Source organism: Pseudophryne corroboree, chromosome 3 (assembly GCF_028390025.1).
Source record: "Pseudophryne corroboree isolate aPseCor3 chromosome 3, aPseCor3.hap2, whole genome shotgun sequence".
NCBI lineage: Eukaryota > Metazoa > Chordata > Amphibia > Anura > Myobatrachidae > Pseudophryne > Pseudophryne corroboree.
The window spans coordinates 89,090,798-89,293,206 of NC_086446.1; the positions used below are offsets into that span (position 1 = coordinate 89,090,798).

General features: G+C 47.3%; 1 protein-coding gene and 1 non-coding gene across 4 annotated transcripts; both read right to left on the bottom strand.

Moving 5' to 3' along the window:
- Nucleotides 1-35,377: 35,377 nt before the first annotated feature.
- LOC135057053 (zinc finger protein 260-like) lies at nucleotides 35,378-157,077 on the bottom strand. Of its 3 annotated transcripts, none has more exons than XM_063962934.1 (7): nucleotides 156,980-157,077; nucleotides 155,689-155,832; nucleotides 100,320-100,511; nucleotides 99,262-99,382; nucleotides 88,852-88,949; nucleotides 88,552-88,657; nucleotides 35,378-36,818 (listed from the first exon to the last, which is right to left on the bottom strand). In XM_063962934.1, exons 2-7 carry the CDS (start codon nucleotides 155,791-155,793, stop codon nucleotides 35,482-35,484), a joined length of 1,959 nt encoding a protein of 652 aa, XP_063819004.1. In that variant the 5' UTR covers nucleotides 155,794-155,832; nucleotides 156,980-157,077; the 3' UTR covers nucleotides 35,378-35,481. The 3 variants fall into 3 exon arrangements, with proteins under 3 accessions (XP_063819004.1, XP_063819003.1, XP_063819002.1); XM_063962933.1 differs by lacking the exon at nucleotides 156,980-157,077 and adding an exon at nucleotides 156,476-156,674; XM_063962932.1 differs by lacking the exon at nucleotides 156,980-157,077 and adding an exon at nucleotides 156,455-156,673.
- LOC134899786 (U2 spliceosomal RNA) lies at nucleotides 67,803-67,991 on the bottom strand. The gene has a single exon (XR_010173388.1). It is a non-coding gene; the product is annotated as a U2 spliceosomal RNA (small nuclear RNA).
- Nucleotides 157,078-202,409: the final 45,332 nt, after the last annotated feature.

The following is a 202,409-nucleotide window of genomic DNA, read 5'->3' on the forward strand; positions in this document are numbered from 1 at the left end:
TAGGCTTAGAGCATTTGCCCTTAGCTCCAGTATATTTATGTGAAGTGAAGTCTCCAGACTTGACCACACTCCCTGGAAATTTCTTCCCTGTGTGACTGCTCCCCAGCCCCTCAGGCTGGTATCCGTGGTCACCAGGACCCAGTCCTGAATGCCGAATCTGCGGTCCTCTAATAGATGAGCACTCTGCAGCCACCACAGAAGAGACACCCCTGTCCTTGGAGACAGGGTTATCCGCTGATGCATCTGAAGATGTGATCCGGACCATTTGTCCAGCAGATCCCACTGAAAAGTTCTTGCGTGAAATCTGCCGAATGGAATCTCTTCGTAGGAAGCCACCATTTTTCCCAGGACCCTTGTGCAATGATGCACTGACACTTTTCCTGGTTTTAGGAGGTTCCTGACTAGCTCGGATAAGTCCTTGGCTTTCTCCTCCAGGAGAAACACCTTTTTCTGGACTGTGTCCAGAATCATCCCTAGGAACAGCAGACGTGTCGTCGGGATCAGCTGCGATTTTGGAATATTTAGAATCCACCCGTGCTGTTGTAGCAGTACCCGAGATAGTGCTACTCCAACCTCCAACTGTTCCTTGGACTTTGTTCTTATCAGGAGATCGTCCAAGTAAGGGATAATTAAGACGCCTTTTCTTCGAAGAAGAATCATCATTTTGGCCATTACCTTGGTAAAGACCCGGGGTGCCGTGGACAATCCAAACGGCAGCGTCTAAAACTGATAGTGACAGTTCTGTACCCCGAACCTGAGGTACCCTTGGTGAGAAGGGCAATATGGGACATGAAGGTAAGCATCCTTGATGTCCAGGGACACCCTATAGTGCCCCTCTTCCAGGTTCGCTATCACTGCTCTGAGTGACTCCATCTTGAATTTGAACCTTTGTATGTAAGTGTTCAAAGATTTTAGATTTAGAATAGGTCTCACCGAGCCGTCTGGCTTCGGTACCACAAATAGTGAGGAATAATACCCCTTCCCTTGTTGAAGGAGGGGTACTTTGATTATCACCTGCTGGGAATACAGCTTGTGAATTGCTTCCAATACTGCCTCCCTGTCGGAGGGAGACGTTGGTAACGCAGACTTCAGGAACCTGCGAGGGGGAGATGTCTCGAATTCCAATCTGTACCCCTGGGAAATTATCTGTAAGATCCAGGGGTCCACTTGCGAGTGAGCCCACTGCGCGCTGAAACTCTTGAGACGATCCCCCCACCGCACCTGAGACTGCTCGTAAGGCCCCAGCTGAGGACTTGGCAGAAGCGGTGGAGGGCTTCTGTTCCTGGGAAGTGGCTGCCTGCTGCAGTCTTTTTCCCTTTCCTCTACCCCGGGGTAGATATGACTGGCCTTTTACCCGCTTGTCCTTATGGGGACGAAGGGACTGAGGCTGAAAAGACGGTGTCTTTTTCTGCTGAGAGGTGACTTGGGGTAAAAAGGTGGATTTCCAGCTGTTGCCGTGGTCACCAGGTCCGATAGACCGACCCCAAATAACTCCTCCCCTTTATACGGCAATACTTCCATGTGCCGTTTGGAATCCGCATCACCTGACCACTGTCGTGTCCATAAACATTTTCTAACAGAAATGGACATCGCACTTACTCTTGATGCCAGGGTGCAAATATCCCTCTGTGCATCTCGCATATATAGAAATGCATCCTTTAAATGCTCTATAGTCAATAAAATACTGTCCCTGTCAAGGGTATCAATATTTTCAGTCAGGGAATCCGACCAAGCCACCCCAGCACTGCACATCCAGGCTGAGGCGATTGCTGGTCGCAGTATAATACCAGTATGTGTGTATATACTTTTTAGGATATTTTTCAGCTTTCTATCAGCTGGCTCCTTGAGGCGGCCGTATCTGGAGACGGTAATGCCTGGTTTGATAAGCGTGTGAGCTCTTATCCACCCTGGGGGGTGTTTCCCAACGCGCCCTAACTTATGGCGGGAAAGGGTATAATGCCAATAATTTCTTAGATATTAGCAATTGTTTTATCGGGGAAAACCCACGTATCATCACACACTTCATTTAATTCTTCTGATTCAGGAAAAACTACGGTTAGTTTTTTCACACCCCACATAATACCCTTTTTTGTGGTACTTGTAGTATCAGAAATATGCAAAGCCTCCTTCATTGCCGTAATCATGTAACGTGTGGCCCTACTGGAAAATACGTTTGTTTCTTTACCGTCGACACTGGAGTCAGTGTCTGTGTCGACCGACTGAGGTAATGGGCGCTTTAGAGCCCCTGACGGTGTTTGAGACGCCTGGACAGGCCCTACTGATTTGCCGGCTGTCTCATGTCGTCAACAGTTTTTTGTAAAGTGCTGACACAATCACGTAATTCCTTAAATAAGACCATGCAATCAGGTGTCGACTCCCTAGGGGGTGACATCCCTAATACAGGCAATTGCTCCGCCTCCACACCATTTTCCTCCTCATACATGTCGACACACGTGTACCGACACACAGCACACACACAGGGAATGCTCTGATAGAGGACAGGACCCCACTAGCCCTTTGGGGAGACAGAGGGAGAGTTTGCCAGCACACACCAGAGCGCTATATATGTATAGGGACAACCTTATAATAAGTGTTTCTCCCTTATAGCTGCTATTATGTTTTAATATGCCAAATTAGTGCCCCCCTCTCTTTTTTACCCTGTTTCTGTAGTGTAGTGACTGCAGGGGAGAGACAGGGAGCTTCCCTCCAGCGGAGCTGTGAGGGAAAATGGCGCTTGTGTGCTGAGGAGATAGGCCCCGCCCCCTTCTCGGCGGCCTCTCTCCCGCTTTTTCTGAGGTAAAATGACAGGAGTTAAATACATCCATATAGCCCAGGAGCTATATGTGATGTATTTTTAGTCATATATAGTGTTTTCATTGCTGCTCAGGGCGCCCCCCCCAGCGCCCTGCACCCTCAGTGACCGGAGTGTGAAGTGTGCTGAGAGCAATGGCGCACAGCTGCAGTGCTGTGCGCTACCTTTCTTGAAGACAGACGTCTTCTGCCGCCGATTTCAGGACCTCTTCATTCTTCTGGCTCTGTAAGGGGGCCGGCGGCGCGGCTCCGGGACCCATCCATGGCTGGGCCTGTGATCGTCCCTCTGGAGCTAATGTCCAGTAGCCAAGAAGCCCAATCCACTCTGCACGCAGGTGAGTTCGCTTCTTCTCCCCTTAGTCCCTCGATGCAGTGAGCCTGTTGCCAGCAGGACTCACTGAAAATAAGAAACCTAAGTATAACTTTTACTTCTAAGCAGCTCAGGAGAGCCACCTAGATTGCACCCTTCTCGGCCGGGCACAAAAACCTAACTGAGGCTTGGAGGAGGGTCATAGGGGGAGGAGCCAGTGCACACCACCTGATCCTAAAGCTTTTACTTTTGTGCCCTGTCTCCTGCGGAGCCGCTAATCCCCATGGTCCTTACGGAGTCCCCAGCATCCACTTAGGACGTCAGAGAAATGGCCATTGCATTAATTCTAGATGCCAGCCGGCAAATATCCCTCTGTGCATCCCTCATATTTAAGACGACATCTTTAATATGCTCTATGGTTAGCAAAATAGTATCCCTGTCGAGGGTATCAATATTATCTGACAGGGTATCGGACAAAGCTGCTGCAGCACTACACATCCATGCTGAAGCAATTGCAGGTCTCAGTATAGTACCTGAGTGTGTATATACAGACTTCAGGATAGCCTCCTGCTTCCTATCTGCAGTCTCCTTTAAGGCGGCCGTATCCTGAGACGGCAGTGCCACCTTTTTTGACAAACGTGTGAGCGCCTTATCCACCCTAGGGGATGTCTCCCAACGTAACCTATCCTCTGGCGGGAAAGGGTACGCCATCAGCAACTTTTTAGAAATCACTAATTTCTTATCGGGGGAACCCCACGCTTCTTCACACACTTCATTCAACTCATCTGATGGGGGAAAAACCACTGGTTGCTCTTTCTCCCCAAACATAATACCCTTTTTAGTGGTAACCGGGTTAATGTCAGAAATGTGTAACACATCTTTCATTGCCGTAATCATACAACGGAAGGCCCTTGTGGATTGTACATTAGTCTCATCATCGTCTACACTGGAGTCAGACTCCGTGTCGACATCTGTGTCTGCCATCTGAGGTAGCGGGCGTTTTTGAGCCCCTGATGGCCTTTGAGACGCCTGGGCAGGCACGGGCTGAGAAGCCGGCTGTCCCACAGCTGTTACGTCATCTAGCCTTTTATGTAAGGAGTTGACACTGTCGGTTAATACCTTCCACATATCCACCCACTCTGGTGTCGGCTCCGCAGGGGGTGACATCACACTTATCGGCACCTGCTCCGCCTCCACATAAGCTTCCTCATCAAACACGTCGACACAGCCGTACCGACACACCTCACACACACAGGGATGCTCTGACTGAGGACAGGACCCCACCAAGTCCTTTCGGGAGACAGAGAGAGAGTATGCCAGCACACACCACAGCGCTATATATCACAGGAATTACACTTTTATACTGAGTGATTTTTCCCAATAGCTGCTATTATCCACAATTTGCGCCTAAATTTATGTGCCCCCCCTCTCTTTTTTACCCTAGAAGTCTGGAACTGCAGGGGAGAGCCTGGGGAGCGTCCTTCCAGCGGAGCTGTGAAGAGAAAATGGCGCTGGTGTGCTGAGGAAGATAGCCCGCCCCTTCATCGGCGGGCTTCTCCCGCGTTTTTACATGTATAATGGCGGGGGTTAATGCACATATACAGTTCATTAGACTGTATTATGTGCGTTTTGCCAATAAGGTAATCTAATTGCTGCCCAGGGCGCACCCCCCCCCCCCCCCCAGCGCCCTGCACCCATCAGTGACCGGAGTGTGTGGTGTGCTAAGGGAGCAATGGCGCACAGCTGCAGTGCTGTGCGCTACCTTAATGAAGACAAAATTCTTCAGCCGCCGCTTTTTCACTTCTCTTCATTCTTCTCGCTCTGCGAGGGGGACGGCGGCGCGGCTCCAGGACCGGACGACCGAGGCTGGGCCTGTGTTCAATCCCTCTGGAGCTAATGGTGTCCAGTAGCCTTAGAAGACCAAGCTAGCTGCAAGCAGGTAGGTTTGCTTCTCTCCCCTCAGTCCCACAAAGCAGTGAGTCTGTTGCCAGCAGATCTCACTGAAAATAAAAAACCTAACAAATACAGGTTGAGTATCCTTTATCCAAAATGCGAAAGCCAACATTTTTGGGTCCCCTACTGAGATAATGACATATAAATTATGTATTATGTGTATTTATAGATATAGTATATAGATATATAATATAATATACATATATATGTGTCATTATCTCAGTAGGGGAACCAAAAATGTGTGATTTTGAATTTTGGATAAGGGATACTCAACCTGTACTTTCTTTTCTAGGAAGCTCAGGAGAGCCCCTAGTGTGCATCCAGCTCTGGCCGGGCACAGATACTAACTGAGGTCTGGAGGAGGGGCATAGAGGGAGGAGCCAGTGCACACCAGATATAGTACCTAATCTTTCTTTTAAGAGTGCCCAGTCTCCTGCGGAGCCCGTCTATACCCCATGGTCCTTACGGAGTACCCAGCATCCACTAGGACGTCAGAGAAAAGGAGATTTATGGTAAGAACTTACCGTTGTTAAATCTCTTTCTGCGAGGTACACTGGATTCCACAGGGAATAACATTTGGGTGTAGAGTAGGATCTTGATCCGAGGCACCAACAGGCTAAAGCTTTGACTGTCCCAGGACGCCTTGCACCGCCTCCTTTATAACCCCGCCTCCGTGCACAGGAGCTCAGTTTTGTTAACCAGTCCAATGCAGGTAGAAAAGAGACAATAAGTTAGTAGCCACAGCGAACCACATTCTCACGACAGGAGAAGGTACCAGCGGCTAATGCCATACAAGCCAAAGAAGCTAAGTGCGTCAGGGTGGGCGCCCTGTGGAATCCAGTGTACCTCGCAGAAAAAGATTTAACAAGGGTAAGTTCTTACCATAAAATCTCCTTTTCTGCAGCGGGGTATACTGGTATTCCACAGGGATAACATCGGGGATGTCCTAAAGCAGTTCCTCAAGGGAGGGGATGCACTGTAGCGGGCACAAGAACCCAGCGTCCAAAGGAAGCATCCTGGGAGGCGGAAGTATAGAAGGCATAGAACCTTATGAACGTGTTCGCTGAGGAGCACATAGCCGCCTTGCACAATTGTTCAAGGGTCGCAGCATGGCAGTCTGCCCAAAAAGGTCCAAGAGACCGAGTAGAATGGGCTTTAATGGTATCAGTAGCTGAAAGGCCAGCCTGTACATACGCTTGTGCATTCACCATTCTAATCCATCTGGCCAAAGTCTGCTTATTAAGAGGCCAGAATGTGTGAACAACTGCGCTGTACGTGTCTAAGCTGCTCTGTTTAAAACCCGGACACTATTAAAATTCATATAACGAGCGCTATGAAATTATGAAAAAATTATGAAAAAGTGGCACCTGTAAAGAAAAAGACTGTTAGTAAGCGGAAACAATATCTTGCCAAGCTCAAGTAACCATCATATAAACTGGAAAACAAGCATACCATCAAGCCAATTACAAAGAATCAGAAGAAATTGCAGTCAATATGAAATATATGAAAAACAGAGTGAGAATATGATACAGAATTTCATTCAGAAAGGATATAAAGTAGAAGACTTGAACAAACAAAAGAACAAGATTGATCTTATGGACAGAAGAGACCTCATCAAGTATAAAGAAAAAGGACCAGAGGAAAATACAGAAAAAATTTAATTTATCACCCAATATAACAGTAACCATCAAACCATAGTAACTATGCTAAAAAAACATTGGTACATTTTGAAATTGGACGATGATTTGAAAAACTGCCTAACAGATAAACCGAAGATTATATACAGAAAGGCAAAGAACATTAAACAAGACCTTGTGAAAAGCTATCAAAAAAGTTCTCCAAAAAATAATCAAAGGATTATCATTACTGTCTTAATAGTAAAACCTGCAAAAATGTAAACAAAACCACAACTAAACTAGAAGAAACCTTTAAATCAAACAAAACTGGAAAAACTTATGTAATCAAAGACCATTTAAGTTGTGAGACGGGGCAAGTAATCTACCTCTTGGAATGCCCATGTGGGCTACAATATATTGGCCAGACCAAGAGAAAATTTTAAATAAGGCTGGCAGAACACATCTATAATATAAGAAGAGGTCTGAGCACTCACAGTGTGTCAAAACATTTCCTAGATTCTCATAATAAGGACCCACATGGACTAAAATTCCTAGCAATAAAACAAGTTCAAAATAACTGGAGGAGGAAATATTGTCACAGACATATTAAAAAACGAAACAAGATGGATCTTTGAAATTAAAACTTTATTACCCCATGGACTCAATATTGACATCGAATTAAACGCATTTTTATAGTACACAGAATACACTTTTATTATTGACAAGTATTTTAAGTGGCACCTAACTTTTAAACAAAATTTTGTTCTGTTTATAATAATATCTCCATTGTTTAAATAGGAGCACATGCTTGCCGCCTGTTTGATGTTAACTTCCTGTGTGCACTTCCGTTTTCAAAAATGAACAATAAAGTTTTTTTAGTATAAAAGAAGGACCAGGAAACACAATTGCCATCCATGACTAAGTGCGCGGTGACGCACAAAACGTGTTGGAGGCACAGAGCTACAGTATACCATCTGACCGGCTCGAACTCCCTGACGCCGAGCCGCAGTGTGACGTAATCGAGCCGCGACCTAACAACTAGCCGCGATCCTTTACCGCTGGACGCAGCGGTACGGGAGAGAAGGATTCAACATACCACCTCTTGGAATACTGCTTGGTACCGGTTAGTAGTCAGGGACAGTTAGAACCTTCACATTCTGTGAATCGGAACGGACTGAGCTCAAATTCTCCAAAAGGAGCTGTAAACACGGTTTTTACTAACAGTCTTTTTCTTTATAGGTGCCACTTTTTCATATTTTTTTCATAATTTCATAGCACTCGTTATATGAATTTTATTAACAGGCCAGCCACGTTTGTGAAAACCAAAAAGAAAAAAGAAAAAAAGAGAGATCTCCTAACTGAATCTGTTCTTTTCACATAAATACGGAGAACAAGGAGACTTCTCTTTAGATGACAAACCTGGAGAGGTAAATGCCAGAACCATAATTTCTTGGTTAAGGTGGAAATAAGACACCACCCTAGGCAGATAACCAGTGCAGGTCCTAAGAACTGCCCGGTCACAGTGAAAAATCAGGTAAGGTTACCTACAGGACAAGGGACCGAAATCGGAAACCCGTCTAGCTGAGGCAATAGCCAGCAAAAACAAGACCTTAAGGGTAAGCCATTTAGGGTCCACCGACTCAAGAGGTTCAAATGGAGACTCTTGTAAGGCGTCCAGAACAACCGACAAATCCCAAGGAGCCACAGGAGGGACGTAGGGATGTTGAATTCATAGAACACCCTGAGTGAAGGTATGAACATCAGGCAAAGTCACAATTTTTCTCTGAAACCAAATTGACAAGGCAGAAATATGAACCTTGAGAGAGGCCAGACGCAGGCCTAAGTCCAGGCCCTTTTGTAGGAAAGCCAAAAGAAAGATTGACAGTACTGAATTTGAATGCTTCAAAATTTTAAGCTGCACACCATGTGAAATAAGAATTTCAGACCCTAAAGTAAATCCGAGCCGAAGCCGGTTTACAGGCCTTCAACATAGTTTGAATGACCGCCTCAGAAAAACCTTTTGCCCCTAGGACGGAAGCTTCAAGAGCCATGCCGTCAAAGCCAGTCGGGCCAGGTCCTGATAGACACAAGGGCCCTGAACTAGGAGGTCTGGGCGCTGAGGAAGCAGAAGACGACGCTGTATCGCGAGACCCTGCAGGTCTGAAAACCAATTCCGCCTGGGCCACACTGGAGCGATTAGAAGTAGTATTCCTCCTTCTTGCTTGAATTTCCTGATTACCCTAGGCAGGCGTGACACCGGAGGGAACACGTATGGTAGCCGAAAGTTCCATGGAATTGCCAGTGCGTCCACAAATGCTGCTTGAGGATCCCTTGTTCTTGCTCCGAAGACCGGAACCCTGTGATTGTGTCGAGACGCCATCAGGTCTACATCTGGTAGGCTCCACTTGCCCACTAGGAGTTGAAATACTTCTGGATGAAGGCTGCACTCTAAGGCGTGTACATCCTGACGACTGAGGAAGTCCGCTTCCCAGTTGAGGACTCCCAGATTGAACACTGCCGACATGGTTGGCAGATGGCGTTCTGCCCACTAAAGTATTCTTGTCACTTCCCTTATTGCCATGCGGCTTCGAGTGCCGCCTTGATGATTTATGTACGCCACTGTGGTGGTGTGTCTGACTGTACTTGAACAGGCCTGTTCTGTATCAGAGGCAGGGCTAGTGATAATGCATTGAACACTGGCCGCAATTTCAGAATGTTTATTGGGAGGAGAGACTCCTCTCTGGTCCACCGACCCTGCAAAGAGTGTTGCTCCAACAACGTGCCCCAACCTCGCAGATTGGCAGCCGTCGTCAGAAGGATCCAGTAGGGACGACCCCTGCTCAATCGCTGGTCCTGGAGCCACCAGGTCAGTGGCAGGCGAACCTCCGGAGTTAGGGAAATCATGTGAGTCCTGATCCGGTAAGGTAGGCCGTCCCACTTGGAGAGAATCAACATCTGAAGAGGGCGGGAGTGAAATTGAGCGTACTCTACCATGTTGAAAGCCGATACCACGAGGCCCAGTACTTGTATCGCCGAGTGTATCGACACACGTGGGCAAGATAGGAAATGTTTTATTTTGTACTGAAGTTTAAGGATCTTGTCCGGATACAAAAACAACCGCTGTTTGTGTGTGTCCAACAACGCTCCCAGGTACACCATGTTCTGAGCAGGGACCAGGGAGGATTTCTTCCAGTTGATGAGCCACCCGTGGGCTTGTAGGAATTGGACCGTCAGTTCCAGATGACGAAGGAGCAACTCTGGTGAGATTGCTAGGATCAACAGATCAGCCAGATACGGTAGGATCCTGATGCCCTGACGGCGGTGGAGAGCCGTCAAAACCGCCATGACCTTGGTGAGAATTCGTGGACCCGTGGTCAAACCAAAAGGTAAGGCCTGGAATTTAAAATGGAGGTTGCCAATAGCAAATATCAGGTATTGCTGATGCGAAATGGCAATAGGAATATGTAGGTAAGCATCTTGTATGTCCAGGGATACCATATAGTCCTTGGGCTCAAAAGCCAGAACAATAGAGCGAAGAGTTTCCATACGGAGTTTGTAAACCCTCACAAATTTGTTCAAAGACTTGAGGTTGAGAATGGGCGAGAGGACATATTTGGATTCAGGACTAGGAACAGCGTGGAATAGTACCCCCTGCCCCTCTGAGCCAGAGGCACCGGCACTATCACTCCTGTGTCCAGGAGAGATTGCGCCACCAGATGGTTTGTTTTTGCTTTTACCTGATCCGAAGGGATGTTTGTTGAGCAAAATTGACAAGGGGGACGTTTCTTGAACGAGATGGCGTAACTGTGAGTGACGACTTCCCTTACCCAGGCGTCTAAAGTCGTCTGTAACACCTGAGCAAACCTTAGAAGTCAGCCTCCTACCCCAGGGGGAGGCCCGCCCCGTCATGTGGCAGGCTTGTCTGTTTTGGAAGCAGGCTGACGGGCAGCCCAGACACGTTTAGGTTTGGGCTTAGTGGTTTTGGAAGAGCGGGTCTTCGCTTTACCTGGAGGACAAAAGGAACGAAAAGAGGCATTCTTAGCCTTTGGAGCCGAAGGAGTAGTACTAAGCAGACAAAAAGTCTTAGTTGATGCCAAGTCAGCAACAATCTTGTTGATGTCTTCCCCAAAAAGTATGTTTCCCTTAAAAGGTTTCACCTCCAAGGTCTTTTTAGAGTCCAGGTTACGAGGGCGTCTACCGCTACTGCCTGAGGGTCTCTGGACCTGGCGCAATACCTCTGTAGCTTTATGTTCAGGCGGGACGCCATCATGTCTATCTGTGGCAGTTCCCACCGACTCACAATCTGTGCGAAGACTTCTGGATGAAGTCCCCACTCTCCCGGGTGTAGGTCGTGTTTGCTGAGGAAGTCTGCTTCCCAGTTGTCCACTCCCGGAATGAACACTGCTGACAGTGCGCTTACATGATTCTCCGCCCAGCGAAGAATCCTGGTAGCTTCCGCCATTGCCGCTCTGCTCCTTGTGCCGCCTTGGCAGTTTACATGAGCCACTGCAGTGATGTTGTCTGACTGGATCAGAACTGGTTGGTCGCGAAGTAAGGCCTCCACTTGACGTAGGGCGTTGTATATAGTTCCAGGATGTTGATGTGTAGACAAGTCTCTTGACTTGACCAAAGACCCTGGAAATGTCTTCCCTGTGTGACTGCTCCCAAACCTCGGAGGCTTGCGTCCGTGGTCACCAGGATCCAATCCTGAATGCCGAATCTGCGGCCCTCAAGAAGGTGAGCACTCTGCAGCCACCACAGAAGCGACACCCTGGCCCTGGGGGACAGGGTGATCAACCGATGCATCTGTAGATGTGATCCGGACCACTTGTCCAACAGATCCCACTGGAATGTCCTCGCATGGAACCTGCCAAAGGGAATGACCTCGTATGAGGCCACCATCTTTCCCAGGACTCGAGTGCAATGATGCACGGACACCTGTCTTGATTTCAAAAGGTTCCTGACCAGAGTCATAAGTTCCTGGGCTTTTTCTATCGGAAGATAAACCCTTTTCTGGGTCGTGTCCAAAATCATGCCCAAGAAAGGCAGACGAGTCGTAGGAACCAACTGCGACTTTGGGATACTGAGAATCCAGCCGTGTTGTTGTAACACTTTCAGTGAAAGAGATACGCTGTTCAGCAACTGCTCTCTTGACCTTGCTTTTATGAGGAGATCGTCCAAGTACGGGATAATTGTGACACCCTGCTTGCGCAGGAGCACCATCATTTCCGCCATTACCTTGGTGAAAATCCTCGAAGCCGTTGAGAGACCAAATGGCAACGTCTGAAATTGGTAATGACAGTCCTGTACCGCAAATCTTAGGTATGCCTGATGAGGTGAATAAATTGGGACATGAAGATACGCATCCTTTATGTCCAGTGACACCATAAAATCCCCCTTTCCAGGCTGGCGATGACTGCTCTTAGCGATTCCATCTTGAACTTGAACCTCTTCAAGTATAGGTTCAGAGATTTTAAATTCAATATGGGTCTGACCGAACCGTCCGGTTTCGGAACCACAAATAACCCCTTCCCTGTTGAAGGAGGGGACCCTCGACCACCACCTGCTGAAGATACAATTTTTGTATTGCATTTAACACTATCTCCCTCTCTAGGGGGGAAGACGGTAGGGCCGATTTGAAAAACCGGCGAGGAGGCACCTCTTCGAATTCCAGCTTGTAACCCTGAGACACAATTTATACTGCCCAGGGATCCACCTGGGAGTGAACCCACATGTGGCTGAAATTCCGAAGACGCGCCCCCACTGGCCCCGACTCCGCCAGTGGAGCCCCAGCGTCATGCGGTGGATTTTGCAGAGGCCGGGGAGGACTTCTGTTCCTGGGAACTAGCTCTATCGTGCAGCTTCTTTCCTCTGCCCCTCCCTCTGGCAAGAAAGGACGCACCTCGGACTTTCTTGTTTCTTTGCGAACGAAAGGACTGCATTTAATAATGCGGTGCTCTCTTAGGCTGTGAGGGAACATAAGGCAAAAAATTTGACTTTCCAGCCATAGCTGTGGAGACCAGGCCGAGAGACCTTCACCGAATAATTCCTCACCCCTGTAAGGTAAAACCTCCATATGCCATTTTGAGTCGGCATCACCTGTCCATTGCCGAGTACACAGGACCCTTCTGGCAGAAATCGACATAGCGTTTATTCTAGAACCCAGCAGACTAATGTCTCTTTGAGCATCTCTCATATAAAGGACAGCGTCTTTAATATGCCCCAGGGTAAATAAAACAGTATCCCTATCTAGAGTATCAAACTCCTCTGATAAGGTATCAGTCCATGCCGCTACTGAACTACAGACCCAGGCCGATGCGATTGCCGGTCTGAGCAAGGTACCTGAATGTGTATAAATGGACTTCAGGGTACCCTCCTGTTTGCGATCAGCAGCATCCTTGAGGGTAGCCGTATCCTGGGACGGCAGGGCTACCTTTTTGGATAAGCGTGTTAAAGCTTTGTCCACCCTAGGGGAGGATTCCCATCGTAACCTGTCCATTGGCGGGAAAGGATACGCCATAAGAATCCGTTTGGAAATCTGCAGTTTTTTATCTGGAGATTCCCAAGCTTTTTCACATAACTCATTCAGTTCGCTTGAGGGGGGAAAAGTTACCTCAGGTTTCTTTCCCTTATACATATAAACTCTTGTGTCAGGGACAGGGGTTTCCTCTGTGATGTGCAAAACCTCCTTAATTGCTATAATCATATATCGGAGTGATTTAGCCAACTTTGGCTGTAACTTTGCATCATCGTAATCGACACTGTAGTCAGAATCCATGTCGGTATCTGTGTCAACAATTTGGGATAGTGGGCGCTTATGAGACCCCGACGGTCCCTGCGACATAGGATCAGGCACGGGTTGAGACCCTGACTGTCCCAATGCATCAGCCTTGTCTAATCTTATATGCAAGGAATTTACATAATCATTTAAAACCTTCCACATATCCATCCAATCAGGTGTCGGCGCCGTCGGCGGAGACACCACATTAATTTGCTCCCGCTCCTCTCCCACATAGCCTTCTACATCAGACATGTCGACACCAGCGTACCGACACACCCCACACACACAGGGAATGTCCTATCTAAAGACAGTTCCTCCACGGGGCCCTTTGGAAAGACAGAGAGAGAGTATGCCAGCACACACCCCAGCGCTATATAACCCAGGAATAACACAGTAACTTAATGTTAACCCAGTAGCTGCTGTTTATATACTTTTTTGCGCCTAATTATGTGCCCCCCCTCTCTTTTCAACCCTCTTCTACCGTGTATCAGCAGGGGAGAGCCTGGGGAGCTTCCTCTCAGCGTGCTGTGGAGAAAAAATGGCGCTGTTGAGTGCTGAGGGAGAAGCCCCACCCCCTCGGCGGCGGGCTTCTGTCCCGCTTAAATTTTATTTCTTTGACGGGGGCTCCTACATATATACAGTGCCCAGCTGTATATATGTGTTCATTTGCCAGAATGAGGTCCCAAATGCTGCCCAGGGCACCCCCCCCTGCGCCCTGCACCCTAACAGTGACCGGAGTATGTGTTTCCGGCTCTGCGAGGGGACAGCGGCGCTAATCTGGGACGGACGGCGAGGGTGAGATCCTGCGTACCGATCCCTTTGGAGCTAGTGGTGTCCAGTAGCCTAAGAAGCAGGACCTAGCTTCAGAGAGTATGGCTGCTTCTCTCCCCTCAGTCCCACGATGCAGGGAGTCTGTTGCCAGCAGAGCTCCCTGAAAATAAAAAACCTAACAAAAAACTTTTTATCAGCAAACTCAGGAGAGCTCATTGAAAAGCACCCAGCTCCTCTGGGCACAGAATCAAACTGAGGTCTGGAGGAGGGGCAGAGAGGGAGGAGCCAGTGCACACCAGGAACTAAATTCTTTCTTAAAGTGCCCATGTCTCCTGCGGAGCCCGTCTCTCCCCATGGTCCTTACGGAGTCCCCAGCATCCTCTAGGACAGGCTTTCCCAACCACGGGCCTCAAGGCACACCAACAGTGCAGGTTTTAGTGATATCCAGGCTGCAGCACAGATGGTTAAATCAAAATAACTGAGCTACTAATTAAGTCACCTGTGCTGAATCTTGGATATCACTAAAACCTGCACTGTTGGTGTGCCTTGAGGACCATGGTTGGGAATGCCTGCTCTAGGACGTTAGAGAAATAGAATGTAGTTCCGCTTTAACTTCCTGAACCCAGGCTTCGATAGCCTTTGTTGCACAAGCAGCTGCTATAGTGGGTCTATGCACAGCCCCTGCAAGAGCGTAAATAGACTTCAAGCAACCCTCCACACTCTTATCAGTCGGTTCCTTTAATGAGGTGACAATAGTGATGGGCAGAGCCGAGGACACCACCAGACGTGTGACCTGAGAGTCCACCGGTGGTGGCGTTTCACAATTTTTACTTAGCTCTGCAGCGAGGGGATAATGAGCTAGCATCTTTTTAGACAGTGAAAATTTAATTCCTGGAGATTCCCAGGATTCCTGACGTATGTCAACCAGGTGGTCAGAATGGGGTAGAAGTAATTTAGTCACCTTCTGACGTTTAAAGTTATCTGGTTTCTTAGAGGTAGTTGGAGGCTCTTCGTCAGCTTCAATTTGAAGAATCAGCCTGATGGCCTCCAAGAGGTCAGGAACATCTAGTTGTGTCAGAGATTCCCCATCAGAAGCATCTGCATCAGTGTCTGAGGGGTCAGTGTAAGTGCCATCTTCATCGGATGAAGTATCCGGGACATGTGTGGATTGTGAGGAGGTAATGGCTCGTTTAGATGACCCTTTAGACTTAGGCGGGCGAGGGTTAGTATTTTGTTTAACCAGAGACTGATTTAATTGCTGTAACTGAGAAGACAGATTATCTGCCCATGGCGGATTACCTGCAGGGACAATATGTGGCTGTAACGGCACAGGAGGTCCCACAGGGGGCGTAAGTCTAGTTACCAGTGTAGTCAGTAAATTAGAGAAGGTTGCCCACAACGGGAATTGATCTGCCCCTGGTGCTGCCGACTGACCTTGGGGTGCAGAGACCGCAGTACCTGAACCCTCAGCTGCTATATTTTCCTCTGGACCATCCATGGCGTCAGCACTACCTGGGGCAGGATCAGCCCTGGAGTCCTCACCCTGTTTAGCAGACATTATTTGTAAGTGTACCCTTAGGGTGAAAAAGTACAATTTAAGCAGACAGAATACCTGGCAAAAAAAAACCCTTTACAGCAGGCATTCCCAACCGCGGTCCTCAAGGCACACCAACAGTGCAGGTTTTAGTGATATCCAGGCTTCAGCACAGATGGTTAAATGAAAATAACTGAGCTACTAATTAAGTCACCTGTGTTCAAGCCTGGATATCACTAAAACCAGGACTGTTAGTGTGCCTTGAGGACCGTGGTTGGGAAACACTGCTTTACAGTGTGACTGCAAGCAGAACACAAACAGGGAATTTAAGAGGTATGAGGTGACTGTAACTCACAGAGCAAATTACCAAACAAGTATATCCTGTGAAACACTATACCTGACGCACATAGCCCCTCTCAGGGTATAGAATCAGTGGCGGTTCTTGCCACGGGCAAGCAGGACTTTTGCCCGGGGCGCCGCCTTCCGGAGGGCGCTGGCGCCATCCGGAGGGCGCCGCACCGTGGCAAGATCCGCCACTGCTGCCCGCTGTGTCCCCCGTCCGCCTCCGCTGCCCGCTGCCGTCCCCGGCGCCTCCTGTGAAAGGAACTAGACGCTATGCGTCTAGTTTCCCTTCGTGGAGAGTAACTGCTGAGCGGTGCGCGATGACGTCATCGCGCACCGCACAGCAAAGGTCCTCTCCACGAAGGGAACTAGACGCATAGCGTCTAGTTTCTCTTCGTGGAGAGGACCTTTTGCGGTGCGCGATGACGTCATCGCGCACCGCTCAGCATTCAAGCGGCGCTTTCAATGTACAGGGGGCGTGACTCACCACGCCCCCTGTATTAGGCCACGCCCCTTTCCTGCCCGGGGCGCTCTGCGCCCTTGAACCGGCCCTGTATAGAATATAGGGATAGCAATACCTGTGGGGTACACGGAATAGATATCACACGGCAGCTAATGGCACACACTCACAGTTACATGTACAATGCAGAAATTATTACAAGCAAAAATAAAACTGCAAAGTAATGCTATATAGAAATATAGATATAGCAATGCACAGTAAAACTAGATGTATATCACAGGGTACTTGTACTAAATATCCCTGAATGTGTGCACCGTTTCTTAACTAACACTGTCTAAGACATGTAGAATACTTAAGTGTACGGTAAATGCACAGCGCTGAATGCAGGCGGCTTTACAGAGGAGACGTTGCCCAGCAGTCCCAGAATCAGCTGAGCATGTGAGAAATGGCGCCCAAACGCTGACAGGGAGTGAGGGAGGCAGAGAGGAGCAGCTTCAGGGCGGGAACATTTGCAGTAAATGGCGCCTGGTGCTACAGGTCAGAGCCTTATCCCCTTGCTGGACTTCACCACTGAGTACTGTGGTCCATGTAAAATGTTTTTTTTTTTTTATAGAAACCAACCTGTGCCCTACCCTGGTGGTCTAGTGGGGACCCTGTACTGACACAGTGTCCACACCAGCGCGCGCGGTCCGTTTCCTAAAGACCGCAGCGGATCGCGATTTGCAGCTGGTCCCGCCTGGGGAACCTCTTACCTCCTTCCTTGGTGCGGCCATGCGATCCTGGAGAGCAGCGGCGAGTGTATGTGCCTTAATGTAGACAGGTGCCCTCTGCTGTAAGTACCTGGTAACCAGGGCGTGGGAGTATACAGCGCCACTGAGGGAGGTGATGGAGCTGCAGCATGAGATGTCAGGATGACATCTAGCACTAAGTGCCTATGCTGCAACCCTTGAAGTCTTCTATTTTTCTTATAAAAGGTCTTTTAAGGGCTGCTGTAGCAGCCCTTCCTGTTAGTGACCTGCCTGCAGGGCACCAACTTACAAACTAAGCTCCTCTGCACGGAGACGGGGTTATAGAGGAGGCGGTGCAAGGCATCCTGGGACATTCAAAGCTTTAGCCTGTTGGTGCCTCGGATCAAGACTCTACACCCCGATGTTATTCCCTGTGGAATACCAGTGTACCCCGCTGCAGAAATACTTATGTAGTATATCCTGTGAAACACTAACTATATATAGAGGACCCTGACGCACCTAGCCCCCTCAGGGTACAGAATATAGGGGTAGCAATATGTGTGAGATACACAGAATAAGAACCACAAAGCAGCTATTGGCACACACAGTCACATGTACAATGCAGAGATTATTACACACAACTATAAAACTGCACTGGACTAGCAATACTAATGAAAGCTATGTATGTATATAGATATAACAATGCACAGTAATACTGGATGTATATCACAGGATACTTGTACTAAATATCCCTGTAGTTATTAGTGATGAGCGGGTTCGGTTTCTCGGAAACCGAACTCACCCGAACTTCACCCATTTTATACGGGTCCGAGGCAGGTTCGAACCTTCCCGCCTTGCTCGGCTAACCCGAGCGTGCCCGAACGTCATCATCCCGAAGTCGGATTCTCGCGAGATTCGGATTCTATATAAGCAGCCGCGCGTCGCCGCCATTTTCACTCGTGCATTGGAGATGATAGGGAGAGGACGTGGCTGGCGTCCTCTCCGTTTATTTTGATGCATTGCAAATATTTTGTGCTTGCTTATTACTTAATTGTGGGGACTGGGGAGCAGCTGTATATAGGATGAGTACAGTGCACAGTTTTGCTGACAGTAACCACCAGTAATACGTTGTCTGCCTGAAAAACACTCCATCTCTGTGCTCAGTGTGCTGCATAATATATCTGTGCTCACACTGCTTAATTGTGGGGACTGGGGAGCAGCTGTAATATATAGCAGGAGTACAGTGCAGAGTTTTGCTGACAGTGACCACCAGTATACGTTGTCTGCCTGAAAAACACTCCATATCTGTGCTCAGTGTGCTGCTTTATTGTGGGGACTGGGGACCACCAGTATAATTAATATTATATAGGAGGAGTACAGTGCAGAGTGACCACCAGTATACTATATATAGCAGTACGATACGGAAGGCCACTGCTGTGCCTACCTCTGTGTCGTCATTAAGTATACTATCCATCTACATTCTATACCTGTGGTGCATTTTAGTTTTGCAGTTTGCCGACACAGTGACCACCAGTATACTATATATAGCAGTACGATACGGAAGGCCACTGCTGTGCCTACCTCTGTGTCGTCATTAAGTATACTATCCATCTACATTCTATACCTGTGGTGCATTTTAGTTTTGCAGTTTGCCGACACAGTGACCCCCAGTATACTATATATAGCAGTACGATACGGAAGGCCACTGCTGTGCCTACCTCTGTGTCGTCATTAAGTATACTATCCATCTACATTCTATACCTGTGGTGCATTTTAGTTTTGCAGTTTGCCGACACAGTGACCCCCAGTATACTATATATAGCAGTACGATACGGAAGGCCACTGCTGTGCCTACTCTCTGTGTCGTCATTAAGTATACTATCCATCTACATTCTATACCTGTGGTGCATTTTAGTTTTGCAGTTTGCCGACACAGTGACCCCCAGTATACTATATATAGCAGTACGATACGGAAGGCCACTGCTGTGCCTACCTCTGTGTCGTCATTAAGTATACTATCCATCTACATTCTATACCTGTGGTGCATTTTAGTTTTGCAGTTTGCCGACACAGTGACCCCCAGTATACTATATATAGCAGTACGATACGGAAGGCCACTGCTGTGCCTACCTCTGTGTCGTCATTAAGTATACTATCCATCTACATTCTATACCTGTGGTGCATTTTAGTTTTGCAGTTTGCCGACACAGTGACCACCAGTATACTATATATAGCAGTACGATACGGAAGGCCACTGCTGTGCCTACCTCTGTGTCGTCATTAAGTATACTATCCATCTACATTCTATACCTGTGGTGCGCCTCTTTTTTTCTTTGCATCATGTGCTGTTTGGGGACTATTTTTTTGAAGTGCCATCCTGCCTGACACTGCAGTGCCACTCCTAGATGGGCCAGGTGTTTGTGTCGGCCACTTGTGTCGCTTAGCTTAGCCATCCAGCGACCTTGGTGCGCCTCTTTTTTTCTTTGCATCATGTGCTGTTTGGGGACAACTTTTTTGAAGTGCCATCCTGTCTTGACACTGCAGTGCCACTCCTAGATGGACCAGGTGTTTGTGTCGGCCACTTGTGTCGCTTAGCTTAGTCACACAGCGACCTTGGTGCGCCTCTTTTTTTCTTTGCATCATGTGCTGTTTGGGTACTATTTTTTTGAAGTGCCATCCTGCCTGACACTGCAGTGCCACTCCTAGATGGGCCAGGTGTTTGTGTCGGCCACTTGTGTCGCTTAGCTTAGTCACACAGCGACCTTGGTGCGCCTCTTTTTTTCTTTGCATCATGTGCTGTTTGGGAACTATTTTTTTGAACTGCCATCTTGTCTGACACTGCAGTGCACTCCTAGATGGGCCAGGTGTTTGTGTCGGCCACTTGTGTCGCTTAGCTTAGCCATCCAGCGACCTCGGTGCAAATTGTAGGACTAAAAATAATATTGCGAGGTGTGAGGTGTTCAGAATAGACTGGAAATGAGTGGAAATTATGGTAATTGAGGTTAATAATACTATGGGATCAAAATGACCCCCAAATTCTATGATTTAAGCTGTTTTTTAGGGTTTTTTGAAAAAAACACCCGAATCCAAAACACACCCGAACCCGACAAAAAAATTTCGGTGAGGTTTTGCCAAAACGCGTCCGAATCCAAAACACGGCCGCGGAACCGAACCCAAAACCAAAACCCGAAAAATGTCCAGTTATGCACTTGTTCTTAACTAACGCTGTCTAAACGATATGTTAAGTGTCTTGTAAATGCACAGCGCTGGCGAGGCAGGCGGCTTTAGAGGAGACAAGCCCAGCAGTCCCAGATCAGTGCAGCTATATGAAATGGCGCCCAAACGCTGACAAGGAGTGAGGGAGAGAGAGAGTTGCAGCTCCAGGGCAGGAACATATGCAGTAAATGGCGGCTGGGGGAGGGGCTACAGGTCAGAGCCTTATCCCCAATGCTGGACTTCACCACCGGTTACTGCGGGGCCTATACTAAACTGATTTTAGTAAATCCGACCTGTGCCCCTTACAGTGTACAGAGGGAAAAAGTAGCAGGTGCGCTGTCTCACACTAGCTCAACCTGTAATAACCAGAGGCACTTAGCATATTCCTGGCCTGGGCTATGAGCTTACCCACCGCATCAAGGTAGCCTCTCATTGGGTAAGTCCCTAACACTAACTATAGGGGTTCAGGTCCGGGGGGCAGGACACCCCAGAGCCACCCAGCCAGACATCCCCAGGGCATCGCAAGAGTGATACAAATAAAAAGTTAAAGAGGTAGGAGCAGCTGCTGCTGCATGTGTGAGTAATGTGAGGCGTAAAAGAAAATAATGTGAAAGTGTTACATATATATAAGACAAGCTATAAGTGCCATAGTGTAATGAAAATAAGAATTTACTTACCGATAATTCTATTTCTCGTAGTCCGTAGTGGATGCTGGGGACTCCGTAAGGACCATGGGGAATAGCGGCTCCGCAGGAGACTGGGCACAAAAAGAAAGCTTTAGGACTACCTGGTGTGCACTGGCTCCTCCCCCTATGACCCTCCTCCAAGCCTCAGTTAGGATACTGTGCCCGGAAGAGCTGACACAATAAGGAAGGATTTTGAATCCCGGGTAAGACTCATACCAGCCACACCAATCACACCGTACAACTTGTGATATAAAACCCAGTTAACAGCATGATAACAGAGGAGCCTCTGGATAGATGGCTCACAACAATAACCCGATTAGTTAACAATAACTATGTACAAGTATTGCAGACAATCCGCACTTGGGATGGGCGCCCAGCATCCACTACGGACTACGAGAAATAGAATTATCGGTAAGTAAATTCTTATTTTTTCTGACGTCCTAGTGGATGCTGGGGACTCCGTAAGGACCATGGGGATTATACCAAAGCTCCCAAACGGGCGGGAGAGTGCGGATGACTCTGCAGCACCGAATGAGAAAACTCAAGGTCCTCCTCAGCCAGAGTGTCAAATTTGTAAAATTTTACAAAGGTATTTGACCCTGACCAAGTAGCAGCTCGGCAAAGTTGTAAAGCCGAGACCCCTCGGGCAGCCGCCCAGGATGAGCCCACCTTCCTTGTGGAGTGGGCTTTTACAGATCTTGGCTGTGGCAGGCCTGCCACAGAATGCGCAAGCTGAATTGTATTACAAATCCAGCGAGCAATAGTCTGCTTAGAAGCAGGAGCACCCAGCTTGTTGGGTGCGTACAGGATAAACAGCGAGTCAGATTTTCTGACTCCAGCTGTCCTGGAAACATATATTTTCAGGGCCCTGACAACGTCCAGCAACTTGGAGTCCTCCAAGTCCCTAGTAGCCGCAGGCACCACAATAGGTTGGTTCAAGTGAAAAGCTGAGACCACCTTTTGGAGAAATTGAGGACGAGTCCTCAATTCTGCCCTATCAATATGGAAAATCAGATAAGGGCTTTTACAAAACAAAGCCGCCAATTCTGAAACCCGCCTGACTGACGCCAGGGCCAACAGCATGACCACTTTCCACGTGAGATATTTGAAATCCACAGTCTTAAGTGGTTCGAACCAATGTGATTTCAGGAATGCCAAAACCACATTGAGATCCCAAGGTGCCACTGGGGGCACAAAAAGGAGGCTGAATATGCAGTACTCCTTTGACAAAAATCTGAACTTCAGGCAGTGAAGCCAGTTCTTTCTGGAAGAAAATCGACAGAGCCGAAATCTGGACCTTTATGGACCCCGATTTGAGGCCCAACGTCACCCCTGCTTGCAGGAATCGACCCAGTTGGGGCCTTCATGGCCTCACACCAAGCAACATATTTCCGCCAAATGCGGTGATAATGTCTTGCGGTGACATCCTTCCTGGCTTTGATCAGGGTAGGGATGACTTCCTCCGGAATACCCTTTTCCTTCAGGATCCGGTGTTCAACTGCCATGTCGTCAAATGCAGCCGCGGTAAGTTTTGGAACAGACAGGGTCCCTGCTGCAGCAGGTCTTGTCTGAGCAGCAGAGGCCAAGGGTCCTCTGCAAGCATCTCTTGAAGTTCCGGGTACCAAGCTCTTCTTGGCCAATCCGGAACCACGAGTATGGTTTTCACTCCTCGCCTTCTTATTATTCTCAGTACCTTGGGTATGAGAGGTAGAGGAGGAAACTCATAAACCAACTGGTACACCCATGGTGTCACTAGAGCGTCCACCGCTATCGCCTGAGGGTCTCTTGACCGGGCGCAATATCTTTTCAACTTCTTGTTGAGGCGGGACGCCCTCATGTCTACCTGTGGTTTTTCCCACCGGTTGACCAGCATTTGGAAGACTTCTGGATGAAGTTCCCATTCTCCCGGGAGGAGGTCGTGCCTGCTGAGGAAGTCTGCTTCCCAGTTGTCCACTCCCGGAATGAACACTGCTGTCAGTGCTAACACATGATTCTCTGCCCATCTGAGAATCCTTGTGGCTTCTGCCATCGCCATCCTGCTTCTCGTGCCGCCCTGTCTGTTTACATGGGCGACCGCCGTGATGTTGTCTGACTGGATCAGTACTGGCTGGTTTTGAAGCAGGGGTCTTGCCTGGCTTAGGGCATTGTAAATGGCCCTTAGCTCCAGGATATTTATGTGAAGAGAAATCTCCTGATTTGACCACAGTCCTTGGAAATTTCTTCCCTTTGTGACTGCCCCCCAGCCCCGAAGGCTGGCATCCGTGGTCACCAGGACCAAGTCCTGTATTCCGAATCTGCGGCCCTCTAGTAGAGGAGCCCTCTGCAGCCACCACAGCAGCGACACCCTGGTTCTGGACGATAGGGTTATCCGCTGTTGCATTTGTAGATGGGACCCGGACCATTTGTCCCACAGGTCCCACTGGAACGTCCTTGCGTGGAACCTTCCGAATGGAATTATGCTTCGTACGAAGCTACCATTTTTCCCAGGACTCGTGTGCATTGATGTACCGACACCTGTCCTAGTTTTAGGATGTCTCTGACTAGAGATGACAACTCCTCGGCTTTTTCCACTGGAAGAAAACACTCTTTCTGTTCTGTGTCCAGAATCATTCCCAGGAACAGAAGACGTGTCGTCGGGACCAGCTGTGACTTTGGAATATTGAGAATCCAGTCGTGCTGTTGTAGCACTTCCCACTACCAACTGTTCTTTGGACCTTGCCTTTATCAGGAGATCGTCCAAGTACAGGATAATAAAAACTTCCTTCTTGCGAAGGAGTATCATCATTTCGGCCATTACCTTGGTAAAGACCTTCAGTGCCGTGGACAACTCCAATCTGCAGCGTCTGGAACTGATAGTGACAGTCCTGTGCCACATATTTGAGATACTCCTGGTGAGGAGGGTAAATGGGGACATGCAGGTACGCATCCTTGATGTCCAGGGAGACCCTGTAATCCCCCTCGTCCAGGCTCGTAATAACCGCCCTGAGCGATTCCATCTTGAACTTGAATCTTCTGATATAAAAGTTAAAGTATTTTAATTTTAAGATGGGTCTCACCGAACCGTTCTGATTCGGTACCACAACCACTGTGGAATAGTAACCCCTTCCTTGCTGAAGGAGGGCACCTTGACAATCACTTGTTGTGATTATAGTGTTGAATAGCCAGCAACACCGCCTCCCTGGCAGAGGGAGGTTCCGGTAAGGCAGATTTTAGGAAACGGCGGGGGGAAGAACGTCTCGAACTCCAGCCTGTACCCCTGAGATTCTACTTGAAGGACCCAGGGATCCATGTGAGAGAGCCCACTGGGCGCCAACATTTCTGAGACGGGCCCCCACCGTACCCGGGTCCGCCTGAGCAGCCCCAGCGCCATGCTGTGGACCTACCGGACGCAGGGAGGACTTCTGCTCTTGGGAACTAGCTGTGTGCTGCAGCTTTTTCCTCTACCTTTGCCTCTCGGCAGAAAGGATGAGCCTCTAGCCCTCTTGCTTTTCTGGGGCCGAAAGGACTGTACTTGATGTTACGGTGCTTTCTTTTGTTGTGGGGTAGCCTGTGGCAAAAAAGTCGATTTCCCAGCAGTAGCTGTGGAAACGAGGTCTGAAAGACCATCCCCAAACAGTTTTACCCCCTTATAGGGCAAACTTCCATGTGCAGATTCGAGTCCGCATCGCCTGACCATTGCCCCGTCTGGCGGCAATGGACCTAGCGCTTATTTTTGATGCCAGCCGGCAAATATCTCTCTGTGCATCACGCATGTATAAGACCACGTCTTTTATATGCTCCATTGTCAACAAAATATTGTCCCTATCCATAGTTATTTTCCGACAGGGAATCTGACCACGCAGCGGGAGCACTGCACATCCATGCCGAAGCAACGGCTGGTCGCAATATAATGCCCTAGTGTGTGACTATATCTTATAGGGTAACCTCCTGCTTTCTATCAGCAGGTTCCTTCAGGGCGGCCGTATCCGGAGACGGTAGTGCCACCTTTTCTGATAAGCGTGTAAACGCTGTATCTACCCTATGGGGTGTTTCACCACGTGACCTATCCTCTGGCGGGAAAGGGTACGCTGCCAATAACCGTTTAGAAATTATCAATTTCTTACCGGGGGAAGACCACGCTTCCTCACACACCTCATTTAATTTCTCAGATGCAGGAAAAACTACTAATAGTTTTCTCTCACCAAACACAATACCCTTTTATGTGGTACCTGGGGTATAATCATAAATGTGTAATACATTTTTCATTGCCTCAATCATGTAACGGTTGGACCTATTTGGAGGGTACACTAGTCTCATCGTCGTCGACACTGGAGTCAGTATCCATGTCGACATCTGTGTCTTCTGAGGTAGCGGGCGTTTTTAGAGCCCCCAATGACATTTGAGACGCTGGAACAGGCACAAGCTGAGTAGCCGGCTGTTCTGTGTTCATGTAAGGAGTTGACACTTTCACGTAATCCTTCCATAAATTCAACCACACTGGTGTCGACCCCGCAGGGGGTGACAACATATTTACAGGCATTCGCTCCGCCTCCACCTCATTATCCTCCACATACATGTCGACACAGCCGTACCGCCACACAGCACACATACAGGGAATGCTCTGATAGAGGACAGTACCCCACAAAGCCCTTTGGGGAGACAGAGGGAGAGTATGCCAGCACACACCAGGGCGCTATATATCACAGGGATAGCACCTATTAAAAAGTGTTTTCCCTTATAGCTGCATATATATATATTGTATACTGCGCCTAAATTGTGCCCCCCCTCTCTTTTTAACCCTTTCTGTAGTGTATTAACTGCAGGGGAGAGCCAGGGAGCTTCCCTATCAACGGAGCTGTGAGGGAAAAATGGCGCCAGTGTGCTGAGGGAGATAGCTCCGCCCCTTTTTCGCGGACTTTTCTCCTGCATTTTTATGGATTCTGGCAGGGGTTAATGTACATCCATATAGCCCTGGGGGTTATATGTGATGTATTTTTGCCAGCCAAGGTATTAATATTGCTGCTCAGGGCGCCCCCCCCCAGCGCCCTGCACCCATCAGTGACCGCAGTGTGAGGTGTGCATGAGGAGCAATGGCGCACAGCTGCAGTGCTGTGCGCTACCTTGATGAAGACTGATGTATTCTGCCGCCGATTTTCCGGACCTCTTCTTGCTTCTGGCTCTGTAAGGGGGCCGGCAGCGCGGCTCTGGGACCGGACTCCGAGGCTGGGCCTGTGTTCGGTCCCTCTGGAGCTAATGGTGTCCAGTAGCCTAAGAAGCCCAAGCTGGCTGCAAGCAGGCAGGTTCGCTTCTTCTCCCCTTAGTCATAGAAACATAGAATTTGTCGGCAGATAAGAACCACTTGGCCCATCTAGTCTGCCCCTTTTTTTTTTTTATATTATTTTTTTTTTATCACTAACCTTATTTGATCCTTATTTCTTTGTAAGGATATCCTTATGTCTATCCCATGCATGTTTAAATTGCTCTACTGTCTTAGCCTCTACCACCTCTGATGGGAGGCTATTCCACTTGTCCACTACCCTTTCTGTGAAATAATTTTTCCGCAAATTTCCCCTGAACCTCCCCCCCTCCAGTCTCAGTGCATGTCCTCGTGTCCTATTGCTTCTCTTCATTTGGAGAATGTTTCCCTCCTGGACTTTGTTAAAACCCTTCATATATTTGAAAGTTTCTATTATGTCCCCCCTTTCTCTTCTCTGCTCCAAACTATACATATTGAGATTTCTTAGTCTTTCTGGGTATGTTTTGTGATGTAGGCCATGCACCATTTTAGTTGCCCTCCTTTGTACAGTTTCTAATGTATTAATATCCTTTTGAAGATATGGCCTCCAGAACTGAATACAGTATTCTAGATGAGGCCGTACCAATGACCTATACAGTGGCATTATTACTTCTTTCTTTCTGCTGCTGATTCCTCTCCCAATGCAGCCAAGCATCTGACTAGCCTTCCTCATTGCCTTGTTACATTGCTTACCTGCTTTTAAGTCATCTGAAATAGTGACTCCTAGATCCCTTTCCTCCTCAGTAGTTTTCAGTATAGTGCCATTAATACTGTATTTAGCGTTAGGATTTTTGAGACCCAAGTGCATGATTTTGCATTTTTGGGCATTAAACTGTAATTGCCAGACTCTTGACCATTCCTCTAGTCTACTTAGATCCTCAATCATTTGTTTTACCCCACCTGGTGTGTCTACCCTGTTGCATACCTTTGTGTCATCTGCAAAAAGGCATACTTTCCCTTTAATCCCATTTGCAATGTCACCAATAAAGATATTAAAAAGCACTGGTCCAAGTACAGATCCCTGGGGTACTCCACTGGTAACATTTCCCTCCTGTGAATGCACTCCATTTACCACAACTCTCTGTTTTCTATCCTTCAACCAAGATCTTAGTCCCTCGATGCAGTGAGCCTGTTGCCAGCAGGTCTCACTGAAAATAAAAAACCTAAAACTAACTTTTCTAAGAAGCTCAGGAGAGCCCCCTAGATTGCACCCAGCTCGGCCGGGCACAAAAATCTAACTGAGGCTTGGAGGAGGGTCATAGGGGGAGGAGCCAGTGCACACCAGGTAGTCCTAAAGCTTTCTTTTTGTGCCCAGTCTCCTGCGGAGCCGCTATTCCCTATGGTCCTTACGGAGTCCCCAGCATCCACTAGGACGTCAAAGAAATAGTGTTAAATTGCGATGCCCCAGGGACGTCCAGCCACGGCAGGCACAGGGAGCCCCGCACCCCAGAGATCCCCCCCAATATTGACTGCCATAGTAAACCAAAATGTAGGAGTCTTACCTCAGTGTGCTCATTCTACATATGCAGGCAAAGTGCTAAACTATTTAAAATCAGTGAGGGTAGGTGGGGCAGGGTGCTAACTTAGGATGAAGGCGTCTCCTACCTTCAAAAATATGTATAAATACATCAGTTACATAGGGAATGGGGCCCTAATTTGAACACCTTAATTAGGTAATGAGGTGCTACTCTGCTTGAGACTTAATACAGTGTACAGAGGGAAAAACCTGTGCCCCTTACCCTGGTGGATATGGTGGGGTCCCTGCCCGGTAACAGTGTCCATGCCAGCAACGCGGTCCATCTCCGGGAACCGTGTCAGATCACGATTTCGGTGGGTCTTGCCTGGGGGACCCTCTTACCTCCTCCCTGGACCTGCGGCCACGCAATCCTGTGGAGCGGCGGAGGGTGTGTGCCTGACGAAACCGGAGCCCTCCGCTGTAAGTACCCGGCCACCAGGGCGCGGGAGTATACAGCGCCGCTGGGGGAGGTGAGGGAGCCTGTGCTGCGGCCCTTGTAGTCTTCTTTCTTCAGAAAAGCTCTTTTCAAGGCTGCTTAGAGCAGCCTTTCGTTAGCTGCCTGCACTGCAGGCACCAACTTACAAACTGAGCTCCTGTACACGGAGGCGGGGTTATAGAGGAGGCGGTGCAAAGCATCCTGGGAACAGTCAAAGCTTTAGCCTGCTGGTGCCTCGGATCAAGATTCTACTCTATACCCCAAGGTTATTCCCTGTGGACTACCAGTGTAGCCCGCTGCAGAAATACCCCCTATCCCAGGGACGTGCATTTAAGTAAATGGCTGAGGAGGCAGTGGCTAGTACCAGAGGCAGATTTACACACAATATATGAGACCAATGTGGTCATTATACACAGGTGCAGCAGTATATATTACTGGAAATTTGGTGAGTTTTCATCAGAGATGTGCGGACAAGATACACAGGTGAGGCACTGCCTCACCTGCCATAGACTTACGCCAGAGGTTTGACTATAACAATGAGTAGAATAATACAAAGATATTTCTAATATATTCTTTGTACTTTTTAATATACTTTATATAGTCAACACTCTGGCATATATGTTAGTATAACAGGAAAGGAGCCTCACCGCACATCCCTGCCCTATCGTTATGGCTACAATGTGCTGTGAGCATCACCTGTGCAAGGACGGATTGCGTGCTGTAGTTATACGTGTACATGCATCACAGGCGTGTCAGGTGTCCATGTGTAATGGTATTGCAGTGCAGTGCAGTTACTATGGTTATGTATGTGAGTATACACCGTGTGCTGGGCTCAGTTATGCTGTGATCGGATATATGGGCTATGGATGTATTTCTTATGTGTCCCCATCACTGGGCAGTTTCCTTGTCTGCTACTCCCTGCATTTCCAGCACACACCCAGCACTAACCTGCTGATGTGTACGTGACATCACACACTCATTATCATAGCCCCTCCCTCTTCAGTACCTCTCGCCTAGCCCCCGCTTGCTGCAATACCCAGTAACAGGGAGACCTGCTAATGAGTATGAGCGCTGGAGAGGAACTGTGTAGTGTGAGGGATTAGGGGGGGATAAGAGAGAATACTGGGAGATAGGGAGACTCTGACAGAACACTGGGGTGTGGGGCTCTCTCCTACCGGTCCCAATAACATGAGGAAGACCTAAACTAGGGCACCAGCGACTCTCTGGCACCTGTTATTACAATATAAATACAATACAGAATATTATGTGTTATAGTGTTGCTGACATTAGTATAAAGATACATCTGTAGCTTCTCTGGTATGATAGTGAGCCGATACTGAATAGTCTGGGCTACCAGTGAGCATAGGCCCCACACCCACTTGTGTCACAGGACGTATGTATCCATATCTTACAGGCTGCCATGAGACAGAGTCTGCAGCCAAGAGCTATGGGGGGGATTTATCTAATCTTGGAGAGATAACGTGGAGGTGTCAATAGCACCAGTTATTTTATGTCATTTTACAGGCTGTGCTAGATGGGTGGTCTTCAGGTTGCCGACTGTCGGGATCCCGGCGCCGGAATCCCGACATCCGGCATACCGACAGGTATTCTCCCTCGTGGGGGTCCACGACCCCCCTGGAGGGAGAATAAATAGCGTGGCGTGCGCAGCGAGCCCGCAAGGGGCTCATTTGCGCCTGCCACACTGTCGGTATGCCGGCGATCGGGCTCCCGGCGCCAGTATGCTGGTCGCCGGGAGCCCGGCCACCGGCATACCATACTACACCCGTGCTAGATAAATGAGTTATTGGTGCTATAAGCAACTTATCCACTTTAGCTCTCTCCAATATTAGATACATCTCCCCCTACATCTTTGTTATCAAAGTAAACCATGAAACACGTATGCAGTGGTAACAATGGATCAGTAAGAGAGACCTACAGACTGGTGACTGTAACATACAGAGGTACTGTATAATAGTGCCTTCCTGTGGCAATTAGTCCCTTTAAAAATATATCTGAAGAGACGAATGGATTTGTTTGAAGGTGTTATAGGCCCTACACACTGGCCGATTTGTTTGAAAGATATGAACGATCTTGTTCATAAATTAACGAGAACTCGTTCATATCTTTCAGTCTGGAGGCTCCAGCGATGAACGATGAGCGGCCCCGCGCTCGTTCATCGCTGGTCCCCCGTCGGCTGTGCATGCAGGCCAATATGGACGATCTCGTCCATATTTGCTTGCACTTCAATGGAGCCGCGTGACGGGGGGAGTGAAGAAATTACACTCCCCCCGTCACTGCCCCCCTGCCACCGGGTCGCTCGTCGTCCGTATCCGCCGTCGGGCAGCTCGGCGGCGGATCGGCCAGTGTGTAGGACCCTTAACATAACAATTTTGTTTTGGTTTTATGGATAAGGTGAGAAGACCCAGGGATCATAGTAACAAGGTTAGTGTAAATGTTGGTAGGCTCTTCACTGATATGGATAAAGTGCTGTGTCCTATTCTTAAATTCTAATAAGTTATCTTTAACTTTAAATATATCAATTTCCTCTAAATGTAACATAATACCGTCATCCACTCGCTTTCTCCCTGACTTCTAAAGCCTGTTACCTGGCTGGAAATCCTTTATAGACATTAATACCATCATAGTAACCATTGCTGTGCCTGCATAACATAATATATTCCTTTTTGTTTTTTTCCCTTCTGCCTATGCCACAATCTCAATTGTACAAAAAACAACAACCCCCTATACTGTATATTGGTCTAGTGCAGCGGTGTCCAATCCGAGGCTCTTTCATCCTCCGCATGCCGCTCGATCCGCTCCCGTCCACCGCAACTAAGGCTTAGAAGTTGCTGTGTGTTAATCTAAGGTCTCTCCGGCGTGTGAGGAGAGGGGAGGAGAGCGCAGTGCGCGCCTCTCCTGCCCCTCTGACTCCTGCGGCAGTGTCTATCATCAATTCGGTGCCGGCCCATGAGCCAATCAGAGCTTGCGGTCCGGCCGCTAAGCTCCTGATTGCCTGCCGCGCCGCGAGCTCTGAATGGCTCACCGGCCAGCACTGAATTGATGATAGACACCGCCGCCGGAGTCAGAGGAACAGGAGAGGCGCTGTGCTCTCCTCCCCTCACAGCAGCAGCACAGTGAGCAGCACTTGGGGGGGGGAGCCACTGTGGGGACATGTGGATCTGCACTGGGGGCATAGCTGGCACTGTGGGGGCATGTGTATCTGCACTGGGGGCATATCTGGCACTGTAAGGACATGTGTATCTGGCACTGGGGGCATAGCCCGCACTGTAAGGACAAGCATAATTGGCACTGTGGAGTCATGTGTATCTGGCACTGGGGGCATATCTGGCACTGTGGTGGCATGTGTATCTGGCACTGGGAGCATAGCCGGCACTGTGGGGACATGTGTATCCGGCACTGGGGGCATAGCTGACACTGTGGGGGCATGTGTATCTGGCACTGGGTGCATATATTTATCTAGCACTGTGTGGACATATATGTATCTGGCACTGTGGAGGTACCCATTATTTGAAATTTTTATATGTATGTGGCACTGTACTGGGGCATTATATCTATGTGGCACTGTACAACAGGACTAAAAACGGGGTTATGACACAAGGTCATACTCCTACAATTGTCATACTGAAAGGCGCGCGCACAAAAATGGGGTGTGGCTTTGTGAAAACTATGCCACGCCCACATTTTTATGTGCGCGCATGATAGTGGCTCTTGCCCTTTACTACGGATCTTTTCTGGCTCTTTGCCTCTGACTGGTTGACCACCCCTGGTCTAATGTGTACACAGATCCACTACTCAGGTTCCTTTGTGCAGTGTTATGTGAGCCCTAAGATGCACATGGTGTAACAATAATAATTATGGCTCTGATCACTGCTACTAGCTTAGGACAACCTCTGTTAAATGTTTCTTTTAATTTACAATCACACTGCTCATCAAAGCTTTGTTTAGGTCTTAAAACACGAGTAAGGGGACACCAGGAATACAATTATTATGTGCAACATGATTATTTAATGGGTGCATTTGTAAACATGTACTCCACAAGAGGTGTATGGTGCCAGGCTGGGTGTAACACGGAATGTGGCCGACTCAGCACGTGCACATCCTTACTCTTGTAGACAAGAACAAATGCACCTGGGGTACACAAGAGGTACGGATTCATAGTGATGGCACAAAAATCAATATATAATCCATACACATTACAGTACAGGATCACACAGTGTGATTAATAAATATATAAGTGGCGGGGAGCTTGTTAAACAAAAAGCACAATTACAAGGAGTGTGCAATAAGTTTTCACAACTTTAAGTTTAAAACGTTTAGAACAAACTGATGTTCTTGTGAAATGTCAGGGCAGAGAACCATATATAAGCAGCACTACACACAGAAGTCAGCATGTTCACGCAGGGCCGTCTTAACAGCAGTGTAGGCCCCCGGGCACAGCGATGCACTGGGCCCCCTAACCATCCACCAGTGGTAGGGGTTGGGGTTGCTATCAGCGGCAGCTTTGACGTCCTGCGGGCGGTAGGGGGTGTTCTATTTTCCGCTCAGCATGTAGGACCTGGAGCAGTAATTTCTGTTAAATACTTAGATGGAGCCATGCACAGATGGGACTAAACTGTGTAATGGGGCATTTGGCTGAATGAAGAAGCCCTGGTACATGACTTCCAGGGTGGTAGGGGGTGTTTAATACATAGGGGAGAGTGTATAGTGTAAAATTCATAATTTTCCGGTGGGAGGGCAGCTTGCTTGATTACAGATATCTCAAGTTGCTGAAAATAGAATTTTTAGCTTTGAATGGGATACAAAAAAACTAGAGACTGCCACCTTTCAGGAGATACTGGGGACTTGGGGATCAGAGTTCAGGAACCAGAGCAATTCACCAATGAAAATATAAAACTGCATATTAGGCGTGTGGAGCTGGAGCAGGGGCCAGCTGCTTGAAGGCTGATATCTCTGGTTCTGGGAATAGTAGAGACAATCTGCTAGTGTCCACCAAAAAGGGAAGAGTATATCCTCAATAAAAATCTAAGTCAGACAGAACCTGAGATATCTGGCTGGGAAGAGCAATTAACAGGCTTGGATGGGGACCACTGTATCTCTGGTTCCCCAGGGCCGATTTTCAAAAATCTGGTACCACTGGAAAGAGGTGCCCCTCAGCTATCAGCCCAGGGCCCTTATACTCCTGGGGCCCTTGGGCAAGAGCTCACTGAGCCCATACGAAAAGACAGCCCTGTGTTCACTTCCTTTACTAACTCCGTATGGAGATCAACAGAGGCCACAGGAGAGCCAAGATCTACGACTACAAGAAAGGTCTGTGTCAACAGGAGAGTTTTGACCAATTGTAGGCTGCTTTTTGGGAGGAAGCATCGTCCTGAACCACTGTTTGTGTGGTTTGCAGAATTTTGGCTCAGGTGACGGTTCCTGGAAGACAAGGAGTGTTGCTGCTGACCTGTGTGTCTGCCTATCTCCTTATATAACTAGGCCACGGTCACCCTGACTGTGACCTAGTTATAGAAGGAGATAAGCATCTCATCGGGATCCATCCACTTGATACTCCATTAATAGCTTGGTGTGAGCAAGGTCTCTACCGATGGGTGTCTCATCAGCTGACTCGAGCAGAGGGAGACTCGGGTAACTTGGTGTCGCATCATGCTAGCCAGGTTTGATGGTGATTGCTCAAACTCAGTCTGGGAACTAATCAGTGGTGAAGAATCCTGTTCTACAGCTTTGATCCAGAGACCAAACAACAGTCAGCCTAGTGGACCACAGTTGGAGGTATTCCTCCAGAACAGAAGTTCCAACGTGAACGCCGAGTGGCTAAGCAGGTTGTGGCTGTTTTTGTGGCCAAGACTGTGCATGTAGCTACCATACCATTCGTACAGCAGTGCAGCATCACTGGAGACTGGTACGCCAACAAATGCCTTCCACAAATGCTGGAAGCTATTTCCAGGCGCCATCCAAGAACTTGCGCACGTGATGCCCTTCTCCATCACGACAAAGCACCTGTCCACAAGTCCAGGAAAGTGGTGGATTTTCTGGCCCAAAAAATGCATCCAGGAGCTTGGTCATCCATCGTACAGTTCAGACCAGGCCCTCTGCGACTTCATGTTCCCACAAATCAAGCGCAATTTGCGTGGGATTCATTTTGAGTCTTGTTCTGGCAGTGGAGGCCTTCATGCAGCATGAAGAAGACATACCAAGCTTTGGCCTGGTCCAGTTGCTTCACCAAGTGGTTTGAGCGTATGCAACTTTGCATAGACTCCTCTCGTGAATATTTTGAAAAAATGTAATGTTCGCTTTGATTATAGATATAATACTTTTTATGAATCTGGAAACTTACTGCACACCCCTCCTACAACAATGACATTTTTTAAATTTACACATTAATAAAGATGCCAGTTGCTTTACCATTAAAAAATGGTCACATCTGCCGGACCCTCCACCCCTATAGCGTGAGGAAATGTACAGTCGCTCAGCATGGCTGCACCTATATGTAATGCATGCACGGTAACAAAAGGAGAAAGATGTATTTGAGCTCAATTCTACATTATACTGTACATTACTTAGGAATCTATATACCAAACATGTGGTCTGCTATTACTGTAATACTAATAGCTAACAGAATAATGACACTGCAATATGTTCCACACCTGAGCGATCTGTTCCATTCATACTTATTCACATTACATGTATGTCTGTGGATGGTAATAACATTATCACATGTAATTATACTGTGTGACGGTGGGCTAGATTTATTAAACATTTACTTTTGCAAGCGGCTGGTTCTCTGCAGTTTTTGCCACAAAATTTCGAAATGCAACAAATATAACTTCAAAACCATATGGTTTCTACATTAAATATAAGTAAATCTAGCACTCAGTAACTCAGTGATGTCAATATTCCATGGAATATAAGCTCAGTAAATGTATTCATGCCTACTTTTATTAATTATTTACATAAATAAAATCCACTGCTTTTACAATCATTAATCATTAATATTGGTGCAACCCTGTTTCAGGCATATCAGTTCATTGGCATTGTATTTCTCCCGTGTGAATTTTCTGATGCGTAAGAAAATGTGATCTGTATCGAAAACATTTCCCACATTCAGAGCAGGTATACGGTTTCACACCTGTGTGACATCTCTCATGTGAAACAAGTTGGGATTTCTGTTTAAAACTTTTCCCACACTCAGAGCATGTATATGGTTTCTCACCTGTGTGATTTCTCTCATGTGCAACAAGATATGTTTTAAGTGCAAAACATTTCCCACACTCAGAACATGTAAATGGCTTCTCACCTGTGTGAAGTCTCTGATGCCTAACTAGAAGGGATTTATATGGAAAACATATCCCACACTCCGAGCATGGAAATGGTTTCTCACCTGTGTGACTTCTCTCATGTTCAACAAGATGGGATTTCTGTATAAAACATTTCCCACACTCACCGCATGTAAATGGTTTCTCACCTGTGTGACTTCTCTCATGTACAACAAGATGGGAATTCTGTATAAAACACTTCCCACACTCAGAGCAAGAATATGTATTCTTACCTGTATGACTTCTCAGATGTTTACAAAGATGGGATTGTGATTTAAAACATTTCCCACACTCAGAGCATGGAAATGGCCTCTCACCTGTGTGACTTCTGTGATGTTTACCAAGATGGGATTTTGATTTAAAACATTTCCCACACTCAGAGCATGGAAATGGCTTCTCACCTGTGTGACCTCTCTCATGTTCAACAAGATGGGATTTCTGTATAAAACATTTCCCACACTCACCGCATGTAAATGGTTTCTCACCTGTGTGACTTCTCTCATGTACAACAAGATGGGAATTCTGCATAAAACACTTCCCACACTCAGAGCAAGAATATGTATTCTTACCTGTGTGACTTCTCAGATGTGTACAAAGATGGGATTTCGATTTAAAACATTTCCCACACTCAGAGCATGGAAATGGCTTCTCACTTGTGTGACTTCTCTGATGTTCACCAAGATGGGATTTTGATTTAAAACATTTCCCACACTCCGAGCATGGAAATGGCTTCTCACCTGTGTGCAGTCTCTGATGTCTAACAGAAACGGACTCATGTATAGAGCTCTTATCAAATTCAGTACTGGATGATACTGTGTCACCTTTATCATCTGTACTGTGTGTAGCAAGATCTGAATTATCAGGAGACTGTTCCTCATGACTAGAGGGACCAGATGACATATCTGCATGGTGTAAATCTGGGTATATATTTAGGATAATGGGGTTTTCTCCTGGAGTATCTTGTCTGATGTTCTTATCTTCTATTTTAAAATCTGGAGACACAATGCCTTCTCCCTCTGAGGTATTCCTGCTTGTGCGTCCATCTACTGGAAACAAATGTATGAAAATAGACAATTGTTTACATTGAGGAGCAAATGTTCATGGATCTCTCAGCACTTTCTTAAACTTAACATGACTAAGACTGAACTGATCATCTTCCCAACATCTGGAGTCTAGCCACCTCCCTCAATTTTACTATTCATCGACAACCTTACCATCAATCCACCAGTCTGCTTCACTCCACTCCTTCAATCCCCACATTCAGTCCCTTTCCGATTAATGCCAGCTTCCAGGATCAGACCCATTCTCACCCTGGATGCATCCACTGTCATCTCTAGACTGGACTATTGTAACCTACTCCTCTGTGGCCTCCCCAACTCCCATCTCTCTCCTTGGCTCATCTTCTTTAAACTAGCTGCTTCTGCCACCTCTCTCCTAAAGGTCCCACAATGGCTCCCCAATCCAATTTAAACTCCTCACATTCACCTATAAAGCCCTCAGTCATCTTCCTCCTACATCTCCAACTGCATTTACCTCCAAATTCCCACCCACCTTGCTTTGCCTTTGACTGGTGCCTCTCCTCCAAATTAAATAAAGAAGTGGGGTTTCACTTCCCTAACCAATACTATCGTCTCCTCTCCAAAACCAACAACAGCACCGGAACCTTGGAGTTCAGCCGCCACAGCTTTAGTGGGTATTCTGACTGCATATGCTGCAATGTTTCTATAGCATGTATACCATGTGCTACAATGTTTTGTACCATCTTTGCACTACTGTCTTGTTATAGCTGCAGTGTTTTTTGTAAGTCACTGAGGAACCCATATAAAATAAAGCTTAATAATAATACCATTAGTGAGTCCACAAGGTTTAATTTGAATTTGCAAACTACAACTACTTTATTACAATTCTAAGGGTGAAATTCAATTGTTTGAGAAGTCGGTTGGGTGTCTGTTTTTTCCTGTCTATTAGATAACAGACTCCCAACTGACTTTTCAAACAATCGAATCTCCCTCTAAATGTCCATACAGCAAATATGACTCTTGCTACACAGAAAAAACGTGACTAACAATGACACGCCAACATAAAACATTCAATAATAAAAGGCAAATAATGCTGTTTGCTGGCAGGTCTCTCCTATTCACAAGTTATAAATGTGTTTTCTTGTTTAATTCACATCTGTAATATGATCCTGTGATAAATATTATACATGTGTTAACTATATATATATAACAGTCCACTGTAGGCGGCACACTGGTCACAAAAGATACAAAACAGCAGGTTGCAGCAACAACGTTTCGAACCTGAGGACGAAGAATAAACTTCGAAACGTTGTTGCTGCAACCTGCTGTTTTGTATCTTTTGTGACCAGTGTGCCGCCTAGAGTGGACTGTTGTATTGACCCGTGGCTCTGCGGGTCTAGGAGGGCACCGGGACTGAGTTATTTGTACCTGGGAGTGCTGCCAAAAGTCGTTTGTATATATATATATATATATATATATATATATATATATATATAATGTGTCTTATCAGAAATTCATAGAGTGTGATAAATGGAAACATTTGTAAACATTATCCTAAACTTTGTATCCAAAATATAGCTGCACAATAGTATACTACTTGTATGTCAGCCTTGTAAAGTCTGGATAGTTAATTGTAACATTATTATTATTACCAGTTATTTATATAGCGCGCACATATTCTTTACAGAGAATATTTTTTTAGCCAATCTAATCAGTCCCTGCCCCAGTGCAGCATACAGTCTATACATGTAAACGCACACACATTCATGCTAGGGTTAATTTTGTTGGGATCCAATTAACCAATTAACCTACCAGTATATTTTTGGATTGTGGGAGGAAACCGGAGCACCTGGAGGAAAACCCACGCAAGTACGGGGAGAATACACAAACTCCACACAGTTAGAGCCGTAGTGGGAATAGAACCCATGACCTCAGTGCTGTGAGGCAGTAATACCAACCATTACACCATTTGTACTATCACTTGGCAAATAATGGAGAACAGTCAAATTTCAAGCACAAAATATGGTAAGTATTATTGACTGTTAATGGCAATTGATGAAGGTATGTATACAAGTCCCTTCTACTGTATTTTATTCTCAAAAGATGACAATCACAGGAGATAAAGTCAGAAAGAAGGGGGCACATATATCATATACTGGGTTTCTGCATTTGAAAATCTTCTACATGAGCATCGAATTTACAGTGAGAGAACCATGGGGCAGATGTATTAACCTGGAGAAGGCATAAGGAAGTGATAAACCAGAGACAAATGCAAGGTGATAAAGGCACCAGCCAATCAGTTCCAATATGTAAATTAACAGTTAGGATCTGATTGGCTGGTGCGTGTATCACCTTGCACATATCACTGGTTTATCACTTCCTTATGCCTTCTCCAGGTTAATACATCTGCCCCCATATTCAGTATGCGTGCGAGTCCCAAAAACCTGTATCTGCTTTTAACTCTTAATGTGCCCGTAAACAGGAACAAGTTAATGAGAGTACAGGGGGAGAGATCCCTATTGCATCTGTTCTGATGCTTAGTAATAATAAGCCCAACGAAAAATGAAAACCAATTATTACATTAGTGTGTATGGATGCTGTTCTGTAGACATGTTCTTTTTTTGCATGGATATCGATGTCAGTGAAGGTATATCACTCCATAATTGAATCACTTAAATTGTTTGGAGCGATCAACTCGGAATGACCCCCATTATTACAATTAACTATCCAGACTTTACAAGGCTGACATACAAGTAGCATTTGTGCAGCTACATTTTGGATACAAAGTTTAGGATAATGACTACAAATTTTTCCATTTATCCCACTGTATGAGACATATATAAATATATATATATATATATATATAAAAAGTGGTTATGGTGGACCTGGCACTCCTATACGCCAATGGTGTATCTGCTGCGGTGCCCTCCGGGTGACACTAGGTCACTAATATATAGCGTGGGTTTGCGGCGGCACTCAAACAGACTCATCAATGTAGAAAACTGGTCATTTATTTATGTCATATATATATTGTGACAAGAACACTGGCATAGTGTTGGAGGGCAGGTATGTTTGGCCCAGGTTCTTGTCTTACATGTTTTAGAAAATGAAAACTTCTAGGAAAATGCTTTTGTTTTGTTAGAACCTTTTCAGTTTGCTGGAAAAGCTGGATAAGGGCCCTGAGAGAGAGATAAGGCGAGTTCCGGACATTGGGCCCAGTTTGTATCTTTGGCCTCACAGAGGGCTAATCAGGGTTTCAGCTGTGTAAGAGTGTTATAGGGCTTCTAGCCTGATTAGTATGGGCAGACTGCCTGGGAAGACTGCAGGATCTCTGTGAGAGAAACACGCTTCCTGATACAAGTGAGCTATACAGTGTTTACTGGAGAACTCTGTGTTTTTTGTTTAGTAATAGATAGGAACATCTTGTGTTTAGTTAGTGCCGGACAGGCAAGGTATTTTCTTTTGGTGTTTGTTTTATTTTCTGTATAATAAAACTGGCTGGGGCCAGTTGTACCAGAAACTGGACTTGTGTGGTTCCTCAGCTGCTGCGTGCTGCCATATACCCCAGGAAACGGCACCTTGCACCCTTACAACTTTTATATATATATATATATATATATATATATATAAATAGTTAGTTAACATAATGGGCCTAATTCAGACCTGTTCGCTCTCTAGGATTTTTTGCAGTCCTGAGATCACATAGTCACCGCCCATAGTCGAGTGTATTTTAACTTTGCAAGTGTGCAAACGCCTGTGTAGCAGAGCGGTACAAACAGATTTTGTGCAGTCTCTGAGTAGCCCAGGACTTACTCAGCCGCTGCGAACACTTCAGCCTGTCCGGGACCGGAACTGATGTCAGGAACCCTCCCTGCAAACGCTTGGACACGCCTGCATTTTTTCCAGACACCCCCTGAAAACGGTCAGTTGTCACCCACAAATGCCCTCTTCCTGTCAATCTCCTTGCGAACGCCCGTGTGAATGGATCCTTCACACAAACCCATCGCTGAGCGGTGATCTGCTTTGTACCTGTGCGACGCGCCTGCCCATTGCGGTGCATATGCAGTTTAGAACTGATCGCCCGCTGTTACGAAAACGCAGCCTAGCGATCAGGTCTGAATTAGGCTCAATATGTATAATATTTATTACAGGATCATATTACGGACGTGAATTAAACAAGAAAACACATTTATACTTGTGAATAGGAGAGACCTGCCAGCAAACAGCATTATTTGCCTTTTATTATTGAATGTTTTATGTTGGCGTGTCATTGTTAGTCTTTTTGAAGTTCTAATTAAAAGTTAAGTTTTCATTTTATTCAAAGAGTGCCCCAGGAAAACAGAGTTGTCCTTTTCCTTTTGTAATCTATATGAATGTGCTTCACAACTCTGGGGAGCACCACCGGTTCTTGTTATAGTTCAAGTTTAAAAAAATGTCACTCTATAATTATGACATATCTATATCTTCTCCTTATACCGGTTTGTTTATATTTCAATACCCTTTGAGGTTACCCCAGTGCGCTTTTTCTACCCCCCAAAACAAGTCTTCTTCTTTCTTAAGTGAGTAATATTTCTTAAGCTTACACATTGCCCAGCTAGTATCATGGGGCAAGACACCACATAAGCCAGTTACACTGTGCAACCAGTCACTTCTCTCACACGCACATACTGGAGATGTGGAAGCACAGTAGCTGTGGGCAAACCTAGCAATGTGTGCTAGTCACTGGTTAGCATTACTCAGAGTTCTCCAGGTGGACACAAAGGTTGAAAATGACAACAGTGGAACATCCACTATTTGTCCCTATGGTCACACACAGGTGACATAAGGGCAGATGTATTAACCTGGAGAAGGCATAAGGAAGTGATAAACCAGTGATATGTACAAAGTGATAAACCCACCAGCCAATCGGCTCCATTATGTAAATTAACAGTTATGATCTGATTGGCTGGTGCCTTTATCACCTTGCATATATCACTGGTTTATCACTTCCTTATGCCTTCTCCAGGTTAATACATCTGCCCCAATGTTCCACTGTCCGAGTCAGATGGCTAATTTAGGATGAATCATTCCTTTTGTACAAGCATTGGTGGAAGGATTGTGTAATGAGTGTGGGTATAGGTTTGTGTGTGTCAATACATGAAGTTTGTTGTTATGGGGGCATGTGTGGTTTTAAGTCTTTATGGCAGGGGGGGGGCACTGGTCAGATCTCTGGGCTGGTAACACACAGTGACATGATGTGAGGAGGAGAGCAGGAGTATAATAGGGACTGATGGCTCCTGATGTATGAGATACACCAGATAGTGTGGGGAGGAGACTGGTCAGATCTCTGGGCTGATAGCACACAGTGACATGATGTGAGGGGGAGAGCAGGAGTATAATAGTGGCTGATGGCTCCTGATGTATGAGACACACCAGAGACTGTGGGGAGGAGACTGGTTAGATCTCTGTGCTGGTAACACACAGTGACATGATGTGAGGGGGAGAGCAGGAGTATAATAGGGGTGATGGCTCCTGATGTATGATATACACCAGAGAGTGTGGGGAAGAGACTGGTTAGATCTCTGGGCTGGTAACACACAGTGACATGATGTGAGGGGGAGAGCAGGAGCATAATAGAGGCTAATGGCCCCTGATATATGAGATACACCAGAGAGTGTGGGGAGGAGACTGGTTAGATCTCTGGGCTGGTAACACACAGTGACATGATGTGAGGGGGAGAGCAGGGGCATAATAGAGGCTGATGGCCCCTGATATATGAGATACACCAGAGAGTGTGGGGATGAGACTGGTTAGATCTCTGGGCTGGTAACACACAGTGACATGATGTGAGGGGGAGAGCAGGAGTGTAATAGGGGCTGATGGCTCCTGATGTATGAGATACACCAGAGAGTGTGGGGAGGAGACTGGACAGCTCTCTGGACTGGTGACATACAGTGACACACACTGGTGACACACAGTGACATGTGAGGGGGAAAGCAGGAGTCTAATAGGGGCTGATGACTCCTGAATTCCCCACTGGGCAGATTTATTTTCCTCAGTTTGTAATAAGAGGAGGTTGTAGAGTAAGAGACTGTAGTGATAAAATAATAGGATATTGGTACTTACCGATAAATCCTTCTCTCTCATTCTATAGGAAGCATAAACAATGGGGTATAGATGGGTGGATAATTGGAACCTGGCACTTTAACTTTTTTAGTAAGTGTAGCTGGCTCCTCCCCCTCTATATCTATATCTCTCCAAGCCCAGTTTAGATAAACCGAGCCGAGAGGAGAGAGTGACCAGAGACAACAGAGAAGCAAGGAGGAACCAACTAAGCTAAAAGTCCAAAGACTGAATGGGAAAAGCTGCAACAACTAAGATACAGCAGACAACCAACTACAATGGCTACGGAATACGGCCGTAAAGAACAGCGCTGGGAGGGCGTCCAGTGTTCCCTATGTAATCGGAGAAAATAAGACAAACCTACCGGTAAATCTTTTTCTCCTAGTCCGTAGAGGATGGTGGGGACTCTGTAAGGACCATGGGGAATAGACGGGCTCCGCAGGAGACATGGACACTAAAAAGAACTTTAGATATGGGTGTGCACTGGCTCCTCCCTGTATGCCCCTCCTCCAGACCTCAGTTAGAGAAACTGTGCCCAGAGGAGACTGACAGTACGAGGAAAGGATTTTTGTTAATCTAAGAGCAAGATTCATACCAGCCCACACCATCCACACCGTATAACATGGATATACGAACCAGTCAACAGTATGAAACAAAACAGCATCAGCCCGAGACTGATCAAAACCGTAACATAACCCTTATGTAAGCAATAACTATATACAAGCCTTGCAGAATTTAGTCCGCACTGAGACGGGCGCCCAGCATCCTCTACAGACTAGGAGAAAAAGATTTACCGTTAGGTTTAAAATCTTATTTTCTCTTATGTACTAGAGGATGCTGGGGACTCCGTAAGGATCATGGGTATTATACCAAAGCTCCAGACCGGGCGGGAGAGTGCGACTGACTCTGCAGCACCGAATGAGCAAACATGAGGTCCTCATCAGCCAGGGTATCAAATTTGTAGAACTTTGCAAAGGTGTTTGAATCCTACCAAGTCGCTGCTCGACAAAGCTGTAATGCCGAGACACATCGGGCAGCCGCCCAAGAAGAGCCCACCTTCCTAGTGGAATGGGCCTTTACAGAATTTGGTAACGGCAATCCAGCCGTAGAATGAGCCTGCTGAATCGTGTTACAGATCCAGCGAGCAATAGTCTGCTTAGAAGCAGGAGCGCCAACCGTGTTGGCTGCATACAGGACAAACAGTGCCTCTGTTTTCCTCACCCGAGCCGTTCTGGCCACATACATTTTCAATGCCCTGACCACATCAAGGGACTCTGAATCCTCCAAGTCCCGCGTAGTCACAGGCACCACAATAGGTTGGGTCATATGAAAAGATGAAACCACCTTGGGCAAAAATTGAGGACGAGTCCGCAACTCTGCTCTATCCACATGGAAAATCAGATAGGGGCTTTTGTGAGATAAAGCCGCCAATTCCGACACTCGCCTTGCCGATGCCAAGGCCAACAACATGACCACTTTCCAAGTGAGATACTTTAATTCCACCATTTTAAGAGGCTCAAACCAGTGAGACTTAAGGAACCGCAACACCACGTTAAGGTCCCAGGGTGCCACTGGAGGTACAAAAGGAGGCTGGATATGCAGCACTCCCTTCACAAAAGTCTGTAGTTCCGGAAGAGAAGCCAATTCCTTCTGAAAGAAAATGGATAGGGACGAAATCTGAACCTTAATGGAGCCTAATTTTAGGCCTAAATTCACTCCAGTCTTTAGGAAGTGAAGGAAACGGCACAGACGGAATTCTTCTGGAGGAGCATTCCTGGACTCACACCAAGAGACATACTTCCTCCAAATACGGTGATAATGTTTTGCTGTCACGTCCTTCCTAGCCTTTATCAGAGTAGGAATGACCTCATCCGGAATGCCCTTTTCTGCTAGGATCCAGCGTTCAACCGCCATGCCGTCAAACGCAGCTGCGGTAAAGTCTTGGAACAGACAGGGCCCCTGTTGTAACAGATCCTCTCTGAGAGGAAGAGGCCACGGATCTTCTGTGAGCATTTCCTGCAGATCCGGATACCAGGCCAATCTGGAACAATGAGAATTGTCTGTACTCCTCTTCGTCTTATGATTCTCAATATCTTGGAGATGAGAGGAAGAGGAGGAAACACATAGACCGACTGGAACACCCACGGTGTCATCAGGGCGTCCACTGCTGCCGCCTGAGGGTCCCTTGACCTGGCGCAATACCTCGGTAGCTTTTTGTTGAGGCGTGACGCCATCATGTCTATCTGAGGCAGTCCCCACTGACTTGCAATCTTTGCGAAGACTTCCTGATGAAGTCCCCACTCTCCTGGATGTAGAGTGTGTCTGCTGAGGAAGTCTGCTTCCCAGTTGTCCACTCCCGGAATGAAGACTGCTGTAAGAGCGCTTACATGATTTTCCGCCCAGCGAAGAAACCTGGTGGCTTCTGCCATTGCCACTCTGCTCTTTGTTCCGCCTTGGCGGTTTACATGAGCCACTGCGGTGATGATGTCTGACTGAATCAGAACCGGTAGGTCGCGAAGCAAAGTCTCCACTTGATGAAGGCCGTTGTATGTGGCCCTTAATTCCAGTACTTTGATGTGAAGACAAGCCTCCTGGCTTGACCAGAGACCTTGGAAGTTTCTTCCCTGTGTGACTACTCCCCAACCTCGGAGGCTCGTGTCTGTGGTTATCAGAACCCAGTCCTGAATGGCGAACTTGTGACCCTCTAGAATGTGAGCACTTTGCAGCCACCACAGGAGAGATACCCTGGCCCTGGGGGACAGGCTGATCATCTGATGAATCTGTAGATGTGACCCGGCCCACTTGTCCAGAAGGTCCCACTGAAAAGTCCTTGCATGGAACCTGCTGAACGGAATGGCCTCGTAAGACGCCACCATCTTTCCCAGAACTCGAGTGCAGTGATGCACCGACACCCTTTTTGGCTTCAAGAGGTCCCTGACCAAACTCCTGAGTTCTTGGGCCTTTTCCATCGGGATATAAACCCTTTTCTGGTGTGTATCCAGAATCATGCCTAAGAAAGGCAAACGGGTCGTCTGAGCCAATTGTGACTTCGGGATATTGAGAATCCAGCCGTGCTGCTGCAACACCCTCAGGGAAAGCGATACGCTGTTCAGCAACTGCTCTCTTAATCTCGCTTTTATTAGGAGATCGTCCAAGTACGGGATAATTGTGACACCCTGCTTGCGCAGGAGCACCATCATTTCCGCCATTACCTTGGTGAAAATCCTCGGGGCCGTGGAAAGCCCAAAAGGCAATGTCTGAAATTGGTAATGACAATCCTGTACAGCAAATCTCAGGAACGCCTGATGAGGTGAATGAAGGTATGCATCCTTTATGTCCAGGGACACCATATAATCCCCCCCTTCCAGGCTGGCTATGACCGCCCTGAGCGATTCCATCTTCAACTTGAACCTTTTAAAATATAGGTTTAAGGATTTTAAATTTAAAATGGGTCTGACCGAACCGTCCGGTTTCGGGACCACAAACAGGGTTGAGTAATACCCCATCCCCTGCTGAAGCAGGGGAACCTTGACCACCACTTGTTGAAGACACAATTTTTGAATTGCATTTAAAACTATCTCCCTCTCTCGGGAAAAAGCCGGTAGGGCAGATTTGAAAAACCGGAGAGGAGGCACCTCTTCGAATTCCAGCTTGTAACCCTGGGAAACAATTTCTATTGTCTGAAAAGTCGTAGACGTGCCCCCACAGTTGGTTCTATATTGGAGTGGCTGAAGGGACCTTGTGACGTACCTAGTGGAGGAGCTACGTCACCAGGGGGAGGAGCTACGGGCGAACAGGGTACCCGAAAAGTACGCTCGCCACGCTTCGGGCACGGTGTCTCGCTCCGCTCGGCTTCGCTCACGGTGTCTCGCTCCGCTCACCACCTAATTACTAAAGGTAATAGTTGGTGGCGTGGATAGTAGAGGAACTATCCCGCTGGCCTAGCTCCTCCCCCTTGCGTTGTAACTCCTCCCCCTTACGGAAAAGGTCCCTTAGCCCACTTGATTCTAGCATCTACCGTGCCCCCACTGGGGCGGACTCCATCAGTGGAGCCCCAGCGTCATGCAGTGGATTTTGTAGAGGCCGGGGAGAACTTCTGCACCTGGGAACTAGCTGTAGTTGGCAGCTTTTTCCCCCTGCCCTTACCTCTGGCAAGAAAGGAAGATCCCCGTACTCTCTTGGGTTTATGCGATTGAAAGGACTGCATCTGATAATGTGACGTTTTCTTAGGTTGTGAGGAAACATAAGGCAGAAAAGTTGGAAACCAGGTCCATGAGACCTTCCCCAAACAATTCCTCACCCTTGTAAGGCAAAACCTCCATATGCCTCTTCGAGTCGGCATCACCCGTCCATTGTCGGGTCCATAGGGCTCATCTAGCAGAAGCATTGGCTCTGGACCCCAGTAGGCCAACGTATTTCTGAGCATCTCTCATATATAGGACAGCATCCTTAAAATGACCTAGGGTCAATAAAATGGCTTCCTTATCCAGCGTATCTATATCAGCAGATAAGGTATCTGTCCATGCTGCTACAGCGCTACAAACCCAAGCCGACGCTATCGCCGGTCAGAGTAATGTACCAGTATGTGTGTAAATTTACTTCAAGGTAGTCTCCTGCCTGCGATCAGCAGGATCCTTGAGGGTTGCGGTATCTTGAGATGGCAGCGCTACCTTTTTCGATAAAAGTGTCAACGCTTTGTCCACCCTTGGGGAGGATTCCCACCGTATCCTGTCCTTAGCCGGGAAAGGATACGCCATAAGAATCCTTTTGGGAATCTGCAGTTTTTTGTCTGGAGATTCCCAAGCCTTTTCAAATAACTCGTTCAGCTCATGAGAAGGGGGAAAGGTTACCTCAGGTTTCTTTTCCTTATACATGCGCACCCTCGTGTCAGGGACAGAGGGGTCGTCTGTGATATGCAACACCTCCTTTATTGCAATAATCATATAATGAATACTTTTAGCCAATTTTGGCTGTAACTTCGCATCATCATAGTCGACACTGGAGTCAGAATCCGTGTCGGTATCCTTGTCTACAACCTGGGATAGTGGGCGCTTTTGAGACCCAGAAGGCCCCTGCGACATAGTAAAAGTACATTCCCTGGACTCGGCTTTGTCCAACCTCTTGTGTAATAAATTCACATTTGCATTTAAAACATTCCACATATCCACCCAGTCAGGTGTCGGCGTTTCCGACGGAGACACCACACTCATTTGCTCCACCTCCTCCCTAGAAGAGCCTTCCGCTTCAGACATGCCGACACATGCGTATCGACAACCCACACACACAGGGAATCTCTAATCTGGAGACAGTTCCCCCACAAGGCCGTTAGAAGAGACAGAGAGAGAGTATGTCGGCACACACCCAGCGCTAATAACTTTGGAAACCAAAATTCCCAGATAGCGCCTTTTATATTATATATATATATATATATATATATATATCTCTTGATTACGCCAAATTATGTGCGCCCCCCCCCTTCTTTAAACCCCTCTGTCACCGTGTTCAGCAGGGGAGAGTCCGGGGAGCCAGCTTCTCAGCGTGTGCTGTGGAGAAAAATGGCGCTGGTGAGTGCTGAGGATCAAGCTCCGCCCCCTCAGCGGCAGGCTTCGGTCTCGCTCGAATCCATTCAAAAACTGGCGGGGGATACCCATATACAGCCCACAGAGTCAATATTTCTAGTTTTACCAGTCCCACAGGTGTAAATTGCTGCCCAGGGTGCCCCCCCTGCGCCCTGCACCCTTACAGTGCCTGCCGTGTGTGTTTTGTGTGGAAGCAGTGGTGCGCAGCGTTACCTCAGTGAAGATCTGAAGTCTTCTATCTTCTTATACTCACCCGGCTTCTATCTTCCGGCTCTGTGAGGACGACGGCGGCGCGGCTCCGGGACGAACAGCTAGGAGAGACTTGCGTTCCAACTCCCTCTGGAGCTAAGTGAGTCCAGTAGCCTAAGAAGCAGAGCCTAGCATTTAAGTAGGTCTGCTTCTCTCTCCTCAGTCCCTTGATGCAGGGAGCCTGTTGCCAGCAGGCTCCCTGAAATTAAAAAACCTAACAAAAATTCTTTCTTGCAGGAAACTCAGGAGAGCTCCATGTAATGCACCCAGTCTCCTCTGGGCACAGTATCAAACTGAGGTCTGGAGGAGGGGCATAGAGGGAGGAGCCAGTGCACACCCATATCTAAAGTTCATTTTAGTGCCTATGTCTCCTGCGGAGCCCGTCTATTCCCCATGGTCCTTACGGAGTCCCCAGCATCCTCTAGGACATAAGAGAAAAAGGATTTAATCGGTAGGTACCAGAATTATAATTTTCTCCTTCATCCACTAGGGGACACTGGAGCATAGACAATTGGGACTTCCCAAAATTGACCTCCCGAATGGGAAGGCACTGAGAAACCGCAGAGCCCCATGATCAAACTAAACAGTGGTCACACGGATGGAGAGAGTGGTCATCAAGGAAATCATAAGATAGACCCTGACCAACAGATAGGGAAGTATCCATCATCTCTGAGAACAGGGCGAGTCTAACCTGCTTTAATCCAGAAAGTAGCAGAAAAACCCTTGCCAACTGTAGGCCCACGAACAGACCAATTACCATAACCATGGACCAAAAAGCCTCAGAGAAAAACGGAGAAGCCAAAGCACTGTACCTGGCAGCACACCAGGGCCCCATGGAATGCCTAGAGTAAGCAGAGTCAGAGCAAGGGGAAACAGACTAGAGATGATATTGACAGAGAAGAGCATTCCGAAAGGGTACCACTGAGCAGCAGGCCAGCTTCGGCTGGGCGAATGATAAAGCACAACCCAGGAATCTGATGTGCCTATGAAAACAGTACGAGAGACACGCAAAGAGGGCTAACCACATCCAGAGATGGTGAAAAAGTTTACATTAGTCAGCCAACAAACAGAAAATAAGAATTTACTCACCGGTAATTCTATTTCTCGTAGTCCGTAGTGGATGCTGGGGACTCCGTAAGGACCATGGGGAATAGCGGCTCCGCAGGAGACTGGGCACAAAAGTAAAGCTTTAGGACTACCTGGTGTGCACTGGCTCCTCCCCCTATGACCCTCCTCCAAGCCTCAGTTAGGATACTGTGCCCGGACGAGCGTACACAATAAGGAAGGATTTATGAATCCCGGGTAAGACTCATACCAGCTACACCAATCACACCATACAACTTGTGATCTGAACCCAGTTAACAATATGATAACAGAGGAGCCTCTCGAAAAGATGGCTCACTACAACAATAACCCGATTAGTTAACAATAACTATGTACAAGTATTGCAGATAATCCGCACTTGGGATGGGCGCCCAGCATCCACTACGGACTACGAGAAATAGAATTACCGGTGAGTAAATTCTTATTTTCTCTGACGTCCTAGTGGATGCTGGGGACTCCGTAAGGACCATGGGGATTATACCAAAGCTCCCAAACGGGCGGGAGAGTGCGGACGACTCTGCAGCACCGAATGAGAGAACTCCAGGTCCTCCTCAGCCAGGGTATCAAATTTGTAGAATTTTGCAAACGTGTTTGCCCCTGACCAAGTAGCTGCTCGGCAAAGTTGTAAAGCCGAGACCCCTCGGGCAGCCGCCCAAGATGAGCCCACCTTCCTTGTGGAATGGGCATTGACAGATTTTGGCTGTGGCAGGCCTGCCACAGAATGCGGAAGCTGAATTGTACTACAAATCCAACGAGCAATAGTCTGCTTTGACGCAGGAGCACCCAGCTTGTTGGGTGCATACAGGATAAACAGCGAGTCAGATTTTCGGACTCCAGCCGTCCTGGAAACATATATTTTCAGGGCCCTGACAACGTCCAGCAACTTGGAGTCCTCCAAGTCCCTAGTAGCCGCAGGCACCACAATAGGTTGGTTCAGGTGAAACGCTGACACCACCTTAGGGAGAAACTGAGGACGAGTCCTCAATTCCGCCCTGTCCGAATGGAAAATCAGATAGGGGCTTTTGCAGGATAAAGCCGCCAATTCTGACACGCGCCTGGCCGAGGCCAGGGCCAACAGCATGACCACTTTCCATGTGAGATATTTTAAATCCACAGACTTAAGTGGTTCAAACCAATGCGATTTGAGGAAACCCAAAACTACATTGAGATCCCAAGGTGCCACTGGAGGCACAAAAGGAGGCTGTATATGCAGCACCCCTTTGACAAACGTCTGAACTTCAGGAACTGAAGCCAGTTCTTTCTGGAAGAAAATTGACAGGGCCGAGATCTGAACCTTAATGGATCCCAATTTGAGGCCCATAGACACTCCTGTTTGCAGGAAATGCAGGAAACGACCCAGTTGAAATTCCTCCGTTGGGGCCTTCTTGGCCTCACACCACGCAACATATTTTCGCCAAATTCGGTGATAATGCTTTGCGGTAACATCCTTCCTGGCTTTTGTCAGGGTAGGGATGACTTCATCCGGAATGCCTTTTTCCTTCAGGATCCGGCGTTCAACCGCCATGCCGTCAAACGCAGCCGCGGTAAGTCTTGGAACAGACAGGGTCCCTGCTGGAGCAGGTCCTTTCTTAAAGGCAGAGGCCATGGGTCCTCTGTAAGCATCTCTTGAAGTTCCGGGTACCAAGTCCTTCTTGGCCAATCCGGAGCCACGAGTATAGTTCTTACTCCTCTCCGTCTTATAATTCTCAGTACCTTGGGTATGAGAGGCAGAGGAGGGAACACATACACTGACTGGTACACCCACGGTGTTACCAGAGCATCCACAGCTATTGCCTGAGGGTCCCTTGATCTGGCGCAATACCTGTCCAGTTTTTTGTTGAGGCGGGACGCCATCATGTCCACCTTTGGTTTTTCCCAACGGTTTACAATCATGTGGAAGACTTCTGGATGAAGTCCCCACTCTCCCGGGTGGAGGTCGTGCCTGCTGAGGAAGTCTGCTTCCCAGTTGTCCACTCCCGGAATGAACACTGCTGACAGTGCTATCACATGATTTTCCGCCCAGCGAAGAATCCTTGCAGCTTCTGACATTGCCCTCCTGCTTCTTGTGCCGCCCTGACTGTTTACGTGGGCGACTGCCGTGATGTTGTCCGACTGGATCAACACCGGCTGACCCTGAAGCAGAGGTCTTGCTTGGCTTAGAGCATTGTAAATGGCCCTTAGCTCCAGTATATTTATGTGAAGTGATGTCTCCAGGCTTGACCACAAGCCCTGGAAATTTCTTCCCTGTGTGACAGCTCCCCAGCCTCTCAGGCTGGCATCCGTGGTCACCAGGACCCATTCCTGAATGCCGAATCTGCGGCCCTCTAGAAGATGAGCACTCTGCAACCACCACAGGAGAGACACCCTTGTCCTTGGGGACAGGGTTATCCGCTGATGCATGTGAAGATGCGATCCGGACCATTTGTCCAGCAGATCCCACTGGAATGTTCTTGCGTGGAATCTGCCGAATGGAATCGCTTCGTAGGAAGCCACCATTTTCCCCAGGACCCTTGTGCATTGATGCACTGAGACCCGGTCTGGTTTCAGGAGGTTTCTGACTAGCTCGGATAACTCCCTGGCTTTCTCCTCCGGGAGAAACACCTTTTTCTGGACTGTGTCCAGAATCATCCCTAGGAACAGCAGACGTGTCGTCGGAATCAGCTGCGATTTTGGGATATTTAGAATCCACCCGTGCTGCCGTAGCACTACTTGAGATAGTGCTACTCCGACTACTAACTGTTCCCTGGATCTTGCCCTCATCAGGAGATCGTCCAAGTAAGGGATAATTAAGACGCCTTTTCTTCGAAGAAGTATCATCATTTCGGCCATTACCTTGGTAAAGACCCGGGGTGCCGTGGACAATCCAAACGGCAGCGTCTGAAACTGATAGTGACAATTCTGTACCACAAACCTGAGGTACCCTTGATGAGAAGGGTAAATTGGGACATGGAGGTAAGCATCCTTGATGTCCAAGGACACCATATAGTCCCCTTCTTCCAGGTTCGCGATCACCGCTCTCAGTGACTCCATCTTGAATTTGAACCTTTGTATGTAAGTGTTCAAGGATTTCAGATTTAAAATGGGTCTCACCGAGCCGTCCGGCTTCGGTACCACAAACAGCGTTGAATAATACCCCTTGCCCTGTTGTAGGAGGGGTACCTTGATTATCACCTGCTGGGAATATAGCTTGTGAATGGCCTCCAATACCGCCTCCCTGTCGGAGGGAGACGTCGGTAAAGCAGACTTTAGGAAACGGCGAGGGGGAGATGTCTCGAATTCCAATTTGTACCCCTGAGATACCACCTGAAGGACCCAGGGGTCTACTTGCAAGTGAGCCCACTGCGCGCTGAAATTTTTGAGACGTGCCCCCACCGTGCCTAAGTCTGCTTGTAAAGCCCCAGCGTCATGCTGAGGACTTGGCAGAAGCGGGAGAGGGCTTCTGTTCCTGGGAACTGGCTGTCTGCTGCAGCTTTTTTCCCCTTCCTCTGCCACGGGGCAGAAATGAGGAGCCTTTCGCCCGCTTGCCCTTATGGGGACGAAAGGACTGCGCCTGGTAATACGGCGTCTTCTTATGTTGAGAGGCGACCTGGGGTAAAAATGTGGATTTCCCAGCCGTTGCCGTGGCCACCAGGTCTGATAGACCTACCCCAAATAACTCCTCCCCTTTATAAGGCAATACTTCCATATGCCGTTTGGAATCCGCATCACCTGACCACTGTCGCGTCCATAACCCTCTTCTGGCAGAAATGGACAGCGCACTTACTCTTTTTTTTTTAATAAAGTATTTTTATTCAGTAAAATGAAGAGTAAGGTACAGACATTGCAGACCAATAGCATATCACATACAGCAGTCATATCAGAACTTGATTTATGGTACAATTTAACATCAGTGGATTAACTGCTATGTCTATGAGGGAGTGAGCATGCATTTCGATTTTTTCGGTCTTTTATGATCCGCAAGATCCGCAACCATTATGTACATCTCCATTAAATTTTTATTAATTTTTTCCCTTAAGCTAACCAAGAAAAGAACAAATAAACAGAACAAACATAACTAAAACAAAAAATAGTAAGCACCTAGATAGAAGCGCAGGAAGGAGCGATCAACTGATTCAGGAGCACAATAGTCAAGTATATGCTTAGGCGAGCACGCAGGGCTCCACTGCCAACCATCTTAAACGAATATCCTTAAGCAGTAAGTCATTTATGTGGTATCACTTCAGTTCACACTGTGATTAAGGGACCAGTTGGGAATGGGGGGAGTTCAGCCATGGAGACCAGACTCTTTCAAATTTGGCTGAAGCGTTTTGCTTCATATATATATATATATCTTTCTTTGAATATTGTATCGTTAACCAGGGACTTGAGCGCAGATATTAAAGGGCCACCAGGGGCCATCCAGAGCCTCGCAATGCAAACCTTAGCCAAGGCACATACATTGCGAGCATAAAGACCCACCGAAACAGGCATAGAAGTAGAGCCCTCCATCCCCAAAATACAAAATTGCGGGGTAAGCAGTCCGCCAGTCACTCCCGTATTCTCCAGGATTGACCTAACCCCCGACCAGAACATCCACAACCTCGGGTAGTCCCACACTAGGTGCCAGAATGTACCGGCATCCACCCCACACTTAGGGCAGAGGCCAGTCCCACCAGTCCCAAAAGTAGCCAGCCTAGTTGGAGTTATATAAATTCTATGTAGAATGAAAAATTGAATTTGCGGATACCTGAGAGACTTGGTAACTGTAGCAGGATATTCCAGAGCAAGGGTCCAGTCCTCCCTCAGCTTTTGGACCTATATCCTCCTCCCATTTTCCACGGAGACGTGTCAGAGGGTCCGCATGGAGTTTAGCCAGGAGATATCCATACGCAAGGGAGACCATCTTAGCCCGACCCAATGTAGCCACAAAGGTCTTGATGGGAAATGGGAGGATTCGTGGGGGGGACTCAGCAAATTGGGACTGGAGGGCATGACGAAGTTGAAGGTATCTGAAAAAGTAGGAGCTGGGTAAATCAAACTCATCTTTCAGCTGCTGAAAGGATTTGAGTACGTTATCTAGGTAGAGTTGGGATATAGAAACCACCGATCTAGGGGTCCACACCTCCCGTCCCTCAAGTGCATGTAATTCAGGGAGCCAGTCAGAGTACCAAAGGGGGGTATCTGGGTCCAGGTCGTCGTACCCCAAGAGAACTCTCAGGGCCCGCCATATCTTTAAGGCCTGGAAAATAATAGGGGGGAGAAACCGAGCCATGTTCCCACTTAGTAGCACCTGCATAGGAGATAGGTGAGGGAAGTAGCAGCGAATAAACTCACAATGTAAAGAATCAGCGCTAGAATCCTGCGCCCATACACTGATATGAGTCAGCTGAGCAGCGTAGTAATATATCTGAAAATTAGGCAGAGCCAGGCCGCCGTCTGAACGCTGCCTGGTAAGGGTATTTAACTGTATTCTAGGTCTTTTATTGGCCCAGATCAGTGAGGATAAAACGCTATTCAATTTCCTAAAGAATATTGGGAAGATATATACCGGGGACTGGAGAATAATATATAAAAGTTTGGGCAGTATGATCATTTTAATGAGATTGACCCTACCAGAGACCGTCAGTGGAAGCCTACACCAAGTTTTGGATTTGCTAATGATCCACTGCATGGTTGGGTCCAGATTCAGAGGGATATAATCAGAAGGGTCATTAGTTATTTGGATTCCAAGGTATTTAAATTGTGTTGTCCAGCATAATGGCAGGGAGATTTTGGGAACAGTAGGAGGGGAGCCTATGACTGGCATAATGTATGATTTAGACCAGTTAATTCTAAGACCCGAATGAGCTCCAAAGCTCTCTATCTCATGCAGCAGAATGGGCATTGACTTGGTGTAGTCCTGCAAAAACAACAACATGTCGTCTGCGTAGAGAGCTATTCTATCCTCCCGTGAGCCCGTACAGATTCCTGTAATATCTGGGTGCGATCTTACCAAGCATGCCAAGGGCTCGATGGCCAAGGCGAACAGCGTGGGGGATAGGGGGCAGCCCTGTCTAGTGCCACGGGATAATGGAAAGGATGGGGATACATAGCCATTCACCAAGATCCTGGCACTCGGATGTTGGTACAGTAATTTAGTCCATCTGATAAAGTTGGGCCCGAAGCCCATACGTGCCATCACCTCCCATAAATAAGCCCATTCAATGCTGTCAAAGGCCTTGGCCGCGTCCAGCGAGACCACAGCCGAGTCAGAAGGGGAGTCATGTGGGAGTTGCAAAATGGTATATAGTCTACGCAGGTTAATAGATGTGGACTTCCCTGGCATGAAGCCAGTCTGGTCCGAGTGAACGAGGGAGGTGATTACTGTGTTAAGCCGTACTGCCAATATCTTTGCCAGGACCTTAGCGTCGTTGGGAATCAGGGAGATCGGCCTATAGGAGTCTGGAGACCTAGGGTCCTTACCGGGCTTTGGAATCACTATTATAATTGCCTCTGACATAGAGAGGGGAAGCTCGTTATTGGCAAATATATCTAAGTATAGGGCATGGAGTCTGGGCCCAAAAAACTCAATATGATTCTTGTAGACCTCAGAGGGAATCCCGTCAGACCCCGGAGCCTTGCCACTAGGGGACATGCCAATGGCCGCAGTCACCTCCTCGAGCGTCAAGGGCGCCTCCAGCTGCTCACAGGCCCCAGAGGAAAGTGCGGGCAGCGCAATACCCCCCAGGTAATATGAGAGATCTAGAGTAGAGCACGTCAATTGTGAGCTATATATCTCAGAGTAATAGGATCTGAATAATTGCGCAATGTCTGGCGTGGTGTCAACAAGGGAGCCATCCCCACCAGACATCTGGGTGATCGTAGACCCAGGACGATCATAATGTATCAGACGGGCCAGGAGTCCCCCCGTCCTATCAGCCTGCATATAAATATGAGTAGCTTTAAAAAGGAGGGAGCGTGAGTTTTTATCGGACAGGTGGGTCATCCAAGCCGACTGAGCCACTAGCCAGCGTACCTTCGTCGCTGGGGCACCATCCAGCAAATATTGGGACTCTAGTTCCCTGGCGTCGCTTTCAAGGGCCTGTTCTCTCTCCCTTGAGGACATTTTATGAGCCGCTATGCGTCTAATATAGGAACCTCTCAAAAACGCTTTAAATGAATCCCAAACTATCGTACCCGGGGCTGATCCTACATTATCGTTAAAGTACCCCCCCCCACTGAGTCTCCAGGTCACTGCAGTCACCCAGTTGGGTCAGCCAAGAGGGGTGCAGCTTCCAATAAGAGTGCCCCCTCTGACCCCCCACAGCAATGGTCATCAACAGAGGGGAGTGATCAGAGATCCCTCGAGCCTCATAGTGTATGTCGATGATCCCAGGGACAAGGGCAGGGGACACTAGCATCAGGTCAATCCTGGAGAAGGAGCCATGAGTACTGGAAAAACAGGGCCGCAGGGTGACGGAGTCTCCACGGATCCACCCACTGCAAACTATCCAAGAAATTAGCAAACTTGGTAGGGCCACCACCCGCCAGCGCAACATTCGGGGAGTGCCATCGGTCCAAGGATAAATCTAGGATATTATTAAAATCGCCCAGGCATATCACAGGGGTGGTAGGAGATGGAGCAATATAAGAGGCAGCCTGCTGCAGCACAGCATATGAAAAAGGAGGGGGGACATACACCGCTAAAATATAATAGGGCTGGGAACTCCGTTTACATTCCATAAATACAAATCTGCCATTCGGGTCAGTTTTGATCGATAACAATTCAAATTGCACTGATTTTTTAATCAGAACCGAGACACCCCTAGAAAAGGAAGAATGAGAGGCATGGTAAGCCCATCCCACCCAGGCCCGTCGTAAAGACAATAACCTATTTCCCTCCAAGTGGGTCTCACTGAGGCATGCAATATCCGGGTCATATTTTTTGATCATATTTAGAACCAAAGAGCGTTTGATTTTGTTATTCAGACCTCGGACATTCCATGCCAAAAATTTCAGGTTAATCATGACCCCATACAGACTCTATGTGTCCCCCGGATAAACATTTCCCTAAAATATAACGGAGAATCAACATTATTAATACCAGCATCACATGACGTACGTAAGCCCTGCGTTATAAGCCACAGTGTCTGAATCATTAAACATCCTTGCTTCAGAAAAAACTTAGGTAAGAAAAATAACAAACTAAAGAAAGAAAACCAAAAACAGCACCAAAGGGAGCCGCAACCGGCAGCTTCCCAATTATCCCTCCCCTCCCCGTACACCCCCCCGAACTCCGGCATACTTTTATCCCAAACCAGCAACCCAAACTTCCAAGTGCTGAGAAGGCCTAGATTCCCAACGAAACCTCTAACCCTTCTCTAATCAACACCCCTTGGACGTAAAAGTCTTGAGCCACCAATGCAAAGGAGGGGGGCTCCCCGATCTATAATCGTTCCCTCCGGTAAATCAGGCCCCAGCTTCTGCATCTCAGGAGATCAGTCCGGAGCTAGCTGCCGAGCACCCGGTGCAAATCTGTCCAGCCATTGTGCCGCTTCTCTGGGGGAATTAAAAAACTTGGTCTCCCCATCCGCCACAACTCGGAGCCTTGAAGGAAACAGCATGGAATGTGAGATGTTAAGGTCTCGCAGACGCCGTTTTATGGGCATAAACTGGGCTCGGTCCTTCTGGACGTCTGCGGCAAAATCCGGGAAGGCCGACACCTTGACTCCATTACGGACCAGCGGGCCCTTCGTACGACCTAGGCGGAGAACTGAGTCCCGGTCCTTATAATGTAGGAATTTGGCGATGAAGGTGCGAGGAGGAGCACCAGGAGGTAGCGGCCGAGATGGTATCCTATGTGCACGCTCCACCGTGAATTGGGCCGTAAAGGACTCAGCGCCATACATCTCCTTAAGCCAAGATTCGAGGAAGTCCTCCGGCTGCGAGCCCTCTTCTCTTTCAGGCAGGCCTACAAATCTTACATTATTCCTGCGCAGCCGTCCCTCCATATCTAAGAGCTTGGTCTGAAGGGAGGAAACCTGCTTGGTCACCGTGGATACGGATTGCTTCAGGGGGCCACACATATCTTCCAGGTTGGAGACCCGTGTCTCCGCCTCACCCACTCTCTCACGGATACGCTGAACATCTTGTCGGAGTAAGGAGAGGTCGCACTGCACCTTTTCCATCTTATCGGAGAGACGCTGTTCACTGCCAGCTATAGCCTCCAGCACCTGCTGAATAGACGGCGCCTCTGCCACCTCTGGGGAACCGGCCGCTGACACAGAGGGGGAGTCCGAGTGGGTTGGAGAGGCTCCCTGAGAAGGAGCCGATGACACCTTGGGAGTGGGCTGCCTGGCATATCTTTCTAGTTTGGCCGCGGCCGCACTCTGGCCGCCCTTAACCATGTTGTACAGGAGCAGTCAGGGCAGGGTTTTCAGAATAGAAGTGTAGTTAGAAGGCAGCAGCAGCAAGGACGTATACAATCAGTGGCGGGAAGCAACCGTGCCCGGTCTTTATGTCAAATATCAATGGGTAGAAAATACAGACTGGTGTAGAAGCAACAATACGGACAGGAATACTGAAGAGGGAATATCCTGCAGCAGTTCCAGGAGGCAGGGGTAGGATATTGGTGTGTAGTACACTGTAGGATATTAGTGCAGTACAGCAGCGTAGCCAGATCCAATCTATATGCAGCCTCTATGTGGTAGAATGGGAGAGCTGCGCAGCAGGAACATCTGACTGTGCTTCCAACAGTATGTTGAGTTAATATAGGTAACATAGATATTGAGAGGCTGATAATGGGTGAGAGCAACTTACAGTAAGGTCTCAGAGATCAAAAAAAAAACAGTTTGCAAGTCACAGGAGAATCCTATCAGGCAGCCCTTCAGAAGTGCAGGCATGGGCTGCAGGCTTTATAATCCGCTCCTAAAATGGCCGCAGTGTCTCTTCCCCTTCCCCAGGAGTACCTGCTTATCGACCTATCTTCAAGGTCCCAGGTCACAGCCCGAAGGCAGAGGAGAGGTTATCTCCCCCCCACAGTCCTCCCGTGGCGTCTGGCATCAGCAGCAGCCCGCCGCTCGAGCTCTGGGTGTCCCGCGGCCGAGGCCGCCAAAATCGAGGCCGGGGATCCGGAGGAGTTGTAGGTCGCAGGGCCGGACGGCGGTGATTGCCGCTTCTACGGGACCCGGAGACCACGGAGAGGGACGCCCGTCGATGCCCAGCAGCACAGGGTGGGTGTTTTGGCCGGGTAAAAGCACCAGAGGGAGTCAGGATTGATGTCAGGAGTTTGGTAGCCGGGGAGCTCCCGCCTGCTGCCTACTCCTCAGCCGTCGTGGCCACGCCCAGCGCACTTACTCTTGATGCCAGTCGGCAAATATCCCGCTGTGCATCACGCATATATAGAAAATAAGAATTTACTTACCGATAATTCTATTTCTCATAGTCCGTAGTGGATGCTGGGGACTCCGTCAGGACCATGGGGAATAGCGGGCTCCGCAGGAGACAGGGCACATCTAAATAAAGCTTTTAGGATCACATGGTGCGTACTGGCTCCTCCCCCTATGACCCTCCTCCAAGCCTCAGTTAGGTACTGTGCCCGGACGAGCGTACACAATAAGGAAGGATCTTGAATCCCGGGTAAGACTCATACCAGCCACACCAATCACACCGTACAACTTGTGATCTGAACCCAGTTAACAGTATGATAACAAAACGAAGTAGCCTCTGAAAAGATGGCTCACAACAATAGTAATAACCCGATTTTTGTAACAATAACTATGTACAAGCATTGCAGACAATCCGCACTTGGGATGGGCGCCCAGCATCCACTACGGACTATGAGAAATAGAATTATCGGTAAGTAAATTCTTATTTTCTCTAACGTCCTAGTGGATGCTGGGGACTCCGTCAGGACCATGGGGATTATACCAAAGCTCCCAAACGGGCGGGAGAGTGCGGATGACTCTGCAGCACCGAATGAGAGAACTCCAGGTCCTCCTTAGCCAGAGTATCAAATTTGTAAAATTTTACAAACGTGTTCTCCCCTGACCACGTAGCTGCTCGGCAAAGTTGTAATGCCGAGACCCCTCGGGCAGCCGCCCAAGATGAGCCCACCTTCCTTGTGGAGTGGGCCTTTACAGATTTAGGCTGTGGCAGGCCTGCCACAGAATGTGCAAGTTGGATTGTGCTACAGATCCAACGTGCAATCGTCTGTTTAGACGCAGGAGCACCCATCTTGTTGGGTGCATACAATATAAACAACGAGTCAGATTTTCTGACTCCAGCTGTCCTTGAAATATATATTTTTAATGCTCTGACAACGTCCAGTAACTTGGAGTCCTCCAAGTCGCTAGTAGCCGCAGGCACCACAATAGGCTGGTTCAAGTGAAAAGCCGAAACCACCTTAGGGAGAAAATGAGGACATGTCCGCAGTTCTGCCCTGTCCGAATGGAAAATCAGATATGGGCTTTTGTACGATAAAGCCGCCAACTCTGAAACTCTCCTGGCTGAAGCCAGGGCCAATAGCATGGTTACCTTCCATGTAAGGTATTTCAAATCTACCGATTTGAGAGGCTCAAACCAATGAGATTTGAGAAAATCCAAAACTACGTTTAGATCCCACGGTGCCACTGGAGGCACAATTGGGGGTTGTATATGTAGTACACCCTTGACAAAAGTTTGTACTTCAGGCACTGACGCCAATTCCTTCTGGAAGAAGATTGATAAGGCCGAAATTTGAACTTTAATAGACCCCAATTTGAGGCCCATAGACAATCCTGCTTGCAGGAAATGTAAGAATCGACCCAATTGAAATTCTTCCGTTGGGGCCTTCTTGGCCTCACACCACGCAACATATTTTCGCCAAATGCGGTGATAATGTTGTGCGGTCACTTCCTTTCTAGCCTTAATCAAGGTAGGAATAACTTCCTCTGGAATGCCCTTTTCTTTTAGAATCCGGCGTTCAACCGCCATGCCGTCAAACGCAGACGCGGTAAGTCTTGGAACATACAAGGTCCCTGCTGAAGCAGATCCCTTCTTAGAGGTAGAGGCCACGGATCCTCCGTGAGCATCTCTTGAAGTTCCGGATACCAAGTTCTTCTTGGCCAGTCCGGAGCCACTAGTATTGTTCTTACTCCCCTTTTCCGTATATAATTCTCAGTACCTTTGGTATGAGAGGCAGAGGAGGGAACACATACACTGACTGGTACACCCACGGTGTTACCAGAGCGTCCACAGCTATTGCCTGAGGGTCTCTTGACCTGGCGCAATATCTGTCCAATTTTTTGTTGAGGCGAGACGCCATCATATCCACCTTTGGTTTTTCCCAACGGTTCACAATCATGTGGAAAACTTCCGGATTAAGTCCCCACTCTCCCGGGTGAAGGTCGTGTCTGCTGAGGAAGTCTGCTTCCCAGTTGTCCACTCCCGGGATGAACACTGCTGACAGTGCTATGACATGATTTTCCGCCCAGCGCAGAATCCTTGCAGCTTCTGTCATTGCTCTTCTGCTTCTCGTGCCGCCTTGTCTGTTTACGTGGGCGACTGCCGTGATGTTGTCCGACTGGATCAACACCGGCTGACCCTGAAGCAGCGGTTTTGCCAAACTTAGAGCATTGTATATCGCTCTTAGTTCCAGTATATTTATGTGCAGAGACGTCTCCAGGTCTGACCATACACCCTGGAAGTTTCTTCCCTGCGTGACTGCTCCCCAGCCCCTTAGGCTGGCATCCGTAGTCACCAGGACCCAGTCCTGTATGCCGAACCTGCGGCCCTCTAACAGATGGGCACTCTGCAACCACCACAGGAGAGACAACCTTGTTCTTGGTGACAGTGTTATCCGCTGATGCATGTGCAGATGCGATCCGGACCATTTGTCCAGCAGATCCCACTGAAATGTTCGTGCATGGAATCTGCCGAATGGAATTGCCTCGTAAGACGCCACCATCTTTCCCAGGACTCTTGTGCATTGATGTACTGACACAGTTCCTGGTTTTAGGAGGTTCCTGACAAGTTCGGATAACTCCCTTGCTTTCTCCTCCGGGAGAAACACCTTTTTCTGAACCGTGTCCAGAATCATTCCCAGGAACAGCAGACGTGTTGTCGGGGTCAATTGAGATTTTGGAAGATTCAGAATCCACCCGTGTTGCTGAAGCACTACCTGGGTTAGTGCTACACCGACTTCCAGCTGTTCTCTGGACTTTGCCCTTATCAGGAGATCGTCCAAGTAAGGGATAATTAATACGCCTTTTCTTCGTAGAAGAACCATCATTTCGGTCATTACCTTGGTAAAGACCCGAGGGGCCGTGGACAAACCAAACGGCAGCGTTTGAAACTGATAATGACAGTCTTGTATCACGAACCTGAGATACCCTTGGTGTGAGGGGTAAATTGGGACATGCAGATAAGCATCTTTTATGTCCAGGGACACCATGAAGTCCCCTTCTTCCAGATTCGCTATCACTGCTCTGAGTGACTCCATCTTGAACTTGAATTTCTGTATGTACAGGTTCAAGGATTTCAGATTTAGAATAGGTCTTACCGAACCGTCCGGCTTCGGTACCACAAATAGTGTGGAATAATACCCCTTTCCCTGTTGTAGGAGGGGTACCTTGACTATCACCTGCTGAGAATACAGCTTGTGAATGGCTTCCAATACCGTCGTCCTTTCTGAGGGAGACGTTGGTAAAGCAGACTTTAGGAACCGGCGAGGGGGAGACCTTTCGAACTCCAACATGTAACCCTGAGATACTATCTGCAGGATCCACGGGTCCACCTGTGAGCGAGCCCACTGATTGCTGAAAATCTTTAGTCGACCCCCCACCGCTCCTGAGTCCGCTTGTAAAGCCCCAGCGTCATGCTGATGGCTTTGTAGAACCCGGGGCGGGCTTCTGGTCCTGGGCAGGGGCTGCTTGCTGCCCTCTCTTACCCTTTCCTCTGCCTCGCGGCAGATAAGACTGTCCTTTTGCTCGCTTGTTTTTATAGGAGCGAAAGGACTGCGGCTGAAAAGACGGTGTCTTTTTCTGTTGGGAGGGGGTCTGAGGTAAAAAAGTGGATTTGCCGGCAGTTGCCGTGGCCACCAGATCCGAAAGACCGACCCCAAATAATTCCTCTCCTTTATATGGCAATACTTCCATATGCCTTTTGGAATCCGCATCACCTGACCACTGTCGCGTCCATAAACTTCTTCTGGCAGATATGGACATCGCACTTACTCTTGATGCTAGGGTACAAATATCCCTCTGAGCATCTCGCATATAAAGAAACGCATCCTTTAATTGCTCTAGAGTCAATAAAATACTGTCCCTATCCAGGGTATCAATATTTTCAGTCAGGGAATCCAACCACACTACCCCAGCACTGCACATCCAGGCTGAGGCTATTGCCGGTCGCAGTATAACACCAGTATGAGTGTATATACTTTTCAGGGTAGTTTCCAGCCTCCTATCCGCTGGATCCTTGAGGGCGGCCGTATCAGGAGACGGCAACGCCACTTGCTTTGATAAACGTGTGAGCGCCTTATCCACCCTAGGGGGTGTTTCCCAGCGCGCCCTAACCTCTGGTGGGAAAGGGTATAATGCCAATAACTTCTTGGATATTAGCAGTTTTCTATCTGGGTTAACCCACGCTTCATCACACACGTCATTCAATTCCTCTGATTCTGGAAAAGCTACAGGTAGTTTTTTCACCCCCCACATAATACCCCTTTTTGAGGTACCAGCAGTATCAGAGATCTGCAAAGCCTCCTTCATTGCCGTGATCATATAACGTGTGGCCCTATTGGAAAATACGTTTGTTTCTTCACCGTCGACACTAGATTCATCTGTGTCGGTACCCGTGTCGACTGACTGAGGTAAGGGACGTTTTACAGCCCCTGACGGTGTCTGAGACGCCTGAGCCGGTACTAACTGGTTTTCCGGCCGTCTCATTTCGTCAACTGACTTTTGTAATGTGCTAACATTATCACGTAATTCCATAACTAAAGCCATCCATTCCGGTGTCGACTCCCTAGGGGGTGACATCACCATTACCGGCAATTGCTCTGCCTCCACACCAACATCGTCCTCATACATGTCGACACACACGTACCGACACACAGCAGCCACACAGGGAATGCTCTAATCGAAGACAGGACCCTCTTAGCCCTTTAGGGAGACAGAGGGAGAGTTTGCCAGCACACACCAAAAACGCTATAAATGTATATAAACAACCCTAAAAGGTGTTGTTTTTGTTATAAGCGCTTTTAATATATAAATATCGCCAAATTATGCCCCCCTTCTCTTTGTTACCCTGTTTCTGTAGTGCAGTGCAGGGGAGAGTCCTGGGAGCCTTCCTCACAGCGGAGCTGAGCAGGAAAATGGCGCTGAGTGCTGAGGAGAATAAGCTCCGCCCCCTTTTCGGCTGGCTTTTCTCCCGGGTTTTGAGAAAACTGGCCTGGGTTAAATACATACATATAGCCTTAATGGCTATATGTGATGTATTCTTTGCCACTAAAGGTATTTAATATTGCTGCCCAGGGCGCCCCCAGCAGCGCCCTGCACCCTCCGTGACTGATCAGTGAGAAGTGTGTAGCAACAATGGCGCACAGCTGCAGTGCTGTGCGCTACCTTCATGAAGACTGAGGAGTCTTCTGCCGCCTGCTTCCGGACCTCCGATCTTCAGCATCTGTAAGGGGGGTCGGCGGCGCGGCTCCGGGACGAACCCCAGGATGACCTGTGTTCCGACTCCCTCTGGAGCTATGTGTCCAGTAGCCTAAGACTCCAATCCATCCTGCACGCAGGTGAGTTGGAAATCTCTCCCCTAAGTCCCTCGATGCAGTGATCCTGTTGCCAGCAGGACTCACTGAGATTTAAAACCTAAAAAACTTTTTCTAAGCAGCTCTTTAGGAGAGCCACCTAGATTGCACCCTTCTCGGACGGGCACAAAAACCTAACTGAGGCTTGGAGGAGGGTCATAGGGGGAGGAGCCAGTACGCACCATGTGATCCTAAAAGCTTTATTTAGATGTGCCCTGTCTCCTGCGGAGCCCGCTATTCCCCATGGTCCTGACGGAGTCCCCAGCATCCACTAGGACGTTAGAGAAATGCATCTTTTAAATGCTCTATAGTCAGTAATATACTGTCCCTATCTAGGGTATCAATATTTTCAGTCAGGGAATCCGACCAAGCCAACCCAGCACTGCACATCCAGGCTGAGGCGATTGCTGGTCGCAGTATAACACCAGTATGTGTGTAAATACATTTTAGGATACCCTCCTGCTTTCTATCAGCAGGATCCTTAAGGGCGGCCGTCTCAGGAGTGGGTAGAGCCACCTGTTTTGATAAGCGTGTGAGTGCTTTATCCACCCTAGGGGGTGTTTCCCAACGCGCCCTATCCTCTGGCGGGAAAGGATATAATGCCAATAATTTTTTAGAAATTATCAGTTTTTTATCGGGGGAAACCCACGCTTCATCACACACCTCATTTAATTCCTCAGATTCAGGAAAAACTACAGGTAGTTTTTTCTCACCGAACATAATACCCCTTTTGGTGGTACTGGTATCATCAGAAATGTGTAAAACATCTTTCATTGCCGCAATCATGTAACGTGTGGCCCTACTGGAAGTCACGTTTGTCTCTTCACCGTCGACACTGGAGTCAGTATCTGTGTCGGCGTCTGTATCTGCCATCTGAGGTAACGGGCGTTTTAGAGCCCCTGATGGCTTTTGAGACGCCTGGACAGGCACAAGCTGAGTAGCCGGCTGTCTCATGTCATCAACTGTCTTTTTTAAAGAGCTGACACTGTCACGTAATTCCTTCCATAAGCTCATCCACTCAGGTGTCGACTCCCTAGGGGGTGACATCTCTATTACAGGCAATTGCTCCGCTTCCACATCATTTTCCTCCTCATACATGTCGACACAACGTACCGACACACAGCACACACACAGGGAATGCTCTGATAGAGGACAGGACCCCACTAGCCCTTTGGGGAGACAGAGGGAGAGTATGCCAGCACACACCAGAGCGCTATATATATACAGGGATAACCTTATATAAGTGTTTTTCCCCTTATAGCTGCTGAATTGTTAATACTGCGCCCAATTAGTGCCCCCCTCTCTTTTTTACCCTTTTCTGTAGTGCAGGACTGCAGGGGAGAGTCAGGGAGACTTCCTTCCAGCGGAGCTGTGAGGGAAAATGGCGCCAGTGTGCTGAGGAGATAGGCTCCGCCCCCTTCTCGGCGGCCTTTTCTCCCGCTTTTCTGTGGAATCTGGCAGGGGTTAAAATTCATCCATATAGCCCTGGGGGCTATATGTGATGTATTTTCGCCAGCCAAGGTGTTTTTATTGCTGCTCAGGGCGCCCCCCCCTAGCGCCCTGCACCCTCAGTGACCGAAGTGTGAAGTGTGCTGAGGAGCAATGGCGCACAGCTGCAGTGCTGTGCGCTACCTTGGTGAAGACAGGATGTCTTCTGCCGCCGATTTTCCGGACCTCTTCTTGCTTCTGGCTCTGTAAGGGGGCCGGCGGCGCGGCTCTGGGACCGGACTCCGAGGCTGGGCCTGTGTTCGGTCCCTCTGGAGCTAATGGTGTCCAGTAGCCTAAGAAGCCCAATCCACTCTGCAAGCAGGCGAGTTCGCTTCTTCTCCCCTTAGTCCCTCAATGCAGTGAGCCTGTTGCCAGCAGGTCTCACTGAAAATAAAAAACCTAAAACTAAACTTTCACTAAGAAGCTCAGGAGAGCCCCTAGTGTGCACCCTTCTCGGCCGGGCACAAAAATCTAACTGAGGCTTGGAGGAGGGTCATAGGGGGAGGAGCCAGTGCACACCAGGTAGTCCTAAAGCTTTACTTTTGTGCCCAGTCTCCTGCGGAGCCGCTATTCCCCATGGTCCTTACGGAGTCCCCAGCATCCACTAGGACGTCAGAGAAAACACAAGGGATTGAGGCCATAAGCGTGCGAGTCTCAGCCAGCCATCTACCTCTCTCAAAAGACCTGTCAGGAACATCGTGGAGATCAACAAAGACTAGGGAACCCAACACAACCTAAGCATTGTGTACTGGTCATGGAAGTACTGCAATGCCAGATCAAGGCGTGGTGTGGACAGAGCAAGCTTCTCTTCCATCTCCCTAGTCTAAAATTCCCTTTAGTACATGGGTCCCAGAGAGGGTGCGTATCATATAAACTGAAAAAAAACACATACTACACCTGATCTTAGCCAAAAGACCAAGAAGCATTGTGCAGGTACCAAGTGTATGAGCAAACCTAGTCGAAGACCAGCATATTACTCCCGCCTGGACTGACCAAAAGCAGGACGAAGAGAGAGCCACTGGGAGAACACTGTGCTGGACTCAACAGGCATTCTGGAACGAAAAATTACAGCTGTCATGGTAACAACTACAGGTTGACTTCAAGAAGATATACCGAAAGATCTAGTATGAAGCTCAGGAATCAAACCAGAGCTTGAAAAATTAATGCTATGATTTACAGGATATGTCGGAAAATGCATGACAACCGGACACCTAAGAAAGTCGGCTGCGTAGTAGAGTCTGCTGTGTAAGGACAGCATTCCGCTGTCTGTGTGCGCTCCCACACAGTCAAAAGAACATGAAGTGCTCAGTCTGACCCATTACCTCTGCAACCACAGAAGTAATGGGTCATTCCATATCAAATCAACTCAACTCAAAAAAACAAACATTTTACTGACCTTCTCCGATTTTTATGAAATTTGGTGTACCAATAGGATGGGGGGAAAAACTAATCGACACCAAATTTCAACATCATAGCCTGAATATTTTTGGAGGTGGAGCCATTTAAAAATGACCAAAATATGCAATTTTACTGCCGCGGGGGTCTTTTTGTTTGGCCTGTAACTTGAGTTCTAATTAAGACAGAGAGATGAAATTAGTGTAATTTTGAAGCTTAAGAATAGATCTTTTCATTTCAATTTAGTAAGGTAGTGCTAAAAAAAGTTTAATAACCTTTGACCATGACCTCAATTTTTATTTCACTTTGGGACTCCCATGGAATAATGCGATCATAATTTACTGACAAGCAGGCAGCTAAATTATACAAAATTCTCACTTGCAGACAGTGTATTATAAAGTTTTGAAAAACAGCAATATAACCTTAATATATACAACAGACCAGGTTTTGTTCATGCTTTCCATGAGTTTAGTTTTGAAGTTGCAGACAGTTTCTTTTTCTATAATGGTCCTGTTGTAGTCATTGGGTCTACTGTTAGTATATCACAACGATGAACTAGATTTTGTGTAAATTAGTTTCTCGTCAGACCTAACAAGCACAGCAAATTTAATTGAAATCGGTGATGGTCATGAAAATGGCTGTGTTGATTTGATGTGGAATGACCCCTATGGAAAACTCCCTGAGCGGGCAACTGTGGCACACAAGAGTGGATCAAGCAGAAAACACCCACTGGAACACTAGCAAACAAAAAATAAATAAATTACATTCTAGAAAGTAATCCAAGCTAGAACATAGGGCTAGATGGAAAATGCCACCCAGGGGATCACAACCTCCTGATATGAGAAATAAGGCGGTAACAAGGAGATGAGGGGACTGCAACCCTCACCCATACACCAGCAAACCCTGTGTTGGACACCTGTCCTACCAGTGAGGCAAGAGTAGAAGAAAGACTCCTGGAAGACCAACCTCCAACAATGACCAAGACTAACAAAGACCAAAACCAACCTCAGACAATGACAAATGGTAAAATGACATGCCAAGAGTAGCATGTAGAGTCGTACAAACCACAACCAGCAGATCAAAAGCCCTGTTGCATAGCAGCGAGACAACAGAGGGAACTCAGCATCTACCATGGGGTACAGCCTGTCCCTTGGTGTGTCATTTCTCACTCTTGTGCAGAGTCTTAGTAAGCCAATTTTTCTACCTCATACCGGAGAATAGAGAAAAATAAGGGAACATATGCCGCTGTTACCGTAATCGGCTTCTATGATGATCCTAGAAATAATAGTACTAAAGTACAAATAAACCATAGCAATATGTAGACGACGACGGCCACTGTCAGAGTCACCAGTAGAGTTCTGTCCACTTCCCTTAAGAAAAATAAGAGACATTGTAGAAGAGTGACCGCATATGGTAAAGCTTACTTGAAATGACCAAGAGGAACTGACTTGTTTTGATTATACCAGACTGAAGCACCTTTAGGCGTAGAGTCTAAAGCAGGGGTGGGCAATTATTTCAGCTGAGGGGCCACTTGACACTTTCCTGTTAGTATTCGAGGGGCGCAAAATAGCAGCACAACACCCCACCCCCCCTTCCCAGCACCAAAAATATAGGGACGTGGCTTCGTATTGAAGGGGCGTGGACAAAAAAATAGGATTTTGGTTACCTACCGGTAAATCCTTTTCTCGAAGTCTGTCGAGGATGCTGGGGTCCACATTAGTACCATGGGGTATAGACGGGTCCACCAGGAGCCATTGGCACTTTAAGAGTTTCAGAGTGTGGGCTGGCTCCTCCCTCTATGCCCCTCCTACCAGACAGTCTAGAAACTGTGCCCCGAGGAGACGGACATCTTCGAGAGAAGGATTTAACACAGATAGTGGCGAGATTCATACCAGCTCACACATACAAGGCACATAAAGCTAACTAGCTTGAAAACTCATCAACTGCAGAAACATTACATACCAAGTAACAATGCAGTACATAACTAAACAAAGTTGTACCGAACAAGAGAACGGTTGCAGAAAAACGAAGCGCTGGGCGGGCGCCCAGCATTCTCTATGGACCACGAGAAAAGGATTAACCGGTAGGTAACCAAAATCCTATATTCTCTTACATCCTAGAGGATGCCGGGGTCCACATTAGTACCATGGGGATGTACCAAAGATCCCAGAACGGGAGGGAGAGCGCGGAGGCTCCTGCAGAACTGATTGAGTGAACTTCAGATCATCAGAGGCCAAAGTATCGAACTTGTAGGACTTGGCAAACGTGTTCAACCCAGACAAAGTTGCCGCTCGGCAAAGTTGTAACGCCGAGACACGCCGGGCAGCCGCCCAGGAAGACACCACCTAATGAGTAGAGTGGCCCTTAACAGATGTAGGACATGGCAATCCTGCCGTAGAGTAAGCATGCTGGATAGTGAACCTAATCCAGCGAGATATAGTCTGCTTTGAAGCAGGACACCCAATTTTCTTGGGATCATACAGGACAAACAAAAAGTCCGATTTCCTGTGACGAGCAGTCCTCTTCACATAGATTTTCAAAGCCCTCACAACATCCAAGGACTTTGACGAAGTTGAGGAGTCAGTAGCCAATGGCACCACAATAGGTTGGTTGATATGAAATGCTGACACAACCTTTGGAAGAAACTGCTGACGCGTCCTGAGCTCAGCTCTATCTTCATGGAAGATTAAAGAAGGGGCTTTTACAGGACAAAGCCCCCAATTCTGACACACGTCTAGCAGAAGCTAAGGCCAACAAAGTGACAGCCTTCCACGTGAGAAATTTGACCTCAGCCTCCTGTAAAGGCTCAAACCAATCCGACTGCAGGAAATGCAACACCACATTAAGATCCCATGGTGCCGTCGGCACCACAAATGGAGGCTGGATGTGCAGAACCCCTTTCAAGAAAGTCTGAACCTCAGGGAGGGCAGCCAATTGTTTCTGGAAGAAAATGGATAAACTCGAAATCTAGACCTTTATGGATCCCAAACGCAGGCCCATATCCACACCTGCTTGCAGGAAGAGGAGAAACCGTCCAAGCTGAAACTCCACCGTAGGAAACCTCTTGGATTCACACCAAGACACATTTTTTCCAAATGCGATGGTAATGTTTAGACGTTACTCCTTTCCTAGCCTGTATCAGGGTAGGCATAACCTTGCTCGGAATACCCTTCCGGGCTAAGATCTGGTGTTCAACCTCCAAACGTATCCGCGGTAAGTCTTGATAAGTGAATGGCCCCTGTTGCAGAAGGTCCTCTCAAAGAGGAAGAGGCCTTGGATCTTCCAGCAGTAAGTCCAGAAGATCCGCATACCAATCTCTCCTTGACCAGTCCGGAGCAATGAGAATTGCCTGAACCCTTGTCCTCATGAGTTTGAAAACTCTTGGAATGAGTGGAAGTGGGAGAAACACATACACTGACATGAACACCCATGGTGTTAGCAGGGCATCCACCGCCACTGCTTGTGGGTCCCTCGACTTGGAACAGTACCTCCGAAGTTTCTTGTTGAGACGTGAGGCCATCATGTCTATTTGAGGTACGCCCCAACGACTGGTTACCTCTGTGAACACATCCGGATGGAGGCCCCACTCTCCCGGATGGAGATCGTGCCTGCTGAGGAAGTCCGCTTCCCAATTGTCCACTCCTGGAAGGAAGATTGCCGACAGCGCCACTGCGTGCTTTTCTGCCCAGAGGAGGATTCTTGTAACCTCTGACACAGCCGCTCTGCTCTTTGTCCCCTCCTGTCGGTTTATGTAGGCCACCGTTGTTATATTGTCCGTCTGTACTTGAATGGCCCGATCTCAAGGAAGATGTGCCGCTTGGAGAAGACCATTGTACATGGCTCTTAGTTCCAGAATGTTTATTGGAAGAATGGATTCCAGACTTGACTACCTTCTTCAGAAGGTTTCCCCTTGAGTAACTGCGCCCCAACCCCAGAGACTTGCATCCGTGGTTATAAGGATCCAGTTCTGAACCCCAAACCTGCGGCCCTCCAAAAGGTGAGGCAATTGCAGCCACCATAGGAGTGAAATTCTTGCTTTTGGCGACAGACGTATTCTCTGGTGCATGTGGAGATGAGAACCTGACCACTTGTCCAGGAGATCAAGTTGGAAGGACCAAGCATGAAACCTTCCGTACTGTAGAGCCTCGTAAGAGGCAACCATCTTCCCCAGAAGGCGAATGCACTGATGAACTGATACCCGGGTGGGCTTCAGGACGTCCCGGACCATTGTTTGAATCACCAATGCTTTCTCCTCTAGTTGAAACACCCTCTGTACTTTTGCGTCGAGGATCATTCCCAGAAAAGACAATCTCCTTGTCGGCTCCAAATGTGACTTTGGAAGGTTCAGGATCCAATCATGTTCCCTGAGTAGACGAGTTGTGAGAGCAATGGACTGCAAAAACCTCTCCCTGGACGATGCCTTTATCAGCAGATCATCCAGATATGGAATTATGTTCACTCCCTGTCTGCGGAGAAGAACCATCATCTCTGCCATCACCTTGGTACCATGGAGAGACCGAATGGCAGTGCCTGGAACGGATAGTGACTGTCTAACCGTGCAAATCTGAGATAAGCCTGATGCGGTGGCCAAATCGGAATGTGGAGGTACGCATCCTTGATATCCAGGGATACCAGAAACTCGCCCTCTTCCAGACCTGAGATCACCGCTATCAGAGACTCCATTTTGAATTTGAACTCCCTCAAGTAAGGATTTAATGACTTCAAGTTCAAAATCGGTCTGACCGAACCATCCGGTTTCAGTACCACGAAAAGGTTTGAATAGTAACCTTTGTGTTGCATATGAGGCCGAACTGGAACAATGACCGCTGACCTTTCCAATTTTTGGATGGCTTCCAAAAGGACAGCCCTTTGTGTCAGTAAAGCTGGCAAGCCTGATTGGAGTTTCAAGAACTCCCGCCTCACCGATTCTTCCAGTCTGTATCCCTGGGACACAATAACCTGTATCCAGGAATCCAGGCCGGACGACACCCAGACATGGCTGAAACGGCTGAGTCTCGCCCCCACCAGCCCGTTCTCCAGGCTATGCGGCCCACCGTCATGTTGAGGATTTTGAGGAACCAGAAGCAGGCTTCTGGTCCTGAGAAACCTGCAGTTGCAGGCTTCTTGGATTTTGCCCGACCACCTCTAAAGAAGGTGGTAGGAGGCTTGGACTTTTTCGTCTTAGCGGTCCGAAAGGACTTCGATGTAGATGAAGAAAAGGTTTTTTTGTAGAAGTAGCTGCTGAGGGAAGAAAGGGTAGAAAGGGTGACATACCCACGGTTATAATAATAATAATAATAATTTTATTTATATAGCGCTCTTTCTCCAATAGGACTCAAGGCGCTTAACAGATACATAGCATAATATAGTACAGAAAATAATGCAGTACATTTTCATAAAATACAGAAGCATGAAGATACTAAAAGAGACACTATGGAAATGCTTGAGTAAACAGGAATGTCTTGAGTCTACTTTTGAAGGATTCTATAGTTGTGGCCTCTCGCACTGTGCGGAGAAGTGAGTTCCATAGAGTCGGTGCCGCATGACTAAAAGCTCGTCCCCCAGATGAATTACGGTAGATTCTAGGTACTGCTAAAAGTCCTTCATCTACAGATCGCAGTAATCGAGTGGGGCAGTATGGGGTCAGAAGCTGTTTCAGGTACCTTGGGCCTTGGTCATGTAATGCTTTGAAACTCAGTAAGCCAATCTTGAAGAGGATTCGCCATCTTACAGGCAGCCAGTGAAGGGAGTAGAGGATGGGTGTTATGTGGCTAGAACGGGGCTGGTTGGTTAACAGCCTGGCAGCTGTGTTTTGCACCAGCTGTAAGCGTTGCAATTCTTTTGCTGGTAGACCAAGGTAGAGGGCATTACAGTAGTCTAATCGAGATGATACAAATGCATGTATGACTTTTGGCATATCATCTGAGGGAATTAAGTGCTTGATTCTGGCTATGTTCCTCAGGTGAAAGAATGAGGATTTGATTGTGGCTGATATCTGATGTTTAAGTGTCAAGCCATCATCCAGGACAGCGCCAAGATTCCGCACATGATCACTGGTCTGTAATTCTGAATCCCCGAGTGTAAGTCCAGTTGGTTGGCTATGCTGCAGTCTTGTCCTTTGATGTTGCGGTCGTATTATAAGGACCTCTGTTTTATCCGGGTTCAGTCGCAGCCAACTGGCGCTCATCCACTCCTGTAGTTCAGCTAGACAGCCATTTAGGGTTGCTACTGGGTTATCAGTGCCCGGAGCAAAGGACAAGTACAGTTGTGTATCATCTGCATAGCAGTGGTAGACCAGGCCATGGCGCCTGATTATTTTGCCCAATGGGAGCATGTATACTGCAAAAAGCATGGGGGATAGTATAGAACCTTGTGGGACACCACATGGCAATGGCACTGGTGGTGATGAGTATAATCCAGATGATACTCTCTGTGACCTGCCTGTGAGAAATGATTTGAACCAGTTTAGGACTGTGCCATCCAGACCACAGAAGTGTATCAGTCGCTCAATCAGAAGCCCGTGGTCCACGGTATCAAATGCTGCCAAGAGATCCAGAAGGATTAATATTGAACAGTCACCTCTGTCTTTTGCCATCAGAAGATCATTTAACACACACACCAGGGCTGTTTCAGTGCTATGTCTTCTCCTGAATCCTGATTGAAATGGATCATAAATATCATGGGTTGTCAGGCGGGTTTCCAGTTGATTTGCAACCACTTTCTCAATAACCTTTCCTAGGAAAGGAAGGTTTGATACCGGTCTGTAGTTGGTCATGCCGCGGCCGCGGTAATCCACGCATCCAACGCTTCCCCAAATACAACCTGACCTGTGTAGGGTAGGTTCTCCACACATCTCCTGGATTCCGCGTCGGCAGACCATTGGCGTAGCCAGAGTCCCCCACGAGCTGAGACAACCATGGAAGATATCCTTTATTCAGTGTACCCTGGTCCTTCATGGACTCCACCATGAAACCCGCAGAATCCTGTATGTTACGTAAAAACAGTTCAATGTCACTTCTATCCATTCTATCCAAGTCCTCTAGTAACATGTCCGACCACTTTACTATAGCTTTAGAAATCCATGCACAGGCAATAGGGGGCCTTAACGCCACTCCTGAAGCAGTGTATATGGAGTTGAGCGTAGTGTCAATTTTACGATAAGCCGGTTCTTTTAACGCGGAAGATCCAAGGACAGGTAAAACCCCCCCCTTTTTTACAGTCTGGAGACATATGCGTCAACTATGGGTGGGTTTCCCCATTTTTATCTATCCTCCTCAGGGAAGGGAAAAGCAACCAGAACCCTTTTTGGGATCTGGAATTTCTCTTCCGGGTTTTCTCAGGATTTTTCAAATAGAGCGTTTAATCCTTTAGACGCAGGGAAGCCTCCTCAACCTGTTCAGGTGGTGTGTCAGTAATGTTTAACACATCCCTAATGGCCTCAATCATGAGTTGCACCCCCTTTGCAAGGGATGCCACCCCCCTCAACACATCCCCATCACCGTCTGCCGTGTCAGAGTCGGTATCCGTGTCATCTTGCATAATCTGTGCAAGTGCACGTTTCTTTGGGTATACGCTAGGGGATTTAGAAGGAATAGGAACAGAACCTGTTTCAGTCTGAGCCACCCTAGTAGAAATCTGAGAGATCATTCCCTTAATTGAAGTCATCCATTCTGGTTCAGATATATAAGCCTGAGACAAGACATTACATTCCTGGGTACATGGAATGGATTCCTCTGGAGTAGAAACTTCCTCTGCAGCATAAGACACAGAGTCCCTGGACATGGCTATGTGAGAGAACATACACCCCCACACACACAGGAAAATGTCAGACACAGTTTTGCCCCCAAGTACAGTACCTTCAGAGATAATAGGATTTTACTTACCGGTAAATCTATTTCTCGTAGTCCATAGAGGATGCTGGGGACTCCATAAGAACCATGGGGAATAGACGGGCTCCGCAGGAGATAGGGCACTTTAAGAAAGCTTTGGATTCTGGGTGTGCACTGGCTCCTCCCTCTATGTCCCTCCTCCAGACCTCAGTTAGAGAAACTGTGCCCAGAGTATATGAACAGTACGAGGAAAGGATTTATGTAATCTAAGGGCGAGATTCATACCATCCACACCAATCACACCGTATAACTTGTGATAAACTACCCAGTTAACAGTATGAACAAATAACATAGCCTCGGTTCAAGACCGACCAACTATAACATAACCCTTATGTAAGCAATAACTATATACAAGTCTTGCAGAAGAAGTCCGCACTTGGGACGGGCGCCCAGCATCCTCTACGGAATACGAGAAATAGATTTACCGGTAAGTAAAATCCTATTTTCTCTAACGTCCTAGAGGATGCTGGGGACTCCGTAAGGACCATGGGGATTATACCAAAGCTCCCAAACGGGCGGGAGAGTGCGGATGACTCTGCAGCACCGATTGAGCAAACAGGAGGTCCTCCTCAGCCAGGGTATTAAACTTATAGAACTTTGCAAAGGTGTTTGACCCCGACCAAGTAGCAGCTCGGCACAGTTGTAGTGCCGAGACCCCTCGGGCAGCCGCCCAAGAAGAGCCCATCTTCCTAGTGGAATGGGCCTTAACCGATTTAGGCAATGGCAATCCTGCCATAGAATGTGCCTGCTGAATCGTGTTACAGATCCAGCGAGCAATTGTCTGCTTTGAAGCAGGAGCGCCAGCCTTGTTGGCCGCAAACAGAACAAACAGAGCTTCAGTCTTCCTGAACCTAGCTGTTCTGGTCACGTAAATCTTCAAAGTCCTGACTACATCCAGGGACTCAGAGTCCTCCAAGTCCCGTGAAGCCACAGGCACGACAATAGGTTGGTTCATATGAAAAGATGAGACCACCTTAGGCAGAAATTGAGGACGAGTCCTCAACTCTGCCCTATCCACGTGAAAAATCAGGTATGGGCTTTTATATGATAAAGCCGCTAATTCCGAAATACGCCTTGCAGAAGCTAAGGCCAACAACATGAGCACTTTCCAAGTGAGGTATTTCAACTCCACTGTTTTGAGTGGTTCAAACCAAGGTGACTTGAGGAAACTTAATACCACGTTAAGATCACAAGGCGCCACCGGAGGTACAAAGGGAGGCTGAATATGCAGCACTCCCTTCACAAAAGTCTGTACTTCAGGAAGAGAAGCCAATTCTCTTTGAAAGAAAATGGATAAGGCCGAAATTTGGACCTTTATGGACCCTAATTTTAGGCCCAAATTCACTCCTGTTTGAAGGAAGTGAAGCAGACGGTCCAAATGGAACTCCTCCGTTGGAGCAGCTCTGGCCTCACACCAAGAAACATATTTCCGCCATATACTGTGATAATGTTTCGATGTCACATCCTTCCTAGCTTTGATCAGGGTAGGAATGACCTCCTCCGGAATCCCTTTTTCAGCTAGGATCCGGCGTTCAACCGCCATGCCGTCAAACGCAGCCGCGGTAAGTCTTGGAACAGACAGGGCCCCTGCTGCAGCAGGTCCTGCCTTAGAGGAAGAGGCCACGGATCTTCTGTGAGCAACTCTTGCAGATCCGGATACCAAGTCCTCCTTGCCAATCTGGAACAATGAGAATTGTTCTGACCCATCTTAGTCTTATTAATCTCAACACCTTGGGTATGAGAGGCAGAGGAGGAAACACATAGGCCGATCTGAACACCCATGGTGTCACCAGAGCGTCTACCGCTAATGCCTGAGGGTCTCTTGACCTGGCGCAATACCTCTTTAGCTTTTTGTTGAGACGGGACGCCATCATGTCTATTTGAGGCAGTCCCCACTGATCCACGATCTGTGTGAAGACTTCTTGTTGAAGTCCCCACTCTCCCGGATGCAGGTCGTGCCTGCTGAGGAAGTCCGCCTCCCAGTTGTCCACCCCCGGGATGAACACTGCTTATAGTGCGCTTACATGGCCTTCCGCCCAGCGCAGAATCCTGGTCGCCTCTGCCATGGCCACTCTGCTCCTTGTTCCGCCTTGGCGGTTTTCATGAGCCACTGCCATGATATTGTCCGACTGAATCAGAACCGGTTTGTTCTGAAGCCATTTCTCCGCCTGGCGTAGGGCGTTGTAAATGGCCCTTAACTCCAGGACATTGATGTGAAGACAAGTCTCTAGGCTTGACCAGAGACCTTGGAAATTTCTTCCCAGTGCGACAGGCCCCCAACCTCGGAGACTCGCGCCCGTGGTCACCAGGATCCAGTCCTGAATGCCGAACCTGCGACCCTCAAGGAGGTGAGCACTGTGCAGCCACCACAGGAAAGATACCCTGGCCCTGAGAGACAGGGTGATCCGTTTCTGCATATGTAGATGGGACCCGGACCATTTGTCCAATAGGTCCCATTGGAAAGTCCTCGCATGGAACCTGCCGAAGGGGATGGCCTTGTATGACCAGAACCTTTGTGCAATGATGCACCGAAACCTTTTTTGGCTTTAAAAGGTTCCTGACCAGGGCTATGAGCTCCTGAGCCTTCTCCACCGGAAGAAAAACTCTTTTATGGTCTGTGTCTAGAATCAGGCCCAAAAAGGTCAGAAGCGTTGCAGGTACTAGCTGGGATTTCGGTAAATTGAGAATCCAGCCGTGCATCTGCAACGTCTTCACGGACAGAGACACGCTGTCCAGCAACTTCTCCCGAGATCTCGCCTTTATAAGGAGATCGTCTAAGTACGGGATAATTGTGACTCCCTGCTTGCGCAGGATCACCATCATTTCCGCCATTACCTTGGTGAAAATTCTCGGGGCCGTGGAAAGACCAAATGGCAATGTCTGAAATTGGTAGTGACAATCGTGTACTGCAAATCTCAGAAACGCCTGGTGAGGGGGGAAAATCGGAACATGAAGGTACGCATCCTTTATGCCCAGGGACACCATCCAATCCCCTCCCTCCAGGCTGGCGATGACCATTCTGAGCGATTCCATTTTGAACTTGAACCTCTTCAAGTACAGGTTCAGGGATTTTAGATTTAGAATGGGTCTGATCGAACCGTCCGGTTTCGGTACCACAAACAGGGATGAATAATAACCCTCTCCTTGCTGGAGATGAGGAACCTTGATTATCACCTGTTGAATGTACAATTTGTGAATTGCCACTAACACTAGCTCCCTCTCTGACGGGGAAGCCGGCAGAGCCGATTTGAAAAACCGGCGACGGGGCAGGTCTTCGAATTCCAGTCTGTATCCCTGGGAAACAATCTCTATTGCCCAGGGATCCACCTGTGATTGAACCCAGACGTGGCTGAAAAGACGAAGACGTGCCCCCACTTGATCTGACCCTTCCCCGGAAAGCCCCAGTGTCATGCTGTGGACTTTGCGGAAGTAGGGGAGGACTTCTGCTCCTGGGAACTAGCAGAGTGCAGCTTTTTTCCCTTGCCTTTACCTCTGCCAACGAAGGACGATCCTCGTACCTTCTTGTTTTTATTGGAACGAAAGGACTGCAATTGATAATGTGGTACCTTCTTAGAATGCTGCGGGGGAACATAAGGTAAAAAATTCGATTTACCGTCCGTAGCAGTAGAGACTAGGTCTGAGAGGCCTTCTCCAAACAACTCCTCCCCCTTGTAAAGCAATGACTCCATATGCCGCTTTCAGTCGGCGTCTCCTGTCCACTGTCGGGTCCACAAGAGCCGCCTAGCAGAAATAGACATAGCGGCTATTCTAGAGCTTAGTAAACAAATGTCTCTCTGAGCATCCCTCATATACAAGGCAGCATCTCTGATATGCTCCATGGTCATTAGAATGGTATCCCTATCTAAGGAGTCCATCTCCGTAGATAAAAAGTCTGCCCATGCCACAACAGCACTACAAACCCAGGCCGACGCCATGGCCGGCCTAACTATAGTTCCTGAATGTGTGTAAATGTGCTTCATGGTAATTTCCTGCTTGCGATCAGCAGGATCCTTGAGGGAAGCAGTATCCGGAGAAGGCAGTGCCACCTTCTTGGATAAGCTTGTCAGCGCCTTGTCTACTTTAGGCGCAGATTCCCATCGTATCCGATCCTTCTGTGGAAAAGGATACGCCATGAGAATTCTTCTGGGAACATGGAGTCTCCTATCCGGAGATTCCCAAGCCTTTTCGCATAATTCGCTTAGCTCAAATGAGGACGGAAACGTGACCTCAGGCTTTTTCCCTTTATACATGTGTACCCTCGTGTCAGGGACAGGGGGTTCCTCCGTGATATGCAAAACCTCTTTTATGGCAATAATCATGTACCTAATACCTTTTGCCACCTTCGGCTGCAATTTTGCATCCTCATAGTCGACACTAGAGTCAGTATCTGTGTCGGTATCTGTGTCAGCGACCTGGGATATGGGGCGCTTTTGAGACCCTGAAGGTCCTGGCACCACAGGGACAGGTACTGACTGGCTACCTGACTGATCCCTAGCTTCAGCCTTGTCTAATCTTTTATGCAGGAGATTTACATTTGCATTCAAGACATTCAGCATATCCACCCAGTCCGGTGTCGGCGTTGCCGACCTGACATTCAAGCACTACCCCTCCACATTAAGTGAGCATTCCTCATCAAACATGTCGACACACACGTACAGACACACTGCATACACTCAGGGAAACTTTTTCTGAAGACCGTATCCCCTGAAAGGCCCTTTGGAGAGACAGAGAGAGAGTATGCCAGCACACACCCCAGCGCAACAACCTGGAGACCAACACAGAATGCTTTTCCCCAGCAGCGCTGTATTATACTTTATCCGCCAATTATGTGCCCCCCCCCCCCCCTCTTTTTAAACTCCCTTTACCGTGTGTAAGCAGGGGAGAGTCCGGGGAGCTTCCTCTCAGCGTTCTGTGGAGAGAGAAATGGCGCTGGTGAGTGGTGAGGGAGAAGCCCTGCCCCCTCGGCGGCGGGCTTCTGTCTCGCTCAAAATCGTGTAAAATGGCGGGGGCTCAATTATATACATGTACAGTGCCCAGCTGTACATGTATATACCTATTTGCCATCTAAGAGGTGTTATTATTGCTGCCCAGGGCGCGCCCCCCCCCCCCCCCCCCCGCTGCGCCCTGCACCCATACAGTGACTGGAGTGTGTGAGGTGATGTGGAGCAATGACGCACAGCTGCAGTGCTGTGCGTTACCTCTGTGAAGCTGAAGGCTTCTGCCGCCTGAGACGTCTTCTTGCTTCTGTTCTTCTGGCTGTGAGGAGAACGGCGTCGCGGCTCTGGGAGTGAACACCCAGGACGAACCTGTGTTCACCCCCTCTGAAGCTAATGGTGTTCAGTAGCCGAGGAAGCAGATCCTATCAGTTAAGTAGGTCTGCCCCTCTCTCCTCAGTCCCTCGATGCAGGGAGCCTGTTGCCAGCAGTGCTCCCTGTGAAAAAGTAAAAATCTAAACAAAAATGCTTTCTGTAGCAAAGAACTCAAGAGAGCTCCCTGCAGTGCGCCCTTCATCCTCTGGGCACAGTGTGAAACGGAGGTCTGGAGGAGGGACATAGAGGGAGGAGCCAGTGCACACCCAGAATCCAAAGCTTTCTTAAAGTGCCCTATCTCCTGCGGAGCCCGTCTATTCCCCATGGTCCTTATGGAGTCCCCAGCATCCTCTAGGACGTTAGAGAAACACGAAGCTTGGAGCCAGCACACACACAAAGCTTCAATAGGTAGATATAAACCAAATACCTGGCGCTGACTGTGTACTCTTAAAAGACTACACAGTAATTTACAGCCTCCCCCCCCTTCTACAACTCCCTGTTTACCACACAGGATAGCTGGAGTCGTGTGGAGGGACAGCACTCCCCGTCAGCGTCGCTGTAGGTGTATCTGCAGGGAGAAAATGGCGCTGGAAGCCGCTGGGTCTGCTCTGAGGAGAAGCTCCGCCCTTTGAACATTGCACGTCTTCCCGCACTTTCAAATCTTTATACTGGCCTGAGGTATGGGCTAGCAGCATTACCGAGGTCCCTGACAGCCTTGAGTGACCAGTGTAGGGTATTTGCGCTGGCTCAGGGCGCCCCTCATAGCGCCGCACTGTGTACCGCTGAGCACTCCGGAGTGCAGTTAGTATTGCGCTCCTACCCTGTTGCCGCCATTCACACCGGCTCCCCGCTTGTCGGGTCGCCGGTGACACACTCGCCACCAGAATCTTCTGGCTCTGTTAGGGGGTGGCGGCATGCTGTGGGAGCGAGCGGTTACCTCGAGTGGCTAACGATCATCACCCTCAGGAGCTCAGAGAACTGTCAGCAGAGATAGTGGCCATTAACCTCTCAGGGTTCAACACTACTCCCCCACTAAGTCCCATGAAGCAGGGAGGCTGTTGCCAGCAGTCTCCCTGTACCTAACTCTATAAAAAAAATTATAAAACTAAAAACTCCTAGGATCTCCCTCAGCTGTGACCGGCTCCACCGGGCACATTTTCTAAACTGAGTCTGGTAGGAGGGGCATAGAGGGAGGAGCCAGCCCACACTATTAAACTCTTAAAGTGCCAGTGACTCTTAGTGGACGCGCCTATACCCATGGAACCCCAGCATCCTCTAGGACGTAATAGAAACTGCCAACAGTGTTAGTGCATTGTAACAAAAGTGTCAGCGGAGAGATGTATGGTTATAGAATAGACCACCTTCTAAGCTTCCCAGAATAACAATAGCCCACACAGTTAGCTAGAATATCATCTGCGCACATGAGAGGAGAAAAGGAACTCTCAGTCTAAACATAACTGGATTAGAGAGCAAACCCAGGGATACTGCTCTGTAACCAGAAAAACCACTAGTGTATATTGGCCCTCATTCCGAGTTGATCGTATGTAGCAAATTTTTTCTGCTCGTGCGATCAACTTGACGCCGCCTATGGGGGAGTGTATTTTAGCATAGAAGGGCTGCGATCGCTTGTGCAGCCCTGCTATGCTAAAAATGTTTCCTGCAAAACAAAACAAGACCAGGGCAAGAGTTACTTTCCCTGTGAGACGGAACCAGCGACGAAGGTCCCGGGATTGTAGTCAGACATCCGCCCTCCAAACGCCTGGATCTGCCTGCGTTCGCCTCACCACGCCTTGAAAACTGTCAGTTGACACCCCGGAACGCCTCCCGCCTGTCAGTCTTCATGCGATCGCCGCTGCGATCACTTTCTGCGCTGGTGGCAACCACCGTCGCAGGACACCACCATTGCGGGCACCGCAGTCCCGACCCGCGAAGAACTGCTGCGTGTGAACAGGTCGAATGACCCCCCATTGAGTCTGAATATATGTAGATATAGAAGACCAATGCGGCGTACAGCCAATGCTAAAGGCCTGATCACCACTTCCCTATGTAAGTGCATATGTGAAGCTAAGATATTCAACACGTGAATGGTTCCATACCACCGTATAATTATTAACACTGAAATGAACGTAGAAAGATAGTGACCTTGATGATTGATGTACGTCACCGTGGTGGCGTTGTCCGATTGTACTCAAACAGGTCTGTTCTGTATTAGATGCTGGGACATTGTCAACGTATTGAACACTGACCGCAGTTCCAGAATATTTATCGGGAGTAGAGACTCCTCCTTGGTCCACCGACCCTGAAGAGAGTGTAGTTCCACTCGCTCCCCAACCTCTCAGACTGGCATACGTGGTCAGCAGGACCCAGTTGGATATCCAGAAGGAACGGCCCTTGCTCAATCGTTGGTCCTGAAGCCACCAGTTCAGTGACAGGCGGACCTCCGGAGACAAGGAGATCATGTGAGATCTGATTCGGTGAGGCAGGCCGCCCCACTTGGACTGAATGAACTTCTGTAGAGGGCGAGAATGGAATGGAGCGTACTCCACCATGTCGAAAGCCGACACCATGAGACCTAGCACTTGCATTGCCGAATGTATAGATACTTGGGGAAGAGATGGGAAGCATCGAATCCTGTCCTGAAGCTTCAGGACATTCTCCTGAGACAAGAACAACCGTTGGTTTTGAGTGTCCAATAATGCTCCCAGCTGTACAATGCTCCAAGCAGGAACCAGGGATGATTTCTTCCAGTTGATTAGCCACCCGTGGGCCTTCATGAATGGACCGTCAGATCTAGATGACACAGGAGAAGTTCTGGGGAATTTGCCACAATCAACAAATCGCCTAAAGTATGGTAGGATCCTGACCCCTTGACGGCGGAGTGTAGCAGTCATGACCGCCATTACTTTGGTGAAAACTCGGGGAGCCGTTGTCAAACCAAAGGATAACGCCCAAAATTGGTCATGAAGGTTGCCTACAGCAAACCTCAGGTACTGCTGATGAGACACTGCAATAGGAATATGCAGGTAGGCATCCTGTATGTCCAGGGAGACCATATAGTCCCCAGGCTCCAAGAACAGAACAACAAAGCGCAGAGTTTCCATACGAAACTTGGAGACCCGCACATACTTGTTCAAGGACTTCAAATTGAGAATGGGCTGCGAGGACCCGTTCGGTTTCGGGACTAGAACAGCGGTGAATAGTACCCCTTGGCTCTCTGAGCTAGAGGCACCTGTACTACCACTCCTGTGGTCAGGAGGGAATGTACCGCTGAATGCAGAGTGTTTGCCTTTGCCGGGTCCAGAGGAACATCTGTCAGGCAAAATCGCGGGGGACGATTCTTGAAGGGTACGGCGTAACCTCGAGTGACGACTTCCCTTACCCAGGCATTGGAAGTGCTCTTCAACCATTCCTGGGAAAAACCTAGAAGTCGGCCCCCCACACTGGGATCCCCCAGAGGGAGGCACGCTCCGTCATGCGGCAGGCTTGTCAGTTTTGGAAGCAGGCTGGGCTTGGCAAGCCTTGCCAAGACCGGTCTGGGCTTGGCAAGTCTGGAAGCACGAGTTTGCTTTGGGAACGCCTGACTTTTTGCTTTACCTGGAAGACGAAAGGGCAGAGGCAAAGTATTTTTAGCCTTCTGCGTGGATGAAGCCGTACTTGGTAGGCAAGCTGTTTTAGCAGTAGGCAGATCAGCCACAATCTTATTGAGGTCTTCTCCAAAGAGAATGTCTTCCTTGAAAGGAAGCACCTCCAGGGTTTTCTTGGAATCCATATCCACCGACCAGGATCTCAACCAAAGGATACATCTGGCCAAGACGGACGTAGTAGCAGCCTTGGCCGCCAGCTCCCCGGCATCGGAGGCCACCTCCTTAAGGTACAGAGAAGCTGTGGCAATATACGAGAGACATTGTCAAGCATGCTCAGATGCGTTGGAAGACAGCTCTGCCTCTAGCTCCTGAGCCCACGCTTCAACAGCTTCAGCAGCCCATGTTGCTGCAATGGTTGGCCTATTGCACAGCCCCTGTTAGGGTGTAAATCGCTTTCAAACAACCCTCCACACGTCTATCCGTTGCTTCCTTCAGAGAGGTGACGGTAGTTACTGGCAGAGGAGAGGAAACTACCATGCGTGCCACATGAGAATCTACAAGCGGAGGAGTTCCCAATTTTTACATAGCTCCGCAGAGAGAGGATAGCGAGCCAACAGTCTCTTACGTGAATTTCGTCCCCGGATTTTCCCAGAATTCCTGACATATGTCAGCCAGGTGTTGAGAATGAGGTGAAACTTTTTTAACCACTTTCTTACGTTTAAATCTGTCCGGCTTTTTAGAGACAGCCTCAGGCTCAGGTTCATCAGAGACCTGAAGAATGAGCCTGATAGCCTCAGTCAAATCAGGGACATCCACCATTGAGTTCCCTTCACCATCAGAAGCATCTGAGCCAGTGTCTGTGGGGTCGGTATATGCACCATCCTCCTCAGAGGATGTGTCTGGGATAGCAGTGGATTGTGAGTAGGTAATGGCCCATTTAGAAGACGTCTTAGTCTTAGGTGGGCGAGAGTGAGATTTAGTCAGTGACCGGTTCAGTTGCTGTAATTGAGTGGAGATTTGATCTGCCCATGGCGGATTAATTGCAGGGACCATAAACTGCTGCATTGGCGCCAGTTTAGTTACAGTCGAGTTTAACAGCGTGGAAAAGGTAGACCAAGATGGGTCATTTGTTGCCCCTGGTGCTGCAGACCCACTAAGGGGTAAGGAACCCCCTGAACCTGAACTCTCTGCTGCCAAATTTTCCTCCAATGTGGGAGAAACCCCAGCTCCGTTCCCTCGTGTAGATGACATAACAAGAAGCACAATATTGGGCAACCTGGTACAATTCCTAGCAGCGATATACCTAGCAAGAACTCCCAGTGTAGTGTGACTTTCCCGTCAGCACAAACCGGGAATCCAAGAGATATATGGGGACTATAAATCACAAAGAAAAATACACAGCAAGTATATCTTGTGAAATACCTATATTATTCCTAAAACCTGACACACTTAGCCCCTCAGGTTTCAGAATATAGGAGTAGCACGCTGAGAGAAATACCCGATATGGCAGCCACGCAGCAGCTACATGCACACACACACATATAGTCACAAGCGTACCATGCAGAAATTATGCACCATAAAACTGCACTCGACTAGCAATACAAAGTAATAGTAAGTATAGCTATATATGTAAACAATAGATATAACAAAGCACAGTAGATACTGGATGTATATCACAGGGTGTTTGTACCACACAGCCCTGAATGTATACACTCTTTCTTAACTAACACTGTCCCAGTTACAGGTAGAATATTTAAGTGTCCTGTAAAATGCACAGCGCTGGCAATCAAGCAGCTTTACAGAGGAGGATTTGCCCCAGCAGTTCCAAGAACAGCGCAGCTCCGTGTGATGGCGGCTGACAGGGAGTGAGGGAGAGATATATGCAGCTCCAGGGCAGGGAAAATTTACCCAAATGGCGCCCTGGGGTTGGGAGAGGGGCTACAGGTAAGGCCTTATCCCCCTTCTGGCTTCCCCACCAGGCGCTGCGGGCTTTGATTAAAACTGGGTTTTTAAGAGAGAAAAAGCCCCACCCGTGCCCTGTGTCACAGTGGCTAGTGGAGCGGCTGCCCTTTACAGTGTCCACACCAGCGCGCGCGGCCCGCCTCCCACGGCCGCGTTGGATCACGGTTACCAGTGAGCCAAAGAGACCCATTACCTCCCCTTGTACCTGCGGCCACGCGATCGTGGAGGTCAGCGGCGGGTGTGTGTGATTAACAGAAGGACACCGGAGCCTCTGCTGTAGTTACCTGGCAACCAGGGCGCGAGAGTATACAGCGCCGCTGGGGGAGTGATGGAGCTGCAGCAAAGGATGTCTCATGTGACATGCATAAAAGCTGCAGTCCTTGAAGTCTTCAAAAGTTATTTTCTTCTGATTAAGCTATAATATGGGCTGCAATGGCAGCCCCCCTGTTGATTGCCTGCTTACTGCATGGCACCAACTTACAAACTGAGCTCCTGTGCACGGAGGCAGGGTTATAGATGAAGCGGCGCTGTGCATCTTGGGAACAGTCAAAGCTTTGAGCCTGTTGGTGCCTCGGATCAAGATTCTACTCTACACCCCGATGTTAATCCTTGTGGAGCCCAGTGTACCCAGCAGCAGAAATACACTTAACAGCGAGCTCCTTATCAATTTAGAGAAGGTATCTAAGCCAGCAAGCGCCAGAATAGAATCTGCAGCTGGCCGCTAATGCCGGCAGTAAACGCTGCCCCGGAACTTCACTAGTGCTGCGTTCGCAGGTACAAGGATAGGGCATCTGGAATAGCCAGCGCAATGACCTAACTACGCTGGGAGGCGCCCAGAGCTAAGGAACTCACAGTGGTGGGATACTCACCGCTGTCTATGCCATCCAGTGTGTGGGGGACCGTGGGACCAGACAGCAGCTTCTCAATAAGCTGTGTTGGATACCCAGGGTCCGCTGATCCTGTGGCCGGACACCTGGACACAAGCTTTTCAATGAGCAGTGAAGGGCTCCCCCCGGAGGCTCTCTCTGTTGCAGACAGACTGTAGAAGCATACACAGCCTGGCCGTTGAAGTCTTCAGTGAAGATCACGCAAAATAAATAAAAATAAAATGCAAAAAGGATTGGAGACAGCCCTTGTAGCACCCGGCTCCCTTGAGGCTATAATCTAAACTGGGCTTGGAGGGACACAGAGGGGGAGGAGCCAGCTACACTTTCTGAGAAAACTGAAGTACCAGTCTCTAATTATCGACCCGGCTATACCCCATTGTCTGTGTTCCAGTGTCCCCTAGTGGATAAAGGGGAAAAGAAGACTTTGTGACTTTTTTCTATAATAAGTATCTGTTACTCACCTGTGCTGGTATCTGTAGGGCTTTCCTCCTTACACTGATCACCCATCACACACGTGTCTCCATCCACATGTATACCTCGTATTTTAATATCAGTCAGATCTTCACCCTATGTAAACCACAAAACAATAAAATATTCCTTCTAAATTAAAACACAAAACAACAAAATAACACTTTAATGTCTGATTTCATTCATTGAGAATAAATCAGTAGAAGATCAGAGTATTAGACATACACAGCTTCCCTACAGATCAAATAGTGATAATCACTTTGGTATTTGATGAGACCCTAAATCCCACCTACCTGATCCTCCTGTGGGGTCCTGTGATTCTCCTGTGTACAATCCTTGGAATAAAGAGGACGGGGACATCTCTCTGGGGTATCTCGGTTACTGGTTCCATCTGTAGGAGACACACAGTGAGGTAAAGTTACTAAGATGGGAGTTCTATTTAAGATGGGATGTTGATCATATCAACCAACCAGATTCCAGGTATTATCTTCTAAAATGTGCTAGATAAATAAGAAGTAGAATCTGATTGGTTGCTATGGGCAACATCCCATCTTAAATAGAACTCCCATCTTAGTAAATTTACCCCAGTGTCTATGTGATTATCATAGGACATGTGCTCATTTACCAAAGCAACCCATAGTTTTAAAGAGAAAGCAGCAATGGCTGCCTATACAGTATGTTTTGTATGTTACAACCTTAAAGTTACTGTAATAAACGGGAACACCAGCAGGCTCATTAAATTCTCTAAAGATATGAACAAGGGTCTCCACATATCCAGCAGTGTGACACATTTTGGGCACCATCACAGGAATATGGACAGAACGAGCACCCAGCCTCTACCACATTACTACTGATGGAGGAGCTGAGAAATAGAAGGATATCTCAGACCATTGTGTGCCTGAAGAAGCCTCAACAAGAACTTTGTCCCACTTGAGAACACTATTCAGCAAGGCATTCACTATGGAAGTCTGTAAACGTACCATAGGCTGATCCCATACACAGAACCTCATACTGAGTGTTCAGAAGACAGGACAGAAAAAGCTTCATTCCATCATACATACAAAATGTATACATGTTAGAGCCTTTCCCCAAAGTCCCCGGGGACAGAGGATAACTGGGACATAGAGATGGGGTGTACAGGCAAAAGGCCAAACTTCTTCCCCTCTATACCCCATTGTCTGCCTTGTACCTTCTGTATTTTACTAACAAGTCCTAGAAGACAGCTTCAGGAGCACAGAACAAGAGGGAGAAGAGAAAAACTAGATAAACACCAACAGAGAGTGTAATGGGAGGCTGTCCAGTGTTCCCCAGTGGCCTCAGAGATAAAGATTGTACATAAGTATAAAGTTCCCAATTTCAAGAGTGTGACCGGACAGCTTTAATGACAGCTCCACCACATTGCTCATAATAGGCAGACATCAATACCATTGCTGATAATAGCCACCTATGGTGATACAAGTTGCCTGGAAACATCTGTGGCTGCAGACTCAGCAGTTTATTGGCCACACCCATACTGCACCGGCCAAGTGGTTGTCTTGTTCCTATCTCCTACTCCAGACTTGGCAGTCTGGTAGATGGCAGGGGAGCCCTGGAGCAACCTCTGCCATGTACCTGACGGCTGTTGTCTTGAGACCTGGGCTGTACCTCCAGGAGCCGGCAGTGAGGTCACCCCCACCCCTTCACCAGTTGGTGCGGAAATGCCTGTGACAGACTTTGCACAGTGCCCCTCAGTGTGTAAACTCCTCCCTACGGTCACCTAATCTGGCAGCCTCTGAGGAGCTTTGGGTCCCCATAGTGCACTCACAACCCCCTGTCTGGATTTCTCCCCTGGAAGGCCTGGAAGAAAATACTGTCAGGCAATTTGCAACACACATAAGCCGCCCCCTGCCATGTGCAGCAACCATGCTGCATATTATACCACCTGTGGTCCCGTGTCTGCTTGGCCTACCAGTCTCCTAAACCACAGTCTCCTGGTACTGTATTGTGCTCTCTATTCTGTCTGGGATCAGCTAGATTATCTGCATTTGATAAATCTGCACGGGGGGGGGGGGTTGGAATAGTGCCGCCTGCTTAGCCTCTTTACTGAGGAGGAGTAAAAACTCCCACCTCTGGCAATCCCCGCCACAGCCCACAGCTCATCATTCTAGTGCTGATGCTTTGTGTCTCACCTCCCAGCCGGCTCCAGTGGGCATGTGCGAGATCTCTCGTGCAGCCAGTAGCAGCAGCAGCTAGTGACAGTGGTGTGACTGGGGCAATAACACCTGCAGCGGTCATAATCAATAGCTGCAGGTGTCAGAACGGCCAGTGCCACTGACTGTTCATACATTGCTGGGCACATTGGCGCGCTAGCTTACAGTTAGCACACACCGGCACAGTAATACATGGGAGAGAAGTAGTATTGGGGCACATAACATGCGCCGACATCCACCATACCGACTCTTCATACAGCTACACCCGATTCTTCATTGCTTCCATCAGCCCATGAGCCTCTACTGTCCTCGTGTAGTTAGTCCTGGTATGGCAGTTGTATAGGTAAAGGAACAGGGTTCTTTATAGGAGTACAATGGCTATAAGCTGGCACACAGGCATCGGATAGCAAACAGGGACAATCCAAAGGCACCAGGTGGGGATTCAGTCCAGAAACTGACACCTCAAGCAGATGGCTTAGGACCTCATTCAGTAAGGGTGGCTTTTTAGCAGAATTTACAAGATTTCACTCGCATGCTTGGGGCCACCCATAGCAGGGCATGGCCGCTCAGCATGCTGTCCGCCGACCACCTGCTGCAATCACGCTGAAATTGCGGCGCAACCGCAATTTCAGCGTGATCGCAGAAATTATGGAAGCCTCCTGCCAGCGCAGCCTGGCTGCGACAGCAGGAGGCCGCTGACTTTCTTTAATGATTGTAGCAGCTGCGTGTGACGCAGCCACCCCGATAACGCCAACACACCCCGTTCACGCCGACACGCCTCCGTTTCGATCGCCCCCCCTCCATGAACGCCTCTGTCTGTCAATCAGGCAGAGAGGTTCGTAATTACTGCGGACGTATGCGCAGGATGGGACCTTTGTATGCGTGGCAAACTTAATTATTGCAGTAGGATCGCAAATTGCGATCCAACCTGAATACCCCTTTAGTTCTGATCCCTAGATGCACAATCCAGCTGATCTCCCAATCAGAGCATAACCCCATAGATCAGGTCATTGGCTCCCACGCTCTCTCTCTCACTGCTTTCTCTACCACCCCCAGCAGCCCCCGTGGGAACTGAAAACACCCACTGTCAGTGGGGGCACCCTGTTTGGCTTACTAATACCCGGGGCCACTCCTCTCTACCTCCCCCCCAGGTTACTCACCCACTGTGAAATAAGGTAAAAGTGAAAAGTATCACACTACCCAATGAAGACTAAATCTAAGTTTTATTAATATGCGTTCCATAACAGTGCTGTGGTAAGAAAACAGGTAGAATAAAGTTAAACAACTAGAAACAGATGGTAACCCCACTTGTTCATCCACATGGGGCGTATGACATGCAATAGGCGGAATCAATCATGTGATACATCACCAGGCCAAAGCTTAGATATTTATTTATTTTTTTTAAATATATATTTATTGAGAAGGGAACATGTAATAAAATATAGGTCATATGTCACAATGTTTGCGAGGATGCATCAATCACTGCGGTGTACAGATATTATCAATCAAAAAGCTGAACCAAAACTTTAGTCAGTATAGGCAAGGTTATGAGGACAATCAACCATATACATATCAAACGGGGGAATGCAATAACAGTTGACAGGTTTAAAAGGGGAGTGAGTCTTGAATGAGAGATTCCGTATTATACCACGTTGTTAACCTAACTACTCTACGCACATATTCCCTAGTAGCAGTTGGCAGCGTATATAAGTAGGGTAACCAAATGGCAAAAAATTTGGGGCGCGGGACTCCGCATCCAGGGAACAATCAACCCAGTCCATTTGATAGAGATACGTTAAACGTGGTAGCATGAGGGAGAGGGGTATCGGCTCCGAATGTATCCTTTGGGATAGGATAATTTTCTTTGCTGCAGCGGCCACACGGGCCAACAGTAATTTCATTCCTTTGGAATGTGGGGGATCCTGGGTCTGCACGGAGTTCCAGAAAGCCCAAGCCATTGTGATATTAAAGGAGATGCGAAGTTCCATATTAATATAGGTTTGGACTTCCATCCAAAATGACTGTACTACCGGGCATGTCCAGAGACAATGAATAATATCGGCATCGGGGGAGTTACATTTAAAACATAAAGAGTTGTCAGATACTCCAGTGAGGAACCTAAGTCTAGGGGTGTAGTAGGCTCTATGTAATATCTTAAAGTGCATCTCTGCATAGGAAGATGAGACTAGTTGTTTATTTAGTAAACCACACCACCGAATCACCGTCAGAAGATCAGTGTCTGGGAAGTCGTCTATCCATTTGGCCATCCCTGTTGTGAGCTTAGATAGATCCAACCTCCGCCTAGTGTGAGAATATATTAAAGAAGTATTATACGGTGCTCCCGGGGACTGTCGTACCAGACCATCCAGGGGAAAGGTGCGATCAGGAGGGTGTAGTCGTGATATTATGCTAGTGGCGAAACTACGGATTTGGAAAAAGGCAAACAGGGGAAAATGAAGAGTGGGGAATTTGTCTTTTAGTTGTGCTATAGTCAATATTGCGGAGCATTCTGTATTCAAAAATTGATATAGAAGGGAGAGGCCCTGGAGATGCCAACCGTGAACAATCCTATTATCTTCTCCACCCTGAAAGCGCGGATTACGCCACACAGGCTGAAATAATGAATCCGTTAGGGATAGACCTAGGCGTTTCCCGAGTTTACGCCAAGCTATACATGGCGTATATATTAATGGATTATGAAGTCTGTCATGTTGATGGGGAATAGCAGCAAAATGCAACAAGTGTACTAGTGTGTGTTGAGGTGAGAGAGCCTGTTCCAAAGCACCGTTAACGAAATTATCACGATCCCCTATCCAATCCAGAGCATATCTGTAGTTGGCGGCTAGGGAATAGTCTTCAGGACAGGGGAGATTAATACCACCGAGTGAGAGGGGTTGTTTTAGTTTAATAAGTGAGATGCGGGGACGTTTGTTTGCCCAAATAAATTTAGTAAGGGCTTTGTTGATAGAATGGACATCTTGTTTGGACAATATAAATGGGAGCATCTGGATTGGGTAGAGTAGCCGGGGGAAGGAGATCATCTTATATAGATGACACCGACCCAGATAAGAAATAGGGAGATGTTGCCATTTCAAAAAATCATTCGTCATTTGGGTAATGTGGTAAGAAAAGTTCACCGTATATAGGTCAGTGAGGAGTGGCGGGATGCGAAGACCCAGATATTTTAAGTAACTGTGGGCCCATTTGAAGGGAAATGAATCGCCCCAATCCCGTGCCGCCTCCCCTCCCAACGCCAGCGCCTCTGTCTTATCAAAATTGATAAGAAATCCAGAAATTAAATTAAAGTCATGCAGTGTGGTCAGTAACGATGGAAATGCCTGTTTGGGGTCAGTAAAATATAATAACAGGTCGTCAGCAAAAGCCGATACCTTAACTTCGTTGTTACCTACCTTAATACCTTGCCAATTGGGATTTTGTATAAAATGACGTATCAATGGGTCTAAGGCTAGATTGAATAGCAGAGGGGAAAGAGGGCATCCCTGGCGGGTCCCTCTACCTAACGTAAAGGCAGACAAGTTTAAGCCATTTACAGTCAGGTGTGCCTGAGGTAGTGTGTACAACATTTTGAACAGATGAATGAATTCCTCACCGAATTGCTGGGCATGAAAAATACGATGCAAATGTGACCAAGAGACACAATCAAACGCCTTATCGGCGTCACAACTAACTATAAGGGCGTCGGGGCAGGCAGTTTGTTGTGCACTATACATTGCTGCAATCAGTGTGCGGATATTATGAACTGAGGTTCTACCTTTGACAAACCCTGTTTGGGCAGGATGTAGGACCCTATTCAGGATTGGTTGAAGTCTCATTGCAATTAGTTTTGTGAAAAGCTTCAGGTCCTGATTCAATAATGATATTGGTCTGTAGGATTGAGTATATCGGGGATCTTTTCCCGGTTTCGTAAATAACACAATTCTGGCATCTCCAAATCCCATAGGGGGAGGTTTTCCCTCCAACAGTGCATTGAAAAGGGATAATAAATGAGGTGCCAGATGAGGGGCCAGAATTCGATAATACTCCGCCCCAAATCCATCCGGGCCAGGAGACTTACCATTGGGTAATGTGTTAATCAAGGAAAGTAGTTCCGGTTCTGTGACCGGTTCAGTTAAGGATTGTCTTTCCTCTTCCGTTAAAACAGGTAGTTTTGCCCTCTCAAGGAATTGTGTTCCAAGAGTCGGATGATCCGGGGGGGCTTCATAGAGAGTGTTATAGTATTGTAAGAAGGCCTCAGATATTGAGGGGGTATCAAAGATGGTTGTAGATGAATCTGTGATTAGTTGGGGGATACGAGAAGGAGCGGAGTATGACCGTACCAAGTTAGCCAATAGCTTCCCGGATTTATATCCCCCTCGAAAAAATCTATTCCGTTGTAGATCATACGAGAATCTCGCCCGCTCCGTACATAGTGAGTCATACATTTGCTTAGCAGCAAGATAGGCCTGCCTGTTGCCGGGTGAGTCCTGCAACAAAAGTGTGCCATAAGTTTTGGTCAGGTTACAAGCGAGGTCCCGTATTTGGGTCGCAAGCTGCTAGCGTCTCCTAGAGACGTATTCCATAATATGTCCTCGGATCACTGGCTTCGAAGCCGACCAAAACAAATTGATATCCTCCATATGTGTACTATTATCTGCTACATAGTTCTGGAATGTTTGTTCCAGATGGGTGCAAAAATCAGAGGATTTCGTGAGATACGCTGGAAATCTCCAATTGTATGATTGGGAGATAGGGGACTGTAGGTTAAGGGTAAACCATACTGGGGCATGGTCAGATAATGCTATGGGTTCTATTTTAGGATCAGCCACGCGCTGTAGTAGGGTGTCAGCTATTAACCAATAGTCAAGGCGAGCGGAGGAGTGGTGTGGATGGGAGTAAAATGTGTACTCCCGGGAGTCAGGGTGTTGGCATCTCCAGGGGTCGCAGAGTCGCAACGAATCGGTCAATAGGGATAGGGATTGGGGAGGTGTAGAAATATGCGATCTAGCAGAGGTGGATCTATCCAAACCCGGAGACTGGACAGTATTGAAGTCTCCGCCTAAAATAATCTCCCCCTCCGCCCATTCTTGGAGCTTGTTGTAAATGTTAGAGAAAAAGAGTGAGTTGGGACCATTAGGCGCGTATATAGTGGCTAAGGTGTAAAAAACGCCAAAAATAGTGATTTTAATGAATAAATAGCGACCTTCAGGGTCACTAAGACTATCATTTATTTGGTACGTGAGATGTTTACTAAAAAGAATCAGTACACCTCTCCGTTTGGCTGTGTAAGAGGCCGATTTAAATTCCCCTATCCAAGAATCTCTCACAACGTTAGGATCCGTATTTTTCCAATGAGTTTCTTGCAAGAGGGCTATGTCAGGTTTTAGACGTTTAAGATAGGAGAGGATCTTTCTTCTTTTGACTGGGGTATTGAGGCCCTCAACATTCCAGGTTACTAATTTGATATGGGACTGTACTCTAGTGGAGGTGGCGACATTCAATGACATTTAGCCTATACCTGCTCTAGGCCAAGATTCCCATTTAGCTAATAAGGAGAAACCCAGCCAGCCCGTCCCAGCGAGCGGGCTAGTGAGCCTGGTGTCTGTACCTAAGCAGCTTAAGGATAGAAGGAGCAGCAGTGACAATGACATATGGAAAATTTGAACAACTTCTAAATCAAAATCCCTACTCAAAAATATTTTAAATATTATACGAACCAAAGCGTACAGGTCAATGGGATGGTCCACCAAGACGCCGAATAGATTCCAACTGAACACATGCGTGTGGCGGGGAACCGTGCCAAAAGACCATATAATAATCAAACATAACAATAACAAATAAGTAAAGAGAAAAGGGGGGGTGGGGTTAAATCGGAGAGGGGGAGGAAGAGAAAGAGTCAGAGAGGGAGGAGAGCAGTTCGAGAAGAGTTGAGAACAGTAAGATATGTGGCCGTAGAAAGAAGGAATGATTCGGTAAATACAATACAGTATAGATGACAATATACCCACATATACTATAGACAAAAAATATATCAACCAGTGGTAGGACCCACTCTTAATAATTACGAAGAACCGGAATGTGTACTATTCAAGAAGATGAGGAGAAACAAGGCCATAAGGTATCAGTCATCATCGTCCATCCCGGCCGAGGTGTGTGGGGATAGTGAGTCTACAAAGTTCTTGGCCGTCTTCGGATTCTCAAAGAAGTAGGCCTTTCCCGCATGATTGACTCTCAATTTGGCCGGATAAAGAAGCGCAAAGCGGTGGCCCAGTTCGAAAAGTCTCTTGCAGATGGGCGAGAATTCTCTCCGTTGGGCAGCCACCATATAGGAAAAATCCTGAAAAAGCAACAATTTAGCATCTTGGTATTTCAAGTCGGCACATTTTCTGTAGGCATCCAGTAGCATGACCTTGTCAGCGTAGTTAAGGACTCTCAATATGACGGGCCGGGGTCTATCATTTGTGGATTGCCGCTCCGGGCCTATACGGTGTACACGTTCCACTACAATGGATCCTGAGCTCGAAACACAGCCCAGCTCCCGGGGCATCCACTGAGAAACAAGCGTCATGAGGTCACGGGGTTTCACCGATTCCAGTAGGCCGATGAGGCGCACATTATTTCTCCTATTTCTGTTTTCCAGGTCCTCAAGCTTATCCTGAATAGATGCCGTAAATTTTTCTTGATCAGAGAGAGCCGTCTTAGCCGTGGTGAGATCATCCTCTAGGTCGGAAATTCTCTGTTCTGCCTCAGTGAGTCGCTGAGCGTGTTGGTTCAATTGAGTGAGAGCGGAGTCAAGCGAATCCTTTAGAGGAGCCAGTTTTTGGTCCAATAACTGGGATAGAATATCTGTTATCTCGTTCGTCGTGCAGGATTTTGCAGAATCCATTGCAGATGCAGACTCAGATCAGGCACGGGGACTGGCTTGCGAGCCCAATGGAGGTGAAGTAGGGCTATCGACCGAGGAGTTATCACGGCCTTGGCCTCTTCCCGGCTGATTGCCACGAGTACCCCGCACCTGCTTGGCCGTAAATTTATCCATCGGGATAGTGAGATGATACTAGCAGTGAGTGCAGCAGTAAATAGCTGAAGATATATAATAATGTGAGTCGCAATATAAAGTTCCACCAGTAGAGGGTGTTCAGCAGATGAATTGGAATATTAGATGTAATATGGCTGAGTAATATTCCTTCAAGAAATAAAATATAAAATATATATACTGGAGGCAGGGTAAGAAAAGGGATTGAGATCCTAGGTCCCCTTTAGTGAGTCCCAGCTAGGCTAGAGAGGACAGCCAGCAGAGATCACGGACCTGCCAGTGACCACAGCCGACTGCCTATGCTAGGGATCTCAGGCTCTCCTGCTCGCCTCCTTCAAGATGGCCGCCGGGTTCAGGGGGAGATGTGTCTGATCAGGAGAAGAGAGCTCCTTCGGGCCACCCAGCGCCCAGGGATCGCCAGAGGGGGACCTGACAGATCAGTGGCCGCCTTCCCGGGGAGTACAGCGCATTTGTGGGTCCGTCGCTGGCGCGGGCGAAGCCGGATCTTCCGCTCCGCCGCCCTGGAAGTCCGCGGCGTGTCGCGGCAAAAATTTAGGTCCCGGCCTGTGGAGGCGATGTAGGCCGCCGGGCTCCGGAGCTCCCCGAACGGTCCCCAGTTCTCTGAAAAGTGTCCCCAGTAGTGGGCCCGGCAGGGCAGGGATGCAGGGTGCAGATGATGGCACAAAGTGCGGGCCAGCGGCAGGGGGATGCTATAATATAGCAGACGCCGTGTTAGCAGCTCCAGGGCACGTCTTCCTCCCCTGCTGGCCACCCAGGAATCAGCTTAGATATTTTTAAGCAATTATACAATATCGGTGGAAGAATATGATCCTAATACCTGTATGGTGCAAAACAGGAGATCATTTCTCACGCACCACACTTGGTACCTAAGTTAGGTTCAATGTGAGAATCAATTAATTCTACTGTAGTAATAGGCAAGTCTCATAGAGATCTACCAGTATTGATTCACTGCATAGGGGCGTAGCCAGAACTGTGTGGGCCCCATAGCAACATATTGAACGGGCCGCTATCCAAATGCTTGAAGAGAGACCCTTCTCCCCAGCAGTTGTTTATTTTACATCTCATAATTAGTTAATGTTATGCCCTATAGTAGTGCCTTGGTTTATTTAATAAACCCCATTAATGCCCTAGTTCACCTAATGTCACATTGTAGGGCTGCCAGCACACATTATGTAACACAGTGCCCCCAATTCACGTTGGGGTAGATGTATGAAACAGTGATAAGAGTGGAGAAGAGTGGAGAAGCGTGCCATGGCAACCAATCAGCTGCTATGTACAATGTTATAGAATGCACTTGATAAATGGTTATTTCAAAGCTGGGGTATCACTGTTACTGGACCCATCTGTAGGAGACACCCAGTGACTGAGTACACTGTGTTCGCTATGATTACCAAATGATGCGTATGTATAGGCCTTCACATCTCTTCTGTCCTTTACAATAAATGAAAGTCTCCTCTTACCCAGTGATGTGAGGGTCAGGTGATTCTCCATCACGTCCTTGTACAGATCCTTGTGTCCCTCTACATACTCCCACTCCTCCATGGAGAGATAGACAGTGACATCCTGACACCTTATAGGAACCTGACACACACAATGACACAGTCATCATCCAGATACCTCCCCTGGTGTTACTGTATAATGTCCCATTCCCAGCAGTCACCTCTCCAGTCATCACCCAGACACCTCCCCTGGTGTTACTGTATAATGCCCCATTCCCAGCAGTCACCTCTCCAGTCATCACCCAGATACCTCCCCTGGTGTTACCGTATAGTGCCCCATCCCCAGCAGTCACCTCTCCAGTCATCATCCAGACACCTCCCCTGGTATTACTGTATAATTACCCATTCCCAGCAGTCACCTCTCCAGTCATCACCTAGACACCTCCCCTGGTGTTACTGTATAATGTCCCATTCCCAGCAGTCACCTCTCCAGTCATCACCCAGACACCTCCCCTGGTGTTACTGTATAATGCCCCATTCCCAGCAGTCACCTCTCCAGTCATCACCCAAACACATCCCCTGGTGTTACTGTATAATGTCCCGATCCCAGCAGTCACCTCTCCAGTCATCACCCAGACACATCCCCTGGTGTTACTGTATAATGTCCCATTCCCAGCAGTCTCCTCTCCAGTCATCACCCAGACACCTCCCCTGGTGTTACTGTATAATGCCCCATTCCCAGCAGTCACCTCTCCAGTCATCATCCAGACACATCCCCTGGTGTTACTGTATAATGCCCCATTCCCAACAGTCACCTCTCCAGTCATCACCCAGACACATCCTCTGGTGTTACTGTATAATGTCCCATTCCCAGCAGTCACCTCTCCAGTCATCACCCAGACACATCCCCTGGTGTTACTGTGTAATGCCCCATTCCCAGCAGTCACCTCTCCAGTCATCACCCAGACACCTCCCCTGGTGTTACTGTATAATGTCCCATTCCCAGCAGTCACCTCTCCAGTCATCACCCAGACACCTCCCCTGGTGTTACTGTATAATGTCCCATTCCCAGCAGTCACCTCTCCAGTCAGCAGCTGAATGATCTTGTTGGTGAGTTCCAGGATCTTCTGGTCACTGTCTCTCCCATGTATCAGTGAGTGAGGTGGAGGTTCCGTGATGGGGCGATGGGTCCTGCTCAGTTCTCCTGACACACGGGAACGGCTACTGGGTGTCTCACACTCACCGGATGTCTTCTTCACTACTGTGTAATCCTGTGTATTGAGAGACAGCAATAGACTGCTAAATTAAACTCCATCTTTATAGAATGTTTTTAAACGTTATTTAGGCATAATATACAAGGTGAGTTTTTGTTACAAATACGACCCTCTCCTATCCGTTACTGTGCCCATTATATAGTACATTGGGGGGTATATAGCTCGATCTCTGCAGTTCGTGTCATAAATAACACATTGTGGGAAATGTTTATGTATATATATATATATATATATATATATATGTATATATATATATATATATATATATATATCCAGTAAATAGGAGCACTCACCAGTCTTCATGATATTCTTATATTTATTAGCAGCAAGATATCAAACAGGGGGTATAACCGACGTTTCGGTCCCAAATGGAACCCTTGTCAAGATCATATAGCTTAGTAACTGGCTTTAAACGCAGGAGGCTCCACCTCCGGCAGGGCAAACACAAAAGAAAAAAAAGAGGACAACAAAAGCTCAGAAGAATCAGTAATTAACCTTTCTTCGCATAAATTTACGGAACCTGAGATAAGTTTGCTATCTAAAGGGCTAAGCTTTATACCAACACCAAGATTTGATAAATTTAGATGGTCAGTTGATAAATATAAGCTGGGTAAAAAGCTTAGATTGACAGAGAAGTTTCAGGGCACACGTAAAATGGATTACACCACAACACAATTTAAGAAAAAGGAGTAAATATGATCCACCCTCACTGAATCTTAGTATAAAAACCTTCACTAGATTATTAGATCAGAATATACAGGAATCACTTACCAAACAGAAACATATTAGATCTAATTTGAGACCACTTGAGAAGAAAGCACTTAGGGATCTTAAAGAAAACCCTCTGATAACCATACGCCCCGCCGATAAGGGGGGTGCGGTGGTAATATTAGACACCAAGGATTACGACAAAGAGGCAATGAGACAGTTATCAGATGATGACACTTATAGGATGTTGGGGGGTGACCCTACAATTTCCTATAAAAACCGTCTGGATATTAGCCTAGATATTGGCTTTTCTAAGGGCTGGATTGACTCTGATGTACTGAACTTTCTCAAGACTGATTATCCTATTTGTCCTATGCTCTATCTGTTGCCAAAAATACACAACACTCTCGTGAGACCTCCGGGTCGACCGATTATATCGGCCCGGAATCTCTATTTTCATCTGTGGCACAATATCTAGATGGTTTTCTTCAGATATATGTTGGGAATACATTGAGCTATATACAGGATACTAGTGATTTCTTGGGACTGATTAATACACTTCCGTCCTCTATGTGGGGGATCCTGGTAACGATGGATGTGGTGTCTTTATACACCGTAAAACCATACAATGATGGTTTGATGGCTGTACGTAGAGCTTTGTCCCGTACACAGATGGCCTCTCCGCCAATTGAATTTTTAATGGACCCTTACGTGCAACTATTTTCAATATGGTGGCCGATACTATCTCCAAACGGCAGGGACCGCGATGGGCAGTAATATCGCACCGTCGTACGCTAACATATTTATGGGTGCTTATGAAAACACACGTCTTCCCGCTGTTTGGGGATAGTATCGTCTTCTATCGTCGCTTCATTGATGATGTGTTCTTGATTTGGATAGGCAGTTAGATGGCACTCCAGGAGATGTTGGGAGTATCAAAACTGCCTTGATTCTCCGATTAGATTTACCATGGAATACAGTAGGGAGGAGATTAATTTTCTTGACGTAACCGTCTATGTCACAGAGATGGGGTATGGACACAGACTGTTCAGGAAGTCCACAGATCCTAACACTCTTCTATATTTTGTAAGCCATCACCCAGGCTCGCTTAAACAGAATATGCCGATTTCACAATTCCTGCGGGTACTCCGTAACAACTCAGAACCCGATACAGCCAGTAAACAACTGGAGGAGATGAAGTTGAGATTTTCCTCTAGGGGTTATAGTCAACAGATATATATATTGATAACTGCTTACATAAAGCCTTAAAGATCTTTTCATCAGGAAATGTTAAGAAACAATGCAGGCCACAGAATCCTTTTGTGGTCACGACAACGTTTGACACTGCAGGTCCTGTTCGACGAGCAGTTAAAAATCTCTGGCCGGTGGTTAAAAGTGATCCAGTCCTCTGCAAGCACTTACCAGCTAAGCCTTTAATGAGCTTCAAACGGGGGCGAAACTTAAAGGACATTCTTATGCAGCTGGATAGACCATTAAGATCAGAATCTGATTCTTGGCTATCGCTACAAAAGAAGGGATGTTACCGATGCGTGAATTGCACGACTTGCAGAAGCATGACCTCTGGTGAATATTTCCATCATCCACATACTGGACAGAAGATTAAGATCAGCCAGCAAGTGAGTTGTACCTCTGATTTTATTATCTACACACTCGCGTGTCCATGCTCCCTGATGTACGTGGGAAAAACGGTTCGTCCATTCCGTGAGAGGATGGCGAACCATCGTTTATCCATCAGAACAGCATTGAATGTTGGACACTCAGATAAGCCTGTTGCTAGGCACTTTTTTGAGGCAAAACACACCTTGGCTTCATTGAAATGTAGGATAATAGATCGGATAGTACCTCTAAAAAGAGGTGGGGATAGAGCAAAATTATTGCTCCAACGTGAGGCATCATGGATCTATCGACTGGACACTATACGCCCCAGGAGCCTGAATGAGGGCATCTAATATGGTGTCTTCTTGGAATTAATTTAGGCTAATGTTTAATTTTTTTATTTTTTATTTTATTTTTTCATTTACAATTTTTTTTATTTTTCTTTGCTTCCTGTGGCTTTTCCATAAGTGGACGGTCTGTGTCGATGCCCATACTTTTTGAATTTGTTACTAGTTTATTTTTGATTCATTATTCACTTTAATATTTTGGGAATAACAGAATTTAAGACCATGTTATATAGTTCATGTGCTGTTGACCTATCGTGATCCTTCCGTTTGGATATATGAGTCCACTGTCTTTGTCTATTAGTTTTGAGATTTTGATAACCTGTACTGTACCAGCAAATATTTCTAGGATATTGCTTTAACTATGTTTGTTGTCTATATGATGTCAGATCTCCATGGAGACCGGACTACTGAGGGCTGGTAACAGACACAGGATTTTAGTGACGAGACTGTGCGTTCCAGACACCGGAAGTAAGGCGCACAGTGGAACGCACCCCGCTCGTGTACCGCTGAGATCAGCAGTTAACAGTGGACTCATGATCTAATCGGTATATATGGATTTAAAGTTTTTATCTCTATGTTGTATTCGTCTATGCGTTGTCTTTGTATGTGTAATTCACTTGTCTGTTTTTGGATATGATTACTGGATATATTGGAATTGGTTAATTAGGGGGAGGGTCACTTTAGGGTTTATAAGGGGACCATTTACTAAGCTATATGATCTTGACAAAGGTTCCAGTTGGGACCAAAACGTTGGTTATACCCCCTGTTTGATATCTTGCTGCTTATAAAGATAAGAATATCATGAAGGACTTCCGGTGGGTGGCGCATCCAAGATGGCCACATCTTAATTGAGCTCTGCTCCCTTTGGCTCCATCCACCATCATCTGCCTGCTTTCCAGTTGCCTTTCCGGGGCGTCTTAACGGGATTATTTCCCCCGAGCACTGGGGGACCCGTTGGTGACCTTTTTGGACGGATATGCTGGGTGGGGGCCCCTGTTCCCCGGAGTCGGGCCCGTGATCGGGCCGCCGCGTGGTGAGTGTCCGCGCTCCCCATCCTCCCGCTTGAATACCCCTGCAGTCAATACTAACCTGCCTGCCGCTCCTCTGTTGTGGCCTCAGTGGGGACGGCTGCCTTCTCCCTTCAACTCGCTGGCTGCTAAACTACGGACCCTGCCGTGCGCTCGTGGAGCTGCTTCTGGGGTGTCTGGTCTGCTACGGAGCCGGCGGGGGTGGATGTCACGGGAGGCGTCTACACCTGCTGCTGTCTCCCTAACTGCGGGACTCCTGAGGCGGCTGGATCGGGGCCGCTGGGGTGTTCGGGGCTCCGTCACCCTGGTTGCCGCGCTGCTTTCATTCGCCCCGCACCTCACCTGTACGGCTGACCGACGCTGACCCGGCTTCCTCCTACACGGATACGCACGGATACGCAGCTCTTGCTATTTTGAGTGTGAGTGCCCGGTCCTCCTGGGATTCCCTCCTGCCTTGCACTGATCTGCTTATCCTGGCTGTCGTCTAGCGTCTGGACGTCCCTGGGGATGACCTTACTGCTCCAAGTGCTACCCGCTGCTATAGTCGGGTGATATAACTGGACTCTTCCCTTGCGGTTTGCTGCCTGGTGCCTGCCTTTTACATTTGGGATCCCGCTGATACGTCCTGGACGCCTGCCGCCTTTCTGGACCTTTGAGGCTGCCTCCGGTGGATGCGGACGCCCCGACGAAAGGCTTCTTAAGGGCGCTGTTGAATCCCCCATTCCGGCTGTGAATAACCCTTCCTGAGACACCAGGACGCTGAGGGACTATTCTTCACAGGGGGTCCGTTCGGTATTGACACTGCTCCCCTCTGCTCACTGAACATTCTTTCTGCTGTCTTTTGCCTCTTCCTTGATCTATTCCTCTATCTGATATTTTTTTATTTTATTTTTTTCCCCCCCTTATCCCCACGTTACATATACAGGCTGTAATTGCCTCCATATTATTATAGTATTGTAGGTTCACACATTTACGGTCTTCTCAATAGCTCAGCTTAGTGGACACTGCCACCTTGTGGCCGTTCAATATCGTTTTTTGTCTGCTTTTAATTTCCATTATAGGCATTACTGATTCTGTCTACCATCCACAATATCTGTCAGAAAAATATTTTGTTATATATCTGGAAGAGAGGGGAAAAGGGGAAGGGGAGGAAGGGAAAAAGACGCGGGAAAAATAATTTAATTGTTATTTTTTTTTTTTTTACTTATTTTATTATTTTATGCCAATTGTACTGCCACACCCATAAGCCGTATTCAAACTCTAATTTTAGTTAAATTACTCAATACTGCTTTTGCCAACTCACGTACAAATATTTTTTCTACATGTAATACTTTAAACCGGTACTACTTCTTTTATACCACCAGAGTTTGCGGTTAGTTGCCTTGTTGCTGAATAGCTAAGAGGTATAGGATTTCTATTTAATTATGTGATATACTACATACCCTCTTGGGGCGATATACTTTACGACTTCAGATGTTTCTCATCTGATACTCCTATTTACTGGTGAACAGTGTCCGATCCTACTGGATCTCTCCTATTACACATTCCATAATTGATGGAGAGGTTTCTGAACAAAACCGTATCAGAAACTATGGTCAGAAGAAAGTCACATAAGACAGGTGGTTCTTCCCCCTCTCAGTCGCAACCCGTAACGAATATGGACGGGAACTCCGACCACACGTCCCACCCTGACACGATCCCCCCAGTGTCCCAAACTGCTAAAGAGATTCTTTCGGTGCTGATGCCCCATATTGATAGGAAATTAGATGAATTTAAGGATTCGTTTCAGTCCACCCTGCGCGAGGTGGCTTCGAATACCTCGAGAGTATCGGAGGTGGAGCAGAGGGTCAGTGATTTAGAGGACACGGTCCACAGCGTGGAGTCCTCGGCTGACTCGTCTATTGGCATGATTCGGGAACTCCAAGACAAGCTAGATGAACTAGAAAATCGAAATAGGAGAAATAATCTTCGATTTGTTGGTATCCCGGAACATGTCAAACCCCCCCAATTGGGTGACTTCCTGGCCTGTCAATTAATTCCTGCTCTCCATATATCTGACAAGATGGAATTCCCCCAGGTTGAAAGGGTCCATAGGGTGGGGGCTGAGCGGGAAGGTCCTAACCCTCCTCCCAGACCGGTGGTGGCCCGTTACTTTGATTACAGGACGAAGGAAATAATATTACGTGCATATAAGAAACTAGGCAAATTAGTCATTGAAGGTACCCGTATATTAATTTTTCAAGATTTTTCAGTGGCGGTCACCCAAAAACGCAGAGCATTCTCACCGGTTTGTAAATTTCTGGTAGAATCGCAAAAACGCTTTGCCTTACTATACCCTGCCAGACTGAGGGTCACCGACAATGGCCGCACTCTTTTCTTTGATGACCCAGAAGAGGCCCGCAGGCATTTCCTGCCCCCTCTTTCCCCACAGAGTTCACCAGTAGCGCTGTCCCAGAGATCTCCCAATCGCTGAATGGGTGTGCAGACACAAATATTGTTTATGTGTTTTATACACTGTTTTCAACTTAACAATGGGGGAAGAGGTTCTATTTTTTATTCGCCCCACTTTAACTTACAGTTATTATGTTATTACTTAGGAGAATGGTTCTCCATATTCTGTTTACTGTTTGTTTCTTGTTGACTCTAAGAGTTGGTCGCAGTATTGTCACTGCGATCCTCCAGGAAAATTATTGGTATGAGAAAACTCAGAAAAGGTTATTGAAGCATGATTTCTCATTTCTTGATAATTGTGATATGTTTAATCTATTACATTTACAAATGTTGTTTATGTTGCATTTTGGCGCGACGACGGCAGAGAGACGGGAACACCTAGCTGAGAATGGGTTTGATGGGCTATCCTCCGCTTGCTGGGACGGGGGACCCCACAGTGCATTGCTGGGACCGTGTGGTGAATCTACCGTAGTGAAACCTGGAATTGGATGATGGCAAGTAATACACATAATTTACCGTACATGCCTCCCCATGACTCGATTAAATGCCTATCATGGAATGTAGGCGGGCTCAACACCCCCATTAAGCGCCAAAGGGTCCTATCACATCTTAAGAAATTCAGTCCAGACATCATCTTCCTACAGGAAACTCACTGGAAGGAAGGAGATGGCTCCTCCCTCCGCGCTGGCTGGCTGGGTGATTGTTTTTCGGCCTCATTTGTCAACAAAACCAGAGGGGTGGCCATTCTTTTTGCACAACACCTCCCATACACTATATTGAATGTTGTCCCAGATCCTGATGGTCGATATCTATTGATAGATGTTAAGATTGGAGATGCCACATACACTCTTATGAACATATACGCCCCCAACACTCAGGTGTCTGAATTTTTAACTAAGGTAACCTTCCAGATACAACAACGGGAGACTTTTCCATTAATACTTGGAGGGGACTTCAATACGGTGCGTGATCCGACCCTGGACAAAACCCCAATCCCGTCCAACCGTCATTCTCCTATCTGGTCTACACTGGTGAAATTCATACTAGGGCTCCAAGTGACTGATGTCTGGAGACTCTTTAATCCAACAGATAAATCTTTCACGTTCCATTCCACCGTACGGTCTCTCGTATAGACTATTTTTTAGTGGCGGACTCTTTAATATCCGAGGTGACCTCCGCGAACATAGCTGAGATTCTGGTTTCGGATCACGCACCGATTGAATTTTCATTTAGTATGCCACGCACAGGTCCCACACACCGCACCTGGAGATTTCCTGCATATTTATTCCAATCAGAAAAATTTAAGGAGTACTTGAGACGTAACTGGCTAGACTATGTAGACAACAACATCACACACTGGAATGACCCGGTTCTTTTCTGGGAAGCATCGAAGTCTGTGATGCGTGGTAGTATCATCTCATATGTATCTGGTCGCAATAAGATTCAAAAAGACCAATATCGCTCCCTCTCCCACAAGGTGCAGACTACGTTTGCTGAATATGTGGCAGACCCCTTAGAGGAAAAATTAATTGTATATAATCAGGCTAAAGCTGTATTGGAAAATTTTTTACTCTCTCAGGCTCAATCACGACTAGATTACACGAAAAATAAATATTATAGATGGGGAGCCAGGACGGGGCGTTTATTGGCCTCATTAACCAAAGGCTATAAGCGAAGAAACCATATTGTTTCCATTAAAGACACTAGGACCTCCCTCTGTCTGACACGCACATCTGACATATCAAAGGCTTTTTATGACTACTATTGCAAACTATATTCTGCAAGACCATCGACCCCAGAATCGTTAGAAGACGTTATTAGGGAGGCCAACTTACCTAGTCTGGACCCAGAACAAACGGACCTTTTGAACTCAGAAATTACTGAGGAGGAGATAAGGTCGGCAATCTCTTCCTTGCATACTGGCAAAGCACCGGGACCAGATGGATTCTCGGGAGAATACTTTAAAATCCTATCCACAGACATTGTCCCGACGCTGCTAGAATTATATCGCACTATTCACAAAACACGCCCACATTACCCCTCCTTTAATGCTGCCTATACGACTCTCATCCCGAAGCTTGACCGTGACCCCACACTATTGAGTTCCTATCGTCCTATTACTCTATTAAATGTGGACTTTAAAATTCTATCCAAAATAATGTCCTCTCGACTACAATTATTTTCCTCTTCCCTTTGTTCACCTCACCAATTAGGATTTACCCGAGGCAGACACCTAGTCAAAGGTATTCGAACAGCCATTGCTTCCATTGTTGCTTCCAACAATAATCCCACCATCCCCAACATGCTCCTGAGCCTAGACGCCCAGAAAGCTTTTGATACATCAACCAGAAATTTTGGCTCAGATTTTATTAATCTCATACAGTTCTTCTATAGTTCCCCCACAACTCTTCTCTTAGTAAACGGCACGAGTAGTGATCCTATTGTCATGTCTAGAGGCACCCGCCAGGGCTGTCCTTTATCCCCATTACTCTTTAATTTATCCCTTGACCCCTTACTCCGTATAATTGATTCCTGGCCCACACTGAAGGGTATTTCGATTGGCTCGGTGGAATTAAAACTCACTGCATTCGCGGATGACGTTCTGATATACATATCTAATCCTAAACACTCCCTCGGGCCATTGCTGGAACTGCTTGACAGGGTGGGATCTTTATCTGGTTTCTTCATCAACTTTGAAAAATCCAGTGCATTCTACCTTAAAAAGGGTTTTTATAGACCTTTGTGGGCGAAGCAATTACCTCTGAATTGGGCTAAAAAGAAACTCCCATACCTGGGAGTTCTCCTCCCCAAGAACATTATAGACCTCTATGATGTAAATATTGGGAAAACACTTTTAAAACTCACAAGGGATATTGAGGCAATGGTACACTTGCCGCTTTCCTTTTTAGGAAGGATGAATATAATAAAAATGATATATTTCCCAAAACTCCTCTACCCACTACAAGTCCTCCCCCTTATACTTTCTAGACAAGATCTCCTACAAATTACGGCGGCTTTTAGGAAATTTATCTGGAACAACAAGCGTGCAAGAATTGGTCTGTTTAAATTAGGTCAGCCTAAAACAAATGGGGGAGTTAACTTTCCAGACATCTTGACGTATAGTTATGCTTCCCATGTTCGTTATATCAAGGACTGGTTGTCTAGCACCCACACATACGCTGACTCGCTTCTCGAACAAAATTTTATTCCGCAAGTATCCTTAGTAGCTTTTTTACACCTGACTGACGCTGAAATTTCCTCTGATTTAACGATTAATCCCCTCTTAATGACTACAAGGAAAGTTTGGCTGTCTTTGAGACATAAATACAAACTACATAAACATATATCTATTCATTTGCCTTTTCTAAACAATCCGGGCTTTCAAAATGGAGAGGCCGCTCCTCCTTTTAAGGAATGGAAATCTTTAGGAATATGTAATATAGGCCAGCTCCTTGATCCTAGATCCCATAAACCATTAACATATGCGGAGGCCTTATCTAAATACCCTTGTATTGGACCCCAGAACTTTGCTTTTTTTCAAGCCCAACATTATGTAAGTAAAATTTCCAGATTAATACCCACAACTGATTGGGGAAACCAATTAGACCAAATATTAATGCGACCAGAACAATCTAAAGGGGCCATCTCATTCTACTATAAACAATTCCACACCATACTAGACCATTCTTTATATAAAACTGGTATAGCCCAATGGTTGGAACACTTTCCCAACTTAGATGTAGATGGGTTACTACGTATGTTACATTTTTCAATAGCCACGTTCCCAGCTGCTAAATACACAGAAATGTACCTAAACATCTTTCATAGATCTTATATCTCTCCCCACAGGGTTTTTTTGATAGGCCTATTAGCTGACTCTTCCTGTCCCAAATGTGGTCACCCTTCGGCTGATCTGTATCACTGTTTTTGGGCCTGCCCGCTTTTAAGAAGGTTCTGGCTAGCAGTATGGCGTTTTGCCTCTCAGCATTTAGTGAATTACACTCCCCTTACACCGGAATGGGCCATATTTGGTATCACACCCCCTGGTATCAGAGTTTCCAAACCTGTCAGGAAGTTGTTGCTGGCAATCTCTTCGGCAGCTAGGAAAGCTATCTTGCAAATGTGGGTTCATAGCTCTGCTCCAACATTGGAAATGTTTAGGGACAAACTATTTTTCATCTGTCATATGGATTGGCTGGAGGCCTCACTCCAAAAAGAATCTTGCACAGAATCTTTTTTCGCAACATGGGAAAGTTTTATTGAAACACTTCCTATTCATACCAAAGAGGCCATTAGTCAGTGTTTTCGCAACACACTTTGGTATGAAACCAGAATTTTTCTTAGAGACCCTCCCATTGAGTTTGATAGCGCTAATTAGGGGCTATGACGTGTTCCTGTCTCTCTGTAGGTATATGGAATATTTACAGATGTTGCTTGGTACTTTAGAAAATTGTGCAAACTGCTCGTATCTATGTTTCTCTTTGCGCCATGTACTACATTTTGTGACTGCTACGTTATATCTGTTTTGTTTTGTTCTTTTCTTTGATTGTCACTCACAATGTCACTGTGATTACTGTTACTTTATCTAAAGAAATGCTTCAATAAAGAAAGAAATGTTAAAAAAAAAAAAAGAATATCATGAAGACTGGTGAGTGCTCCTATTTACTGGATTTACATTGGTACTGATGGATGACGATTTATCATTCTGTGGAAGTCACTCCAGCATTTGTGGATAAGGCCAGAGTGTGGACTGCAAAAAATTGTATCTGCACACACACTATCTTTATCTCATCTATATTTGGAACATCCGTTCCATCATAAACCCCTATTAAATTGGTGGTAATTACCATCTGCATTGGGGGTGCTACCAACTACAGTATATCGTAAATACAGGAAAGAAGAAGAAAAGAACTGTATTGTCAGCGCACATAAGGGAGACTAGATCTGGTTATCACGTCTACCAATATTTTAATAAAATTTAACTTTTATTGGTATCTTTTTAAAACTGGTGTATATTACTTACACATAACCATGAGTATAAGCGAAACATAGAGGTTAAAATGTTGACATAAACAAAACATATAAAGGTGCAAAATGAAAATAAAGGTGAATTTGATATTAAAATGTGTGTCCACGTGTTTTATTCTAATGTCCAGGTAAGTATAGTCTATTATTACATGATTGAATCAATATTCGTTCGTGTGTTTAGTCCATCTCAAATTTATGGAGGAGGCATCGGTGTCAATTGTGGTAATGCCCTAAATGTAAATTAATTCTAAGCTGTTTAATTTCAAATTGGGTATAATGAATTATTCGTTGTTATATCTGATTAAATCAGAGATATGATATAATATAGAATATAAGATGATGCTATGGATCTATTCTTGATGTGTTATCTGAGGGGAGGAATATCTTCCTCAGTTATTCATATCAATATAGTATATGGCACTCTTATGATATTCAGGTATTCACACTATTATTACCCCTTAAAGGTAGGCACCTTCATTTGTAAGGTCTGGTGATACCTTCATAATTAATTGGACCCACTATCTTTTCACACTTTCAGTGCAGAGTGTGGTTCGTTAATATCCAAATGCTTGATATCAATAGTAATTAGATGTGTAACAGTCGGTTGTGGTGGTCAGGTATTCACAATATTATTTTCCCTAGAGGAACAAATATTCTCATTATAAGGGATTAGTGACACCTCTCTACCCATTAATACATGGTCAAGCTATTAGACTGTACATCTTCATCAAGTATCCGAACGTATTATTGGAAAAGTGGTCCTTTATTATATTATTATTATTATTATTATTAAGATGTCCAATATTTTGTATAAGGATATGTCTCTCCCTCAGTTGTCTATAATAAATCAAATATATGGCAATCTGTCAGATGTTCATATCATTATGTCCTTAGAAGGGAAGCACCTTCATTTATTGAGGACTGTATCAATCATAATTAAATATATGACAGTCAGTTGTACATATTAGGTATTCAGAATGTTATTATCCATAGAAGAAAAACACCTTTATTTTTTAAGAAATATCAGCACATTGCTAAATTATACATCACCATTAACTGTCTCATATATTTATTTCAAGGGAAAGAGAAAAACCCTTTGGTTAATATAAGTAGATAGCAGCGGTTCAAAAAAGGATTTAATCAGATTTCCAGGTTAGAATATGGTTGTGTTTATAACTGCCACATTACATCACATATATCACTGTGTGTTATTTGACTGACATGAAGAGTTTATTGGAAACATTTGTTGCAGTTACATCTGCTCAATTGTATCACATGTGCTTGGTGGTACTGCCGAATTTATCATATAGAGATACTGTGTATCTTTCTTGGCTTGAGGCAGTGCCTTTTATTCCTTATATGTTCTCAAAGGATTTTTCAGCTAATGCTGTGTTACTTATTAATTCTCTCTATTAATACATAGTGAGTAGAGAAGTCTCTCTATATGATTCAATGTTATTATATCAACTGTCTCCTAATAGTGATGGTAGCATTCACTGCACATGGTGATTATATTGAGCTGATTTAAGTAATTGACACAATTTATTATAGTTATATCTGTTCAATTATATCATAAACGCTAGGTAATACAGTTGCAGCTGCTTAAATATGTTATGAATACTCAGTGATACTATCACTTTAACAAATAAACACCCAGCGTGTCTTTAGTAACTTAGGGCTATGCCTCCTGCTCCCTGTATGCATTCAGTGATTCTGACAACTAATGCTGCATTGCCTGTCAGTTCACAGTGTTGTTAACTGCTGAGCAGAGATATAACTCTCCAAGATTCAATGATCATTTATCCTGCTATCTCATGCTGATATTCTATCTAACTAAGCAGATTGATCAATAGAATGACTAAACATTTAATCTAACATGGACACAGAAACACGTGGAGACACACTGCCCACACGCGTGTTCCGCCGTTACTCTAATATTTGAGCTCTCCTAGTGATCCAATCAGCGGTGATTGCTTGGTCACATGTGACCCCCGGCCAATCGCGATATTGCTCTGTTAGTCACATGACTCGGGGAGCCAATGACAGGGCTGGTTAGTTGTCATGGCAACGTCTGTTCATTGCGTTGCATTCTCGGGCATTACCGGACATTAAAACCCTGTCAGCTGTATTAATACATTCCTATTCACTTAGTTAATTTGATATACTAAGAGACAGGATGGGGATTAACCCCTGGTGTCCCCCAGCACACCAAACTATATGGGTAACATGACTTGAAAACCTACATATAATAGAAATCCAGAGGTCTTCGTTACATATATCTGCAGAAATATGGCAAAGCCACCAGGCCTCGACAAGGCTCCTCTGATGCTGGTGGTCCTAAACCTAATACTATATCTGGGCCTGGGGTGCAGAACCCCACAAATCGGCACAGGCCAGCCACCCCAGGTGCTTAGCACCCCCCTTAACACTGTTCCTAATCCTTTAGGTATTTTAATTACACCGTCACTAGTGTATCACTTTTTGTATACAGATTTTGAGTTCCCTTTAATTAACACATACTAACACTTTACCTTCTCACATGTGTGCTGCCATGGGGTGGCTGGCCTGTGCCGGTTTGTGGGGTTCTGCACCCCAGGCCCAGATATAGTATTAGGTTTAGGACCACCAGCATCAGAGGAGCCTTGTCGAGGCCTGGTGGCTTTGCCATATTTCTGCAGATATATGTAACGAAGACCTCTGGATTTCTATTATATGTAGGTTTTCAAGTCATGTTACCAATATAGTTTGGTGTGCTGGGGGACACCAGGGGTTAATCCCCATCCTGTCTCTTGCTTAGAATTACCCCTCCCTTTCAAGCACCTGAAGTATATTGTCAAATTGATATGAGCAACTTACATTCTGTTAATTTGATATACTGCCTTTTAGCTTCCACCACACCGTGTTCACGACTGTACTAATCAACCTCTGTAGAATGGCCATACGCAAACCGCGCTTGTAACGCTCGGCAGTCGTCTTTACCAATGGTATAGTTACAGATATACATGTTTGTTGTCTGTATCAGCTCTGTAACCTGTATATAATATGGATCCTCGGATGTAATTTCGTATATCATTTATAGATGAATTCTACTACTTCCTAATTATTTAACATGAGCATATAGCAGCTATACTGAAAAGCATAAAATAAATATAGTTATACTATGTGTTTGTCCTTTGACCACACAGACTAAAACTATCTATGTATGTTATCATAGATACCAGATTTGTTTTCCATTCCTATTCTAGCTTATCAAGGTAGATATTATAATCATCTATACTAATAAATATATAAACACTTATGATGACTATATTCATCTTTTATTCTTAAGCAGACATTCGGTTTAGTATCATGGTTGTTAACACTGTGTCTGTTTGTTGTCTTGATTATAAAAATATCTATATTAATGATATTAATTCGGTGATTATATGTGCCTAATTTTTTATTTTTTATGTGATAATTGTTATTGACCAGCGTAACATAATATATATTGTTGGTCCTATATTATCTCAAAGTGTGATGGTGGATTTATTGATTATGACTCCCACTTTATGTGTATTTTTAAATGGTGCCTGTGAATGAAATTAATTATTGCTGATAAGAAAGTGACATGGTGACTCAATTAGCATAATGCTAATGTAAAGTGTGCAGGAGAATGTGAAATATGAGGGGAATAAAACAGAGATTGCAAACTATAAGACCCCATTGCGTAAAAGGAGAAAGCAAAAAACTAGTGGTGAATAATAAAGGGTGCAAAATATCCTCAATAAAGGTGTACAAACAAAAGGACGTGTGGGTAACAGGGGGAAGGAGGAGGAGGGGGTGATGGACTATTACCCAACATGACATGTGCCTATATAATAAATGGGATATATATTAGTTTTATATGAGTTCTGCATTAAGAATAATGTATGAATAAGGATTAGATAAATTAAAAGTGAATACTAGATGGTAATTTCTCTAAGATAAAGCTAGTTTCGAAGTAGGAATGGTAGATAGGTGATGTCACCATTAATTTGAGTCTGTTAAGCTTAATCCAGTTCTCAAGATTAATTTATACTAGAAAAGGCGTATAGCTGTTAGATTCGTTCAATCCATTAGGGTATAGGCTATCAAGGAGGAAGATCATTTTGGTTTCAAATTGGAGTAGCTCTTGATCCAAATTGCCACCACGTATCCCCAATTGTATGTGCCTTATACCAAAGGCCTTAAGACCCGATGGGTCACTGTTGTGATGGTTCAAAAAATGTCTTGCAACGGGTTGCAGGGTTTTGAAATTGGAGGCATCTTTCTTGGCATTGCGTATGCTTCCAATATGTTCTAAAATTCTGACCTTTAATGGTCTAATGGTTTTCCCTACATATTTCCTGTGACACGGGCATTCGAGATGATAGACAGTTCCTATAGTTGTACAGGTAATTTTGGGGGAGATTACCCACTTTTTACCAAATTTATCAAAAAAGTAGTCGGTGGAAATCATGTGGGCACAGGCTCTGCAATTACCACAGGCTGAGGAGCCAGTGGATTTCACCCTTCTGTCTGGAAATTTAGTAAGATGACTATGTACCAGTCGGTCTTTGATACTTTTGGATCTTCTCCAGCTTGCTTGGGGTTTTATGGGCAGAACTGTTGCCAAATCAGTATGAGTTTGAAGTACAGGCCAATGTTTATGTAAACTTTGTAGAATCCCTTTCCATTGGGTGTTAAAAGTGCCCACAAACCTTATGGGTTCTTCTCGGGGGGCTTTGTGTTTAGGTTACAGCAGAGGGGTATATTTACTAACATTCGTAATTTTCGGAAAAAGGTCAAAGTTCAATCACGAATGACATCGAAAGTGTAAACTTGCAACTTTTTGAATTGATTACGACTAATTTACTAAGCTGCCGTATTCTGCATTTTCATTTGTTCCGATGTCGATGTCATTCGTGTTTTTTTAACCTTTTTTACGGCAGTGATTAGCAAAACACTGCCGACTTTTTAAAAATGAATCTCGGCCGGATCTGTGTGATCCGATCTGGGGTTCATTTTTTTTTTTTTTTTAAACTAAACACTGTAAAATCACAAAAAAAAATTGCATGGGGTCCCCCCTCCTAAGCATAACCAGCCTCGGGCTCTTTGAGCCGATCCTGGTTGCAGAAATATGGGGGGGGGGGGAAATGACAGGGGTTCCCCCATATTTAAGCAACCAGCATCGGGCTCTGCGCCTGGTCCTGGTTCCAAAAATACGGGGGACAAAAAGAGTAGGGGTCTCCCGTATTTTTAAAACCAGCACCGGGCACCACTAGCTGGACAGATAATGCCACAGCTGGGGGTCACTTTTATATAGTGCCCTGCGGCCGTGGCACCAAAAATCCAACTAGTCACCCCTGGCCGGGGTACCCTGGGGGAGTGGGGACCCATTCAATCAAGGGGTCGTCCCCCCCAGCCACCCAAGGGCCAGGGGTGAAGCCCGAGGCTGTCCCCCCCATCCAATTGGCTGCGGATGGGGGGCTGATAGCCTTTTGTGAAAATGAAAAGATATTGTTTTTAGTAGCAGTACTACAAGTCCCAGCAAGCCTCCCCCGCATGCTGGTACTTGGAGAACCACAAGTACCAGCATGCGGCGGAAAAACAGGCCCGCTGGTACCTGTAGTACTACTACTAAAAAAATACCCAAAAAAAGACAAGACACACACACCTTGAAAGTAAAGATTTATTACATACATGCACACAAACATACATACATACTTACCTATGTCCCCACGCAGGTCGGTCCTCTTCTCCAGTAGAATCCTTGGGGTACCTGTTGAATAAATTATACTCACCAGCTCCAGGGTCCCAGGCTCCTCGTAGCATCCATTTGTAATCCACGTACTTGAATAAAACAAAAAAACGGAGACCCGAGCCACGCACTGAAAGGGGACCCATGTTTTCACATGGGTCCCCTTTCCCCGACTGCCAGAAACCCACTCTGACTTATGTCTAAGTGGGTTTCTTCAGCCAATCAGGGAGCGCCACGTTGTGGCACCCTCCTGATCGGCTGTGTGCTCCTGTACTGACTGACAGGCAGCACGCGGCAGTGTTACAATGTAGCGCCTATGCGCTCCATTGTAACCAATGGTGGGAACTTTCTGCTCAGCGGTGAGGTCACTTTCGGTCAACCGCAGGGCAGAAAGTTCCCACCATTGGTTACAATGGAGCGCATAGGCGCTACATTGTAACACTGCCGTGTGCCGCCTGTCAGTCAGTACAGGAGCACACAGCCGATCAGGAGAGTGCTACAACGTGGCGCTCCCTGATTGGCTGAAGAAACCCACTTAGACATAAGTCAGAGTGGGTTTCTGGCAGTCGGGGAAAGGGGACCCATGTGAAAATATGGGTCCCCTTTCAGTGCGTGGCTCGGGTCTCCGTTTTTTTGTTTTATTCAAGTACGTGGATTACAAATGGATGCTACGAGGAGCCTGGGACCCTGGAGCTGGTGAGTATAATTTATTCAACAGGTACCCCATGGATTCTACTGGAGAAGAGGACCGACCTGCGTGGGGACATAGGTAAGTATGTATGTATGTATGTATGTTTGTGTGGATGTATGTAATAAAACTTTACTTTCAAGGTGTGTGTGTGTCTTGTCTTTTTTGGGGTATTTTTTTAGTAATAGTACTACAGGTACCAGCGGGCCAGTTTTTCCGCCGCATGCTGGTACTTGTGGTTCTCCAAGTACCAGCATGCGGGGGAGGCTTGCTGGGACTTGTAGTACTGCTACTAAAAACAATATCTTTACATTTTCAACAAAGGCTATCAGCCCCCCATCCGCAGCCCATTGGATGGGGGGGGACAGCCTCGGACTTCACCCCTGGCCCTTGGGTGGCTGGGGGGGGGGAACCCTTGATTGAAGGGGTCCCCACTCCCCCAAGGTACCCCGGCCAGGGGTGACTAGTTGGATATTTGATGCCACGGCCGCAGGGCACTATATAAAAGTGACCCCCGGCTGTGGCATTATCTGTCCAGCTAGTGGAGCCCGGTGCTGGTTTTAAAAATACGGGGGACCCCTACTCTTTTTGTCCCCCGTATTTTTGGAACCAGGACCAGGCGCAGAGCCCGATGCTGGTTGCTTAAATATGGGGGAACCCCAGTCATTTTTTCCCCCATATTTCTGCAACAAGGGTCGGTTCAAAGAGCCCGAGGCTGGTTATGCTTAGGAGGGGGGACCCCACGCATTTTTTTTAAAGAAAATAAGCACTTTCCCACCCCTTCCCACTGATATACATGCACGGATCTCATGGATCCGTGCATGCCTATCCAATCACGGATAAAAAAAAGCAGGTCTGTTTTTTTCTAGCACTTTTTTACGAGTTGTAATTTTTCACGGCAGTGGTTTTTTTTTTTTTGCTTTGCACTTCTTAGTAAATGACCGAGATTCATTCTTAAACAGCCGCGTTTTGACCGATGGTGTATTTATTCGTATTTTTTTTGTTGGACTTCCAAAAAAATACGAATGCCCTCATCACTGCCGTGATTTGAGTTTAGTAAATTACAGAGATGACACTTTGAAGAAAAAACGGCATCTCGGTCAAAATCGGGACCTTAGTAAATATACCCCAGAGTGTCTCGTTCATAGGTACTTACTTCTCTCATTGAACGATTCAGAAGTCTTTTACTGTACCCTCTTAGTTGGAGACGTTCATTAAGTCAATTCTGCCTGACATGGAAGGTTTCTTCGCGAGAGCAATTTCTTTTGATTCTGAGTAGTTCTCCTTTGGGTATTGCTCGGATGGTAGCTAGGAGGTGAGAGCTCTCTGAATGGAGGATACTATTTGTTGCTGTAGGCTTCCTGTATAGATCTGTTGATATGTTCCCTTCATCATTGATGGATATAGGAGATGTCCAGAAAATTGATGGAGGTCTGACTCGCTTCTAAGGTTAATTTGAGGTTAAGATCGTTATTATTCAGAATTTCAATGAACTCTTTCAAATCCCACAGTATTAGTATATCATCAATATATCTAAGATATATTAATATATTGTCTGTGTATTTTTCAAAAATTTCCTGGAACACTACAGTGTGGACTGTTCTGGGAATATATATTATATATATATATATATATATATATATATATATATATATTTAGAAAGTGAAGAAAAGGGCGCCTACTAGTGTCTAATAAAATTATATAAAAATATGAAATATAGAACTGGTGTGATTGGGAACAGGATGCTACTTATCTGGCATAAACAGACTTTTGCTTCAGTCATAGGACCAGTATAGGTACATGAAAAAAGAAGAACAAAATAACATAGCGCGTACTGTTTTTACGCAATTTTCAATCTACAGATCAAATGAACCAATTATGTGTTATAAAAAACTTTCTGGGTAAAGGCAAATCCCAAAATGTAAAATCCACAGCCAGGGATTTTTTTAAAAGTTTTTCACAATATTTAATAAACACATAAAACATAAAGGTAGAAGTAATGCGAGCGTACAAGACAAAAATGAATGACAAGCTTATCTGTCCATATTAGGAATGGGAAACATCAGATTTTCCATAAACATCCAAGATAAATAGTAAAAATTCAAACGTACAAAAAATAAATATTAAAACCGCTTATCTGCCCGTAAGGGAAGTTTAGGTGCATCAGTCCCAACGCGTTTCGTACTTAATTAGACTTCATCATGGGGATAAGGTCAGTGAGCAAAGATGCTCCATTTATACCTAAGGAGATAGTGAGAGCCCAGCACATGGCCAGGTAATTGATGACATCACTTCCTGTTGGGTGATATCGATTTTTGTTGATGGGAGACATTCTAATTTTAATTTCAGGCATGGTAGCTAAATGTGGGGTGTATATGAGGCACAACCAAGTAATAAGGCAGGGAAAATAAAGTATAAAACGAAGCTTAAAAGCTTCGTATGGCGCTGTGTAGCGCGGTGGAACGCACGCTGGAACGCACAGCTAGTTCCTGGCGTGGTCCGCCGCGCGTCACTTCCGGTCTTGCGGAAGGTACTTCCGCCGGCTGGTGGAACGCACTGTGGAATGCATCGTCATCTCCGTGACGATGCGCCCTGTGTAGCGGAGCTTGCCAGCAGTTATCAGCTGCTGCTCTTTCAATGGATAATGAAACAAGTGGGGCAGTGACGGAGGAATGAAGTGGGCAAACTTTCCTCCGTCACTGCCCCCCTTGTTTCATTATCCATTGAAAGAGCAGCAGCTGATAACTGCTGGCAAGCTCCGCTACACAGGGCGCATCGTCACGGAGATGACGATGCATTCCACAGTGCGTTCCACCGACCGGCGGAAGTACCTTCCGCAAGACCGGAAGTGACGCGCGGCGGACCACGCCAGGAACTAGCTGTGCGTTCCAGCGTGCGTTCCACCGCGCTACACCGCGCCATACGAAGCTTTTAAGCTTCGTTTTATACTTTATTTTCCCTGCCTTATTACTTGGCTGTGCCTCATATACACCCCACATTTAGCTACCATGCCTGAAATTAAAATTAGAATGTCTCCCATCAACAAAAATCGATATCACCCAACAGGAAGTGATGTCATCAATTACCTGGCCATGTGCTGGGCTCTCACTATCTCCTTATGTATAAATGGAGCATCTTTGCTCACTGACCTTATCCCCATGATGAAGTCTAATTAAGGACGAAACGCGTTGGGAGAGATGTACCTAAACTTCCCTTATGGGCAGATAAGCTGTTTTAATATTTATTTTTTGTACGTTTGAATTTTTACTATTTATCTTGGATGTTTATGGAAAATCTGATGTATCCCATTCCTAATATGGACAGATAAGCTTGTCATTCATTTTTGTCTTGTACGCTCGCATTACTTCTACCTTTTATGTTTTATGTGTTTTATTAGATATTGTGAAAAACTTTAAAAAAAAATCCCTGGCTGTGGATTTTAAATTTTGGGATTTGCCTTTACCCAGAAAGTTTTTTATAACACATAATTGATTCATTTGATCTGTAGATTGAAAATTGCGTAAAAACAGTACGCGCTATGTTATTTTGTTCTTCTTTTTTCATGTACCTATACTGGTCCTATGACTGAAGCAAAAGTCTGTTTATGCCAGATAAGTAGCATCCTGTTCCCAATCACACCAGTTCTATATTTCATATTTTTATATAATTTTATTAGACACTAGTAGGCGCCCTTTTCTTCACTTTCAAAAATTCTTTTTTTATGTGTTTTCCAAGCACATATTTATTGCTTAAGGTTGCAGCCAATCTCACTCTAGAGGAAGTGTCACGTATTGTATACACTTGATTTCATATTTATTATTGGTAGTGCACTGTGACATCTGAGCGCCCCCGTTTCTATTTTCGAATATATATATATATATATATATATATATATATATATATATATATATATATATATAAAATGTATGAATGTTGTGGGACAGCTACTATTATCTGAGACTCTGAACCTCCAACCTGAACCAGTAGCTCTTCATCTACGGCTCTCCATACACTGGAGGAGAGGGAACGGAGATGAAGGATGATATAAATAAGATGAGAGCAGTGACTTCATCCTCAGTTACTGGGGAGAATGAACAGAGGGTGGATTGAGGAGTGAAAGAGAAGGTGGGTGGGTTGTGAGGGATCTGGCAGGAGGAAATACCTTGTCATATGATGGCGATTTGGGGGGAGCTTTATCAAACCTCTGAAGAGATCAAGTGGAAGCCCCAGCATTTCCTGCCAGCTATAAGCTCTATGGCAAAGCATGCTGGGGTTTGTAGATACACAATGCCTGGAGAGTCACAGGTTGTCCAGGTTTAGTCTACCTGATCCTCATTTACAGCTGTGCAATATTAAGACTGGAGGCGACATATATGAAGTATCTTGTTGGATGGAACTGGAACTTTAAAGCTGCAATAATATTCATTGCAAAGCACATGCTTAGTGTTGTTTAGATTTCCAGGTCCAGTCCAACCAAAGTGGAAGCTTTTCAAAGCCACCGCTTCATAAATCTCACCCTGAGGCAGAAAGTAACACAGAGAATAGCTGCAGTCTGTTAGCCAGAGAGGAGAGGATCATGGGATGGAGTCATTCTACTGTCACTACGCTGTGTGTGGCTTGGACACAGTGCTGTGGATGATACCACTGTAACACGTTATAGGTTCTTTAACAATTGTAACAGAATTATTTCTATACAGGATCTCTTAAATTGCCATAAATAATATTGTAGGCTACATCCAAATGTACAGTGGCTTACAAAAGTATTCAACTCTTAAACAGTTAACACATTTGTCTGTATTGCAAATGACACTTACACCGATTGTTCCACCCAATATTCTTATTACAAACCAGTAGGCTCCAAAGTACATTTTCAAACTCATAAATCATTATTTGACTGCAGAGTATGGCTCTAAAAAAATAAATAGTGAAAAACTGCTGCTTGCAGAAGTATTAAACCCTTGTGCTGTGGAAGCTCCAAGTTTACAGGTTGCAGAAATTGTCCTAAGAACTGGGAAAAGGCTACAAACTAATAATAAACTAATATAATAATACCCAAGTGCTTGGATATCCCAGTGAGCAATGTTGAATCAATGGAAGCTGGATGATACCACCCATGCACTGCCTGGACAAGGCCATCCCTCAGCACTCAATGTCAGGGCAAGAGTAAGGTATGGTAAGACCAAATAAGCCATTATCACTGTGCAGAAGCTACAGAGGCCAGTGGCTGAGACTGGAGCGATGGTGCCCCAGCCAAACATATCATGCATACAACTGGCCTGTGTGGGAACGTGGCTAGAAAAGGAGTTATGGTAGACTTACCATTGTTAACTCTTTCTGCGAGGTACATTTGGTTCCACAGGGCAAACAACGGGGTGTAGAGTGGATCTTGATCCAGAGGCACCAGCAGGCTAAAGGTTTAGCTGTCACAGGATGCATTGGGGCCTCCTCTATAACCCTCCCTCCAGGCACTGAGAGCTCAGTTTCGTTAACCAGTCCAATGCAGGAGCAGGCAAGAGAGAAGGCAGATGTTAGTCACATAGAACCACAGTCTCACGACAGGAGAAGGTACCAGCGGCTAATGCCATACAACCCAAAGAAGCTAGGTGCGTCAGGGTGGGCGCCCTGTGGAACCCAATGTACCTCGCAGAAAAAGAGTTAACAATGGGGGTAATTCCAAGTTGATCGCAACAGGATTTTTGATAGCAATTGGACAAAACCATGTGCACTGCAGGGGAGGCAGATATAACATGTGCAGGGAGAGTTAGATTTGGGTGGGGTGTGTTCAATCTGCAATCTAATTTGCAGTGTAAAAATAAAGCAGCCAGTATTTACCCTGCACAGAAATAAAATAACCCACCCAAATCTAACTCTTTCTGCACACGTTATATCTGCCTCCCCTGCAGTGCACATGGTTTTGCCCAATTGCTAAAAAAAAATTAACAGCAGCAGGAGCTGGGAGTCTAGCCTACGCATAAGCTTGTGCAATCACCCTTTTAATCCATTTGGCCAAGGTTTGCTTATTCGCAGGCCAGCCACGTTTGTGAAGACCAAACAGGACAAAAAGGGAATCTGACCTCCTAATAGAGGCAATCCTCTCCACATATATATATATGGAGAGCCCTTAACACATCCAAAGAACGCTCTTTGGAAGACAAGTTTGAAGATATAAAGACCAGAACCACAATCTCTTGGTTAAGGTGAAAAGATGACACCACCTTAGGCAAATAACCAGGTCGAGTTCGTAGAACCGCCCGGTCACGGTGAAATACCAGAGAGGGTAGACCACAGGACAAGGCGCCTAAGTCCGACATACATCTTGCAGAGGCAATAGCCAGCAAGTAGAGGACCTTGTCCGTGAGCCATTAAGGTCCACTGATTCAAGAAGTTCAAATGGAGGCTCTTGCAGGGCATTCAGTACGTCAGACAGATCCCATGGAGCCACAGGAAGAACATAGGGAGGCTGTAACCATAGGACACCCTGAGTGAAAGTATTAAATGTCAGGTATAGATGCAAGTTTTCTCTGAAACCACACAGACAAGGCAGATATGTGAACCTTGAGGAAGGCCAGACGAAGACCTAAGTCCAGGCCTCTTTGCAGAAAAGCTAGAATTCTGGAAGTTCTGAATCTATAGGCATCATAATTCTTATCAGCACACCAAGTGAAGTAAGAATTCCAGACCCTGTAATATATCTGGGCAGAGGTCGGTTTACGGGCCTTCAACATAGTTTGAATAACCACCTCGGAAAATCCTTTGGCCCTCAGGAGTGATGCTTCAAGAGCCACGCCTGGCCAGATCTGGGCAGAGACAAGGGCCCTGTACAAGGTCTGGTCGCTGAGGAAGTAGAAGGGAATGCCCTGTCGACAGACCCTGCAGGTCTGAGAACTAATGCCGTCCAGGCCACACTGGAGCGACTTAAAGTAGCATTCCTCCTTCTTGTTTGAACTTCTGTAGACCCTGGGCAGGAGTGACACTGGAGGGAACACGTAGGGCAGCCAGAAGTTCCATGGAACCACCAGTGCGTCCACAAACGCTGCTTGAGGATCCCTGGTCCGAGATCCAAATACCGGAACCTTGTGATTGTGTCGAGACGCCATGAGGTCCACGTCCGGTAGGCCCCACTTGTCCACTAGGAGTTGAAAGACTTCTGGATGAAGACTCCACTCTCCGGTGTGCACGTCCTGGTGGCTGAGGAAGTCCGCTTCCCAGGTTAGGATGCCCGGAATGAACACTGCCGATATGGCTGGCAGATGGCATTCCGCCCAACAAAGGATTTTTGACACTTCCAGCATTGCTATGTAGCTTCAAGTGCCGCATTGATGGTTTATGCATGCCACCATGGTGGCATTGTCTGACCGTACTTGAACAGGCCTGTTCCATACCAGAGGCAGGGCAAGAGATAGTGCATTGAACATTGCCCTCAGCTCCAGAATATTTATTGGGAGGAGTGATTCCTCCTTGGTCCAACGACCTTGACAAGAGTGTTGCTCCAACACCGCTCCCCATCTCCTTAGACTGGCGTCCATATTCAGTAGGACCCAGTTGGGGATCCAGAAGGGATGGCCCCTGCTCAATTGCGGATCCTGGAGCCACCAGATCAGCAACAGACAAACCTCCGGAGTTAAAAGATCATGTGAAATCTGATCTGATGAGGCAGGCCATCCCACTCGTAAAGAATCAACCATTGTAGAGGGCGGGAATGAAATTGAGCGTACTCTACCATGTTGAAGGCCGACACCATCAGGCCAAGTACTTGCATCGCAGAGTGTATCGACAAATAAAGTGTCTTATCCTGTCCTGAAGCTACTTCCAACTAGGTCCCAGTGAAGGGTAGTACCTCCAAGATTTTTTTGGAGCCTAAGTCCACTTTCCACGACCTCAACCACAGTATTCGGCGAACCAGGACAGACGTAGTCAACACCTTGGCTGCCAATACTCCTAACTCAGAGGATGCCTCCTGAATGTAATAGGCAGTGGTGGTAATGTGAGACAGGTATTGTCTGGCATTGTCGGATATATCCTCGGGCAGCTCTTCCTCCAATGCCTGAACCCACGTTTCAATTACCTTTTGCAGCCCAAGAGGCTGCAATAGTGGGTCTATGAATAGCCCCTGTAAGGGAGTATATAGATTTCAGACAACCCTCCACACGCTTATCTGTTGGTCCCTTCAGTGAGGTGACAGTGGTGATAGGCAGAGTGGATGACATGAGTCTCCCATTTGTTACACAACCCTGCAGGGAGATGATAGCGAGCCAAGGCCCGTTTAGGCAAAGGGAATTTCTTCCCTGGATTAGAACAGGGTTCCCGCCTGATGTCCACTAGATGGTCAGAATGGGATAATAAAGTTTTAACGACCTTCTGCTGTTTAAACTTATCAGTTTTCTTTGCCACAGTAGTGGAATCCTCATCATCAGGATTTAGTGTCTGATAGGAACGTATGCTCCTCCTCCTCTTCAGATGAGACATCAGAGAGGTTTGTAGATTGTGAGGAGGAAGCAGCCTGCTTAGAGGACCCTGGGACGCAGGAGCGAACCGGGGTAGATTTCTTTCTAACCAGAGACTGATTTAATTGCTGCAGTTGGTTAAAAAATTTTCCGCCCAAGGCAGATTAGCTATAGGGACAATTTGTGGTGTTGGTGGCACCGGAGGTCCCATAGGGGTGTTAAGCGCAACACCAGAGTACCCAGTAGGTTGGTGAACGCAACCCAGGGTGGCTCCTGAGTAGGTGCAGGAACAGCAGACTGACTGGGAGGTGTATGACAATTACACAGACAAGTACACAGACCATCAAACAACACTTCCCCCTCTGGTAAATCCTTGGAGCATTCTCTGCATGATGCAGGAGCTTTCACTGATTTACTGCCCTTTCTGTTAGACATTATGACAAATGCAACAACCGGGCTTCTTAGTACGATAAAGCCAGACAAAGTACAATACCTGCAGATAAAAACCTGATATTATGTTACGGTAACACAGTAGAATACATGCATGTGATAAATACTGTGTATTACTATATTATGAGACCCAGAAGCACCTAGCCCTTAGGGTACAGAATATAGTGACAGTTATATCTGGGAAACACTTGTCAAAGTCAGAAAAATATCGTGATGCACATTGCCATATTTGCACCTCATGCAAGTGCCTGCTGCACGTGCATGAGCCCTGCCGCGCGTGCGCATACTCGCCGTTGCGTGCACCCGCGGGCGCACGGTATGCGCATTTACGGTAGAGTTTGTGTACGCCTAGCGTGCGACTCAATCGTAACATATTTTAACCATATACTGTATTTTGTAGATTATGGTCCCTTTGATAGAATCTGAAAGTTTAGTTAATATAGAATGTTCATAGACAAAGAGATCCCTCTTTGTTTGATACGAAGGGTCAGACAGGGGTTACACAGTGGTGTTTAGTATCCATCGGAAGAGTATTTAATTAGCAATATTCCGGTGTTGGTTAGAAATGGATTAATCGCTCGTGCGAATAGTTATGACTATAATAAGAATTTACTTACCGATAATTCTATTTCTCGTAGTCCGTAGTGGATGCTGGGGACTCCGTCAGGACCATGGGAATAGCGGCTCCGCAGGAGACAGGGCACAAAAGTAAAAGCTTTAGGATCAGGTGGTGTGCACTGGCTCCTCCCCCTATGACCCTCCTCCAAGCCTCAGTTAGGATACTGTGCCCGGATGAGCGTACACAATAAGGAAGGATCTTGAATCCCGGGTAAGACTCATACCAGCCACACCAATCACACCGTACAACTTGTGATCTGAACCCAGTTAACAGCATGATAGCAGCGGAGCCTCTGAAAAGATGGCTCACAACAATAATAACCCGATTTTTGTAACAATAACTATGTACAAGTATTGCAGACAATCCGCACTTGGGATGGGCGCCCAGCATCCACTACGGACTACGAGAAATAGAATTATCGGTAAGTAAATTCTTATTTTCTCTGACGTCCTAAGTGGATGCTGGGGACTCCGTCAGGACCATGGGGATTATACCAAAGTTCCCAAACGGGCGGGAGAGTGCGGATGACTCTGCAGCACCGAGTGAGAGAACTCCAGGTCCTCCTCAGCCAGGGTGTGCCCCTGACCAAGTAGCAGCTCGGCAAAGTTGTAAAGCCGAGACCCCTCGGGCAGCCGCCCAAGATGAGCCCACCTTCCTTGTAGAATGGGCATTTACATATTTTGGCTGTGGCAGGCCTGCCACAGAATGTGCAAGCTGAATTGTACTACACATCCAACTAGCAATCGTCTGCTTAGAAGCAAGAGCACCCAGTTTGTTGGGTGCATACAGGATAACAGCAAGTCAGTTTTCCTGACTCCAGCCGTCCTGGAAACCTATATTTTCAGGGCCCTGACAACATCTAGCAACTTGGAGTCCTCCAAGTCCCTAGTAGCCGCAGGTACCACAATAAGCTGGTTCAGGTGAAACGCTGACACCACCTTAGGGAGAAACTGGGGACGAGTCCGCAACTCTGCCCTGTCCGAATGGACAATCAGATATGGACATTTGTGAGACAAAGCCGCCAATTCTGACACTCGCCTGGCCGAGGCCAGGGCCAACATCATGGTCACTTTCCATGTGAGATATTTCAAATCCACAGATTTGAGCGGTTTAAACCAATGTGATTTGAGGAATCCCAGAACTACGTTGAGATCCCACAGTGCCACTGGAGGCACAAAGGGGGGTTGTATATGCAGTACTCCCTTGACAAACTTCTGGACTTCAGGAACTGAAGCCAATTCTTTCTGGAAGAAAATCGTCAGGGCCGAAATTTGAACCTTAATGGACCCCAATTTGAGGCCCATAGACACTCCTGTTTGCAGGAAATGCAGGAATCGACCGAGTTGAAATTTCTTCGTGGGGCCTTCCTGGCCTCACACCACGCAACATATTTTCGCCACATGTGGTGATAATGTTGTGCGGTCACCTCCTTCCTGGCTTTGACCAGGGTAGGCATGACCTCTTCCGGAATGCCTTTTTCCCTTAGGATCCGGCGTTCAACCGCCATGCCGTCAAACGCAGCCGCGGTAACTCTTGGAACAGACATGGTACTTGCTGAAGCAAGTCCCTTCTTAGCGGCAGAGGCCATGAGTCCTCTGTGAGCATCTCTTGAAGTTCCGGGTACCAGAACGTCCACAGCTATTGCCTGAGGGTCTCTTGACCTGGCGCAATACCTGTCCAGTTTTTTGTTCAGGCGGGACGCCATCATGTCCACCTTTGGTCTTTCCCAACGGTTCACAATCATGTGGAAGACTTCCCGATGAAGTCCCCACTCTCCCGGGTAGAGGTCGTGTCTGCTGAGGAAGTCTGCTTCCCAGTTGTCCACTCCCGGAATGAACACTGCTGACAGTGCTACCACATGATTTTCCGCCCAGCGGAGAATCCTTGCAGCTTCTGCCATTGCCCTCCTGCTTCTTGTGCCGCCCTGTCTGTTTACGTGGGCGACTGCCGTGATGTTGTCCCACTGGATCAATACCGGCTGACCTTGAAGCAGAGGTCTTGCTAAGCTTAGAGCATTGTAAATTGCCCTTAGCTCCAGTATATTTATGCGGAGAGAAGTCTCCAGACTTGATCACACTCCCTGGAAATTTTTTCCTTGTGTGACTGCTCCCCAGTCTTTCAGGCTGGCATCCGTGGTCACCAGGACCCAGTCCTGAATGCCGAATCTGCGGCCCTTTAGTAGATGAGCACTCTGCAGCCACCACAGAAGAGACACCCTTGTCCTTGGAGACAGGGTTATCCGCTGATGCATCTGAAGATGCGATCCGGACCATTTTTCCAGCAGATCCCACTGAAAAGTTCTTGCGTGAAATCTGCCGAATGGAATCGCTTCGTAAGAAGCCACCATTTTTCCCAGGACCCTTGTGCAATGATGCACTGACACTTTTCCTGGTTTTAGGAGGTTCCTGACTAGCTCGGATAACTCCCTGGCTTTCTCCTCCGGGAGAAACACCTTTTTCTGGACTGTGTCCAGAATCATCCCTAGGAACAGCAGACGTGTCGTCGGAGACAGCTGCGATTTTGGAATATTTAGAATCCACCCGTGCTGTCGTAGAACTACTTGAGATAGTGCTACTCCGACCTCCAACTGTTCTCTGGACCTTGCCCTTATCAGGAGATCGTCCAAGTAAGGGATAATTAAGACGCCTTTTCTTTGAAGAAGAATCATCATTTCGGCCATTACCTTGGTAAAGACCCGGGGTGCCGTGGACAATCCGAACGGCAGCGTCTGAAACTGATAGTGACAGTTCTGTACCACGAACCTGAGGTACCCTTGGTGAGAAGGGCAAATTGGGACATGGAGATAAGCATCCTTGATGTCCAGGGACACCATATAGTCCCCTTCTTCCTGGTTCGCTATCACTGCTCTGAGTGACTCCATCTTGATTTGAACCTTTGTATGTAAGTGTTCAAATATTTCAGATTTAGAATAGGTCTCACCGAGCCGTCTGGTTTCAGTACCACAATATAGTGTGGAATAATACCCCTTTCCTTGTTGTAGGAGGGGTACTTTGATTATCACCTGCTGGGAATACAGCTTGTGAATTGTTTCCAATACTGCCTCCCTGTCGGAGGGAGACGTTGGTAAAGCAGACTTCAGGAACCTGCGAGGGGGAGACGTCTCGAATTTCCAATCTGTACCCCTGGGATACTACTTGTAGGATCCAGGGGTCCACTTGCGAGTGAGCCCACTGCGCGCTGAAACTTTTGAGACGACCCCCCACCGCACCTGAGTCCGCTTGTACGGCCCCAGCGTCATGCTGAGGACTTGGCAAAAGCGGTGGAGGGCTTCTGTTCCTGGGAATGGGCTGCCTGCTGCAGTCTTCTTCCCTTTCCTCTATCCCTGGGCAGATATGACTGGCCTTTTGCCTGCTTGCCCTTATGGGGACGAAAGGACTGAGGCTGAAAAGACGGTGTCTTTTTCTGCTGAGATGTGACTTGGGGTAAAAAAGGTGGATTTTCCAGCTGTTGCCGTGGCCACCAGGTCCGATGGACCGACCCCAAATAACTCCTCCCCTTTATACGGCAATACTTCCATGTGCCGTTTGGAATCTGCATCACCTGACCACTGTCGTGTCCATAAACATCTTCTGGCAGATATGGACATCGCACTTACTCTTGATGCCAGAGTGCAAATATCCCTCTGTGCATCTCGCATATATAGAAATGCATCCTTTAAATGCTCTATAGTCAATAAAATACTGTCCCTGTCAAGGGTATCAATATTTTCAGTCAGGGAATCCGACCAAGCCACCCCAGCGCTGCACATCCAGGCTGAGGCGATCGCTGGTCGCAGTATAACACCAGTATGTGTGTATATACTTTTTAGGATATTTTCCCAGCCTCCTATCAGCTGGCTCCTTGAGGGCGGCCGTCTTTGGAGACGGTAACGCCACTTGTTTTGATAAGCGTGTGAGCGCCTTATCCACCCTAAGGGGTGTTTCCCAACGCGCCCTAACTTCTGGCGGGAAAGGGTATAACGCCAATAATTTTCTATCGGGGAAAACCCACGCATCATCACACACTTCATTTAATTTATCTGATTCAGGAAAAACTACAGGTAGTTTTTTCACACCCCACATAATACCCTCTTTTGTGGTACTTGTAGTATCAGAAATATGTAACACCTCCTTCATTGCCCTTAACATGTAACGTGTGGCCCTAATGGAAAATACGTTTGTTTCTTCACCGTCGACACTGGAGTCAGTGTCCGTGTCTGTGTCTGTGTCGACCGACTGAGGTAAATGGGCGTTTTAAAGCCCCTGACGGTGTTTGAGACGCCTGGACAGGTACTAATTGGTTTGCCGGCCGTCTCATGTCGTCAACCGACCTTGCAGCGTGTTGACATTATCACGTAATTCCCTAAATAAGCCATCCATTCCGGTGTCGACTCCCTAGAGAGTGACATCACCATTACAGGCAATTGCTCCGCCTCCTCACCAACATCGTCCTCATACATGTCGACACACACGTACCGACACACAGCACACACACAGGGAATGCTCTGATAGAGGACAGGACCCCACTAGCCCTTTGGGGAGACAGAGGGAGAGTTTGCCAGCACACACCAAAACGCTATAATTATACAGGGACAACCTTATAGAAGTGTTTTCCCTTATAGCATCTTAATATATAATAATATCGCCAAATAAGTGCCCCCCCTCTCGGTTTTAACCCTGTTTCTGTAGTGCAGTGCAGGAGAGAGCCTGGGAGCCTTCCTAGCAGCGGAGCTGTGTAGGAAAATGGCGCTGTGTGCTGAGGAGAATAGGCCCCGCCCCCTTTTCGGCGGGCTTCTTCTCCCGTTTTTCTGACAACCTGGCAGGGGTTAAATACATTCATATAGCCCCAGGGGCTATATGTGATGTATTTTTAGCCAGCATAGGTACTTTCATTGCTGCCCAGGGCGCCCCTCCCCAGCGCCCTGCACCCTCAGTGACCGTTGGTGTGAAGTGTGCTGAGAGCAATGGCGCACAGCTGCAGTGCTGTGCGCTACCTCATGAAGACTGAGAAGTCTTCAGCCGCCGATTTCTGGACCTCTTCTCTCTTCAGCATCTGCAAGGGGGTCGGCGGCGCGGCTCCGGTGACCCATCCAGGCTGTACCTGTGATCGTCCCTCTGGAGCTAGTGTCCAGTAGCCTAAGAAGCCAATCCATCCTGCACGCAGGTGAGTTCACTTCTTCTCCCCTAAGTCCCTCGTTGCAGTGAGCCAGCAGGACTCACTGAAAATAAAAAACCTAACAAAACTTTTACTCTAAGCAGCTCTTTAAGAGAGCCACCTAGATTGCACCCTTCTCGGCCGGGCACAAAAACCTAACTGAGGCTTGGAGGAGGGTCATAGGGGGAGGAGCCAGTGCACACCACCTGATCCTAAAGCTTTTACTTTTGTGCCCTGTCTCCTGCGGAGCCGCTATTCCCATGGTCCTGACGGAGTCCCCAGCATCCACTTAGGACGTCAGAGAAAAGAAGTTTATGGACATATACTATGTTTGCACTTTATTACCCATGCGGCGGGAAACCCAGTTCCCCTCCCACCTGAGCAGTTTGAAATAGTCACAGCCCACCTGTATGAACCAACCTATGACCTTTTGTTATAATGCAGAGACGAATTCCTGTGTCCAATGAACAATGAGATTGTAGGGACCATTGTATTGTACTGTGTGTAGTGTATATATAGACAAGCCGATCTGATCCAGCTCCCACTCTACTCTTCTCAAACGGTTCTCATCACTGATAATCGGGAGCTGGATATCCAGAAAGGCGCATGCGATTGTTCCCCTTGTGCGTAAGTTTCTCCGCAACCATATTGTCTTTATTGTTATTGTGAGCCATCTTCTCTCTCTCTTCTCTCTCTCTCATTCCTCTTAAATGTAATTGTGCTGCTATTGTATTTTATGTGTAGTTATTCGGTTAGGTATTCTATGTTAGTTTGGTAGTGTATAACTTGTACTGTGTATTTCTTTTGCAATTGAACGTTCATTCTCTTCCTTAAAGGCGTTAGAACCTTAGACCAGTATTAGAGTGTTTATTATATTGCTAAGGGGTTCTCAGAGCGTCACAGACGCTCATACAGCTTTTAAACTAACAAGGTTACACTGTGTTGCATTTACACCTTATCACTGCACAAAGGTTTACTTTATAAGTACATTGTAAATGGTATAGTTATAAAGGTTTAACTCTGAGCGTCAGCGCCGCTTGTGATCTCCTCGTGGTCTCGAGCGTCCGCTACGCTGGTAGCGTATCATTGCGTTAGTCGGCAGCCTATAGCGTGCTTGCCTTTACGCTTTAAGCCGTGAGTGAACGTGACGCTTGTGCGTCTCATCCACGGCTAAGCGTCTGTTACGCTACGTGCGTACTCTTACGGTAATTCATACGCTAATTGCGTACTGTGTTCTTTCACCTTTTAGAGTGTATTATATAAGATAAATATTAGGCTTTATCACACTGAAAGTGAAACCACACGCACACAGTCACAGGCAATGCAGAAATTATTATTACAACAAAGCAGCACTGGACTATTAGAGATATATATACCCCTGAGGAAGTCCTACAAAAGGTGAAAAAGGGACGAAACGCGTTGGTCCATCTACCGCTACCTATTCAATTACGAATTTATCAGATAAGCTTGTTATCATTTTTTAAATTGTACGAATCCATCTTTGTGTGTGTTACTGTGATTAAAATTGTTAAAAACGATATCATACTATCAGTCCCCTTTTTCCCCCTTCAATGGGAGAAAAATTATATTTGTTTTAAAGGTATTGCCTATTGCTGAGGATCCTAACATAGGAGCAGCATTTTTAAAAAGAGTGAGTTATCATTCTCTTTTTAAGCTGTATCACAAGGGTGACCTTTTTTTTTTTTAAATATATAGAGTCACAGGTTTTTATAGTGGCTTTTAAATAAAATTGCACAAACCACTTTTTTATTGCAAATTTGCACACACATCACTGGTCACTTTATGATAAGCAGAGCACGTTTGTTGATACAAACCTTTTTATATAGATAACGAGTTTTTATGGTAAGAACTTACCTTTGTTAAAACTCTTTCTGCGAGGTACACTGGGCTCCACAAGGAATGGACAATGGGGTGTAGAGTAGGATCTTGATCCGAGGCACCAACAGGCTCAAATTTTTGACTGTTCCCAGAATGCATAGCGCCGCCTCCTATATCACCCCGCCTCCCTGCACAGGATCTCAGTTTTTGGTTCACCAGTCCAATGCAGTAGCAGGAAAAGAGACGACAACGGTTAGTAGCCACAACACCGCATACTCACGACAGGAGACGTGTCAGCGGCTAATGCCATACCAACCCAAAGAAGCTAAGTGCGTCAGGGTGGGCGCCTTGTGGAGCCCAGTGTACCTCGCAGAAAGAATTTTAACAAAGGTAAGTTCTTACCATAAAACTAGTTATCTGCTGCGGGGTACACTGGGCTCCACAAGGAATGGACAGTGGGGATGTCCTAAAGCAGTTCCTTATGGGAGGGGACGCACTGTAGCGGGCAAAAGAACCCGGCGTCCAAAGGAAGCATCCTGGGAAGCGGCAGTATCGAAGGCATAGAACCTTATGAACGTGTTCACAGAGGACCACGTAGCCGCCTTGCACAATTGTTCAAGGGTCGCACCACGTTGGGCCGCCCAAGAAGGTCCCACAGACTAGCGTATGCAGAAGCGTGGAATAAGCGGACCACGGCGGGTCATTATTTGCCACCGTCCCACTGGGGGGCAAGGAGCTACCAGAACCAGAGCCCAAAGCTGCTATATTCTCCTCATAGGTATCTGCGGCTTCAGCAACACATCAGTGTGTTCAGCCCCAGAACCGTTACCCTCAGCAACAGACATGATATAACTTGCAGTATCAGGTAACACAGTACAATTTGTCAGCAGCACAACACCTCTAGCCCACAGGTTCTCAAACTCGGTCCTCAGGACCCCACACAGTGCATGTTTTGCAGGTAACCCAGCAGGTGCACAGGAGTATTAATTACTCACTGACACATTGTAAAAGTTCCACAGGTGGAGCTAATTATTTCACTTGTGATTCTGTGAGGAGACCAACAAAACATGCACCGTGTGGGGTCCTGAGGACCGAGTTTGAGAACCTATGATTTACCCCAAACCCCTGCGCAGTGTAGTCAGCACCAGCAGAGATAAAGGAGAGATATGGTGACTAAATCACAGAGAAAAATACGTAATACAGTATATCTTTGTGAAAATCCTATATTAGATAAAACCTGACGCACCAAGCCCCCTCAGGTTATAGAATATAGGGATAGCAGGTTGAGTGAAAGACACGAAATGGACACCACTCAGCTATCAAATGCACACACAAATAGTCACGGTCTGTACAATGCAGAAGTTATTACTAACAATAATACTGCACTGGACTAGCTTACACAGCTATGTAACAATAGATATAACAGTACACAGTAAGAACTGGATTTATATCACAGGGTAATTGTACTAGGAAACCCTGACTAAGTGCACTCTTTCTTACTAACACTGACTAAAAAAGGCAGGTAGAATACTTAAGTGTCTTGCAAAGTCACAGCACTGAAAACCAGGCGGCTTTACATAGGAGGATTTGCCCAAGCATTTCCAGGAACAGTGAGCTGAGGGATAATGGCGCCGCAGACACTGCCAGGGAGTGAGGGAGAGACAGATATGCAGCTCCAGGGCGGGAACATTTGCAGAAAATGGCACCCTGGGGCTGGGGGAGGAGCTTCAGGTCCAAGCTCTGTCCCCCTGCTGGCAAAACCACCGCGTACTGCGGGCTCTAATAAAACGGTTTATAGAGAAAACCTGACCTGTCCCATGCCCTGGTGATCTAGTGGGATCGCCTGTACTGCAACAGTGTCCACCGCCAGCGCACGCGGCCCGCCTCCCACTGACCGCGCCGGATCGCGATAAAGACCGGGTCCCGTAAGCGGGACCCTTACCCCCTTCCGAAGCGCGGCCACGCGATCCCGGAGAGCCCCAGTCGTGTGTGCCTGACAAGAAGAAAACCGGAGCCTCCTGCTGTAGTTACCCGGCAACCAGGGCTCGGGAGTGTACAGCGTCGCTGGGTAGAGCCGGAGCTGCAGCCGTGAATGTCCACTGACATGTAACACTGCTGCTGCCCTTGAAGTCTTCACTTTTTTCCTCAAAAAAAGCTCTTCTGTTAAGTGCCTGCTACTGCAGCACCAACTACAAAAGTGAGATCCTGTGAAGGGAGACAGGGTGATATAGGAGGCAGCGCTATGCATTCTGGGAACAGTCAAAGCTTTGAGCCTGTTGGTGCCTCGGATCAAGATCCTACTCTACACCCCATTGTCCATTCCTTGTGGAGCCCAGTGTACCCCGCACCAAAAAATAAGAATTTACTCACCGGTAATTCTATTTCTCGTAGTCCGTAGTAGATGCTGGGTACTCCGTAAGGACCATGGGGAATAGCGGGCTCCGCAGGAGACTGGGCACTCTAAAAGAAAGATTAGGTACTATCTGGTGTGCACTGGCTCCTTCCTCTATGCCCCTCCTCCAGACCTCAGTTAGGGAAACTGTGCCCGGAAGAGCTGACATTACTAGGAAAGGATTTGGAATCCAGGGTAAGACTCATACCAGCCACACCAATCACACCATACAACTTGTGATAACTATACCCAGTTAACAGTATGAAAACAATAATGAGCCTCCTTAACAGATGGCTCATAACAAAACCCTTTAGTTACGCAATAACTATATACATGTATTGCAGAGAGTCGGCACTTGGGACGGGCTCCCAGCATCCACTACGGACTACGAGAAATAGAATTACCGGTGAGTAAATTCTTATTTTCTCTGACGTCCTAGTGGATGCTGGGTACTCCGTAAGGACCATGGGGATTATACCAAAGCTCCCAAACGGGCGGGAGAGTGCGGATGACTCTGCAGCACCGAATGAGCAAACTAAAGGTCCTCCTCAGCAAGGGTATCAAACTTGTAGAGTTTTGCAAATGTGTTTGAACCCGACCAAGTAGCAGCTCGGCAAAGCTGTAAGGCCGAGACCCCTCGGGCAGCCGCCCAAGAAGAGCCCACTTTCCTCGTGGAATGGGCTTTTACAGATTTATGATGCTGCAGTCCAGCCGCAGAATGTGCAAGTTGAATCGTGCTACAGATCCATCGATCAATAGTCTGCTTTGAAGCAGGAGCACCCAGCTTGTTGGGTGCATACAGGATAATAGCGAGTCAGTTTACCTGACTCCAGCCGTCCTGGAAACATAGATTTTTAGGGCCCTGACTACGTCCAGCAACTTGGAATCCTCCAAGTCCCGAGTAGCCGCAGGCACCACAATAGGTTGGTTCAAATGAAACGCTGATACCACCTTAGGAAGAAATTGGGGACGAGTCCTCAATTTCGCCCTATCCATATGGAAAATCAGATAAGGGCTTTTACATGACAAAGCCGCCAATTCTGACACACGCCTGGCCGAAGCCAAGGCCAACAGTATGATCACTTTCCCCGTGAGATATTTTAGCTTCACGGTTTTAAGTGGCTCAAACCAATGCGACTTTAGGAAATCCAACACCAAGTTGAGATCCCAAGGTGCCACTGGAGGCACAAAAGGGGGCTGAATATGCAGCACTCCTCTAACAAACGTCTGAACTGCAGGGAGTGAAGCCAGTTCTTTCTGGAAGAAAATCGACAGAGCCGAAATCTGGACCTTAATGGAACCCAATTTTGAGGCCCATAGTCAACCCTGACTGTAGGAAGTGCAGAAATCGACCCAGCTGAAATTTCAAACGCAGCCGCGATAAGTCTTGGAACAGACAGGGCCCCTGCTGCAGCAGGTCCTGTCTGATCGGCAGAGGCCATGGGTCCTCTGAGATCATTTCTTGAAGTTCTAGGTACCAAGCTCTTCTTGGCCAAACCGGAACAATGAGTATAGTTCTTACTCCTCTCCCTCTTATTATCCTCAGTACCTTGGGTATGAGAGGAAGAGGAGGGAACACATAAAACCGACTGGTACACCCACGGTGTTACCAGAGCGTCCACAGCTATCGCCTGAGGGTCCCTTGACCTGGCGCAATATCTTTTTAGCTTTTTGTTGAGGCGGGACACCATCATGTCCACCTGTGGCCGTTCCCAACGGTTTACAATCAGCTGGAAAACTTCTGGATGAAGTCCCCACTCTCCCGGGTGGAGGTCGTGCCTACTGAGGAAGTCTGCTTCCCAGTTGTCCACTCCCGGTATGAACACTGCTGACAGTGCTATCACGTGATTCTCCGCCCATCGAAGAATCCTTGTGGCTTCTGCCATTGCCACCCTGCTTCTTGTGCCGCCCTGGCGGTTTATATGGGCAACCGCTGTGATGTTGTCTGACTGAATCAGAACCGGTTGGTTCTGAAGCAGGGGTTCTGCTTGACTCAGGGCGTTGTAAATTGCCCTTAGTTCCAGAATATTTATGTGTAGGGAAGTTTCCTGACTCGACCATTGTCCTTGGAAGTTTCTTCCCTGGGTGACTGCCCCCCAACCTCGGAGGCTTGCATCCGTGGTCACCAGGACCAGTCTTGTATACCGAATCTGCGGCCTTCGAGCAGATGAGCACTCTGCAGCCACCACAGCAGAGACACCCTGGCCCTCGGGGACAGGGTGATTAACCGATGCATCTGGAGATGCGATCCGGACCACTTGTCCAACAGATCCCACTGGAAGATCCTTGCATGGGACCTGCCGAAGGGAATTGCTTCGTAAGAAGCTACCATCTTTCCCAGGACTCGCGTGCAGTGATGCACCGACACCTGATTTGATTTCAGGAGGTCCCTGACCAGAGATGATAATTCCTGGGCCTTCTCCTCCGGGAGAAAGATCTTCTTCTGTTCTGTGTCCAGAATCATGCCCAAGAACAGCAGACGCGTCGCAGGCATCAGCTGCGACTTTGGGATAGTCAGAATCCAGCCGTGCTGATGCAGCACTTCCTGAGATAGTGCTACGCTGACTAGCAACTGCTCTTTGGATCTCGCCTTTATAAGGAGATCGTCCAAGTACGGAATAATCATGACTCCCTTCTTTCGGAGGAGCATCATCATTTCGGCCATCACCTTGGTAAATACCCGCGGTGCCGGGACAGAACAAACGGCAACGTCTGGAATTGGTAATGACAGTCCTGTACCACAAAGCTGAGGTACTCCTGGTGGGGTGGATAAAAAGGAACATGCAGGCAAGCATCCTTGATGTCCAATGACACCATAAAATCCCCCTCTTCCAGGCTTGCAATAACCGCCCTGAGCGATTCCATCTTGAACTTGAACTTTTTTATATAAATGTTCAAGGATTTTAAATTTAGAATGGGTCTCAACGAACCGTCTAGTTTCGGTACCACAAACATTGTGGAATAGTAACCCCGTCCCTGTTGAAGGAGGAGTACCTTGATTATCACCTGCTGAAGATACAGCTTGTGAATTGTCGCCAGTACTACCTCCCTTTCTCTGAGGGAAGCAGGTAAGGCTGATTTGAGGTAACGGCGAGGGGGAGTCGCCTCGAACTTCAGCTTGTATCCCTGTGATACTACTTGCAGAACCCAGGGATCCACCTGTGAGCGAGCCCACTGGTCGCTGAAGTTCCGGAGACGCGCCCCACAAGCACCTGGCTCCGCCTGTGGAGCCCCAGCGTCATGCGGTGGATTTAGAGGAAGAGGGGGAAGATTTTTGATCCTGGGAACTGGCTGTCTGGTGCAGCTTTTTCCCTCTTCCCTTGCCTCTGGGCAGAAAGGAAGCGCCTTTGACCCGCTTGCTTTTCTGAGGCCGAAAGGACTGTACCTGATAATACGGTGCTTTCTTAGGCTGTGAGGGAACCTGAGGTAAAAATGTCGACTTCCCAGATGTTGCTGTGGATACGAGGTCCGAGAGACCATCCCCAAACAATTCCTCACCCTTATAAGGCAGAACCTCCATGTGCCTTTTAGAATCAGCATCACCCGTCCACTGCCGGGTCCATAATACCCTCCTGGCAGAAATGGACATTGCATTAATTCTGGATGCCAGCCGGCAAATATCCCTCTGTGCATGCCTCATATATAAGACGACGTCTTTAATATGCTCTATGGTTAGCAAAATAGTATCCCTGTCGAGGTATCAATATTATCTGACAGGGTATCAGACCACGCTGCAGCAGCACTACACATCCATGCTGAGGCAATTGCAGGTCTCAGTATAGTACCTGAGTGTGTATATACAGACTTCAGGATCGCCTCCTGCTTTCTATCAGCATGCTCCTTCAAGGCGGCCGTATCCTGAGACGGTAGTGCCACCTTTTTTAACAAACGTGTGAGCGCCTTATCCACCCTAGGGGATATCTCCCAACGTGACCTATCCTCTGGCGGGAAAGGGTACACCATCAGTAACTTTTTAGAAATTACCAGTTTCTTATCGGGGGAAACCCACGCTTCTTCACACACTTCATTCAACTCATCTGATGGGGGAACAAAACACTGGCTGCTTTTTCTCCCCAAACATAAAACCCTTTTTAGTGGTACTTGGGTTAATGTCAGAAATGTGTAACACATTTTTCATTGCCGTAATCATGCAACGGATGCCCCTAGTGGATTGTGTATAGGTCTCATCCTCGTCGACACTGGAGTCAGACTCCGTGTCGACAACTGTGTCTGCCATCTGAGGTAGCGGGCGTTTTTGAGCCCCTGATGGCCTTTGAGACGCCTGGGCAGGCGCGGGCTGAGAAGCCGGCTGTCCCACGGCTGTTACGTCATCCAGCCTTTTATGTAAGGAGTTGACACTGTCGGTTAATACCTTCCACATATCCACCCACTCTGGTGTCGGCCCCGCAGGGGGTGACATCACATTTATCGGCACCTACTCCGCCTCCACATAAGCCTCCTCATCAAACATGTCGACACAGCCGTACCGACACACCGCACACACACAGGGAATGCTCTGACTGAGGACAGGACCCCACAAAGTCCTTTGGGGAGACAGAGAGAGAGTATGCCAGCACACACCACAGCGCTATTTAATCAGGGATTTACACTAACATAAAGTGATTTATCCCTATAGCTGCTTTTCATATACAGTTAGCGCCTAAATTTAGTACCCCCCTCTCTTTTTAACCCTTTGAGCCTGGAAACTGCAGGGGAGAGCCTGGGGAGCTGTCTTCCAGCGGAGCTGTGAAGAGAAAATGGTGCCAGTGTGCTAAGGGAGATAGCCCCGCCCCTTTTTTGGCGGACTTCTCCCGCTCTTATATTTATATTATGGCAGGGGATTTTTGCACATATATAGCTTATTAGGCTATATTATGTGCTGTTTGCCAATGTAAGGTACTCTAATTGCAGCCCAGGGCGCCCCCTCCCCAGCGCCCTGCACCCATCAGTGACCGGAGTATGTGGTGTGTATAGGGAGCAATGGCGCACAGCTGCAGTGCTGTGCGCTACCTTAATGAAGACCGAAGTCTTCAGCCGCCGATTTCCAGGATGTTCTTCTTGCTTCTGGCTCTGTAAGGGGGACGGCGGCGCGGCTCCGGGACCAGACGACCGAGGCTGGGCCTGTGTTCGATCCCTATGGAGCTAATGGTGTCCAGTAGCCTAAGAAGCCCAAGCTAGCTGCAAGCAGGTAGGTTCGCTTCTTCTCCCCTTAGTACCTCGTAGCAGTGAGTCTGTTGCCAGCAGATCTCACTGAAAATAAAAAACCTAACAAATACTTTCTTTATTAGGAGCTCAGGAGAGCCCCTAGTGTGCAACCAGCTCGGGCCGGGCACAGATTCTAACTGAGGTCTGGAGGAGCGGCATAGAGGGAGGAGCCAGTGCACACCAGATAGTACCTAATCTTTCTTTTAGAGTGCCCAGTCTCCTGCGGAGCTCGCTATTCCCCATGGTCCTCACGGAGTACCCAGCATCCACTAGGACGTCAGAGAAATATGTGTTTGGGTGTAGTATGGTATCCCGGCGCCGGCATACCGACAGCGTGGCAAGCGCGAATGAGCCCCTTGCGGGCTCACTGCGCTCGCCTCGCTGCAGGCATGGTGGGGCGTGCGCGCCATGCTATTTATTCTCCCTCCAAGGGGGTTGTGGACCCTCAAGAGAGACAAAAAAGTGTCGGTACGCCGGCTGTCGGGATTCCAGCGCCGGTATACTGTGCGTGTGCATGTATCCTACATGTCTTGTCACAGACAGCCGGCAAAATGAAGACCATCCATATATATATATCACAGAGCAGTCAGTGACCGGAGGATATATCAGATTACTCGTACAATATATTCTGTATTGTGTACACTCTCTCTCAACTAACGCTGTCTGTGACAAGACATGTAGGATACTCAGGTGTTTGTAAAGTCACAGCGCTGTATACAGGCAGCTTTACAAGGGAGACCTTGCCCTGCAATCCTGGAGACCAGCAGCAGCTATGCTCAGAAGATGGCGCCCAGCATCTCAGTCAGGGTATGAGGGAGAGTGTGAGGCAGCTCCAGGGCGGGAAAACTGTTAGAAGATGGCGCCCTGGGCCGGGGTATGGGCTCCAGGTCAAGCGTCGCCCCCCCCCCCCTTCCTATGCTGGACTTCCACCCTGGGTACTATTAAGCCATATCGAATGGGGTGTTAGTACACCCAACCTGTACTCAGAAACCCCGGTGGTCTAGTTGGGTTCCTGCCCAGTGACAGTGTCCACGCCAGCGCCGCAACCCATCTCCCTAGGTCGCGGACGTAACGCGATTTAATGGCGGGTTCCATCTGGGGGGCCCTCTTACCACCTCCTCCCCCAATCTTGTTGGGAGCAGACAGAACAAACAGAGCCTCCGTTTTCCGTATCCGAACTGTTCTTGCGACGTAAATTCTCAAAGCTCTGACCACATCCAGAGACTTTGAAGTAGCGAAGGTGTCAGTAGCCACTGGCACCACAATAGGTTGGTTTACATGAAAAGAAGAAACCACCTTTGGAAGAAATAGCTGACGAGTTCTTAACTCAGCCCTATCTTCATTAAAAATCAAATAAGGGCTCTTGTGAGACAAGGCCCCTAACTCAGACACCCGCCTTGCGGATGCCAAGGCCAACAGCATTACCACTTTCCAAGTGAGAAACTTTAACTCTATCTCCTTGAGAGGTTCAAACCAACTCGATTGAAGGAACTGCAACACCACGTTAAGCTCCCATGGTGCCACAGGAGGCACAAATGGAGGTTGTATGTGCAGAACCCCTTTCACGAACGTCTGAACTTCTGGAAGGTAGGCCAATTGTTTCTGAAAGAAGACCGACAAGGCCGAAATCTGGACCTTGATTGAACCCAATCGTAGGCCTGCATCCACACCCGCCTGAAGAAAATGGAGAAAACGTCCTAACTGAAACTCTTCCGTTGGAACATTCTTGGTTTCACACCAAGACACATATTTTCTCCAAATACGGTGGTAATGTTTACTCCTTTCCTGGCCTGAATAAGAGTGGGAATTACTTCTTTGGGAATACCCTTTCAGGCTAGGATCCGGCGCTCAACAGCCATGCTGTCAAACATAGCTGCGGTAAGTCTTGATACGCACACGGCCCCTGCTGCAGCAGGTCCTCGCGAAAAGGAAGAGGCTGAGGATCTTCTATGAGCAACTCCTGTAGATCTGGATACCAAGCCCTCCTTGGCCAGTCTGGGACAATGAGGATCGCTCGAAACCCTGTTCTTTTTATGATCTTGAGAACTTTTGGTATGAGTGGAAGTGAAAGGAAGACATACACTGACCGAAACACCCACTGGGTCACTAGTGCATCCACTGCTCTTGCTTGAGGGTCTCTCGACCTGGAACAATGTCTCTGAAGCTTCTTGTTGAGACGAGATGCCATCAGGTCTACTTGAGGAACTTCCCAAAGACCTAACACCTCTGCGAAGACTTCTTGGTGGAGGCCCCATTCTCCTGGATGGAGATCGGGTCTGCTGAGGAAGTCTGCTTCCCAGTTGTCCACTCCCGGAATGAAAATTGCAGACAGAGCTCTTGCATGTCTTTCTGCCCAGAGGAGGATCTTTGTCACCTCTGCCATCGCCGCTCTGCTTTTCGTTCCGCCCTGACGGTTTATGTACGCGACTGCTGTTACATTGTCCGCCTGGATCTGTACGGGTTGATCTTGAAGAAGATGCACCGCTTGTAGAAGGCCGTTGTAAACTCCAGAACTTTTATGTGAAGACAGGTTTCTTGACCATCTTCCTTGGAAGCTTTCCCTCTGTGTGACTGCTCCCCAGCCTCGGAGACTTGCATCCGTGGTTACTAGGACCCAGTCCTGAATCCTGAACCTGCATCCCTCTAGTAGGTGAGGACTGTGTAGCCACCACAGGAGCGAAATTCTGGCTTTGGATGACAGGATTATCCTCTGGTGCATGTGTAGGTGGGATCCGGACCACTTGTCCAATAGTTCCCACTGGAATACTCTGGCATGGAATCGGCCAAACTGTATGGCCTCGTAGGCCGCTACCATCTTTCCCAACAACCGAATGCATTGATGAATCGACACTCTTGTTGGTCACAGAATTTGTTTGACCATTCTCTGGATTTCCAGAGCCTTTTCTACTGGAAGAAATACCCTCTGTACTTCTGTGTCCAGTATCATCCCCAGAAAGGACAATCTTGCCGTCGGTTCCAACTGTGACTTTGGAAAATTTATGATCCAACCGTGTTGTTGAAGTACTGTCAGGGAGAGTGCAATGTTCTGCACCAACCTTCCCATGGACCTCGCTTTTAATCAGGAGATCGTCCAGGTAAGGAATTATATTGACTCCTTTTTGTTGAAGGAGGACCATCATTTCCGCCATCACCTTGGTGAACACCCTCGGTGCCGTGGAGAGTTCAAACGGCAACGTCTGAAATTGGTAATGACAATCCTGTATCGCGAATCTCAGATAAGCCTGATGCGGAGGATAAAGGGGAACATGTAAGTAGGCATCCTTTATGTCCACTGACACCATGAAATCCCCTTCCTCCAGACTGGAGATCACTGCCCTCAGAGATTCCATCTTGAACTTGAACCTTTTTAGGTAGACATTCAGAGACCTCAGGTTTAGAATTGGTCTGACCGAGCCGTCCGGCTTCGGAACTACAAAGAGGCTTGAATAAAACCCTTTTCCATGTTGTGACAAGGGAACCAGGACAATGACTTGATCCTGACATAATTTGTGTATTGCGGCTGCTACTACTTCCCTGTCTGGGAGAGAAGCTGGTAAGGCGTTTTGAAAAATCGGCATGGGGGATCGTCTTGAAACTCCAGTTTGTACCCGTGGGACCCTATTTGTAAGACCCACGGGTACAGGCCAGATTGAACACAGAACTGACTGAAAAGTTTCAGACGTGCCCCCACCTGAGCGAACTCCCGCAAGGGAGCCCCAGCGTCATGCTGCAGATTTGGCAGAAGCAGGGGTTGATTTCTGCTCCTGTGATCCTGGAGACACTGTAGACTTTTTCATCTTCCCCTTCCTCTACCTGCAAAGAAAGAGGAACCTTTACCCTTTTTGTATCTATTGGGCCGAAAGGACTGCATCTGAGAGTGATGTGTGTTTTTCGCCGACGCAGGAGCATAAGGCAAGAATGTCGACTTACCTGTGGTAGTCGCAGAAGCTAAAGCATCCAGCCCATCTCCAAACATGGCCTCACCTTTATACGGAAGAGCCTCCATATTCCTTTTGGAATCTGCGTCAGCATTCCATTGGCGAATCAACAACGCCCTCCGAGCCGAGACTGCCATGTTAGCGGCTTTTGATCCCAAGAGCCCAATATCTTTAATGGCTTCTAGCATGTACGCAGCAGCGTCTTTGATATGATATAACGTTAGGAGAATCTCGTCTCTATCTATTGTGTCAATTTCTGATGACAAGTTTTCTGACCACTTTTCAATAGCACTACTCACCCACGCACAAGCAATGGTAGGCCTGAGTAGAGTCCCATTGGCCACATAAATAGATTTTAACGTAGTCTATAACTTGCGGTCTGCCGGCTCCTTTAGTGAAGCCGTTCCTGGTGCCGGAAGAATCACCTTTTTTGTTAATCGTGACAGGGCACTGTCTAAAACTGGGAGTGACTTCCACCTTTTCCTGTCCTCTCCCGGGAAAGGATAAGCAACCTGAATTCTTTTGGGAACCTGAAAATTTATTTTCAGGATTTGCCCAAACTCCCTCAAGGAGAGTGTTCAGCTCATGAGAAGGTGGAAAAGTAACATTAATTTTCTTTTCCTTATAAAAATAAGCCTTCTCCCGAGGTAAAGGAGGGGCCTCTGTAACTTCTAAGACCTCCTTTATAGCAACAATCATGTACTGAATGTTTTTAGCTAATTTTGGATCTATTCCTCTGGAATCATTAGTGTCAACACAGGAATCAGAGTCTGTGTCGGTATCAGTTTGTACTATTTGTGCAAATGACCTCTTATGTGACCCAGAGGGGTCCCTTGTGGAAGAAAGGGCAGAACTATTAAAAATCACATCTTCCACGGATTTTATCAAGTTTTCTGCATGAGACTCAGACTTATCCAATCTCTTACTGATATGATTCACACTATCACGTAATTCTTTCACCCATTCAGGCTCGTGGTGTGCCGGCAGCGCCACCACATTACAACCAAGTGTCCCTAAAATGGCTCCCTCAGGGGAAGAGCTCCCTGCCTCAGACATGTCACACACGTGTACAAACACACCACAGACACACCGGGACTTATATGGGACAGACCCACAGTAAAATCTGTCAGAAGGACACAGAGAAGATTTGCCAGGTCACAACTCTCGGTGCTAGTGATAAAATCCCTGTACAATATAAAATGTCCAGAGAGACCTGTAGCGCTTTTTATAATGCCAAATTAACAATACATCGCCAATTTACACTGTGCCCCCCTTATTTGCACCCTGATACTTGGTTCAGAAGTGGAGGAGGACCAGCGTTTTCTTCCCCTGCAGCTTGCTTGGAGAAAATGGCGCTGAGCAGTGTGCTGGCTGACTGAGGAAGAAGCCCCGCCCCCTGTAATGTCGCGTTTCCCCTCAGACTTATTCAGTGAAATATTTATACTGGCGGGGGTGTAGGCTTATGTCACGGCCCAATATGCTACTTTTTGCCAATTAGAGTAGGTTTTCATGCTGCCCAGGGCGCGCCTCCCCCCCACCCTCCTGGTGCCCTGTACCCTGCTGTGCGCTGTGTATGGATAGCATGGACGCGCAGCGTTCCCGCTCGCTGCGCAGTACCTTGAGCCGTCACGATGACTGGAGGTCCCTCTTGCAGATCTTCGGTTATAATACTCACGCGTCTTCTGACTTCTGGCTCTGTTAGGGGGGTGACGGCATGCTGTGGGAGTGAACGCATAGCCGCAGCTAGTGTTCAGCACCCTTCAGGAGCTAATAGTGTCCTGTCAGCAAGAAGAAGAGCCATGAAACTCTTTAGGAAGTTGGTTCCTACCTCTTCCCCCTAAGTCCCACAAAGCAGGGAGACTGTTGCCAGCAGTCTCCCTGAAAATAAAAAACCTAACATAAAGTCTTTCAGTGAAACTCAGTAGAGCTCCACTGGAGTGCGACCAGTCTGCCTGGGCACATTTTCTAAACTGAGGTCTGGAGGAGGGGCATAGAGGGAGGAGCCAGTTCACACTCTATAAAAGTCTTAAATGCCCATGGCTCCTGCGGAACCGTCTATATCCCCATGGTACTAAAGTGGACCCCAGCATCCTCTAGGACGTATGAGAAAATAAGAATTTACTTACCGATAATTCTATTTCTCGTAGTCCGTAGTGGATGCTGGGACTTCCGTAAGGACCATGGGGAATAGCGGCTCCGCAGGAGACTGGGCACAAAGTAAAAGCTTTAGGACTAGCTGGTGTGCACTGGCTCCTCCCCCTATGACCCTCCTCCAAGCCTCAGTTAGGATACTGTGCCCGGACGAGCGTACATAATAAGGAAGGATTTTGAATCCCGGGTAAGACTCATACCAGCCACACCGTACAACCTGTGATCTGAACCCAGTTAACAGTATGATAAAACTTCGGAGCCTCTAAAAAGATGGCTTACCACAATAAACAACCCGATTTTTTTGTAACAATAACTATATACAAGTATTGCAGACAATCCGCACTTGGGATGGGCGCCCAGCATCCACTACGGACTACGAGAAATAGAATTATCGGTAAGTAAATTTTTATTTTCTCTGACGTCCTAGTGGATGCTGGGACTTCCGTAAGGACCATGGGGATTATACCAAAGCTCCCAAACGGGCGGGAGAGTGCGGATGACTCTGCAGCACCGAATGAGAGAACTCCAGGTCCTCCTCAGCCAGGGTATCGAATTTGTAAAATTTTGCAAACGTGTTTGCCCCTGACCAAGTAGCTGCTCGGCAAAGTTGTAAAGCCGAGACCCCTCGGGCAGCCGCCCAAGATGAGCCCACTTTCCTTGTGGAATGGGCTTTAACAGATTTTGGCTGTGGCAGTCCTGCCACAGAATGCGCAAGCTGAATTGTACTACAAATCCAACGAGCAATCGTCTGCTTAGAAGCAGGAGCACCCAGCTTGTTGGGAGCATACAGGATAAACAGCGAGTCAGATTTTCTGACTCCAGCCGTCCTGGAAACATATATTTTCAGGGCCCTGACTACGTCCAGTAACTTGGAGTCCTCCAAGTCCCTAGTAGCCGCAGGTACCACAATAGGTTGGTTCATGTGAAACGCTGAAACCACCTTAGGGAGAAATTGAGGACGAGTCCTCAATTCTGCCCTATCTGAATGAAAAATTAGGTAAGGGCTTTTATATGATAAAGCCGCCAATTCTGAGACACGCCTGGCTGAAGCCAGGGCTAACAGCATTACCACTTTCCATGTGAGATATTTCAAGTCCACAGTGGTGAGTGGTTCAAACCAATGTGATTTTAGGAAACCTAAAACTACATTGAGATCCCAAGGTGCCACTGGTGGCACAAAAGTACCCCCTTGACAAACGTCTGAACTTCAGGCACTGAAGCCAGTTCTTTCTGGAAGAAGATCGACAGGGCCGAAATTTGAACCTTAATGGATCCTAATTTTAGGCCCATAGACAGTCCTGCTTGCAGGAAATGTAAGAAACGACCCAGTTGAAATTCCTCTGTGGGGGCCTTCTTGGCCTCACACCACGCAACATATTTTCGCCAAATGCGGTGATAATGTTTCGCGGTTACATCCTTCCTGGCTTTGATCAGGGTAGGGATGACTTCATCTGGAATGCCTTTTTCCATCAGGATCCGGCGTTCAACCGCCATGCCGTCAAACGCAGCCGCGGTAAGTCTTGGAACAGACAAGGTCCCTGCTGGAGCAGGTCCTTTCTTAGAGGTAGAGGCCACGGATCCTCCGTGAGCATCTCTTGCAGTTCCGGGTACCAAGTTCTCCTTGGCCAATCCGGAGCCACGAGTATAGTTCTTACTCCTCTCTTTCTTATGATTCTCAGTACTTTCGGTACGAGAGGCAGAGGAGGGAACACGTACACCGACTGGTACACCCACGCTGTTACCAGAGCGTCCACCGCTATTGCCTGAGGGTCCCTTGACCTTGCGCAATATCTGTCCAGTTTTTTGTTGAGACGGGACGCCATCATGTCCACCTTTGGTTTTTCCCAACGGTTTACAATCAGTTGGAAGACTTCTGGGTGAAGTCCCCACTCCCCCGGGTAGAGGTCATGTCTGCTGAGGAAGTCTGCTTCCCAGTTGTCCACTCCCGGAATGAACACTGCTGACAGTGCTACCACATGATTTTCCGCCCAGCGGAGAATCCTTGCAGCTTCTGCCATTGCCCTCCTGCTTCTTGTGCCGCCCTGTCTGTTGACGTGGGCGACTGCCGTGATGTTGTCCGATTGGATCAATACCGACTGACCCTGAAGCAGAGGCCTTGCTTGACTTAGGGCATTGTAAATGGCCCTTAGTTCCAGGATATTTATGTGAAGAGTCGTTTCCATGCTTGACCACAAGCCCTGGAAATTTCTTCCCTGTGTGACTGCTCCCCAGCCTCTCAGGCTGGCATCCGTGGTCACCAGCATCCAATCCTGAATGCCGAATCTGCGGCCCTCTAGAAGATGAGCACTCTGTAACCACCACAGGAGAGATACCCTTGTCCTTGGAGATAGGGTAATCCGCTGATGCATCTGAAGATGCGAGCCGGACCATTTGTCCAGCAGATCCCACTGAAACGTTCTTGCATGGAATCTTCCGAATGGAATCGCTTCGTAAGAAGCCACCATTTTTCCCAGGACTCTCGTGCATTGATGCACTGACACTTGGCCTGGTTTTAGGAGGTTCCTGACTAGCTCGGATAACTCCCTGGCCTTCTTCTCCGGGAGAAACACCTTTTTCTGGACTGTGTCCAGAATCATCCCCAGGAACAGTAGACGTGTTGTTGGAATCAGCTGTGATTTTGGGATATTTAGAATCCACCCGTGCTGACGTAACACTACCTGAGACAGTGCTACTCCGAACTCTAACTGTTCCCTGGACCTTGCCCTTATCAGGAGATCGTCCAAGTAAGGGATAATTAAGACGCCTTTTCTTCGAAGAAGAATCATCATTTCGGCCATTACCTTGGTAAAGACCCGGGGTGCCGTGGACAATCCAAACGGCAGCGTCTGAAACTGATAATGACAGTTTTGTACCACAAACCTGAGGTACCCTTGGTGAGAAGGGAAGATTGGGACATGGAGATAAGCATCTTTGATGTCCAGAGATACCATATAGTCCCCTTCTTCCAGATTCGCTATCACTGCTCTGAGTGATTCCATCTTGAACTTGAACCTTTTTATGTAAGTGTTCAAGGATTTTAGATTTAAAATTGATCTCACCGAGCCGTCCGGCTTCGGTACCACAAACAGCGTGGAATAATACCCCTTTCCCTGTTGTAGGAGGGGTACCTTGATTATCACCTGCTGGAAATACAGCTTGTGAATAGCTTCCAATACTGCCTCCCTGTCGGAGGGAGACGTTGGTAGAGCAGACTTCAGGAATCTTCGAGGGGGAGACGTCTCGAATTCCAATTTGTACCCCTGTGATACTACCTGCAGGATCCAGGGGTCCACTTGCGAGTGAGCCCACTGTGAGTCCGCTTGTAAAGCCCCAGCGTCATGCTGAAGACTTGGCAGAAGCGGGGGAGGGCTTCTGCTCCTGGGAAGAGGCTGCCTGGTGCAGTCTTTTTCCCCTTCCTCTGCCCCGGGGCAGAAATGAGTGGCCTTTTGCCCGCTTGTTCTTATGGGAACGAAAGGACGGAGTTTGAAAAGACGGTGTCTTTTTCTGCTGAGAGGTGACCTGGGGTAAAAAGGTGGACTTTCCAGCCGTTGCCGTGGCCACCAGGTCTGATAGACCGACCCCAAATAACTCCTCCCCTTTATACGGCAATACTTCCATATGTCGTTTGGAATCTGCATCACCTGACCACTGTCGCGTCCACAACGCCCTTCTGGCAGAAATGGACATCGCACTCACTCTTGATGCCAGGGTGCAAATATCCCTCTGTGCATCACGCATATATAGTAATGCATCCTTTAAATGCTCTATAGTTAATAATATACTGTCCCTATCCAGGGTATCAATATTTTCAGTCAGGGAATCCGACCAAGCCACTCCAGCGCTGCACATAAAGGCTGAGGCGATTGCTGGTCGTAGTATAACACCAGTATGTGTGTATATACCTTTTAGGATATTTTCCAGCCTTCTATCAGCTGGTTCCTTCAGGGCGGCCGTATCAGGAGACGGTAACGCCACTTGTTTTGATAAGCATGTGAGCGCCTTATCTACCCTTCATTTAATTCATCTGATTCAGGAAAAACTACTGGTAGTTTTTTCACACCCCACATAATACCCTTTTTCGTGGTACTTGTAGTGTCAGAAATGTTCAATGCCTCTTTCATCGCCGTGATCATGTAACGTGTGGCCCTACTGGACATTACGTTCGTCTCCTCACCGTCGACACTGGATTCAGTATCCGTGTCTGGGTCTGTGTCGACCATCTGAGGTAACGGGCGTTTTAGCGCCCCTGACGGTGTCTGAGACGCCTGAACAGGCACTAACTGATTTGCCGGCTGTCTCATGTCGTCAACAGTTTTTTGCAAAGTGCTGACATTGTCACGTAATTCTTTAAATACAACCATCCAGTCAGGTGTCGACTCCCTAGGGGGTGACATCACTAACACAGGCAATTGCTCTGCTTCCACATCATTTTCCTCCTCATACATGTCGACACAATCGTACCGACACCCAGCACACACACAGGGAATGCTCTGACAGAGGACAGGACCCCACTAGCCCTTTGGGGAGACAGAGGGAGAGTTTGCCAGCACACACCAGAGTGCTATATATATTCAGGGATAACCTTATATAAGTGTTACTCCCTTTATAGCTGCTGTATCATATATTAGCTGCCAATAGTGCCCCCCCTCTCTTGTTTTACCCTGTTTCTGTAGTGTAGTCTGCAGGGGAGAGTCAGGGAGCCGTCCTTCCAGCGGAGCTGTGAAAGAAAATGGTGCTTGTGTGCTGAGGAGATAGGCTCCGCCCCCTTCTCGGCGGCCTTTTCTCCCGCTTTTTTCTGGAAAACTGGCAGGGGTTAAATGCATCCATATAGCCCAGGAGCTATATGTGATGCATTTCTTTAGCCACATAAGGTTTTTATCATGTTTTATTGCGTCTCAGGGCGCTCCCCCCCAGCGCCCTGCACCCTCAGTGACCGGAGTGTGAAGTGTGCTGAGAGCAATGGCGCACAGCTGCAGTGCTGTGCGCTACCTTATCTGGAGACAGGAACGTCTTCTGCCGCCGCTTTCTCCGGATCTCTTCGCTCTTCTGGCTCTGTAAGGGGGTCGGCGGCGCGGCTCCGGGACCCATCCAGGCTGAACCTGTGATCGTCCCTCTGGAGCTAATGTCCAGTAGCCAAGAAGCCCAATCCACTCTGCACGCAGGTGAGTTCGCTTCTTCTCCCCTTAGTCCCACGATGCAGTGAGCCTGTTGCCAGCAGGACTCACTGAAAATAAAAAACCTAAGTATACTTTTACTTCTAAGCAGCTCAGGAGAGCCACCTAGATTGCACCCTTCTCGGCCGGGCACAAAATCTTAACTGAGGCTTGGAGGAGGGTCATAGGGGGTGGAGCCAGTGCACACCAGCTAGTCCTAAAGCTTTTACTTTGTGCCCAGTCTCCTGCGGAGCCGCTATTCCCCATGGTCCTTACGGAAGTCCCAGCATCCACTAGGACGTCAGAGAAAATATTTTTAATTAAACTGTTCAGAAGGGATTTTATTAGTATTCACAGTTCCCCCAGAATATTTCTCACTGAACGGTACTATGAATACCCCTCTTTAAATTTTTCTCCAATCCGCAGAGATCACTTCCAATTTAACCAGTTAGATTACACACGCACACCTCACCTCTTGTATGCTGTGGAGCTGGGCTCGGACCTATGGATATGACTCACCAAAGGACCGGGATATGACTCGTCCAGGGCCGGGAGTGGACGGACCAGTGTTCCTTAAATCTATTGAGGACGGATGCGGTAACTTGGCTTTTAATGAAAACAACATGGCCATGTTCTAATATAATTGGACGGGTGCACGCTACTCTAAAGAAGTATTTTCAATCTATTGCTGAAGACTCTATTATAGAAATAGATTGATTAAATATCCTGAGCAGAATTGAGCCTAATCAGCTGCTATTCTTGAACAGACTGTCAATTGTTAACTAACAAGGACTCTACGATACTGCGCTTCTAAGTCCACTAATGTGGATGCGCTCCTCTGAAATAACTGTGGATATAATATATCTATTTCACATAGTGATTTGAAAAGTATCTTTTTTAGATGTGCTTGTTTGTTTTGCTTGAGAATTAAGTTGTAACAATTGTGTCTGTTTATTTTTCCAGTTCTGCAGAAGCTAATTAAATATAGCTAACTGGTTAAATTGGAAGTGATCTCTGCGGATTGGAGACATATTTAAAGAGGGGTATTCATAGTTCCGTTCAGTGAAAAATATTCTGGAGGAACTGTGAATATTAATAAAATCCCTTCTAAACAGTTGAATTAAAAATATTTTTATACCAATTCTTAAAACTGTGTATGAAATCACATTTGAGGAAATGTGTGAATTCTAATATTTTTTTTACCTTAGGGCGACAAAAAAAAGGAAAAATAAAGATTTTTTAATTACACAGCTTGCCAGCGCTTTCTATTTTATGTGTTTACATATTTTGTAGAGGAGGCCCCAATGCATCCTGGGACAGCTAAAGCCTGTTAGTGCCTCTGGTTTAAGATCCACTCTACCCCCCGATGTTTTCCCTTTGGAAACCAATGTAACCTGCTGCAGAAAGAAGCCATTACTGAAGACAAACCACATTAAAGCACAGCTAGAGTTTATCAGAGTCTTTGACCCACCTAAACTGTGGTACAAGGTTTTGTGGCCAGATGAGACAAGATGGAGCCTCTTTGGCCTAAACACAATACACTATGTGAGGCGCAAATCTTACACCGCCCATTCCACAGCACACACCATACCAACAGTGAGGTATGGGGGTGGCAGCATCATGGTGCAGGGACGCTTTTCCTCAGTGGGAACTGGGCATCTTCTTACAGCTGAAGAAAGGACGGATGGTGCTAAATACAGGGAACTACTGCAAGACTCAGTCTGCTAAAGGCCTACAGCTTGGAAAAAAGTCCAACGCTCAGCAGGACAATAATCCCAAGCACAGGGATAAACCAGCACTGGCTGCACAACACAAAGGTGACTGATCTAGAACGGCCAAGTCACTGTCCAGATCACAGTCGTACTGAGACTCTGCGGCACTATGTGATAATTGCAGCCCACATGCGTCATCCAACCAATCTCAGCAACCTGGGGCAACTCTGCCAGGAAGACTGGGAGTCACTCCCAAACTGTGTGTAGACCTGGTAGAGACGTACCCAACAGACCTACAACTGTTACTGCAGCAACGGGTGGTTATAGCTTGCAGGGCATGAACAAATATTTTTGCAGTTATATCATTTAAACAGACAGATCTGTTAACTATACAGTAAGGTGACTACTTTTGCCAGTCACCTCTTCTGGCGTTCACTTGTTAATAATATAGGTAAAAGTTATGTCACTGTGACAATCCCGGGATCCCCTTACCTCTTCTGTCAGCAGGTAGATGATCTCCAGGGTGAGAGTTACTATCCTCTCAGTCATGTGACTCCTATCCTTGTCCATCCTCAGCGAATCAGTGACGCATCTCATCCTTATGTGAATGACTTGTGTTCCTCACAGCTCATTTGTCTAGAAATGAATATAGTTATTATAATAAATATGACAGAGCACATGTAATATATGCAGATATGTATCCATGAGTTATCATTACATCCTCCTATTATGTCTACTCAGTGACAGGTACACAATAATATACCTGGGCACACATTATACAGCCTCATGTCCAGCACATATTACAACCCATACCCACAGTCACTGCCCAGCATTCATATACCACCCATACCCACAGTCACTGCCCAGCATTACACCCTCATACATACACACCTGGGCACACCTTATACAGTCTCATGTCCAGCACATATACCACCCATACCCACAGTCACTGCCCAGCATTCATATACCACCCATACCCACAGTCACTGCCCAACATTACACCCTCATACATACACACCTGGGCACACCTTATACAGCCTCATGCCCAGCCCATATACATACCCCCATACCCACAGTCACTGCCCAACATTACACCTCATACATACACACCTGGGCACACATTATACAGCCTCATGCCCAGCACACATATACCCCTCCCCCCTCATACCCACAGTCACTGCATACACATCTGGGCACACATTATACTGTCACTGGATCATACATACAATAACAGTGTGTGTGCAGCACTATCACAGACCTGTATTCCTCCCTTCCTCACCAAAGAACCCCAGTAACATCCTCCGGGTCCTCTCTTCTACTCTACAAGGAAACACTCTGGTACCGGCTTGACCACAATCCACGGACTACAAGAAAATGGCCGCCGCTTTTTCCCTTTGTGCCATAAACAAGGACATAATAGCTGCTGCATTGGTAAATAAGAAAATGGCGGCCACGAAAGATACGTTCCCCTAGTGACCAGAAAGTTGGATGTGCAGCATGACGATAAGCAATTAAATTCCATACGTGTCCTTAGCATAGGAGGGCGGCGGCCATTTTCCTGTATACCAACCCAATACTAGTAGTATATGCTTCTGGGCGTGTAGTTACTAAGGAAACGGCGGCCATTTCCTTGTGGTTTTTAGCTCATGACAAAAAAGCACGGTAGATGCTAGAATCAAGTGGGCTAAGGGACCTTTTCAGTAAGGGGGAGGAGTTACGACGCAAGGGGGAGGAGCTAGGCCAGCGGGATAGTTCCTCTACTATCCACGCCACCAACTATTACCTTTAGTAATTAGGTGGTGAGCGAAGCGAGCCACCGTGCCCGAAGCGTGGCGAGCGTACTTTTCGGGTACCCTGTTCGCCCGTAGCTCCTCCCCCTGGCGACGTAGCTCCTCCTCTCAATACGTCACAAGGTCCCTTCAGCCCCTCCGATATAAATAGAACCAACCATGACAGCACTCCCAGACTCCCCTCGCTGTACATAATTGTATATCCAGAATTAGAGGAGCTGTGTTAGCGGGGATGTACTAAAAGGATGATCACAGAAAGGGATGATCGGGATGATTGCCTGTAGTTCCTATTCGGGATGTACTAAAAGGATGATAAAAGAAAGGGGTGATCGGGATGATTGCCTGTAGTTCCTATTCACACTTCTAGATGTCACTATAATTTTTTTACCTCAACTGAGAATTTACAAACTACAGCAAGCACATAAAGCTTTTAAATGATATATTCATAGTTAAAAAAAAAAGTTACAGCATTTATATTGTTTCTGCATCGGTTTATATCAACAAAGCCATATAATTAAATAAGGAAACCAGCATCCTAATATCAATATTGAGTCCTGGCACCCTCTACCATTTTCATACCTGGGACAGTTTTCTATGCGTTTCCGGTGGGAAGATGGCTATATCTTTTTTATTTACGTGGGATGATCACGTTTTTAGCGCAGATATACATACCTGGGACTGTTTTCTATGCGTTTCCAGTGGGAAGATGGCTATATATATTTTATTTACGTGGGATGATCAAGTTATAAGTGCAGATATACATACCTGGGACAGTTTTCTATGCGTTTCCGGTGGGAAGATGGCTATATCTTTTTTATTTACGTGGGATGATCAAGTTTTTAGCGCAGATACACTTACCTGGTACTGTTTTCTATGCGTTTCGAGTAGAATGATGGCTATATCTTTTTTATTTACGTGGGATGATCACGTTTTAAGTGCAGATATACTTACCTGGGACTGCTTGCTATGCGTTTCCGGTGGGAAGATGGCTATATCTTTTTTATTTACGTGGGATGATCACGTTTTTAGTGCAGATATACTTACCTGGGACAGTTTTCTATGCGTTTCCAGTGGGATAATGGCTATATATTTTTGATTTACATGGGATGATCACGTTTTAAGTTATCTGCGCTTATAACGTAATCATCCCACGTAAGTATATCTGCGCTTATAACGTGATCATCCCACGTAAATAAAAAAGATATAGCCATCTTCCCACTGGAAACGCATAGAAAACAGTCCCAGGTATGTATATCTGCACTAAAAACGTGATCATCCCACGTAAATCAAAAAGATATAACCATCATCCCACTGGAAACGCATAGAAAACTGTCCCAGGTATACGGAAATGTGATTATAACGTGGTCATCCAATGTAAATTTTAATCGATTTTTATACAGTTTATAAAACAGAAATTAGGTGTACTTTAACACCTTATGCAATGGTATGTGTATGTGTACATATATTATACTATATAATAAATGTGGGATAATATACTTTTTACTGCAAATGATAAATATATTATAAGTCACTTTTTGGGCCTGACTTACATATAATTTGATGTTATATGATGTTTTTTTTGTTTGTTAATCTTTAAATTAAGTAAAAAATTCTGACATCTAGTGTCTTGGAGGTGAACTGCATGTAATCATCCCGATCATCCCTTTCTGTGATCATCCTTTTAGTACATCCCGTGTTAGCGGTACTAAGACTGTTCTTTATTATTGGTGTTGTTACTACTACTACTAATATTATTATTATTATTATTTATTATTATTGTATGAGGGAGTAATGCTGGGAAGGGACTCTGAGTACGGGACTAGTATACCCCCATACTGTCTATACAGATGTGTCATTGTGCCTCCCTACTTGTTAGATTGTAAATAGGGTTCCTGAAACAGTTGCCTCACCGGGTCTCCCTGCACTGTGTATAGATGCACCCCCCACCACCGCACTCATAACCCACCCCCAGCAGGACACACAGTCCTCCAAATGTGGGATTGTCCCGACAAAAGCGGTACAGTTGGGAAGTATCCCACATACATTTATCCTTTTTGACTGTGTGGCACAAGGCGTTTGGAGTGACACTTTTGCAGAGTGCTTTTTGAGGAATATTTTGCGCCATAATTCATTGCTAGTAACGAACAGTGTGCTAAGTAGCTAATAGCAACCTCTCAGCATATTAGTAGTTCCTTGCGGGACTTTTTGTGCGCACTGATGGGGGTGTGGCTGTGTGCTGCTAGGCCACGCCCCATGTGTAAGATGTGTTGGGGGTGTGACTGCTTGTCAGATTTTAGTTTCTGGACACACTGCAGGCGATCCCAGCACTCTGGCAGCTCCTGGGCAGCACCCTGCCTCTCCCGACACTAAATGGACACAAGCATATCATACATACACCGGTGACAGAGCGCCCCCTCATCACCTCGCCTGTGGGAGGCACAGCACGACAGTGCTCAAAATGTGGGACTGTCTAGTGCTTAGAATCAGTTAATTGCCAAGTATATCAGTACAAAATACACAATACACAAGGAATTGGTTTCCGATAGCTACAGCTCCCATACAGCATATGATATATAGTAAAAAAACATAGAGGAAGAAGAACGTGTGACGTATGACGTTAATACACAAGTAGGGATCTGGATATGAGAGTAATGCTAAGCGAGAGTCGAGTTGAACAGTTTGATTGCTTGGGGAAAGAAGCTGTTCCTGTGTCTAGCAGTCCACGCTAGTTGCGAGCAGTACCATCTCCCAGACAGTAGCAGTCGAAACATATCATGAGCAGGATGAGAATGGTCATCAATAATCCTCCCCGCCCTTTTCATAACCCTTGCACGATAGATATCCTCGACTGCTGGAAGATTTGTCCCTATGATTTTTTCAGCAGACCTTACAACCCGCTGTAACCTATTTTTGTTGTGGATTGAGGCAGAGTCAAGCCACACTATTATCAAGGAGCAGAAGACGGATTGAATGATTGCAGAGAAGAAGAGGATTAGAAGTTCTTGCTGCAATTTGAATTTCCTAAGCTGACATAGGAAGTACAGTCTCTGCTGGGCTTTCCCCAGGCTTCCCTTGCTGTTAGACTTCCACTTAAGATCATTGGAGATTGAGGAACCCAGGAATCAGAAGTGTCCACCACAGTTATTTAATTGTCTCTAGTTGTGAGTGGGGGGAGTGGAGCGGAGTGTTTCCTGAAGTCAACAATCATTTCAACCGTTTTTAGTGTGTTTAACTTGAGATTGTTTGCCTTACACCAGGTGGCCAGCCGCATAACCTCCCTCCTATAAGCTTCCAAAACAGATGACAGAAAGGAAGGCTGCTTAGTGTTGGGAGCATAAACATTTAAAAAGGAAAAAGGTTGGCCATTAATATCACAGTTAACCAGCAACCCCCTACCTTCAATTAATCTGTGGGAGGAAACATTAAGGATAGGCAAGTGGCGGACCAATAGGACGGCTACACCCAACGTCTTTCCGGAAGGGTTGTTGGCCATGAAAACATGGGGGTAATAGTGACACTTAAGCGACGGGACGTTGACAAGTTTAAAGTGTGTTTCTTGGATAAGGGCAACATTCACTTTCTCGTCTCTAAGCCATTTGAGGAGTTTAGATCTCTTTTCAGGGATATTCAGGCCTTTTACATTAAGGGTAATTACACGTACATCATCCGGACCCATTATAAATTAAACTTTAACAAGTTCGCAATAGACATCTCTACCATAGGAGTATAGAGGGGAGAAAAAAGGACACTAAGAAAGGACGATAGCTTGGAAAGGAAATCAGAAAAAGTATAGAAAGAAAATGCAATGTGGAAAGTCACATCGCAAAATGAATCAATAGCAAACCTCGTTGACAGCAATATGAGAGAAAAACTGCTGCAAAGGGGATTGTAGTGGAAACCTGCCTCCTCCCAACCCGGAGAGACAGGGGATGCAGCATAGTGGGGGTCCTACGGGGGGCTAAGGACGGCAACCACCCACGGTATAAAATGTATTCAATACAAAAAAATTCACCTAGGAATAACAATGAGTACATTATGAAATATATAAAAAGATACCTAAATACCGTGAAGAAACGTTGACATAAGCACACTGGGTTCATCCTAAATATGTTTCAAACACAACGTAACAATTATAATAACATATTACCTATCTTAACAAACCTTAACAAAACAGATCACATATTTTAGAAGCATGTAGTAGCACAAAAAGGAAGAGCCATATATGCATCTGTAGAAACAGGAACTAATACACCAATTCAAGCAAAGGGTTCCAATCATGGAGGATCCGAAGATTGTGAGCTTGTAGGAGGAGTCTCCCGCACACGCGGGGATCTCACTTGTTGCCACATGTCATCAGGAGGGGTCACGGTTGGTATAATAGGCTGATGATGATAAAAGTCCCAGTCAGGCAGCAGTATTGGCGGTATGTCTAGAGTCGTGAGAAAGGCCGGTACATCAGACGGCTTGGAGAGCACCACTACTTTACCATTATGAGAAACCTGAAGAAAGAAAGGGAAGCCCCTATATTTCAGTTCGAGTTTCCGAAGAGAGTCAGTAAGGGGTTTCAGGGCTCTGCGTTGTTGCAGGGTTGACCATGCCAGGTCAAGGAATAACTGAATGTTGTCACCCTGAAAATCAATACTATCCAACTGGCGGGCCTTTCCCATTATCTCCTGCTTTTGAGCATAATAGTGGAGCCTACAGATCATATCTCTTGGCCTGTCCAACAGCAAGCCTCGAGGTCGGAGAGCACGGTGAGCTCTATCGAACATAATGTCCCCATTTGGATCCAAGTCAATAAGCTCTCCAAATATCGTGGTTAGTGCATTAGTCAAATCAGCCTGCTGGACACTTTCCAGGTGCCCCTGACCCTGATGTTATTCCGCCTCCCACGGTTATCCATATCCTCAATACCTCAATACGGGATTTAAGAAAGGCAATATCACTCCTCTGATGAGAAATCACCTCTTGAAAATTAGATAGAGTAGCAAAGCTAGATGTCTCGTGTCGTTTCAATATGTCGACACGGGTCGCAATTTGAGACATGTCTTGTTGAAGTGCAGTCACCTCTCGTTTGATGGTAGACAGTAAGTGAGTCTCTAATGCAGAGAAATCTTGCTTTGTGGGAAGTGACTTGACATGGGAGAGAATCTCGCTAATTTCTGCTGTCAAAGAGGAGGACAATGGAGGTTGCGGGGTCTGAGGAGCCGACATGTCTTTCACCGGAGTACGTAAAACCGGGGAGTCAGGAATAGCTAGAGTGGTGACCTGAACTGTTATAGGTGTGGTGTACAGAGGGAAAAGGTAGCAGGTGCACAATCTCACACTAGCTCAACCTGTAGTAACCAGAGGCACTTCGCATATTCCTGGCCAGGGCTATGAACTTACCCACCGCATCAAGGTAGCCTCTCATTGGGTAAGTCCCTAACACTAACTATAGGGGTTCAGGTCCGGGGGGCAGGACACCCCAGAGCCACCCAGCCAGACAACCCCAGGGCATCGCAGGAGTGATAAAAATATAGGGTTAAAGTGGTAGTAGCAGCTGTTGCTGCATGTGTGAATAATGTGAGGAGTAAAAGAAAATTATGTGAACGTGTTACATATATATAAAACGAACTATAAGGGCCATGGAGTGATGAAATAGTGTTAAATTGCGATGCCCCGGGGACACCCAGCCACGGCAGGCACACGGAGCCCCGCACCCCAGATAATTCGCCCCATTATGGACTGCCATATTAAACAAAATGTAGGAGTCTTACCTCAGTGTGCTCATTCCAAATGTAAAGGCTGGAGTGTTGGACTATTTAAAATCTGTTATAGGTGTGGTCAAGAACTGACGTAGATCTGACGAATGACGGGCCGCAGATTTTGGGGTCTCTTCTGGCTTAGTCTTGGCCCTCTTTTTCTTCGTGCCTCTCACCATGAGATAGGTTTACAAAGAAAGTAGCACAGCGGCGATGCTTTTGCATCTCAGGAGTTACTCCCGGCCAGCGCAGCTCCTGCGGCTGGCCGGGAGAACCTCTTCACTGCCCCGGGTCGCAGCAGCTGCATGTGACGTCACGCAGCCGCCGCAGCCTGCCCCCCAACGGTCCCTAAACGGCGGCTTAATGCTGCCGTCCTTCCCCCTCCCGCCCAGCGACCGTCTCAGAGGCGATCACTAGGCAACGACGGCTGCGGCAAACTGCAGCGAGCGATCGGGTCGGAATGACCCCCCTATATCTATACAATCGTTACATTCTTTATTGGGGATCAGTATGATTTACCAGCGGACAGGATGCATCCTACTCACCAGAATCCCGGTAGCGGGGTGAGCGCAAAGAGTCCCATTGCGGGGCTCACTGCGCTTGCCACAGGATCTATTCCCATTCTATGGGTGTGGTGGACACCCACAAGTGGGAATAGTCCTGTTGCGCCGGGAATTCTGGCTGGCGGGATTGTCGGATTTCGGGATTACGGCATCGGTATCCTGACCGCCGGGATCCCAACAGCCGGCAAATTAAACACATCCCCTTTATTGTATTGTTTTCCTAATGTAGTTCTCTTCTCACCACATCCTTACCCATCCTGCTCTCCTATGTACTCTCATCTCCCACCATGTTATCTGTGTGATATGTTTATAGTTATCAGTGTGTATCGGGTGTGATATCAGTGTGACCTGTGTATAGTGATCAGTGTGTGTCTGGTGTGTGATATCGGTGTGACCTGTGCATAGTGATCAGTGTGTATCGGGTGTGTGATATCAGTGTGACCTGTGTATAGTGATCAGTGTGTATCGGGTGTGTGATATCAGTGTGACCTGTGTATAGTGATCAGTGTGTATCGGGTGTGTGATATCAGTGTGATCTGTGTATAGTGATCAGTGTGTGTCTGGTGTGTGATATCAGTGTGACCTGTGTATAGTGATCAGTGTGTATCAGGTGTGATATCAGTGTGACCTGTGTATAGTGATCAGTGTGTATCGGGTGTGTGATATCGGTGTGACCTGTGTATAGTGATCAGTGTGTATCGGGTGTGTGATATCGGTGTGACCTGTGTATAGTGATCAGTGTGTGTCTGGTGTGTGATATCGGTGTGACCTGTGTATAGTGATCAGTGTGTATCGGGTGTGTGATATCAGTGTGACCTGTGTATAGTGATCAGTGTGTATCGGGTGTGATATCAGTGTGACCTGTGTATAGTGATCAGTGTGTATCTGGTGTGTGATATCGGTGTGACCTGTGTATAGTGATCAGTGTGTATCGGGTGTGTGATATCAGTGTGACCTGTGTATAGTGATCAGTGTGTGTCTGGTGTGTGATATCGGTGGGACCTGTGTATAGTGATCAGTGTGTATCGGGTGTGTGATATCAGTGTGACCTGTGTATAGTGATCAGTGTGTGTCTGGTGTGTGATATCGGTGTGACCTGTGTATAGTGATCAGTGTGTGTCTGGTGTGTGATATCGGTGTGACCTGTGTATAGTGATCAGTGTGTATCGGGTGTGTGATATCAGTGTGACCTGTGTATAGTGATCAGTGTGTATCGGGTGTGATATCAGTGTGACCTGTGTATAGTGATCAGTGTGTATCTGTTGTGTGATATCGGTGTGACCTGTGTATAGTGATCAGTGTGTATCGGGTGTGTGATATCAGTGTGACCTGTTTATAGTGATCAGTGTGTGTCTGGTGTGTGATATCGGTGGGACCTGTGTATAGTGATCAGTGTGTATCGGGTGTGTGATATCAGTGTGACCTGTGTATAGTGATCAGTGTGTGTCTGGTGTGTGATATCGGTGTGACCTGTGTATAGTGATCAGTGTGTATCGGGTGTGATATCAGTGTGACCTGTGTATAGTGATCAGTGTGTATCTGGTGTGTGATATCGGTGTGACCTGTGTATAGTGATCAGTGTGTATCGGGTGTGTGATATCAGTGTGACCTGTGTATAGTGATCAGTGTGTATCAGGTGTGTGATATCAGTGTGACCTGTGTATAGTGATCAGTGTGTATCGGGTGTGTGATATCAGTGTGACCTGTGTGTAGTGATCAGTGTGTGTCTGGTGTGTGATATCAGTGTGACCTGTGTATAGTGATCAGTGTGTATCGGGTGTGTGATATCAGTGTGACCTGTGTATAGTGATCAGTGTGTATCGGGTGTGTGATATCAGTGTGACCTGTGTATAGTGATCAGTGTGTATCGGGTGTGTGATATCAGTGTGACCTGTGTATAGTGATCAGTGTGTATCAGGTGTGTGATATCAGTGTGACCTGTGTATAGTGATCAGTGTGTATCGGGTGTGTGATATCAGTGTGACCTGTGTGTAGTGATCAGTGTGTGTCTGGTGTGTGATATCAGTGTGACCTGTGTATAGTGATCAGTGTGTGTCTGGTGTGTGATATCGGTGTGACCTGTGTATAGTGATCAGTGTGTATCGGGTGTGTGATATCAGTGTGACCTGTGTATAGTCACGGCCGGTTCTTGGCCTTGTGGTGCCCCGGGCAAAGTCATGGGGCGTGGCTTCAAATGGGGGCGTGGTCAGTTACGCCCCCATTTATGCCCCCTGTAGCGACGCTGAAAGAAAAAATTAAATTAAAAAAAGTATACTTACCATCCCCGTTCCTGATCCAGACCGCTGCAGACCTCCTCCGCCGTCGGCGCCGCTCTTCTCCTCTCCTCGATCCATAGAACAGCATAGACACTAGAGATCAATTATGACCCCTAGTGTCTGTGCCACTATGCTGTGCGGTGCTCGATGACGTCATCGCGCACCGCACAGCAAAGGTCCTCTCCATGAAGGGAAACTAGACTGTAGCGTCTAGTTTCCCTTCATGGAGAGGACCTTTGCTGTGCGGTGCGCGATTACGTCATCGCGCACCGCACAACTAAGGTCCTCTCAATGAAGGGAAACTAGACGCTACGCGTCTGGTTCCCTTCAAAGCGGCTGGGCACAGCGGGCACTGCAGGGGGCACAGTGGCGGATCTTGCCCTGGTGCGGCGCCCTCCGGATGGCGCCGGCGCCCTCCGGATGGTCGGCGCCCCGGGCAAAAGAACTGCTTGCCCGTGGCAAGATCCACCACTGTGTATAGTGATCAGTGTATATCGGGTGTGATATCAGTGTGAAATGTGTATAGTGATCAGTGTGTATCAGGTGTGAGATATCGGTGTGAACTCTGTATAGCATACCTCCCAACTTTGTAGGTGGCAGGGGTGGGACGCTCGGAAAATGGACGTGGATTAGCGTTAGAGGGGCATGGCCTCCGCAGAGTGGGCATGGTCTAGCATCACGGACCCATTTTTTAGGCATTTTGAGGGCGTGCCCCTGTGCTCCCCCTCCCATCATTGAATAGATGCCGTGTGCGTGCGCACAGCATGTATTTAGTAATCACCGGGCAGAGCAGCGGGTGATCAAAGCCTCCACAACCCCCCCCCCCCCCCCGCCAGCAGGACACTACGACCCATGGGAGGGACAGCGGGACAGTGTCCGAATAGCGGGACTGTCCCGCTGAAATCGGGACATTTGGGAATTACGGTATAGTGATCAGTGTGTATCAGGTGTGTGATATCGGTGGACCTGTGTATAGTGACAGCATAGCTGGATAAGTATTGGATGCCAGGGCGGCAAAAATATTAATGTATACACAGGCATCAGAGGACATGAAACATTTAAAGTAATTTTGCGCAAAAATTATAACAAATACCAAGCATCCTGAATTCATCCATTTGTAGCAGTTTTCAAGTTGAGCAAATAGAACTGAAGAGCTGATTCTCAGAGGTCTTCACCCATTGGATGCAAACCCATGGGTATTCTGCTCCTAGGGCCTGATTCAGGTTTGTCACACTAATGGAGCATACACATGGAGTGATTTTGACTATGGGGGTGATTCAGACCTGATTGCACTCAGGTGGTTTTTTGCAGTGCTGCGATCAGATAGTTGCCACCTACAGGGGGAGGGGGTAGTTGATGTGCAGGGGAGAGAACGCTTGTGCAGAGAGCTGCACAAACAAAAGCTTGTGCAGTCTCTGCACAGCTCAGGACTTACTCAGCCGCTGCGGTGATCCGGCCAGGAGCTGACGTCAGGAATCCTCCCTCCAAACGGCCGGGCACGCCTGCGTTTTTCCGGACACTCCCCAAAAACGTTCAGTTGACCCCACAAACGGCCTCTTCCTGTCAATCTTCTTGCGATCGCCCATGCGAACGCTTTCTTCGCTGTCCGTCGATCCCCGTCACTGGGGGGGCGACGCGCCTGTGCATTGCAGAGCTTACGCATGCGCAGTTCTGACCTGATCGCAGCGCTGCAAAAAAATGTAGCGTGCCATCAGGTCTGAATGACTCCCTATGAGCGATTTTGATTGAGCGTTTTACCTTGAACTGGCAGTAGGAGATTTTGACTAACTTTACCAGCAATTTTGACTAAGGGGGTCATTCTGACCCGTTCGCTATCTGCTGTTTATCGCAGCCAAGCTAACAGGTCTCTGCTGCACATGCGCCGGCACCGTAGTGCGCCGGCGCATGCCAGACGGTTGAAAGCCGTGGTAGGGCTGCGATCATCTCTGCATGATTGACAGGCAGAGGCGGTCACTGGGCGGGAGGGGGCGAAACGGCGGCGTTTCGTAGGCACGGTCCGGCCAACCCAGGCACGGCCGAACCGAATGGGGGGCGGGCCGCAGCGGCTGCGTGACGTCACACGCAGCCGCTGCGGGCCAGGGAGCGAGGAGTAGCTCACGGCCAGCACGCTAAAGCTGTGCTGGCCAGGATCTACTCTTGAAGTGCAAAGGCATCGGGGTTGTGCGATGACTTTGCACTTCTTGGAGGGGGGAGGGGGAGCCGCACTGACATGCAGGGTCCCCCCGCATGTCAGTGTAAATGATCGTAGCTGTGCTAAATTTAGCTTCCTGCTAATTGCAACCCGGTCGGGCAGTCCCGAAGGGAGGAAACACCTTCCAATGTGACTGCCTGTAGTGTCTCTGACTGACAGGTAGGACTTCAAATAGGGAGTCACTGCCAGTCTCAGTGAAGCCAGTGCAGTCTCACGGACTGCATCTGGCTTTACAGACTCTGGTGGTCATTCCAAGTTGTTCGCTCGCAAGCTGCTTTTAGCAGCTTTGCACACGCTAAGCCGCCGCCTACTGGGAGTGAATCTTAAATTATCAAAATTGCGAACGAAAGATTCGCAATATTGCAAAAAGACTTCTCTGTGCAGTTTCTGAGTAGCTCGAGACTTACTCCTCCAGTGTGATCAGTTCAGTGCTTGTCGTACCTGGTTTGACGTCACAAACACACCCAGCGTTCGCACAGACACTCCCCCGTTTCTTCAGCCACTCCCGCGTTTTTCACAGAAACGGCAGCGTTTTTTCACACACTGCCATAAAACGGTCAGTTTCCGCCCAGAAACACCCACTTCCTGTCAATCACACTCCGATCTCCAGAACGAAGAAAAAACCGTGTAATGCCGTGAGTAAAATACCAATCTTCATAGCAAATTTACTTGGCGCAGTCGCAGTGCGTACATTGCGCATGCGCAATTAGCGGAAAATCGCTGCGATGCGAAGAAAAGTACAGAGCAAACAACTCGTAATGACCACCTCTGTGCTGAAATGGCAGATTTTACCTGGGAGGGGGCTGTAGTCCAGCAGCATATATGCTAAATCTGCCACTGGTCAGTTTACAAAAGCGTCTGCTTAGTAAATCTATGCCCCGACCACCAGTTGTGGTATATTCTCCAGTAATGCAGCATTATGTCTGAGGAGATTCATGTAGCTGGATCAGAAAAAGTTCTGAGAAACACTGACCAGGGCTCTGTGGCTCATGGAAATAGGAGGACATACTGGTCACTCAGTATATCTTACCTGATTATGTGACATATACTCTATGATTTTTATTGTAAATATTATGTTTATTCCTAGATAATTACGCTGTCAGTGACCAGATAGTATATACACCTGAGAGTCCTGTATAAATCACTAAGTCATTGAGGATGGACAAGTATAGGAGACCCATGACTGAGAATATAATAAATCTCACCCTGGAGATCATCTACTTGCTGACTGGGGAAGTGAGGGAGTCTGGGAGTGTCACAGTGACATCACTCTTATCTCTATTACTAACACAGGGACCTGACTGGGGAGGTGAGGGAGTCTGGTAGCATCACAGTGACATCACTCGTATCTCTATTACTAACACAGGGACATGTCTGGAGAGGTGAGGGTAGCGTCACAGTGACATCACACTTATCTCTATTACTAACATAGGGACTTGATTGCGGAGTTGAGGGGGTCTGGGAGAGTCACAGTGACATCTCTCTTACCTCTGTTACTAACTCAGGGACATGACTGGGGAGGTGAGGGGGTCTGGGAGTGTCACAGTGACATCTCTCTTATCCCAATTACTAACACAGGGACATGACTGGGGAGGTGAGGGAGTCTGGGAGTGTCACAGTGACAGCACTCTTGCCTAGATATTTAAATAGGGACCTTGTTGGAGAGGTCAAGAATACTGGGAAGAAAGGTCCACCCTTTGTGATACCAGGATCTGAGTGTAAAACCCACTTCCCCTATTTTGGGTAATATATATCACTAATTACTATAATATGAGATAGGAAGTTATTTTTAGTTAGGCAATATGAATCTATATAAATAAAGAGAGATGGGGATATAGGATATATATTTACCTATAATAATGAACATTTAACCCCTAAAAATAATAACTCCAAATAGGTAGATTTTTTTATTTGATCTTTCTATTATCTCCCTCATTACACAGGATTACACAGTAGTGAAGAAGACATCGGGTGAGTGCGAGACACCCAGTAGCTGTCCCCATGGGTTACTAGGATTGAGCACAACCCAGAGCCCCATCACGGTGTCCCCACCTCACTCACTGATACATGAGAGAGACAATGAGCAGAAGATCCTGGAACTCACCAACAAGATCATTCAGCTGCTGACTGGAGAGGTGACTGCTGGGAATGGGACATTATACAGTAACACCAGGGGAGGTGTCTGGGTGATGACTGGAGAGGTGACTGCTGGGAATGGGACATTATACAGTAACACCAGGGGAGGTGTCTGGGTGATGACTGGAGAGGTGACTGCTGGGAATGGGGCATTATACAGTAACACCAGGGGAGGTGTCTGGGTGATGACTGGAGAGGTGACTGCTGGGAATGGGGCATTATACAGTAACGCCACGGGAGGTGTCTGGGTGATGACTGGAGAGGTGACTGCTGGGAATGGGACATTATACAGTAACACCAGGGGAGGTGTCTGGGTGATGACTGGAGAGGTGACTGCTGGGAATGGGACATTATACAGTAACACCAGGGGAGGTGTCTGGGTGATGACTGGAGAGGTGACTGCTGGGAATGGGGCATTATACAGTAACACCAGGGGAGGTGTCTGGGTGATGACTGGAGAGGTTACTGCTGGGAATGGGACATTATACAGTAACACCAGGGGAGGTGTCTGGGTGATGACTGGAGAGGTGACTGCTGGGAATGGGACATTATACAGTAACACCAGGGGAGGTGTCTGGGTGATGACTGGAGAGGTGACTGCTGGGAATGGGGCATTATACAGTAACACCAGGGGAGGTGTCTGGGTGATGACTGGAGAGGTGACTGCTGGGAATGGGACATTATACAGTAACACCAGGGGAGGTGTCTGGGTGATGACTGGAGAGGTGACTGCTGGGAATGGGACATTATACAGTAACACCAGGGGAGGTGTCTGGGTGATGACTGGAGAGGTGACTGCTGGGAATGGGACATTATACAGTAACACCAGGGGAGGTGTCTGGGTGATGACTGGAGAGGTGACTGCTGGGAATGGGGCATTATACAGTAACACCAGGGGAGGTGTCTGGGTGATGACTGGAGAGGTGACTGCTGGGAATGGGACATTATACAGTAACACCAGGGAAGGTGCCTGGGTGATGACTGGAGAAGTGACTGCTGGGACTGGGACATTATACAGTAACACCAGGGGAGGTGTCTGGATGATGACTGGAGAGGTGACTACTGGGAATGGGACATTATACAGTAACACCAGGGGAGGTGTCTGGATGATGACTGGAGAGGTGACTGCTGGGACTGGGACATTATACAGTAACACCAGGGGAGGTGTCTGGGTGATGACTGTGTCATTGTGTGTGTCAGGTTCCTTTAAGGTGTCAGGATGTCACTGTCTATCTCTCCATGGAGGAGTGGGAGGAGCACAAGGATCTGTACAAGAATGTGATAATGGAGAATGACCACCCACTCATATCACTGGGTAAGAGGAGACTTTCATGCAATGTAATGTAGAGTAGGTATGTAGGTCACCTAGATATACATATTGGGGGTAATTCCAAGTTGATTGCAGCAGGATTTTTGATAGCAATTGGGCAAAACCATGGCCCTCATTCCGAGTTGATCGCTCGCAAGGCGATTTTAGCAGAGTTACACACGCTAAGCCTACGCCTACTGGGAGTGAATCTTAGCTTCTTAAATGTGCGACCGATGTATTCGCAATATTGCGATCACAAACGAGTTAGCAGTTTCTGAGTAGCTTCAGACTTACTCTGCCTGTGCGATCAGTTTAGTGCTTTTCGTTCCTGGCTGACGTCACAAACACACCCAGCGTTCGCCCAGGCACTCCCACCGTTTCTCCGGCCACTCCTGCGTTTTTTCCGGAAACGGTAGCGTTTTCAGCCACACGCCCCTAAAACGCCGTGTTTCCGCCCAGTAACACCCATTTCCTGTCAATCACAATGCGATCGCCGGAGCGATGAAAAAGCCGTGAGTAAACTTACTTTCTTCATAGTAAAGTTACTTGGCGCAGCCGCAGTGCGAACATTGCGCATGCGCACTACGCGGATTCTCACTGCGATGCGATGAAAAACTCCGAGCGAACAACTCGGAATGAGGGCCCATGTGCACTGCAGGGGAGGCAGATATAACATGTGCAGAGAGAGTTAGATTTGGGTGGGTTATTTTGTTTCTGTGCAGAGTAAATACTGGCTGCTTTATTTTTACACTGCAAATTAGATTGCAGATCGAACACACCCCACCCAAATCTAACTCTCTCTGCACATGTTATATCTGCCTCCCATGCAGTGCACATGGTTTTGCCCAATTGCTATCAAAAATCCTGCTGCGATCAACTTTGAATTACCCCCATTGTCCCTTGATTTACAGTTGGGAGACATTAATGAAGGAGTAATTTGCACCTTGGCAAAATTATATTCCACTGCAGGTTGGGCAAATTTCAATTGTGCAGAGATATTTAAAGTGAGGATTGGGTGTGTCCTAGAGGAGTTTATCATGTATTGTAAATAAAGAGCAAGTTTGAGGCTCTCCCACATACACATTGGAGTTTTTTGTCGCAGCCGAGCAAATGTGTCCCTACTGCGCATGCGCCATAGTGCGCCGGCGCATGCCAGACGGCCGAAGGCCATAGCAGGGCTACAATCACCTCTGCCTGATTGACAGGCAGAGGCGATCGCTGGGCAGGAGGGGGCGGAGTGGCGGAGTTTGGACGCCGTTTCGTGGGAGCGGTCTGGCCACACCTGTGGGGGTGGGCGGGCCGCAGTGGCTGCGTGATGTCACACGCAGCCGCTGCGGGCCAGGGGAGCGATGAGTAGCTCCCGGCCAGCACGCTAAAGCTGCGCTGGCCGGGACCTACTCTTTAAGTCAAAGGCATCACCGCTGTGCGATGCCTTTGCACTTCTGCGGGGGGGTGGGGTGCGGTAATGACATGCGGGGCAGACTAGCCCTGTGCTGGGCGTCCCCCCGCATGTCAGTGTGAATGACCGTAGCTGTGCTAAATTTTGCACAGCTGTGAGGCGGCGGGCGGCAGCGCGCCGGAGTACGGAAGAACGAGGATCCGAGAGGATCCAAGTTCCTCCAATCAGCGGCTCCGGATTTGAAAAGGGCGCCGGACGCAAGCCAATCGCTGCTCGCGGCCCGGCGCCCAATGAGGAGTTGCCGTGGCGGACCAATGGGAGTCCGCCGCGTCATGGCTCCGCCTCCTACCAGTGTCTTATATCAGGCGCTGGGCGGCGGCGGAGCTCAGTCGTGAGCCGGAGACGGAGCGGAGAAGAGCTTCAGAAGATCCCAGGAAGACACGGGCGGCAGCGGAAGAAGCGGCACCAGAGGAGGCCGAAGCCAAGCCGGGAAGGAGCAGAAGAAGACGGGACGGTGCCGGAAGAGGCGGAAGCGGCGGCCCAGCAGAGGAAGATCGGCGGAGAGTGCTGTGGAGAGAGGGAAGCAAAAGAGCTGACGAAGCTCCCCTCCCCAGCCTCTCCCACCGGTCCGGGTAAGAGGCCTTGGGCCTGCACCACGCTCCTGTAGGCCCTCCTCCCTAGACCACCAGGTGTTCGGGCACTAGGCCCGTGGGCACATTCAGGCCCTCCCGGCCTGTGGGCATTTAGTCGGGCCCTCCCGGCCCGTGGGCGCTAAAGAGTCGGTGCGTCTGGGTCCGAGGCCACGCGTAGTCGGGGATCCCCTCGACCCGTGGCCCAGACCCGACCACTGCCATCCGGGGGGTTCGGGCGTTAGGCCCGAGTCGCCCTCTGCCACACGGTAGGCGGGCACTAGGCCCGGGGGGTACGTTCAGGCAATAGGCCTGTGGGAACATTAGAGGGCATTAGGCCCTAGAGTATTTTGGCCACCAGAGGTACATCAAGGTGACCCTGGGTATTAGGCCCAGGTCACCCAACTGGTAAGTTAGGCGGGCACTAGGCTCGTGGGTGAAGTCAGGTCTCCGGCCTGTGTGCAGCTAGGGGGCACTAGGCCCAGGGAATAAGTCCCCCGAGGTGAATAAAGGTGGCACGGGGCACTAGGCCCAGGCCACCCCGAGGTATTTAGGTAGTTAGGCCTGAGGCCCGTATAAGGGAAGGCACAGGAGGTGGGTAGGCCGTGCGGTGCCCACCCCCTTCCTCCTGCGGGTAGGGATTTCAAGGGACAGCACCGTGTTATGTTGTATTTCGATGTGTGATGTTACCGTGCAGGGCAAATTGTTGTTATAAAGTTTGTGCATAGTTGTGTTGCACCACTTACACATAGGCCAGTTTGAGGGCTTGTTATGAAGTTAGTGTAGCGGATGCACACTAGATTAGAGTTAGGCCCTGCACGGCTGTTTTTCTCCTTGCCTCCTTACAGGGACCTATAACTGGAGAAGATTGGAGTACAAGACGTAAGACGGTGAGTAACAACGGTCTGAGCGTTTTGTCCGTGTGTGTTTCTTTCTATCTCCCTTCCTTCAGGGCAACGGTGAGCCTTGCACGGCTGTGCAAGGCGGAATTTCCACCTGGTGCGAAAGTGCCGATAGGTGAAATTCGGGCTCTGAGGCGGACGCCGGTGATGACCCCCACCTAGCCCGAAGGAGCGATTTTCTTCAGCCACGTAGGGCGTGCGGTCCACGGTTTGGGGGACGGTATTCAACAGTTTCTCCCTCTTAGGTTTTCTTGTCTCCGTGTCGTCCAGAAGAGTTTCCAGGACTGTCGAGGATTCCGGCACCTGAGAGTGAGAGCGTGCGGCGTCCGGTAAGTGGTACGCCTACACCTGCACGGCAGCAGGCACTATACAACCCGGCGTTGCCCTCTCACACAGCTACGATCAACTCGGAATGACCACCATTACCTCTTACTCATATAGACACAATGTACTCAGTAACTGTGTGTCACCTACAGATGGACCCATTAACGAAGGTATTCCAGAGAGATGTTCCCGTCCTCTTTATTCCCAGGACTGTAGAGAGCAGAATCACAGGACCCCACAGGAGGATCAGGTAGATGGGATTTATGGCCTCACCAAAGACCAAAGTGATTTATCGCTTATCTATAATCTGTAGAGAAACTATATGTGTCTTATTTACTGGATTTTACTACTTATTGGAGGTCATTCCGAGTTGTTCGCTCGCAAGGCGATTTTAGCAGTATTGCACACGCTAAGCCGCCGCCTACTGGGAGTGAATCTTAGCATAGTAAAATTGCGAACGATGTATTCGCAATATTGCGATTACAAACTTCTTAGCCGTTTCAGAGTAGCTTTTGACTTACTCGGCATCTGCGATCAGTTCAGTGCTTGTCGTTCCTGGTTTGACGTCACAAACACACCCAGCATTCGCCCAGACACTCCCCCGTTTCTCCAGCCACTCCCGCGTTTTTTCTGGAAACGGTAGCGTTTTTTCCCACACGCCCATAAAACGGCCTGTTTCCGCCCAGTAACACCCATTTCCTGTCAATCACACTACGATCGCCGGAGCGAAGAAAAAGCCGTGAGTAAAAATACTTTCTTCATAGCAAATTTACTTGACGCAGTCGCAGTGCGAATATTGCGCATGCGCACTAAGCGGAAATTCACTGCGATGCGAAGAAATTTGCTGAGCGAACGACTTGGAATGAGGGCCATTGTGTTTTAAGGAACTGAAACATTTTTAAACTGTTATTTTATTGTTTTCTGGGTTACTTAGGATGAAGGTCTGGCTGATAATAAGGAAGAAGATATGAAGGAAGAAGAAGAGTGGTATGTGATGACCAGCAGTGTAAGGAGGAGGAAATCCCTACAGATATCAGCACAGGTGAGTAATAATCACTTAGAGAGGAGTCACATATTCTCCTTGTTCTGTCACTACAGCAGTCTCTTATTCTACACCCTCCTCTGTCAGTATAGATTGATGGAAATATATCTGCCCAGTGGGGGAGTCAGGAGCAGTCAGCCCCTATTATACTCCTGCTCTCCCCCTCACATCATGTCACTGTGTGTTACCAGCCCAGAGATCTGACCAGTCTCCTCTCCACACTCTCTGGTGTATCTCATACATCAGGAGTCATCAGCCCCTATTAGACTCCTGCTCTACCTCTCACATCATGTCACTGTGTGTTACCAGCCCAGAGATCTGACCAGTCTCCTCCCCACACTCTCTGGTGTATCTCATACATCAGAAGCCATCAGCCCCTATTATACTCCTGCTCTCCTCACATCATGTCACTGTGTGTTATGATTCCAGCACTCTGGTCTGAGGAGATCTTATTGCGGGGACCGGAGCACTGGAACGTAATGCTGGGGAAGGGAGCGGGAATGGAAAATAGCCCCTGGCGCCCTAACTCCGTTGTCTCGCCCGTGCTGTCAGAATTCCCCTGCGAGACTATGGTTGCTTGAGCCCATGGCAGCCGCGTTTGAAGGGCGGATTACGTCTGCCCAACTCCGATGCCCCCCCAGGTCTTAATGAGAGACAAAGGGAAATCCGAGACAGGGTGATAACAAGGGGCCCTCTGACTAAACAACCAGGCCAGGGGCTACAAGCTAACTTAAAACTAGAATATGTGCGGAAAAACCACCAGGGAAAAGGACAACCAAAATATCCACTTGTCCACTTCTCCTACCCGACACCGCCGAGTTCCAGAGAGGACTTGTGGAAGCGGAACCCTCCGCAAATGCTCCAAAAACAGAATATATAAAGATAAAGCGGCTGAGCCGCAACACACGGCAGAGCCGCAACTCACGAAACACCACTCGATATTCAAAGGTGATCAGTCAGGACTACTGGGGACCAAACGACTTCCTGGGATGAGATGACAACTCCCGGATACAGGACTTCTGAGGACAGGAATGACCGGATACAGCAGGACTGGAACAGACTCTCAGCAAACCAAAGCAGCATGCAGGAAGCTATTACCGGCGTCTGTGAGAAGCACTGGGAAGGTATTTAGCAGGGAGTCCTCCAATCAGCTGTTCAGAGCCTGATCGGTATCAATGGCTGCACGGCCAGAAGACAAGTGTGTGTGCGTGTGTAATTAGACCCTGCAACGGGGAACGGGGTTCGCCCGTGGCGTCCCCGTTGCTAGGGTCCGTGCGGCTCAGCGCGCCCGGCGTCTAGTGTTGCTAAGGAGCCGGCAGCTATACGCGCATGGCGTCCCTAGTTGCTAGGCGCCGGGCCACGCGGACATTGCGGACCACCGGCGCCTAACAGTACCCCCCCTTGAGGAGGGGTCAAGGAACCCCTAAAGCCAGGTTTCTGAGGAAATTCCAGAAAAAATGCCCTCTTGAGCCTAGGGGCATGAAGATCCTTATCTAGGACCCAAGACCTTTCCTCCGGACCATAGCCTTTCCAGTGAACTAGAAAATAAAGCCGACCCCGGGACAATTTGGAATCAAGAACTTTCTCTACCAAGAACTCCTGTTGTCCCTGTACATCCACTGGAGATCTACCCTGAGAGATCCTCCGAGGAAATCTACTGGAAGAAGCGTATCGTTTCAACAGGGAACAGTGAAACGTATTTCCAATCTTGAGAGATCTTGTTAAACGTAGCCGAAAGGCAACTGGGTTGAGTCTTTTAATAATAAGAAATGGTCCAATGAATTTGGGTCCCAGTCTCGCCGAGGATTGTCGAAGCCTGATGTTGCGAGTTGATAACCACACCTTATCTCCCACCTTAAAAGTGCAAGGACGTCGGAGCCTGTCAGAAAATTTCTGGAGAATGATGAAAAAAAGAATTAGCTCTGGGGTGAAAACCAAAAACTGAAAAGTATGGAGACTCTTTAGTGGAAGAATGACAAGAATTATTGTAAGCAAATTCAGCCAGAGGAAGAAACTCGGACCAATCATTCTGGAGTTTGGCTGAATACAAGCGCAGATATTGTTTCAATGACTGGTTAACTCGTTCGGTTTGCCCGTTGGATTGTGGGTGGTAACCGGATGTTAACGACAGTTTCATCTTTAATGAAGCACAAAAACATTTCCAGAATTGTGCAACGAATTGTGGATCCCGATCAGAAACAATATCAGTGGGCAACCCATGAAGCCTGAACACATGGCGGAGGAACAAAACTGCCAACCCTTGAGCAGAAGGCAATCGGGGAAGAGCAATAAAATGAGCCATTTTACTAAAACGGTCCACTACCACCCATATGACTCGGAATCCGGCTGAGAGGGGAAGGTCAACCACAAAATCCATGGAAATGTGAGACCATGGCCTGAGAGGGACACTTAAGGGCATAAGTTGCCTGATAGGCAAGGAACGGGGAACCTTATGCTGTGCACAAACCTGACATGAATAAACAAATTCCCTAACGTCTTTAGAAATACTAGGCCACCACACTGAGCGAGAGTCCAACTCCAATGTCTTAGTGATTCCCGGATGCCATGAAACTTTGTTGTCATGGAATTCAGTTAAAACAGTAGCTCTCAAAAATTCAGGAACGTAAAGACGACCAGCAGGAGTAAATCTAGGAGCTTGGTGTTGAAGCTGGTTTAACTGGGTAAATAAATCCTGTGTGAGGCCTGCCCGGATGACCGAAGATGGAAGTATTGGGGTAACAACAGGATTGTTATTGTGAACCAGAAGAAAGCTACGTGACAGGGCATCAGCTTTAGTATTCTTGGAACCAGGCCTGAAAGTGATTATAAATTTGAAACGAGTAAAAAATAATGCCCAACGTGCCTGCCGGGCATTAAGCCGTTTAGCTGATTCAATGTATTGCAGGTTCTTATGGTCAGTCAATACCGAAATAGTATGCTTTGCTCCTTCCAACCAATGCCTCCACTCCTCAAAAGCCCACTTCACCGCCAGTAACTCCTGATTACCAACGTCATAATTGGATTCAGCGGAGGAGAATTTCCTGGACATAAAGGCACAAGGATGTAACTCCAGAGACTCCGGATCCTTTTGAGAAAGGACAGCCCCCACTCCAACCTCTGAGGCATCAACCTCCACAACAAAGGGCAATTCCGGATTAGGATGTTTTAGGACTGGAGCTGAGACAAAGGCTTGTTTCAGGGCCCGGAAGGACAACTCAGCTTCATGCGACCAGTTGGTAGGATCCGCTCCTTTCTTTGTCAGAGCTACAATGGGAGCAACCAGGTCAGAAAAAGAATGAATGAACCTCCTATAATAATTTGCAAACCCTAAAAAGCGCTGAATTGCTTTTAAATTGGTGGGTTGCGCCCAATTAAGGATGGCCTGGAGCTTCTTAGGTTCCATGGAAAATCCCTGAGGGGAAATTATGTACCCTAAAAAAGATACTTCCGTGACGTTAAATTCACACTTCTCCAGCTTGGCATATAAATGATTCTCACGTAACTTTTGAAGAACCTGACGCACCTGAGTAACATGTTGTTCCATCGATTCAGAATAAATCAAGATGTCGTCTAAATAAACGACCACGAATTTCCCTAGGAAGTCACGGAGCACATCGTTTATGAGGTCTTGAAAAACTGCTGGAGCATTAGACAGGTCGAACGGCATCACCAGGTAATCGTAGTGACCCGACTGAGTACTGAAAGCCGTCTTCCACTCATCTCCAGATTTAATTCGGATGAGGTTGTAAGCTCCTCTCAGGTCAATTTTAGAAAAAATCACAGCAGAACGTAACTGATCAAAGAGTACAGAAATCAACGGCAAAGGATAGGTGTTTTTAACTGAGATCTTATTCAGGGCTCTAAAATCTATGCATGGTCTAAGCGAGCCATCCTTCTTCTCCACAAAGAAAAAAACAGCACTTAAAGGGGATTTTGATGGTCTAATAAATCCTTTCTGTAAGCTCTCCTGAACATAGTCATTCATAGCCGAAGTTTCTGGCCCGGACAATGCATATAATCTCCCCTTTGGCAATGCGGCACCAGGAACTAGCTCAATAGCACAATCATAAGGCCGATGGGGAGGCAGAATGTCTGCATTGCCTTTGGAGAATACATCGGCAAACTCCTGGTATTCCACAGGAATGAGTTCTGGAATGATAGCTGCTACTCTGACTTGAAACTAAATACATTCCTTAGCACAAAATGTACCCCATTGGGAAATCTCCCCGGACCGCCAATTAATGGTGGGATTATGAAAGGCCAGCCAAGGGTGACCCAGAACAACTGGAACTGCTGGGCAATGTGTAAGATAGAATTCGATATTTTCAGAATGTAAGGCTCCTACTGTAAGTACAACGGGAGGTGTACGGTGAGTAATAACCCCATTGGAAAGCGAACTCCCATCTAAGCCATGCATGGTGACACACCTATCCAATGGTAACTGTGGAATGCCTAAGGCCTTAGCCCAAGTTAAATCCATAAAGTTTCCTGCAGCTCCACTGTCAACAAATGCCGACACCAAAGAACTGAGGCTGTCAAAGGAAACCTTAACTGGGACTAAAAGAGAGTTATTCGAGGAGATAAGCTGCAGACCTAGGTGAACCCCCTCACAATTCACCTGGTCAAAGCGTTTCCCGACTTGTTCGGACAGTTACGAGCAAAATGTCCCTTACCACCACAGTACAAACAAAGACCGGAATTTTGCCTTCTGGTCCTTTCCTCAGGAGACAGCCGGGAAAGACCCATCTGCATGGGCTCCTCGATGTCTTCTGGAATGGAATAAACACAAGGACTTGCCCTTACAGATGTTCCTCTTTCAGCCCTCCGCTCTCTGAGACGACAATCAATCTTAATAGAAAGCTCCATGAGTTTATCGAGAGTCTCAGGAGCGGGGTACTGGAGGAGACTGTCTTTAATAGACTCTGATAAGCCGAGGCGAAACTGACTGTGCAGGGCTGGGTCATTCCAGCCACAGTCGTTCGACCAACGGCGAAAATCAGTACAATAAACCTCTGCAGGATTTCTACCTTGTTTGAGAGCGCGCAGCTGACTTTCAGCGGACGCCTCTCTATCTGGGTCATCATACAAAAGCCCTAAAGATTTAAAGAAAGCGTCTACTGACAACAACGCAGGATCCTCTGCTCTTAAACCGAATGCCCAGGTCTGAGGATCCCCCTGGAGTAAAGTAATAATAATCCCAACCCGCTGAGATTCAGTACCAGAGGAAGTAGGTCTTAAACGAAAATAAAGTTTACAGGATTCTTTAAAATTAAAAAATTATTTTCTATCACCAGAAAAACGGTCATGCAAATGCATCTTTGGTTCAGGGACTACCTTTGGGGAGGCTTGCAAAAGATCTTCCTGCGACCTCACCCGAAGAGAAAGATCCTGAACCATCTGAGTAAGTTCTTGAATCTGATTGACTAAGAGCTGGCCAGGGTTTGGCCCTAAACCTGTCGGATTCATGAGGCCAAAAAATTTAACAAAAACTGAATGAGAGGAAAAAATTAAAGCCCTGTTTAATTTTAATTTTTGGTATGGCCGGTAATAATGTTATGATTCCAGCACTCTGGTCTGAGGAGATCTTATTGCGGGGACTGGAGCACTGGAACGTAATGCTGGGGAAGGGAGCCGGAGTGGAAAATAGCCGCTGGCACCCAAACTCCGTTGTCTCACCCGTGCTGTCAGAAATCCCCTGCGAAACTATGGTTGCTTGAGCCCATGGCAGCCGCGTTTGAAGGGCGGATTACGTCTTAATGAGAGACAAAGGGAAATCCGAGACAGGGTGATAACAAGGGGCCCTCTGACTAAACAACCAGGCCAGGGGCTACAAGCTAACTTAAAACTAGAATATGTGCGGAAAAACCACCAGGGAAAAGGACAACCAAAATATCCACTTGTCCACTTCTCCTACCCGGCACCGCCGAGTTCCAGAGAGGACTTGTGGAAGCGGAACCCTCCGCAAATGCTCCCCTACTGGGGACCAAACGACTTCCTGGGATGAGATGACAACTCCCGGATACAGGACTTCTGAGGACAGGAATGACCGGACACAGCAGGACTGGAACAGACTCTCAGCAAACCAAAGCAGCATGCAGGAAGCTATTACCGGCGTCTGTGAGAAGCACTGGGAAGGTATTTAGCAGGGAGTCCTCCAATCAGCTGTTCAGAGCCTGATTGGTATCAATGCTGTGCAGCTGCCTTGCTGCACGGCCAGAAGACAAGTGTGTGTGCATGTGTAATTAGACCCTGCACGGGGAACGCGGTCCGCCCGTGGCGTCCCCGTTGCTAGGGTCCGTGCGGCTCAGCGCGCCCAGCGTCTAGCGTTGCTAGGGAGCCGGCGGCTATACGCGCACGGCATCCCTAGTTGCAATGTCCGCGCGGCCTGGCGCCTAACACTGTGTGTTACCAGCCCAGAGATCTGACCAGTCTCCTCCCCACACTCTCTGGTGTATCTCATACATCAGGAGCCATCAGACCCTATTAGACTCCTGCTCTCCCCTCACATCATGTCACTGTGTGTTACCAGTTCAGAGATCTGACCAGTCTCCTCCCCACACTCTCTGGTGTATCTCATACATCAGAAGCCATCAGCCCCTATTATACTCCTGCTGTCCCCCTCACATCATGTCACTGTGTGTTACCAGCCCAGGGATCTGACCAGTCTCCTCCCCACACTCTCTGGTGTATCTCATACATCAGGAGCCGTCAGCCCCTATTATAGTCCTGCTCTTCCCGTCACATCATGTCACTGTGTGTTACCAGCCCAGATATCTGACCAGTCTCCTCCCCGCAGTCTCTGGTGTATCTCATACATCAGAAGCCATCAGCCCCTATTATACTCCTGCTCTTCCCGTCACATCATGTCACTGTGTGTTACCAGCCCAGAGATCTGACCAGTCTCCTCCCCACACTCTGTGGTATATCTTATAAATCAGTATAAGGGAGGTTACCATAGTGACTACATCACTGATGAATGGAATGTTAAAGTAGCCAAATTCATGGTATATGTAAGAACATCAGAGATATTGCACTTGGGGCAGATGTATTAAGCCTGGAGAAGTGATAAAGCAGTGATGGTATAGGAAATCCTCTACATCAAAAATAAGATTTTAAACCTACCGGTAAATCTTTTTCTCGTAGTCCGTAGAGGATGTTGGGGACTCCGTAAGGACCATGGGGAATAGATGGGCTCCACAGGAGACATGGGCACTAAAAAGAACTTTAGGTATGGGTGTGCACTGGCTCCTCCCTCTATGCTCCTCCTCCAGACCTCAGTTAGAGAAACTGTGCCTAGAGGAGACGGACAGTACGAGGAAAGGATTTTGTAAATCCAAGGGCGTATAACCTGGAATATACGAACCAGTCAACAGCAGAGGCGGATTGGCCATAGGGTCCACAGGGAAGATTCCCGGTGGGCCGATGCACCCGTGGGGCCTGTTTTGTTTGAGGACTTGTGGTCCTTTTTATAGACATAATGAATAAGATGCAAAATAATTTGCATATATGAAAATTACTTTGCCACTTAGCCTGTGATTGCAGATGATCTAGTGTATGCTCTGTCTGCCTGCTTGGTTGACATATAAGATTGTGTGAATAGTGATTGGGATACGGTCGGTGTAATAAGTAAGAAAATATATCTTTCTAAAGAATGATATAGTTTCCTAAATTCTGAAGGTGTATCATATAATGTGCTCATAACATTTAATTTTATTTATTTTTAACTTCCCCCTTGATGCTGGACATGCCCACTATCTGGGAAGTCTTGGGGGGAGGGTGCTGCTGCCATGGCCCATGGCTAGACCTTACACCTCTAGTGCTGCCCAAGTGGGGCCACTAGTACAAATTTTTACAGGGCCCTTTTTTGTTCCCAATCCGCCCCTGGTCAACAGTATGAAACAAACCCAGTATCAGTCCAAACCTGAACCAACTGAAACATAACCCTTATGTAAGCAACAACTATATACAAGTCCTGCAGGATGCTGTCCGCACAGGGACGGGTGCCCAGAATCCTCTACGGACTACGAGAAAAAGATTTACCGGTAGGTTTAAAATCTTATTTTCTCTTTCGTCCTAGAGGATGCTGGGGATTATACCAAATGGACCATGGGGATTATACAAAAGTTCCAAAACGGGCGGGAGAGTGCGGACGACTCTGCAGCACAGAGTGAGCAAACATTAGGTCCTCATCTGCCAGGGTATCAAACTTGTAGAATTTTGCAAAAGTGTTTGAACCCGACCAAGTCGCGGCTCGGCAAAGTTGTAATGCCGAGACGCCCCGGGCAGCCGTCCAAGAAGAGCCCACCATCCTAGTGGAATGGGCCTTAACCAAATTCGGTAACGGCAATCCAGCCGCAGAATGAGCCTGCAGAATCGTGTTACAGATCCAGCGAGCAATAGTCTGTTTAGACGCGGGAGCACCAACCTTGTTGGCTGCATATAGGATAAACAGAGCCTCTATTTTCCAAACCCGAGACGTTCTGGACACATAAATTTTCAATGCCGTGATTACATCTAGGGACTCGGAATCCTCCACGTCCCTTGTAGCCACAGGCAACACAATAGGTTGGTTCATATGAAAAGAAGAAACCACCTTAGGCAAAAATTGGGGACGAGTCTGCAACTGGAATATCAGATAAGGGCTTTTGTAAGACAAAGCCGCCAACTCTGACACTCGCCGTGCCGAAGCCAAGGCCAATAACATGACCACCTTCCAAGTAAGATACTTCAATTCAACTGTTTGAAGCGGTTCAAAGCAGTGAGACTTAAGGAACTGTAACACCACGTTAAGGTCCCATGGTGCCACTGGAGGCACAAAAGGAGGCTGGATATGCAGCACCCCTTTCACGAACGTCTGGACTTCTGGAAAAGAAGCCAATTCCTCTTGAAAGAAAATGGATAAGGCCGAAATCTGGATCTTTAGGCCCAAATTCACTCCTGTTTGCAGGAAGTGGAGAAAACGGCCCAGATGGAACTCTTCCGGAGGAGCAGTCTTGGCTTCGCACCAAGACACATACTTCCTCCAGATACGGTGATAATGTTTCGATGTCACCTCCTTCCTAGCCTTTATCAGGGTAGGAATGACCTCCTCCGGAATGCCCTTCTCCGCTAGGATCCTGCGTTCAACTGCCATTGCGTCAAACGCAGTTGCGATAAGTCCTGGAACAGACAGGGCCCTTGTTGTAAAAGGTCTTCCCTGAGATGAAGAGGCCACGGATCTTCTGAGAGCATTTCCTGTAGATCCGGATACCAGGCCCTTCAAGGCCAATCTGGAATGATGAGAATCGCCTGAACCCCTCTTCCTCTTATGATTCTCAGTATCTTTGAGATGAGAGGAAGAGGAGGGAATACATAGACCGACTGAAACACCCACGGTGTCACCAGCGTGTCCACTGCAATCGCCTGAGGGTCCCTTGACCTGGCGCAATATCTCGGAAGTTCCTTGTTGAGGCGTGAAGCCATCATGTCTATTATGGCAGACACCAGTGACTTACAATCTCTGCGAAGACTTCCTGATGAAGTCCCCACTCTCCTGGATGCAGATCGTGTCTGCTGAGGAAGTCTGCTTCCCAGTTGTCCACTTCCGGAATGAAGACTGCTGTCAGAGCGCTTACATGACTCTCCGTCCATCAAATAATCTTTGAGGCTTCTGCCATCCTTTCTTTAAATTGGCTTGATGTTTGACCAACATATACTAAGCCACATGGACACCGGATCATATAAACCACAAACCTGCTACTACAGGTAAGTACTTTATTAATCTTCAGGATCTTCCCAGAATGTGGGTGTGCGAAGGTGTTCCCGGGTTCTAAATACCCGCAAGTGGGGCACCCCGTACAACGGTGATTGCCCGGCTTTCTGGATAGAAAATGCAGAGTTTGACGAGGCTTAAATGAAGTAATATCTGTCCGGACCACCATGTCCCTGATATTTTTCCCACATCCATAGCATAGCATTAATCTGCAACTAGACAATGTGGGGATATCAGGATCCGCTTTCACCATTGGCCAATGACGCTTAGCAACCTGTACAATCTTACTACTTGCTGTAGAAAAAGTATTAATGAATGGGACAAAATCTCCTTGTTTTAGTTTATCCCTTGAAGTATCAAAGATGGTACTAATTGGTCTGGCCAATGCTTTGGCCTTTGCCTGTGCCAAATCACGTGGATAATAACCCCTTACAATCAATCTGGAGATCATATGATCCATATTTTTCTCTGCTTCTGCATGATCACTACAGATCCTGCGTACTTGCAATAATTGTGAATAAGGAAGACCCTTTTTCAGGGCCACAGGGTGATGGCTGCTTGACAAAAGTAAAGTGTTCTGGTCCGTTTCTTTCCTGAAAATTTCAGTACTTAGACCCTGGTCCGAATTACGGATCAATACATCGAAGATAATTAATTTGCTCTTCACTGATGGTATCTGTAAATATAATGTCCTCACCCATTAAATGAACAGTATTCAATACCTCAGTTAAGCAATCACTTGTCCTGGATCAAGTCAGCAGGACGTCATAAATGTAGCAAAGGAACAAAATGATCAGTTGTAATATCATGGGTACGGACAGGAATAGCTCCTCCTCCATGCCGAACATATAACAGGTCGCGTATGTAGGGGCCACAGGGGACCCCATCGCACAGCTGCATAGTTGCAGGTCCCATCGAAAAGGAAATAATTTCTAGTCAAGATTTCTTTCCAAAAGTGTCAGATAGAAATCAATATTTGGACCTTCATACAGACAATTGTCAGTTATCAACTCGCTGACTGCCATCAAACCCTTATAATGGGGGATGTTAGCATATAAGCAATCAACGTCCAACGAGAACAAAAACGGTAGTAGATGGTAAAGTGCCAAGGGAGCGTAGTTTAATTAGCAAGGTGGTCGTATCTTTAAGGTATGTTGACTGTGCTTGTACCACTGACTGAAGATAATGATCCAGATACTGCAAGGCCGAATGATACAGTGATCCCCTCGCTGAAATGATCCGACGTCCAGGTGGATGGGCCACATCCTTATGGAGTTTCGTCAGCATATATAGGATCGGTGTAATGGGGAAATGTACCTGAAGTGCTGTTGCTATTTTATCCATAATGACCCCCTCCCAGACAGCTTTGCTTAGAATCGAATCCAACTCCAGCATTTACTCAGTGGTGGGATCACCTGGTAACTTTTTATAAACTGCTGGATCAACAAGTTGAAAGTATATTTCCGATTTATAGTATTTCAGGTCCAAGATAGTGATGGCTCCCCCTTTATCCGCAGGGTGGATTATGATGTCATCATACTTAGAGAGAACTCCTAAAGCCATTGATTCTGATCTAGAGAGGTTAAATTTCAAAGTGTTTGGTCACAAATGCAAGAGTCCATCAATCTTGAAAAGTTCTTAAATCGAGTGGGACAGAAACAAGCATGGGGCAGAAAAGTCCAATGGTACTGTATCCTTAAAAAATTATTTCAACCTAAGGGAATTTATACAGTTCCACTTTACTGTTGAACGGCTCATGTCGGTTAGTTGGCACGAATTACAGTCCAGCAGAAATCAGTATGCTTTGAGAGAGATTAAAAACTATTTTTTCTTCTTTAGCTCTCCTTTTGAGGAGCCTTTTGCATAGTCTCCCTCGTCTGGAATAAGATCTCCACAAGCCTCTCTTCGTGCCCGGGTACTCACCCCTAAAGGGGGCTGTTGTGAGGATTTATTTCAGTTAGCACTCTCTGAGTTGCTTGCAGATGTCTGGCCTCCACTAGAATTATCAGTATCAAATTGGTGACGTGCTCTCTGTCTAAATCTTCTCCGGTGGCCTTCATTCTAACTTCTGCCCGAGGAGTTATAAGCCCACTCATATACTTTATTTTCCGCATAGTCACAATCCACCACTGCGACTTTATCCTTCTAAAATTTTATGAGATCCTTCCCGTATTTGTCCAACTGCTCTCCCAAATTATTGATCCAATTTTCATTCGTATCCTCACGGATTGTTTTAAGATGTTGCAATTTGAGGGGGCGTGGCTTAGCACCGGAGGAGAGCAGTTGCAGCTTTGCACAGCTCCTGCTTCTACAGTGGCGCACACAGGGAGGGTTTCCAGTTGCCCAGAAACCCCCCTCATCCTCACAACTTTGAAATAAACTTAACAAACTGACGGGGAAAAAACATCCACGTTATAGAAGATGGAGCGGATGAATAAACACAGCCGCCTCCCAGTGGTGGATTGAGGGGAGCAGGGGGTCAGCAACCTCACCACTCGCGCCACCCGCTACAGATCAGATCAGCAGCGTTGCGCACCACACTTACAGCACAGCTGCCGGCGCCGCAGAGCACTGAGCACTGTGCCGGACTGCCGAGTAACGGTTCAACTCCCCAATGGTAAGAGACGCTTTGCAGCCTGCGGCTGACTGGCTGGCACGCACGCTGCAGGGATGGAGGAGGCGGGAGGAAGGGAGATCACAGCAGCAATGAGCTTAGCCTTACGGAGGATGTTCTGAGGAAGAGAGGAACGTACAGCCACTGCTGAGCCAGACAGTGCCTGTCCAGCAGAGAAAAAGTAGATAAGACAGGCTATTGAAAAATGTTTTTCATTGTCTAATTCTAATTATATAGTACTTCACACATGAGAAAATTAAAGAATTACACACAAGGAAACACTATGGGGTACATTTACTAACATTCGTAATTTCCGAAAAAAGGTCAAAGTGCAATCACGAATGACATCGACAGTGTAAAACTGCAACTTTTTGAATTGATTACGATGGATTTACTAAGCTGTCGTATTCGGGTTTTTCTTTTCTTCCGATGTCGATGTCATTCGTGTTTTTTTACCTATTTTTACGGCAGTGATTAGCAAAACACTGCCGTTTTTATTTACAATCAATCTCGGCCGGATCTGTGTGATCCGTGCTGGGGTTCATTTTTTTTTTTTTTTAATTAAACAATGTAAAATTTAAAAAAAAAATGCGTGGGGTCCCCCCTCCTAAGCATAACCAGCCTCGGGCTCTTTGAGCCGATCCTGGTTGCAAAAATATGGGGGGAAAAATGACAGGGGTTCCCCCATATTTAAGCAACCAGCATCGGGCTCTGCGCCTGGTCCTGGTCCCAAAAATACGGGGGACAAAAAGAGTAGGGGTCCCCCGTATTTTTAAAACCAGCACCGGGCTCCACTAGCTGGACAGATAATGCCACAGCCGGGGGTCACTTTTATATAGTGCCCTGCGGCCGTGGCATCAAAAATCCAACTAGTCACCCCTGGCCGGGGTACCCTGGGGGAGTGGGGACCCCTTCAATCAAGGGGTCCCCCCCCCCAGCCACCCAAGGGCCAGGGGTGAAGCCCGAGGCTGTCCCCCCCCATCCAATGGGCTGCGGATGGGAGGGCTGATAGCCTTTGTTGTAAAATAAAAGATATTGTTTTTAGTAGCAGTACTACAAGTCCCAGCAAGCCTCCCCCGCATGCTGGTACTTGGAGAACCACAAGTACCAGCATGCGGCGGAAAAACGGGCCCGCTGGTACCTGTAGTACTACCACTAAAAAAATACCCAAAAAAACACAAGACACACACACCGTGAAAGTATAATTTTATTACATACATACACACATACATACATACTTACCTTATGTTCCCACGCAGGTCGGTCCTCTTCTCCAGTAGAATCCAAGGGGTACCTGTTGAAGAAATTATACTCACCAGATCCAGGGGTCCAGGCTCCTCGGCAAATCCAGGGTTAATCCACGTACTTGAAAAAAATAAAAAAACGGTGTCCCGACCACGAACTGAAAGGGGACCCATGTTTGCACATGGGTCACCTTTCCACGAATGCAAGAAACCCACTTTGACTTCTGTCTAAGTGGGTTTCTTCAGCCAATCAGGGAGCGCCACGTTGTAGCACTCTCCTGATCAGCTGTGTGCTGCTGTCCTCACTGACAGGCAGCACGCGGCAGTGTTACAATGTAGCGCCTATGCGCTACATTGTAACCAATGATGGGAACTTTCTGCCCTGCGGTTGACCTAAAGTGACGTCACCGCTGAGCAGAAAGTTCCCATCATTGGTTACAATGTAGCGCATAGGCGCTACATTGTAACACTGCCGCGTGCTGCCTGTCAGTGAGGACAGCAGCACACAGCTGATCAGGAGAGTGCTACAACGTGGCGCTCCCTGATTGGCTGAAGAAACCCACTTAGACAGAAGTCAAAGTGGGTTTCTTGCATTCGTGGAAAGGTGACCCATGTGCAAACATGGGTCCCCTTTCAGTTCGTGGTCGGGACACCGTTTTTTTATTTTTTTCAAGTACGTGGATTAACCCTGGATTTGCCGAGGAGCCTGGACCCCTGGATCTGGTGAGTATAATTTCTTCAACAGGTACCCCTTGGATTCTACTGGAGAAGAGGACCGACCTGCGTGGGAACATAAGGTAAGTATGTATGTATGTGTGTGTGTATGTATGTAATAAAATTATACTTTCACGGTGTGTGTGTCTTGTGTTTTTTTGGGTATTTTTTTAGTGGTAGTACTACAGGTACCAGCGGGCCCGTTTTTCCGCCGCATGCTGGTACTTGTGGTTCTCCAAGTACCAGCATGCGGGGGAGGCTTGCTGGGACTTGTAGTACTGCTACTAAAAACAATATCTTTTATTTTACAACAAAGGCTATCAGCCCTCCCATCCGCAGCCCATTGGATGGGGGGGGACAGCCTCGGGCTTCACCCCTGGCCCTTGGGTGGCTGGGGGGGGGGGGGGCCTTGATTGAAGGGGTCCCCACTCCCCCAGGGTACCCCGGCCAGGGGTGACTAGTTGGATTTTTGATGCCACGGCCGCAGGGCACTATATAAAAGTGACCCCCGGCTGTGGCATTATCTGTCCAGCTAGTGGAGCCCGGTGCTGGTTTTAAAAATACGGGGGACCCCTACTCTTTTTGTCCCCCGTATTTTTGGGACCAGGACCAGGCGCAGAGCCCGATGCTGGTTGCTTAAATATGGGGGAACCCCTGTCAATTTTTTCCCCATATTTCTGCAACCAGGATCGGCTCAAAGAGCCCGAGGCTGGTTATGCTTAGGAGGGGGGACCCCACGCAATTTTTTTGGGAAAAATAAGCACTTTCCCACCCCTTCCCACTGATATACATGCACGGATCTCATGGATCCGTGCATGCCTATCAAATTACGAAAAATAAAAACAGGTCTGTTTTTTTTTAGCACTTTTTTACGAGTTGTAATTTTTCACGGCAGTGTTTGGTGTTTTTTTGCTTTGCACTTCTTAGTAAATGACCGAGATTCATACTTAAACAGCCGCGTTTTGACCGATGGTGTATTCATTTGTAATTTTTTACCTGAACTTGCAAAAAATTACGAATGCCCTCATCACTGCCGTGATTAGTGCTTAGTAAATGACCGAGATGACACTTTGAAGAAAAAACGCCATCTCGGTCAAAATCGGGACCTTAGTAAATTTACCCTTATATATATATATATATATATATATATATATATATATAGAGGGGGATCCCTGCACTCTCACAAAATAACAGTAAATGGTGGGGTGCCAGTCAGAGTCCAATCATATAAAAGATGGGGCCCATAGTACAAACAAACAGTATTTCCACTATGTGGAAAAGACAGCACACTCCAAATAGGTTTTTCAAAAAGTCAAAAAAGTGAATATTTATTGCAAAGTTTGTCTCACAGTTTTTCAGGGAAATGTCCAACGTTTCGGTCCACACTGGGACCTTCTTCAAGGTATACAGCATTAACAGCATTCAGACAGCATTGCAGTTAGAGTCAAAAGTGAGCAGGGAAACTGGAGCACCGGATGTGCCTCACAGGCCCCTGTTATATACCCAGTAGATAATGCTATTCCCGCCCAGGGGGTGTTAGAGGGCGTGTTGGAACGCATGGTGGACCGCACACGTCCCCATTTCCGGTTCCATCGAACGAACGCCTGGCCAGAATGTTATTATAGTATGTACATCTAATGCTTAATGTGCAATATAGATAAATGTTAAGCGGTAGGAAGGCACAACAGTAGATGATGCGGGTGTTTCGTGGCTCGCAGGGAGTCACTTGCGGTATCGCCGGACTCGGATGTTGCCGGGTCCTGAACCGCAAGCGTCACTTCCGGTTTTGACCGGAAGTGAGTCACAGGTTCAGCCCGGCTACCGAGTATTGTAAGAGATGACCACCCGATTTATACACCGAGGCTACAAGAAAAGGATAGTATCTGAGTGCTTGGTAAAAGCAAGGAAGAAGTTCTCCGAACCAAACACCACCAATACACAGAGGACACCTACTACGGATCGGATGGTATTCACAACCACATACAACAATCAATCAAACAGGATCGCTAAAACTGTTCGTAGACATTGGCCAATACTCGCAACAGATGACCAACTTAAACTTAAAAGAACCAAACCTCCCATGATGGCTTACCGTAAAGCACCCAACCTGAAACAACTACTGATGAGACCTCTGATGGAACACAGTCCGTCGGCGACACACACTTGGCTGCATGCACAACGCCCTGGTTGCTTCAAGTGCACAGGCTGCACCACATGCAGAGGCATGCTTACAGGATCATCTTTCCCACATCCTCACTCTGGACGACCGATTACAATCAACTATAGACTGCATTGTCTGATGGATCATCTTATTTACATTTTAACCTGCCCGTGCGGACTATATTATGTTGGGATGACCTCCAGGAGATTCAGAGACAGAATGGCCAATCACAGAACTTCAATCCATCAAGCAATTATAACCGGTACAGCATCACTACCAGTGGCTCGGCACTTTTTGACATCACGACACCAGGTATCGGACCTTAGATCGAAACTCATAGACTGGATACCCCCACCGCCCAGAGGGGGGGACCGTATCCTGCTACTTAAGAAGAAGGAAAGCTCGTGGATCCACAGACTGGATACCATTGCCCCTAGGGGCATGAACGAGAACAATCCATTGTCAATTTTTTTGAAATAATTTTGTACCTCTTGTCTCCCATACCTTGTACCATATATAGTTCTTTGTTATTAGCTTTTTGAAATTATGTCCTAACACTAACACTATTTGTTCAATATGTTCTTGTTTATTGCATCTGCATACTCTATGTCTACCTAAAGTTAACCTCACAGGCCTCATATATACCGTTTTTTTATGTTAACCCTATACCTATGTACTTTCTAAATTAGAAGCCACAGTTGTCCTATTGCCATACACTCCGGGGTCCACACCGGAAATGACGCATGGAACGCACAGTGTGACGTGCGTTCCACTGCAAATTACACAGGCTATAACCAATGTCCCATTGCCACACACTTCAGGGTCTAAACCGGAAGTGACGCATGGAACGCACGGTCCGACGTGCGTTCCACTGCAAGCTACATAGGCTATAACTAAGGTTCCATTCCACTATTAGCTCCCCCCATGTTATTTGTTGTCACTCTTACAATACTCGGTAGCCGGGCTGAACCTGTGACTCACTTCCGGTCAAAACCGGAAGTGACGCTTGCGGTTCAGGACCCGGCAACATCCGAGTCCGGCGATACCGCAAGTGACGCCCTGCGAGCCACGAAACACCCGCATCATCTACTGTTGTGCCTTCCTACCGCTTAACATTTATCTATATTGCACATTAAGCATTAGATGTACATACTATAATAACATTCTGGCCAGGCGTTCGTTCGACGGAACCGGAAATGGGGACGTGTGCGGTCCACCATGCGTTCCAACAAGCCCTCTAACACCCCCTGGGCGGGAATAGCATTATCTACTGGGTATATAACAGGGGCCTGTGAGGCACATCCGGTGCTCCAGTTTCCCTGCTCACTTTTGACTCTAACTGCAATGCTGTCTGAATGCTGTTAATGCTGTATACCTTGAAGAAGGTCCCAGTGTGGACCGAAACGTTGGACATTTCCCTGGAAAACTGTGAGACAAACTTTGCAATTAATATTCACTTTTTTGACCTTTTGAAAAACCTATTTGGAGTGTGCTGTCTTTTCCACATAGTGGAAATACTGTTTGTTTGTTTATATATATATATATATATATATATATATATATATATAAAAATATATATACACTGTGTATGGCTTGTAACAGTGAAAGAACAATCCTCCGTTCCCAAAGAACAAACACAGGCGGCACTCCACGGACTTGTGCATATAGAAATACTTTAGTGAGTAAAATCACAGCATGAATGGTCCGACGTTTCAACACCACGCAGGGTGTTTTTTTCAAGGACTCATGGTTTGCTCACCATGAGTCCTTGAAAAAAACACCCTGCGTGGTGTTGAAACGTCGGACCATTCATGCTGTGATTTTACTCACTAAAGTATTTCTATTTGCACAAGTCCGTGGAGTGCCGCCTGTGTTTGTTCTTTGGGAACGGAGGATTGTTCTTTCACTGTTACAAGCCATACACAGTGTAATTATTGGAAGGAGGGCACCCCGGCCATATATGCAATACAGGAGTGCCTACTGCAACACACGGATATAAATATATATATATATGTATATACATATATATATATATATATATATATACTCACTGTGTGTATATATATATACACACACACACACACACACTCCTAATGCGGGTATAATTTACTTGCTGCGGTGCCTTCCATGAGCTGGCGTGCTCCATACAGTGTTCCAAAGTGTCGGCGGCACTCAGCAGACTTGTCACGTAGTTTAAAAGTTGCCTTTATTTTTCCTATGTTTCGGGCTTACACCCGTCGTCAGGGCAGGACTCACTCATCCATACGGCAGGACCATATAGGATAGTTAATGGCAGAGCCGGCCCTAACCAATATGATGCCCTAGGCAAGATTTTGGCTGGTGCCCCCTAGCACAGCCGCTAGTTCTGCAGGAGATGCCTGGCATGAGTCAGCTGGCAGCTCTGCTAACATCGGGTGCCTTTTGTTTATGAAAATGCATCATATTATTTGCATTACTATGAGGCTTGGATGCACAAGCAGCTTCTGCTGATTCAAATTATATGTTGCATGCCTATATTCTGTGTGTGACTGCGGCTGTATCTGCATACGAAATGCTACATTACAGTGGTTTCCAGGAATACATTGCAACGTAGCATTTCGTATGCAGATACAGCCGCAGTCACACACAGAATATAGGCATGTCGCATATCATTTTAATCAGCAGAAGCTGCTGGTGCCCCTAAGCATACCAAATGCCCTAGGCATTTGCCTAGTTTGCCTATACCTAAGGCCGGCTCTGGTTAATGGCATATGACTATATAAGCAGAGACTGGAAATAGCTAATTCATACATTTTTTTGACCAGTATTGATATTCTCTGTTTGTATATAGTAACAATGTTACTAAGGACTTGTGACGTCAGAGTGCTGCGACGCTGTGTTCAGACGCGTGGACCTGGCACTGCCGAGAACGGCTGGGCAGGTGAGTGCACTTATATTTTAATCATGTCTTGTGTATGTATATACAGTATATGCTTTTTGTATCTCATTGTGTGCGAGTCCTGCCCTGACGACGAGTGTAATCCCGAAACGTAGGAAAAATAAAGGCAGCTTTTAAAGTACGTGTGTGTGTGTGTGTGCGCGCGCGTGTGTGTTAACATATGAAGAAAACAGCCACCTGGGCACACAGTCATTTATTCCAGAGGTCCCTAGGTAAATAAAATTAGAAACCCCCCTCAGGAAATCCTGCGTTTGCCCCTGTTCTACACCACCTTTATCTCTCCTGGCCCACTCAGACCCTCTATTTCTACCTCTCCTGTCCCTCTACTATCTCCCTCTAATCCCCCCACTGGTAAACATCTGCAGCCGCGGAATCAGGGAGCGCCGTGGAGGCTCCCGCGGATTGCGGCCTGCATCCTATCTAAGTCGGGGCCTCGATTTTGGAACAGACCCTCCGGGCGCGCCGAGACAGCGGCATCTGGACCTGATTCCTCTCCCTCAGCGCCCCTGGGCCGGGCTGCTGACTGCGACCGGCCCCACTCAACCCGTGATCGCTAGCCTCGAGAAAGACTTGGATTGGAGGACCGCGCTATACCTCATTGACGCGGCGGTGGGTCCCAGCGGCCATCTACCCGCTATTGCTGCAGCGGCCTCGTGGGATCGGAAGGGAGGACACCACTGCCGCATAGCCAGCTGCAGTCCTGGTAAGGTGTTCCTCCCTATTCCACCTCCTACACCTCTATCTGCCGGTCATTAGCCTGACCCTCACAGCAGACACTGGCGGGTGCTTAATTCTGGCAGCGCACTCTGCTTTCTCCCCCAGCCGCCCGGAGGGCTCACCTGCAATATATACCCCTGGCACCTCGCTTCCTCTGACGGCCATCCTTCCTCCGCTTACAGATTGCTCTGGGGTTTTACGACGGTGGGAAACGGGAGCCGCACTGTCGCTACTGAGATCTACCAATGGTGTGGTGAGGAACTCTCCCTCCTTCTCCCTCTCTCTAGGTGTATGGATCGATACCCTCATCTGCCTGTAAACCCACGGTAACACGTTTCTGATCTGAGGCCCGTCACCACTTCCTGAGTTCTTGAAGCCCTGCAACACTACCACCCTACCCTTGTTCTTTGCCTGGTCTTCTCCCGGACTATATTGGGGCTGCTGTGCCTCCCTAGCAAGACCTCAATAGGCCTACACTACGACTGGAAACCCTTTTACTGACCCTCACTGCTGGGTACTCAGATTTGCCCTTGGACACCTCTGAGCTTCACAGGGGGAGCTGCTCTATTCTATATATACACCCCCTCCTCATGATTGGCCCCCTGCCTGGCTGTCTCCAACTCTGAGCCTGCTGTGATGTGACAATGTGTCGGCCCGGCGCTTCGCATGTGAGACCCGATACGCTCTAGACATATCCTACTCTCTGTGCACCTACAACAGCGGTTGCTATTCTACGACTGCATGGAAAAGTTCCTAATTCCTACATCAATGACTTCTACGGAGGCTCCATTGCCATCTTTTGACGGAACTCCTGGTGGCAATTCCTCCGACTCCGACCGCTCGACCTCGCGCTCTGCATCCCAACGCACACGTAGATCCAGACCGCCCGTTAAACAGCCAAAAATTAAACACAATGACCTGGTGGCTGTTCTGGGCCCCCTGTTAGATGTAAAATTAGCTGGCATCAAAGAGGCCATCGAATCTACGCTAACCCAACTCAACCAACACTCTACTCGCTTAGATGAAGCGGAGCAGCGGATATCCATGCTGGAAGATGACCTATCCACAGCCCAGTGAACCATACAAGCCAATCAATCCGAAATTGCTGACCTATCAGAGAAGATCGATGACCTTGAAAATCGCAGCAGGCTTTACAACTTGAGGGTCGTTGGCATCCCGAAATCGGTCAAGGGTCACGAACTTATGGATCTCCTCTCATCTGGCATCCCAGAACAATTAGCTATGGACCTTAAAGGAGTCCCACTCATTATTGAGAGAGCCCATAGGCTAGGATTGGAGTGGAGGAACCCCACTGGACGCCCCCGCCCCGTCATCATGAGAATCTTGAACTATGCTGACAAGATAAAGCTCCTCTATCACTATCGTAAAAACGGCCTCCTTATCCTACAATGGAGATTGCCTCCTCATCTTCCAAGATTTCTCTGCCCTCGTAGCTGCCAAACGCAGAGAGTTTGCTCCCATTTGTAAGCACCTTTTCGATACCAAAGTCAAGTTCTCCATTCTCTACCCAGCCCGCCTCCGGGTCTTTGAGAATGGTAAGCCACTGTTCTTTGATGACCCAGGAGAGGCGAAGCTGCACTTCTCCCTACCCGATACTTGACTGTAACTTTTGCCTGCTAGCTTATCACTCATCACTACCCCAATCTTTTATTTCGGGTCTCATGTGTGGAGTGCCATGTTTGTGAGACATGAATGCTCCTAGTTCATTCATTACCTGTTTTATGTTTCTGATGTTTATGTCACTGTTTTTATGTTTTTTGATCTGTTATGTCTGCCTGACCCGGGGACTCATCCCCCTCCTAGGTTGCCCTCCCGCCACTCGCTGGGACGGGGTGACGCCCTATCTTGCCTTTCACACATTCATTATGTTTTTTCCGCCTGTAGGTGTGGGCTGATATGGCCTCTGCAGCCGCCCCACACTCTCCTGTTACTGGAGTCTCCCGTAATACCCCATTACGAATAATCTCCTGGAATGTAGAGGGACTTAACCATCCCGTTAAAAGAAAGAAAGTAATCTCACATTTAAAACGTATGAACCCCCAAGTTGTATTTCTTCAGGAGATACATTGGTTAGATGACCCTCGGAACTCCCTGCGAGCTTCTTGGATAGGGGAATGTGTCTCGACCCCATATCACACTTAATCCTGAGGTGTGGCCATTATTTTCCACGCTAACTTACAGCACTCGATTAGCAGAAAGCATATCGACCCCGAAGGCAGGTTTGTCTTGCTTGACGCACTGATTGACAATACCATATATACCTTTCTCAATGTGTATGCCCCCAATGTCTCCCCTGACTCTTTTTTTGCAGTTCTCCTATCGACGCTCCTACAATGGGGTGGCCATAATTTGGTTGTGGGTGGAGATTTCAACTTGGTGTCCGACCCATCCATGGACATATCTCGGGTGAGTGCCTCTACCTCTACCTCCAACTCTCAAATACTGACTTCCTTTTGTACACAACTCGATTTACTTGATCCCTGGCGTATCTTTCATCCGACTCAGAAAGACTTTTCCTTTTACTCTCATCCCCACCCGTCCCACTCTCGCATTGACTACACCTCAACATCCCTCTTACCTAGGGTTACACACACGTCTATTGCAGACATTATCATTTCCGATCATGCCCCCATATCAATAGATATCCGACTGACCCTGCTTCCTCGCATCACCCCAGGCTGGCGCTTTCCTGCATACCTCCGCCACTCCACTGACTTTCTTCTCCACCTCAAACAATCCTGGCTCAATTATACCCTGGACAATACTGACCAGTCACTAGACTCCCCTATATTTTGGGGTGCAGCTAAGGCGGTCCTGAGAGGACATGTCATGTCCTATACTCACTGCAAGAGGGAAAAATTCTCTTCGCAGCTGCAGGCTCTGAGTTCGTCACTAACCTCCTCATATCCGAATTACAAACGACACGACACTCCAGCCCACAAAGAAGCTTATCTCTCAGCGAAGCTCATATATGACACTTTCCTCACTGAACGAGCTCAACTCTCTTATGACTATCAAAGGAATAAGTTTCATAGATGGGGCAATAAGTCAGGTAGACTGTTGGCTAACTTGATTAAGGGACCCAAATCCCGCACTTGGATTGATGCCATCGATATCTCAGGTAAATTGGTCTCAGACCCTGATTTTATTTGCACTGAATTTATGCGCTTCTATCGCTCCCTATATGCCAAAGGCCCTGATGATCCCGCTGCTAACTTCTCCTTTCTTGAAGCTGCTGATCTCCCAATCCTTTCTCGGGAAGAAAGGGAACTACTAGACAGCCCAATCACCACCGAAGAGGTTATAGACACTATTAAGAGCTTGCCTAACAACAAGAGTCCTGGCCCTGATGGCTTTAGTGCAGAATTTTACAAAATGATGCGTGAAGACCTCGCCCCTACTCTCACATCCCTCTATAACCATGGGGGTCATTCCGAGTTGATCGCTCGCCGATTTTCGCAATGGAGCGATTAATGCGAAAATGCGCATGCGCAAGGTACGCAGTGCGCATGAGCTAAGTATTTTAGCTCAAAACTTAGTAGATTTACTCATGGCAGAACGAAGAATTTTCATCGTTGAAGTGATCGGAGTGTGATTGACAGGAAGTGGGTGTTTCTGGGCGGAAACTGACCGTTTCCTGGAAGTGTGCGGAAAAACGCAGGCGTGCCAGGATAAAACGCGGGAGTGTCTGGTGAAACAGGGGAGTGGCTGGCCGAACGCAGGGTGTGTTTGTGACGTCAAACCAGGAACGAAATGGCCTGAGCTGATCACAGTGTAGGAGTAAGTCTGGAGCTACTCAGAAACTGCTAAGAATTTTCTATTCGCATTGCTGCTAATCTTTCGTTCGCAATTCTGCTAAGCTCCCAGAGGGCGGCGGCCTAGCGTGTGCAATGCTGCTAAAATCTGCTAGAGAGCGAACAACTCGGAATGACCCCCCATATTTTCTCCTCTAAACAAACCCCGATTAGGTTTAATGAAGCTAAAATAATTGTTATAGCAAAGCCCGGCAAAGATCCCTCCCTTCCTAGTTCCTACAGACCGATATCCCTCTTAAACCAAGACTTCAAAATTCTGACCAAATTAATAGCCAATCGCCTACAACTTTGTCTGTCTCGAGTCATATCACCGACCCAATTGGGCTTCCTTAAAAATAGACAGTCGGTCAAGGGCATTAGGGCTGCTCTGGCCGCCATCACTTACTCTCGCTCCCACAATCTAGTTGATAATATTTTTATTAATCTCGACGCAGAAAAGGCCTTTGATAAAATCGCCTGGCCTCCCCTTGATCGGGGCTTACCCCATCAATACTTCGGGGAAAAGTTTTGTGGTCTTGTCAACTCCCTCTATACTAACCCTACCGTGCAGGTGATGGTTAACAGTATCTCCTCCACCCCCTTTACTCTTGAGAGAGGGACTAGGCAGGGATGCCCCCTTTCTCCCCTCCTTTTCAATTTGGCCCTAGAACCCTTTATACGCTACATTGTTAACTTGACTAGTTTTAAAGGTATTCTGATTGGCACTCAAGAACTAAAAATCATAGCGTTCGCGGGTGACATCCTCCTTCTCACTTCAAATCCTAAACAGTCCATCCCGGTACTACAGGAAGCTATAAACTGCTTTTCTTCCTATGCGGGCTTCTCGATTAACATTGACAAATTGGAAGCTCTAGCCATATTTCGACAGGCCAGTGTAGGCTGGGACCCCCCCCTTTCCGTTTCGATGGGCCCCCACCCACCTCACTTATCTAGGGATTCTATTACCCGCAGACCCTTCCCTCCTCTACTCCCACAATGTCCAACCTATTCTCACCAAAACTCAGACTGAGCTTGGTCCCTGGCAAAATCTTCCCCTCAACCTCTTAGGGCGCTGTAACCTTGTCAAAATGGCAAGCTTTCCCAAATTGCTCTATGTGCTTCAGATGGTCCCTATATTGCTCACAAAATCGGACTTATCTCTTCTTAACTCACATATATCCAAGTTTATCTGGGCCAATAAACGGCCCGGATAAGTTTTCTCAAGTTATCCCAATCAGTACAGAATGGAGGATTAAACTTGCCCGACATAGAGCAGTATAATAGGGCCTGCCTTCTTCGCATAGCCATGGACTGGCTCAGCGTCAAGAATGTCTTCACTGACGCACTGACTCTCAACTATGTGGCCCTTTGTCCCTTAGCTACATCCTGCATGCCAGTAGTGCTACACTGAAGAAGCCTCATTTAGACAATACCCTCTTAACCTCTACTATCCTAGCATGGAAATGGTCTAGGAAATCATTAGATATACACAGCCTTCATTCTACGTTTCTCTCCTTTCTGGGGAACCTAGACTTCCACAATGGACGTGCTTCCTTCCCTTTTAAAAGCTGGCATACAGCGGGAATCACACACGTTCGCAATCTCCTCAACTCCCTACATGAGCCACTCACTTTCACTGAGGCCATAGACAAATATAACATTAACCCTAGCCACAAATTCTATTTCTTTCAGGCCTCTCACTATGTACGTTCGGTCCGGACACGACTTCATAAAAATGACATCCTCAACCCCCTGGACACGCTTTTCCGGCATATATTCCATTTCGACTATTTACACCCGAAACCGCACAGACATCGTCCCCTCTTTCGATCTTTTACAACTTGAAAAATGGTCATCTCATATCCCCTCTATGACCCCGGAAGCAGTGTTGGACTCCTTTAATCTATCTCTGATGCTTATTCCGGCGAGTATCTACCAGGAAATGTCGTACAAGATCTTGCACAGGGCTTACATTTCCCCAAAACGAAGTCACTTGATGGGCCTCTCGGAGTCTGCAGCGTGCATCAAATGCTCCGCACCGGTAGCTGACATTATGCATTGCTTCTGGCACTGCCCTCACATACAAACATTTTGGGGTGGGTTGCAGGCGTACAGCTCCTCTACACTGGGTATTGATTTCCAATGTACCGCCTCTTGGGCCCTCTTTGGATACCTCCTAGATCAGCCAAACTTTCCCTCTCCTGACAAAAGACTAGTGACACTCTTATCAGCTGTGGGGAAGAAGGCCATTCTTCAACAGTGGATACACGATACTCCCCCCTCCCTAGCCATGGCTACCTCTAGACTGCTCTTTCTCTTTACCATGGATTGGTTGGAGACATCTCTTGATAAAGAGACTCTAACCCCCGCATAGTTCCAATGCTGGGGGAAATTCATACATACACTGCCCACATCCACCAAATTTGCCATTCAACAATGCTTCTGATACACCACCTGGTACTGCCACCAACTTCTAGATCACAGACCCCCATCTCTCTTCCATAACTCAGTACTACGGATGCCCTCTCCCTGTTCTCCACACCGTCCCCCCTTTTCTTCTTTATCTCCCCCACCTTCCTCTATCCCCCCTCCAATTTCTCTTGGACCTCCAGTACTCGTATCTTTCTCTTTTCTTTGCTCGGATATTCTCTCCATGGACAGGTCGATGGCCCCCTGGCCTTGGCGGACAATGTTTTTGTTGTATTTACCTTTTGTTTGTTTTGTGTGTTTTAATTTATGTTATGTGTCCTCCATGTTGTAGTATGCCTTCATAGAACTGCAGCTTTAGTATCATTTTAGACCTGTTACGATTTTGTAGAGGTATTTTTTTTTTTTTTACCTCTCTTTGCACTAATTTTCTGAATAATGTTCTGGTCACCTTTCTAGTTACTATGATATTTTTTTGAAAACGGAAAATGTGAGGTATCTTCGAG

Excerpts from the sequence above, each read along its gene's own strand:
- LOC135057053 (XM_063962934.1), bottom strand. The coding sequence starts at position 155,793 with ATGAGATGCGTCACTGATTCGCTGAGGATGGACAAGGATAGGAGTCAC. Across the intron at positions 88,950-99,261 it reads CCTGACCCTCACATCACTGG|ATGGAACCAGTAACCGAGAT; the intron begins GTAAGAGGAGAC and ends TGTCTCCTACAG. Across the intron at positions 36,819-88,551 it reads CCCTACAGATACCAGCACAG|TAGATGGACGCACAAGCAGG; the intron begins GTGAGTAACAGA and ends ATTTGTTTCCAG.